This window comes from Cercospora kikuchii (assembly GCF_019650295.1).
Source record: "Cercospora kikuchii DNA, contig_00002, whole genome shotgun sequence".
NCBI classification, from domain to species: Eukaryota; Fungi; Ascomycota; class Dothideomycetes; order Mycosphaerellales; family Mycosphaerellaceae; genus Cercospora; species Cercospora kikuchii.
Genome location: NW_025408583.1, coordinates 3,321,951 through 3,547,742, shown reverse-complemented (window position 1 = coordinate 3,547,742; position 225,792 = coordinate 3,321,951). Strand labels below are relative to the sequence as shown.

At 53.7% G+C, this 225,792-nt stretch overlaps 82 protein-coding genes across 88 annotated transcripts; 40 read left to right on the top strand and 42 right to left on the bottom strand.

Moving 5' to 3' along the window:
• Positions 1 to 24,440: 24,440 nt before the first annotated feature.
• Positions 24,441 to 24,677, top strand: CKM354_000363000 (uncharacterized protein; the record flags this gene model as incomplete). The annotated part of the gene is made up of 1 exon (XM_044798836.1): positions 24,441 to 24,677. The coding sequence occupies one exon, from the start codon at positions 24,441 to 24,443 to the stop codon at positions 24,675 to 24,677; it is 237 nt and encodes a 78-aa protein (XP_044654771.1).
• Positions 24,678 to 25,131: 454 nt separating this feature from the next.
• CKM354_000362900 (uncharacterized protein) lies at positions 25,132 to 27,977 on the bottom strand (the record flags this gene model as incomplete). Its single annotated transcript, XM_044798835.1, has 3 exons — positions 25,132 to 27,642; positions 27,696 to 27,803; positions 27,864 to 27,977. The coding sequence occupies 3 exons, from the start codon at positions 27,975 to 27,977 to the stop codon at positions 25,132 to 25,134; spliced, it is 2,733 nt and encodes a 910-aa protein (XP_044654770.1).
• Positions 27,978 to 29,067: 1,090 nt separating this feature from the next.
• On the bottom strand, positions 29,068 to 30,921 carry CKM354_000362800 (uncharacterized protein; the record flags this gene model as incomplete). Its single annotated transcript, XM_044798834.1, has 3 exons — positions 29,068 to 29,136; positions 29,185 to 30,153; positions 30,205 to 30,921. The coding sequence occupies 3 exons, from the start codon at positions 30,919 to 30,921 to the stop codon at positions 29,068 to 29,070; spliced, it is 1,755 nt and encodes a 584-aa protein (XP_044654769.1).
• Positions 30,922 to 31,115: 194 nt separating this feature from the next.
• CKM354_000362700 (proteasome regulatory particle lid subunit SEM1) lies at positions 31,116 to 31,465 on the top strand (the record flags this gene model as incomplete). The annotated part of the gene is made up of 2 exons (XM_044798833.1): positions 31,116 to 31,275; positions 31,332 to 31,465. 2 exons carry the CDS (start codon positions 31,116 to 31,118, stop codon positions 31,463 to 31,465), a joined length of 294 nt encoding a protein of 97 aa, XP_044654768.1.
• Positions 31,466 to 31,856: 391 nt separating this feature from the next.
• Positions 31,857 to 33,182, bottom strand: CKM354_000362600 (phosphoglycerate kinase; the record flags this gene model as incomplete). The annotated part of the gene is made up of 2 exons (XM_044798832.1): positions 31,857 to 33,053; positions 33,117 to 33,182. 2 exons carry the CDS (start codon positions 33,180 to 33,182, stop codon positions 31,857 to 31,859), a joined length of 1,263 nt encoding a protein of 420 aa, XP_044654767.1.
• Positions 33,183 to 33,593: 411 nt separating this feature from the next.
• CKM354_000362500 (uncharacterized protein) lies at positions 33,594 to 34,743 on the bottom strand (the record flags this gene model as incomplete). Its single annotated transcript, XM_044798831.1, has 6 exons — positions 33,594 to 33,701; positions 33,750 to 33,916; positions 33,977 to 34,343; positions 34,409 to 34,507; positions 34,575 to 34,592; positions 34,675 to 34,743. 6 exons carry the CDS (start codon positions 34,741 to 34,743, stop codon positions 33,594 to 33,596), a joined length of 828 nt encoding a protein of 275 aa, XP_044654766.1.
• Positions 34,744 to 35,206: 463 nt separating this feature from the next.
• Positions 35,207 to 37,655, bottom strand: CKM354_000362400 (guanine nucleotide exchange factor VPS9; the record flags this gene model as incomplete). The annotated part of the gene is made up of 2 exons (XM_044798830.1): positions 35,207 to 35,324; positions 35,383 to 37,655. 2 exons carry the CDS (start codon positions 37,653 to 37,655, stop codon positions 35,207 to 35,209), a joined length of 2,391 nt encoding a protein of 796 aa, XP_044654765.1.
• Positions 37,656 to 38,011: 356 nt separating this feature from the next.
• On the top strand, positions 38,012 to 43,139 carry CKM354_000362300 (uncharacterized protein; the record flags this gene model as incomplete). The annotated part of the gene is made up of 2 exons (XM_044798829.1): positions 38,012 to 38,156; positions 38,212 to 43,139. The coding sequence occupies 2 exons, from the start codon at positions 38,012 to 38,014 to the stop codon at positions 43,137 to 43,139; spliced, it is 5,073 nt and encodes a 1,690-aa protein (XP_044654764.1).
• Positions 43,140 to 43,354: 215 nt separating this feature from the next.
• On the bottom strand, positions 43,355 to 44,392 carry CKM354_000362200 (uncharacterized protein; the record flags this gene model as incomplete). The annotated part of the gene is made up of 1 exon (XM_044798828.1): positions 43,355 to 44,392. The coding sequence occupies one exon, from the start codon at positions 44,390 to 44,392 to the stop codon at positions 43,355 to 43,357; it is 1,038 nt and encodes a 345-aa protein (XP_044654763.1).
• A 351-nt stretch (positions 44,393 to 44,743) lies between these two features.
• CKM354_000362100 (uncharacterized protein) lies at positions 44,744 to 48,745 on the top strand (the record flags this gene model as incomplete). Its single annotated transcript, XM_044798827.1, has 1 exon — positions 44,744 to 48,745. The coding sequence occupies one exon, from the start codon at positions 44,744 to 44,746 to the stop codon at positions 48,743 to 48,745; it is 4,002 nt and encodes a 1,333-aa protein (XP_044654762.1).
• A 355-nt stretch (positions 48,746 to 49,100) lies between these two features.
• CKM354_000362000 (uncharacterized protein) lies at positions 49,101 to 52,979 on the bottom strand (the record flags this gene model as incomplete). Its single annotated transcript, XM_044798826.1, has 1 exon — positions 49,101 to 52,979. The coding sequence occupies one exon, from the start codon at positions 52,977 to 52,979 to the stop codon at positions 49,101 to 49,103; it is 3,879 nt and encodes a 1,292-aa protein (XP_044654761.1).
• Positions 52,980 to 53,613: 634 nt separating this feature from the next.
• On the bottom strand, positions 53,614 to 54,546 carry CKM354_000361900 (uncharacterized protein; the record flags this gene model as incomplete). Its single annotated transcript, XM_044798825.1, has 1 exon — positions 53,614 to 54,546. The coding sequence occupies one exon, from the start codon at positions 54,544 to 54,546 to the stop codon at positions 53,614 to 53,616; it is 933 nt and encodes a 310-aa protein (XP_044654760.1).
• A 279-nt stretch (positions 54,547 to 54,825) lies between these two features.
• On the top strand, positions 54,826 to 55,329 carry CKM354_000361800 (uncharacterized protein; the record flags this gene model as incomplete). Its single annotated transcript, XM_044798824.1, has 1 exon — positions 54,826 to 55,329. One exon carries the CDS (start codon positions 54,826 to 54,828, stop codon positions 55,327 to 55,329), a length of 504 nt encoding a protein of 167 aa, XP_044654759.1.
• A 1,008-nt stretch (positions 55,330 to 56,337) lies between these two features.
• CKM354_000361700 (GTP cyclohydrolase II) lies at positions 56,338 to 57,567 on the bottom strand (the record flags this gene model as incomplete). Its single annotated transcript, XM_044798823.1, has 1 exon — positions 56,338 to 57,567. The coding sequence occupies one exon, from the start codon at positions 57,565 to 57,567 to the stop codon at positions 56,338 to 56,340; it is 1,230 nt and encodes a 409-aa protein (XP_044654758.1).
• Positions 57,568 to 58,281: 714 nt separating this feature from the next.
• CKM354_000361600 (uncharacterized protein) lies at positions 58,282 to 59,296 on the bottom strand (the record flags this gene model as incomplete). Of its 2 annotated transcripts, XM_044798821.1 has the most annotated exons (6): positions 58,282 to 58,368; positions 58,423 to 58,447; positions 58,513 to 58,582; positions 58,682 to 58,892; positions 58,977 to 58,996; positions 59,113 to 59,296. In XM_044798821.1, 6 exons carry the CDS (start codon positions 59,294 to 59,296, stop codon positions 58,282 to 58,284), a joined length of 597 nt encoding a protein of 198 aa, XP_044654756.1. The 2 variants fall into 2 exon arrangements, with proteins under 2 accessions (XP_044654756.1, XP_044654757.1); XM_044798822.1 differs by lacking the exon at positions 58,977 to 58,996 and having other exon boundaries at positions 58,682 to 58,864.
• A 1,010-nt stretch (positions 59,297 to 60,306) lies between these two features.
• Positions 60,307 to 61,383, top strand: CKM354_000361500 (phosphatidylglycerol phospholipase; the record flags this gene model as incomplete). The annotated part of the gene is made up of 1 exon (XM_044798820.1): positions 60,307 to 61,383. The coding sequence occupies one exon, from the start codon at positions 60,307 to 60,309 to the stop codon at positions 61,381 to 61,383; it is 1,077 nt and encodes a 358-aa protein (XP_044654755.1).
• A 272-nt stretch (positions 61,384 to 61,655) lies between these two features.
• Positions 61,656 to 64,838, bottom strand: CKM354_000361400 (uncharacterized protein; the record flags this gene model as incomplete). Its single annotated transcript, XM_044798819.1, has 1 exon — positions 61,656 to 64,838. One exon carries the CDS (start codon positions 64,836 to 64,838, stop codon positions 61,656 to 61,658), a length of 3,183 nt encoding a protein of 1,060 aa, XP_044654754.1.
• Positions 64,839 to 65,191: 353 nt separating this feature from the next.
• On the top strand, positions 65,192 to 66,332 carry CKM354_000361300 (uncharacterized protein; the record flags this gene model as incomplete). Its single annotated transcript, XM_044798818.1, has 3 exons — positions 65,192 to 65,248; positions 65,539 to 65,784; positions 65,841 to 66,332. 3 exons carry the CDS (start codon positions 65,192 to 65,194, stop codon positions 66,330 to 66,332), a joined length of 795 nt encoding a protein of 264 aa, XP_044654753.1.
• Positions 66,333 to 67,515: 1,183 nt separating this feature from the next.
• CKM354_000361200 (uncharacterized protein) lies at positions 67,516 to 68,867 on the top strand (the record flags this gene model as incomplete). Its single annotated transcript, XM_044798817.1, has 3 exons — positions 67,516 to 67,780; positions 67,836 to 68,564; positions 68,626 to 68,867. The coding sequence occupies 3 exons, from the start codon at positions 67,516 to 67,518 to the stop codon at positions 68,865 to 68,867; spliced, it is 1,236 nt and encodes a 411-aa protein (XP_044654752.1).
• Positions 68,868 to 69,438: 571 nt separating this feature from the next.
• Positions 69,439 to 70,548, bottom strand: CKM354_000361100 (uncharacterized protein; the record flags this gene model as incomplete). Its single annotated transcript, XM_044798816.1, has 1 exon — positions 69,439 to 70,548. The coding sequence occupies one exon, from the start codon at positions 70,546 to 70,548 to the stop codon at positions 69,439 to 69,441; it is 1,110 nt and encodes a 369-aa protein (XP_044654751.1).
• An 841-nt stretch (positions 70,549 to 71,389) lies between these two features.
• CKM354_000361000 (uncharacterized protein) lies at positions 71,390 to 73,320 on the top strand (the record flags this gene model as incomplete). The annotated part of the gene is made up of 5 exons (XM_044798815.1): positions 71,390 to 71,847; positions 71,898 to 72,299; positions 72,543 to 72,654; positions 72,707 to 72,856; positions 72,919 to 73,320. 5 exons carry the CDS (start codon positions 71,390 to 71,392, stop codon positions 73,318 to 73,320), a joined length of 1,524 nt encoding a protein of 507 aa, XP_044654750.1.
• A 461-nt stretch (positions 73,321 to 73,781) lies between these two features.
• Positions 73,782 to 74,534, top strand: CKM354_000360900 (DNA replication protein PSF1; the record flags this gene model as incomplete). Its single annotated transcript, XM_044798814.1, has 1 exon — positions 73,782 to 74,534. The coding sequence occupies one exon, from the start codon at positions 73,782 to 73,784 to the stop codon at positions 74,532 to 74,534; it is 753 nt and encodes a 250-aa protein (XP_044654749.1).
• A 317-nt stretch (positions 74,535 to 74,851) lies between these two features.
• CKM354_000360800 (uncharacterized protein) lies at positions 74,852 to 75,481 on the bottom strand (the record flags this gene model as incomplete). Of its 2 annotated transcripts, none has more annotated exons than XM_044798812.1 (1): positions 74,852 to 75,481. In XM_044798812.1, one exon carries the CDS (start codon positions 75,479 to 75,481, stop codon positions 74,852 to 74,854), a length of 630 nt encoding a protein of 209 aa, XP_044654747.1. The 2 variants fall into 2 exon arrangements, with proteins under 2 accessions (XP_044654747.1, XP_044654748.1); XM_044798813.1 differs by having other exon boundaries at positions 74,852 to 75,442.
• A 383-nt stretch (positions 75,482 to 75,864) lies between these two features.
• CKM354_000360700 (uncharacterized protein) lies at positions 75,865 to 76,350 on the bottom strand (the record flags this gene model as incomplete). Its single annotated transcript, XM_044798811.1, has 1 exon — positions 75,865 to 76,350. One exon carries the CDS (start codon positions 76,348 to 76,350, stop codon positions 75,865 to 75,867), a length of 486 nt encoding a protein of 161 aa, XP_044654746.1.
• Positions 76,351 to 76,383: 33 nt separating this feature from the next.
• On the bottom strand, positions 76,384 to 76,974 carry CKM354_000360600 (uncharacterized protein; the record flags this gene model as incomplete). Its single annotated transcript, XM_044798810.1, has 1 exon — positions 76,384 to 76,974. One exon carries the CDS (start codon positions 76,972 to 76,974, stop codon positions 76,384 to 76,386), a length of 591 nt encoding a protein of 196 aa, XP_044654745.1.
• A 453-nt stretch (positions 76,975 to 77,427) lies between these two features.
• CKM354_000360500 (uncharacterized protein) lies at positions 77,428 to 78,613 on the bottom strand (the record flags this gene model as incomplete). Its single annotated transcript, XM_044798809.1, has 4 exons — positions 77,428 to 77,870; positions 77,928 to 78,356; positions 78,444 to 78,472; positions 78,537 to 78,613. 4 exons carry the CDS (start codon positions 78,611 to 78,613, stop codon positions 77,428 to 77,430), a joined length of 978 nt encoding a protein of 325 aa, XP_044654744.1.
• Positions 78,614 to 78,851: 238 nt separating this feature from the next.
• Positions 78,852 to 79,231, top strand: CKM354_000360400 (uncharacterized protein; the record flags this gene model as incomplete). Its single annotated transcript, XM_044798808.1, has 2 exons — positions 78,852 to 79,049; positions 79,103 to 79,231. 2 exons carry the CDS (start codon positions 78,852 to 78,854, stop codon positions 79,229 to 79,231), a joined length of 327 nt encoding a protein of 108 aa, XP_044654743.1.
• A 184-nt stretch (positions 79,232 to 79,415) lies between these two features.
• On the top strand, positions 79,416 to 80,288 carry CKM354_000360300 (uncharacterized protein; the record flags this gene model as incomplete). Its single annotated transcript, XM_044798807.1, has 2 exons — positions 79,416 to 79,585; positions 79,655 to 80,288. The coding sequence occupies 2 exons, from the start codon at positions 79,416 to 79,418 to the stop codon at positions 80,286 to 80,288; spliced, it is 804 nt and encodes a 267-aa protein (XP_044654742.1).
• Positions 80,289 to 80,423: 135 nt separating this feature from the next.
• Positions 80,424 to 80,880, bottom strand: CKM354_000360200 (uncharacterized protein; the record flags this gene model as incomplete). The annotated part of the gene is made up of 3 exons (XM_044798806.1): positions 80,424 to 80,652; positions 80,709 to 80,803; positions 80,857 to 80,880. 3 exons carry the CDS (start codon positions 80,878 to 80,880, stop codon positions 80,424 to 80,426), a joined length of 348 nt encoding a protein of 115 aa, XP_044654741.1.
• A 1,321-nt stretch (positions 80,881 to 82,201) lies between these two features.
• On the bottom strand, positions 82,202 to 84,139 carry CKM354_000360100 (uncharacterized protein; the record flags this gene model as incomplete). The annotated part of the gene is made up of 2 exons (XM_044798805.1): positions 82,202 to 83,520; positions 83,572 to 84,139. 2 exons carry the CDS (start codon positions 84,137 to 84,139, stop codon positions 82,202 to 82,204), a joined length of 1,887 nt encoding a protein of 628 aa, XP_044654740.1.
• A 1,452-nt stretch (positions 84,140 to 85,591) lies between these two features.
• Positions 85,592 to 86,811, bottom strand: CKM354_000360000 (uncharacterized protein; the record flags this gene model as incomplete). Its single annotated transcript, XM_044798804.1, has 2 exons — positions 85,592 to 86,566; positions 86,617 to 86,811. 2 exons carry the CDS (start codon positions 86,809 to 86,811, stop codon positions 85,592 to 85,594), a joined length of 1,170 nt encoding a protein of 389 aa, XP_044654739.1.
• Positions 86,812 to 87,325: 514 nt separating this feature from the next.
• Positions 87,326 to 88,240, top strand: CKM354_000359900 (uncharacterized protein; the record flags this gene model as incomplete). The annotated part of the gene is made up of 2 exons (XM_044798803.1): positions 87,326 to 87,575; positions 87,630 to 88,240. The coding sequence occupies 2 exons, from the start codon at positions 87,326 to 87,328 to the stop codon at positions 88,238 to 88,240; spliced, it is 861 nt and encodes a 286-aa protein (XP_044654738.1).
• Positions 88,241 to 88,580: 340 nt separating this feature from the next.
• CKM354_000359800 (uncharacterized protein) lies at positions 88,581 to 89,406 on the bottom strand (the record flags this gene model as incomplete). The annotated part of the gene is made up of 2 exons (XM_044798802.1): positions 88,581 to 89,290; positions 89,340 to 89,406. 2 exons carry the CDS (start codon positions 89,404 to 89,406, stop codon positions 88,581 to 88,583), a joined length of 777 nt encoding a protein of 258 aa, XP_044654737.1.
• A 472-nt stretch (positions 89,407 to 89,878) lies between these two features.
• On the top strand, positions 89,879 to 91,625 carry CKM354_000359700 (uncharacterized protein; the record flags this gene model as incomplete). Its single annotated transcript, XM_044798801.1, has 2 exons — positions 89,879 to 89,959; positions 90,012 to 91,625. The coding sequence occupies 2 exons, from the start codon at positions 89,879 to 89,881 to the stop codon at positions 91,623 to 91,625; spliced, it is 1,695 nt and encodes a 564-aa protein (XP_044654736.1).
• A 125-nt stretch (positions 91,626 to 91,750) lies between these two features.
• CKM354_000359600 (uncharacterized protein) lies at positions 91,751 to 93,509 on the bottom strand (the record flags this gene model as incomplete). The annotated part of the gene is made up of 2 exons (XM_044798800.1): positions 91,751 to 93,299; positions 93,355 to 93,509. The coding sequence occupies 2 exons, from the start codon at positions 93,507 to 93,509 to the stop codon at positions 91,751 to 91,753; spliced, it is 1,704 nt and encodes a 567-aa protein (XP_044654735.1).
• A 418-nt stretch (positions 93,510 to 93,927) lies between these two features.
• Positions 93,928 to 94,324, top strand: CKM354_000359500 (uncharacterized protein; the record flags this gene model as incomplete). The annotated part of the gene is made up of 2 exons (XM_044798799.1): positions 93,928 to 94,137; positions 94,208 to 94,324. The coding sequence occupies 2 exons, from the start codon at positions 93,928 to 93,930 to the stop codon at positions 94,322 to 94,324; spliced, it is 327 nt and encodes a 108-aa protein (XP_044654734.1).
• A 479-nt stretch (positions 94,325 to 94,803) lies between these two features.
• On the top strand, positions 94,804 to 96,734 carry CKM354_000359400 (meiotic recombination directing protein; the record flags this gene model as incomplete). Its single annotated transcript, XM_044798798.1, has 3 exons — positions 94,804 to 95,414; positions 95,471 to 96,412; positions 96,467 to 96,734. The coding sequence occupies 3 exons, from the start codon at positions 94,804 to 94,806 to the stop codon at positions 96,732 to 96,734; spliced, it is 1,821 nt and encodes a 606-aa protein (XP_044654733.1).
• A 1,531-nt stretch (positions 96,735 to 98,265) lies between these two features.
• Positions 98,266 to 98,949, top strand: CKM354_000359300 (uncharacterized protein; the record flags this gene model as incomplete). Its single annotated transcript, XM_044798797.1, has 4 exons — positions 98,266 to 98,374; positions 98,647 to 98,676; positions 98,726 to 98,820; positions 98,872 to 98,949. The coding sequence occupies 4 exons, from the start codon at positions 98,266 to 98,268 to the stop codon at positions 98,947 to 98,949; spliced, it is 312 nt and encodes a 103-aa protein (XP_044654732.1).
• Positions 98,950 to 98,997: 48 nt separating this feature from the next.
• On the bottom strand, positions 98,998 to 99,847 carry CKM354_000359200 (uncharacterized protein; the record flags this gene model as incomplete). The annotated part of the gene is made up of 2 exons (XM_044798796.1): positions 98,998 to 99,590; positions 99,652 to 99,847. The coding sequence occupies 2 exons, from the start codon at positions 99,845 to 99,847 to the stop codon at positions 98,998 to 99,000; spliced, it is 789 nt and encodes a 262-aa protein (XP_044654731.1).
• Positions 99,848 to 101,210: 1,363 nt separating this feature from the next.
• Positions 101,211 to 104,124, top strand: CKM354_000359100 (uncharacterized protein; the record flags this gene model as incomplete). The annotated part of the gene is made up of 6 exons (XM_044798795.1): positions 101,211 to 101,336; positions 101,402 to 101,498; positions 101,559 to 101,839; positions 101,892 to 102,140; positions 102,195 to 102,771; positions 102,827 to 104,124. The coding sequence occupies 6 exons, from the start codon at positions 101,211 to 101,213 to the stop codon at positions 104,122 to 104,124; spliced, it is 2,628 nt and encodes an 875-aa protein (XP_044654730.1).
• Positions 104,125 to 104,302: 178 nt separating this feature from the next.
• CKM354_000359000 (uncharacterized protein) lies at positions 104,303 to 105,432 on the bottom strand (the record flags this gene model as incomplete). Its single annotated transcript, XM_044798794.1, has 4 exons — positions 104,303 to 104,481; positions 104,540 to 105,142; positions 105,195 to 105,246; positions 105,301 to 105,432. The coding sequence occupies 4 exons, from the start codon at positions 105,430 to 105,432 to the stop codon at positions 104,303 to 104,305; spliced, it is 966 nt and encodes a 321-aa protein (XP_044654729.1).
• An 823-nt stretch (positions 105,433 to 106,255) lies between these two features.
• On the top strand, positions 106,256 to 107,101 carry CKM354_000358900 (uncharacterized protein; the record flags this gene model as incomplete). The annotated part of the gene is made up of 2 exons (XM_044798793.1): positions 106,256 to 106,367; positions 106,419 to 107,101. The coding sequence occupies 2 exons, from the start codon at positions 106,256 to 106,258 to the stop codon at positions 107,099 to 107,101; spliced, it is 795 nt and encodes a 264-aa protein (XP_044654728.1).
• Positions 107,102 to 107,772: 671 nt separating this feature from the next.
• CKM354_000358800 (uncharacterized protein) lies at positions 107,773 to 109,569 on the top strand (the record flags this gene model as incomplete). Its single annotated transcript, XM_044798792.1, has 4 exons — positions 107,773 to 107,905; positions 107,955 to 108,655; positions 108,708 to 109,383; positions 109,439 to 109,569. The coding sequence occupies 4 exons, from the start codon at positions 107,773 to 107,775 to the stop codon at positions 109,567 to 109,569; spliced, it is 1,641 nt and encodes a 546-aa protein (XP_044654727.1).
• A 1,222-nt stretch (positions 109,570 to 110,791) lies between these two features.
• Positions 110,792 to 113,111, top strand: CKM354_000358700 (uncharacterized protein; the record flags this gene model as incomplete). The annotated part of the gene is made up of 3 exons (XM_044798791.1): positions 110,792 to 111,013; positions 111,065 to 111,160; positions 111,330 to 113,111. 3 exons carry the CDS (start codon positions 110,792 to 110,794, stop codon positions 113,109 to 113,111), a joined length of 2,100 nt encoding a protein of 699 aa, XP_044654726.1.
• Positions 113,112 to 114,066: 955 nt separating this feature from the next.
• CKM354_000358600 (uncharacterized protein) lies at positions 114,067 to 118,740 on the top strand (the record flags this gene model as incomplete). The annotated part of the gene is made up of 1 exon (XM_044798790.1): positions 114,067 to 118,740. The coding sequence occupies one exon, from the start codon at positions 114,067 to 114,069 to the stop codon at positions 118,738 to 118,740; it is 4,674 nt and encodes a 1,557-aa protein (XP_044654725.1).
• A 484-nt stretch (positions 118,741 to 119,224) lies between these two features.
• CKM354_000358500 (uncharacterized protein) lies at positions 119,225 to 121,822 on the top strand (the record flags this gene model as incomplete). Its single annotated transcript, XM_044798789.1, has 1 exon — positions 119,225 to 121,822. The coding sequence occupies one exon, from the start codon at positions 119,225 to 119,227 to the stop codon at positions 121,820 to 121,822; it is 2,598 nt and encodes an 865-aa protein (XP_044654724.1).
• Positions 121,823 to 123,949: 2,127 nt separating this feature from the next.
• CKM354_000358400 (uncharacterized protein) lies at positions 123,950 to 124,339 on the top strand (the record flags this gene model as incomplete). Its single annotated transcript, XM_044798788.1, has 1 exon — positions 123,950 to 124,339. The coding sequence occupies one exon, from the start codon at positions 123,950 to 123,952 to the stop codon at positions 124,337 to 124,339; it is 390 nt and encodes a 129-aa protein (XP_044654723.1).
• Positions 124,340 to 125,273: 934 nt separating this feature from the next.
• CKM354_000358300 (uncharacterized protein) lies at positions 125,274 to 127,803 on the top strand (the record flags this gene model as incomplete). 3 transcript variants are annotated; one of them, XM_044798785.1, is made up of 3 exons in its annotated part: positions 125,274 to 126,310; positions 126,362 to 126,601; positions 126,651 to 127,803. In XM_044798785.1, the coding sequence occupies 3 exons, from the start codon at positions 125,274 to 125,276 to the stop codon at positions 127,801 to 127,803; spliced, it is 2,430 nt and encodes an 809-aa protein (XP_044654720.1). The 3 variants fall into 3 exon arrangements, with proteins under 3 accessions (XP_044654720.1, XP_044654722.1, XP_044654721.1); XM_044798786.1 differs by lacking the exon at positions 125,274 to 126,310 and having other exon boundaries at positions 126,414 to 126,601; XM_044798787.1 differs by lacking the exons at positions 126,362 to 126,601; positions 126,651 to 127,803 and having other exon boundaries at positions 125,274 to 126,314.
• Positions 127,804 to 128,262: 459 nt separating this feature from the next.
• Positions 128,263 to 129,993, top strand: CKM354_000358200 (uncharacterized protein; the record flags this gene model as incomplete). The annotated part of the gene is made up of 1 exon (XM_044798784.1): positions 128,263 to 129,993. One exon carries the CDS (start codon positions 128,263 to 128,265, stop codon positions 129,991 to 129,993), a length of 1,731 nt encoding a protein of 576 aa, XP_044654719.1.
• A 1,109-nt stretch (positions 129,994 to 131,102) lies between these two features.
• CKM354_000358100 (uncharacterized protein) lies at positions 131,103 to 132,366 on the top strand (the record flags this gene model as incomplete). The annotated part of the gene is made up of 2 exons (XM_044798783.1): positions 131,103 to 131,145; positions 131,204 to 132,366. The coding sequence occupies 2 exons, from the start codon at positions 131,103 to 131,105 to the stop codon at positions 132,364 to 132,366; spliced, it is 1,206 nt and encodes a 401-aa protein (XP_044654718.1).
• Positions 132,367 to 132,852: 486 nt separating this feature from the next.
• On the bottom strand, positions 132,853 to 133,451 carry CKM354_000358000 (uncharacterized protein; the record flags this gene model as incomplete). The annotated part of the gene is made up of 2 exons (XM_044798782.1): positions 132,853 to 133,046; positions 133,106 to 133,451. The coding sequence occupies 2 exons, from the start codon at positions 133,449 to 133,451 to the stop codon at positions 132,853 to 132,855; spliced, it is 540 nt and encodes a 179-aa protein (XP_044654717.1).
• Positions 133,452 to 134,739: 1,288 nt separating this feature from the next.
• On the bottom strand, positions 134,740 to 136,209 carry CKM354_000357900 (uncharacterized protein; the record flags this gene model as incomplete). The annotated part of the gene is made up of 1 exon (XM_044798781.1): positions 134,740 to 136,209. One exon carries the CDS (start codon positions 136,207 to 136,209, stop codon positions 134,740 to 134,742), a length of 1,470 nt encoding a protein of 489 aa, XP_044654716.1.
• Positions 136,210 to 139,797: 3,588 nt separating this feature from the next.
• On the bottom strand, positions 139,798 to 141,678 carry CKM354_000357800 (uncharacterized protein; the record flags this gene model as incomplete). The annotated part of the gene is made up of 2 exons (XM_044798780.1): positions 139,798 to 141,391; positions 141,443 to 141,678. 2 exons carry the CDS (start codon positions 141,676 to 141,678, stop codon positions 139,798 to 139,800), a joined length of 1,830 nt encoding a protein of 609 aa, XP_044654715.1.
• Positions 141,679 to 143,575: 1,897 nt separating this feature from the next.
• Positions 143,576 to 146,236, bottom strand: CKM354_000357700 (RNA-binding ribosome biosynthesis protein MAK21; the record flags this gene model as incomplete). Its single annotated transcript, XM_044798779.1, has 1 exon — positions 143,576 to 146,236. The coding sequence occupies one exon, from the start codon at positions 146,234 to 146,236 to the stop codon at positions 143,576 to 143,578; it is 2,661 nt and encodes an 886-aa protein (XP_044654714.1).
• Positions 146,237 to 146,561: 325 nt separating this feature from the next.
• On the top strand, positions 146,562 to 148,377 carry CKM354_000357600 (uncharacterized protein; the record flags this gene model as incomplete). Its single annotated transcript, XM_044798778.1, has 2 exons — positions 146,562 to 146,654; positions 146,707 to 148,377. 2 exons carry the CDS (start codon positions 146,562 to 146,564, stop codon positions 148,375 to 148,377), a joined length of 1,764 nt encoding a protein of 587 aa, XP_044654713.1.
• Positions 148,378 to 149,505: 1,128 nt separating this feature from the next.
• On the bottom strand, positions 149,506 to 151,452 carry CKM354_000357500 (uncharacterized protein; the record flags this gene model as incomplete). Its single annotated transcript, XM_044798777.1, has 1 exon — positions 149,506 to 151,452. One exon carries the CDS (start codon positions 151,450 to 151,452, stop codon positions 149,506 to 149,508), a length of 1,947 nt encoding a protein of 648 aa, XP_044654712.1.
• Positions 151,453 to 152,817: 1,365 nt separating this feature from the next.
• CKM354_000357400 (uncharacterized protein) lies at positions 152,818 to 155,203 on the bottom strand (the record flags this gene model as incomplete). Its single annotated transcript, XM_044798776.1, has 5 exons — positions 152,818 to 152,911; positions 153,029 to 153,089; positions 153,144 to 153,853; positions 153,913 to 154,719; positions 154,773 to 155,203. 5 exons carry the CDS (start codon positions 155,201 to 155,203, stop codon positions 152,818 to 152,820), a joined length of 2,103 nt encoding a protein of 700 aa, XP_044654711.1.
• Positions 155,204 to 155,597: 394 nt separating this feature from the next.
• On the top strand, positions 155,598 to 157,367 carry CKM354_000357300 (uncharacterized protein; the record flags this gene model as incomplete). Its single annotated transcript, XM_044798775.1, has 2 exons — positions 155,598 to 155,612; positions 155,670 to 157,367. 2 exons carry the CDS (start codon positions 155,598 to 155,600, stop codon positions 157,365 to 157,367), a joined length of 1,713 nt encoding a protein of 570 aa, XP_044654710.1.
• Positions 157,368 to 159,204: 1,837 nt separating this feature from the next.
• On the top strand, positions 159,205 to 160,168 carry CKM354_000357200 (uncharacterized protein; the record flags this gene model as incomplete). Its single annotated transcript, XM_044798774.1, has 3 exons — positions 159,205 to 159,439; positions 159,493 to 160,013; positions 160,064 to 160,168. 3 exons carry the CDS (start codon positions 159,205 to 159,207, stop codon positions 160,166 to 160,168), a joined length of 861 nt encoding a protein of 286 aa, XP_044654709.1.
• Positions 160,169 to 160,503: 335 nt separating this feature from the next.
• On the bottom strand, positions 160,504 to 161,088 carry CKM354_000357100 (uncharacterized protein; the record flags this gene model as incomplete). The annotated part of the gene is made up of 1 exon (XM_044798773.1): positions 160,504 to 161,088. The coding sequence occupies one exon, from the start codon at positions 161,086 to 161,088 to the stop codon at positions 160,504 to 160,506; it is 585 nt and encodes a 194-aa protein (XP_044654708.1).
• A 2,542-nt stretch (positions 161,089 to 163,630) lies between these two features.
• On the bottom strand, positions 163,631 to 164,374 carry CKM354_000357000 (uncharacterized protein; the record flags this gene model as incomplete). The annotated part of the gene is made up of 1 exon (XM_044798772.1): positions 163,631 to 164,374. One exon carries the CDS (start codon positions 164,372 to 164,374, stop codon positions 163,631 to 163,633), a length of 744 nt encoding a protein of 247 aa, XP_044654707.1.
• Positions 164,375 to 164,546: 172 nt separating this feature from the next.
• Positions 164,547 to 165,683, bottom strand: CKM354_000356900 (uncharacterized protein; the record flags this gene model as incomplete). Its single annotated transcript, XM_044798771.1, has 1 exon — positions 164,547 to 165,683. One exon carries the CDS (start codon positions 165,681 to 165,683, stop codon positions 164,547 to 164,549), a length of 1,137 nt encoding a protein of 378 aa, XP_044654706.1.
• A 1,071-nt stretch (positions 165,684 to 166,754) lies between these two features.
• On the top strand, positions 166,755 to 167,317 carry CKM354_000356800 (uncharacterized protein; the record flags this gene model as incomplete). Its single annotated transcript, XM_044798770.1, has 2 exons — positions 166,755 to 166,853; positions 166,907 to 167,317. 2 exons carry the CDS (start codon positions 166,755 to 166,757, stop codon positions 167,315 to 167,317), a joined length of 510 nt encoding a protein of 169 aa, XP_044654705.1.
• Positions 167,318 to 168,430: 1,113 nt separating this feature from the next.
• Positions 168,431 to 169,932, bottom strand: CKM354_000356700 (uncharacterized protein; the record flags this gene model as incomplete). The annotated part of the gene is made up of 3 exons (XM_044798769.1): positions 168,431 to 169,320; positions 169,409 to 169,598; positions 169,669 to 169,932. The coding sequence occupies 3 exons, from the start codon at positions 169,930 to 169,932 to the stop codon at positions 168,431 to 168,433; spliced, it is 1,344 nt and encodes a 447-aa protein (XP_044654704.1).
• A 966-nt stretch (positions 169,933 to 170,898) lies between these two features.
• CKM354_000356600 (uncharacterized protein) lies at positions 170,899 to 174,199 on the bottom strand (the record flags this gene model as incomplete). The annotated part of the gene is made up of 4 exons (XM_044798768.1): positions 170,899 to 171,952; positions 172,007 to 173,749; positions 173,845 to 173,856; positions 173,910 to 174,199. 4 exons carry the CDS (start codon positions 174,197 to 174,199, stop codon positions 170,899 to 170,901), a joined length of 3,099 nt encoding a protein of 1,032 aa, XP_044654703.1.
• Positions 174,200 to 175,784: 1,585 nt separating this feature from the next.
• CKM354_000356500 (uncharacterized protein) lies at positions 175,785 to 178,541 on the bottom strand (the record flags this gene model as incomplete). Its single annotated transcript, XM_044798767.1, has 1 exon — positions 175,785 to 178,541. The coding sequence occupies one exon, from the start codon at positions 178,539 to 178,541 to the stop codon at positions 175,785 to 175,787; it is 2,757 nt and encodes a 918-aa protein (XP_044654702.1).
• Positions 178,542 to 179,283: 742 nt separating this feature from the next.
• Positions 179,284 to 181,121, bottom strand: CKM354_000356400 (uncharacterized protein; the record flags this gene model as incomplete). Its single annotated transcript, XM_044798766.1, has 2 exons — positions 179,284 to 180,578; positions 180,626 to 181,121. 2 exons carry the CDS (start codon positions 181,119 to 181,121, stop codon positions 179,284 to 179,286), a joined length of 1,791 nt encoding a protein of 596 aa, XP_044654701.1.
• A 637-nt stretch (positions 181,122 to 181,758) lies between these two features.
• On the top strand, positions 181,759 to 183,723 carry CKM354_000356300 (uncharacterized protein; the record flags this gene model as incomplete). The annotated part of the gene is made up of 2 exons (XM_044798765.1): positions 181,759 to 181,989; positions 182,050 to 183,723. 2 exons carry the CDS (start codon positions 181,759 to 181,761, stop codon positions 183,721 to 183,723), a joined length of 1,905 nt encoding a protein of 634 aa, XP_044654700.1.
• Positions 183,724 to 184,124: 401 nt separating this feature from the next.
• Positions 184,125 to 185,385, bottom strand: CKM354_000356200 (uncharacterized protein; the record flags this gene model as incomplete). The annotated part of the gene is made up of 2 exons (XM_044798764.1): positions 184,125 to 184,389; positions 184,445 to 185,385. 2 exons carry the CDS (start codon positions 185,383 to 185,385, stop codon positions 184,125 to 184,127), a joined length of 1,206 nt encoding a protein of 401 aa, XP_044654699.1.
• A 1,071-nt stretch (positions 185,386 to 186,456) lies between these two features.
• CKM354_000356100 (uncharacterized protein) lies at positions 186,457 to 189,304 on the bottom strand (the record flags this gene model as incomplete). The annotated part of the gene is made up of 3 exons (XM_044798763.1): positions 186,457 to 188,841; positions 188,896 to 188,992; positions 189,054 to 189,304. The coding sequence occupies 3 exons, from the start codon at positions 189,302 to 189,304 to the stop codon at positions 186,457 to 186,459; spliced, it is 2,733 nt and encodes a 910-aa protein (XP_044654698.1).
• A 1,438-nt stretch (positions 189,305 to 190,742) lies between these two features.
• Positions 190,743 to 191,842, bottom strand: CKM354_000356000 (uncharacterized protein; the record flags this gene model as incomplete). The annotated part of the gene is made up of 2 exons (XM_044798762.1): positions 190,743 to 191,170; positions 191,221 to 191,842. 2 exons carry the CDS (start codon positions 191,840 to 191,842, stop codon positions 190,743 to 190,745), a joined length of 1,050 nt encoding a protein of 349 aa, XP_044654697.1.
• A 751-nt stretch (positions 191,843 to 192,593) lies between these two features.
• Positions 192,594 to 193,436, bottom strand: CKM354_000355900 (uncharacterized protein; the record flags this gene model as incomplete). The annotated part of the gene is made up of 7 exons (XM_044798761.1): positions 192,594 to 192,608; positions 192,662 to 192,787; positions 192,836 to 192,923; positions 192,979 to 193,042; positions 193,103 to 193,198; positions 193,249 to 193,286; positions 193,396 to 193,436. 7 exons carry the CDS (start codon positions 193,434 to 193,436, stop codon positions 192,594 to 192,596), a joined length of 468 nt encoding a protein of 155 aa, XP_044654696.1.
• A 408-nt stretch (positions 193,437 to 193,844) lies between these two features.
• CKM354_000355800 (coatomer subunit beta) lies at positions 193,845 to 196,847 on the top strand (the record flags this gene model as incomplete). Its single annotated transcript, XM_044798760.1, has 3 exons — positions 193,845 to 194,149; positions 194,209 to 196,640; positions 196,696 to 196,847. 3 exons carry the CDS (start codon positions 193,845 to 193,847, stop codon positions 196,845 to 196,847), a joined length of 2,889 nt encoding a protein of 962 aa, XP_044654695.1.
• Positions 196,848 to 197,460: 613 nt separating this feature from the next.
• On the top strand, positions 197,461 to 199,975 carry CKM354_000355700 (uncharacterized protein; the record flags this gene model as incomplete). 3 transcript variants are annotated; one of them, XM_044798757.1, is made up of 4 exons in its annotated part: positions 197,461 to 197,646; positions 197,709 to 199,159; positions 199,214 to 199,239; positions 199,326 to 199,975. In XM_044798757.1, the coding sequence occupies 4 exons, from the start codon at positions 197,461 to 197,463 to the stop codon at positions 199,973 to 199,975; spliced, it is 2,313 nt and encodes a 770-aa protein (XP_044654692.1). The 3 variants fall into 3 exon arrangements, with proteins under 3 accessions (XP_044654692.1, XP_044654694.1, XP_044654693.1); XM_044798759.1 differs by lacking the exons at positions 199,214 to 199,239; positions 199,326 to 199,975 and having other exon boundaries at positions 197,709 to 197,782; positions 197,878 to 197,932; XM_044798758.1 differs by lacking the exon at positions 197,461 to 197,646 and having other exon boundaries at positions 198,267 to 199,159.
• A 1,603-nt stretch (positions 199,976 to 201,578) lies between these two features.
• On the top strand, positions 201,579 to 205,019 carry CKM354_000355600 (uncharacterized protein; the record flags this gene model as incomplete). The annotated part of the gene is made up of 1 exon (XM_044798756.1): positions 201,579 to 205,019. One exon carries the CDS (start codon positions 201,579 to 201,581, stop codon positions 205,017 to 205,019), a length of 3,441 nt encoding a protein of 1,146 aa, XP_044654691.1.
• Positions 205,020 to 206,189: 1,170 nt separating this feature from the next.
• CKM354_000355500 (uncharacterized protein) lies at positions 206,190 to 206,939 on the top strand (the record flags this gene model as incomplete). Its single annotated transcript, XM_044798755.1, has 1 exon — positions 206,190 to 206,939. The coding sequence occupies one exon, from the start codon at positions 206,190 to 206,192 to the stop codon at positions 206,937 to 206,939; it is 750 nt and encodes a 249-aa protein (XP_044654690.1).
• Positions 206,940 to 210,205: 3,266 nt separating this feature from the next.
• CKM354_000355400 (uncharacterized protein) lies at positions 210,206 to 212,803 on the top strand (the record flags this gene model as incomplete). The annotated part of the gene is made up of 2 exons (XM_044798754.1): positions 210,206 to 210,529; positions 210,584 to 212,803. The coding sequence occupies 2 exons, from the start codon at positions 210,206 to 210,208 to the stop codon at positions 212,801 to 212,803; spliced, it is 2,544 nt and encodes an 847-aa protein (XP_044654689.1).
• Positions 212,804 to 213,311: 508 nt separating this feature from the next.
• Positions 213,312 to 214,195, bottom strand: CKM354_000355300 (uncharacterized protein; the record flags this gene model as incomplete). The annotated part of the gene is made up of 2 exons (XM_044798753.1): positions 213,312 to 214,014; positions 214,074 to 214,195. 2 exons carry the CDS (start codon positions 214,193 to 214,195, stop codon positions 213,312 to 213,314), a joined length of 825 nt encoding a protein of 274 aa, XP_044654688.1.
• A 345-nt stretch (positions 214,196 to 214,540) lies between these two features.
• CKM354_000355200 (uncharacterized protein) lies at positions 214,541 to 218,163 on the top strand (the record flags this gene model as incomplete). Its single annotated transcript, XM_044798752.1, has 2 exons — positions 214,541 to 215,046; positions 215,133 to 218,163. The coding sequence occupies 2 exons, from the start codon at positions 214,541 to 214,543 to the stop codon at positions 218,161 to 218,163; spliced, it is 3,537 nt and encodes a 1,178-aa protein (XP_044654687.1).
• Positions 218,164 to 218,435: 272 nt separating this feature from the next.
• Positions 218,436 to 219,695, top strand: CKM354_000355100 (uncharacterized protein; the record flags this gene model as incomplete). The annotated part of the gene is made up of 1 exon (XM_044798751.1): positions 218,436 to 219,695. The coding sequence occupies one exon, from the start codon at positions 218,436 to 218,438 to the stop codon at positions 219,693 to 219,695; it is 1,260 nt and encodes a 419-aa protein (XP_044654686.1).
• Positions 219,696 to 220,474: 779 nt separating this feature from the next.
• Positions 220,475 to 222,169, top strand: CKM354_000355000 (uncharacterized protein; the record flags this gene model as incomplete). The annotated part of the gene is made up of 1 exon (XM_044798750.1): positions 220,475 to 222,169. The coding sequence occupies one exon, from the start codon at positions 220,475 to 220,477 to the stop codon at positions 222,167 to 222,169; it is 1,695 nt and encodes a 564-aa protein (XP_044654685.1).
• A 345-nt stretch (positions 222,170 to 222,514) lies between these two features.
• On the bottom strand, positions 222,515 to 225,023 carry CKM354_000354900 (uncharacterized protein; the record flags this gene model as incomplete). Its single annotated transcript, XM_044798749.1, has 3 exons — positions 222,515 to 224,018; positions 224,076 to 224,218; positions 224,283 to 225,023. 3 exons carry the CDS (start codon positions 225,021 to 225,023, stop codon positions 222,515 to 222,517), a joined length of 2,388 nt encoding a protein of 795 aa, XP_044654684.1.
• Between the last annotated feature and the right edge of the window lie 769 nt (positions 225,024 to 225,792).

Here is a 225,792-nt window from a genome sequence, read left to right as displayed (position 1 = left end):
ACGATGGACTTCATCACGAAACTCCCACCCTCGAAGGATAAAGTCACCAACGCCACGTTCGACATGATTATGGTCATGGTCGACAGACTCACAAAATATGCACACTTTATACCCGCAAGCGAGATATACACAGCGGAGCAACTCGGACACCTCGTAATGGACAGGCTAGTACGATACCACGGATTCCCGCAAGTCTTTATTACCGACAGAGACAAACTATTCACATCAAACTACTGGAAAACACTAGTCGGAACTATCGGAATCAAACACAAACTATCTACGGCCTATCATCCAGAAACAGATGGACAGACGGAAAGAATGAACCAAACCCTGGAACAATACCTACGACACTACATCAATCACGCACAAGACAATTGGGTTACGCTGCTCCCCATGGCACAAATAGCACTGAACAACCACAAGTCAGAAACTACGCAGGCTACACCATTCTTTGCGAATTATGGACGAAATCCGAACCTGTTCGGAAACCCACATAGTCATCCCCAAGCTGAAAGAGCAATGGTTGCGGCAGAGGACATGAAAACCGTTCATAACGAACTCAAAAACCGCATCCAAGACTCGCAAAAAGCGATCACCAAGTCTAGGCAAGACAAAAGAAAAATGGCACCTCAGCTAAAGAAGGGGGATAAGGTCTATCTTCTTACCAAAAACCTGAAGACAAGGAAGAAGACCAAGAAATTGGATCACATCAAGGTCGGGCCATTTTTGATTGACGAAGCCAGGGGACCAGTCAACTACCGACTCAAACTACCAAAAGATGCAAAGATCCACCCGGTGTTCCATGTATCACTGTTGGAACCCGCCGACGCCGAAACCCCATGCCAAGACACATTCCACTTCCAACCAGAGGAAGAAGACGAGTTCGAAGTCGAAAAAATCCTGGACTACAAGAATCAGAAATACCTCATCAAATGGAAAGGGTACCACGAATCCGACAACACCTGGGAGCCGGAGACGAACCTTACGAACTGCCGGCCACTCCTTGAGCAGTTCCGTCGGCAGGCTCTGCCACAACTCCGTCGAGAAAACCCCAGAAGGCGGAATCCGCGGAACCATCCATAGCACTCCAGGTCAGAGGACTAAGAGCAAGACCAGACGAGTCCCCGGGAGCAAGGAGAACACCCGCCTGTTCCATGGCACGTTCCTCCTCCTCCATCTCCTCGAGCTCCCGCTCCTCAAGAGCACGACCAGCCTCTACTTTCTGGTCCAAGGCATCCAACTGCCGCCGCAAGCGCATCTCCTTCGCGTGCGCCTTCATGAGCGCATCTTTCGCCTGATCCAGCTCGGACAGTAGCTTCTTGCGCTGTTTCCCGAGGCGTTCCCATTCAGAGTCTGTTATCCGCGCGTCGCACCTCTTCGCGTTGCTGGCATGACAGTGGGAACACTTCCCCGACGAAATATGGATCCGACACACCAAGTTGTTCTCTTGACAGCGAGAACAAGGCTTCATGGCGTATTCTCCGAACTGGTGAATTCGAATGGCACGGCGTTTGCGTTTCTTCGTAGACGGCGCGTCAGTAGGATTGATGTTGCAAGGGAAAGAAAGAGACATCTTTACCACCAGGTATGACGAGGGGAATCCTGAGGCTAATAAGCACGGAAGCTCGGGACGAGCTAAGCTAGAGGGGGGATGGTGTTACGGTTCTGACCGTCACGACTCCCCCTGCCCAGTCATCTTTCGTGGACACACGGCTGCGCCCGGTCACGGGACAAGGAAGGATCTCTCATACCCTGAGAGATCCTCCTGCATATGAAGGAACGGATCTCTCGCTCTCTCGACAGAGCAGCGGACCGGGTCTCTCACGTACACAACAGACCCGGAGGAACATATGGGATTCTCCTTTGTATATAGCGAGCGATGAGTATCGCCTCTCTAGATAGTCATCGCGTACAACTCACTGTTCTATCTCACTGATTGGAATCAAGTGAATCTTCCTACTTCGTTACCTTCCTCTAGACTACCCGACAAGCTCAAATCCCGATCGAGCCCAAGCTTCTGCTTAGTGAGATCTTAGGTCATCAGCATCCCGCTCATAACCTAACACGGAGTGCTACGGACAGGCTTTATAGACACTGCGCTACCCTATAGGTAGCCCTCTTTGACAGGACGTAGCTCGAAGAGAGGAAGGGAGAGCTTTCTCTCTTCGAGCGTACAAGTGTGCAGGCGCTCCCGTGCTTTCCGCGCACGTGAGCCGGGGCCGGCGTTACTAACTTCCGCCGACTTCCAGGCAGTCTTATGTCTACGGGCCCAGCCCGTGACATTACTCCCTTCCTAGCAGTGACGCTCCGAGTCACGTTCTTTCAAAATAGGGCGAGTGCAGCGCACTCCCTTCCTAGGCAGCGTGCAGCTCCTCTTCCTCGGGTCTTACCCGAGGGCAGAACAAAACAGGACAGATACTCTGCAACAGCGGAGCAAACAGGTTAGCTCCTGCAAGCAGGAGCCTTCCACGGTATCGCCTTTGGTATGTACAGCCCGCTCGAGGAACCCAATCCACCATCGTTGCTGCGACTAGTACATAGAATCCAAAGACAATACCGGAGCTTTACTGTACACAGTTCTTCGTGGTCAGGACGGCCCTCTTACTGCACTAGAGTCACTGGGTGGTCAGGCCAGTCTCATATGCAGCCCCTCAATTTACAGGAACCCCCCGGAGGGGACCCCCATAGTCAGTTTTGTCTGATTGGTCGCGAGCAGAAGATTCCAGATCCAACATAACTCTTCAGAATTCGGGTTGCTTCCGTGGTGCAGCGGTTATGATTGTCCAGCAGGAATCTGGGGCCTCGGGTTCAATCCTCGTTGGGGGCAGGAACCAAGTATCGGATTTCGAGCGGTTCAAGCTGTAGGCGCGTAGCAGGGGTCATGTGCAGGTGGGCGATGAAGTCGGGACATTTTTCCCGGCGACGACGGGTGAGATATGGCCATTCTCGGCGGGGAGGTCAATCTCCTCGGGGTCACGCGTTCGAGTCGGTTCGGGGCAGCGGCGTTGGGTGTACATTCGGGTCGCGACCGGTCGGAGGGGGTAGTTGGCGGAGCAGGCGGGCGTGCCAAGAAGTCATGTGACTTTTTCCGGGGTCTGGATGCGCGGAAGATCTTCGACTCCAGTGGGCTCGTGTAACCTCTGGCGGTTATCGCTGCAGCCGTATGCTAGCGCAAGTCTGTAACGTCCAACGGATTTCAGGCATTATACTGCGGCAGGAATCGTGCTTAGTCAGCTCGTCCAGTTGGTCTGGGGCACAGGTGTAGGCCGAGAGACACAACGTCTGTCTCTTCGGTTGCCATGCTTGACGCTCGAGGTTCGAACCCTCGACGGGCTATGCATAACGTTGATAGCACCTGCGGTGTCTCAACGTCGTGCCGACTTTTGCTCTTTACACTGGCATTTGGCGGGGCGCTGGTTTGAGCGGGTACCGGCGGTGGAAGTTCCGGACGAGGTGTGGCACATCCTCGATAATCGTATCGGCAGGCTCTGTAGTCGGTACGTCGTAGCCTTTCCATTTTACTACGTAACGCAGTCGTTCTTTGCCACCGCGGCCGCGGCGGTCGACCTTCGAGTCGACGATCTCTTCGATTTCCCATTCCTCGACCCCGTCGACGATAACGGGCGGCGGCGGGGGCGTACGCTGATAGCCGTGCGGGTTGTTCGCGGCAGGAGTAAGCAGATCGTTGTTAAACACCGGGTGCAGCTTCATCGTCGCTGGCAGGTCTAGTCGGCAGGTATACGGTTTGACCTCAAGAATGCGGAACGGGCCTAGGTTCTTCCAGTCAAGTTTCTTCGTAGGGCGGAGGGTCTTGATATTCCTAGCGTCGAGCCAGACTTCTTCTCCAACAGAGAACTTGCGTGAGGCGCTACGGTGCCGATTTGCAGCCTCTTCATATCGGGACTGTGCGAGGCTGGTCTCGGCCTTTAGGAAGTCGGTAATCGCCTTCATATCTGCGACGAAAGATTCTGCTTCTCGACTCGCAGGGGCGTCGGTCGTATGCTGTAGGACTTCGGTTCCTAGGAGGGGTTGGAAACCGTAGGTAGCTAGGAACGGAGACAAGCCGGTAGTTTCGGAGAATACTGAGTTCGCTGAGAATTCCGCTAGCGGTAGCCATTCTACCCAGTCGTCTTGTAGGTACGAAACGTACGCACGCAGGTGTTGTTCGAGGACTGCATTTAGCCTCTCGGTCTGGCCATCTGTCTGCGGGTGGTAGGCAGTCGATGGGGAGCAGGTAATCCTTAGTTTCCGCGTAAGGTGTTTCCAAAAGTCAGACATAAACTTGGCGTCCCGATCAGAGACAATGTTAATCGGTTTCCCGTGGAGTCGGAAGATATTCTTAACAAACAGGCGAGCAATCTCTTCGGCGCCGTCGGTCGTAAGGCATGGGACATAGTGGCGTAGCTTCGTAAGGCGATCGACGACTACGAAGATAGCGTCGAACCCTTCGGACTTAGGTAGGTGTGTAATAAAGTCCATCGAGATCGAATCCCAGGCACGGTCGGGTGTCGGTAACGGTTGTAGGAGTCCTCGATTACGTTGTCGGCTAGGCTTAATCCTACTACAGACATGGCAGTTCTGGACCCAGCGGCGGATATACGCGCTCATACCTGGCCAGTAGTAGTCCCTCGATACGATCTGGTACGTACGGGCTCTTCCAGGGTGTCCGGCAGCTGGGGTTTCGTGGCAGAGGCGGAGAACTTGGTCGTAAAGCTCTTCGTCGTTCGGTACGTAGAGTCGGCTTCGGTAGAAGAGCAGGTCCTCTCGTAGCTCGCACTGCGCGAGCTGGATCGTCGGGTAACGGCTTTTCCCTTCTCGTATTGCGTCTATTATCTCGCAGAGGGTCTCGTCGGTTCGGTATCCTTGCCTTATCGTTTCCTGGAGCTCTTCGGGGATCTGTACTGCGCTAATAGCGTCTCTCGGCGGGGACTGTTCCCTTGTTCGGATTGGGAAGGCGTATAGCTGCGGTTCCGGCGTAGGCAGCGTATAGATCGTAACCTGGTCGGAGAACGATACTCGTTTTTGTTTCCTAGGGGCAGGGAGGTTTTCTCGTTTCAGAATCGTTTGGCTCTGGTGCTGTAGACGTTCATCCCCCTCTTTAGGCAGATCATCTGACCTCCTGGTTAGAGAGTCGGGTTTTTGGCCTTGTTTCCCTGGTCGGTAGGTAATCTGGAAGCGGAAACGGGACAGAAATTCGGACCAGCGCGCTTGACGGCGGTTAAGTTGCTTTGTCGTCGTAAAGTATTCCAGATTCTTGTGGTCGGACAAGACTTTGATCGGGTGTTCGGCTCCCTCGAGTTCAGGGCGCCACTCTTCGAAACAGCGGATAATAGCAAGCAGCTCTTTATCGTAGATCTCGTAGTTACATTCGGCAGGGCTATGCTTCTTTGAGAAAAAGGCGATAGGTCGTAGTATTCCTTCGTTATCGTATTGGGAGAGGATCCCGGCGGACACGTAGTCGGAGGCGTCGGTCTCGACGATAACTTCCTTAGTCCAATCGAACGGGGCGAGTATCGGGCCTTCTACGAAGGCTTGCTTTAGGTCGTCGAAGGCTTTCTGGCGAGCGGGAGTCCAGGCGAACGGAGTGTCCTTGCGCGTAAGAGCTGTAAGCGGCTGGCAGATTTTCGAGAAGTTCCGTATAAAGCGGCGGTAGAAGTTCGCAAACCCTAGGTAGGACTGGACGTCGGTAACATTCTTCGGTTCGGGCCAGTTCTGGATTGTCTGGATCTTTTCGGGGTCCATCCGGATGCCGTTTTGGCCAACGATCATCCCTAGGAACTTAGTCTCGTGTTGGAAAAACTCGCACTTCGATAGCTTTGCGTAAAGACCTGCATCTTGCAGCTTCTGTAGGACAGCTCGGACGTGTTTCTCGTGTTCTTCCCGGGTCCGGCTATAAATCAGGATATCGTCCAGGTAGGCTGAGCAGAATTGGTCGAGGAATTCGCGCAGAGTGTCGTTAATAAACCGCTGAAAGGTTCCCGGCGCGCCGGTGAGTCCGAAAGGCATAACGAGGCTTTCAAATAGTCCGAAACGGGTCCGGAATGCAGTAAGGTACTCTTGCCCTTCCTTCATACGCACATTGTTAAATGCAGAGATAATGTCGATCTTCGTAAAGTACTTCATTCCGCTTAGGTTGTTCAGAGTCTCGGTCGTTAGCGGGAGCGGGTATCGGTCCTTAACAGTAAGCTCGTTTATCGCGCGGTAGTCTACGCAGAGCCGTAGGCCACCTCCGGGCTTCTTAACGAATAGGACAGGGGAGGCGACTGGGGAAGAGCTTGGTCGGATAAAGCCCTTCTGAAGGTTCTCGTCTAGCCATTCCTTTAAAGCTTGCAGTTCGTCTCGGGACATCCCGTATAAAGGGCCAAATGGCAGTTCGGCGCCCTCTTTTAGCTTAATATCGTGGTCGTACGGGCGGTGCGGGGGAAGCTGGTCGGCTAGCTTCGGAGAAAATACAGAGCTGAAGTCACGGAGGCACTCGGGCAGCTGTCCTTCGATGTCGGCCTTTTCTTCGGAGGTGAATATCGACTGTAGGTCCTCGATCGTCGTGTAGCAGAGGCGGTATCCTCTCTGTTGCATAGGCGGGGCGGCGTACTTCGTAGCAGCTTGGAACGATATCTTGAATACGTCGACAGTCTGGCGTTTCCCTTCCTGGATCCGGGGAAGACGTTTCGTATACATCTGGACAGGTCGGGACTCGGCTGGAACAGAACAGTGCTTCTTACAGTATTCGCTCCTAAACTGGAGGGTAGAGCGGCTCGGGCGAATATCGGGATCGTGGACCTCAAGCCACGGGTATCCTAAGATAATAGGACTACCTCCTATCTCGGTAAGGCGGAAAACGACCTCCTCTTCTAGGTGGTCGTTAATTCGGAGCATACAGCAGGTGCCATAGCGGATAGCTACCCCTTCGGCGTTGCTATCGGCGTCAAACGGAAGCATAATAACCTCTTTCTCTAGAGGTTGAATACTAAGGCCTTGGGCCTTAGCCCATTGCAGGTCCATCATTGCGTAGGCTTCGCTACCAGTATCGACTAAAGCATAGTCGGAGACAATCCTCCCTTGCAGGGAGATTGAGAACGGGATTTTCGGTGACGTAGATCGGTCGTGTTTATACGGAACAGCAAGTAGTGGGTCGATCGAGGAACGGGAGACACGGATAATTTCAGGCAGAACAGGGCTGCGCGGACCTAACGCCGGGCTGCGACTGAAGCCAGGCGTACTCCGTTTTCCGACGGCGGAGGGGAGGGGGGAGAATTGGTGCGTTGCGGGCTCGGCGGGGATCGGCCTCTCGAGGGAGATATAGCGGCAGCTGTGCGGCGGCGTTCAGCGTCGCGCCTCTGAATAGCTAGGGGGCGACGGTCGGGTTCAGGGCAGCCGGCGACTTGGTGTCCGGGTTTGTGGCAGCGGTAGCAGTTCCCAAGCTCTTTGTCGGTCTTGCGACCTACGTCTAGGTCCATAGGGTCGCCTATGTTCTTAGCTCTCGCAATAGGGCTCTTTTCTTGACGGGTAGGCTGGGGAGTGCGAGGGCGGTTATCGGGCACAGCGGTACGAGTATTCGAGTTCGTCGGTAGGCGGGGGCGTTCGGTCTGGCGTTGGTGTTGGCGGTACCGGTTATCGAGCTTCTGTAGGTGTCGGGTATAGGCGCGGTACTCCTGCGTAGGGGCTTCATTATGTAGGAGCATATCTTGGAGTTCACGGGAGATAGCCTGAGTAAGCAGCGGAGCTAGGGCTTCTTCGGCCATTTCTCCTTCCTGGGCAAGTCGATCGAATTCGGCGATAAAGGTACTGAACTCCTGGTTGCGTTGTTTAAGGCGGTATAAGGCGTTCTGGGCATTCTGGATGCGGTCGGGGTCGCCATAGGCAGACTCGAGGAACTCGAGGAGTTGCGGGTAGTCGACGAACTGAGGCACGCCATATTTCATCTTCGGTAGCAGGAGGTTATACGCGTCGCCTTGAAGGCGGCCAGCAACGTACGTAAGGCGGGAGGCAGCGGAGGGGAAGCGGTCCAGGTTGGCAGTCATTTTAGCGTAAATCTGCTGGACGAAACGGCGGAGGTCCTTCCTTTCGCCGTTGAACTGGGCCGGGTCGGGGAGTCGTTCGGAAAGAGATAGCTTGGAAGGTGTGGCAAGAGCAGGCGTAGTCTCTCTTGCTGCAACATCTTGAACAGCCTTAGCGGTAGCGGAAGCAGGTGGAGAGTCGGGCGTAGGTACGGTAGGCGTAGGGTTCTCGCGCGCAGCAGCGAACACCCTATCTCTCTCGGCCTCAGCGGCGAAGGCCTGGCGCCGAGCGGCCTCAATCTCTTGTCCCTGATACTGGATAATAGCGTTCTTATCCTCCAGCTCTTTCTGGTATCGGGAGGCTAGCGATTGCGCTCCCTGGGCGCTCTCGCGTGCATTTTGCAATTCCTCCTCGAGGCCTGAAATATAGGCATCGAGGTTGCGGAGGTAGAAGAGCCACTCGGTAGGGCTCTCTTGTACATACTGGGTTAGGTCGGCAGGCTGGTCTACCGCCTGAGGAGGCGACGGTCGCTGGGACATCGGAAGTGCGACAGCACCTAAGGGTAGGAGCTACGTAGTGTCACGGGCGGAGACAGGCAGGAAAGGTAGGTGATGTCACAACAGGTACGGAGTGCTACGGACAGGCTTTATAGACACTGCGCTACCCTATAGGTAGCCCTCTTTGACAGGACGTAGCTCGAAGAGAGGAAGGGAGAGCTTTCTCTCTTCGAGCGTACAAGTGTGCAGGCGCTCCCGTGCTTTCCGCGCACGTGAGCCGGGGCCGGCGTTACTAACTTCCGCCGACTTCCAGGCAGTCTTATGTCTACGGGCCCAGCCCGTGACAATCTAGCTTAAAATCTATAGCCGATGTCACGGGCGGAGGCGGGCAGGAAGGTAGGTATGGTTATTGCAGGTACAGTTGCTACGGACAGGGCTCAGATGCTCTGCGCTACCATATAGGTAGCCCGAATTGACAGGACGTAGCTCGAAGAGAGCACCGGAGAGCCTTCTTGTTACGGTCTGGTTCCGCAGGAACACCACGGACCAATCACACCCGGGATGACCCTGGTGGAGACAGCGCCTGGGACCAAGACACCCACCCACGTGACCTACTCTGTTTGGTGAGAACCACCAGAAACAGAGGAGGATGCCTCTGCAGAGGGTCTCTCTCTTGAGACAGAGGCAGGACAGAGCGATGCTCTGTCCTAAGGGAACATCTCCTTTGTATTTAGCAGCGATGAGTATCGCCTCTCTAGATAGTCATCGCGTACAACTCACTGTTCTATCTCACTGATTGGAATCAAGTGAACCTTCCTACTTCGTTGCCTCCCTCTAGACTACCCGACAAGCTCAAATCCCGATCGAGCTTAAGCTTCTGCTTAGTGAGATCTTAGGTCATCAGCTCCCGTTGATTAAAACCTAACAGCTTTGTACGCCCTTAAGGATGTCTACCACGGGAAGCTCCAGGGGGAATCCCGCCCCCAGCGAAGCAGGATCCAGCCGCAGCAAGCCAGTCCAACCTCCAAGACCGACTCCACCAGATGACTCCGACGATGAAGATAGTGGCCCAAGACTGAGAAGCTTCAAACCAGCGAAGCCTGACCACTTCTATGGAGATCGGAACAAGTTCGACGATTGGGTCAACCAGATGGACATGTTCCTCATGTTCAACCCCGTCGAAGGAAACCTCAAGACTGTCTTTGCCAGCACGTACCTCAGAGGTAGTGCACAGAACTGGATCAAACCCCACCTCAAGGTCTATCTGGACAGCGAGGGACGACAGGATCCCACCGGCATGTTCAGGGACTACACGACCTTCAAGATCAAACTTAAGGAGATCTTCGGATCTTCGAACGAGGTAACCCAAGCGATCAGGGTTATCCAGCACCTCAAGCAACGTACCTCAGCATCCGAATACGCAGCCAAGTTCGAGGAACACTCTCAGGTGACTGGATGGGACCAACAGGCGTTAATGACGATGTTCAGACGTGGACTCAAAGACTCGGTCAAGGACCAGTTGATGAACCACGGAGGAACACTCGACACCCTGAAGGATTTGACCGAAGCGGCTATAGAGATCGATGACCGGCTTTACGAGAGAGCACTGGAACGCAAATACGACTCCAAGGTTGGAGGAACGGCCGGGTTCACCCCAGACTATGGGAGGAACCGCGGATACCATTCCAAGCCGAATAACCAGTCCAACAAACCATACTACGGACCCCAACCAATGGAACTCGACGCTACCCAGAAAGGTCGAAAGATCAAAGGAAGAGGCAAGCCAAAGGGCAAACCCAAGAAGAAACAAGGTAGCGATAAGACTTGTTACAACTGTGGCAAACCAGGCCACTTTGCGAAGGATTGTCGTTCTAAGAACATGGTGCAGCGACAATCCATCAACACGATGCAACGAAAAGAAGAAGGACGAGGAGGTTATAACGACAATAACTCCCCTCAGGAGGCCCGACTTCTAGGCATGATACAACGAAAATCGGAAAAGACACCAATCCCGCCAGAATGGATTGCACGAGAAAAGAACATCGAGCAGGACTACGTAAACCTCGATGAACGACTTGAAGAATGGGATCGATTAATCGACCTAGTCCGCGAAAAGGAAGACTCGCTCAAAACACAAGGACAAGAACGCACCGAGTCAACCCACAAACTTCGCGACTTCCACAATAGAATCGTGGGAGAAAGGAACAAGGTTGTCCAAGAAATAAATCGACAGATCCGAGCAAGTCAATTTTCCGATAGCACCCAGAGAGACGTAAGGACCTTCGGTATGATATCTCGGAAGAGAGAGAACGAGGCGACTACCGAAGAAGACGACCAACTCATACTACTCGATCGGCTCAACCGACAGATAGGCGAGATCGAGAACGAAATGCACCCCCTCACCTCAAAGACCGGGCTGTGGTCAGATCAAGAATACAACCGATTCAAGGAACTGGTCCGACAGCACGGAAGAATCACCAACGAACTCGAAGTTCTAAGGGACGCAATGGTCGAAGAACCTACGACAAAACGGACGCTTGGAATGATGCAACGACGAAGCATCCCAACACAGATCCGCTGGGAAAAACGTCACGGACACGGAAGCCTTCACTGGCGATTCTGTTACGATGACACATGCCAAACCCACATCCCTTCCAAGAGGGAGAACAACTTCTTCCCGATCGAACCAATCCGAGAAGAAGATCCTCCAATCCGGCGATATGATGACGGAAGTAGGCCCTTGCCTATTCCAGAGGAGCTGCAAGAGTTAGCACCACACCTCAGACTCGCCGAGGAAGAAAATAACGACGAATCTTGCCATGAAAACCAAGAGAATATCCCTCCTGAAATTGACTCCGAGGAGGAAGGGCAAGACTCGTCCGCAGACGAAGAAGACGTGTCGGAGGAATCATCCGATGAAGAACCAGACCCGGATGACGAAATCACGACATTCACGTGTACCCAGGCAGGAATAATGCGCAAGGTTATGCTATTCCTGGCTATGCGACAAGAAGACATATTCCCGAGAATTGGTGGGAAACGATACCTACACCCCACCAAGTTCGATCGCGCACTCAAGGAACTTCGTATCAAACTCTGGAACCAGCCGAGAATCTCTGTACAGTACGACTTCAGATCACTGGTACAGGAACTCGTTCCTATCGGAAGCACGATCACACCATTCGGATATGTCACACCGAGCGAAGAAATCGTGCCGAACTCAGCACGAGAAAACATACGCCGAATCTCCGAACAATATGCCAAGATACAACAATGTCAATCGATGTACGCTTGCATCGAAACACCAGAGGAGAAGACAATACACGAAACAATCAGATACAAGTCACATCAGATCCGAGAATGGTATAGAACACCTACCATCGAGACCCAGTCGGGAAAAGGATCGACTCTCAAGGAATGAGCGTCCAAAGAGAGTTCTGCAACACGGAAAGCGCTCAGGCATCAACATCAGTCTTTCGCACCAACATTACCGTCAACGGACACAAGGTCCAAGCCATGATTGATTCTGGAGCGAGCGGGAACTTTGCCTCCAAATCATTTGTGAAGCGATATGGGATAGCTACCCAATCGAAGGACGAAGGGTACGAATTGATCGCAGTCGACGGATCATCGTTACCAAGCGTGGAACGAGAAACCATTCCGTTACCACTTGCTATCCAACAGCACCACGAGGAAATTGTCTTAGACATCACAGACATGGCCAGTCATGACGTCGTACTAGGCATACCTTGGTTGAGAAAGCACAATCCAATCATCGATTGGAGACGAGGAGTACTCAGGTTTGAACAATGCGATTGCGTTATCGGCATTGACCCTATGCAGCGACAGAGTTCACTGATAGATGAGGCTAGGAGACAGATCAACGAAATGACACTCCAGTCGCCCGGAGCTACGAAACAATCGAGCCCAACTCGGACAGTCACTCGCGATGGCAAGGAGGACAACCAAGTCACGAGAACAGATGGAAGTAACGTACCATCGAAGGATACGGCCTCGGAACCCGATATCCCCAAGGAGTATCAAAAATGGGCGAAACTCTTTGAAGAGGTAGAAGACATCACCGCTTTACCTAAACACCAGACATGGGACCACCGGATCAACCTGAAACCCGGAACGGAGCCCCCATTCGTGCCACTATTCAAGAAATCCGAACACGCGCTCCAAGAAGAAGATAAGTGGCTACGCAAGATGCTAGCCAAGGGCTGGATACGAAAATCCAGGTCCAGTGCAGGCGCACCTATCTTCGGCGTTCCAAAGCCCAACGGGAAGACACGAATCGTCGTTGACTACAGGAAGCTCAACGACATCACGATCAAGAACCGATATCCACTACCCAACATCGAGGAATCGCAGGACAGACTTACCGGATCAGACTGGTATACGAAGATCGATCTACGAGATGCATTCTATGCTATCCGCATGGCGGAAGGCGAGGAATGGAAGACGGCATTTCGAACACGCTACGGATTGTACGAATTCACGGTTATGCCAATGGGATTAACCAACGCACCCGCCTCCTGTCAGGAGATGGTAAACGACATTCTCAGAGACCTGCTCGACATATGCGTCATCGCATACATGGACGATATCCTCGTCTACACTAGAGGATCTCTTGAGAAACACAAACGACAAGTACAAGGCGTATTCGAAAGACTCTCCCGAGTAGGATTCCGGACCGCACCCGAGAAATGCGAATTCCACAAGAAGGAAGTCAAATTCCTTGGCTTCATCATCAATACAAGAGGAATCGCAATCGACCCGGAAAAGATCGAATCTATCAAAACATGGCCGACTCCGAAGACAGTCAAGGATGTACAGTCATTCCTTGGACTAGCCAACTACAATCGGAAGTTCATCAAAGATTACTCCAAGATCGCCACACCACTGTCAGACCTTACAAAGAAGGACCTCAAATGGAAATGGGAACAACAACATCAAAGAGCATTCGACAAGCTAGTACAGATGTGCTGCGAAGCACCAGTACTGATGATGTTTGACACGAAAGAACCAGTCTACATCGAGACTGACGCATCGGATCTAGCCATAGGAGCATGCCTCACACAGATGCATGATGGGAAACGACACCCAGTGGCTTATTACTCAAGAAAAATGTCACCCGCGGAACAAAACTACGATGTTCACGACAAGGAACTGCTAGCTATCGTTGCAGCATTGCAACACTGGAACTATTACGCGGAAGGAGCACCAGGACTAACGATTCTTTCTGATCACAAGAATCTAACCTACTTCACTACGACCAAAGTACTAACCCGAAGACAGGCCCGCTGGTCGGAACTGCTCGGACAGTACAAGTTCGAAATCCGCTACACTCCAGGAAAAGAGAATGGTAGAGCAGATGCCTTGAGTCGAAGAGTCGACTACATGGAAGGAAAAGAACCCGTACAACAACGAGTTCTCAAGGCCAACCCGGACGGAAGCCTTAGTGCCAACACACAAGAATTCAACAACATAGTGCGAATCCTCAACGACACAGAGGAACAGTTTCCAATACTACAGGGAAAATACCAGGTACCGAAGGACCGAGAAGAAGAATGCATACGACAACATCACGACGATCCCTCAAGAGGACACCCAGGAGCAACCAAGACTGTAGAGCTCATCCAAAGAAGCTTCGGCTTTTCACAGATGCGGCAAAAGGTGCTCAAATACATCAAGCGATGCGAACATTGCCAGAAAAACAAGGCTGAACGACACGCAAAATACGGACATATACAGTTTAGGACTCCACCACAACAACCATGGGACGAAGTTACGATGGACTTCATCACGAAACTCCCACCCTCGAAGGATAAAGTCACCAACGCCACGTTCGACATGATTATGGTCATGGTCGACAGACTCACAAAATATGCACACTTTATACCCGCAAGCGAGATATACACAGCGGAGCAACTCGGACACCTCGTAATGGACAGGCTAGTACGATACCACGGATTCCCGCAAGTCTTTATTACCGACAGAGACAAACTATTCACATCAAACTACTGGAAAACACTAGTCGGAACTATCGGAATCAAACACAAACTATCTACGGCCTATCATCCAGAAACAGATGGACAGACGGAAAGAATGAACCAAACCCTGGAACAATACCTACGACACTACATCAATCACGCACAAGACAATTGGGTTACGCTGCTCCCCATGGCACAAATAGCACTGAACAACCACAAGTCAGAAACTACGCAGGCTACACCATTCTTTGCGAATTATGGACGAAATCCGAACCTGTTCGGAAACCCACATAGTCATCCCCAAGCTGAAAGAGCAATGGTTGCGGCAGAGGACATGAAAACCGTTCATAACGAACTCAAAAACCGCATCCAAGACTCGCAAAAAGCGATCACCAAGTCTAGGCAAGACAAAAGAAAAATGGCACCTCAGCTAAAGAAGGGGGATAAGGTCTATCTTCTTACCAAAAACCTGAAGACAAGGAAGAAGACCAAGAAATTGGATCACATCAAGGTCGGGCCATTTTTGATTGACGAAGCCAGGGGACCAGTCAACTACCGACTCAAACTACCAAAAGATGCAAAGATCCACCCGGTGTTCCATGTATCACTGTTGGAACCCGCCGACGCCGAAACCCCATGCCAAGACACATTCCACTTCCAACCAGAGGAAGAAGACGAGTTCGAAGTCGAAAAAATCCTGGACTACAAGAATCAGAAATACCTCATCAAATGGAAAGGGTACCACGAATCCGACAACACCTGGGAGCCGGAGACGAACCTTACGAACTGCCGGCCACTCCTTGAGCAGTTCCGTCGGCAGGCTCTGCCACAACTCCGTCGAGAAAACCCCAGAAGGCGGAATCCGCGGAACCATCCATAGCACTCCAGGTCAGAGGACTAAGAGCAAGACCAGACGAGTCCCCGGGAGCAAGGAGAACACCCGCCTGTTCCATGGCACGTTCCTCCTCCTCCATCTCCTCGAGCTCCCGCTCCTCAAGAGCACGACCAGCCTCTACTTTCTGGTCCAAGGCATCCAACTGCCGCCGCAAGCGCATCTCCTTCGCGTGCGCCTTCATGAGCGCATCTTTCGCCTGATCCAGCTCGGACAGTAGCTTCTTGCGCTGTTTCCCGAGGCGTTCCCATTCAGAGTCTGTTATCCGCGCGTCGCACCTCTTCGCGTTGCTGGCATGACAGTGGGAACACTTCCCCGACGAAATATGGATCCGACACACCAAGTTGTTCTCTTGACAGCGAGAACAAGGCTTCATGGCGTATTCTCCGAACTGGTGAATTCGAATGGCACGGCGTTTGCGTTTCTTCGTAGACGGCGCGTCAGTAGGATTGATGTTGCAAGGGAAAGAAAGAGACATCTTTACCACCAGGTATGACGAGGGGAATCCTGAGGCTAATAAGCACGGAAGCTCGGGACGAGCTAAGCTAGAGGGGGGATGGTGTTACGGTTCTGACCGTCACGACTCCCCCTGCCCAGTCATCTTTCGTGGACACACGGCTGCGCCCGGTCACGGGACAAGGAAGGATCTCTCATACCCTGAGAGATCCTCCTGCATATGAAGGAACGGATCTCTCGCTCTCTCGACAGAGCAGCGGACCGGGTCTCTCACGTACACAACAGACCCGGAGGAACATATGGGATTCTCCTTTGTATATAGCGAGCGATGAGTATCGCCTCTCTAGATAGTCATCGCGTACAACTCACTGTTCTATCTCACTGATTGGAATCAAGTGAATCTTCCTACTTCGTTACCTTCCTCTAGACTACCCGACAAGCTCAAATCCCGATCGAGCCCAAGCTTCTGCTTAGTGAGATCTTAGGTCATCAGCATCCCGCTCATAACCTAACACTTATCCAGGAAGGGGTCCTAGAACAGTTCTCGCTGGCAGGGAAAGAGGACTAGGAGGAAAGGAGGAGAGAAGAAGGGAGAGATAGGACCTGGTGAGAGGAGGACTCGCTAGACACCTAGTATTGTCCGAAGGAAAAACAGAGGCAAAGGAAGCGGCTACGCAGGCTGCAAAGTAAAGGGAAGGCGAGGGTTTTTCGAAGGCTTTTCCCTCGGTCGAAATCTATAGAGCGTGCTGCTTACTCTAGTAGTTAAGAGGTAGACCGGCGTATAAGAATTATCTATCTATCTATCTATATAGAATAGAATACTCTACCTCTTAGTATTATTTAGAAGTAGATTAATAGCCTTAATAATAAAATAAGGCGTTATTTAAAGGACAAGGGTAGCAACTACTAGTATAGATAAACATTAGATAGTTAGAGAGTCTTACAAACTACTCCATGGACCTTGAATTGTATGATTTACTAGCAGATTGAGTGGTTTGTGTACATTAGTGTTACGGTCTGGTTCCGCAGGAACACCACGGACCAATCACACCCGGGATGACCCTGGTGGAGACAGCGCCTGGGACCAAGACACCCACCCACGTGACCTACTCTGTTTGGTGAGAACCACCAGAAACAGAGGAGGATGCCTCTGCAGAGGGTCTCTCTCTTGAGACAGAGGCAGGACAGAGCGATGCTCTGTCCTAAGGGAACATCTCCTTTGTATTTAGCAGCGATGAGTATCGCCTCTCTAGATAGTCATCGCGTACAACTCACTGTTCTATCTCACTGATTGGAATCAAGTGAACCTTCCTACTTCGTTGCCTCCCTCTAGACTACCCGACAAGCTCAAATCCCGATCGAGCTTAAGCTTCTGCTTAGTGAGATCTTAGGTCATCAGCTCCCGTTGATTAAAACCTAACAGCTTTGTACGCCCTTAAGGATGTCTACCACGGGAAGCTCCAGGGGGAATCCCGCCCCCAGCGAAGCAGGATCCAGCCGCAGCAAGCCAGTCCAACCTCCAAGACCGACTCCACCAGATGACTCCGACGATGAAGATAGTGGCCCAAGACTGAGAAGCTTCAAACCAGCGAAGCCTGACCACTTCTATGGAGATCGGAACAAGTTCGACGATTGGGTCAACCAGATGGACATGTTCCTCATGTTCAACCCCGTCGAAGGAAACCTCAAGACTGTCTTTGCCAGCACGTACCTCAGAGGTAGTGCACAGAACTGGATCAAACCCCACCTCAAGGTCTATCTGGACAGCGAGGGACGACAGGATCCCACCGGCATGTTCAGGGACTACACGACCTTCAAGATCAAACTTAAGGAGATCTTCGGATCTTCGAACGAGGTAACCCAAGCGATCAGGGTTATCCAGCACCTCAAGCAACGTACCTCAGCATCCGAATACGCAGCCAAGTTCGAGGAACACTCTCAGGTGACTGGATGGGACCAACAGGCGTTAATGACGATGTTCAGACGTGGACTCAAAGACTCGGTCAAGGACCAGTTGATGAACCACGGAGGAACACTCGACACCCTGAAGGATTTGACCGAAGCGGCTATAGAGATCGATGACCGGCTTTACGAGAGAGCACTGGAACGCAAATACGACTCCAAGGTTGGAGGAACGGCCGGGTTCACCCCAGACTATGGGAGGAACCGCGGATACCATTCCAAGCCGAATAACCAGTCCAACAAACCATACTACGGACCCCAACCAATGGAACTCGACGCTACCCAGAAAGGTCGAAAGATCAAAGGAAGAGGCAAGCCAAAGGGCAAACCCAAGAAGAAACAAGGTAGCGATAAGACTTGTTACAACTGTGGCAAACCAGGCCACTTTGCGAAGGATTGTCGTTCTAAGAACATGGTGCAGCGACAATCCATCAACACGATGCAACGAAAAGAAGAAGGACGAGGAGGTTATAACGACAATAACTCCCCTCAGGAGGCCCGACTTCTAGGCATGATACAACGAAAATCGGAAAAGACACCAATCCCGCCAGAATGGATTGCACGAGAAAAGAACATCGAGCAGGACTACGTAAACCTCGATGAACGACTTGAAGAATGGGATCGATTAATCGACCTAGTCCGCGAAAAGGAAGACTCGCTCAAAACACAAGGACAAGAACGCACCGAGTCAACCCACAAACTTCGCGACTTCCACAATAGAATCGTGGGAGAAAGGAACAAGGTTGTCCAAGAAATAAATCGACAGATCCGAGCAAGTCAATTTTCCGATAGCACCCAGAGAGACGTAAGGACCTTCGGTATGATATCTCGGAAGAGAGAGAACGAGGCGACTACCGAAGAAGACGACCAACTCATACTACTCGATCGGCTCAACCGACAGATAGGCGAGATCGAGAACGAAATGCACCCCCTCACCTCAAAGACCGGGCTGTGGTCAGATCAAGAATACAACCGATTCAAGGAACTGGTCCGACAGCACGGAAGAATCACCAACGAACTCGAAGCATTAAGGGATGCAATGGTCGAAGAACCTACGACAAAACGGACGTTCGGAATGATGCAACGACGAAGCATCCCAACACAGATCCGCTGGGAAGAACGTCACGGACACGGAAGCCTTCACTGGCGATTCTGTTACGATGACACATGCCAAACCCACATCCCTTCCAAGAGGGAGAACAACTTCTTCCCGATCGAACCAATCCGGGAAGAAGATCCTCCAATCCGGCGATATGATGACGGAAGTAGGCCCTTGCCTATTCCAGAGGAGCTGCAAGAGTTAGCACCACACCTCAGACTCGCCGAGGAAGAAAATAACGACGAATCTTGCCATGAAAACCAAGAGAATATCCCTCCTGAAATTGACTCCGAGGAGGAAGGGCAAGACTCGTCCGCAGACGAAGAAGACGTATCGGAAGAATCATCCGATGAAGAATCAGACCCGGATGACGAAATCACGACATTCACGTGTACCCAAGCAGGAATAATGCGCAAGGTTATGCTATTCCTGGCTATGCGACAAGAAGACATATTCCCGAGAATTGGTGGGAAACGATACCTACACCCCACCAAGTTCGATCGCGCACTCAAGGAACTTCGTATCAAACTCTGGAACCAGCCGAGAATCTCTGTACAGTACGACTTCAGATCACTGGTACAGGAACTCGTTCCTATCGGAAGCACGATCACACCATTTGGATATGTCACACCAAGCGAAGAAATCGTGCCGAACTCAGCACGAGACAACATACGCCGAATCTCCGAACAATATGCCAAGATACAACAATGTCAATCGATGTACGCTTGCATCGAAACACCAGAGGAGAAAACAATACACGAAACGATCAGATACACGTCACATCAGATCCGAGAATGGTATAGAACACCTACCATCGAGACCCAGTCGGGAAAAGGATCGACTCTCAAGGAATGAGCGTCCAAAGAGAGTTCTGCAACACGGAAAGCGCTCAAGCATCAACATCAGTCTTCCGCACCAACATTACCGTCAACGGACACAAGGTCCAAGCCATGATTGATTCTGGAGCGAGCGGGAACTTTGCCTCCAAATCATTTGTGAAGCGATATGGGATAGCTACCCAATCGAAAGACGAAGGGTACGAATTGATCGCAGTCGACGGATCATCGTTACCAAGCGTGGAACGAGAAACCATTCCGTTACCACTTGCTATCCAACAGCACCACGAGGAAATTGTCTTAGACATCACGGACATGGCCAGTCATGACGTCGTACTAGGCATAACTTGGTTGAGAAAGCACAATCCAATCATCGATTGGAGACGAGGAGTACTCAGGTTTGAACAATGCGATTGCGTTATCGACATTGACCCTATGCAGCGACAGAGTTCACTGATAGATGAGGCTAGGAGACAGATCAACGAAATGACACTCCAGCCGCCCGGAGCTACGAAACAATCGAGCCCAACTCGGACAGTCACTCTCGATGGCAAGAAGGACAAGCAAGTCACGAGAACTGATGGAAGTAACGCACCATCGAAGGATACGGTTTCGGAACCCGCTATCCCCAAAGAGTATCAAAAATGGGCAAAACTCTTTGAAGAGGTAGAAGACATCACCGCTTTACCTAAACACCAGACATGGGATCACCGGATCAACTTGATGCCCGGGAAGGAGCCCCCATTCGAGCCACTACGACACAAATCCGAACACGCGCTCCAAGAAGAAGATAAGTGGCTACGCAAGATGCTAGCCAAGGGCTGGATACAGAAATCCAAGTCCAGTGCAGGCGCACCTATCTTCGGCGTTCCAAAGTCCAACGGGAAGACACGACAAGTCCTCGACTACCGGAAACTTAATGACATAACGATAAAGAACCGATATCCGCTACCCAACATTGAGGAATCACAGGACAGACTTACCGGATCAGACTGGTATACGAAAATCGACCTACGAGACGCATTCTATGCTATCCGCATGGCGGAAGGCGAGGAATGGAAAACGGCATTCCGAACACGCTACGGACTCTATGAGTTCAGGGTAATGCCTATGGGACTAACCAATGCACCAGCCTCCTGTCAGGAGATGGTGAATGACGTTCTCAGGGACCTACTCGACAATTACGTTATCGCCTACATGGACGACATACTCATATACACCAAGGGCTCCCTGCCGAAGCACGTCAAAATAGTCCAAGAAGTCCTCCAACGACTCATGAACGTAGGATTCCGGACCGCACCCGAGAAATGCGAATTCCACAAGAAGGAAGTCAAATTCCTTGGCTTCATCATCAATACAAGAGGAATCGCAATCGACCCGGAAAAGATCGAATCTATCAAAACATGGCCGACTCCGAAGACAGTCAAGGATGTACAGTCATTCCTTGGACTAGCCAACTACAATCGGAAATTCATCAAAGATTACTCTAAGATCGCCACACCGCTGTCAGACCTTACAAAGAAGGACCTCAAATGGAAATGGGAACAACAACATCAGAAAGCATTCGACAGGCTAGTGCAGATGTGCTGCGAAGCACCAGTACTGATGATGTTCGACACCAAGAAGCCAGTCTTCATCGAGACTGACGCATCGGATCTAGCCATAGGAGCATGCCTCACACAGATGCATGATGGGAAACGACACCCAGTGGCTTACTATTCAAGGAAAATGTCACCCGCGGAACAAAACTACGATGTCCATGACAAGGAACTGCTAGCCATCGTTGCAGCACTGCAACACTGGAACTACTACGCGGAAGGAGCACCAGGACTAACGATTCTTTCTGATCACAAGAATCTGACCTACTTCACTACGACTAAAGTACTGACCCGAAGACAGGCCCGCTGGTCGGAACTGCTCGGACAGTACAAATTCGAAATCCGCTATACTCCAGGAAAAGAGAATGGTAGAGCAGATGCCTTGAGTCGAAGAGTCGACTACATGGAAGGAAAAGAACCCGTACAACAACGAGTTCTCAAGGCCAACCCGGACGGAAGCCTTAGTGCCAACACACAAGAATTCAACAACATAGTGCGAATCCTCAACGACACCGAGGAACAGTTTCCAATACTACAAGGAAAATACCAGGTACCGAAGGACCGAGAAGAAGAATGCATACGACAACATCACGACGATCCCTCGAAGGGACACCCGGGAGCAACCAAGACCGTAGAGCTTATCCAGAGAAGCTTCAGCTTTCCACAAATGCGGCAAAAGGTACTTAAATATATCAAGCGCTGCGAGCATTGCCAAAGAAACAAGGCCGAACGACACGCGAAATACGGACATATACAGTTCAGGACTCCGCCGCAACAACCTTGGGACGAAGTTACAATGGACTTTATTACCAAACTCCCACCCTCGAAAGACAAGGTCACTGAAAACACATTCGACATGATCATGGTCATGGTCGACAGGCTCACCAAATATGCACACTTCATACCTGCAAGCGAAAGATACACAGCAGAACAACTCGGATACCTCGTGATGGACAGACTGGTACGATACCACGGATTCCCGAAAGTCTTTATTACCGACAGAGACAAACTATTCACGTCAAACTACTGGAAAACACTAGTCGGAACGATCGGAATCAAACACAAACTATCTACAGCCTACCATCCAGAGACAGATGGGCAAACGGAAAGGACAAACCAGACCCTGGAACAATATTTACGACACTACATCAATCACGCACAAGACAACTGGGTTACACTGCTCCCCATGGCACAAATAGCACTCAACAATCACAAATCAGAGACTACGCAGGCTACGCCATTCTTCGCGAATTATGGACGAAATCCGAACCTGTTCGGAGACCCACATAGTCATCCCCAGGCCGACAGAGCAATGGTTGCGACGCAGGACATGAAAGACATCCACAAACAACTCGAGAGTCGCATCCAAGATTCACAAAAAACAATCGCCAAATCCAGGCAAGATAAAAGAAAAATGGCACCTCAGCTTAAGAAGGGGGATAAGGTCTATCTCCTCACCAAAAATCTTAGGACAAGAAGAAAGACCAAAAAGCTGGATCAAGTCAAGGTCGGACCATTTTTGATTGACGAAGCCAGAGGGCCAGTCAATTACCGACTAAAGCTACCAAGAGATGCAAAGATCCACCCAGTATTTCACATATCTCTGTTAGAACCCGCCGACGCCGAAACACCATGCCAAGAAACATTCCACTTCCAGCCGGAAGAAGAAGACGAGTTCGAAGTCGAAAGGATCCTAGAGAAAAGGGGTCAGAAATACCTTATCAAGTGGAAGGGATACCCCGAATCAGAAAATACCTGGGAACCGAAATCCAGTCTCGGCAACTGCAAACAGCTCCTCCACAAATTCCACCGGAAGAGGGAATCATAGACAAGGAGCAATTTCCCTCGGAAACGACCCAGCGAGGACATCGGACCAGGGAATCTCAGAATCAGGACCACAAACTGCCTCCCACGAATCCAGAGGCATCTCAAGCATCCCGTGGAGAAAAGGGAGCTCTGGAATCTCGACCGTGGGCTCCTCGGATAAAGCTTCATCGAGTGGAGGCTCTCCGGCCTCCAGCTCGTCCAGCGCTTCGCCGGTCTTATCCTCCGCCCTTCGCTCAGCAAGGCGCAGTTGCTTCCGAAGGCGAATCTTCTTCATCCGGCGATCCTGCAGACGCTGCATGATTTCTACCTCCTCCTCCTCGAGAGCCTCGATCTCCCGACGCAACTTGTCACGCGCCTCCCGGAGACGCTTCCACTGAGCATACGACAGGCTCACGTCACAACTTTTGCAGTTCTTCCGAACGCACTCCGAACACTTCTTCGACCGCGCACCCAGGATACAGCGCGGCCTCTCTTCACCCTTCTTCACACGGGCCTTCTGACAGTTGGTGCAAGGCGCCATCTCTATTCCCTCGCTGGCAAGATCGTTCGCTAGCTCTTCACGTTCGATGGTGGATTTTCCCCGGATACGGTTTTTGGATCGGGAAGGAGAAGAGGAAGACATCGCGCTGAAGGTGACGAACACTGACGCGGGGACCTTATTAAGCTTCGGGACGAAGCTAACCTAGATGGGGGATGGTGTTACGGTCTGGTTCCGCAGGAACACCACGGACCAATCACACCCGGGATGACCCTGGTGGAGACAGCGCCTGGGACCAAGACACCCACCCACGTGACCTACTCTGTTTGGTGAGAACCACCAGAAACAGAGGAGGATGCCTCTGCAGAGGGTCTCTCTCTTGAGACAGAGGCAGGACAGAGCGATGCTCTGTCCTAAGGGAACATCTCCTTTGTATTTAGCAGCGATGAGTATCGCCTCTCTAGATAGTCATCGCGTACAACTCACTGTTCTATCTCACTGATTGGAATCAAGTGAACCTTCCTACTTCGTTGCCTCCCTCTAGACTACCCGACAAGCTCAAATCCCGATCGAGCTTAAGCTTCTGCTTAGTGAGATCTTAGGTCATCAGCTCCCGTTGATTAAAACCTAACAATTAGAAGGTCAGAGGTAATGCCAAGAAATCAGTGCTATGACTCAAAAAAAACGAACTCCTTTGTATAGAATGGAAACCACATGTACATTCACTGCACTCGCTGCCTCGCTTCATCGCCATCAGACAGATCTACGCTTGCTGAATCTTCACGAGATATCCAACCCACCATGTCCTCACTGCCACACCAGACCGCGGGCCTCAAGGACGAAACTCCGTCCACATCAGAGACGGCCGTCGGTGGCAATGCCGGGGGCAACATAGTGTCCAACCAGTCGCAGTCCGAGTCAGAGAAGCCCCAGATTGGCGCGTCTCAAAGCAAGCCAGGAAGTGCAGAGGAAGCTGCCGAAAAGCTGTACCTTGAGAGGATGGAGGATGAATATGCAAAGCGGGAGGGAGGTGCTTGAGAGACCAATCGATACGAATGAGAAAAAAGCTGCAATTCCAGGTCAGTGCAGGCTAGCAGTTCCACATCGGAAGCAAATGGAATTCAAGCGCAAGACGCTTCATTTCCTGTCCATATGCTTATACATGATATAGAAATGTGGCTCTCTGAGCAGAACCTATGACAGATCTTGAAATACTCCAGTATCAGCCGCTCCAACCAGAAAGTCGCTCTTGTCTTTAATGAAAGTGTGTGTGCCATCATCCTATCTCCATACAAATATCATAACAAGAAGAAATCTCAGCAGAACACTCATAGCTGTCGCCCACGGGATCAGCCAGAGTCCAGTACACCAGATTTGGAAGTCGCATCTGTTTAAGCAAGACCAAGCTTTTAATCGTGACATCAGTCGCCATTTTCGCAAACTTGTGTTTCGGGAGTGGTGTTGTGGTCATGTCTGTTGTAGCATGGCGAGACTAGGCAAGCTGCTGGTCAGAACCGTCGCCTGAGCCTCCGGACCCTTCGGTTTGAACTTGGCTGTCGGAGTCATCCGTCGGCGGATAACCTGCACCTTCACCGTTGTCGCTTTCGGAGTTCGGCACACCAGATCCGCCAGTGTCCATGCCATCAGCTTCACCTCCACTCGATGGGTCTCCTCCGGAGTTACCATTATAGGTCCCATATCCAGAGTCACCACCTGCATTGGATCCTGGCGCCCCTGTGTTATCGTAGCTTTCTGGCTCTTGTGTGTAACCCTCGCCCAGGACGGTATCTTCGGATGATGTGCCGCCGGAACTGCGTTGCTGGCCATTTGTAGCGCTGCCCGTGGGTGATGCATGTACATTCGCCAGAGTGGACGGGACATGATAGCTGCTCTGCGTCTTGACGGCATGAGATACGCTCTTTGTAGCCGAGTGCTTCTTATAATTACCGTAAGCGCTTGTCATTTTCTTGAAGCGCGACGTAGCCTTGCTCAAACCGTATCCTTTATTGCCTGTGGACGCTGCGCCTGCCTTGGTCCTAGTATTGGGGGAGCCCTTCTTGGTCTGTGCCGGCTTCTTGGCGATTCGGCCTTGGAGCCATCTCCTCTGCATCGTTTCGGTGGTTGGGGCCCCAGGAGATTCTCCTTCGTCTCCTGTCAGCTGCTCAACTTCTGGTGCATGTGTGATTGATGCTGACGCAGGCACTGATGCGGCGCCAGCGGGAGAGACTGCCCCTGTTGGCTGAGAGCCCTCATTCTGCTCATCAGGAGGAGATATAGAAATGGAAGGAGGAGGAGCAGCACCACCTGCGGGAGAACTTCCAACACCCACTCTGCTCGGGTTGAACGTGAGCATGGGTTGGTCGTCAACAAGGAAGACGCCTCCTTCGTTGATCTCGCCGCTGGCTTCGTAGACTGGCTGACCAGACGCGAGGATTTGGCTGACATCTTGCGCCCCACTCGTCCCAACGTCGCCCGTGCTTGGAATGAAGAGCAAGGTACCTTTCTGTCCGGCTTTGAACTTCGGCGCCTGTGCCATCGGCAAGGCATTGATCTTGGCACCAGCGCCGGCACCTGTGGTAGCCCCAGAACCACCTGAAGTGGATTCTCCGGCATCTCCTCCAACACCAGAGCCTTCTCCTGCATCGTTGCCGTCATCACCACTTGTATTGGCAGTCTTGTCAAGACCTGAGGACGTATCCTGAAACTGACAAGAGTTATCAGACGGAGACGAATTCTCGGACGGAGACGGATTCTCTGACGGAGACGAATGCTCCGACGGAGACGATCCAGACTCGCTGTCAGTATTGCCCTCAGCTTCACCATCTTCACCCGCACTGGGGCTTCCAGCCCCAGCCTGTGGTGTCGGTGACTCGTTCTCTCCGTTTCCGGGTAGCCCAGCACCTGAGTCAAAGCCCCCTGGCGGAGTTGACACATTGTTAGGAGGTGGACTGTTGCTGTCATCCCCGTGTTGAGTCGTGCCAGTATTGGGAGCTGAAGGTGAGGTTCCATCTCCTCCAATCGAGTCGCCAGCACCAACTTCGGTGCTCTTATCATTGCCATCACCAGAGCCACCGACGGTCGTACCTGTATTGGTACCTGCATTAATACCATCGCTAGAATCCCCAGATGACGGAGGCATAGCTCCAGGTGTGCTGCTGTCGCTGTTGCCAGCACTCTGATCAGGGTCACCACTGGGGATCCCTTGGGACTGACTGCCTGCGCCTCCATCGACTTCCGGGCTGCTGTCATCCATGCCTCCTGGAACTGCACTGCTTGATGCTGACGGGGGAACGCCAGTGTCTGAGCTGGAGCCATCTCCATCAATTGCGCCTGTCGATGAAGGAACTGGCAGAAGGGTGTCTGAGGCCAGGGTTCCCGTGGCTTGAGCATGACTTGGAGAAACGCCATCTGTATCATCGCTGGCCGTCACGGTGGGTTGACTGTCTTCTGGTGGCCTCGAGATATCTGGCGGGAAACCAGTAACTAGAGCTGAGGATCCCGCGCCATTTTCAAACGCATCTTCACCGGCAGCCGTAGACTGTGGCATTTGATCGGAGCCACCAGTCGCGGTGCCTTCAAATTCTTGCCCGCCTTCACCATCATCGACTTGTGGCCCAGCATGCCCGCTAGCACCATTAGACACGCTGCCAGTCGGAGTTGGCTCAGCACCACTATCACCTCCTGCGCCGCCAGTGTTGCCACTGAAATTCGACTCTGTCGCACGACCGTAGAGTCTCGGCTTCCATGGTGACCGGACAACTTTTCGGAGAGTAGTGATCTCGTGGCGAGCGAGGAGTCTGTCAGTCGGGAGCCGATCACCAGCGTAGCGTGCAGTGGGGTAGATGGAGTGAGAGCTTGTGAGCTCTCCTATGTCAGAGCGGATGTGGAGACCCAAAGCCTCAGAAATGGCGCGGTTTGCCAGTGCCGAGCTGACAGGTCTGCCGGAGGCAGTCGGTGAGGCGTTCTTCTTTGTTGCGGAGCCCTGTCTGCTGGCCACGGAGCCCTGTATCATAATTCAGTGGACCGCTATCGTAAGATCAAATTGAGAATGCTTACGGTTGGTACCATGGAGGCCATGCTGGAAGGCATACCAGATGGCATACCAGATGGCATACCACTTGACTTGGCACCATTGGTACCCTGATCGGCGTTGGGATCGATGGACTTGTCAAAGTCAGCAATCTGTCATATCAAACCATTGGTCGATCAACGCTGCGGACTTACTATGGCCCTCATATTCGGGCAAGCACTCAAGGCAGGGACCGCAGCACTGCCAACAGCACTGCTAACAGCCGAGACGGAGGACGCCGGCAGGGCAGCGACTGATGAGGAACGCATAGTGCAGGATGTTGGGTCGTGTAATGAAAGAGTGCTGCTTGTTGTGCTTGAGATTTGGTAAAAGATGTTCGGCCGAATGAAGTCGAGTGTCCAAGGTTGAAGTAAGTGTCAGTTGGTTGTGGTAGTTGTTGTTGATTGCTGCTCGTCGTAATGGTTGGTTGCTGGTACAGAAAGAAACAAGAATTGAGAGGGGATCGCTAGCATACTTATGGTTGCCAGACTCGGTCCATGTGCTGCTCCCTCGCTGCAGCTCTGTCACACATCATGCCCATGGGTCTTCCTCTACGTGACCATCAAAGCAACAGCTGATAGACTCGAGCACACCAAGTGTGACGAGGCTCATGTGCGACTCGATACTTGCTTAATGATCAAATGCCCCTGACTTCCGGTGCGTGATCCAAGTCGAGGTTGGAGCTCGATTCCAATAGGATTTCGCAGGACCAGCCAACTGACGGCTCTGTCAACAGTATTGCTTCGAGGCTTATCAGGTTTGATAGACGAAATCGGCTCCCGGCTCAAAGCCTCCAATGCAGGCAGCTTAGCAAGTAGCAGTAGCTCACTTCAATCCCTCAATGGTCACCTGTCTCAGGCATGCGGTGACTCCGAGCGCCTTGGTCACAATTGTAGCTCGATAGTAGAATACTGGCGAGAAAACGAATCTGCTGATCCGGCTGGGCATGGCAGAGGTCATGCCAATGGTCGATCAGGCTGTCGAATGTGACGATCCGCATTAACAGTATGCAAGCTGTGCTGACCTCGGAGCACGTGGTAGTCGTGTGCACCGCAAGATCGTCATTGAGGCAACATCACCCAGTTTGATGGATGTCCCCATGGTCGCTGCATCTAGTTAGCATACAGCTTGTACACTACTCGAACGAAATGGCCGCCATGGTTGCGAATCAGACTTGCCTTTTGCAAGGTCATCGATGCACATTCACTGCTAAACCACAGCCTTTGACCAGCGGGTTAAGTCAGAGTGCGTCTCGCAAGTATCTGAATGGCCTCTGAAAAGAGACACATCCATCATCATCATGCGTGCTGCAGAAATGAATTGCTACGACTTACCCGTGTCTGTTTATAGGCGATGATTTCATGATATCATGGCGGTGCCCTTCGTTTTGCCGGTTTCCATCTTTGCCGTACGCGCACCGAATTGAATCTTTAAGGAACGTCAGCTAACCTCGTGTAGATCTTCAGAAGAACTTACTGCTCGCTTTTTCTCTCTGGCTAACCCCGCCATGCCTAACTTCCAGGCGAGACATCTGAGGACCTTCTTGCCTGGCTCGATCGAGGCACAAGAGCTGAGCCGCCCTCCCTCGATGCTCACGGAGTCTCCGAAATCACACTTGTCCAGTAACGAGCACTGCAACGCCCACGCCACGAAAGCTTCGTCGAGGAATGGAAATCTCGCCTCCCTGGCCCAGTGGCTGATCACGCGATCGTCACGACCGAGATTCCGTTTACCGAGCCTGGCCACATCGAGATCCAGCTCATCGAGTAGCCCCTCGTAACCTTGCCTCCTAAAGGCCGTGGCGTGGCGAGTGTACCCAGCGAAAAGCTCGTCAGCACCTAATCCGGACAGCAATACTCGTGCTTGTGACATGTAGGCTTTCTCCGCGCCATGAGAGCAATCGCGCCCTCTTCCCCGCGCAGCAAAGTATAGTGCAGCAGCGATGCTGAGATCCATTTCGGTGTTGTGTGGATGCATAAGCTCCATAACCTGCTGACGGTGCTCGAGATACTCTGGGTACGGGACGTCAATAGCGACGAATCGCCATTTCCGCTGTGGACATACTTTTTCAAGCTCGGCATACGAGGCTCGTCCTGTAACCCGATCCGGACACAGCTCGTAGGCGCCCTCGCCAGCATCCTTGTGAGAACGCGGATTCTGGAAAGCGACGTTGAGCAAATCAATGACCGCATCTTCAGGTAGCATATCATGACAGATTCTTGCAAGCACGGTGCAGTCAAGTCCGCCTGAGAAAAGGATTGCCAACTTAGCTTTTTCGAGGTTTGAATCTTCTGGTGATCGCAGCGGTGGCTCTGGTATTCCGAGTATACGAGCACGCAGAGAGTCCCGCAAGAGCTTATCCAACATGGATACTGAGGGTGAGGTCTCGTCGAGCGTGCACGAACGAGCAGTGAACTCCCGCTGAAGAGACAGCCGAGGAATGACCTACCTTGAATAAGTCTCGTGGCATAATCTGACCAATCTGGCGCAACCTACAGAATCATTGTCATCTTGGAGAGTGTCAACAAAATTATAGGGTACCTTGAAAATAGGCAGATCGCCCCAAGTCTGACACCCAGCAAAGTCTTGCTGGGAAGCTGAGCGCAGAGCAAGGTCAACGCAGTAGACTCCATCGGCCTCCACTTCTGTCCAGGCTCCATGCATCGAGGAGTCGCCAACGCTACTCAAAAGTAATTCGCCACGTTGGTCTATTTTCCAGAGCAAAGAACGACGTCCGAGGAAATCTCGTCCAAAGAAGAGCCTAGATGACTTCTCGTCAAAGAATACGAAGGCGTAAGGTCCAGCTATCCGCGCAAGCGACCTTGCGATGGCGCACAGACTGGCTCTGATAGCTTCGGCTGTCCCTGCACCAAAGTCGCGTACTTCTGCAAGTCCTTCAGAAAGCAGTTGGTGCACGGCAGCGGTGTCGTTGCCGAGGGGAGGCTGCCCTCGAATTTTCCATGCTTCACCATTCCAGCAAAGTACAGCTTGGAACTCGGCTGTGCGAAGAGGTTGATCTGTGGTGACATTGCCGCGGAGAGATAGAACGGTAGAGAAGAGTGTCAAATATGTTCTCGCTTCGCCGGAGGATTCTTCGACTTCAGCAAGCACGGTGTTCGACGCGTCCGGGCCTCGCGCTGTGAGCCTAGTCTTCATGGCTGGCGAAGGCAGAGCATGGCCGTGCCTTGCCACGGAGCAGAAGATGCCACACATGAGATAGACGAATCCAGACTTACACGTGCTGCAAGGAGTCAATTTCGCGTGAAGAAGCTGTTCACTTCGGCGCGGCTTGGAAATAAGGTTTCGCTTACTCCCGAAGCTTACCAGAGCGGAATGCGCGACAGCGTCGTCCAACACCTCGACATCGATCAGCCAACACACAGAACACGACACCAAAGTCATCCACAATGTCCGGCGCACCAGACAACACAAATTCTGCAAACCCAACAGCAAAAGCTTCGGCCGCGAACGTATCCGACTCTGACCCGAACGACAAGCCACTTCAGCCACAGAACAAAGCTGCGCAGCTTGAGGAGGACGATGAATTCGAGGACTTCCCCGTAGAAGGTCGGCTTGATCTGAGCGAGAAGTGACGTGCGACAAGAGCTGACCAGCGTTGGTAGATTGGGCAAAGGAGGACGAGGTTGGCCAACAGGCTGGCAACACACATCTCTGGGAGGAGAGCTGGGACGATGATGACACGACCGACGACTTTGCAGTGCAATTGAAGGAGGAGTTGAAGAAGATGGGGAAATGAAGATAGAGGATGAGTCGGCTTGACTAGAAGCAGTGATTCCTGGTGCATGCGACCAAGCAGCGATGGCGAGGCAGACAAAACAGCAGCCCAACATGTTGCAGTCGTGACCGCGAGCCGCCGGGAAAACAGAAAGAAGCTGCGATGGGAATCGCATCTATGAGATATGACGCTAGGCCGATGTGATCTGCATCGATGGATATACAGCTCCGACAAAAAGTCGAAGGATACAATGATCAACGAGCTGCTGCTTCTGTAGGACTGCATCACGTACTGGTATCATCTATCTTCGGACGATGGCACTGCTCTACGTGCTCATTGATTCAACTCTCAGCCGATGGCTCATTCTTGCTCAAGAGCGCACTCCGGACAATCACAGTCTACTGCCTTGCATTCACGACTTCGCGGACAATGCAGAAACACCAGGCAGGTCCTTGCCCTCGAGCAGCTCGAGCGATGCACCACCACCGGTTGAGACGTGGCTGAGCTTCTCCTCCACGCCGTACTGAGCAGCAACGGTTGCAGTATCGCCTCCACCGATGATGACAATCTTGCCATTCTGTGCAGCTGCCACAGCAGCATCCATGGTTGCGCGAGTGCCCTTCTCGAAGGCCTTCATCTCGAACACACCCGGTGGGCCGTTCCAGAGGATCGTCTTAGCATCATCAATGGTCTTCTTGAAAAGCTCCACACTCTTCTCGCCACAGTCCAGACCCATCCATCCATCTGGAATGCCGTCTTTGTCTTCGGCGTACCCAGTCTTTGCATCAGCCGCGAACTTGTCTGCAGTGATGTAGTCGACTGGCAGCGTGATCTTGACATTCTGCTCCTTGGCCTTTTCCACCAGCTCTTTGACTTTCTTTGCGCCAGCTTCATCATAGAGGGAGTTTCCAATCTGCATGCCGTCCAACTCCTTCTTGAAAGTGAAAGCCATCCCGCCGCAAATGATGAGGGAGTTGACTTTGTCCAGCATGTTCTCGATCAGTTGAATCTTGTCCGACACCTTCGCGCCTCCGAGAATGGCAAGGAATGGTCTCTGTGGGCTCTCCAGTGCCTTAGCGAAGTACTCCAATTCCTTCTTGACCAAGAAGCCCGAAGCCTTCTGCGGGAGGTCTACGCCGACCATGGAACTGTGCGCGCGGTGTGCAGTACCAAAGGCATCGTTGACGTAGATTTCTCCCAGCGCCGTCAAGCCCTTGCGGAACTTTTCAACATCAGCCTTGTCGGCCTTGGTCTTGTTGCCGTCCTTGTCTTTGCTTGAGCCCTCCTCTTCGGCGTGAAATCTCAAGTTCTCCAACAGCACAACACCTCCGTTATTCTGCTCGTTCACTATCTTCTCGACCTCAGGTCCGACGCAGTCCTCTGTGAAAGTGACCTTCTTGCCAAGTAGCTTCTCCAGCTCCGCGGCGACAGGCTTCAGCGAGAATTTGCTGTTGGGCTTCCCATCAGGACGGCCGAGGTGAGACATGAGCACCACCGCTTTTGCGCCGTTCTCGATGGCATATTTGATGGTCGGTAGCGCACCGACAATTCGCTGGTTGTTGGTGATTTTCGAGTTTGTCTCCTTGTCGAGTGGGACGTTAAAGTCCACCTGTGTCAAAAATGTTCGTGTCAATGCTTGCTCTAATGACTCCTAACTTTCGCAGGAACTCACGCGAATCAGGACGCGCTTGTCCTTGATATCGACGTCAGCAATCGAGAGTTTGTTGCTTAGAGACATTGTGGCTCTGGTGTTATTTCCGCAATGATGTGAAAGACTTTGCGACCAAATGCGTTGTTGATTCGTTTTTGGTGGGGTTGAGAAGTTGTCGGCGGGGCAGGCGTCGAGTTGAGAGTTGAGCCTCAAGTATTCTGGCGGTACGTCACAGCTTTCGCGACTTTACGAATTCAGAAAAAGAAGCATCAACGCAGGTGAACCGAGTTGTATAACAAGAAACACGTACATGCTACCGCCTTCGCCCGAGGCTATGCTACCCACTTTCCATGCTATGCAGTCCCAGGATGCCCCAATCGCCAAACGCCAAGCTAAGACACAGGTGAAGTCTTCCGAGTATCTCCGACGGGGTCTTGCCAGATGCTGTTCATTCGTTCCATTCTACATTTCATTGGTAGCAGCGCCAACGCTGCAGTCCTAAGCCGAGACGGCGGGCGATCGTGCAGGACTTTCCACAGGCTCATCCGAAGAGTTCGTCAACGACAAGTACGCCGTCCAGAAGATACCGACTGTTGACACAAATGGCTGTATATCGTCAGTCTAGTAAATATATGATGCTCGAGTAGCACTTACAATTTGAAATTGTATCGGCATCACTCGAAAGTTCAGCACCTGCACAAGCGGCCATACTATGAAGTTCGCTTTGAGTGCCGGCAGGTACACGTCCTGAAACTTGCGAACGACAGCTCGTTTCCCGCCGCCCTCTGCGACTGTCATGAATGTGAAGAATGCCGCGAGACCTGCAATAGATATCAGAGCTTGCCAAAAAGGAAACCTTTGCTCGTCACTGCCCGACTTACCGACTGGCGCAAAGAGGAACTGGTCGAACGCAACTCTTCGCAGAGCATTTGTAGTACCCTTGCCCTCACCAGAGACGATAGGAAATATCCTGTTCAAGAACCCAAACCACTTGTGCTGTACAGGGGCCATCATAAAACCATATGCCATGAACCTCGTCAACCTTTCGAAGTCGAATGGAGGCGGTCCTCGTTTGGATGCAGGTGTCATAAAATCATCTTCCGGCCACGGCACTTTCCTGTCCAGGTCATGAATCTCGATCGAAAGGAATCCATCTTCGCCATCGCTGGGATTCAGCGCCTTCTGCCGTTGTCGCCGGCGCACGGCGGTGAGTGTTTGTGCCACCGTATCTGCGATACCTCCAAGTACCTAGTTCCCAGCTCATGTCAGAGTTGCGCCTATTGCGATGTAGATGTTGGACTCGCACAACATACTGCGTTGGTGATCATTGTGGTGAGGATGGGTCGGTTGGCATAGTAGGCGTTGAATCTGCGTACGAGGATCGAAACCATGGTGATCTGGATGAGGGCGATCTGAAGGAGACTCGAGTGATGAGTAGGTGACTCTGTCGTCGATGCGCTGTTTCGGAAATGTACTCACGATCGCATGCAAGAGAGGCTGCAGCAACGGCGACAGGTCAGCACATGTTCGATCCGGCGGGCGGGACTCTCAGCACTGCCCAGTCTGCGGGACAACATACATATCGTCCATATATGTATCGGCTGTTCAGCTGCCTCAGCAAGCGCTTCCGCGTGTCGTTGATGACCATCTCGTCGAGGAGTGTGATGCGCAAAATAACAGCTGGATGACGTTACGTTTTGCTGCTCGGTCGCGCAGGGGCGTGTCGCGGTGGAACCTCGAATCAGTCCACTACACACGCTCCGACTGCGGTACAATCGATCGCAAAAGTGCGCGGGACTGCTGTGTCGGGGTGGTGCTGGGAGCGCTGTTCACAGTTGGCGTTGCCTGGTGCCGTCAGACTGCTGCTACACATGTATTGGGTTGGAGGAGGCTCAGGACATGCATGCACCTGGCGGATGCCGGCAACCGTCTCGCGGCCGATCTTCCCCAGGTTTGCTTTTTGTGGCGCATAGGCTATTCTAATTTCTTGGCTCGGCCTGGCTTAGTAAACGGCGCGATTGGGATTAGGTTGTGTAGACATGGCATGGCTCAATCACTGTGTAAGATGTGGGACATGAATGGTCAAGGAGGCAGTGTGCGAGCTCTAGACATTATGTTGCGCTTAACGCGAGGCAAGCATCCACTGCCCTACCCACGTTGCCCTCCTGTGCGGTCACAACATCCTCGATGACTTCGCGATCGAGGTTGGGGAACATGCTCTGAAGAGTCCTGAAAGAATGGTCAGCATCGAAATCGTAAGTACGGAAAAGAATGGGACAAGACATACTCTACCACGACCTTGTGCTCGCGCACCCTTAGCGCCTGCGCTTGTGCCACCTCTGCACTGGCTTGCCTGGCAGCGGCATCATCTGCAATCTGTCGTTGCTGGCTTCGCTGTCTTTCTGCCGAGACTCGTGCGTGCCCGCTACGGTCCCGCTCGAGCTGCGGCGCCGGGCTCAAGCCTCGTGGCGTGTGGCCCGACCTGGTCTGCTTCTCATCTGCGTTTCCATCGTCGGAGAAGATGCGCCCAATGCTGCTTAGTGGTTTCTGTATACTTCGTAGGAGACCAGTCATAGAATCGGGCTCGGCGTCGTCATTACCAGCACGGCTGGACTGGGCTACTCTTTCGGGGAGTCGTTGACTATGACTCCGTCTAGGAGTGGATTGTTCCACTTCCACGCTATTGCGCGGCGTCACCTCCGGCTGGCTGAGGGCACTTTTCTCACTCAGATGGCTCATGGGTCCGGAAGGTCGCGCCATTTGCGCCTTGTGGTCGTGCTCGTCTGCTCTATTCTTCTCGGCGATTGCGCTCACAGCGCGCTCGACATTCTGCTCAAACTCCGCATCCGAAATGGTCAGGTTTGTGCGATCCAGGTTCTCGATGAACGTCACCACACCCATCAGGGACGACATGTAGTAGCCTGCCTCTCCACCTAGCTTATCCTGGTTTCTAAATCTCCAGATGTATTGCACATTACTGACAAGATGTTCAGGACGTGCCCGCAGTACTGTGTAGATGAGTAGCGGCACAAACGCATCAGCTGATTGGTCCTGTTTAGCATTTTTTAAAAAGCCAAAGATCACTTTGCAACAATTCAACACGCAGATGACCTTGTCTCGTGGTGCACGGTACGAATTGATCTTGAGCAGCTCCTTCTGCGCGAGTGTCAAAAATTTATCGCCCTTCGCTCCCAAAGACTTCACATCAAGATGTTCCTCACGAATCCAGCCATAGATCTTGATCTTTTGTGCGATCACATCGTCGCGTTCGACATCTTCTTGATGCTGACCACGTCTTCCGGGGCCGTGGACGGAGGCCTGATCAGCCTGCATGCGATGACTCCTTGTGCCCTTTCGAGGACTTGAAGGGGCTGCAGGTATAGCGGGAGAGAACGTGAATGAGTACAGTCGATTCATGACTAATTTCTCCATTCCTTCCTTAGCATTCTCAAATTCGGCGTCTGAGACAGTCCTCCATACTTCGCATTGTGCCATCTTTCTGGAGATGAACTCGAGGAAATCAGAGATGATTTTGACTTGCTCATGAACCATCCATTGCCGCTTGCCAAATTCGCCAAGAAAAGAGCGGAGATAACGGGCGACTGGATCTGCCGACTTGTTTCGCAATTGTTCCAAGAAACGATGAAAGTCGAATGGGAGGGCGGCCTCCGGCTCCGGCTCAGGGGGAGGGGGCTGGAATAGACTGCCGGCCCTAGCACTTTTGATCGATGCTGAATCGTCTCCTTTCCCTCCTTGCAGACTGGAAGCTATAGAGTTGCCAGTGCCCTGAGGCCGTAATGGTGTAGGCGAGGCGACACTTTGTCCTGTGCTCTGTGGACTCAGCGTATACGACGGCTGTGCCTCGAGGCTTGAGGATCGCGGAGGCAACACGAGCATCGGCTGCTGGCGCTCCAGTCGTGGCGACATGATAGCCTGCTCCTCTAATCCTCCCATGCCACTCTCGAATTGGTCCATAATGTTCTGTATCTCCGCGCCAGTCGGCTCGTTAGTACCAGAAGGGGCTTCTGGCAGCTCCGGCTGCGCATCTTCATTCTGAGGCGGATGCTTTTCATCATACTCGACGTCCTTGGATATGGCCTTTGCATCGTGTTTGTCCTTCCGAGGCGGAGCAGGAGGGGGAGGAGTCTCAGGGAGATCGTGCTTGTCCATGGTGCTAGCAGGAACTTGGCTGGGATGGTGCTGCTGGCCATTATCATCGTCTCTGGACAGCGACATCTCTGTCGCCCTACGAGCAAGGTGTTCGCTCGCTTGCCGCTCAATCTCGGCACGCGCATGCGAGTCATCGCCGCCTTCTTCCTTGACCGATCCACTCATGTCTGCAATTCCTTCCACCACCTCCGGTTGTGCCTCGCTCACAGGCGTGCTCATGTCAGGAACGTTTTCCTCTTGCCGCCTATCATCCTCGGTTGACACCTGGCTTTTGTCCAGGCCAACGCTGAAGCGGTCGGAAAGGGCTCTCGACAGGGCTGGCTTCGGCGGTGTTACAGGCCGTTGACCTCCCTCTTCCGTTCCCGCGGCGTCTTCATGGACGCTGGACATAGACGTTCTGTCGATGATTCGTTCGCGAAGAAAGCTGTGAGCTACGCATGCCGTGGACGGAGTGAACAAGATCTGGCGCTTGCTGTAGGTGGAAGTGAATGCAGTAGCTGTAGTTCTCCATCATCTGCACTAGTTATGACGCGGCGCATGGGACGCTAGCGCTAGCGCACGAGCTGAGGAGCGAGCCGAAGCCGAAGCCGAATTTCTTGCCTGAACGGGAGCAAGGCCACGCAGCCGGACAGCCACAACATGCCATCTATCCTCACATACATACTCGACTTCAGCGAACAATTGTGTTCTCGTGTTTCTGCCACGGCTAGCATCATGACAGCCTCTGCCTCGTGCCTCTGTAGACCATGACGACGATTCTGCTGACCAACGAGTTGACCACTCTCGCCTCGGAGGCCAAGCGGAAGAACCCCGAGCTTCGCAACGCTGCCGACAAGTCTCTACAGGAGCTCAGGTCGGTGGCTGCGGCGTCGGAACAGCAACTAGCAGCTGGTAACGTTCTACCCAGCCTCGTTGCAGTGGCTCGCAGGTCCGCTGACAGATGAAGATCTCCAACGTCGACCAGAATTCGTGGAGCCGTTTGTGATTGCCTGCGCAACTCGCAACACCAAATTCGCGGCGAGCGGCATCTCGTGCTTGCAGCGACTGATCGTGTCTGGCGGCCTCTCTCGGTCACGCCTTCAAGATGCAGTCCAGGCACTAAATGCATGTGCGGACTTGGGCAACGATATACAGCTCAAGATCCTGCAAGCGCTACCCTCGCTGATACAAAACTACGCGACCGACCTTCAAGGGGACCTGCTGGGAAGCGCGTTGCAGCTATGTGCATCTCTGCAGGCCTCGAAAACAACGACAGTCAGCGGCGTGGCGGCGGCAACGCTCCAGTCGCTAGTCACAGTTATCTTTGCGAAGGTTGCCACTGAAGACGCGACCGCGGACGACGCGGTGGAGACCGTTGAAGTTCCGGGCAGTAATGGTGCCATGAAGCTCAAACCAGCAGCATTTGATGCCTACAGAGTCTTCCGGGATCTTGCGCTGGCCGCAGACGAACGACAGACCAAGTTTGTACAGTTCCAGCATTCCCTGCCAAGCTTGGAGCTCATATGGTCATCTATGTTCTCTCATCGCGAGCTCTTTGCGCGTCATGATGAGCTGCTGGCCATCATTGGTTCTAACATATTTCCGTTGATCGTACGAGCATTATCGGAAAGACGATCATTTCCTATCACTGTGCGCTCGCTTCGCCTCTTTGCACTCATCCTGGAGAGGTACATGTTCAAATTTGCAGAAGACTGCGAGGTTGCGCTTGGCTTGTGCACTCAGGCGCTCGAGTATGACCATGCCGCCACGTGGAAGCGCGCCCTGGTGATGGAAGTACTGCGCGGCCTCTTCACGAGTGGTAGTCAAATCGTTGATGCTTACCACGCCTTCGACATGCGCGAGGACGGGAAACCAGTCGTGCAAGATATTTTGTCAGCATTCGTAAGGCTTTCAACCGAGAAGCCTACAGCCATCGGACTGGGACAGCAATCATCCGTTCCAACAGGACCAACGTCGCCGGGGCAGAGCGCAACTGAGCAAGCTGCTCTCGAAGCGGCTGGAGGCATGGCGGGTGTCATATCCTTCGGAGCAACCTTTGGCGTTGCAGAGATCAACATTGCCGGTGTAAGCTCACAATGGAGCCTGCCAAAAGTGCTGGTCATCGACCAGCTCGATAAGCATGATCCACCTGCGCTTCCTGAAACGTACCCCTACGCTCTCATTCTAGAGTGCTTGAATGGACTATCAGATAGCCTGGCCAAGATCATCCTACCATTAACCGTACAGCATGAGAAGCGGCGTGCTAGATCGGCGCGGGCTGTCAGCGAGACGACCGTTTCATCTGAGGCCCGGTTACGAAGCACCTCTTTCAGAACACGGGCGGTGCCACTGAATCCTTTGGATGCCGCAGAAGCGCCGTACGCGGATCGTGTTTCGGCAGTAGCCAGCATCGTAGACCACATATGGCCGGCGGTGCTGGCAACAGCGTCCACGTTCTTGAACGCCGCCCTCGATGACCAGTATTTTCGCAACCTGATCAAAGCTTATCAGCGATTCGTTCAAGTAGCCGGCGTGCTTCGTCTCAGCACGCCAAGAGACGCTTTGATGACCACAATGGCCAAAGTTGCGATCCCGCCGCACGTATTGGCCGCGTCGAACATGGAGCTGTCGAGATCTCCTGTCGCCGAAAGCCCAAGAATATTCTCAAATCCCAAGAACCTGCTGAGCGTCGATAGCCTGGTCTCTCATGCGTCGACAGCCTCGGGGGATGGGCAGAGACGAAGCTCAATCGAGTGCGCGAAACCAATGCTAACAGTCCGCAACTTGCTTTGCTTGCGCGCACTACTCAACATCGCAATTGCTTTGGGCCCCACCTTGCAAGACGCTTTTACTGTTGTTCTCAGTGCGCTGAAGCAAGCCGACATGGTCTTAAGTACAACGACACCGCAACAATTAACACGTCAAAGCTCTTTCTCGGCACACGGGAGCACTGACAATGCATCTATCGTTCAGGCCTTTTCAGCAGAAGTGGCTAACGTAGAGAAAGCTGCTTCAAACTTACTCGAGAGTACGGCTGATTACCCAAATGAATCTTTCATCAAGGTGCTCTCCGCTTTCTGCCAAATGTTGCATAACAGCAACCATATCTTGTCGGCGGTGACATCTCAGCCAGATTCAGATGTGAGACCAACCACCCCTCGGACTCCGTCCTCGAGTCGACGGACTCTATCTGGCTTGCCAGGTATAAGCGCTGGGGGAGACTCAAGAGACTACCATTTCATACTACCAAAGCTCGGTAAACTGGCTGAACTAAACGTCACGCGATTCACCCGCGATGAACCGATGAATAGTGGCTGGACCAACCTAGTCGACGAGTTGACGGCCGTCACCAAGAACAACGCCCTCCCAAAGGACGCACGACACTCAGCAACGAACGTGCTTGTGAAACTTGCGGAGGCGACGGTAGCTGATGTCGTGGAGTTGGAGCCCACAGAGCGCGCTCCTGTGCAAGAGCGAGCGATCGCTACGCTTCTGCGTATCGTTCGTGATATATACCTTGAGGATGGTGAGCTGAGCTCGACAGACTTGGAGCTACAAAGCTGCGTCTTTGACTCTCTCCGGACTATTTTGGAAAAATACGGCGAGTCACTTGCTGCAGGCTGGGATCGTCTTTTGGCCATCATTAGCAGTGCCTTTGAGCAGGACAGCACCACTGTAACGGAGACTGTCGAAGCAGGTGTTGACATAGATTGGACGCACATCTCGTTCGATCTCGTTACTCCACAAATTGGCCGCATTGCATTTGATGCTGTTCAGCTGCTTTGCTCCGACTTCATGGAATCCATACCGCAACGGACAGTGGCTTCGCTGATTGAGTTGCTGCATCGATTCATGTGTCAGCCAGACGACCTAAATGCTTCTCTGACGACTGTCACTTTGGCATTGACCGTTTCAGATCATCTGTTCGCGAAGTGCGGCCGAGCTGAGCTGGACGATTTCATGGCGGAGGCTCAAGAATTCGACGATTTAGAGGACGACATGAAGACCAGGGTACGAGGGTGTCGGCCAGCTCAGTGGCTCATGCTACTCGTTCGTCTCCGGACTGTGGCCACACAAGCCCATGGTGAAGTTCGCAACGCCGCATTCCAAACAATTTGCGGTGTCGTGAAAAGCCACGGTGACGAGATGTCTCCCAACTCTTGGGACATGCTGCTAAGGAGTACGCTCATGTACATCTCTAGGGTGGATTCTTACTCGTATATGGAGGATCATGCTTCAAACGTGGACTCTAACGCCGAATCAATGGCGCCAAACATCGCGATGTCAACAGCAATCGTCGCTGGACAATCAGCGGTGATTGCACATAATTTGCGCCTCCTTGAGCAGGTAAAGAAACTCCCTGGCCTCTGGGAAGTGTTTCTGAACGTACTGGAGCGATATCTTGATGCGGAGCACCATGCTCTAAACACCGTTGTGTATACTTCACTGGCGCGTGTGCTGTCAGATATCGATCCGTCGATCACTGTATGGCAGTCCCCCGTGTACAGAACCATGAGTCTGTGGCTTAAACGAGTACCACACAGCGGGGATCGTTACCAGAAGCAAAAGAATCACAGTAACCAGGATGCATTTACTGCATACGCGGAGGCAGGGGAACAGCTGTATAGGCTTACGCTTGACAGCTTGAGCCTTTCCCAAGCTCGCACGCTCATCGACAACTTGTTTCACTGCGTGAGTGTCGCTGACGGGCCTCTCTATGGCGCCGATACAAACATGACGAGTCCTCTCCAAGCCAAGGTTTTGTCTTTATTGCAGAGTATCAAGCTGGGCCATTCTAATCTCTCGGCATGCCTGATTACCGTGGCGGCCAAATTTGCTACGCTGCATCATGACCTAGCAAGATCTAAAGAGTCTTCCAATCAGGGCCCAACTTTCATCGCCATAGCGGGCGAGGCAATCCTCTGGCTTCAAGAATTGGTCACACTCATGCTAAAGGACCAAGAGGCTTTTGATGGTGATGCCTTCGTACAAGCCTTGCAGAGCTTGCGGCAACTGATCATAGCAAAATATGGTGTCAGGGCCGAACAGAAAGGCATTCCATTGTGGCAGAAAGCAACGAACGCAGCACTGGCGATGGCAGGACCCGCCTTTGCTCGCTTCGAAAGTATCGACAACGACATGCAGAATCAGAGCTTGTCGCACTTCGTCGGAATTCTGAATGGCATCATTAGTAACGACAGTCTACATCACATCAGCGATGCACAGAAGATTTTTGACGACCAGGCATTTGACATAAGAAGCTTTCAGATACTTCGAGACGTCCTGATTCCTCGACTTCGCAGATCGGAAGTGAGTGATGACCTTCGACTGGCATATAGCGCTCAGCTGTTCAAAACATCAATCATTCATGACCCCGTAGACCATGATTCTCCGGAACAGCATCAGGCAGTGGTCAAGGATCGGTACAAGACTCGCAATGGTCGTGTCAGAAGGGTATCATACTCACCGAGGGAAGATCTAGCGTACATATGCTGGAAGGAGCTGGCAACGCTGTGCTCACAACAGGGAGAGCACAATCGAGCGTCTGACCCATTAGCATTGGCAGCTGGGCCCCTTCTGATCGAGAGGCTTGCGATCCCCATTCGGGCATATATTGCGGATCAACCTCTTCGAGGAAGGCGACCTCAACCCCTCTCTGAGCTGGAAGAGCTCTTATTCACTTTCGCGTGCATTAAGGATCTGAAGCTGCCAGCTCGCACGCTGGTGAGTGATTTGCAGATGGAAGCAGCGAAGCAAGTATTTGCTGAGACACACCTTCACCTTCTCTACCCACTGCTTATACAAGCTGCAAGCACAGCTGGCAACAAATGGTCAGGTGCTGAAGAGGTACTCAGCCCACTGCAGTCCCTTCTGACAGCTATCGGTACAGCTTGATGGGAAACAATGTCTGGCTAGGGGATTAGACCTTCACCATCCCGGCCTTGAGCCGTAGGACCGTAGAACTGAATGGCCTTCGAGTATACGAAGGCGTTCAAACGATCGGCTCGGACCTTGGTTTCAATCTTGCTGACCCGACAGCAGCTTTAGCTTTAGCTTCGGCTTGTGATTGTTTGGTTTATGCACCCGAGCTCGCAGTAGTGGCCGATAGCTCACCCTTGGTATTGCCACGTTACGCAGATACCGCCGTGACTGAGAATTGTATATTCCTCGGCATTGAACGATGTTGCGGTCATTGCCAGCCACTGGTCTCCAACGATTTTGAGAGCGGAGAGCAACACCTTCTGCGTGAAGGTAGGATCCACCAGTCCGTGCCACCTGAGTCTCACTAAATCTTGCGCCTTCGTCTCGTCCGAGCCTGAAGGCGGCTGATATCTGCACAAGTAGGAATCAACGTCATCGCCGTGCTTGACGCGTGAGCATAGCAACGTTGCCAGGCTGATCCATTCCAACAGTTCTGCAGCGTCCGCATAGTTTTCACTGCTCAGTTCTGTCGGCCACGTTGGGACCAGTGCGCCTTGGATATGTTTCACATCCGCCCCAGTACGGCGCAGAATCGGTGCAAAGGCGACGACAGGCCCTTCAATGGCTTTTTCGCCATCCGCTTCAAGGTCAACGAAAAGCCAAGCCACAGCCTGGTCGAGGACGTTCTTTGTTAGCCAGACAAGTCGCTCGAAACCTCGCTTCCCGTGTACCATGCTAGCTTGTCGAAGATCGATCTCAATGGCGTATCGTGCTTGAACATGTTTGCGTCCTTGTGTTGGAATTGCTTGACCCTGCAAGCCCGACTTCTCGAATGTGGCTTTGTCGAGTTCCAATTTGAGGGTCCCATTCTTCAGCGAATAGATGTTATCCATTCCAGCACGTCCTTCGGACAACATGAGGATGTTGGAGCCGGGCCGCTTGATGTAAGTGTTGAAGAAGTCACCAGAGATCAGATCATGCAGTTTCATGTTCACCTTGGCGTAAGTCAACTGCGTTGCAGAAAGAGACTTCAAGGCATCGTGAAGTGACGTGACTGTTGGCTCCGGCAACACGAGGTCCAGTGTGTGAGAAAATGTCTGACCCTGTACTGTCGTGAACGGTCGCTTTTTCGTGGGGGGCCGGGCATGGTCGATGTAGTTGGAGAGGGTGCTCGTGGTGACCAGACATCGTGGATTGCCACCGTCCTTTGTCCCAATGTCGAGCATCTCTTGGTAGCGAGAGAGGGCTGAATCCAGCGGCACCTACTGATTTCTTGACTCCATTCGTGACTGTGGCACGTAAGTGGAAGCTGCAGTTCGTGACGAGGGCGTTGCTAAGCAATTTGTCGCTCAAAATTTGGAAGCTAAATTGATGCGCCCGCAGAGCCTCAACCGCGTCACGTCGACTTCCCACACGACGCAAGGTGAAACACACACCGTCAACATTGGACAGAAGCCCCAACAGCGCCCGCCCCGCCCTGCGTCCCGCACACTCCAGAACGCATCGGTGCCAATTATGAGTAGCATCGATTCCTGGCCTGGCAGCGTGGACAAGGCCCAACACGAAGGACGCCAAAGATGAGCAGCTCCGCCAATCCATGGCGTGTGGAGCAGAGAGTCGAGTTGAACGATGGGCGAGTGGGCACAGTGCGCTTCGTAGGCACGACAGCGTTTGCCGAGGGGCAGTGGGTCGGCGTGGTGCTCGAAGAGCCGTCGGGCAAGAATGATGGGTCCGTCCAAGGCAAGCGGTATTTCGAGTGCACCGCTCCCTACGGCATCTTCTGTCGTCCCAATGGCATTAGCGGCGTGGTCGAGGAGCCCAGAGCGAAACAAGCAACCAAGCCAGTTGGCAATGGAGCGCCGGTCAAGGGACGACCGAGCAGCATGCACGCAGCCGCGACAGGAGCCCGCCGGCAAACATTGACCCAGCCTGGGCCGGGGAAGCGTGCTAGCGTTGTCGAAGGCACTCCCACGCCAGGGCCTCGACTTGCCAGCGGCATCCGCTCGCCCATTAAGTCTCCCACCAAACAGTTGGGCACCGGCGCCACGTCCAGCGTCACCAGCGCATCGACCTCGCGGACGGGCACGCCTCCAGTTGCCGGAAAGAGACCAGCAGCGTCCAAGCCGCGAACAAGCGTTGCTCCGGGCACTACTGCTGCGGGCAGAAGGACGTCGACAGTGCCAGGAGTTCCCTCTAACGCACCAGCTCGGCCCACCAGAGCTCCGGGCCCTGTATCCTCGCGAGTAGCCCCCTCCCGCACTTCCTTGGCCAAAACCGCTACTGCCGCCCGACCATCTGTATCAGGACGGTTGGGAATTAAACCAGCAACGCGGCAGCGACTGAATGCTACGACTGAAGAGGGGACCAGCGATGAGGCCAGCGAGGCCGCTTCTACGCGGGATAGTATTGTCTCTTCCTCGGCAGCCAGTCAACGGGACACAGACGCCGAGAACGAAGAGGATGATGACGAACAGGTCGAAGACACCGTTACGAGCTTTGCTCCACCACCTCCTCCAGTACCTACATCACCGACCGCGAGCACAGCCCGATCACGCAGGCCTTCCTCGCCGACTGCTGCGTCAATACACTCGCAACGAACAATTCGTAGCACAGCACAGGATAAACGCCGTCTCGAAGAGCTCGAGGCCACGAATGAGCTGTTGAAACGCAGGCAGGCTGAAGATCGAGGTTTGAAGCAGGAGCTGCAGAAGATGCAAAAGGAACGCGATGACGCAAGGAATATCAACGATAAATTGACGATCAAGGCAAAGGCTCAGCGAGAGGAGCTGGAAAAGCTCAAGAAAACGGTTGCCGACTACGAAACGCAGGTGAAGTCTGTAGAGGACTTGCAAGCTCAGCATGACATGGACTTAGAAGTCGCTCTGCTTGATCGTGAGATGGCAGAAGAGATGGCGGAGAACCTGAAGGCTGATCTCGAAGAGGTTCGAGCGCGGAACCAAGAAATTGAGCTGGAGCTCGACATCCTGCGTGAAGAGAACAGTGAGCTGAGTAAAGAAATGAGCCCAGAGGACAGAAACAGTGCTGGTTGGTTACAACTGCAGAAGAGCAATGATCGGCTTAAAGAGGCACTTCTGAGTTTACGTGATATGACAAGAGATAATGAGGCAGAACTGAAGGCGCAAATAACCGCAATGGAAGAACACATCAAGGACATGGACAGTGTGAGAAGCCAACTGGAGGAGACAACGGAAAAGCTGCTACGCGCTGAAGCGGACGGCAATGACTTGCGGGAGCAACTCGAAGTGGCCCAAAACGCAGAAGAGATCATGGAGAAGCTTTCGGACGAGAACATGACCCTGAAAGAGCAGATTAACGACTTGAACGCCATCATAGAAGACCTCGAAGACTTGAAGGAAGTCAACGACGAGCTTGAAATCAACCACATTGAGACAGAAAAGCAGCTGCAAGAGGAAATCGACTTCAAGGACAGCCTCTTGCTCGATCGGGAACGCACTGCCAGGGAGCAGCAAGCAGCGCTTGACGAGGCAGACTACAACATCAGCCGGTTCCGTGCGCTCGTGAGCCAGATGCAGAGCGATTTGCAGGACCTTGAAGCCAGCAAGCAGATCTCACAAGCCGAAGCCGAAGAATTATCGAGCAAGTCGAGAGCCATGCTTGACCTTAATCACAAGCTACAGTCCAGTGCAGCTAAGACTCAAGTGAAGACGATTGATCTCGAGTTGCGGAAGATGGAGGCCGATGAGGCAAAGGAACACCTGCAGATCGTGCAGCTGTTCTTGCCCGAGTCTTTCCAGGCAGAGCGGGACAGTGTACGGGCCCTTCTTCGATTTAAGAGGATAGGCTTCAAGGCAACTTTAGTCCAAGGTTTCCTCAAGGAGCGTATTTCATCATTTGGCACTCGCGGTCTGGACGAAGAGGCCTTTGCTGCTTGCGATGCACTTGACAAGCTCACGATGATGGCAGGTATGGCCGATCGCCTGACCAGGTCAATTAGCCATTGCTCCGCACAGGCCTTTGCCAATTACGGTGGAGCATACTACGAGCTGGACGTCGTGGAACGCACAGTTGATAGCTATGTCGACGCCCTTCGCCAAGATGAACTCAAGGAAAGCGAGATGACCGTTCGTCTTGGGCGTTCTATCGAGGTAATGACTCATTTGTCTAGCCTTCATCTACATAACGGGCTTGCAGACCACGCCGATGATCTTGTCACAAGAACGCAGTTGTTGCAAAGCCACCTCGATAGCACAACGTCGGCTTTGCTCGTAACGAAGATCTTGATCGAAAAAGGCCTGCCAAAGCCATCCGAAGATGCAGAGTTTGAGGATGAAAGTGTGACTGATACCGCACTCATCGTCAACAGGATAAAGGGTATTACAGAACTTGCCAGGAACGCAAAGGTCCTCTCAGGAAAGACGCTGCGCTCACTGATGGAATTAGAGGAGCGATCTTTGACGCTCGAAGAATCTTTTATCGACAGGTTTGAGAGTGTCGAGCAGATGGCAACTCAAATCACGACATACGCTTGTCGTAGCGGCGCTGCCTTGCAAGATCTCTTCGACGAGGAGGGACGCTCAGCACCTGTGACTCCATCTGATGTTAGCGCAGTGCTTTCAAGGACTGCTGCCAGCATATTCTCGCTTTCGTCTTCAGAAGCCGGGCCATATGCCACTCTCAATACTCGCCTGCGCGATTTGAGCGGCTTGCTGTCTGATGTCGCTAGCATACCGACGGACTTGGACAATACGGTCGAGTTTGAACGAGCCGCATCGCCTTGGGTTGCTCGCGCACAAGAGCTCAAGAACATGAAGGAGGCCAACGTCGATATCGAGGCAGAGCTTGCTCGGGCCCAAGTCGCCATCAATGAGAGAGATGGGTTGCTCAAGCAAAAAGAGGTGGAACTCAACGAGCAGACTGTAAGGATCGAAATGCTTGAGGCGCGCATGAAAGATGCGAGCAAGAGATCAGCTAAGATAGCGGAGCTTGAGAAAGAACTTCGGGAGGCGAAGACTGCCGAGAGCAAGGCAAAGGCTGAGCTTGCACGTTTCCAGCAAAGTGCCGCGGAAGATATTGACAGAGTCAGAGAGGAAATGGCTCGGGTCACGGAGGAGCGAAGGAAGCAGGGTCTCGGTGCCAATGAAGGCATCGACGGTGACGCCGTCGGGTCCAACGCTGCTGCGGCCATGCAGCGCCAGACGTACCGAATCGCAGGGTTGGAAGGTGCTGTGCGGCATCTTAAGCACGAGAATCACAAGCTGCGCCTGCCACAGCGTCAATTCTCCCGCAACGCCTGGCTGGAGGACTCGGCAACGCTTACAACACATCGGAGACAGCACATTGCGTCTCGTGTGGAGGGTGATCGTGCACTCCAGACGCTCCTGGAGCTGGCAACACAACCGACCAGTATTGATTTGACAAAGACACCGGACAACAAATTAGCCTGGAGACCTGCGAAGCAAACTCCAAGATGGCAGATTGAAATGCGCAAGGGTCATTGGGCGGAGTTCGAGCAGTGGCGCGAGAGCCTAATCAATGCAACGGATGATAACAAAGGTGGGATTCGGTCCAAGTCAGTTCCGGAAGGAGTACAGGTCTAGGTGCTGCTCCAAAGCAAGCGAAAGCATCCTCTTTAGCGAAGATACCCCAAATGTGACATGAGCGTGCTGTACTATTACGACTTTTGCTCCTTCAAGCCATGGGCCTCAAATTGCAGCGAACGACCTAGTATGGCATGACAAACCGTTCGATGACAATTGATCTTGACTGACACAGCCCACACGTGCGCCCACAGTTGAGTAGCAACGAGGCACGACAATTTTGTACAATGTATACACATTACCAAAGTCAAGCAATTTGGCGCTGGTCTTCTCCGCGCCTTGCTCAGCACTTGAGCGAAAGTCAAGCGGATCTGATGCGCGCCATGACCCTTTACGTCTCGCATCTTCTCCGTTGTCAGTCACCATCACTATTTGCCAAATCCATCTCACTGTCAGAATCTTCCTCTGGCTCAAAGTCCTCATCCTCTGCACCGTTGTTCTCAAGCAGATTATACATTGAGAGCCGTCGCTGAGCGTCCATGCGCACATCCTCGTTATCGCCTTGATCTTTGGAATTTGCCTCCTCTGCTGCGAACCCATCGCCAGACTCGGAGGCTTCCTCATTCGGAGCCACCGCAGCCTTCCGTGGCCTGCCTGGCACGACTGATGCACGGGCTTGTCTCGCATGCGTGGCGGATCGAGATCTCTGCGGCAGTCTGTACCGCCGTGGAGACGTATCTGACTGATTCTCATCTTCATCGCTGTCGCCCGTGTCTGTAGCTTTCTTCGTCGCGCGAATGTCGCCGTCTTGGTCCTTAGTCAAGCTCACATCATAGAAGTTGTCACGCACAAGCCCAGCGTTTCGGACACGTGGCGCCGATTTGACCGCTAGCGTAGACTTCGCGCTCTCAACACCGAGTTGGTCCTTAGGAAACGATGGACCGTAGTCGAATAGTAGCTCTTCGCCAGCTTTGATAAGCCGGTTTGCAAACATGCCAATGCGAAAAACCGTATTGACCATAATGATTCGCGGGCTCAAGTTAGCTAACGTACCACCAACGTGGTTGATGAACCTTGTCTTGCAGCCAAAATAGGTGCTGTCGATTTCCTGGGCATTGTTGAGCGAGAAGAGGTAGCTCAGTTTTTGGTGGAAGTACACTGCGCCACGCCGCTCGGCTTCCGGTTTTGTGATCGTCTCTCCTTTGTACTCTCCAGCAAAATCTCCTCGAGACATGTCTTCGCAAGCATAGAGACCGAGTCCGTGCACACCACTGTCTCCCAGTATAGTATGCTTTGCGATGCCACGCTGAATGCTAGCCATGCGACACCGACCCTCCAAGATGCGATCGTCGTGTCGATGCACAGGGTCTAAGACATCTGCCACGCCGCAAGGACCGCAGAGGTCAGGGTCACACTCGCGGCTCTTCTGAAAGCAGACGCAGCGATCATCATCCCAGCAAACGAGTTTGGCTTTTGGGTTGGCACGGGTGCTGCTTTGGCAAGCACAGCCCTTCCACTTTCTTTTACAGCCAGGGCCACAACTACAAGTCTTCTCACAGGCGACCCTCTCGTTGTAACAACTGCATCTCGCATCTGAGCAGGGGATTCCAGGATGGTGGCAAGGGAAAAACGGACCACGGTCATCAGCCTTCCACTTGAGGTTGCCGAATGGGCCCTTCTCCCAGTACTCCAGTGTTCGACGTTTATCGATCGTGGCTGGCTCACTGTCGATGGTCGACGGGAATTCAACCCTTCTCCGAAAGTTCACAGCCTGAGGCAATATTATGTCTGTCTCGACAACAGAGTTGTCTGGATCACCCCCGTCTCGTAGGTCGTTTGGCTGGCCTTCGATCGCACCATGAAATGGACAGCGGTATCGCATGCAAACTCGGCACGTTAGCTGATCGTCATTTTCGTGCTCATCTGACCGCATCACTAGTCCTCTCACGAAGGCGGTCCTCCTGACAATATGCCAGAAAGAGAACTTCGCCATCCTCTGGAAATGATCGCATAGCACAGCTGCTTTTCCAACTTTGGCGGAATCGGCACGCGGCAGCTTGGTGAGCACTTTCTTCCAGCGGTCCTCGTTCCTAGTGCAATCCTCGGAGGCAAGTAGCGCGCGGTCTCGAAGAGCCTTCCGAGCGTCGTCGCTTTCGCCCACTGCTGGTGTTACGTGGAGAAGGAAAGTTAGGACATCCGACCATTCGCAACCAATACTGCGGATCAAATCTTCTGCGTACGGTCCGAAGTTCTCTGCTTGTCCAAGTCGTAATAGCTTTCTTTCCCTCTCGTCTACGTCGATGTTGAACTCCCTTTTTAGAGAATAGGCTTCATCCATATCGAAATCGTCTCCGAAATATGGCCAGTGCTGCAGGGTAGTCACGTTGTGGGCGAGCTGATTTTGCCTGATGCTGACATAGTGGGAGTATCTGGGGACGTCCACAGTATCACTAGTACTGTAGTTCGTGCGCTCCACCACATACGATGTCTTTGGCGATCTAGAGCTACTCGTGTGCAGCTCTATTGTGAATTTCGCACAGCCGGCAGGGACACCTTTCTTCGCGAGGGGGCGAAGCGGTATCGGCGTTAACTTGTTGAATACAGAGGACGCCTCTGTAGGTTCTCGTGAGCGCGGAGGAAATTTTGCTCTTGCGCGCTGTAGCTCAAGTCGGGTCCAATGCTCATTGTCGTCTCGCATCTCCTCGATGTACTGGCCGACAAGCTTCTCAATGCCGTGGACCTGTGGTACATTTGACGCCATAGGAGCACTATTCGTATGCGGTGCAGCTACAACAGTGGAAACAGTCGGCCGTTGCCCAGTAGGTTCTGCAACCGTCGAAGCTTTGGGGGTCTTGACAGCCGTGTCGGGTTCTTGGTCTTGCTTTGCCTGTGCATTCGTGTCTCGTTCCTGTGATGCTTTCTCTTCTCCACCCACACTATAGCCAGCGCGAGCTAAGAAGTCATTCGCTGTTCGGCCTGTTCCTCGCTCTCTAATTATATGTGCGGATTCCGGTTGCTCTCGCGGCTTTCTAGGCGAGCTTACGCCGCTCGCAAGAGGTAAGCCCACTCCATTTAGGCGCCTAGTAGCTGTGCCTTCCTCATTGTGCTTGGAGCTCGTAGCATTTTTTGGTGGCCTTTCCGTGTCACGCTTCTCGCGGCTTGAGTCCAGTCTAGTGTGAATAGACTGCAGTTTCTGGTTGGCAAGAGAGCTTGGCAGTCCGGCTTCTCCGCTATGTGAATTCTTAGCTGGCGGCGATATTCGAGACTCACTAATAGCGTCGGGCGACAGAGGTGGACTTTCGGGAACAGTGGAGCGTCGCTCTCTCTGCACACTGGACTCTGGAGCTCTGCTAGAGGCAAAAGGCTGTCCTAATTGCGTCCTCGATGGTTCTGACTTTTTTGGTAAGCTGACAGGCTTGGCTTTGAGTGTGAAAATGTCCCGGCTTAAGGTCTCAAGGCTAGCAGCTATTCCGGAGGTTTTCAACGACGATGTTGGCCGTGCCGAACTGGTTGCGGCTGTTGGAGTCCTGTTCGAAGCGAGCGACTTGTCTTTGACAGCTTTCGCAGGAGCGTTACGTATTGCTTGAGCTGGCAACGGTGAAGACTCCATGTTCTTGCGTGAAGTATGCCTTGGGCTCAGCACATTGCGAGGCTTAATGCCCTCATCGCCTTCCGTCAAGTCTATCGGATCGGAGCGTGCCGTTCCTGTAGATGACCCATTGCGCACTGCGACAGAGCGGGGGGCTGCCTTGCTCGGAGGAGTGCTCACGCTGGGTTGCAGAAGCGAAGTGGTCTTCCGCTTCTTCTGAGGTTGCTCAGCAGTCAGTAAGGCCCTGTCGTCATCGTATGGTCGTTTCTGTGCACGTTGTTGGCTATCTGCCAACACCCTGGACTCTGCTCGCTGAGGAGAGCTAAGTGAGCCAGGAAATTCAGGGACTCTGAAACCTGACGCTGTCGTGTGGCCAGCGTGTGCGGATGAGCGCGAGCCAGAAGGAAATGTGCTAGCGAAGCTTAAGATTTTGTTGTCCCTTGATTGACGGACGTCCTCAGATCGATCTTTCGGTGCCTTGGCTAAGTGAAGTCCTGCACTTGGCTTGGGGTCTCCCAATTTGCTGACGCGGTCGCGATGCAGATGGCCCACAGCTTTGTTGATTGGGTCTGGCTTCTTGGGTGCAACCGGCTTTGGCACAGGATATGCAGCTGTGTTCTGTGAGGGGTGCTTGCTGGAATAAATGCGTTGGGGCGTATCGTCGTCATCATCGCTGCTGCTGCATAAGTCGACGACCGCCGACATGGCAGGCGGTTTCGACTGCGACGTGATACTGATTTCTAAGTGCCAATGTGCATGTCCTTTGAGTGGCAGATTCGAGCCCGCTGATGGTTTGCTGTGTTAACAAGAAGCCGTGATCTCTTGCTTGCTAGTAGTGCAACAGCGCAGCGTAGGTAAGATGGCAACTTCCAGAACTGGCGAGTGCTGTCGCAGCAATTGCCGGCTGTCTCGTTAGGTTTGACAATCTTCACTTTGAGAAAGTCTGATCTTGTCCATTTGAGATGTGGAAGGGCTCAAGGCCGCCAGCGACATGAGGTGCGACTGAGATGTTGGTGTCCAGGGCGCGCAGAGCAAGCGCGTGTGGTGTAGCACAGAGCGTGCCTTCGGCTAGCGCGCATCAAACTTTCTTGGCATGTGGCCCAGAGGTTTGGTGGTCGGGATGCAGAAAGACAAGCAAGGTTGGTTGTTATCAAGTAAATCGGCATCAAATCAAGAGTTGTTGAGCAAGTGAGTCGAAATCACATCATCTGAGAACCAGGTGAAGTGAGAACCTGTGTTCGCCTGGTACAAGTGAGGCACAATAGCTTGGAAGCATTGATTCGTGATATCAGGTATCCTTCACTGTTCATTCTTCACACGAAATGAAATGGAAGGCCAATCAATCCATATCTTCTAGACTGCTACACTCCTCCTGCCCGTAATTCTCAGGCACCAAAATACCCACCAAGCACGTTCCTAGCATATTCTCCCAATTTACCCACGGGTGAACATCCATAAACAACTTCGTGCCATCACGTCCAGCAGCCTTCATCAACTCAGCTTCGCCTCCAGGATGGAATGGTAGATATGGAGTAATGTTGTAAACCTTGCCTTGCCAACTACTCCACGCAGGCTTTCCCTTTCGACCAGTCATCGTCTTCAGCTGACTGGGTGTCACGCGCTGAAATGTGCTGACTCCTGATATATTGCCTTGTTTTGTAAGGGCTGCCCAGTCCATTGGAGAGTGACCTGGTTTCAGGAGGACTTTGTTGCGAGGGTTCGGCGTGGACTTGGCTGTTCCATTTGCGGTGAGACCAGAGCTGACACGCTGCTGACTTCCCGTTGGAGGCCCACGATTTGGTAGGGGTCCTATACTGGGCACTCGGAGACCTGCTGCTGCGCTGGGTCTAATGCCAGGGGTTGGTCGACTTGGAGGCGGCATCAGATTACTGCCTCCGTTCCCAACAGGTTTGCGCGTTTGTGCTGCTGGAAGTGGTGGCGGTGGCATCGAGGATGCTCGTTGAGCGCTGTTGATCGCAGGAAACGATGGAGCCACGGGCTCATGCTCAGATAGCGCATTGTCTTCAGTCTCTTCATTCAGCGTGAATGTCGGCACATCGTCTGGAGATGCCTGAGATTTGGCTTTTGGAGTAGCATCGCCCTCGCTCAGCTCGTCATCAACGCGATTCTGCGCAGAACTCTTTGTAGCACCTTCTTCATTTGCGCCTGGAGCGGCCAGCCAGGCGGGCAAAAAGTTCTTGAGCATGTGTGGATATTGGTATGCGAGGGTCGCCACTGTGAGAAGAAGGAGGATCAAACTCAACGCCCCCATGACTTGCCACCAGGATCGTTATCGTATGTAGCGCATTGCCAGCGACACTCTATGGCGAAACCGCATCGAGCAACAGTCGTTGGTTGCGTAAGAGCTCTTTTCATGAACGATGCCATGACTGTTCGCGAGAAGGCGCAGCGCAGCGGGTTGGACGTGAACAAGGCCGAACTATCTCCGATCTATGTGCTCGCCTCATGCACGCGAGGACGTCATCCACCTCAGTTTGAACTGTGTGTTCAACAAAGGACATCGCCATTGACATCTCGGACGTGTTGCATAATGATTCCAAGATCGAACATCGCCCGGGCTCTGCGCCATTCTGCCCCATCACGACGCTCAGTGCGGACATTGACGAGAGCACGACTCCTTCCTACCACAAACTCGCGTTGCGCATCCCACGCGCCAACACAGATCCTAAGATGGGCATCATCAACATCCGGAGGGGGCCCGTCGATCAACAATGCATTTGATTCAGGCAACACAGGCCGCACAAATAAATCAGAAGCGGACGTGAAGATCGAAGAGATCACAGAACTGTACGCTACCGCGCAAGACGAATTCGAGATCGCAATGGAAGAGACGGAGAAGGCCAGCATCTATGCCGAGGATGATAGAAAAGCTGCTCGCGAGGAGTTGACGAGGGTGCAGGAGGCGTATAAAGCTGTACTCGATGGCACAGATCAAGATTTGGCAAACGAAGTGAAGCGAAGGATAGGCCAAAGGATCAGGGAGCTCGAGCAGGGTGTTGTGGCTATGGAAGAGTTGGCATTGAACCAAGACTAGTGGACCTGGAGGTCTACATGATAGTTCAAAGGCCTGCTCTGCCCTTCCTTGAGCCTGACAGCAACGGCATCATGCCCAAGTGGCATATGGTCCGCGTTATGAACGAGGACGAGGCTTCCGAGTCGTGTCGAGATGTTGACATGCCACTGCACCAGATGAAAGCACTTCAGCGACGGGGAATTCTCAACAAGGGCAGGAGAGATCGATGGGCAGCGGGATTAGCTTCGAGACTGCTACCGCGCGGGAGCTCAATCGAAAACAGCGTCGAGAAGCTTTCTATAAAGAGCGAGTTACAGCAATACAAAATACGAGGGGCCACTGTGCGGCAAATCCTCTAAACGAGTGTCGCGATTGATAATCAGTGCAACTGCGATGACAACGGGTTGTGTGAGATTGAATGGTGACGCCGGCAGCGTAATATTTGCACGATATGTTCATCAAACTGCGCTATACATTTTGTACAGTTTTTCATGTCCAAGTGGACCAGTCTCTACGATGTCCCACCTATTGGTCTCTTGTGCATATAAGTGAGCCGTGCTATAGTGGCGGTGATGGGGTCTCGTAAAACCTCCAATCTGAGCATGGGCAATGCAATGTCGTGAGTTTGAAGGTTCGTGCCGTGACCTGGCATTTTAAACAGCATCGAGAAGAATCTCGTACCTCCGGCCAGCCACTGATGTCTGTCATCGGAATTGCTCGACTTGGCAAGGATAAGGTTCAGAGCAGCTTTGCGAGACGAGGCTGCGAGACACGACTTCGCTGCGCTCGCTCATGCCTGGAGAATGCTAGAGCTGGCCGGCATGATCTCACTGGGGGCAGTCCTGCCCCCGGCGAAGATCGGATTCGTCTCAGAAGGCAACCAGGGGCTACGCGCAGCTGGCTATCTCCACAGCTTGTGATCTGTAGGAGACGAATCATGCTCCGCCATAGCCCCCGGACTCGAGCTTCAAGTGGCGTGCGTTGCTGGCAACGGAGCCCGCAAATGATGAGCTTTAGGCAGAGTCCCATTCAGCTGGAGAACATGTGCTTGAATTTCTCGATCTTGGTCGAGATGTATTTTTCCACTTCAGGGCTCTTGATACCTTCTTTTCCACCGGTTTTCCACGCGATTGGTATCATAGGCACTCTTTCCACGACCCGTACCTCTCTATTCGGCCCTTCAACAGCTCGGATTTTCTCAGGGTTGTTTGTCAACAGCCGAATGCCTCGCTCGCCGCCTAGTCCTAGGTCCAAAAGAATCGCTGTTGCAAGACCATATGATCGCGCATCGCCGGGATGTCGTAAAAGAATATTCGCTTCCATTGTGTCGTGTCCCAAATCTTGTAAGTTATAAGCCTGCAACTTGGCCAGCAACCCAATGCCCCGCCCTTCTTGCCGCAGATACACTATTACGCCTCCAGAAGACGGTAGACGCTCCGGATGCTTTTCATCAACGGGTGTACTCGATCCCGAAGGAGCGGGCAACGACATCAGTCGCGCTGCTTCGTCGAGCTGCTCACCGCAGTCACAGCGTGCAGACCACACGGTCTCACCCGTGTAGCATTCGGAATGGATTCGCACTAGTGGCGGGCCAAGGTTTGGCGGGTATGAGGAGTAGCTCCAGGGATCTGTATCTGAGGATGCTTGCTCCGCAGACTCAGACGGGGGAGTCGGAGAGCCATTGGGCTGTGCACCGGGTGCCAAGGGAGCCACACCGGCGTCTTTGCGTATTTGCTCGAGTCTGCTGTGTGTGCGACCGGGAAACAATGTGCCAGTGTATGCGCCTCTGATCATGCGGTCCCGTTCCGTTTCGCCGGGCCTGGGGGCGTCCAGGCTGCGGCTGCGAATGTGGGGACCGAAGACGATAGCCATGTGCTCCTTGTTGTCGACATTGTTGTGGTAGAGATGCAGAAACATCTCCTGCCCCGTGGTGGTGGGAATCCTCGCGCGGACTTCGCAAGTCACTTCGGGTATCTGGTCAAGCAGTTTCGGCGCCGCGTCCCCCACCTGCCCCTCATTGTGCTGATGCGGTATGCTTTTGGCCAATCTGTCATGTCGCTGGCCATCGTGGAACGGAGTGTGCGGCGGCGTGAAAGCAGGACTGATCAGCGGCGGCGGTGCTCCGGCATGATGGGAGAAATCAGCGTCCAAGTCCAAGTCAGAGGGAGCGGGGTGTTGATCGCGGCCGGCTGTGTCATCGTGGTGCGGCGTGCCGGCGGGAGTCAGCGTCGGCGACGCGATCGATGGGAAATCAGGCATGGTGAACGCGCTCCGCCAAACAAAAAGAATTCAAAACAGCGGTGATGCAGGAGATTGTGCGGGCACATGTTTATGGTGTAACCTTCAGTAGTAAGTAAGTAAGCAACTGCAGGGCCGAGGCCGGCCGGGAATGATGACATGCCACTGCATGGTCTTCCACGGAACGAGCACGCCAGAAAAAGAGTGTCGCACGACTGCCCTTTGCCGAGCTGCGCATCTTTTCCGACCGCAATCCGCGTCTCACTTTCTTGACATGTTGTTCTCCAATCATCACGCTCGATTTCAAGCGCGAATGCATCGAGCCCTCAGCTTACAGATCGCCATCGGCGCAAACACATCGTGCGACCCATTGTGCCCGAGTTGAACAGCTGCAATGGCATTCGGCGATATCGTACTTCTCCGAACCGATGAATCCCAATTATGACAATGTCTTATCGCTTCGAGGCACCGGCTAATCATCGACTAAGAAGAGTTCGAAGGGCTTCCAGCGATCCTGCAGGAACCATATTGTTTCTGAGATACGTTACGACTGGCAGCTGAACCATAGGATGCCGTACAATAGCCATCGCATGCTCGAGGACCGACACTTCCAGCCTCCCAATCATGGCACCCAACTCGTCGCCGTTTAGAAGAATCGATGAGGTATATTGAAAGAACAATGGCAAGGGCCGTAATTTTTGCCGTACTCGTAACACTGTACTGGATTAGCAACGATCATTTTTCATTCTCTCGTTCATCAATCGCTACGCAGAGAGCTGCAATCAGGCTCAAATCCACGCTCGCCGCAACCGTCACGAAGTACTGCAGTCGCGTTAGTAGACTGATCAATTTGGATCAGAATCCTTGAATGCTCACAGTCTGCTTGTTCCCGAAAATCTCCCTGGATACAGAAAATGTGAATGTTAGCCAGCTTCTCGACAAAATGTTGCACTCATCAAGTCTCACCTAGCATTCGCGAAACTTCTCGAGATCTGCGCGACGACACGATCTCCGAGCGTAATGCTTGCTTTGCGGTCTGAAGGCAGTTGTCAGAACGTAAGCGTATATGACTTTCGTGATACAGAGTAGAGTGGTGCCCTGAGGGCAGAAGGTGGCTCCATTCAACCACACTCACCAAACCAGTCCCCCTTGACTTGAAGCTCAATAGGGGCCTTGTCGGCTGCATTGACAAACTTGACGGTGCTCTTGGAGCTACCAATGGAGAAGTGGCCCTCGACGTCGAAGTTGTGACCAGCGGGGGATTCGGCGTGGAACGTCTTGAACAGCTTGAGCTTCTTTTCTGCCAGCACGAAGATTTCTGCACCCGACATGTCCGTGAAGGTTTTCTTTGAAGAAGTCAGTGGCGAGTACGAGAATGCCTTGAAAAAGTGACCGCGGATTGAAGATGATTTCCCGGGGACTGCACTTACTTTAGAGTGGAGCGATGCAACTGTCGATGACAAGCCCGTTAGCACTCGTCTTCCTCTCCAATATCACAAATTCGGCTCTCTTGGGTTCTATGCCTTGCGTAGATTGGTAATTGATTGTCCAGCCATTTCCACTGACCTTTGCCTTTCACTTGCAACACATTCACGCCCTCGGCCGTTTGTACGGTGAAAGTGTCGCCGGTCAACGAGAAGACCTTCTCTCTCAGAACTAAAGTGACTTGCTGTGGGCTGTATAGGGTCCCGACAAGCGGCTGTGGACCGAGAGGCGTTTCGAAAGGCGGAAGAGCTGCAGGTGCTGCCATGATGTAAGATAATGAGGACGGAGTTGCTAGGGATATGGCCTGCGTGGAGAGATTGCGCAACAAGAGCAAGTTGTATAGGAGAGCAACAGGTTACTGTGTGCTGTCGTGCCCGCTAAAAAGAGCTCATGTTTACTGTGCCTCCTTCGACATGCATGGTGACGTTGAAGGTAGTTGCAAATAGCTGAAGAAGCTACACACAGCTAGCTTCGCAGCTTCCTTCGTGGAGCACAGTGAAGGATCACCGAAGTGGTATATCGTCGGCAATATTCTTGGCATACATCGCAGATCTGTGCAGTAGTGAGATTGGCAGCAGCATTATGCGAGGGTGTCACAACAGCTGCCGCGGTTGCTCGGAGGGCTCGCCGAGCACGATCAAGCCTTGGACGGTTGTATTACGTTGCACTAGCTTACGCTTCTTGTCTAAGCATAACTTTGACATGTTGAATCCTGTGCTTCCGATCAAGTTCCCGAGGACCAAGCTGGCTGGAGCAAGGAGCCGGGGACGACATCCCCGTCGATGCCCTGCAAAGAAGTGGAGGGTGCAGAGTGGGTGAGCTCGTGTCATACCAGCGATAAGAGCGTCTGTTTCTCACACGCAGAACTGGAACGAGAGTGTGGTGCGGACGGCAGCACAGTAGCGCGCGAGGTGACAAATGGCGGGGTCTCGGACATCGGAAAAGCTTGTTGATGGGTGAGCGCTGATGAGCGCCATCAATGGCGGCGGCGCTCGAACGAGAGCACTAAACTAAGTCTAGAGCAGCGCGGGACAACGGGCATGCACCTACTAAACACCTCCAGCTAAAACGTGGTTGCGATGTCGCATCTCTTTTCCATTCCTTCCCCTGCCCGCCGCGTGAGCGAGCTGTGCCTGCCAGCCCACCTCTCGCCCATCTGGCCCTCTGTTGCTTCTTCTGATCGCACAGAAGGTGGGCCGTTCTGCGAATCTCATGCGGCTCCTTGTTGTGCGCGCGTCGCCTAACGTTCCCTAGAAACGATTTCTATCAGCAAAGATGGCGGACGATTTGCGAGCCAAAACATCTCCAACGCCACGGCCGGCAATCATACCACCCATGGTCGTGCAGCCGGGGGTAGAGAAGCTCGATTCGCCTGTTTTATTGCCAGACGACAGCGAATTTCCAATTCCTACGTTCACGACGGCGAAGTTGGACCGAAGGAAACGAAGAATGCCACAGTGCATTGCTCATCGGGGCTACAAGGCCAGATATCCGGAGAACACAATGCTGGCGTTCGAGAAGGCGCTTGAAGCTGGTGCGGTGGCTTTGGAGACCGATGTGCACATCACAAAAGACCGTGTCGTGGTGCTGAGCCACGATGCAACACTTAAGCGGTGTTTTGGTCAAAAAGACAAAGTCATCGAGCGTACGTGGGACGAGATCAAAGACCTGAGGACACTTGCCGCACCACATGAGCACATGCCGAGATTAAAGGACCTCCTTGACTATCTTTCCCAACCCGGACTAGAGGATATCTGGGTACTCCTGGACATCAAACTCGATAATGATGCAGACGATATCATGCGCTTGATTGGGACGACAATAGGCGAATCAGATTTGGCGGCCAGGAAACCCTGGAAGCAGCGAGTGGTGCTTGGTATATGGGCTGCAAAGTATCTACCTCTGGCAGCAAAGTACTTGCCCGGATTCTCGGTGATGCATATCGGGTTCAAACTGTCATATGCGCGGCACTTTTTCGATGTCCCGGACGTAGGATTCAACATGCTCTTGCCCATGTTAATGGCGCCTGGTGGTGCAAAATTTATACGAGATTGTCAAGAGGTGTATCATCGGCAGCTGCTTGCGTGGACCGTCAACGACAAGGACAGAATGGCGTGGTGCATACGAAGAAAACTTGATGGAGTGATCACGGATGACCCGTCAATGTTCGTAGAAGCCTGCGAGACGCACGATGAGTACAGCAGGGAGCCTGCAATACCAGTGGGCTTCCGGGCGTGCGTAGAGATCCTGCGCGTGTACATTATGATATCGGCTCTGTTCTGGTTGTTCAGGCGTCGTCTGAATCCGACGGCAAATTCAGCATTGATAGGGAAAGCGCCACGGCGCGAATAGAGAAGTCCTGGCGGGCGCTCGACGGATATGACGCATGGCTGCATGGAGGGCATAGATAGACCATAAGATCCAAGTGATTCATGACTGCAGACGCACACATGTGGGAGTTTCGAAGAGCTGGTAGCAGCCGGTCGGGTTTTGGAGTAGCAGTTCGTGAAGTTTCCCGCTGCCCATGCATGCTTCGACTTGGACTAGACCTGGAATGTCTATCAAACGCCAGCCATCTACGCACGAATCGCTGTATTGATGTCGAGAGTGTGTCGGCAAGATCATCACGTTTCGTTGTTGTCGTCGTCGAAACGTTGGCCCATCGAGAAATAGTCACTGGGGTTTCGAAAGAAACCATTCGCTCGTGGTTGCTTCGTTGCGTTCTTCGGTTCGCGCTCAGTACGATTGGGACCATCCCTCAGCCCAGCCTCTCTCAGCGCAGCGACAAGCGTTTCACCAGATGTATCAATGCCCACTAAGAAGCGGGACAGTTCTCGACATAGCTCCCAGTCATTTTGTTGCCCGGCGAGTTTCAGCAATTGCGCGAATTCATGAACCTGGAAGGAATCCTCCTCAAAAGCGTGTAAGACCAGCAGATAGCCGGCGGCAGTGTTCAACTTTCCCTGCGACAAGGATTGCTCGAAGAGCTCTATGACTGGGGGGAGGTACGAGAAAAGCGTCTTCCAGCTGCGCAGTTCGGTTTTCCGGGTGCAATTACACACAACGTCCAAGTAAGAGTCGAATGAAGACAGGAATGAAAGCACTGTCGGCAGAAGTGCCGTCTCGGGTGGCGACGGCGGCTTGTCCACTTCAGCATCCAATACATCGTGAAGGAGCACTTCCAGCGCGTGTGAGAAGTATGGCAGATGTTGGTATGAGCTCGATAAGTGAAGAGCTGCGGGTGAGTTGAACTCCGCCAGGTGATAACGGAGAAGTTGGGGCAGGAAAAGTTGAGTCCGAGGTGCATGACGGAAGAAGCTAAAGTTGACATCCCTGCGCTGAACGATGTCTGCTTCTATGCCCGAGACGATGCCCTTCCCAACAAGAGCCGAAAGTGGTGAGAAGTCAAGCTGCACTGCCACGGCAGGTGGCAGGTCTCGGCCAAGCTCGGCAGGTGCTCGAGCCATCACTTCCTGGATGTCTGACCATACGTGGAAGCCCGTGCCGTCGAAGTACCAGAGTGAATCCCGCAGGCTGTGGCCAAGAGGATTGTCAAGCGACAAGCCGTTGAGAGGAGGCGTCGAAGGGTTCGATTCGTCTCCAGTGAGCGACGTCACCGCGGATGGCAAATCACGCAGCAGCATGAAATACTCCACATTGTGAGCGATCACGCGCATGTCGTATTTGAGTTCGCCGTGCTCATTTGTGGAGGGCTGTAGAAGCACAAGTTTCCCATCCACGAGGAAGATGACTGATGCTGATGCAACGTCTTGAGATGGGTCGCCGTGTTCCAGTTGTTCTTCGGGCAGGACCCAGCTGATTGTCCGCACGCGTGGTGGTGCGCGGATGATGCCATGGAAACCAATTTGTCCGACTTGCACTAATTTGGGAGTGGTGCCGCCCATGACTATCACATAATGCAGCAGCGTGTTATCATATGTGTAAACGAGCAAAGAGTCGGCTCCCGAGACGGTGGTAGATATCGCGGTTGCAGAAAGCTTCTCCGTGTGTTGAATATGGGAGTAGTCCAGCGCCTTCTCGCGCGAATACAGTCGTACTTCAGGGCGACCGTTGGCTTCCACTGCGACGATCAGGATATGGTGATGCCAGCACATACCACCCCGCACGGTGAACTCTTGTTCCGCCTGGAGATCATCAAACGTGCGCCAGCGACCGCTTGCAACACTGTAATGCGCCAGTCCCCGCCTTCCCGCAACTGCAACGTACTTGCCGTCAGGGGAGATTGCCGCTGTCTTCAAAGGCCATTGCTGAATGAGATATTGCGACGGGACCTGTACAGTCTGCCAGAGAGAGATGTCTGAAGGCAAAGCGGTCACATCCGAGACATCGTGACCCTTGTATATCATTACGCTGTCGGTCGAATACAACAAGCCTCGGGACACGTTCGCAGGAGTAAGACAGCCGGTCGCGGCGTTTCTCGCGATGTCAAGCATGTAGACGCCATTGTCCATGAAGGGAAACAGCGCGAGTTCGCATCCGCCGCCAGTCCAGAAGGCCGTTCGAACGCCGTGGAGCCAATGTTCGCCGTTTGCTTCTGACTGAGATCTATCTATCCCAAAAGTGCTGGCGCATGGTTTTCCATAGACTGTCCATGTCGCCCAACCTCGTTCATATCCGGCAAATAAGCAGTATCCATCAGGAGAGTAGGTCAAGCATGTAAGTTTGCCTGTGGTCGAAGGGCCTATGGGAAGACGGATCTTGTGGGACAGCGGTATGTTTCCGGTGTAGTCTTTGACAATATACACGTCAATGTATCCATTGGCACATCCCACCGCGATGAGGGAGAATCTGGCATTGACGGCAACTTTCAGCGCATCATCATGCTTGGTCTCGGGCTCGCGGAAGCAAAAGCCTTGAAACAGGCTCTTAGGGTTGTCTGTGTCGGTATTCGGCCCGCTCTTGCGCTGTACAGCATAGGTACGACCGTCGTTGGTGATCCAACACGTGAGGTTCATTGGACGATCATGGACGATCTCTGTGATAGCGGTTTTTCGACCGAGCCATGGCATACGGCTAATGAGCTCAGTGCTAGTCTGAGAAGTGCCATTCTCGGCCTGCCACTTGATGCATTGCAGAGCAGCAGGTTTATGTGTTGCTACGACGAGCTCGTCTTCCAAAGCCAGTGCTCTGCTAATTCCGGCATCGATCCTGATGACCATCCGGAATCGTATGTTGACCTCACGTATCCCCTCGCCTTCTCCTGCAGTCGCCCCAGCCGCAGAGCTGTTCGGTTTCCTCAGGCTGCTGTACCCATCGGCGCTCTGTTTTCTATGATGTCGACTCGCTTCTGGGAGTGAAATCTGGTACACTCGCGTAGTGGCATCGGTGGCGAGTGAGTACGTGATTAGGTGTCCTAAAGCAGTCTGCACGACCACCACGAGCGCGTCTGGCCGGAGTAGTAGGGCAGTGCTAGCTCCGTACGACTTGATCGACTGTGCTGAACGTTGCACGCCGGCCAGAGCGACAGTCGGTTTGGTCTGCCATACCATCAGGGAGGACCTCGTCAACGTCACGAAAACGCTGCCACCACGCGAGATCTTGGCATCGATGATCTCGCCGTCCAACGCTGGCGGAACATCCTGGGTGCCCGATTCGTCCTGCTCGTCCGGCGGGCTGTTCAGGGCAGGCTCCGGCGGGATTCGCTCCTGCGAGGCATTGCTAGGAGTCGAGGTGGAAGCTCTACTGGAATCGTCTTTGGCACCGTCGTCAGAGTGCGTGAGCGCGTTGGGCGGGCAGGGAAGCTTCGAGAGCGAGTAGACGTTTGGCGCGCCATGGGGCCAATACATAGCAACGTCGCAGTCACGGCGGTGGCAGTCGGCGGCGGCGATGGAGCGTCCTCATCGTCCTGGGTGCTGCATTGACGCTCGAACGCCGGATCAATCGCTGTTGCCGGCTCGCGGGTGGTGGAATGGAGAGGTGAAAGCAGCAGCAGGGCGAGTTGTGAACTGCAGCTTCACGCAGCAGGGATTCGCCGGGCGCGTCCGCCGTTTTTCAAGCCTCACGTCACAAGCGTGACTGTTCGCGAAGTGGCGCACGCCCTCTCGCAGCAACACGCACGTGCATCGCCTTGACCTCCGCCCATATCAAGCACTGCGAAAGCCAAATCATCACCGCAAAATCCCTTCGAGCCGCATCCGGCATGGACGACTTCCAAAGCGACACCGACAGCGACTACACGAGTTATTGGAGAGACTGGGTAGGTCCTTGCCGTGCAAGAACGTGGTATCGCTGGGCTCTGCTGTCCTCTATTGGGGGATACATTCCACTTTCAGACACCAAAGACTCAGCGTGCAGCACCCGTACTACTTGTCCCTCTCTTCTGCAATGTTTTCTTGCCTCGAATTCCTTGCGTGGCAGCGAGCGAGCGAGATGCCCAAGCCGCGAGCACAAGAAATTGATCCCGATGAATGCAGCGGGGTAGCCCTTCCGCGCACAGGACAAAGGCACAAGATTGATATGTGAAACGGAATGCTGACATTGCCCCAGTTCATATCCTCGAGAGGGAACGAGTATTTTTGCGAAATCGACGAAGACTACTTGACCGATCGTTTCAATCTTACTGGACTCAATACAGAAGTACAATATTACCAGTATGCGCTCGACCTCGTTACCGATGTCTTCGACATGGAGGTCGATGATGACATGCGTGAGCAAATCGAGAAAAGCGCCAGACATCTCTATGGACTCGTCCACGCTCGCTATATCGTCACAACCAGAGGACTGGCGAAAATGGTAGGCGTCAATCTTGATCTTCCCAGCCTTCAGAGGCGCTGACTAGCTTCATACAGATGGAAAAGTTCAAGCAGGGCGTTTTCGGCAAGTGCCCGCGTGTGATATGCGAATCTCAACACCTCCTTCCCATGGGCCAGCACGACGTCCCGAACACATCGAATGTGAAGCTTTATTGCGCCAAGTGCGAAGATATCTACAATCCCAAATCATCACGGCACAACAGCATAGATGGTGCCTATTTTGGCACATCATTTCACAACATACTGTTCCAGGTCTACCCAGCACTCCAGCCACAGAAGACTCAGCGCAGATACGAACCCCGGATATATGGATTCCGAGTACATGCCAGTGCTGCCTTGATGAGATGGCAAGAGGAACGCAGAGAAGAAATGAAGGACCGCTTGCGCACACGACAGATCGAGACCGGCTTCGAAGATGAGGATGAAGGGGAGGACGAACTCGACTCTGAAGAAGACGAAATAGATGAGGATCAGCAAGATGGGATCGATGACATGTTCGAGATGCAGCCAGCACAGACCGTGCAGTAAGAGGGCCGAAGGGACGCCCTGTTCCAGTTTTGACAACGATCATGTTCCGGTCAAGCACTCCAGGTCTGGATATACAGCTGCCGACAACAGCCCTTCAGGATGACAACCACTGTAAAAGACTGTGGTGGCACTGGAGCACGCAAGCACTTCTCTTCCAAGGTTGAGAAGAGATTGACGATCAAGAAGATCATCTCGCTGTCCAGGCGTAGTTTGAAACACGGGATGCATCGGCATGCCTATGGTTCCGGCGGAAGACGAGTAAGCGAGTCCCCCGTACTGCCACAGCGCACCCCGGAGCCTCATCGCAAGTCTGTGACGACAAGTTTAAGCCCCATCTCAGGTTCTTTCGAATAGGGCTTACAACCAATGCGGCACTGCGAAGGATGCCCGCACATAGGTCTATACTTCTATTCCCATCTTACTGTGGAGTTGTTCATGCATTCTCTCATGCTCCTTTACCTCGTATAGATTCGGCTCGTCGCTGCACCGTTTCAACGCCAAGACGATTATCCTTGTCTACCAGCATCCTTATGTAGATCTCAACACCACCTCACCCGAAACACTTTCACCATTTTCGACACCGGCGTAACAGTGGCGGCACCCGGCCTTGACTGAGATCTTGTATATCCTAGTCTTCGCAAATGCGTTTGTCGTCGTGAGGACGCAGCACGCCATATGGCGTGAAGAGACACAAAGACCGAAAACGCACGACTAGCTGTGACTAGTAGCTGCCATGGCATCTGAAACATCAATTCCTCCCTGCCACCTGCCCTTGGCAGAATTTGCCGCGGAAGACCTTGCGTCTTCTCCCAACTTCCCACGCCCTGCAAGAACCATAAAGCGAAATAGAGTTTATGAGATTCCTTCTAGGGCAGCAGTAGCAGCCGGGAAGTGGATCCAGGTCTGCAACCTCTTACCCCATGTAAAGCGGTCTGACTCTGGCTCTCCGGCGATTTCAACCAACGTGCTTTCCCCGTTTTATCACGCAAAGCATGCGGAAGCTTCTGCGGACAAGCACTGTGCTCAAGAATGTGGTACATTCTGTTCGGTCCGACCATTCCATTAGCATCTGTTTACGAACCATTACAGGGATTAGGGGTCTAGTCCTTTGCTATAATAGAACACACTTCATTCAATTGCGAACGTCCTTCTCATCGCATTGTGTTTTCTCACACCTTCCGTCATGAAATTCAGCTTGGCCAGCACCGCTTTTGCGGCATTCGTGTCGTTGACTGCGGCTCTTCCTCACCAAAAAGATGATATCACATCGCTGGCCAAAGAACAAGCTGTGCAGGCAAATTACGATGTGGTCATCGTAGGCGGCGGTCCAGCAGGTTTGTCTGCTGCGAGTGCGCTGGCAAGAGTACGACGCAACGTTCTTCTTATAGACAGCGCGGACTACAGAAATCAATACACTCGGCATGTGCACGACGTTATCGGCTATGATGGTAAGGTTGCTTTCTGAAAGACGCCTCCCAATCTCTCATTCTAACTTGTTATCAGGCGTCACTCCAGCATACCTTCGATGGAGAGCTCGTGAACAGATCGCCCAATACCCAACAGTGAGCCTCACCAATGGCACGGTCAGCAAAATCGAATCCATTGGCAACGAAAATGTCACTTCTTTCAGTGTCACTGCGAATTTCTCTTCGAACGGCAACACAACCTTTACAGCCCGTAAAGTAGTTCTCGCAACCGGTCTTCGCGATATAATCCCAACCAGCCCAGGCTTTGCAGAGAACTGGGGCAAGGGAATATACTGGTGCCCATGGTGCGACGGCTACGAACATGCTGATCAGCCCTATGGCATTCTCGGCCCCCTCGACAAATCAGGCAATACTCCTCTCGAGATCTTGACGCTGAACAAGGACGTTATCATCTTTGCGAACGGCACGGATACCCCCGAGAATCGAGCTGCCGTGCAAAAGAAGCTCCCAGATTTCGACATTTGGTATGATGTGCACGGCATTAAAGTGGACAACCGAACCATCACTTCGCTTGAACGTCTGCAGGATGCTTCTGCTCAATACCACGACCCTACCAAGCCGACTTCGCCAGAGTACGACCTCTTCCGTCTCAACTTTGCTGAGGGACCGTCTGTGGAACGTGCAGCTTTCATCACGAACTGGGCCAGCGAGCAGCGATCGAAGATTGGGCAAGAGGCTGGTGTTCAGATCTGGGGCGACAAGCTTGCTACCAATGCGTCGAATGGTCTGATCACCAATGTGCCAGGTATGTGTCGTGCCCTGGAAACCCCTGACGTCTGATCCCCTATGCTCACTGTGTCCTCTAGGTATCTATGGAGTGGGAGATGCAAATGCAGACAACAGCACAAACGTACCGCATGCGATGTGGAGTGGAAAGAGATCGGCCGTGTCTATACATGTCAAGTTGGAGACGGAGAATGCACAGTACCAGATCTCGCAAGCTGAAGCCAAGGAACTGACCAAGAGAGAGCTCTCAGAGAGAGATGTGTGGGATATCGTGAACCCAAGAGACGACGCACTATATGTTGAAGACTTTGATCGCCTTTGAGTACATCCGAAGATCTTGGAGATCGGAAAAGGGTGAACGCAGCGCCCCTGGATCTGGGGTGAGCAGGGTGTTGATGTGAACAGAGACACAAACCCCCATTTTTTCGTAGATCCTAGAGAATCTCCTGTGTAACAACGATTGACTTGTCGATGGTCGAGGACCATGGCAGCGAAGTCGGCCGTGGTGACATGGGAGCACCCAAATTTGGTACACCTAAGTGCAGAAAACTCTCGCAGATATGTTCCAATAGAGACACGCGTGCGAGCTGATTGCCCCTGGTGGCGTTGTCTCTGTTCGCCGATAAAGGGACTTCACTCAGTCTCCCAGACTTGCGTTCCCATAGGATTTGTTCAGCGTTCTTGAAAATTCCGACCTCGTGAAAAGGGACAGCGAGAACTGCATGTCTTGAAGAGGCACTGGAGCGGCGAGAATGGGCTCGAGATTCTGCCTTTGCGTGCTTAACATCGCATATTGATACTTTCAATCGCCAATAGGCATCATTGGTTGCTGGCAGGGGCATGAGATGTGATGTTCACTTAGGGCGAGACGATATCCCCTGTGAGAAGACAATTCACGTCCACGCCACTGAGTATACATTATTCTCAGAAGTTACCAGTTTGGCACTCCTCGCTGCATCTTTCTGTGCAGCGAATTGCTCCAGCTTGTGCAGTCTCCTTTTGGTCGCAGGACTTCCAGCACCAGTCAACTTCGCTTCGTAGATTGTGGCCTGTTCGAGAAACTCCAGGACCCCTTCTCGCTGCTTTTCTTTCCTCTGCACAAGCAGCCCTTTTGCACGTAACATGGCAATATTGTCGTACAAATCAGGGATTGCAGGACGAAGTCTGCCGTATGCATCAACTTTGCCAATTAGCTTTATACCCACAGCAATCAGATCTGTGATCTGCTTCATCGTTGGCCGGGCGTCATGCATGAGAGCAGCCTGCTTAGCCGTGAAGTCGGTGATAGCTTTTCTTTGGTGCTCATGAGCGACATCTTGAGGGTCACAGGCAGAACACAGACAGCGAAACCCCCATTTCGATGCCTTGTCCTGGCGATCTGTCGTCGGGAGTAAGATGCTGAAATATGCTATGAGGACTTCTTCGTTGGGTAGCAGATCTCGCAAAGAGTGGATGACCATCCGACCACGGCCATTAGGCCTTTCTGGCTGATAGAAGCAAACGTGTGCATTCGGTGCACATGAATGGTTGACTCTGGCTACGTCAAGGAATAGGGCTCGATGGTTCTCACCAGTGCCGTGGCCAAGATCGACATTGAACGCATTGTTCTGCATGATGCTGGCTACGCGGACCATTTCGTCAGCGCTGCCAGTATCGAAACCTCGTTCGGCAAGCTTTTCTCGTAGTCGAGCATCCCTCTCTGGTAGATCATAGTAGCTCAACGCCATATACTTCTTCTGGAACGCGTCAGATCCAGGCTCGCGCAGAGCAATGTACTGCTCATATAGCTGAGGAAGGTCGTCGGTAGGACGAAGTAGGATGGCCGGGGCCTCGCTCAAGATCTCAGTGAAGGCTGGAAGAGCACGTGTAGTAAATAGACCTTGGCCACGCCCATCTCCAGCCGGACGAACCTCGACTGGAGACGTTCCGACAAGGATCGCAGCTGCGTCCGGGCGTGTAGAGAGCCATTGCCGGGCGGCAAAACAGTGGCTGGCTCCAGCCATATTGGGCTAACACGCGCCCTGCGTGCTTTGTCTTTCCGGCTGCGAAGAGATCATGCTGAGTAGCAAGCACCTAAGCCATTGCAGTGGGAAGAGTGGCAGTCTCCCGTACGTGCGATGATCCTGCCGGATGGACCGTTTGCTACGGAAGGTCTGGGACTCGCTCTGTGGCGCCCGCGGATGGCCAGATCTCCAGCAGTTTCCTGTCGCGGCTTGGCCAAACACAAGTGTGAAGAAGTCCCACGTGGAGTGAGTGCGTAGCGTGGAGGATGTCAGTTCAGGCCGCGTGGCAGCGCGTGAATCGTCGCAACTCTCACAGCGGAGAAGTCCGCCGGAGGGTTGCCGGGGTCAAGCTTTGGTGTGCTTGGCGATGAAGGCTTGAGTTGCATCGTGCTGGGAGCTTGTTTCAGACCACTGTAGACCACTCCTACTTGATAACGCCAGTCGGCGCGCGCGAGAGTCCGGTCGTGTTCGATCGATGTCATCCCTCACTCCGACCAGATGCTAAGAATGTCGTACACCTCTCACACGATGATGCTCAAGCTCGAAGTGGCGCGGCTGGCGCTTGCCGAAGTTACCATTCAGTGCGCCTCCGAGGTGCAACTGCAACTGCGTCGGCGCTAGAGGACGTCAGGTCGCCGAATGCGCAGACGATCATCAGCTGTGCCTTCCTTCGCCCACACGCCCCAGTCTGCGCGCGCCGAACAGCCTAGCGCTATCGACCTGCATGCTGCATCTTCTCGCCTGCCAATGTCGGCGAGCATAAAGGTCGGCCGATCCCTCCAGCATCCACGCCTGCTGCCTTCTTCCGATCTGCACTTTCCGCTCCTCACGCACAGGCGCAATGGCAGACAAGATCGTCCCCGCCCAGTCCATCACCCGACAGAGCTCAGAGGATGAAAGGGCCGTCGACATCTCGCCTCTCGCCCTACCAGATAAGACACGATGGCAACGGCTGTGGCCCACAATCGCTTGCGGCGCTGGACTCTTCAGCGACGGCTATCTGCAGAGTGTCATTGGCCCTGTCAATACTTGTCTGAAGACCATTTACGGAACGAGCTACACTAGCAGCAATGCTGCCTCCAATGTCACGTCCATTGCCTTTGCTGGCACAGTTCTTGGACAGCTGGTATTTGGATACACGAGTGATCACTATTCTCGCAAATGGTCGCTTCTGGTCTCGACCCTCATCCTCATCGTCTTCGCTGCTCTGAGTGCTGGTGCTTATGGTGCTGGCGGCACGTTGGGAGGCTTGATCGCCGCCCTCACTGCCTACCGTTTCCTGCTAGGTATCGGGATTGGGTGAGTAGTGTCCATGCGAATATTTGCGTTCACTCCTGACTTTGAACCAGTGGGGAGTACCCAGCCGGCTCCGTCGGCTGTGCGGAATCGACTGGTGAACTGAAGGAGGGCCACCGCAACCGATGGTTCTGCTTGTTCACAAACACTCAAATCGATCTCGGTTTCGTCATGGGGGCCTTGATCCCCATGATCATCACACGGATCGCTCCGGACAACTTAGGTCTTGTCTGGCGTCTATCTCTGGGCCTCGGCATCGTCCCTCCGCTCAGCCTGTTGTACCTCCGTATCAAGCTGCAGGAACCAGAATCTTTTTCCCGGGAATCTTTTACCAAGGTCAAGACCCCATACTGGCTGGCGCTTAAATTTTATGGACCGCGTCTGGCTATGGTTGCTGGTATCTGGTTTGTGTATGATTTCCTGACCTATCCATTTTCCTTGTATTCGTCAGTTTGGTAAGTAAACCTCTCCTGACCCAAAGTCTGGTGTCTCAGACAGTTTTCTACGACAAAATCTCGCCCAAGGCCCACCCAGCCAGCTCAGGGCCTCTGGGTACTTGGGAGACAAACGAAGCCTTTGGGTGAAACAAAGCTGCGTCTCGATTACGGCGTGGCAAAATAGCCATGCAGAAAAGTCCTTCGTTCGAGATCACATTATGCTATTTCACGTCTGCCAACAGTATACTGACTTTCAAAAAGGATAGAAACGATCCAACCAAACGCAGCCCTCTGGCAAACATTTGGCTGGTCGACCCTGGTGAACTTTTTCTACGTTCCAGGCGCCGTGTTTGGCAGTTTCACCTCCGACTGGGTAGGCGATTTCTCAGGTATTACTTGCAATTCCTACTGATTCTGTTCCGTAGATGGGCCCTCGACGTGCGTTAATGATATTTGTGGCTGCACAAGGTGTAGTTGGCTTCATAATGTCTGGTTGTTACGAGTACTTGAAGATGCCGCAGAACATTGCTGGGTTTGTGGTTATTTATGGCATTTTCCTTGCTCTGGGAGAGATGGTAAGCAATCAAGAAGAGCACGTTTGTGGGAGACCATTATCTAACTGTCTATGCGCCTTCAGGGGCCCGGGGACAACATCGGGCTTATAGCGTCCAAAACCTGCGCGACTGGAATACGAGGTCAATATTACGCCATCGCTGCCGCTTGTGGCAAGGTTGGAGGGTTCATTGGTTCATACATCTTCCCCTATATCCAGAAGGCCGGAGGAGGCGCCGACACCATTCGTGGAGGGCAATACCCGTTCTTTGTGGCGTCCAGTTTGTGCTTCCTTTCAGCAATATTGGTCTATTTTCTGCCTACGATCAATCAGGACACCATCGAAAAGGAGGACATCCGGTTCAGAGAATACTTGGAAGCGCACGGTTTTGACACCACCCAAATGGGAAAGCAAGATTGGCAAAGCACGCAAGATGTTGCGTCTGCCAATGCAGAGAAGAGCAGACGGGATAACATTTCACAGTGAGCGTTCGAGAAAGCATTTGGTACCATTGTTGCGCCGTCCAATCCGACTTTCACTTGAACACGATTTCATGCTTCTCACAGGCGGCAGTATCGATCATTCGGACTAAGCTATTATCATTGAACACCTGCAGTTGATAGTCGGCCGGTAACGCATGTTGATCTGCTAGTTCAGTTGCGCCCATATGCGGTCATCATGGCGCAGTAAATATGATCGAGCTCGCCTCGAATCGTCGTGAAGCTATTTCTCGTCCCTTTGCCACGGCAGCTTCAATGCGAGCCAGTATTCTTTCTTGGTACATTGACTTGTGATTGACGCGCTGTCAATAAAGTTAACGAATATTGATGAGGGAACGTCATAAATTCTAGCAACCCCGCCGAACTGTCCATGCCCCACAGTTTCCCTGAGGCGACTTGAACATCACTCCATTCCACTTTCACGACACCACCTACCAAACTCCCAAAATGTACGCCGAACAAGGCGCCAAACTAGCAGTCGACGCCAAACGCACAGAAAACCTACCACATCTCCCACCTTACAACACAACCGCAGTCCGAGCCGTAACAAAAGAAGTCCGCGACCTCGATCGCGAAATTGGCGCGCTTCTCGCCCCATACGCGATTCCAGACTCCCAAGACACCTCAAACAATGGCTCTCAATCCCAAGGTCTCAAATCCTCTTTCAACCCCGCAGACGACCCCGGACTCGCCTGTGCCCTGCTCGTAAACCAACTCAGCATGCGAAGAAACAAACGCTGTCTCCTCGCGTATCACAAAACCCGCACCGATAAACTCGAGCAATTCTGCTGGGAAGGCGTTGACGTCACGGAATTGGTTAATGCGTCAAATGCGAATTCGAATGCGAATGGCGGGAACGGCAGTTCAAATTCTGGGAATGCGAACGGCAATGGCAATAACTCCGGAGGCGCGACTTCTTCCGCAAACGCCACATCAAGTCTTTCTGCCGAAGAAGAACAATACGCGCACGCCTATTCTACTCTGCTCTCTGCGTACAAAGGACAATGGTCCGATATCGATCTCACAGGAAGTCTGGATCCTCCTCGGGATATCTTCATTGACGTTCGAGTCCTCAAAGATGCGGGAGAGATTCAGACTGAGTATGGCAGTATCAATCTGACCAAAAACAGTCAGTTCTACGTTCGGGCAGGGGATGTGGAAGGTCTGGTGAGGCAGGGCTATTTGCAGAAATTGGGGTGATGTGGTGAATTAAGATTTGGAACGCATGCAAGAGGTTCGGAGATCGATGCTGATGCTTGAATGCGGAACTGGAGAGAGGACTGATACACACGAATACGACTAGAGCGATCAATCATACGGCTGAAGGTTCACGGATGCTCACAAGAGGTCCACGCTTGGCTCTACGGCATTATTGTGCACGAATCTCGCATCCGCCTGGTTGAGGAAGAATAAAGCCATGCAAGGAACAGGAAACGCGGGACTAAAGGCGTCATCACAATAGCATTTGCACAAAGATACGGATGCTGGACCTAGAGCGCATTCGTAACCGTTACACTTCATCCCATGCTTGCTATGATATCTCGCAGCTCCATCTTGCGACTCGCAGCAGTAGTGTTCTTGGGCTTCTGGTTTGGTCGAAATCCATTGCTCCATCCTTTGGCCTGCCAAGGTTTCTTCCATGGATCTACTCTCCAGATCGGCACATTCTGGCCTCTGCGCCCGTTCGCCATAACCTGTTCCGACGATAACGAACCTTCTGTCATCAGACGTCCCTGCGCACTCTCGGGCATGGCGCTGGCTGCACGTGACTCCTCTAATGGGGCCCAGTATGTGGACTTCAGCTCATCAATGTCTGCCATGCGAGTCGTGAGCTGTACCGATAAGCGAGAGATTTCAACGAAAAGACCGAGCAATCTGTCTTCCTCATCGTCATGCTTCACTTCAGGTTCGAAACTCTCCGCCGGCGCTCTCACTTTGCTCCAATCGAGGGGTGGGGTGGCTGTATCAAGACCTCTTTTGCTTCGCAGGTTCGCTGACCCGGACAACGTCGTCTGCTCGTGCTGCCCATTTCCACAAACTGGGGCAGTCTCACGGAGTAGATGGGCCAGGACAAGAGATCGTACTTTGAAAGCGCCTTGTTTGACCATGGACTGAAGGAGCTCATCGGCCAGATCTGTTCTGTGCATGAATAGAAGCAATCTTGGTGCCAGAACATTTGTCCACCAAACATCGAGATGCGCGTTCTTTGTACTCAACTCCCGGGCTATGCAAGCTTGGTAAAGTGATCTCGAGCTCTGCTCTTCTGCACGAGCCATCCAAGTCTTCGCATTTGCCTGATCGGCCGCGTTTCCTCGGGTGTCCAGCGCCGGTAGCACGTCTTCACTATGGGAGACGAAGTGCTGCAAGGTCCAGCTTGGATCGAAGAAGTTCAGACGGCGCTGAGAACGGCCCCGCGTAGCTCTTTTGCAATAACGGCAGAGGAGAAAGTATTTCCATTGGCGAAGATCCTCATGGATGTGAACATGCGTGAAGGAATGACAGTGTCGCAATCGGCAAGTTCTTGAATCTCCTAGATGTGTAGGGCCCACAGCAGGTCTTCTTGAAGGTCGTGGGCCATCAGAAAATCACCCAACTGCGACAGAATCGTGCTTTTGTAGAAGGATTCTTCTTCGGTCAGCAGTGGAGTGTCGTAGCAATTCTGTTCATTCATTTGTCTGGGTGCTGAGCTATACTGTACTGAGGTGTTCATTTTTCTGTAATCCAGACCAGGAATGCCTGCATCGACCGACTGAAGAGTAGTGTTTCTACCATCCCTGAAATGCGCATAAATGTTACCGCTGCGCTTGTGATCTTCCTCAAGCCCTGGAACTTGCTTTGTCTCTCCTGTACCACTACTCGATGTGCCTTCTGCGTCGGGAACCCCAAAAATGACGATCATGCTTTTGTCCAGGAGATCAAGGTTCTGACGGTCCTCAATGGCCGAACGGTTGCCAGGAGTCTGCCTGATGGATTCCAGCAAGGCTCCTTCATTCTCAGACTCATGGAATGATGGCATGGAAGGTGCTGCAGCGGCCTTGTGACGTTGGGCTCAAGATTCACGCCTTCGATGAGCCGTCGTCCCAAATGCGGCGATGGGCGATGCTGACGGCAAGTCGTTCTGCAAGTCCTCTTTGCGGTTGTGAGAGCTTTTGAGCTCGCTGAGGGCTTCGTCGGACAGCACGATTTTCGGTGAGCGTTCGAAGGGATCACCAGTGAGAATCGTGTCCGGTAGTATGGGCAGTGCAATGTTTGCATTGAACATGCCCTCCGACACTTCCTCAAACGCAGTCGCAACTTCGGAAGGCGTGAGCAACGGCTCTGGCGACAAGCGGCGCATCAGCGTGCTGGGAGGAGAAGCGACGAACAGAGCATCGGTCGGGAAATAGCTGCCAGTGTCGTGACTCCTCTTTCGGTCTGAACCCAGCAATGGCGTAATGATTCGATCGTAGGCGTCCCCTGTCAGAGCACTTTGCTCCCAGGCAATGCCGCAGAGATCGCAGACTGAGGTGGAGAATAGCACATGTCGAACATATGGAGCGCACTGCAGCTGGGCACATTGCCTGGTGGCGGCATCGCACAGTTCCGCCAGTGTGTGCTCTTCGTCGCTGCAGATGTATCTGATGTTGTCGTACAAGCACATATTGAACTAGGCTCCGAGATTTGTCGCAGATGGTAGTCCGGGCTTTAAGTTCCTCACTGCAGAAGGCGAGAATACTTTTTGTGGTGCTGTAAGGACGATGTGTAAAGCTCTGTTATGTTTGTGTTGCAATGCGTTTGTGATTGTTCCGGCTACAGAAGAGTGGCTGAGTAGCTTGAGGGTCCGCAAGTGACTCGGGACGAGCAGGCGCAAAGGAAGACGACGACTGTCCTGTCCTCTGCGGCAGTCTCAACCCAGGACTTCCTACAGATGTAGCAAATTGGCTCTTTCCTCAGCGGCACGAACTGTGGTGCGTATCCGGCACACGCCTGTTTCAGGGCTCGGATTGTTGCTTAGCGTGGCACCACGATACGTCGCATGTGAAGTGCGCTAGCACGCGTACCCTTGCTGACAACCATCTCTCATCACATGTTCCGCGTTGTCGATTTTGAGCGCTCACACTCTTCCAGCCCGACCTGCTTGAATGATCTCGCCCGTATGCGGATCGTCCGCCCTGAGGACGGGCCAGCCCTGACCATCCGCTTTCGCCAGCGTCAACTCCAACTTGGTGCCCATGATTTTGAATTTGCTCTCGGCGGGTTTGATCTCTCCGAAGAGCACCATGCTCGTCTGATACCTCTTTGCGTCGCTTGTATGCAGATCGAGCTCCACCTTGGTCCCATCGGCGCTGAACTCCACCTTCGAGCGCTCCTTGTCGATCTTCTTTAGATACAGCGAAGCGATAACTGTAGCCGCGGTCTGGTAGAAGTCGTTCCGCACCTCCTTCAGGGCCTCCTCTGCACCAGCCTCCTTTGCCTTACCTACGAAGAGATGCCGCGATATTGTCTTACAGCCTGGTATTTTAAGCCACTCGTCAAATTCCAGGACACGTCTCTTGCCTTGGAGACCACGTTAGCGAAAACCATACTCAAATTCCTGGTTCCAGCCCTACTTACAACATGTCCAGCCTTTGCTGCCCTCGTGGAAGAGAGCTTGTCCCGGATGATGTACGCATTCTTCCTCGTCACGATTGTCTCCGCTCTTGTACTTTACACCGCATGATTTTCTCTTGCACGTTGCGCCGTCCGGCACTGGAATGCTAGGGTCGTCATCTTCTTCTTCGGGAGGAGCAGGACTGGGCGAAGCGCGAGAAGCTGATGTTGCGATTGGAGCGCGTGCGACGGGCGGTGGAAGTGAGCTCTCGTCTTGCTTGGGCTGTGCCTCGGGGGCTGCGTTTCGAATTTTGGCCTCGAGCTCCTCGTCCGTCTGTTTCGGCTCGACGATAACAGGCGTATCGTCGACAGTCGAATGTTTGCCCGTAGTACAGGGAGGTATCTTCATGAACTGATCGAATTCGAGCACGCGAGCTTTGCAGCACTTCCAGCCTAAGTTGTGTCAGGTTTTGGCTCTTCGCAGAAGGCTTGTAAGACGCATCAAGGTAGCTTTGACGACATCGAGGGGGACAGACCTACCCTTCTGGCCTTCGTGAAACTCGGGGGGTCTTGGTCAGGCCATCAGCGCTGAGCCGAGTGAAAGAAAGCGAAAGTTCGAAAATGGCGTCTTACCCAGGATGGTAGTGGCATGGCTCTTCAGGATCGGTGAAGGTCTTGCCGCAGCCTTTGTGCACGCACTTGGAGGCCATGGCGATCCGCGGTGCTTTCTCTCTACACGTCGTTCAACAATGATGCGAGGCGCAGTGGGGTGAAGAGGGGATGTCAATGTGCCTGGTGGCAGAAGTTCCACGAAACATTCTAGAAGCTTGCAGCGTGGTCCCGCGAAGCGACGTCATGTTCGCGAGACCCGTACAGTGCTGGAAGACGCGCCACGCGCACTTCAATAATGTTGACACGGATAGTGCACATCGCCACACAGGAAACGCAATGCGCGCGGCATCGCGTCTACTGCAGCACAGCCTGCGCTTGACCCTCTTCACCCACGACCACTGCAGCCTGTGCGTCGATGTGAAGAGCGTGATGAGTCGCGTCTGGGACCGCCGCCATTTCGAGTACCGCGAAGTCGACATTCTGGCCGAAGAGAACAGGCGATGGAAGGAGCTCTACGTCCACGACATCCCCGTGGTGTGTGCAAGAGCAATGCTGCACCATTGTCGCCCCGGCTGACTCGCTGGCAGGTCCACGTCGATCGCACGGCCACGCTGGCCACGCAGAATGGCGAGACGACCGCCGCTGCCCGCAAGCTGAAGCATCGCTTCACCGAGCAACAGCTGGAGAAGGTGATGGACGAGGTTGAACGCGCCTGATGTAGCAGTACGCTGCTATGCTGCTATGCGTCCACCAGTCTGCGACTTGGCCGAGGGTGGTGGGGCTGGACCCCTCAGACAACCCAATGCTTACATGCACATAACATTGCAGTTGCAATCCTGCTTTCTGTTACGCTGGCCACATATTGAACCACAGTCCAGGATCAGTCGCTAAACGATCAAGATGCAAGCAGCGAATCGGCTTCAAAAAGCTCTCAAAACAGGCCAACCGAGCTTTGGTGGATGGCAGATGCTGCCTGGTGCCAACCTGTCACGAGCCATTGCGCGCACTCCTGGTCTCGATTTTGTCGTTGTGGACGGCGAGCACGGCAACATTGCCGATGCTGATTTGCAGTGAGTACGATCAATGGCAGCATTCAAGCACAGCCGTGACCAATACTCACTGTGTTCTGCTGCTCGTAGTGACAGCGTGGCCGCCATCGCTGCTTGCGGTGTCTCTCCAGTCGTACGCGTAGCCGAAGGTCAGCACTGGATGATCAAACGGGCTCTGGATGCCGGCGCTCATGGGATCATCGTACCATTGATTCAATCTGTGGAGGATGCCAAGAACGTTGTCAAGTACAGCAAGTTCCCGCCCCATGGAAATCGTGGTCTTGGATCGCCTTTCGCGGCCGAAAAGTTCGCCCCTGGAAAGACCGGAGACATAAATGAGATCAGCCTCAGTCAATACTTCAAAGAAGCGAACGATAGCATTCTCGTCATCGTGCAAATCGAGACCGCCTCAGCTCTCCAACAGATCAAAGAGATTGCCGCAATAGACGGCATCGATGTCTGTTTCATTGGACCAGTCGATCTTGGTAACAGCATTGGACATCCACCAGAGAACGTCGGGGTATATGCACCCGAACTTGAGCAAGCAATCGAGAAGATACATCAGGAGACACAAGCTGCTGGCAAGTGGACTGGTATCTACACTGGCAGTGGAGAACAGGCAAAGACGTTTGCGGACAGACGCTTCAACCTCATCAACGTTGTGAATGACGTTGGAGCCATACGCAAATCATTCGCCGAAGCAGCAGCAGCGGCACGAAAGTGAGCAGATGTGTTGATAGCATGATTTGCAATATCACTTATGTACCTTGTGCGACCCACTACATGGTCGCTTTAGTTACAACTTTGTATCTCTTTCGTCCCTCGGCGAGCTTTCAACTACCCACGTCGAGTCACAGATCTAGCAGATCAATCTGAAGGAGAAGGCGTCCTGGGGTTCGCCTGTGTTGGGGTTGTTCTGGCCGATGCAGCTTGAGAGACCACCAGAGAGAGGACCAATGCGACTCTGGTAGATGCCGCAGTTCGAATCTTGGTACGTCTCGACGAAGCAACCGTTGGAGTCTCCTGTACCGGGTTGGATGTTCAAAGATCGTACTTGGGCATTGTTGCAGACGAATTGTTGGATCAACCTGGGACTGCGTCAGCATCACAGCTGATTCAAACAAGCGGGCAGTCCAAAGCTGACCCATTGAAGGTTTGGCCGTTGCTGCAGCCAGGCTCAGAGAAGGTAGCAATGTTGACTGTCGCTTGAGCAGCTACGAGAGTGCCGAAGGCAATGAGCTGGGGGAGATTTCAGTGTGCTGAGCCTTAAGATACTTATGGTAAGTACATACGCTGGAAAAGATGGTGAACTGCATTTTGATGAGCTTGAGAGGGAAAATGTAACGGTCTGACTTCGGATATGCGATTGAGCTGATGAGTTGAGGTCTACTGAAAAAATCAATCGACAATGGACATCGCCCATTTTATATCCTCCCCCAGCCCACACCTCCTCGCCTCCATTGTCCCACTCTCGATGATCAGCCTGCCCGCTGCGCAGCAACATGTCGCCAAGTTTTCAGTCGACAGTGAAGATCTTGAGACCGTTCATGATTTCGAACGCAAGGTGATGGCAAGCTGCCTGACTATAACACTTGGCCCGAGAACTATCAAGCGAGAAGGATCCCCTTACTTCGCGCGGCGCATGAACACGAGGTTCACAAGCGTGTTGTGCAAGTGATGGATGCTCCCGCGCTTTCCGAAACTGGAAGGTCAGTGATGGGCATCGAGTGTAACTCGTGCAAGGCAGCGCTGTACGTGGCTGCACGTTGAACTTTGACTTCGTCGATCACAGAATGGAAGACGTAGTTAGGCGTCCCATGTGGTCTTGGCGCCGACTTTCCGCTGTCCTGCCGTGTTGCCATTGGCATTTTCAGACAGGTTCCGGCATGGGCGACAAGGCACGATGGATTGTTCGCAGCAAACTAGCAGTGGCATCTCGCCTATCTTATCACCAAGACCGTAGATCTTCGTGTCCCGGGTTCTCTTACATGCATGGTGTTTTCAAATCGATGCATTGGTAACGAAGGCTAGGACATTGTGAAGTGCAGTCCTTTCAGTTTTGTGCATTCACGGTATAGAAACACGTTGCAAATTGCTGTTTTTACTCGGCTTACCTGCTGCTGAAGGGTTAGACTAGCAAACCACTTCCTGTGCTTGCTAGAGATAGTCCACGAACTCATACTGTCGGAGTAGTCGTGTATACTCCCTCTCCGAGCTATACGCCTTGGCATGGACAGTAGCAGTGACGGAGGAGGCTGCATTACCAAGGCCACCTGGGTCCGCGGAGCTGTGTAGTACTTGAACACAGTGTTTGTTCGTTCAGAGTTGTTAGAGGCGACAGGAATTGAGATCACGAATACTGTAACAATCGAGCGAGAACGTGCTTTTCAGCGTAATGTGACCCTGCTTCACGCTGCTCTCCATTGCAGTGGTTTGGGATCACATAGTCTCCATCTCCCAAGTAGCCAAACAATGCCGACCGACTTTTGATCCAGGTGAGAAGATGGTATTCGATCAAAACGTTCCGTGAGCAATGAGGCAACACATGTGAAGACGAATGCAAGTTTGGGTGCTGCAAGTATTGCGGGACGGCATCAAACATTCTTGATTTTCAACAGTACCCACATCGCGCTGCGCTTAATTATGACCAGTATGAGGAGTCGGATGGATGCCCTCCGCTTCTCTTCTCTTCTCCCTTTCCTCCTCTTCGAACTCTTCATCGTCTTTGCCAAACTTATCTCGTGATCGCATTCCAGGTGTGGCATCAGCGGTAGAAAACCCACTGCCCACGCCCTCTTCGTCGCTGCCGCGATGGCGACGCTTCTCTTTTGCCATTCTGACCTCTGGACGTTCTGGCTGACCGCCCATGGAGCACAATACGACATCCGCATCGGCAGTAGGTGAGTCCAGAACCATGAGTTCATGTTCGGTGAAGATTCTTGGCAGAATGCACCATCGGATTGGAATCAGTGCTGTGATGATAATCGGGAAGCCGATGGCCGCAATGGTCTGAGAAATGGCGATGCTGATCGCCACTCCGATAATCTGGAAGGACGTATAATACATGATGCGACGCTTGGTCAGGGTGTTGCGTGGGTCGTTGGGGTCTGTGAAGCGTTTCTCACTCATGCAGTAGAGGACGTTTTGAGTGATGTTGAATCCTGGAATGCCGCTGAAGCCAACGACGAAGAAGACACCACCGAAGAGACCAAGAGGCATGGTATGTAATACGATCAGGAGAGGGCCGGTCATGACGCCGACTAGACCGAGAGTCATGAGGATATGCGAGACGCGCTGCTCCCTCACCAGCACAGGTTCGATCTTCTTATGATAGCGAGAAACCCATTCGGAATCTGGGTCATCATCTTGCTTCTCTTTGGTTACCGTGAGGACATCTTGGTACTCCGTGAGAGAGTCGGTATGTACAGGTGCCTGAGGAATGAGACCGTTGGGCAAAGGGATGCCTATAATGCCACCGATGAAGCATGTAATCCCGAGCAAGAAGAAATCCCAGTGGAAGCCGGCGGGTTTCTTGAGCGGATACTGCCTGGCCTGTGCAGTCAAGGAGCTGACATTATGATCATAGTAGAAGAGAAGGGTCAGGAGGATTCCAATTGGCATTGCTGCAAAGACGTATCGCGCCTCAAGGTTCCAGAAATCGATGAGCCAAGAGCGGTCTTGACTTGGGTAGAAGGCTCTTGTGTGAGGAACTCTAGGAAGATTGGCGTCTTTGATTCGGCCCGGAATGTGCGAGAATCCGGTCCAAAAGATAGTGGCGATTGGATAAGCATAGTCGGACAACAGCTTCCGCCAGTAAGATCGGTACAGGATCGTGTTTCCCATGCCTTCAAGCCACCACACAGTAGCCCAGAAGCATAAAGCAATGATAATTCCGAGGTAGCCCGCCTCTGGGCTGTTGCCGTCGAAGTTGGACACAAGTTCCTCGACACCCTTGACTGTGAACACATTAATAGACGTTCGATCATCTGTGGGACGACAGAACTCACTCATATAGATAATTGACACATACATGCCAAACGAATTGGTTGAGAAATCGGTTATATAGCGCATGTAGTCGCAATAGTTGAAGATAGCAGACATCCAGTGCGTAATTGCGGCCCAAATCGACACCCACGCGATGAACTGTGGGTAAAGTTCGACAATTCCTTGCGATTCGCAGATATCATAAGTGGTGTAATTGAACAGGGAGATCAGACCTGTTACGCCGACCACAGTCAAAGGCTGGGCGGAGAACAGGCTGAACACGAATGCCGCCAACGCTGATGCGAAGAGACCTTCATTGATGCCGAAGAAGTAATCAGTCCTTCGCTGCATGTCCAGTGTGAAGGCGATCGCGGGAAGCAGGTTGACGAAGAAGATTCGCACTGTTCCTGCCATAGTTCGATAGTTGAAGCCGTCCGTGATATCACTCCAGTAGTATGGCAGTCGTCGTCGAACGTCGTGGTACATGCCACGGAAGGGCCTTAGGGTCCGGTAACTCTTCCATCCTGTGAGGCCATCCCAGGTGTAAGGGTCGTTGGCGAATTGGCTTGTTGATGTAGTAGTTCGCTCCATGATGCAAATTCTGTGTATGTCTTGTATATGTTCTTGTCTATAGCATTGCAACCCAATGCGTTGGTATAACTTCTGGTCTTCCGAACGTCCAGTAGGGATCCACACTGGTTCGTATAATGTTTCGGACACCTCCAATAGCCGGATTCGGTACAGTCAAGGACAATGCTGAACGCTTAGCAGCAAAACGCAAGCAATGATAAGTGATGTACCATGGAAGGAGCACTGCGGTCGAGAGCGGGCGTCCTTCAAGGATGGCCTCGCTGCCGACGTATATACAGCGCCGGCCCAGAAGAAGCGTGCCGGCGCGAAACGCGTGAACAAAACGGCAAAGTGGATGCGGCTAAGGGAAAACCTTGCAGAACGTCATGCGAAGGGTTTTCCATTCGCGCGGGGAGCCAAGACTCACAACGGACGCCACCACAAACCAACCACAAACCCCAGGATCGCTAGACGTCAACATTAGTCCTCGAACATGGATCGGAACTTTATACATCCAAACAGTTATCGTGGACACATTGTTGCGAACCTGAGCGCTGGAAGACCGTGCTCGAGACCACTTGCCCAACATCATAAGAAACCTCCATGCCTTCTGACCGCCAACCGCCTGAGGATGTTCGGCGATCAAAACTGGGGCCGTCATAGCTTGTCTTCAAAACCAACGACCAGGGTCGGCCTTTGCGCTTGCGATTCTGCCCGGGCAGCTGTGCAGTGTGCGGCAGAGGAAGCTATAATCGTCTGTCTTATTATGCTTTTTGTCGTGGGTGGCGCTGCTACCTCACCTCGTGGATAATGCTATGGCGGTGGACGTCACTTGCTCACCAATCTGTCTTTACTTCTTCTCTACTTTTCGAAATTACTGGGTATCTCCTACACTGCAACTTGATGCAACATCGACAGCGCATGGAGCAAATCCATTCCAGTCCAGAAACGAGTCCAAGGTGGACTATCCCGGAGAAGTGGCTAGCCATATGCTGCGTCTCATGCATCATCATTACATCTAAAGGTTGGTGAATCCTGGCTGCATACCACAGATGCAGCACACTCCGCCTCGGGCTCTGCAGGTCAATTTGTACCCATCGAGCGACTCTGGATCGTGCTCAGCACTTAGCTGAGCTCTTCACTAGTGCATGCTGCTCCTTCAGAGATCGTGAACTAGATGAGAATGCTTTGTGGGCATTTCCAGCAGTGGCCGCCGTGACAGGATCTCCAGGCTCGAATGCCAAGCAGTTGGTAACTCGCCCTCCACACGCGAATTGATTGAATCAGCGAGTGAGCACGGATTCAAGCTTCACGACACCTTGCAGTAGCACGTCGTAGCATCCGGACTGGGAGCATGGGCGCCAGCTCGCACCGTGCAGAGCAGACTTGCTTCGTCTCATGCTCGGGTTTTGCTGTAATGCATAGGCGTTTGGTGCCTCTCGCCCATTGAATGTTCTACGTTTCAAGATTCGCTCACGGAAATGCAGTTTCATTGGCTGGCACACCGTCTTGCCACAGGTCGAGATAATCCGTTTCGCCCCTCAGCAATTGGTCGAAGTTCAACTTCGTGCTCCATCGGACGTTGCGGGTGTACGCAAAGTCATTGACTCCCTCGCCATGATCCTCGATTTCGCTGAAGCTAGCTTTCGAGCCAATGGGCCTGTGATGTTGGAAGAGTTGTGGCGTTACGGTCAAGCAATTATGCCGTGCTCTGCCAGCACTTCCGTCGCATGCCTGTCGCAACATAATGTCCATTGCAGCATTCATTTTCTTGATTCCAAGCTCATAGAGAAGTCGACGTGCTCCTGGTTGGGAAACACCGTAGGCCAGTGAGCACACATTCATCCGTGCGCGGTGGACGACGCGCGTATGCTCTGGATATTCTCTGACGAGAGCATCACTACCCCATTCCTTGTCGAAGTGCTGAGGCTCAGGCACAGTCACGTCGTTTGATATCACGACTCTACCACTGTGGATTCTCGAGTCGGTTTTGGGAAATTCGGTGCCACAATGCCCTAACCACAGCACATCCCAATGTTGAGTATCTCCGTATGGCGACGAAAGTGGCAGATTCGACAAGTCATCGCTCAACTCGATTGTCTCATCTTCTGTTCCTGGCTGCACAAGTAGCCTCGATGCCCGAGCGAAATCGTACATCTGCGACTTGATGCGCACATCCCAATCCACGTCCCCCTCCATCACTAGCGCAGAGGTGATGTTTTGCTCTACTATTGTGCGGAGCACATTGATATGCGCTCTCCAAGCCCCAATCATGCCTGACTTATGCTTGGGGTTATCGCCTCCGGGAGGCAGTGCTTTCCGAGAAACGTTCGTTACTCCGTCGACGTAATCTAGCCTCAGGCCCCCGGGTGTCAAGGCGGCAGCAAGTGACATCGAGTCTCTGTGGTCGGTTCGTGAGGGTAGGTTGATAACAAATATCTTTTGGAACTACGCCTCGTGAGTTAGGGTGTAGAAATGGAGATCGAAGGATATCGTACGCCAAGAGTCTGGTTAAGCACATCGTTCAGGCTAGCGGCCTGATTTCTCCCCAGATAGTTGGTGTGCGCGGTAATGGATATTGGATTGTATGATCTGGTCAAGCTCGCGATCAGGAAGGCGATGGTCAGTAGTCCGACAATTGCGAGCGATGTTCGGACGGCCAACGACCGGGTGTCTAATAACCCATAGACCATGGTGCGAGCGAGACTGAAAGGGTGACGGAGAGGCAGAACAGCCTTACCTTTCAACCATGGTGATGAGCGTGGCCCATCATGTAACAAGCGATCTGGCACAGCAATTGCGGCACGTCGCCGGCGAGAGCTCCACAAGCGGACAGGGAAGTGAATACGAAGTTGAGCCGTGTGCGATATGAGTGGCAGAATTCTTGCCGAACTGGCCCAAGCGAGCTTCCGACGCGCCGCATGCCTTGCTGCGCGGTTATGGTCCAACTTGGTCGCTGTTCAGCACATTGTGGAGTCGGAACTCTGTCTGTTATTCATGATCTAAGCGCCATGTCCCGCAACGAGAGACCGATATTCCCTCTCTCTCTCAGTAGCGAAGCTGCACATGTGCGGCGTAGCAGCGCTTCCGATTGTTGCTCGCCAGCGCTTGCTCAAATATCTGCTGGCAGTTCAGTGTAAGAGGTTCAAAGTGTCTTCTTCGTTTTAACTTTATCGCCGTCCCTCGTTTCACTGAATGCTGCATCACATGTTTTTCCCGTGGTTGTTCACGCTGCTCTCCCTATCGAGTCCATCCTTACATCCCCGCAAGAACGACGAGAGCATATTCATCACTCCCCCAGGACCAGGGCCTTCGAGAGTCTACAATGGCAACCCAGTCTGGAGACTGAACAGCAGTCAGCGTATAAGCTGGACGACGAATGTAACGTCCTACCGCATAGAACTGTGGCAGCAGAATCCCGAATCGTCTTATGCGTACAGCATCAGCACGGTCTATGGTCAGTTGAAGCCCTTCGCACCCTGCAAAAAACGGCCACTGACGGAAATATTAGACACCGCAATAGCAGGAACTGGCGCTGGTGCGCATTCCACGTCTTGGGATGTCCAGTTGTACACCTCCAACCTCACGTTCTCGCCCATCTACTTCTTCTGGCTCAAGCCCAACAGACCGGACGGTATTACTTCGCACTACTTCAATATAACAGCAGAAATCGAAGATGATTTGCAGTCTGGTGGTGAAACCATCGGCAGCAGTGTTGACAGTAGCACCGCCGCGATTCCTTCTACTAGTCGAGCTGCGGAAGCCATCAATACCACAGCCGTAGCGAATGGCCAAGACGTTCGGAGCGAAGGTAGTGCAGGTTCACTGTCTCCTACGCTGAAGATTGGCATCGGCTTGGGAGTCGGCTTAGGGGTACCGTTTCTGTTGATCGCAGGGGCATTCATCGGCTTGGGGATGAGAAGGTCGCGACAGGATCCAGCAGCAAATGCAGCTTTCCCGGAGTCGATGCCAGCGCATCACCTGCCGCGATATGTTGAGCACATGCCGATTGAATACATAGATGGTCGAGGCAAGCAAGCCTCGATCTACCAGCTCTCGGACTACGGGCAAACGCCGCAATTGGTATCGCGAGCGGAGTTGGGGTCTTCGGGGTCCACATAAGCCGGACAATGGCAGGAAGAATTGAACATAGATTGTGTTGTCATTGGGTCCCATTGTGCCAAGTTAATAGCATGCAATCGTATTCCGTCCGGGCTGGCATGGTTCCCGGTCTCTTTGATTGAAGGCTCCGGGTCCATTCATGGTGCTTATTTGGTGCTTCGCTGTGCCTTAGAATGATGTGCGCTCCTGAACGTGATATTCCGATCATGGTCCTCCACATTCGCGACTCATCACTTCCCAATCCTCGAGCCACATCGCATCGTGAACTAGGTCATCTCGCGTCGACATTTGCCAGGACGCTAGACGCGCTGACGTCCCAGTCTGTTGTTATGAATCGGGCTCAGTCGTCAAACCCACCAAAATCCTCGCCGCCCACAATATCGCCATCCTCTTCGTCCTCGTTGGCGGAGCCCGTGGTCTCAGTCGCATCGGGGTCTTCGTCTGTCCTCCATCTTGTTCCCTCAAAGAGTCTCTCATCCTCTAGGCTTTCCTTGGCCCTTTGCCTCACACTCTTTACTAAGCTCTCCTTCTGCAACTTCCTGACTGGCTTCATGACTTGCTCGACAGGAGCAGCATTCTTATCTGTGTCCACTTTTTCTAATTCGTCCACCCAGATGTCCAGTACATGTAACTTGAGTCCGACCGGTACCTTCACATCCCTGATGCTCAATGGACCTCCGTCTTCTTCCAATATGCTCAGGTATTGCTCCACTTCCCACTTCCTTTTGGCACAGATCTCGAAGCCCTTGTTCACATAACACCTCACCAGATACAAGTACTTGTCCATCCTCAGACTGTCAATCGAGCCCCATTCTCGTGCAATCGTCCTCCAGAATGCCTGCAACCACGGAAGCACATTCTCCTGGGTGAGAACATCTGTGAGGGCAGCCAAGTCGCGGGCAAGTCGTTGCTGGTTTCGTGGTTTGTCGGACATGAACATGCAGTAATGTAGGCCCTTCCAGAGCTTCAGTAGGTCCAGTGGTGTGAAGGCTGCGGAGCGTGAGAGGTAGGTCCGAAGTGAGGAAAGGGCGCGATCGCGAATGCTTCGATCTGCAGGCGGTCAGGAAATGTGAAGATGAATGCACGTGAGCGAGCTTACCACTTGACGCGAGTTGCTTGATGAACGGGTTCGAATCTGAGCCCTTGTGCGCTTTGGTGGCTGCCATGTCGGAAGCTGTCGTGCAGGTGATTTGCGCGATGCGATGCTTGCACTCGAGAACTTTTTCGAAGTCAAGCTCGTTGATCTTTCGGCGATAAGATTTGGAGATGCACAGCTCACTTTATGGCACGTGCGTTTGCGTATGGCGGCAATATCTTTCGCGCATTTTCCCAGGAGGAAGAAATCGATGTCAGCCTCTTGTTCAAAGTAATAAAACAAATAAGACTATATTAGAATCTATATCCGCACTTTAGTTATTCAATATTCAATTAATTGGAGTGAAGTGGGTCTTAAACCGACACGTGACTCAATTAGCCTAGCGCTAGCGCAAACCTTAATCGACGCGTTCGACTTCTCTAAACTAATCTCTAAGCCTCTAATAGTTTACTTACTATATCGGAAACCTCCCTTTACGCGCTGAACTGCGCCGTAGCGACCTTAGTAAAGCGCCGAGAAAGTAACTTACTTAATTGAGCGAAATGTCGACGAATTCGCGGAATCGATATACAATTAGAGCTGGCGACATCGTCGAAGTCCTGGCACACCGCAAACGAAGCGGGGTGAGCAATGCACATCTTCTTCACATTCAATTTTATGCTAAATTACAACTAGAACGAAGAGTACCTCGTCCGATGGCGGACCAAACCGGTCCTACCATGCCCGCCACGCGCGATTGCCTCTTGGCACCCCTTACCAGATTTAAGGAAGTCACTCCACCTGGTGCAGTCGTACGTTGAGAAGAACGGCCACTCTGGACGCGGTACACCAAAATTCTCATCCAACGATAGCTCGCGGAAAAGGAAGTCCCCTGAAGACGATGGACCTCTGTCGCGTGGACTTCTTGGCGCAAATGGACTGCTGACACCGCAGGATTCTATGCGATCGCGCTCACATTCGCCTTCCACAATCGACCTGATCAAAGCAGCACCACAGCAAGTCGACGGCCCCCAGATCTACAATGGCGCTTTCCAATTCAAGGAGGGAAACATCATCGCGAAGGCAGACCTCACTGGTGACGTCGTCAACACTAGGAATCTGCCCACCCCAAGCATGACAAAAGAGAGTGCAGTAACTCCAGTCGACCAAGCAGAACGGGCAATCCGGCTCGCTTTCGTAGAGAAGCTGAAGAAGGTGAAGCGAGTGCGCCTGGAAAATCACTTTGATTCAACCACTCCCAATCTAAACTTTGAGTTTATTAAGGACTACGTTCTTGGCGAAGGAGTGTCAGGAGACGAACCCACCACATTCCAAGGCTGCCAAAAATGCAAACCAGACATGGGCGGCGGAGTAGGCTGCGAATACACTGCAATTTGCGAATGCCTCGAGTTTGCCAGCGTCGACGAGCAGACACTCAGCCGGAAAGATCCTGAAAAATATGGAGTGTACCTGATTGCAAAAGAGGATGCAGAGAAGAACGGAGACGGTATTGACACCAAGGGACTGCCTAAACGCTTTCCATACTCGAAGCCAAGGGCTAACGGCGCCCCGCAAACTTTGGTCCCTTTCTATAGGGAGCAGCGCTATCCTGTCTACGAGTGCAATCACAATTGCAAATGCGGTAGTGTTTGCAAGTCTCGGCTGGTTCAGAAAGGCAGAAAGGTGCCTCTTGTCATCTTCAAAACAGGCAAGGACCGTGGCTGGGGAATTTGTTGTGAGGAGGACCTTATACAAGGAGAATTCGTTGACGTATACCTGGGCGAAGTAATCGCCAATGACGAGGCCAACCGACGAGAAGATCACAACAACCGCAATGTTGATGAAAGCGCCAAGAGAGACAGCTACTTTTACTGGCTGGACAAATTCAAGAACGATCGTGACCCCACGACCGACAAGATTCTACGGAGGAAGGATCTCTATGTGATCGATGGGGAGCACATGGGCAACGCCACGCGGTTCATCAACCATTCATGCGAGCCGAACATGCGGCAGTACAGTGTGTCGTACAACAAGCACGACTTGAAGCTATATAGCATGGCCTTCTTCGCATATACGGACATTCCTGCAGAAACGGAATTAACGTTCGATTACCTGGATAAAGATGAGGTCGAACTCGAAGAGGCAATAGCTTTGAGAGAAGCCGCGTTGAACGATCCGCGAAATGCCGACAAGCCTCGTTGCTACTGCGGGCAGCCAAAATGTAGAGGCTTTTTGTGGGACGATGAGGATGACAAGGACTCATCGGACTCTTCGCAACAGGGATCTGACGACGACTCTAGCGAGGATTAGGAGCAGTACAAATCCAAAAGAGGACGAGTGTCGCATGATCGATCGGTGATCAACCAGCGGCGAGAGCGCTGCATGCTTGAACTTGATGAAAGCGGATGATATGCGCATGTCCGAGGTTGGAATATTCACAGCTTGGACGCTGCGCCTCTGCAGTAACATGAGCTCGTCACTCTGACGTCCGACTTCTCAGATAGTCCATCCAGCTGCTTCCCAATGCCCTCTGCTTCCTCGTTCTTCTCTAGCCTCGTCAAGCACTCGTGATACCCATGCAGCGCCCATACGTTGTTGGGATGCCTCAGCGCTCGAGGCAATGTATCATCAAGACCGAGATCAGCTTTGTACTCTTTAGCGGCCTCCTCCACGTGCCCTTGCTCAAGCAGAAGCGCTCCTAGTGCATGTCGAGGAGGCTGCATCCAACCCCAAGGCTCGTCGTATGGCAGATTGTCTGACAATTCTACAGCTTTTCGCAGATGCGCGAATGCCACATCGAAGTTCTCTTTGCGGTATTCTAGCTCGCCCTCGAGCATTGCCGTTGCGACTGCGAGAATGTCGATAGCTGTGTTGTTAAACAATGTTCTGCTTGCTGGAACCCGAGAGATAACTGCGCGGAATGCTTCCTGTTCTGTTGCTGCATTGCCAACGTCCCCAGTCGCAGCGTATGCTATACCGCGACCATACCTGATCATGGCTGTCGTCACGCAGTAAAGTTCTGCATCCGCGGGTAGCTGTAATGCGAGTAGGCTGTCCCATTTGCCGAAGCGGACGAGCACGTGGACTCTCATGCTCAGAAAGCTCTCGAGCCAATCTGCCATTGGAGGGCTTGGTGTTCGCAGCAGGTCTTCAGGTAGCGAGTTTTCCAACCGAGCGACAGTGTCGATAGCAGTCTGATAATGGCCAGCGAACATGGCCGCATAGACTTTGAAATGGTAATTGTGACTTCGGTACAGGCTGTAGAAGTTCAGTGCTCCTGCTCGAGCGAGATACCGCTCGTCCGCCTCTATCGCTTGACTGTTGGATGTGATTGCATTCTGCCAGTCACCGGCAAGGACGTCCAAGTGAGTTGGCATGTGGTGCAGATGTCCGCCGTCAGGTACTAGCCCTCGTAGTCGATCCGCAATAGGAATAGCATCTTCTGGCCGAGCAGACATTTCCATCAAATGACACCACAGATGTAAGAGACCCGCGTGGTCGTTTCCTCCAGGTTGTGCAAAGGCCTGATCCAGTACAGCCTTCGCTTTTAGCGTTCGAGAGCCTTCAGCCGGCTCTCCTGTCCGTATGTCCCACAGCGCCCATGGTGTGACGTTCATCAGTGCATCAGCATATAGGGCAGCCACATCGAGATCGTCACCAAACTCATCGTAGACTGTCTTCATAGCTCGCGCATAGTCTTGGTTCCACTTCGCGTAATCGTCGCCACTCCTGTCATTCGGATATCGAGCTTGAAGCGCATTTATCAATGCCTTCTCGACAGGTGAAGCGTCTGCCTGGGCAGCTCGCTCTGCCGCAAGGAGGGAGTCCTTGGCTTGCTGGAGATTCGCTTCCTTTTCATCTGGATCGAAGGCTTCCCAAGGCTTATTGTAATTAGGTCCCAGTGCATAGCCTATACCCCATAACGACATGCAGCAGCTTGGATCCGCCTCGCTTGCTCTCAGAAAGCAAGTAGCGCTTTCTTCACTGCAACAAGATCAGATACTTTTGTCTTGCAGGAAACGATATTTTCGTGTCATACTGATTGAATGCATACGACCATTGCAGACCACGATCAAACCAAGTCTGAGCCAGCTTACTCTTGGTAGTTACCGGGCGAATATATGTACCAAGATCATAGTATGGACGTTCACCCGCTGTTGCAGTGTCCTTTTCCCCACGGTCGCCTGTGTCCATTGGATGTTTGGATGTGTCGGAATGGCGGGGCAATTTTTGACCACTCTCACTCTCAATGTATTTGAACCTGACACAACAAATGCTGGCGTAAAAATAGCCGAACGTGACAGCCTTAGCAATTCTGACACGTGACCATCGAATGTGTCTTGATGCAGTGGTGGGCGCTGTTTGGTGCGCGACGTTTTGGCGAGGTATGCCTAATGGTCTCATCAGCAAAACCCAAGGCGAGCTGAAGCGCCCGCCACCTACGCCAAGCATGGACATCAACTAGTGTTGCCGGGGGCTTCTGCCAATAGAAATGGGAAGGACGAATGGAGGCTGTACGCGAACGCGTGGGGAAGCTGCATGCATTGTTCCGTCTCCATTCTGGCTAAGGCTTCGTGAAGACAACAACTCGTCTGGTCTGTTAGGAGTCAAGATGGAAGAGCTCACTGATATGAAAGAGTACCTCAAGGCCTCCAATGCTGATGGCACGGCAATTCTCGAAGCAGTGACGGATTGGTGCAGCAATTGTAAGGCCATCGCTCCTTTCATGGACAAGATGATGTCCAAGTATCCGGATGCTCGGTTCTACACATACAACACCGATACTGCGTTGGCTATCAGTCAAGAGCTGGGTGCACGCCAGGTGAGTTGGTCATTGAGCAGTCCGCGATGCAGTCGCGCTTGGCGTATAGATGAGTTGATGTGTACTCAAGATGCCAACCTTCCATATTTTCAAGGATGGAGATTTGCGAGCAAGCGTGACTGGCGCAAAGGCGAAGGAAATCGAGCAAGCCATCGCGGGCAATTATGATGGAAAGGTTGTAGAGTAAGCGGGTGCGCGACTGGCTGCTGGTGCACAAGGTCACAGGGCCAGGACGTTGGCTTCACGCATCTGATCGTGGAGTGCGGCTGTAAAAGTGCAATCCCATGCGGTGTATGGATGTCTTCCTCGGCATCAGCGTCCGAATCGTGGAATCTTGCGAACGCGATACTGCTGTGCTGGAAGCACGAAGTGCAGTCTGATCTATCGTGTGGTTGAAGCTGTAGCTTGTGTCAGGTCTCGTTGGTGTGTTTCGTTGCCAGGCGCCCGGGGCATCACAGTCCGTCTGAGCGGTGAGATGTCGAGTATCAGCGGAGATTTGTTTGTGATGAAGATGTCGATGAGCAAGTTTGGAGCCACAACTTCTGCCACGGACGAGAATGGGACAATGCGAGCACAGACGCGAGCCAGCAAGCGTTTCTCACCTTTTCGCAACCACTCTCATCTGCACCGCACACCACTCGCTCAGTCACGTTACCACCTCGCCCAATGGATCGCGCCGCCGCGATCCTGCTCGACGTGAAGACATATGGCGCCATCATAGCACTTGCCATCGCATACTGCACCTTTGCGCTTCTGCTGCGAAGCGACGCAGAGAAGGCGGTGGACTTTGCAGTGCCGCCACCCGAACCCTGCTCGCCGGGCTGGAAGGGGAAGACGCTGCCCGAGCCATCCATCAAGGTGCCCGGCTCGACCGCTATACAATGCTATGCGCCAGCCACAGGCCAATATCTTGGACTTGTCAACCCTTCTTCACCTGATCGGATTGACAGAATCATCTCTCGCGCTGCCGAAGCACAAAAGTCATGGAGCCGAACCACTTTTGCTCAGCGCCGGCAAGTGCTGAGGACACTACTGAAATATCTACTTGACAACCAAGAAGAAATCATTCGCGCTGCATGTCAAGACAGTGGCAAGACTCGCGTCGACGCTCTGTTTGGCGAAGTGCTCGTCACCGCCGAGAAGCTCAAATGGACCATCGATCACGGCGAGAAGTCCTTGCGACCTGATCGAAGACCGACCAATTTCTTGATGTTCTACAAGAAGAACGAAGTGCGTTATGAGCCTCTGGGAGTCGTCGGAGCTTGTGTGAGCTGGAAGTGAGTGTCTCCACCTTGCATTGAAAGAGCTGCCTGGTGACTGACTCCGCTCGCAGTTACCCCTTTCACAACCTGCTTGGCCCGATCATTAGCGCTCTGTTCTCTGGTAACGCAATCGTTGTCAAGGGCAGCGAACAGACAGCTTGGTCGTCAAATTACTTCATTGAGATCGTCCGCGGCGCTCTGAAAGCCTGTGGCCACAATCCTGATGTCGTCCACACTTTCTCCTGCTGGCCACAAACCGCCGACTACTTTACGTCGCATCCTGGCATTGCTCATCTGACGTTCATTGGAAGTCGTCCGGTAGCTCATGAAGTGGCCAAGAGTGCATCCAAGGTCCTGACACCGCTGTGCATCGAGCTTGGAGGCAAGGATCCTGCCATGATTCTCGATCATCCTGATGGACGAACCATGTCAAGTGCGGAAATCGAAAGAGTTGCGAGCATCATCATGCGAGGGGTATTCCAGTCTGGAGGGCAGAACTGCGTGGGCATTGAGCGCATCATCGCCATGCCTGGGGCGTATGCTACACTCATCAAACTGCTAGAGCCACGTATCCGCGCATTGAGGCTGGGCAACGACCTAGACCCGGACAGAGCTGAAGGAGACGCAGTCGATGTCGGAGCCATGGTCTCGCCTGCTGCATTCGAGCGCCTCGAACAGCTGATTGCGGAGGCGAGGGCGCAAGGTGCACGGGTGGTCGTGGGAGGACATCGATACCGCCATGAGAAATACCCACAAGGCCATTACTTCACGCCGACGCTAATTGTTGATGTTACGGCATCGATGAGGATCGCACAAGAAGAGCTTTTCGGTCCCGTTTGTCTCTTCATGAGGGCAAAAGATGTGGAGGATGTCATTGACATTGCCAACAACATCGAGTATGGTCTTGGTGCCAGCGTGTTTGGACCCACCGGGTCAAGTGGAGCACAACGCAACCTCACGCATGTGACAAATGCAGTCAAGGCGGGCATGGTAGCGGTGAATGACTTTGCCGCGTAAGTGCCACTTCTGCGACTATCTCGTGACTGATACTGATCGTGTCGAAACAGGTATTACGTTGTGCAGCTGCCGTTTGGGGGCGTGCGTGGCTCTGGTTATGGTAGGTTCGCCGGCGTAGAAGGGCTCAGAAGCCTTTGCAATGCCAAATCGGTGTGTGTGGACAGATGGCCGGCGTTGATCAAGACCGCTATACCCGCGAATCTGGATTACCCGATGCGGCCAAATGCGTGGCATGTTTCACGGGGTGTTGTCGAAGTGGGATACGGCGAGACTCTGCAGCGAAAATGGCGCGGAATACGAAAACTGGCGGGAATCTGATCGCGTGACTTTGCCCGGCACTGACAGTCTAGATGTCAATACTTACTGAATGAAATTTGATGCTGTGATCGATGGTGTGGCCACTGTCGTGGAAGAGGCCGACTGCAGTGCTGTTGGCAACTGCTTGGACAGCAGAGCAGGCTGCATGCATGACTCGCCCAATCAGATTTTCGCCCGTATCTCACATGCCTTCACTCCAAATGCACCTCCAGGTCAGTAGGCACCCCGAGGAAGCTCCTAGCTGCAATCGAGCCTAAGCTTCCACCAATGTCAACCGTCGCATGACCCACCGTCGCAGTGAGAATGGCCCAGCATGTCCAGCTAGACATGATCAAGACAGCTCCGAGACACAGTAGATGCCCACAATGCGTGGGATGAGCTCCGTTCAGCGCACGCGCTGTACCCAAACCTTGAGCTGCATAGAGTTCGCGTGGCACCAATCCTCTTGAGCTCGAGTGGATGTACGTGGGCGAGGGCATGTGAGCAGCAGCCTATATCTACTCCCATCTTCGTCGGTTTGGAGTTCTTCTCATCCCATCAGCTCCATCAAGGTCATTCTGAGAAACACACTACCACACCACAACCAATCAACCAACCCCGAACACACACTATCAACATGGGTGGCTGCTCCGCTTGCTCCAACGCCAACTGCGCTTGCGCTTCCAGCTCCAGCTGCACCTGCGTGAGTATTCCTCTGCCAACGATACCACACGAAACCTTGATGGACAATGGCTAACCATACTGCCCACGCAGAAATAGACAACTCGACGCTATGAGCCTGTCTTGATCTCGAGGATGGATTGCCAAAGACCCTACGCATCCTCAATGGACGATGGCTGTATACGCTGGTAGACGGGGGAGGAAGAGAGATGGGTTGCCGATGCGTTGAAGACAACGGAGGCGAAGGCAGAGGATGATTATTGTTGGAAACGCTCGTTAGCTTGTCAATTCAACCAATTCCCGGGAATCACTGTGCATTTTTCCTTCGTCTTGACTTTGTCCTTTGCTTGCGAGGCGTATTGCTCGTTGTAGTCTTGAGATACATGAAGCTGGAGGCTGCGGTGAGCAGCTGACGGCATCGGTCTCGTGGCCAGCCGTGACGATTCCCCACCCGTTCCGTCGCCTCACTTGTTAGTGATAGCTGCCCGCTCAGCGTGGCCAGCTCACTGATTGCCAAGTCTCGTTCAGGCTGTCGTCGGCGCAGCACATGCTGCTCGGAACGAGCTGCACGGTCCGGAGGGAGCTCGAGGGTACGAATGAGCAGGCAGGCGTTTGTACAGATGATATCGCTCCACTCAAGCAACGCAGCTGCAATCCTCTTGATGTGCATGATTTATTGAATCGGTTGTGACCAAGAGACGTCTCGTTGACTCTGCCTAGCGAAGGAGTGCTCAAGCACTGGAGCTACCCTTGCAACTTCTCGCCCCACGCAACACGTGAACTGGCGGGCCGCTTGCGACACGCTATGACGTACATCGCAGCCGGTCCAGGCTTCGATGCTGCCTTGAATTGAGCTGGTCGATTGATTAGGATGCCACCCAAAGGCAACAGTACGAAAGACACACCGACAAAGAACGAACTTGAAGCCATTCGAGCCTACGAAGCACAGAAGCCAGACTACGAAGCCCTCTTGCAAGAAAGTAAGCGCCAGCCGCGACAGCCGCCAGAAATCGAGCAAGACGAGTTTGGCCGAGCCGCCGTCAAAGCCATCCAAGAGAGTCGAGCTGAGTCCGATCAGCGAGCTAAAGAATCAAAAGGATCCTGAGCAGGAGCAAGTCAGTAGTCAGTAGGTGTCCGCTACCGTGTTTCCTTTCCACACCCTCTCCGCTCAGATTAACGAGAGGAAGGCTATTGATGTGACTTCCAAATATACCTGTTAGAGAGACCTGCTAATCTTCTGTCTTCTACGCAGTGCCGGTGATCCCAGGAGACAACGATAAAGGTGGGTTCAACGCCAATTTCTACTCGAAGCATGACTGACTGTCAAGCAGAGATCAAGGAGAAGCTGGCTCAAAGCAAAAGTGACGCGGATGCGAAGAAGAGCGGCCTCGCTTCGCAAGAACACCATCAGGCCAACCCCGGACCAGTAAGTCGTTCCACAAAATGCACTCGACATGTATATATACTTACCATGCAGGTGATTGCCGAGAACTTGGGTGAACCAGCATCCAAGGAGGAACTCAAGAAGCGTTCTGAGGAGCTAAACAAGAAGTAGTGATGTAATATTGGTCAACATTGACCCAACTTTTTCAAGATTGTAGCTTTACGGAGGCACTTCTTTGCCAGCCCAGTCCCAACATTTTCCTCTGTCGTCTAGACTACGACTGTTGACCACCTCAAGCAGCTTCTCCGCCGCAAATTCAGGGCTGAAGAGCTTGTCCTCTTTCACGTTGTCCCAGAACTCTTTGCTCAAATTTGTCTTCACCGTGCCGGGGTGAAGGCTAATGCTCATGGCATTTTCACCCGCACTCGGTTGTAGGTAGTTGTCAAAGGACTTGGTCAATTGATTGACCGCAGCCTTGCTTGATCGATAGCTGTACCATCCTCCCAATCGATTGTCTGTGATTGAGCCAACTCTTGCAGACATGTTCGCCCACACTGCCGTCCTGGGCAGTCCATCGGCTCTTTCCAATTTCGTTGCTTTCTTTGGCAAGAAGGGCGACAGGTGCTTCAGCAGAAGCATCGGACCCAGCGTGTTCGTGCGGAAGGTGAGGAGGGCATCGTCGTAGTTGATCTGCGCTGGCGATTTCTCTGGAAACAGAATGCCAGGGATAGCGAGCGAAAGATGGAGGTAGTTCTCCTTCTTGGGGAACAGCTTCGAGATCTGGTCTGCTGCTTCGGCTACGATTGTCTCATCTAACCAACATGAAAAGTCAATACCTGCTGATGCGGCCGCGTTTGCCAAAGCGCGGCTTACCGAGCACATCCAGGTTGACGACATGTAGTCGTTCCTCGCTCACGTCGTTCAGACCAGACAGAGCATTCTCTTTCACCTGATCGAGATCCTTCCGCGCAGTCGCGACGACCGGCACGCTGGTCGTCTGCAGCAGGCGACGCACCAGCTCAAGACCAATGCCACGCGAGGCCGGGGTAACGAGGGCGAAGGGCTTCATGGCTGCCTCCCGGCGATGTTGTGCGAGAGGAGCTGCATGTTGAGAGGTTGCATTCCAGCCAGCCGGAAGCGGGTGTGCGCAGAGACAGCGACGTCGTCGTGTCAAAGACTCCGAGTGCAGATCGAGATGCGCGTACCAAGATCTGAGAGCTCAGCTAACGCGACAACAGCAGTCATGACTGAACCTTAACCTCATCCTCCACGACTGCGGCTCGGCTGGCGGCATGTGGTGCAGCGGAGAGCGGACTCGTCGATGTCCTTCTGAGCGCTCCCTTTTCACACAAGAGCTGGAACATCGCATCCGCTTCGTCGGCCCTTGCACCCGACGATGCCACCGGCCTCGCTGCTGCACGTTGTTACGCGCGAAATAGCGCGTGGCTGAGCATGGATGCGATGCGCAAACTCTGCCGCATCACCAGCACCAGAGCTGCACGACATTAGGCTATGCTCTGCTATGCACCACGTCCAGCGCCACAAAATGGTAGCGGGCGTTGAGGCGTCACTTCACCTTCATTGTGATGCGGTTCTTGGAAGACACCTCCAACGGCCACTCCGCTCATTTCGCATTAGCCGGTGATCACAAAACACCTGGTGATGATGGAGATGACAGCCGGTTTGCATCCTTGCATCACACTGCACGCTGCACGACGGCATGTCGTACCCCGTAGCATCTCCATCTTCGGCTGCTAAACGACGATCCATCAGTCACCGCCCGGAGCAGCTCTTGCTCTCAAGAGCACAGCAGACCTTTCCGGCCTCTCTTTCGCCTCTACCACGGACCATCTGGATCAGGTGAAATATTACGGCCTGCTGTTCGTTTCGGAGGCGAGACCCTGATCCATGTTTGCACACTCGTGACAGGGCTTGTTGGGTCAGGCTTTCATCATTTCCGCCCTCGCCATATTGTAAACCGAATAAGTGGGCATTGGCGCGGAACATGCGGAGTAGCTGGAGAACCTGGAGCGGGCTCTAGCACTGTCGCGGTGGTCGGGTATGCAAAACTACGTCTTTAGCCCCTGTGATTGTTCCTTCTGCCGACGATACTTGCCGCTTCTGGTTAAGTTGGCCTGGAGAGAGATCTCAATACCGTCTAGCGCCAGGCACAAGAACGATGAAGGTGCATCAGAACATTCGATCCGTGAGGGGGGTGCAGGTCACATCCATGCGTGGCCATCAGCACGATGCTACACTGCCGCCTTTGCGTGAACACGAGTGGCATCTAGCTCCGGTTCCCGGAGCAAAATCCTTACTACAAGTAGTGGCATGGCCGTGTCACTGGCATTTCTTTGGGTGCTTTCTAGTTCTCGTCGCTGAGAACAGACTTTCGCTTCTTCCTTTTTCAGAGCCAGATCGGAGTGCACAGCATGGTCCTTCCTCGTGCTGCGCTGCTGGCGCTTCTGCCAGCAGTCTATGCACAGCTGCAGCCGTTTGCCAACAACACTGGGGAAAATCTTGACTTCGCAGAGAGCCCGCCAAAATACCCTTCTCCAGTGCGTAAACTCACGGGCGGCGGCATGTCAGCTGTGTTGTAAATGGTAGCTAACTTCACCCTCAGTGGTCGGAAGGTCTTGGTGACTGGCGAGAGGCATATGAGCAGGCAGTGGCATTTGTTTCGCAACTGACACTGCTCGAGAAAGTGAACCTCACGACGGGTGAGTACGAGCACAAGCGTGGTGGTGATGCCGAGACAGAGTAAGCTGACATTGGCCAAGGTGTCGGATGGCAAGGTGAGAAGTGCGTGGGCAACACTGGCGCCATTCCACGTTTGGGATTCAGATCTCTATGTCTTCAGGACTCTCCTCTCGGTATTCGATTCGCGGACTTCGCCAGTGCGTACCCTGCCGGAGTTACTATTGCAGCGACATGGAGTCGCGAGCTGTTCTACAAGCGAGGCCACGACATGGGTTCTGAGCACAAAGCCAAGGGCATCGACGTTCAACTTGGTCCTGCAATTGGACCTCTTGGGCGTAATGCTGCAGGCGGGCGAAACTGGGTAAGAAGGAGAGACACTACGAATAGCAGCCTCATCTGACCAACCTTTGCAGGAGGGCTTCAGTCCCGACCCATCTCTCACCGGTGTTGCAGTCTACGAGACTGTCAAGGGTATTCAGGATGCTGGTGTCATTGCATGCACGAAGCACTATATTGCGAACGAGCAGGAGCACTTCAGACAAGGTGGTCCAAACCTCACAGAATCGCTCAGCTCCAACTTGGACGATGTTACGATGCACGAGCTGTATCTTTGGCCTTTTGCTGACGCTGTCCGTGCCGGAACTGGTTCAATCATGTGCTCGGTATGTGCATCTTGAATTCTTTTAGCAGCGACTGCAGAAATTGACGAGGCATAGTACAACCAAGTGAATAACTCATACGCCTGCCAAAACAGCTATTTACAAAATTATTTGTTAAAAAGTGAACTGGGTTTCCAAGGATTTATTGTCTCGGATTGGGCCGCTCAGCATTCGGGTGTCAGCAGTGCACTCGCAGGCTTGGACATGACCATGCCCGGCGACGTTGCCTTTGATTCAACAACATCTTACTGGGGTCCAAACTTGACTATTGCCCTCCTCAACGGCACGGTTCCGCAATGGCGTCTGGACGATGCAGCTGTACGCATTGTGGCTGCATGGTACTACGTCGATCGTCCTGGTAACCAGGTGGAAGATGCCCCCAATTTCTCTTCATGGACGCAGGATACTTTCGGCTTCCAGCACTTCTACGCTCAGCAGAACTATACTCAATTAAACTACCATGTGGACGTTCGCGCAGAGCACGCAAAGGACATCCGAGAATTCGCTGCCAAGGGAACTGTGCTACTCAAGAACAAAGGCGCCCTCCCACTTACTGGCAAGGAGAAGCTCACTGCCGTATTCGGTAGCGATGCTGCCGAGAACCAATACGGGCCCAACGGGTGCCCCGACAGAGGTTTGTGAAACACTGCACAGTTGAGATGGGAGCACGCTAGCTGACGCGACTATAGGATGTGACAATGGAACCCTTGCCATGGGCTGGGGATCCGGCACTGCACAATTCCCGTACCTGATCACTCCCCTAGAGGCCATCAAAGCCGAGGTTCGCAGCAACGACGGTGCTATCGAATCTGTCATCGACGACTATGCTTACACTCAGATCAATGCACTTGCACGAAGGGTCCCAGACAACAACGGCGTGTGCCTTGTGTTCGCCAACTCAGACGCTGGCGAGGGTTACATTATTGTAGACGGCAATGAGGGAGACAGGAACAATCTCACCCTTTGGCACAACGGCGACGATCTCATTAGGAATGTGACCAGCTTCTGCAACAACACTGTTGTCGTGTTGCACACGGTTGGAGAGGTCACCGTCACTCCGTGGTTTGACAACGAAAACATCACTGCAATTGTCTGGGCTGGTATTCCTGGCCAGGAATCAGGAAATGCCATTACCGACGTCCTCTACGGCAAAGTTAATCCAGGTGGCAAGACTCCGTTCAGCTGGGCTAGGCAACGTGAGGACTACGGCACGGACGTCCTGTACGAGCCAAACAATGGCGAGGATGCGCCCCAAGACTCCTTCGAGGAAGGCGTCTTCATCGATTACCGTGCTCTGGACAGGTACAACCGCACGCCTATCTATGAATTCGGATTCGGACTTTCATACACGACATTCTCGTTCTCCGATCTGCAAGTGCAGGCTCACCAGGTCGCGCCATACACCCCAACGACACGCAATACGCCACCAGCACCTACCTTTGGAGCCATCGTCAACAACACAGAGGAATATGTGCTTCCAGCCAACTTCTCTGGTGTCTATGCTTATATTTACCCTTACATCAACTCGACCAACCTGGAAGAGTCCAGCGCCGACCCAGATTACGGCACTGACTACAGCTGGCCAGAGGGCTCGTACGATTCTTCTGCACAGCCATATGCTCCAGCAGGTGGTGCTCCTGGTGGCAACCCACAGCTTTACGATGTCCTCTTCACCGTCACCGCCACTGTGACCAACACTGGCTCGGTCGTCGGCGACGAAGTGCCACAGCTTTACGTCGCACTGGGCGGTCCCAACGATCCAAAGGTCCAGCTTCGTGACTTTGACCGCTTGACGATCGAGGCTGGCGCCACCGCTACCTTCACTGGTAACATCACTAGGAGGGACTTGAGCAACTGGGATACTGCTTCTCAGAACTGGGTCATTTCCAACTACACTAAGACTGTGTACGTTGGCAACTCCAGTCGAAGATTGCCGCTTAGCGCAGTGTTGGACCTGGGCCAGAGCGGTCCCGGTGGATATTACTAAATTTCGAGCAATAGCTTTGGATCAAAAAAGGAAGAAAATAACGACAGAGCGCGCATGATGGGATTGCCGCATGGCATAATACGTTCCCTATAATTTACATAGCTTCATTATGTGCAAGGCTTCTCTATACATTCCCAGCTCAAGAGGGCTTTCAATGTGTGTCTCAGAACGCATTATCTCATGAGCTGATTGTCGCAGTAATGGCTTTCGCGATATTTGTGAAAGCTTGCGCTTGTGGCGAGTTAGGGTTCGCAGCCATCGTTGGTTTTCCACTATCTGCGCTGGCGCATATGTCTGGATGCAAGGGTATGTCCCCCAGGAAATTGATGCCCAATTCATGGCATTTCTTCTTCGCACCTGTCGTTTGTCAGCCAAACTGTGCACAATTGCACTGATGATGAGACCAGTAACTTACCATCGAGACCGAATATATCATGATTGTGCCCACAAGTGGTACAAGTGAACGTGCTCATGTTTTGTATCATGCCGAGGATAGGGACGTTGACCTTCTCGAACATCGCGATACCGCGAACGGCATCCCGGAGAGCCAGATCTTGAGGCGTAGAAACGATGGCTGCACCCGCGAGCTCGACGTTTTGGGTCAGGGTAAGCTGGACATCGCCAGTTCCGGGAGGTAGATCGATCACTAAGACATCCAGGCTCGGCCATGACACTTCGAAGAGTAATTGGGTCATGGCCTTCTGCAACATCAGTCCTCTCCAGGCCACGGGGCTGTCCTGCGGAACCAAGAAGCCCATGGACATAACTTTGACGCCGTATGCTGTCAGAGGCAGTAGCCGATTGTTGGCATCGAGTTCAGGCTCATAGCCTTCCAGATTGAGCAAGGTTGGGATGCTGGGGCCATAGATGTCGGTGTCGAGGATTCCTGTATGCAGTCCTTGTTGTGCCATTGCAAGAGCTAGATTGACGGATATGGTACTTTTGCCGACGCCGCCTTTGGCGCTGCTCACTGCGATGACTTTACGGACGTTGGGGATTGGTCGCTTTTCCGGCAGGCCTATTGTCGTCAGCCGAGTTCAGGTTATGGTCCATCTGAGAATTGGCTATACCGCGTTTCATGCGAGCGGCCAAGTTTGGTGGAGTGCCAGATCTGGGCAAGCCCTTGGATGCAACGTCAACGAGATGTTGCAGGAGGTCGAGATTGGTGCTTCATACAAGGGGGTTCTCATGGCTGGAGGCTGCCCTGTAGGCAGATGTAGTGAAGCATCTCGCATTGCTGATCGATTCGAGGCATGTTTGCCGTAATGTTGATGGCAGACCAAGAAGCCGCAAGCATGTTGATGACATTGTCTTCATGGCCAGGCGGGAGAGTGTGGTGGTTGATGTTTGGCCACATTGTGGCGCCGGCTCGCGTCTTGGCACGGGCCGAATCTGCGCGACTTCTATTTCAGAAGTACAACAAAGTCGTCTGGTCATTCTCCAGGCATCACCCCTTCCAGTCATCATAGACACGCAGATGCATTCTTCGCGCTGCGCCAGATGGGTCACTGGCGGAGTCAACACTGTCAGCAGCGTCATCGAAGGAGGCATCTCCCACTAACCGCAGAAGACTTTCGACGACTGCAGGTGGTGCAGAGCGAGGCAGCGGTTCGCAGAGCAGCACGGAGCCATGCGTAGGGCGACGGAGATACGGTGGCAGCCATGCATGCGTGAAGAGCCATCGGCCGACCACCGAGAAGCTTTTCCCTCCCACTCGTCGACGGTCGACGGCAACACCGAGCGGTGCCTGAGGCGGAGAGGCGCAGCGCAACCTGCGGGGACTGCTGCTGCACGTCACTCCCGAGGTGGCGCTGAGTTGTCGCTAGCGCTGGAGAGAGTGCCACTGCGAGGCCGCAAAGCGCAGAAGATGCGATCATAGGACGAGGCATTTCCTGGGTCACCGGTCGACAGAAACAGTCACATGCCGCCGTCGCATCGCCTGCCACTATTTCCATCCACTTCCCTCGACGACGAAACTAGTCTCTCGTCTACCAGACGTGGCGAGCCATCGACCGAGTCCCGCATTCATTCTCCACTCCATTCTTCCTCCCACCACATCCTCTCTTCTATCAATCCCCTGTCACCTTGAAAAGACGTTGACCCGCAGGACAACAATCATATAGCGCGCAGTATGGCTGCAGCAGACTACTTCCAACCTGGCGGGGCCTCGTCCTACTTGCAGCCTGGCCCACCGAACCAGAACAACGCATCCATGCCGCAAAACCCTCCCTACCCTCTGTCAGGTACGAAGACTTCCCTCCATGCGCTGCCTTGCAATGTCTGACACGTAACAGACGCTCCACCTCCCTACAGTGCGTTCGCAGATGCGCGACCCCACTCACAACCACCGCCACAACAGCGACCGCCCAACCCAGCGGACGACATCTATCGACCAGCACCGCCTCCAGCGAACGCCTACCCGCCCGAGAAGAGTTCGAGACCGCCGCACCAGATCAACGATTATTACCACTATCAGCAACAACAACAACAGCAGTCTGGCTACACGCCGCAGCAGCCCTACCAGCAACAGCAGGGTTATTTCCCTGCAGCAAGCGGGTCGGGTGCGCAGCAAATCTATCGAGACGATCGTAAGCCCTCGACGACTCCCGGGTACAAGCCGTCGCATTCTCCATATCGCGAGAGTGAGCGCGACCGCAGTCGCAGCAGGAGCCGGAGTAGGAGCAGAGATCGACACCGAAAACATCATGGCAGGCCTCAGCCTACAAAGAAAAAGTCGTCTGGTGTCAACACATTCCTCGGGGCTGGAGGAGGAGCACTGATTGGCGATGCCATTTTTCCTGGTCTAGGCACTCTCGGTGGTGCACTGCTAGGTGGTATCGGAGGGCACGAATATGGAAAGAAACGAGCATCGAGCAATCCGAACCAGAGACGGCATAGGTCATACAGCAACGACTTCGATTACGGACACTACAATTCACGAGAGGACGATTACAATAGGCGTGGCCGAAAATATTGATGGAAATATTGATGATGTTCAAATATGCAACGCTGGTCGTTGGTGGGGTTTCATGACATAATTAGACAGTTCTTATGAGACATGTAATTACGATGTGACGATGGGTTTATAGAGCATAGTTCATACTATCAAAGAGAGGACAAATTTGTTCACTTGGCACAGTCCTGTTCAATGGTCTATCGCTTCCGGTGGCGCCTGCTGTACAGTAAGTTCTGCGGTAGTCAGGTCAACGTCACTTCTTGTCTAAACATTCTACCTGGCAGGCGCAAATCTATCCCGTTTCTGGTGGCTCTGGGAAACCTGTGCAAGCTGCCAGCGCAGCTTGCTCGCCGATCTACAACAAGAATGTGGAGAAACAAAGCGATCGACATCACCACACAAGCACCACGGAGTTTGTCTCTTCCATCTACATAGCAATGCGGCAGTCGGTCCGCAATGGTGCGATCACGGATGTGCCACCACGCGACTGTGGCCACTGCAGCTCCGCATGCAACCCCTCTTATGGCTACCCCGAGGTTGGCCATTGGACGATTGCGATACATGTAGTAGCGAACATGGTTCTGTCATCGATTAACATCCATCGCCTAGCAGGTAATGTGTGATATTCTCTGAATTGTATCTACTCAACTTCATTGCACTTGTAACGAATTAGCTCCTCTTTGATTGCAACTATGGCAGAAGAAACATACGACGCAGTCATTGTGGGTGCAGGTTTTGGCGGGATCTATCAGCTCTATCGTCTTCGCAAACTCGGGCTTAAATGTCTCGTTATCGATCAAGCTGGTGGAGTTGGTGGTACTTGGTGTAGGCTGGAATGACACTCATTGACTCAACATGCGCTGACCGCGTCCAGATTGGAATCTCTATCCGGGAGCAATGTCAGATACAGAAAGCTATGTTTACAGATACTCTTTCGACAAGGAGGACCTCTCCACATATCCGTGGCCGGAGTACTATGTCAAGCAACCTGAAGTACTCAGATATCTCAACCATGTTGTCGACAAGCACGATCTCAGAAAAGATATGCGATTCGATACTCAGCTTCTAGGTGCGAACTGGGATGATTCAGCTCAGTCGTGGAATATCCGTACCAGTAGTAGCGACAAATCGATCGTTGCAAAGTACTTGGTGACCTGCCTCGGCCTTCTCTCGAAGCAGAACGTCCCAGATATACCAGGTCTGGACTCGTTCTCTGGTGAGATGTATCACACAGCCAAATGGCCGAAGGATGTTACGCTTGAGGGGAAGAGAGTCGGAGTAATTGGTTCTGGGTCGACGGGTGTCCAGGTCATCACAGAGATTGGCAGCAAAGTCAAGAGTTTGACCTGTTTTCAACGACACCCGCAATATAGCGTGCCTTCAGGAGACGCGAAGGTTACCCCGGAACAGCGCAAAGAGATCAACGAGAATTATGACGAGATTTGGGAGCGGGTGCGTAATTCAATCACAGCCTTTGGTTTCGAGGAAAGCAAGATCTCTTACCATTCCGTGTCTCCTGAGGAACGTGAGAGGGTATTCCAGGAGAATTGGGATAAGGGGAATGGTTTTAGATTCGTGAGCATTGGGCCCTTCCAGTGCTCTGTGACCCTTGCTAATGCTTGCATAGATGTTCGGGACATTCAACGACATTACCATCGACGAAGAAGCAAACGAAGGAGCATGCGACTTCATTCGAAGGAAGATCGATGAGATTGTGAAAGATCCAGAGAAGGCTCGCAAACTGAAGCCGTACGATGTCTACGCGAGACGTCCGCTTTGTGACGGGAACGCGTCAAATGGGCAAAAGTACTTCGAACAGTTCAACAGAGACAATGTCGATATTGTGGATCTGAAAGAGACGCCGATCCAGCAAGTCGAAGCCAGCGGAATAAGGACTTCCGACGGGACGCTGCATGAACTCGACCTTTTGATCTTGGCGACCGGCTTTGATGCAGTGGAAGGCAATTATACCCGAATGGCGATTCATGGCAGGGATGGCTTATCGCTCCAGCAAGCTTGGTCTGATGGTCCCACGTCTGCTCTGGGCATCTTCGTGCCCTCTTTTCCAAACTTCCATATGGTGAATGGGGCCAAGGGACCTTTTACCAACCAGCCACCAGCCATCGAAGTGGAGGTTGACTTCGTCACGGAGACCATTGAGCGAGCTGAGAAAGCAGGTACTCGACTTGTTGAAGTGTTGCCAGAGGGAGAGCAGAGATGGGCACAGCTGTGTGAAGAGCTTGCTGCAGGGTCCCTCTTCCACAAGGGCACAGAGAATTGGATATTCGGTGCCAACATTCCAGGTAAGCATTGGCAGTCTTGCGATTTGTAGATGGTGAGCACTAATGGTTTGCACAGGGAAGAAGAAATGCTTGAGGTTTTATTTTGGCGGCATGGGAGGGTATTTGAACGAGTTGAAGAAGTGCCAGGAGAATGATTATCCTGGATTTCGGCCGTTCACGCAGGAAGCGATTGCCGCTGCGTCGTAATGGATGAACTCATGAGGGAGCTGCGTACGGGCTGACTTCTGGTGCGGTTTTTGACATGCTCACGAGAGCAACAGTCTTGCGAGCTTCTGTGACAGAGAGAGGACGTGCTCGAGGACCTGAGCTGATGGATGCGCAGTTACTGAAGGTAGCTGTCAGAAGATATCGGAGTCATTCATTGTGCATCTGTCCCAGTCTCACGCATGCTTCTGGACTCTTTTGTTGCCTACCGCATGGCCTAAGTCTTCTTCACTGCAGCTCCTCTGGGAGCTCTTTCTTGTCAAAACTCTGGGCGTCCAGATTTGGCAGCTGCGCCCATATCATTTCCCCAGAGAGTACCATCCATCGACAGCTGTATGGGGCGGCTTGGGCGGTAAGGCAGAAGCCCGCGGCGCATTTTTACTCCTGGTAACGGCGACGGCGACGGCATGACGGCATGGTGTTTGTTCACGTGAAAACCACGGCCGATAAGTTCGTTCACGTGCTTGCAGATCCCAGTCGATGCAGCACGATTGCGACACACAGCTCATGAAGCAATCTATGCTTCCCATGTTGACATAATAACACAGACCTCACCGCCATCCGCCGCGGCTCCTCCCCAGCAGCGCTGCACCGTCGTCTTCCTCTCCCTCCTGCTCCTCCTCCGCCGCCGCTGGTCTTCGCTGGATCTGGCTCGTGATCATCGCCAGAAGCCGCGCGCCGACCCATCGCAACGCTCCCACGGAAGCCCGCCGCTGATAAGTGCTTAGCGTGTCGGCTTGACAGCTATCGAGTCAAGCTCGCTCGTGACTCCGTCCTGGGCGGCCCTCAACGGCCACGAGACTCGCTCACACCTCCATCGACGACGACGGTGACTCCAGTGCACTCGCCGTCTCTAGCGCCACACGCCTCCTGCTGCGGAGCCTCGTTGCGTCCCGAGCGCTTTCCGCGTGCCTGCGACCACCGTGCCACAAGCTGCTCGGCCACCCGTGTACTTTTGTGTCGATGCCTCAGTGGTGAACATGGCCTCTTGAACGAGACGCTGTCATTTGCGACACGCCGCCGTCCATCGCTGCGAGCGCTCTCCGATCCTACCTAGCAGTCTCCCTAGGCTGGCGTGAATATGGAGCAAGCTGCAGGCCTATTCGCAGTCACCATCCCCGCGTAGCCACCAGCTTCGAACGTGCTACGAAATACATTCTAGACAGTAACCCGCCCTTCGATTTTCGACGTCGACCGCGCAGTCATGCATCAGCTGCCTCGCAGCGCCTCTGCTGCGAGCAACCCTACCACGAACCCCGAACGGACCAACAACCCGAGAGATCGACCGCCACAACGTACACGATCCAGCGTCGACCTTTCGTCGTACACAGAACGGCCTGTGAATGATGCCTACCAGGACTCACATCGAGACACTGCGACTGGAGGTCAAGATAGGGAAGCTACAAAACTCAATCAGATAATACAGGTAGGAGGGACATGCGAGAACAACACATCTGGTGCTGATCAGCTGGTCTAGCACTTTCACTCGAAAGCAGCGTTGACAATATGCTCTTCACGGACGAACCTGCCGCAAGTAATGAACAAAGCTGGCGAGTTGAAGCAGAATAGATGGGTGAGTCTATCGCGACGGCGGCGCATTGGTGCACTCTGCTGCTGGATTGTCTTCATGAATTGGTGTCTGCCTTGTTGTACTGCACAGCCCTCGCGCAGTTTTCCCATTTCAGCGAACAACGTATTAGCACGGAGTCGCAAGAGAGTAAACTTTGCTAACATTCCACAAGTTCAACCTCATTCTGGACGAGACAGACGTACTGATCGACGATCTTTACCCATGGAGGCGGCCAGACCTCTCCGAGAGACGTCCTGGACCACTCGTCATTGAGGTATATGCCGACACCTCTCATCTCTCGCACAGTCAAGCTTTGGTCGTAGTTGACGATGCTGGGAAACGCTGGGATGTGTCTGACGCATTGGGCTCGTCAGCCGATTCCAGTCCGCGCCAGAATCGCAACGGCAGACGCTTGATTGAGGTGCTTCTTGAACGCTGGACCATTGAGCTTGGCGATGCAGAAGACTACTCTTCATCAGAGCTGAACGACGCTTTGCCAAACGTGTACAAGAAGGGTGTCGTCCTCTTCAGGTCGCTATACACCGCATCTCGCTGCCTTCCTGCGTGGAAACTGCATCGGAAGCTAACCAGACAACCCGGCGCTCACCAGGCACTGAGACTGAGATTCCGCATTAGAGAAGGACACGATGTTTCGCAAGCACTGTCAGATCCTCTGTATACTCCCCTGTGTCCCACAGAACAGAATGCTACGACTCCAATACGGAGATACAAGATCCCTCCTCTTTTGTGCCGGACTGGTCCCTTGTCAGTATCCGTGGAGTATCGGACGAGCTGCGATTTGAATGTAGCAGATTCGGAGGCTTTGCTGAGCTCGCGCTTCATGGGCCTAGATGAAGGTCGCCAACCGGTCGTCGTGCAAGGCAGATCGCTACCTGGTCCGCGCAGTGGTCAGTCTCGAGTGCAATATAGCAGTCTTGCTGGAGCTACCAGCATTCAAAGGACTCGCGTTGGTGCCTATGGCAGCCTTGGCACATTTCATGCAGCCGAGAAACGTGCTTCGCCAGTGACAGAGCTCAAGCAACGAGTGCTAGACGACATGGACGACGATACCGATCGGCCAGGCAGTAGCAGAGGAGGGGAGTCTGGAAGAGGAACTCCATTAAGTCTGGTCAACAACCCGCCATTCAAGGCCGGTTCGCTCGCCTCATCACCAAAGCCATCGCCCAGCACGTCTCTTGGGCGATCAGACATTTATTCCACTTCGAGGAAACCGGGCACTTCAGCGTCGGAAAAGCGTGTCTCATTGAATACGCTCCCTCAGCAGGCACTTCGAGCGCCGCCGATTCCGAGCGAGACCGCTATTGCATCTTCCGGCTCGTCTTCACCGAAGCCAGCACCTGTCCACAGGTACAGCAGCAGTTTTGCTAACCGCAACAAGCGCTTCACCTCTCAGAGCAGCAATAAGGCGGCGGAGAGTAATGTCAGCTCAGGACGAGGAAGCAGCTCATCCAAAGATCGCTCGGGCCAGCTCATGGAGGGCACTCCCGGCTCTTCTGGAAGTGGCCAGCAGTCGGACGACAACGACATTGCTTCTTTCATCAAGCAGCTGTCCGATGCCAAAGATCTGCCACTTTCACGGCCTGAATCTCGTGGGAATACAATCAACCTCTCCAAATACTCTGGAAGGGTTGGCCAACAGGAGAAGCTGGACGAGGCGATGAGCGCTAGTTCGTTGCTGCATCAAAGTGGCACTCCGCCAAGCAGACGACTTAGCAATGTTCCGGGCCTTTCGACAAGTTCCAGTCCTTCCCGCGCTATTGCTGGGGCGCACGCACCGTTTGTTAGGAGCAGACTGAGTACGCACAGCATTGCAGAGGAGGTCACTGGAGCGTCGGGAGGACTGTCTGGCTCGGACAGCCCAAAAATCAACGAGGAGGAAGAGGAAGAGGACGAGGAGCCGTTCATCTTTCCGCAGGATAACATCGACCACTAAACGGCGGGCCGGAATTACGTTCAAAGATGGTTGTCTACGCACAGTTCATGCATGATGCGGCGTTCTTCGGCAGGCGGACTTGATCTTTCGACCTTGCAGGTTGCGTGTCAGGGGAGTGTGTCGGATAGACTCCCCGCGTTGACCATTTGGCATCGCTACTAGGGTGTAGCTAGTGCGCTCAGCTGCGGAATGCACTAATTTCACATCACTATCCATGTATGACTTGATGCTATACCGATGGCACATCACTTCTGAATGAGCCGTTTCCCCTAAGCATGACTGATTCCGAACCAACAGAAGTTCCGCCGTACATAGGCTTGGTGAATGGGAATGATTGCGCCGCAGAAGCGCTGACAGTGACTTATTCTACCTACCCGCTCGATGCACATATATCATCTGGCGATGACCGGGATAGTGGTAAGACTACTCACACCTACTAATACAGGCACGTTCATCGTTTGATTGGTTGGCGGACGTGTTTATGCAGCTAGGGTTGATGAGGGGCACTGACGTCTCGATTCACAGTCAGACCAACGACTCATAAACTTGCGTGCCTGCACAAACACTCTTCCCACACCACAGTCACCCCACTGCTGCCAGAAACTACGCGTATCAGCGATTCCCGTGAGCCCTGAACCGCATCAGCCCGCCGAGTGTTCGCTTGACCAGAACAATTGCAAGCCCAACCCCAGTCGCCACCGCACTGCCGATAACGCGCGACCGTACGCCCTCGATTCCGCACGAGCGACCACGACCAGATCTATTCGCACGCGACGATCACCATATCATCGGGAAGCAAGAGTAGTAAACGGCACACCGTTATCCCCCGCTCCGCCCCCGGAGTGCAGATCCGTGCTTCGCCCGCACCTTTAAACAAGCCGTGCACGCGCAAGTGTACAGCGAGGTGCCACGAAGCTCCAAGGATCTGTCACCCAAGGCCACGCCTCTGCAGCCTATGAGCAGCCTCCTGTGGCAAGCCTTCTACGACGACTCGATCGATGCCTTCGAAAGGTGTCTCGAGGCCGCGGCGCAAAATGCCCGATCGGTACATGTGCCACGAGGTGGGCCATCGCATGGAGGTACTGCCACCATAGGCAGCCCAGATTATGCTTCATCGCCGAGCGCGTTGGCGAGAAGTCGGAAACCACACACACCCAGGACGCCTGCTGTTGGCGCAGTTGTCCTCAGCAAAGCTGATATCAATGGACGGGACAACCAGGGCATGACATTGCTGCACCACATTTCTTCCTGCACAACGGAAAATGCGGTGGCATTTGCAACTGCCTTGGTCGATCACCCGCTCATCGACCTGTATGTTCAAGATCTGGAGAATGGATGGACAGCTCTGCATCGTGCCTTCTACTTCGGCAATGTCACCATTGCTCGCTTGATTCTCGAACGCGATAGCGGCAACATCTTTGCCTCGAAGCAGGTCAATCAGCTGCTGAAAGTGAAGGATAGAGAGGGCCTTGGCCCTCTTGATTTGTATGCTGCTACAATCAAAGACCGGACGTTGCGACCTGAGGCGACCGGACGTCGTCGTTCTGCTTCGGATGCAAGTGAGGAAGACATACCAGGTCCGGAAGGAGAGGACGAGTCCAGCTCCTCAAGGATCCAATCTACAGAGATCGGCGGCGATCAATTGTTCTCGTTCGGCTCCGGAAGCAATAACAACCTGGGTTTGGGGGACCAAGATGATCGAGCATTTCCCGAACGTGTTACTCTTCGCCGTCCGGAGCACCTTTTACGGCGCTTCTACTCCGAGTATTTGAAGCAGCATGACCTGAAGTGGGCATTGCATGATCCGACATACCAACGCGAGGCGATCGATATTCGTGGCATGTGGATCGAAGACATGCCATGGGTAACTCGATCCCGCCCTCTGGTCATTCAAGACGTCTTCATGTCGAAGCTGCACAGCGCAGTGTTGACGAGTGATCCGATCTCCAATCTGTACATGTGCGGTCATGGGCAGGGGGGCCGCCTAGGCACTGGAGATGAACGTACGCGCTTCACCTACGTTTGCGTCGAGGGCGGTGCCTTGGCGGGCAAACATGTCGCCACTGTTGCTCTTGGACTCAATCATTCCCTTGCTTTGGATGAGGCAGGAGAGATCTATTCGTGGGGCAACAATGCCTACGGACAGCTCGGGTTTAGCCTGCCGAAGACCTCTGGAGACGAAGATCCCATCTCTACGGTCCCACGCCAGATTTTTGGGTCGCTGAAAAGGGAAACAGTACAGGGCATTGCTGCTTCACGCTTCCATTCTGTTGCCCACACTTCCACTTCACTGTTCACATTTGGCAAAAATGAAGGCCAGCTTGGCATCGTGGATTCCGATGCACGCTCTTTGGAATTCCAGACAACGCCTCGAAAGGTCGCGGCATCGCTCTTTTCTTCGCCCATATCAGCAGTCGCCGCGATCGATCGAGCAACAGTGTGTCTGCTGGACAACCACGATGTATGGGTGTTTGCAAATTATGGCTACGCGAAGATCCAATTTCCGTTGGATGGGTTCACGAACTACTTTCTGAAGCAGAGTTTTCTGGTGACCACGTATGACACTGCACCCAACAGAGTCATCAAGATCACTGCCGAAGGAGATACCATTTGTGCTCTCAGCAGCCGAGGAGAGATCTTCACTGTGTCCATTAGTCAGCGAGCCGATGATAGATCGAGTGTTTCTACCACTAATCCTGCGAAGATCCGAAGCGCAATCAGCCAACCCCAGCGTATCTGGTCTCCGAAGAAGAGCAATATGGCTGCGAGAGATGTTGGCCTCGATGCAGATGGCTCTGTCATCCTCAGCACTGATGAGGGTAGTGTATGGAAACGCACTCGACGCGCGAAGATTAAGGATTCTACGGTGACTGCCGCTTCTGAGTATCGTCCGAAAGACTACAAGTTCTCCAGGATTCCTGGTCTCACTCGCGTTTTGGCAGTTCGAGCCTCCGGAAGCGGTGCATATTCTGCGCTTCGGTACGATTGCGACGTGCTTCGAAAACAGATTGTGATTGAAGATCCGTCGTTGTGGAAACACGTATTTCCTCTCATGTCATTTGGGGACTTCGGTGACAATGACAGGCGAAGCGATGACGACGACACACGTCCACGATTCTGGCAAGGCCCCAAGAAACACGACCGCCTCGCTGCTGTCAAAAAAGCTATCCTTGGTAGTGCCGACATTGACGCTGATCTCCGAGCGTACTTCGCGAATGCTACGGCCACTTCGGATCACAGTTTTGACGCATGCATAGCAACAACAACCTCAGATGTCCAGATTCCAGTGCATCGGTTTATGCTCACTGCGCGGAGTCGAGTGTTGAGACGAGGCTTTCGGGACTTGTGTGAAGCAAGTACCTTCACTGTCCCTGATCTGTGTCAGTCCGAAATAAACGAACACGGACAACTAGTGCTCACTTTTCAAGGCGTGGACCTGCTCACCATCGTGGATCTGGCAATGTACCTGTACACCGACGATGTAGTCCCGTTGTGGAATTTCACAAAGGCGGCACCAAAAATGGCTTATTCTTATAAAGAGGTTCGTGCCGAGCTGATGAAGATTTCACACAAGTTGGAGATGCGAGCTTTGGAGCCTGCGGTGCGCCAGATGGTTTCGCCGCGTCCGTGCCTCAATATGGATCTGGAGCTTGCCTACGCTGATCCGGCTTTCTTCTATGATGCAGATATTGTCGTTGAATTAGAAGATGACGAGGAGATCAAGCTGCACGGCGCGCTGGTTTGCGCGCGGTGTCCATTCTTCGAAGGATTGTTTATGGGGCGGTCCCGCGGCGCTTGGATTGCTGGGCGAGCTGACGGCGACCATGTCAAAGTCGATCTCAAGCACGTCAGCGCGAAGACCTTCGCCATGGTATTGAGACACATATACTGCGAGGCTGGAGTAGAGCTCTTTGACGACATTGTCAGCACAGATACCGACGATTTCCTCGATACGGTGACTGATGTCCTCAGTTGTGCCAACGAGTTGATGTTGGACCGGCTCAGTCAGGTTGCGCAGTCCGTAGCTGGACAATATGTCAACGTCCGAAACATTTGTGGGCTTCTGAACGCCATGGCGCCTAGTGCTGTCCGCGAGTTTCTGGATGCTGGTTTGGAATACTTGTGCCTCAATCTGGAGGCTATGCTGCAAGGTCACTACCTCAACGAGCTCGATCCCGATCTACTGGAGGAGTTGGACGCGGTCGTAAGAGCCAACCAGCTTGCTTGCATGCCCTTCGCCAAAAGTGGTCGAGCTGAGCAGCTGCTCCATGATCGTCATCCTGCACTGGCAGAAGCAATTGATCGAAACAGGCGCAGGAAAATTGATGCTGTAGCATTACGAGCGAAGTTCAATGACGTGTTTAGCCCGGGGATTTCTGGCGATGCTTCCAGCAACTCTTCAGCGCATAAGGCCAGACGACGGTCATCCCAGATCGCGAAACCCGAGTCAGTGCGTGAGGTGCCTCTGCTCAAAGCGAAGGCATCCACCAAGGACATGATGTTTGATATGGATGAGGATCAAGACCAAGCATCAACACGCCTATCCCCTGTCATCAGACCAATGATGAGTCCTCGAGGCCTCGATGCCACATTCCAGAACACGCCCCCCGATGAAACGTGGTTTAACTCTCGCGGCAAAGCAGTGCCTTCACCTAAGCTTGCACCGCACTCTGCTACCGCTGGCGCCATTACTCCGAGAACTCCCAAATCCCCGCTGCTCGGTGCCGATGCAGGCAATCCATGGTCGCTTGCACCCCTGTCCAGCAAGGTCGACATGAAGGACATTTTGCAGCAGACTTCAAGTTCGGATCGTACCTCAAATCTCACCCAGGGCCTTGCTTCCGCAGCCAGTCCGCCGCAAAATGTGCCGGCACCTTTCAGCCTCCCAGCGCCAAAGATGAGTCAGAAGGAGCGGAAGCGCATGCAACAAGCGCAGCTCCAAGGAGCTGTGTCAGTCTCGCCGTCGAATCAAGCCCAAGGGGAATCAGCGAAGCCATTTTCGTGGCAGACAATATCCTCACAAAAGCGGCCTACGCTGAAGAATGTCATGGAGAGTGAGACATCGACTCCAAGCGGATCACCCAACTCACGTTCGAACAGCACACCGCAGATGACCATGAGGCAGACAGTGGCCAATCCCAAGCACGCCAAGCAAGCCATAGGACCTGGGATCGTACAGCAGAGGAGCGTGTCAGACAGTAAGCAAGTGTCACTCGTCAGCGGACCGCAGGGCACCAACCAAAGCAAAGTGCAGACTCTGCCAGTATCGCAGCCATCGAGCAGTAGACCTATACCCCAATCGATTCGTCACCAGCCTATGGTGGAGGTGGATCTGGGCTTGAGCATGTCGGAAATTGTTGCTCAACAGCAGATCGAAAAGGAGATCATCCGGGAAGCTGTGGCAAAGCGAGACTTGCAAGATATCCAAGCAGAGCAGGAGTTCCAAGAATGGTGGGACAAAGAGAGTGCTCGCGTACAACAAGCGGCGCAACAGGACAGCGCGGGACCGGCGAAGGGTTCTCGTAGAGGACGAGGGCGAGGCGGTGCACGCGGAAGGGGCAAGAAGCCTGGTGGTGAGGGCAATGCGAAAGGCACTACCCAAGCAACCAAAGTCGATGGCAAAAAGTAGTGGTTTCTCAGATGACCCGCTGCAATATCATTGTGCCCGAGGCCACGCTCACGCGCAGAGAAAGCACTGTCTTCCCGGAGGAAGGCGTCGGTCCCAGTATTCTATTTTGATGTATAGCTTAGACATGACATGTGGTGTGAGAGACAGGATGGTGAGCCTTCTTCCTATGCAAGGTCTACAGAATAGACGAGATAGATAGCACGGTAACACGAGGCTCACGCCGAGATTATCCGACAATGGCATTGTACCACATGCAGTGACAAGGCGTGCGTGCGTCCGCGGCATGGAGTCGCATTCACCGTGGCCGGGAATGACTGGTAGTGAGAATGAATCAGCGCGGTGAGGCGAACCACAGAAGTGCAGCGAAGCCAGAGCAACAGCGGGGCTCCACTCTCTTCACATCCACCTCCAGACAATGCGTGCCTGTCTCATGCATTGACTGCTGGATTGAGCACGAGCGCGACAAGGCGCGCGCACCTCCGTCATGCCCTCGCCCTCCCCGCAGCCACCACTGGCGGCGCCCGTGGCTCACCACCACCACCATCACCAATCCAAGGCCACACCGACCTCGCCCGGCACCGCGTCGAGTGGCGGCAATGCAGCCCGTCCACCGTTGATGAAGCGACAGAGCTCGCAGAACTCGCAGACGAGCAGCCGCCACGGCTTCGCCAGTCCCACGGCCAGCGAGCAGCACCTGCAGCACCATCCCGCGCGCGTCAAGCCGCGGCATCATGGCGCCAAAGTCGTGCTCCCGCGCAACCACAGCAGCGCGAGGAACCTGGCCAAGATGAGCAAACCGCCCCCGAGCGGAGGGCATCACGTCGCCTTTGATGATTCCCGGCGACACACGCGACAACGATCGCACGAAGGAGACACTGAAATCCGGTTGCCCGGGAGTCTGGACGAACAGAGCCGGCCGCCGATGAAGCGGAACATGACTGCGTATCAACTGCCGCGCACGCAGAGTCAGAGCCAAGTGAAGCTGAAGAAGAACCTGAGCCATGGGCAGCTCACGAGGCTGGGTGGAGGTCATGGAGGTAGCAGCAGGAACTTGTCCGGGCTTGGAGCACATGCGGCGCGAGCGCCCATGAGCCCCGGGTTGAAGGGGCGGAGCAAGCGACCCAAGAGTGCGGAAATAACGCCTGCTGAGTATCGCGCGCTGCAAGAAAGAAAGGGCTCAGGTCAGGAGAGGAAGGGCTCAAACCAGGAGAGGAGGGGCTCGAACCCGGAAAGAAAAGGCTCCGGATCAAAGGCGAATGCATCCAAGAAGGTTGGCTTTGCTGTGGGAAGTGACGAGAGTGGAGACTACGACGACGATGATGATGTTGGGGTCAGACAACTCGACATGGAGGGCAGTGGGCTGCAGGAGGATGAATGGACCGAGGAGTCAGCGAGCGCAAGTCCGCACAGCACGAGGCAAAATACAGCCAACAATTCGCGGCGTACCAGTATGAATTTCACTGGGAAGGAAAGGAATACTACGGCTGTCACGCCCAGCGATCTTTTAGCGGCGAAAGTGAGCGAGGGAATGCAGAGAAAGAGAGCGGAAATGGAGACGAGGCAGGACGCTAGCGAGAGTGAAGACTCGAGTGAGGAAGAAGGGACGAGTCCTATGACAATGGCGAGAATGAGAGCACCACCCACGCCGACGACCGCCGATGAACGACAAACTGCTCAGACTGCTCCACGAATATCATTTCACCAGCCTGCCGAGTCAATGACTCGGCCACAGCAGACGCCAAGGGATGAGCAGCAGCAGCAGCAGCAGCAGCAGCAGCAAGCAGCTCCTGATGCTCCAAGCACATCTGTCCATGACTACGCAGACCAGAAGCCAGCTTCACCTGCAAAGAACTCAACTCGGGATGCAATGCACGAGCCTCGTAAGGATCCTGAATTGGCCAAGCCTCAGGCACCTCAACACTCTTTCGCGCCGCCGATCTATCAGCAACAAACTGCCCGTGGGGACGCGCAACTCGAGACTCACGCGACTGCGCCCTCGCTGCCAGAAAGCAGAGAGCAAGCGCATCAAGCGAGAAAGGAATATGCCAACCCTGCCGCAAAGCGTGTGGCCAGCCAACAGCAACTACCTTCGCCAGCAGTGGTGTCCAACGTGAGTGCGCTGGATAGCAATCACAGCAGCACCACTTCTCCTGCTCCCTCTCTTCGTTCCTCAAGGTCGAATCTCGTAGGCGATAGTATGACTGATGCAGAAAGGGAAGATGCCGAATTGGTTTCCCGATTCATGCCTTCTGCATCTCATCCCTCGATGGGCAGTGGCGTCAATACAGCGCTCAACACACCAAAACAAGGTAGTGGCTTCCACACCCCCGAAGAGCATCATGGCATCCCTCGAGACAGAAGTGGGTTTCAGGTCGGCCCCACCAGTCCTGGCTCTACGGTGTCGGGCTCGTCTGGCTACACGACGCCCGCGCAAGGGATGGGCCGCTCGCGAACAGAGTTACGTTTGCTGCAGGAGAAGGCATTAGCCGACCTTGAATCTCGTGCTGAAGGTCTAGGAGGCGCGAAACCAGTCCTCCCGGGCCACGTGTATGACCGCAGGAACGAGAGTCTCAAGTCTTTCATGAGTGGCGCTGAACTGCACAGCGGATCCGGACTGAATATGGGACCGCAAATATTCCAGGGACGATTCAGGGCTGTTAATACCGAGCTGCGTGTTGTGCAAAAGTTTCGCGATCCCGTTGGAGAAGCCATCATAAGATTGCGAGGCTGTAAAGGCAGTCGGCTCAACCGTCCTCCGTCTGCTTCAGGCCCGAATCGATCCTCAACTGGTCTGTCAATCTCCAAGAGCGCAGTCAGCCTACCGAGCGCGCAGAGGGGAGGCGGCCTGAGTAAATCAGCAAGTCCTCCCAAGGGAGATGGAGCATTGAAGAGAGGCGGACAAAGCCAGGTGCTTGTCGGCGGAACTGGTGGAGGGAGCGAAAGGCATCAGTCGAGGCGTGGTGTGAGTTTCGCAGGAGGACCTCCCAAGACGAGGGAGATACCGAGCAGAGATGAGGCGCCTAACGGAATGTCAAATGCGGATATTGCGAGAGTCGCACAGGAGCTGTGGAACGATTTCTGAGACAAGTACGATTGGTTGGATACTGGAGAGCTTTGCATATACGATTGGTGCGGAGGCAGAGGCGGACTTTTGTTGTTTGCGATTTCAGCGTGGCGTTTGGGGTGAAGCTCTTGTGCAGTGGCATTGGATAGGGGCCTTGCGAATTGATCATTGCAGTATTACTTTGGTGGTGTCATTGGCAGCAATTGTCTATAGAAGGTGTTACATTATGAAGATATGATCAGATGCATGAGATCGCTTGGGAATTGTCGAAGTTGTGTTTGCAGGATACGCTCCAGTCGGTGAGTTGAGTGCTCACGGGATTTGAAGTGTAACAATTCTTACAGGAGCCATAATCGTGGAACCCCTCTGAATGCAACGACCTCTGAGTGCAAGCGCCTAACTAGATTAGCTCTCGCTCCATGAAAAGCTTTGGTGATTGGCTGAGCGACCTGCGGTTGCACTCAGAAGTAGTTGTATTCAGAGGGAGCCACGGTTATCAGGTATGCGACGAGCAAGGGCAGTGGGAACAGCGGTCACCTCGATTCGGCGCATTGTGCAGGCTGTCACAGGTGAAGTTGCATCGCAGGTGCGCAGTCTGTGCCCCGGCCTATCAACGAGTTGTGGCACAATCACCGAGACGGCAATCTATGTTCTCCAGCCGGACTGGAGACATCACAGCGCTAGACATGAAGCCGAAATGAAATGTTGCACAACTCCACCGCGCGTGGTCTTCACTCACTTCCGGTAGTAGTAACGTGGCCTGACAATGCTGCGTGCCTTGCTTCGCGCATCGCATGATCCATTGGAAGTGGCAGTGGTACGGCAGGTGCTGCAATGACATGATGGTTCAGTCCAGAAGAGGCGTGGGCGATCACTAACGGCCACGGTGACGGCATGGGCTGCGCTAGACGGAGTGATTCCCGTGGCTCCGAGCAACGGACATGGGTGGCACGAGTGTTGTGCGGGCGAGAAATGAGCAAGAAACAACAGAGGTGATAGGCGGGAAGAGGCTCTCGTGGTTCGCGCCTCTGCTGGGCTCGAGGCAACCAGAGATCAGGAGGGCGAGTCGGGGGTCGAGACTGCGCTGTGAGGCATGGCTGCCTTGCTTTGGCAGACCTCGAGCAGTGGGCATGTTGGGTCGGGAGGGCGCGAGCATTGCCTTGCGGTCATGGGCGTGTGGAGGTGGAGAAGGGTCCGTGGGTCTTCTTCTTCACGCTGCCAACGGCCCACGCTCAGGCCCAGCGCAGAACAGAGACATGCCTGCTCGGAGACAAGTCGCACACGTGACCCCACTGAGAATCACCTCGCGTGGGCGGTGGTGGTTGATGACTCGTTGGTGGTGCTCGTGGTGCTGCCAGGTTTCGACACCGGCGCTAATGCCAGGGCCGCACAGGATGTGCCGATGCGGCGCTCGACGTGGCAGCTCGATGCGCGCACGCTGGCAGAATACGACGTGCTGCTGTTGAATATGCGCCATGCCAATAGTGGGTGAAGAAAATGCGCGGAATTCTCTGCAGCGCTCACAGTCAGCAGAATCCACGCGCGCTCGTTCGTGGCACGAAGTGAATTTTGTGGGTAATCTCGTTTTGTTTGGACAAGCGCACGGACGGCATGAGCTAAAGGGTGATTGAGTTGGGAAGACCATGGCGATGGGCCGGGCTGCTTAGCGCGTGAAACAAATTGCAGGTCCCGCCAATATAGAAGTCTATTGATGCCCGTCGCGCTCGCGCCTTCGCTTCCTCTCTCTGCGCTCGCGACACCGTCAGACCACCACGCTCACTACCACCGGCTCCGGCCACTCACATTGGACGCTCTGCTCCAACAATCGCACTCGTTCATTGACGCACGTCTCGACGACGTGCCATCCACGCTCTCTAGCAGCTTCATCGACAGACAGACCAGGCGTCAACCCCCGAGACAGTCCCAGCCATCGTCTTGACGACGACACGTCTCTCAGAGCATCAACCATCGACCCTCGATCGCCCGCTCTTCCGTCATCGTCCAATATCGACCATCTCTTCGCAACATCCGCGACAACAAACAATTGTCGTCCCAGCATTCCTGAGCTCAGCGTCATCGCGCATCCATTTCGACCCTCAATCTCAGCCCAACTGATCGGATCGACCCATTCCAATCACCGTCATTATGCGCTTCTTCGATCTCTCCGCGAGCGCTATCGCCGCCGCTGCGCTGCTCCAAGGTGCCGTCGCGGCCGAGCAACCTCAGGGCTACGGCGCTGGTGAAGCCACCACCTCGGCGGTGACGACTTACTACACGACCATGACCGTCTACCGTGTCGCAACCACCGTGACCGCAACCCGAAACGGATCCCTGACCGCGTACCCCACTACTGGGGGACCAACGACTCTGGTGGCATCAGCCACAATCCCAAGCTACGGCAACGGCACCAATGTGCATCCTGGCGCTGCTCCGACGACCGGAGTCGAGGCATCGCAAGGCGGCGCCAGCGGACTCCAAGTATGTTCCATGGGCGTCGCACTTGCCGCTGGTGTGGCTGGTCTGCTCTTCATCTAAGCAGACTGATCACAAAATGGATGCCACTTGGTGTCGTTTCTTGCAACGCGGCGTGCTTGCGCGCTCGCGCATTTCTTACGAGCAGAGGAGAGGAGGAGATGTTTGTCGATGTTGACCGTTCTTACGACTTATGCATGATGGAAGCGCGCTTCACTGTTGATGTTCTTCAGCTGGGAGGTCTTGCGAATGGGAGGAAAGCTTTCCGTTGTCGCCTCTCTTGGCGTCGACGGATGCGCATGGACGAGCCTATACCCTAGGAAGCGATGATGACTGACCGAACGAAGATATACCCCCTTTTTTTCGACACTTCGTGTGGAATTCTTTCGATTACCCTTCTTGGATAGATAGATTTAGCTTGGTGAGAACAAACTTCTTTGAACACTGCGGATTTCATCCCTCTTCTCAAAAGCTGTTGACTGATGGTACGTGTGGTCGTGTCCTAGACAGGTGTCTGTACCGCTTTCACGCTGAGCCTCTGCCTGTTCAGCCAAAGCTCTGCTTTCTAGCGACTGCTTTGCAATAGTAGTACTTGTTCTTCATCCGGCGGAGTTTCTCTAGGCATGGGTGGGGCTCGCGTGGCGATTGCAGCCAGAGATTGTGGCGGTGTTCAGTGCACTGATGGTATGCCACGAGGTCACATGTGGGCATGAACGTCGAAACTGTGGAAAGAGCTCAACGCTCGAGTTTGCAGCAGACGTGAGGTCGGAGTCGTGAAACAACGCTGCTGTTGTCGATCAGTGCAAGTGTCAGCTCTTGCCCAAAGTGCAGTGCTTGTTCACCTTCGGACCCACTTCAGAGTGGAGCTTGTGACGGCAGTACCTTAACTTCGACCTTCGACTCATGAGCTTGCACGTTTATCCAATCCCTACACAACCAGACGAGCTCCACAGTCGAGCTTGCAATACAACAGTCGCGTGTTGACTGGCACATCGAAATGCAACGCGTCAAGAACGTCGGCTATGACGAAGATGACCTGTACTCCGACGAGGACGAATATGCGGGGGAGCAGGACGAATTCAGCGCAGAGGACAAAGAGAACTTTGTGACTCTCACTCCTGTAGTGAGAGCAGAACTGGAAGAGGCGGCTATCACAGTGACCACAAAGGAGATTGAAGATGCGTTATGGCATTACTATTGGGACGTGGGCAAGAGTGTGGCATACTTGAAGAACTCGAGGACACCGCAACAGCCCAAGCAGCAGGAGGGGAAGAAAGAAAAGCCGAAGACCAAGTTTGATGAGGCAAATGCAGCCAATGCGGCTAATGCAGGTGAGTTGAATATTTCTTCGGAGTCTTGTACCGGTCATGCTTGCTGGCGTAGCTCGCATGGCTCCAAGTGCACACATCGACAGGCTCTCCGACGATACATCTGGGCAGCCACTGATTTGGCGGTGGTAGACCCGAAGCCTACGCCGCCAATGTCAGCTGCAGACTGGTTCAGAGGAGTTCCTTGGACGAATGTGCCTGCTGAAAGCATTGGTCAACTGGTCGCTGCTCAACCAGCCCGCCCTGAGCCACGATTGCTCGGAGGTTCTTCGAAGCTGGCGAAGCTAGCGGAAGAGCGTCGTAGGAAGGCGGCCGTGGCAGCACAGCAGCCTGCCTCAACAACAGGCGCCGATCCTATCAGTGGACTCGATCGCCTGAGCAAACCAAAGGAGGCTAAGGAGAATGATCGACCTATTGCCAAAGAAGAAGCCAAGAAGTATCCCATTCGCCGAAAGAGGTCACCAACGCCCCCTCCACGAGAGCCAAGTCCACCACCTCCAGAACCAGAAGAAGAGGTGCCGGATCTTCGAAGTTCTCCAACCGCATTCGGTCACACATTAGCGAGGAGCGATCGCGAAGCACAGGATTCCAAGCAACTCACCCTTCGTGATTTGTTTGGCTCTGGCTATAGTCTTGGTCCTTTTGCAGCGCCCTCACCGGATGACACTGTGCTTCGCGCTCAGAAGTCCAGCAAAGGATTGAACAAGTAGATACCTTCAGCTGAAACATAGCTGACCATACATGAAGCGACAGAAAGCGTGAAACAGACACCGACAACGGCGAATGGCCTTGCAAAGAAAACGGAAGCAATGAAACTTGATGCTGCTCCGAAAGCGAAAAGTAAAGGGCTCGATGTGCCCAAGCTATGGAGCCAGGAACAGGCGAGGCGCAGGTCCGCAGCGTTTGTGGTCATTGGCCATGTTGACCACGGCAAGAGTACACTCATGGGCCGACTACTTCTGGATACTGGAGCTGTAGCACAAAGGGATATTGACAAGTGAGTACACTTTGCCGCCTGTCTTCTCAGCAGTGTTAATGCTCAGCAGATTCAAGAAGCAAGCTACAGAAATGGGGAAGGCCTCCTTCGCATTGGCATGGGTCATGGACACAGGCGCAGAAGAGCGCAAACGAGGTGTCACCGTAGACATAGCCCAGCACCATTTCAGCACCGACGACACGGACTTCACGATACTGGATGCCCCGGGCCATCGAGATTTCGTGCCCAACATGATTGGCGGCGCATCCATGGCAGATATTGGGCTACTTGTTGTGGATGCGAATCAGCTCGAATCCGGTATGAAAGGCCAAACGAGAGAGCACATCCTGCTTGCACATGCCGTCGGATTACAAAAAGTTGTGGTGGCTGTCAACAAACTCGACTCCACGGCGAGTCCCTGGGACGAATCCACGTTCAAATCGATCAGCTTGGAAATTCGCAAGCTCCTGGTGGAAACTGGCTTTTCCAAGGACGACATTGCGATTGTGCCCTGCAGTGGACTTAGTGGTGAGAATGTGGTCAAGGCACCGGAGGCCAAATCGGAAGCAAGTTGGGTCATAAACAAGCATCCAACACTACTACGACAACTCGAGCAATCAGTCCCATCAGGCACACTGCCGGAAAGTGTCTCGCGTCCACTGCGCTTGCAAATTGCGAATGTGTTTCGAGGTGGCATACAAAATCCTCTTTCTATATCTGGTCGGATACGAAAAGGCAATGTGCAGGTCGGCGAGTCTATGACAATTCAGCCCAGCGGAGAGAACGCCACTGTCAAGGGTATCGACTTGGTGGGAGCTGCCAGAGACTGGGCTGTGGCAGGGAACATTGTCACACTCCATCTGGCGGACATTGAGGCTCAGCACCTGCGAAGTGGCGACGTTGCTTGCAATGCGACCAAGCCCATTTCCGTTGTGAAGAACGTGATCGCCCGGGTTCAGGCCATCGGTGCTCTGCTGCCGCAAGAGGTAGATGTGCACGTCGGACGGCTACACGTTCCGGGCAAGATCAGCCAGCTGTTTAGCGTGGTCAACGCCAAGGACGAGATGGTGAAGAAGAAGCCGAGAATCATCAAGGCCGGCCAGAGAGCTCTGATACGAATTGCTCTGAACAGCGGTGCGCCGCTGGAGCCAGGCGATCGTGTGGTGCTCAGAGCTGAGGGCAGCACAATAGCAGCGGGGACAGTGGAGAATGTGGGCAGATAGTAGGAAATACTTGGTAATGAGCCATGACCGAAGTGAAAGGAGAAGGAGCCCAGCTGTAGTTTGAAAGCATGTCTTTCTCTGAAGCTGACGGTGAGACTGTACTTCCTTGCTTGATGAAGTGGCACATATGCGCCTCAGAGACTGAATCAAAAACAATGGCACATGGTATGTGCTGACAATCGCCTGTGCTTTGACGGGAGTGCTGAAGTGAAATGTTGCAATTGTGAGGCCTAGACGCACGTGCCAAAAGGTGAATTGTGGGTCCCAGAACCGAAAGCCAGATTGCTGCCCAATCGGGAACCCAATTGACATAACCACGTCCGCTTTCTAGGAGGCAGTCACAACGCAACCTACTTCTCTACCACTAACTGATAACGCCGACGCTCTCTGGCCCAAACGCACGCCGCGACGAATCGTCTTTGCAGGAACGAAGATCGTGTTGGAAACGAGGCAGCCATCATGTCTCGCAGAACCGCGGGGCCAGACAAGGCCGAACAGAATCGAGCCACGTTGAAGCAATTGGTCAAGTTGGAGTCTAACAAGAGCTGCGCGGACTGCAAACGCAACAAGCATCCGCGATGGGCGAGTTGGAATCTTGGAATATTCATTTGCATCCGGTGCTCGGGCATCCACCGCGGCATGGGCACACACATCTCGAGGGTGAAATCTGTGGATTTGGATTCGTGGACAGATGAGCAGATGGCCAGCATGCTCAAGTGGGGAAATGGGAGAGCCAACAAATATTGGGAGCACAAATTGGCAGAAGGACATGTGCCTAACGAGGCCAAGATTGAGAATTTCATACGCACAAAGTACGACAGCAAGCGGTGGGTGATGGACGGACCTATCCCAGATCCGAGCACTCTGGACGATGGAGGTGTAGACGACGATGTGCCTTTGAACGTAGTGCAACAGCAGGTGAAGGAGCGTGAGAGGAGTGCGAGCATTCGAAATGGACAGGCGTCAAGAGCGATACCAGGCCCCTCGGCACCGCAGCCCCAGATGGATTTGTTTGGAGACATGAACGAACCGGTAGCACAACCTGCACGACCAAGTACAACGGAGCCGTCGATCAACAGACCCGGACCTCCAAAAGCACCTGCTGCAGCACCAAAGCAAACCAAGCCTGGTGAGAGCTTGCTTGGGCTAGACTTTTTTGGAGGCACTCAGTCTGCACCGCCCGCCCGCCCTTCCAGCACTGGTCCAAATGCCGGCGGAGCTGGCAGATCGGACCTGAAGCAGTCAATTCTATCGTTGTACGCATCAAAGCCTGCAGCTCCGCCAGCACAACCTGCCGCCAACGCCATGTCCTCACCTCTGGCGTCGCCCTCATCTCAGTCAAACGCCCAAGCACTCGGCGGCCTTGACGATGCGTTTGGCTCGCTCTCTTTCTCCGGCCCGCCAGCACAAGCAAAACCTGCACCGTTTTCGAACTTCTCGGCACCAACAGGGCATTCCAGGCAAGCTTCAGCGCAAAAGACATCAACGCTCAGTGGTGGCAGCTTCTTCGACATGAAGCCTTCCCCACCTTTGAAGCAGTCGTCTCCCCTGGCTTCGCCGCCCGCTCAACCTGCTATCACGACAAGGCAGCCTAGCAACAGTTTCGGCGCAGATTTTGGTGATTTCTCATCAGCATCCCCAGCAGCGACCACGAAAAGCCCACCGGCGACGACCAGCAGTGTGGGCGACTTGTTCGATATGAGCGCCCCCGCTCCCGCTCCGAAGCCAGCGCCGGTGAACAAACCTCCTCCGATACAGGCTGCCAACTTCTCAGCTTTCAATCTCTCTCAACAAAGCTCCGGTCCGGCACCAGCTCCAAAGCCCGCTCAGACCTCTGCAGTGCCGACATTCGCCGGTTCGAACGTCTGGGATTCAAACGACGCATGGGCAACGCCAGATCCAGAGCCTGCCCAGGCTAACCCAGCCCCAGCTCCTGTGTCGACTCCCGCCTTCAAGTCTACGACGGCCCCTGCTGTGACGACGAGTGCATTCGATTCTGGTTGGGGCGACCCTGAGCCGGCGAAGCCTGCAAACACATCCACGAGCGCTGGCGGATTCTCTGTCCAGCAAGACGAGGAATTCGGGGGGTGGTCACACGCCAGTCCAGTCGCCACATCTCCAGGACCAGCCAAAACGGGTGGAGGCAATGTGAACAATACCGATGACCTGTTCGGCAACGTGTGGGGGTAGATAGACCACGGCCCAATGTGAGATGCAGCCCCTGATTTGATAATGAATAAAAGCAACAGATCATGTCCCTGTTTCGTGCCTCTATGGTATTCATTTCGAAGTGAACAATCTTCTCCTGTGATCGCTGTATGCACATAACCCAGCCCTAACGCCTTCGCTAAAGTCGCAACTTTTCCCGAATTGACAACACTGCTCTCTCAAAATATGAGATGGTATATCCAGTACAATAGCACCACCACGCCGATGATGATGCCAGCCAGCTTCAGCACTGCGACCTTATTCCCTGACTGCGCCATTGTGATGAGGCGTCTGCTGGACCCTTTGAGGGACCCGGCCATGGTGGAAAAGGTTTCGGACGTGCTGTCGATGACATGCTGGTCTCGGGCGTTGTCGTAGATGTCGATGGTGACGGAGCGCAAGGCGGAGACTTTCGCGGAGAGGGAGTTTAGGGAGTCATTGTTCTGCCTGGAAGCAGGTGTGTGAGTGGAATTGTGCATGTAAGCGGTCAGATGAGGCGGCTACCTTTCGCGCTCGTAGGCTTCGGACATGGCGGACGCCGAGGGGAGGGGAGTTGTATTGGCGTTGCTGTCGGAGGTGCTGCGGAGGAGCGTGCGGAGACGGAGACGCGGTCGTCGGCGGGTATTCGCGTTGGTATCGTGTGTGGTTCGCAGGACAAGTCGGCAGGTGAGGCGCCGGGAAACAGTCGGCCGGTCGGTCGAGCAGGGGCCAATGTACACTTTATGATCTATCGTCGTGATCTTGATCCTACGCCTGCCACGCTTCTCAAGTCAGAATGCCTCAGATGCACGCGACACGGCAAAGCCACGAAGAGCGTAGAGAGTCGACTTTCCGTGGCGAATAATGGCGAGTCCAACGTCCTAGGTTCTGTTTGCTGTCCGGTGGTGGAAGGGGACGTGCAGCCCCCCACACGTCATGCGAACAGCGTCGTGCGTGAGCCCTCAGCCACACAGTCTTGGAAGCTGCGCTTGAACAACCTCGACGAACGCTGCCTGGAGTGGCATCTCACTTAATAATCCACCACTCACTACCCACCGCCGACCTCTCCTCCTCCTCCTCACCCTCGCCATACCCCCGCCTCATCGCCCACCATGCCGCCCTTCCTCAACAACCCGCTGCCCTCGTCGATGCGAAGTGCGTAGCCACACCACCCCGCCATCCTATCCGTCAGCTGCTAACAGATCGACAACAGGCGAATGCAAAAAATGCGGACGTATTCTCGCATCCTTCATCGATCCGCGACAAGCCTTTGGACCTGACAAGGTCATTCCGCCCTCCATTCTCGCCAACGCCAAGGGCCTCGCCATCATCACAGTCTTCAAGGCCGGCTTCCTCGGCTCCGGGCGGTTTGGATCGGGTGTCGTGGTCGCGCGTCTTGCAGATGGTACATGGTCAGCACCGAGCGCCATTGGAACAGTCGGAGGCGGCTTTGGTGGACAGATTGGATTCGAGTTGACGGATTTCGTCTTTATTCTCAACGATGCGAGTGCCGTCAAGACCTTCTCGCAAGTGGGCTCTTTGACATTGGGAGGCAATGTCAGTATCGCTGCCGGACCGGTCGGGCGCAACGCTGAGGCTGCGGGAGCCGCGAGCTTGAAGAGCGTCAGTGGCATTTTCGCCTACAGCAAGACGAAAGGTCTCTTTGCGGGTGTGAGTTTGGAAGGTTCGGTGTTGATCGAGCGAAGAGATGCAAATGAAAAGATGTATGGACGCAAGTTGACTGCGAGGGAGCTGCTGGGTGGTAACGTACCTGTGCCTCCCCAGGCGGAGCCACTCACAAGAGTGCTGAACTCGAGGGTCTTTGCGGGCGTAGGAGGAACGTTCAGAGACGACGCTATGTACAACGATGTACCGGTCTACGATGATAGCCACGAGGACGTGGTATGGCAAGGGCGGACTGGCGATGGCTACAACGCCGGCATTCCGACACAGAGAACTGGCGACTTTCGACAAAACAACGAATTCGGTGGACCGAATCGCGCATCGACTTGGTCGGACCAGCAAACAAGCTACGGCCGTGCCAATCCGAACGAGACCTTTGACACCATGGGATCTCGAAGTCGATCATCCACAATCGGCGATCAGTCTGAATACGTCTACAGCGACCGCAAAGGACCTGCACCTGGTCGTCCTTCAGCTCCGAAGCCTGCATTTGGCAGTAAACTAGCATCAGCGTCTCCCGGACAAGCTATTGCCAAGTTCACATTTGAAGCCGATCAGCCAGGCGATCTGGGCTTCAAGAAAGGCGATGTAATCGACATCGTGAAACGAACTGAGAACGAAGCCGATTGGTGGACTGGACGAATTGGTAATCGGGAGGGCATATTCCCAAGCAACTACGTCGAGGTTGTATGAATCCGCCGAGGAAAGGTATCTGGTTGGCTACTTTACCTTCTTGGATTATTGTTCTTCGCCTGCGCGTACTTGCTGGCCTTCGAAATACCCGGATGATATCACGAAAGCGTTGCGGTTTTGAATGTGACATGGCTGATGAATGATGCCGCAAAGAGAGATTGTAAATAGCGCGGCGTTTCGTGGTTCCCTAAGATTTATGCTCGACAGTAGCATTAGCGTAGCGATACAGGTGGTGGCATTTTTGCGGACTCCTTCTTCATCGTTCACCGCACACAGTACAAATCGTACCCATGAATCGTTGCCAATAGCGGTGGTTGGAAAGTAGCAGTATTCCTCTGCACGGAACTCGCGATTGGAGTAGGCCATTGATCACAGAGCTCGATGAGAAGGAGAGGCTTGTGCCCGATCGCCTTGACAAGGGCTGCGACTTTCGTTATATCGGCAAGCTCACCTTGTGCTCACAGACATATTGGCCTAGAAACATCATCACCCTACTGATCCGCCCATGGTCTCATTCGTGATGCGCATCCCCAAGACAACGGCTTTGCCCAGGATCGATACACTTCGCACGATACATTTCATGGCGACTTGTCCTCTTCCAGCGCCCAAGGCCGCGCTCTGGATCATCTTCATAGGCAGCGGCGTACTGATGGCATTCTCTAAGCTCACAAATAGCCCACCTGTTGGAGACAATCAATGGCTTGGCTCGAGAAATATGGTCTCTCGTTGGCGTACTTACCCACAGTGGGACCATGAGTACTCAGACCGACTATGCTCAGCACCAACGTCCAGGATAATTTCGGAAATAGGATTGGGAAGGCGGTGATGAGCGTCTTCGTGGCTGTGCCCGGATTGTCTTTTATGAGTTTGAGGGTAGTTCCTGTGAGATTGTCGAATCTCAAGTTGTGGAAGTGCAGTCTTGCATATGTCTTGAGGAGGGAGAGCGATGTATCGAGCGTTGTAAAGAGATCGTTGAAGAGTATGCGAACAACGTTGGCGATGGTCTGAATGGCGACTGTGCTGTGCCCGAGACGCTTCTTCAAGTGGCCAAGGAAACCACCGATTGAACCAAATGTTGCCACCATCGCGCGTTTGTCGAAGGATTTGTCAAGAAGTTTGTCGAAGAGTCTGCTGGAGAGTTTGTCGAAGAAGTTGTCGCAGTTGTGATTTGCACATGTCTGTGAATATGAAAGTAATGTGGTCACATGTTGCTAAAAAGGGAAGCTAGATGTAATCGTGAATGTGTCGTCGCATAAGCCGCATGCAGAAGGTTATATTCTCAACGCCAGGAAGTCTCGCAAGCGCAACCAGTTGGATATCGTAAGCAAATTGAGCACCCACAACCACATTATGGCAATGTATCGAATCATTGCCTGTGCTCCTAACCACCTCAATGTACCACTAGCCTCTCTGTCCTTGAAATCACCCACCACGCATGGATTACACCTGATGACAGAAGTCAGTCACTGCAATTGGTAGCATTTGGATGCTCCCCCAGTGCTCACCTGGAATCCAGCCCAATACGCAAAGTGCAATATTGATGAGTAGATCGGCGCCGCATGCTTTCTTGATGAATACCGGCACAGGAGGAACAAAAATGGCGAGGAAGTAGAGAAGAACGTCGCTGCTGGAACTTTTCGCCATATTGAATGCCTACAAAATAGCTCACATCAGTTTCTGTACGACATGCTGGATGGAAGTGAAGACTAACTTGCGACAATTAATAAATAGTTAAGATTTGTATGTACGAGTGTCGTCCTGTGTGTGTGGATGATGACCAAAGTCTGTGCAAGATGAAATAATCACAAGTCCAGAATTTGCCGCAGACTTGGACGTACGATATGCTATTATACCAGCATCGCGCGACCCAGCGACACTGAATGTCCGCGGCGCGACTTCTGGTCTCACGACGATGATGCCGCGGAGCCACAGGGATGACGTCTGCCTGCGCCTCGAGACAAGGATTCGCCGCTGAACGAGGCTTGTGCGTGGCTCACAAGGTCCGTGCAGATGAACAAATTGAACTTTCTCCCAGACAGATTGTGATTCCTTTCCAGTCGCTAACAACGAAGTCTTCAGTTTCTGCACTTCCGTGTCCCCGCAAGAAACCTCGAGGATAATTCTGAGGAGCAAAACCTGCAAGGACTCATCAGATATGGGATCCATAAATTTCAATGTGCTCTGACATTTGGTACAGTTTTCAAGCCGCCCAGCGGCCACTGGGTCGAGATGTGTTCCTGGACGATTTGCAGAGATGGGAGGCTCCGCGTACTGACATGCAGCCTCAGCCTTTCTGCGGCATTTCTGTTCCGCAAAGTGCGTTCATTACTCTTGCTCAAGAATGGCTCACCAACTTTTATTGTCACTCGCTGATTACTCCACGTCCGAGGGGTGGTCACTCAGCTCAGGGCTCTCAGGCTGACCCTCAGGGCTTTCTGGCGCATCATATCCAGATATTTCGTCTTCGTCGGCATCTTGCATTGCTTTCTTCCTTGCAGCCACGGATACGCCACCTTTCTTGTCTCCGTGTCTCTTGACAAGATGCTCAATCGGACAACCCTCATTCCAGCCTTCACTCGACTGTCCAGTCGCCGCTCGACATCTAGGGCAGGTCTTTCCGTGCTTGATCAGCAAGTAGTGTAGCTTGTACTTGTATTCATCCGGGATCCTTGCGTCGCAATGAGAGTATGTGGTGTTCCTGTCCACTTTGGGTTGCCCTTTCTTGGTCGACTTCGGTACCCAGCCCAGATATTGCACCAGGCGAAAGACGTGAGTGTCCACCGCGAATGACGGGCGTTGCAAGCAGAAGAGTGCAACGCATGAAGCCGTCTTGGCACCGATTCCAGGGTATGTGATCATTTTGTCGATGGCATCGTTTGTGCTCATTGCGTGCAAATGATCAAGTGAGATTATTTCCTGCTCGGCCTTGTCGATCTCCTCTTGCCTTTCGCCCTCCGTTTCATTCTGAACGCCTGCTACATCCTCGCTCGATTTGGCTAATGCAGCTTTCCTCTCTTGGTTCTCCTCATACACCATCTGCAGGATGTTCTTGATGTCTTTGGACTTGACATTGGCCAGGCCTCCACGTTCAATTGCCTTGAATACTTCTTGTTGTGGAGCCAGGCGGACTGCATTCCAATCAACGCTACCCTTACCAATACCCTCTTTCAACGTGCCAAACCGATTGACGAGTCCCCTGAATGCAGTACTGGAATTGCTATTTGTCGTATTGGCACTCAATCGGGTCCTGATGAGTGCATCCAAGACTGATGGCACTTCTCCACATCCGGCAACGTCCAACGATGGTGGCGGGATGGCCTTGGGCACAGTCACTTTACCATGCTTCTTCTCCAGAATACGCACAACCTCTTCGCACTCCTCCCTTGTTGGACGCGCATAGTCGGGGAAGGGTGAAACGCCGTGATTTAGAGCCAGTTTGGCTTTCTTTGAGGTCTTCTTCGCAGAGCTTGGTTCTTCTGTCGTCTCAAGTTTCACAGGCGACTCTTCTTTTACTGGCCCAGATCGACGAGTGCGTTTCTTTGGTGGCGCTTTGTCATTATGCTCTTCCAGGTCAGGCGTCGGAAGAGTGGTGCCAAGATTGTGTGGCAACTCATCGTCGTCCACATTCTCTTGCTTAATAGACTTTCTCGACCTCTTTTTCGAAGTGTTGGATGGAGTGATTGGCTCGTCTTTAACTTTGACAGAGGCATTGCCAGCCTTTTTGGATGAGGATTTCGGTTTTCTTGTCTTAACAGCGACTGGGGTGGTCGGTGGACTGGAGAGCTGTTGTGGCTCCGCTTCGCTCTTTGCCTTGGCCGCAGAAGCACGAGTTGCTCTGGCCATTTTGCCCTTAACGATGCGAGTCTGAATCAAATTGAAAGGCCAGGACCGAAGCGACGTGGGCCTACACAGCGGTGGCAATAAAGCTCGTTGGCGTAGGAGCTGACAAGCCACTTTTTGAGCCCCAAGATGCGACGTGCGAGACAACAATCGAAGAGAGTCTGAACAGATGGTCTGCCAGTCACGAATGCTGGAGAGGAGGCGCAGAGCGTGGCCGATGGAGGCGCTTTGTGGTCGAGGAGAGTTCGAAATCGATGAGGTCAGATCCGGGCGCTTGGGCCCGCTGCAGGTACGCGATCGATCTCTGCAGGGACGCGATGTGACTGCTTCTTCTTCGACACCTGCCATCATCATCATCCTCAAACTTCAGTGGCTTCGAATTCATCGCATCACCAGTTGCGCCCGCTAGCTCTTACTGGCCACGCTGTTTGCTTTTCACTCCACGCTCTCTGGCATGCTCCGGCGGACCTCTCTGCCGCTTCGAAAGCATGCTAAAAAGAACGTAACGAGGGTCGCGGCACCAGTAAATTTGCGGCTCCAAGGTGCACGGCTAGAGGATGTTCGATTCGACACACCTCTCACAAGTCGACCTACTGTCGCTGGGTTTTCATGGACGCGACCCCGTCTTATATATGCCGAAGTCGTCGGACCCCAGCCGCCAACTTGTGGACAGCAGAAAGGAAAACCTGGGAACAACGACAACTTTTGTTCTCTCGCCGTAACTCTGAATATGCGCCTATGTCGCTTCGCAAGGCATCGTGCCTTGAACACGCTCCGAAAGGCAGAGATATGACGAGGGATGAAGCACTCGGATTCGCGAGAGAGGTGCGCGGTGTTCACTCTGGTTTCCATTTTACTCTCCGGTGGTAGGCCGCTTGACATGATAAGAGCTTACATTGCAGAGCCATCTTCAGGAAACATGGCTGTTTCCGAGTGCAAGATATTCCTCTGCTTGCTAGCTTCTCTACGGCTAGCGTGTGGGCTGAAGAGAGACGTGTGAGAAACGTCGACCCTAGGCCCGGCATGTATCTTTGATCGCCAGAAGTCGTCGAATTCTCCCACGGATAGAGCGAGGACTCTGCTCCTCAGCTTAGTGAAGAGGGATAATCGTGTCACAGAGAGTCGTCAGAGGCATGCTCACCTTCTGGTTGGCTTCTCTTTTTCTCTGGAGACAAGTCAGGGGGCGCTCTGTTTTCCCAGCTTGGCGAATAGGTATGTTTGCACCCGCAGACAACTGTCCTACTCCTGTCTACAGTCGGAAAGCAAAACAGAACCCAGCATTGAGACTCTGTGCTCCTATACCTATGGAACTCGAGTGCCCTTCGATCCTCGTATCTCCGCCTTGTGCAGCGTAGCTAAGGCGACCTGTTTCGACAAGCGAGGTAGTGCCGGAAACCAGTTGGCGAGAGAGATTACAAAGTGAGTGTATTCTCCAGTTCCGTTTTGCTGTTCGCAACTAGGCGTCCTGGTGGTTGGTCTTGGCGACGGCCGTGGCCAGAAAATGGACAAGACCTCCCGGCGCGAACATTGCCCCCTTCGGCATCTCTCAGCGATGCATCAGTGAATGAACATGTCCGAACGATGACGCGATCTCTGCTGAAAACTTTCTACTTCGTGCAGGCTTTTGTCTTGAGGTACATCTTTTAACCAACCGCTTGCGCGGGAGAACGTGCTCTCACGATCGACAATACTGCCGCGCAGGGAACTATCGAGATCGGTAGGATGCCGATAGAGCCAATGCCACAGATGCTACTGGACTGTCCGTTGCCGATGGTACTGGCATATTTTCGTGGCATTTGTGTGTGTTGATGAGCTGACGCAGCCCAGTGTCGTGGCCGTTCCAGCCGAGCCGACCTGATCCACAAAGGGGATTTGACCTACTTCTCAGGGTTTTCAGACACTCAGTGCACTCTCGTGGCTCGCTGCGGCCTCACGGTATTCAAATATCATCGCGAGCTCTCTCTGTCATAACTAATGTTTCTTGACATTTGTCCGGAGAAAATTGCCTACCAGGCAGTACCAGAGTGAGCAATGTGCGCCTTTATCTTCTGTTCCGACAGTTTGTTACTATTCCTCTCTTCAGCGTACGCTTTCATTATACAGCTTGTGGTCCCCAGCTTCCGAGACTGCTCAGAGCTACGCCATCTCACGATCGCACGCACACGAACTCTCGCCGCCTTTCAGAAGCAACCCTTCCAACGCCTCGAGGTCCCTCCTATGGGGCCCGCCTAGACATTCGCAGCCCTAACACAAATTATCGTTCACCGGAACTCCCCAGTCTCCAGCGCCTGTTCTCGATATGGCATTTGCAGAACTACCGGTTCCCTTGCTCGTACGAGCGCTCACTGCTCGAGCAGCACGGCGCCCAGCTCTAAATTTGGTGAGCTTTCGGCACCGAACGCCTCGAACGCTATAGTGGTGAAGCCTTGCCTCTTCTCAACAGTGCTAGATGTGGCCTTGCAAGCCAACGTCAAGCCTCTTTGCGCCGTCGACAAAGCTTCCACGGAAGATCACAGAGGCTGAGAGCTCATGCCACTCGTGGCTTGCCCCAGATATTTGCTAGAGTTCAAGGCTCACTAAGTATTATTCTGGCGCATGAGGCCAAGATAACGGCGCAAGCTACAAAGCGCGTGAGACTGGAAATGCTAATACGCCTAGTTCGATATGAACATGAGTACAATCTGATGATCCACGTGTTGATCGTTTGGCACACGACTCGTTCGTGCTTCGTAGTCGTCATTGCGCCTTGACAGTAGTCTTAGCCCCAAGAATGCACGCCTGACGATGGAGATCCTTCACACGACCCCGCCGCCATTTGCGCGTTTCATTCACGGTTTTGGGAAAATCGAAGCCACGTTCTTAGCTTTGCGCATTGCACTATACTAGTATGCATGGCTGCTCTGTCTTCGTGCAAGTCTTGCCTCATGTGACACCGCGGCATCCGTTTCCGACAACAAGCAACCACGCCGCGTCGGGACCCCTCAGCGGTGAAGCAAGATTGACTTCTTGGATCGTGCAGCGGCGAAGAGAGATCGTGACATCCCTTCCACTACGATTGGCCCATGGCGTCCACGCTCTTGAGTTCGATATCAGTACCGTCGATCGTGCAGTCCACTGGTCTGACGACCGGCCTTGGACCTTCGTTTATCGTTTTCCGTCTGCGTGAGGTCACGCACACCCATGTTGCTTTTGAAGCAAATGACATCGCGCTCCTTGGGAGCCGATGGAAACGAGACCGTGCAAATCATAGGTCGGTGCAATTCGAGATTCTAGACGAATGACTTCGCTGCCTCAGAATGCCACTTACGCACTGTGTCTTCATTTAGTTCCTGACGAATTCGTGCATTCGATGAACACAGCTTCTCCGAATTGATCGGCGTGCCCCTTCGTTGCAAGTTTCGTCCTTCTGGGATTGTACCTGGCTGATCAAGAGGGACAATCCTCGAAGAATCTTGTGCATGACGAGATGCACTGGGGCGTCGGAGCAAATGCGTCTACACGCACATATCCATGTCTTTCATGTGTCCACGGGTTAGGAGGCCCCATCCTCGGCGGGTCTCTGTATTCCCTTGACTAGAACTGTGCTCTTTCTCATCCACGCTCGTACTTTCCTCGGAGTACCTGCTCTGCTGCAGACATCCCATAGGTGTTGCTTGAATCGAACATGTCGCCGGAATTCGAGACGGGCGCGCTGCTGACAGGCATTCCACTGTACTGTTGCATTTCCGCATGGTAACTTGTGACCGGTGCAAAAGGTGGCCCACTTGGGCTCAACGGACTTCCAAATGGTGTGCTGTCGTGGCTGTTCTGCGCGCTAGAATGACTTCCATCATACGCCTCCTCGCTCCTAAGACTGGGCGGCACCGCGCTCGGAATTGCGTAACCAGGGACGTTTGGCATAGTGTCGTTGATCTTTTGCATCAGTAGAGGCATGTACCTCTGTTGTCCACCTCTGAGCGTACTGATCAATGTCATCAGCTGATTCAGATAGTCTCGTGGGCCGAATTCGAAGGTGTATTGCTCATGTGGTATTACAGACATCACGTCTGTCAGGGTGCATGCGACATCGAACAGTTTTTCCACCAGCCCAATTCCATGCACCTCCATTGCAGATTGCGTAAATTGTGACGTCGACTGAACCAGGTCCCGGGAGACTTCTATCGGATATTTGAAGCTCATAGCATGGTCTGCTGCCGCTGAAGATAAAAAGCCATGGCTGATGGAGAGCTGCCACACCATAGTTCGGAGCCACTGTTGCGAGCACCGCAAGTCAACGGCCTGTGTTTCCGTGCACGAGAGGTACGTTGGCAAAGCATCTGAGAGCTGTTGTTGCAAACGCGCAAGCCACTCGGTTGTACATCCCACTCGGGCCTTGTTCCAGAGACCAACAAAGGTATCATCAAAGGGTCGAAAGAGATTCACCAGATGGATGAAACCGTTGAGCTCCACTGTTTCGGCCGGATCCTCGTCCAGGGTCGGAAGGTTGATGGTCGCGTGCAGAGTCAACGGTTTGTGTTGCTGCAGCGCATAGGCACGCTCTGTCACAAAGAGGAGCCAGTACAATCTTCTCCTTCGGGAGCTCTCGATGATGTCCGAGGACTGGTAGTTCACCTCCTCGTGCATTCCCATGATCTGTGCCAGTGTCGTCGCTTCGCGCAAGTGGAACCATGCTGTATTGTGTCGGTCCAGGCAGAAATAGCTGCCGAAGAAAAAGAACGAAGTAATGACCGACCACACCGTTGGGTTCTCGATGTAGTTGCAGCCTTTGCGCACTCGTAGGGCCTCCTGTAGCAACGCGTGGCCTAGCTGCAAGCTCGGTTGCGGTGCGATTTCCAGTCCATCGAAGGCATCGGGTGGCATTACCATGTTCGGTTGAATCATCATGTAGGCGCACAATGATACTACAAGGCAGTATGCTTCGGCGCTGGTTTCCATCTGGCCAATGGTCTCCCCCACCTTCTGACGATGGAGGATGGGCTGTGTGGGATACATGTGAACGAAATAGTAGTCGACGCAAGTCGTGATCATCTTCATCGACAGCAAGCCAGCCTTCCTCAGATGGGCCGGCGAGTGAGGTGGGCTCTCAAAATCCAGGCCATGTCGTCTCGCCGCCAGTTGTGACTGTCGCTGAGTCTCTCGAAGCTCAGAGATCACCTTCGCCCTCGACCCCTTCGGGCCCTTCTTCCTTGATGGATGTCAGTAGGAGTGCCTCGAGTGTGGCAACGCGAGAACGTACTGAGGGATGGCATTGTAGGTACACGTGAGACCGGCAGACGTGCAGTTCTTACATGGCCGCGTGCCGTCCCCAATGCACTTGACCTTTCTTCGATGACAGGCATCGCAAGCTCGTTTCGCGGTCGTGGGTAGTGGCGCTGCGGAGGAGGATGACGACTCGGGCATGTTCCCAGCGTGCTTGAGCCCTCTCGAGGAGACAGACACCTCTACAGGGCCGTTCAGTGTGGAGATCAGCATGAGCACCCGGACATGTAATAAGCAGCAGGATGCACAAGGTTTAATGTGACGGCCTGGTGCACGCGCGAGGACGTAGGGTAGCGATGGTATTTCCCCGCGCCTCACAGGGTCATTGGTCGTGCCGTGCGGCGCCTAGAACGAAGACTGAGAGAGGTCCAACAAGAGAGGGGTGGTCTGGAGGGTGTAGGACGAAGAGACACGCCAGACGAGAGATGGCAGACGGGCTGGACAGGCCGGCGCCGGAGGGCTTGCGCATGTTGACATGGCAGAACGAGCGAGCATCCCAACGCAGTCCCCACCCACCAGTAGTTACGGTATGCATGTCGACCATAGGGACGGAGCGCTGCAGGAAGCTTAGAGAACGTCAAGACGCCATGACGCTATGCGGCGTGGTCGAAGCGTGCATGCGCCAGGGCACTCGGCGGCGCGAGCGCTGCAGAGACTTTTTTTCCTGGGCATCGTCCAGCGCCCGCCTGTAGCCGGCTGGTGCGAGGCGTTTCGCGCGGCGGGCGAATCACAGCGTCGCTCGCGGCCTCGCGCGTCCAGCTTGAGAAGCTCAAGGCGAAACTACCGGCGGGCGTGTCCGCGCTCAGATTGACGAGGTGCTAGCCATCGTAGGGCTGCAGCAATGGCTTGCATAAGCCGCTCATCTTTCGGCCCGAAGTCGTCTCTGCGGCGGCCGCATCGCTGTCGCTGGAGTCCCAACGGCGAAACTGACGCGTTTGGGAGTGGCCTGGCGTGCGGTGAATTTGCACCCCCCCTTCTGGCTCCAGCTGGACTGTCGTCGAGAACCGTGGCAGCTTCTACCATGGAGTACTGTGCGAGTCGTCGCTGTCCAGATCACGCCGCGTTGTGCTCACCTGTCGCCGCCGGGCCTGGAGGGTTGCGACTGGCGCTGCTGTTTGAAGATTTCGCTGGGAAAAAAACAGTGGATCGTTCGTACGAGAAGCGTCGGTGACGAAGCCCGATCTCGCCATGCAGCGCTGCGCCTTCCACGGGCTACGCAGGGGGTCCTGTCGTGGATGGGATCGATGGACGGCCTCGCAGAAAGGGAGTTGGAGGGCCTTCGTGACTGCGGGAGTCGGGGTGGTGCTGTTATATGTCCTGGCGGCGCCATCAGGCCAAGGACGACCGGGTGAATGCTGTGTCGTGCCTGATTGCAACAGAGCCTCTCGGCGTGTTTGCGGCGGCTTCAAGGCGAGCGCGAGGGACGGATGGGATGGCGGTGGCCACATGCTGACCGTGCCATCACACAGCCCTCGTCTCGTCTCCGGCGTCATTTTGACACCCAGTGCCGGTCTTGGCAGCCATTAGAACTTCAACGTTCGCAGCCCTGCCAAAATGCCTCGAATGCGCGCGTGTCGCGTGATGGACGAGAACCAGGCAGAGCGCATACGAAAGCAGACGAGGTGCATGTGCGATTAAATACTACAAGACGCACGTGCAGGCGGAAGCGCCACCGCTATACCGCCGTCGACCCTCCTGCTACCTGTGGACTCGGCATGTGGATGAACCGATGTTGGGCACCATACAGCCTGAATCCGCCTTCTACTTGTCCGAAACACCGCAAAGAGAGCTAATTAGTGCTGTGCTCAGACTCCTTGATTACTATTGCCTGGCGTGGCCAGCAGCTTCACTTGCTCAGGCTGCAATCCAGCCTCCTAGACCCTCGTCGTGTGGAGTCTACATCGAAGCCCCAGACTGATCGGGATCATATGCACCGTTGTGCTTGGAGCCCGGAAAGAGTGAACACGTACAGACTGCTCCGTCTATACACAGGCGTGTGAGCCAGGAGAGCTGCAGACTATGAGTTGTACCTTTGGTCGAGATATCAGAGACGGCACCGTTGTTGCCTCTTGTTTGCAGTCGACTTGTAGTGCACTAACATTATTCTTCCTCACAACTCGTCATCGTCACCTATCAACTTCGCATAGTCTTCAGCACTTGCAAACACCGGCAAGCTCTTGAGCTTCTTCTTCTCCGCCCTCTTCTTCTTATTCCTGGCAGCATTCGTTTCTGCCTGGTCTGAATCTTCCCCGCCAAAGCCATCGAACGGTATCTCATCGTCATCTCCCAACATGGCATCATCGTCGTCGTCGTCCAAGTCCGGCATCGCATCGCTGCCGAGGTCCTCATCGTCAGACTGTTCACCCGCGAAACCGTCCATGTCGGCGAAAGCGTCCAGATCTGCGGCTTCCTCCCCACTTTCACCGCCGAGATCGATGCCGCCCTCTGACCCGTCATCGTCACTGCCACCCGACAAGCTCTCGAGATCGCCCATTGACAAGTCATCATCGGATCCTGGCCCTTCGACTTCTGGTCGGGAATTCGCAATTGCTTCCCAGATTTGATCCTCCATTGCGTCTTCATCCTCGCTGTCCTCAGGATCACGTTGCTTCTTCTCCTTGGCGGGTTTCTTCTTCGCATTGCCGGCAGCATTGAAGTAGTTGTGGAAGAATACCTCATCGGCGGCCACGTCATCCACCTTCTTGGCCCAGAATGCTTCATTATTAAGTGGTGCTCTTTGGCTGGGATCACCAGGTTTGACGAGAAGGTCAGCGGCTTTGGCACCGGCAAGCGGTTGCATGATCGAACTGCCGTGCGCCTTTTCTTGCTTCGTCTTAGGATTGCGATATACGAAACGGTCAAGAAAGTGCATGAGCGTATGTTGAGTCGGATCTGGCTTAGGCGGCATCTCCTTGGTTCCGTGCACAGCCTCTGCGAAGAGCGTGACGGAGGGATGGAAATGGCGTAAAAGAGGCAGAATATCCCAGAGGCAGGTCCGTTCAGCTTGCGCATGCTCAGGGTTACGTTTTCGAGGGTCGTAGAGAACTTTGTGATCGGGAGCTGTTGAGGCATTCGGGTTGTGATCTCCTTCCTCAGGCACGTCAACAAAATGCTCCTCTTCCTCTTCGTCAGCAATTTCAGGCTCTGTGATCATCTTCCGTATGCTGGGAAAGGTGACCTCGAGCTCGTGGATGAGGTACAGCACGCCGCAGGCGAAAGCTGGTTCGTGCATGCTAATGATTTGGAGCATGCGCTTCACGAAAGCTTGCACACGCTTGGCGTTAAGATCCGACTTGAGGCTCTTGTACAATAGGTTGAGGTACATGACCTGCTTGCTACTGTTGAACAGGCGAGGATCAAGCAGGCTTTCGTACAATGTGCGGTAGAATCTGTCCGCGCCCAGATGCTTTCTCGACGAGATTTGTTGCAACAGCATAAGCGCTTGCACGCTGGTGTTGAAGTTGGCCGAATGAGCAACGCGAAAGACGGTATCCAGTTGCTTTTCGAAATGAGGGTCGCTCGTGTCTGCGAAGGCAAATGCACGATTGACACCCGCCAGGACTTGAGAGATCATTTTATCGTGGAATTGCACAGCGGCCTCTTCTTTCTTTTCCTCAGCTTTGCGCTTCTTTGCGGCCATCTTGCCTGCCTTGCCGCCTCCGCCTTGGGTCTTTCCGTTGATCAATGCGATGTCCAGGCCCAACTTCTTTGCCTCGGTCGGCTTTAGTAATTGAACGAATAGCCCGAAGTAGATATCGAGTAGCCGGTTTGCCAAGTCCTCATCCTTACGACTCAGAATTGTCTGATTCAAGGTGATAATGGCATAGTACTTGGCGTGATCGCTCTGCCCAGGCCGGTACAGACAGTCTGCTTCGATAGAGTTCGTGATAATAAGCTTCATGGCAGGATGAGTATTTTCGAGTTGGAGCAGTAGATGCGACGCCCGTGAAGCAACCTTTCGTTCTGTATCTCCAAGCTTATTCACCAGCAACCGCAGCAAGTTCTCCTCCTGCTCCGGCTTGTCCTTGAGCAATTCCCAGATGTAGGTCAACGCTCGTTGTCGCGAATACTCAATCTCATCGTTGCACCATGTCTCCAGTATCGCGAGCAGCTCAAAGTATTTCTTCTTCAGCCAATCCTCAAACGCCCACATGACCAAATGCTCCTTTTGGAGACCTCCGGGCAGAGGGTCGCCATTGTTCCACCTCGCATCCTTCCCTTGTAGCGCAGCAAGAAGTCCCTGTTGCTTACCAAACGGCCTCAGCTTGCGGTTGCTGGGCAGTACATTTCCCTGCCCCAGCATGTCCTTCAACGCCGCGACAGCCATCAAAGCCTGGTTCCTGCTCTTTTTCCGTGACAGGTTCAAAAGATTGTCGAACGCCTTCATGGTATGTAGCGGCGATTCTTGCACCAGCAGTGTCAAGGCTGAGACTTTGTCCTCCAGTGTTCCGCTTGCCATGATGGTCGACAAGAACTTGTGCGAGGACGACCCGGTGAGGTGGCCATCGTTGTACGCGGTGTTCTCGGCTTCCAGTAGCGCAGTGGAATACTGCAGAAGATTTTCGATAGTTCGCTGCGAGGGCAAGTCTTTGGCCTCACGAGCTTCAAGCGGCGGCAGTTCTGCAGCGTGCCAGTCTGGCCGAGGAGGGAAGAGCAGAGCGGGCTTGTCTTCCTTCTTCGCCGCCCGCTCTTGACGCGGCTTCTTCTGCGGACGTCCATCGTCTCTCCTCGCTCGCGGATCGTGATCGAACGACTTTCGTTTGGCGCTCATGTTGACGAGTGGTGCAGGAGCTGAGTTTCTTCGTTCAGCCCGACAGCTCAAGACCTCGAGACTTTTTCGAGATGGACGTCGGCGCGGATAAACCCACATGCCGAGACGCGAACCTCGCGACACTCCCGAGCCGACCTACTTGCAGACAACAAAACGGGGATTCGATCTCTCATCGGGGATTCAACCACACGCCTGCCTCGCTTTTCGATCTGGAGTGCCTCGAAGACGTTACGCAAGGCAGAGAGCAGAGAAGCAGTGTTGTTCCCGGTTTCTGTCTTTCCAGCCTGATGAACCGTTTCTGCCTATTGTGCTGAAGCATCTCTAAATGTCCGCAGTCCGTCTGCGGATCTGCACATCATGGCGGACTGCTCCTCCCCGGACTATTCGCGTCCGGACTACATCACGGCGCACAATTCACGTAGGCTGGCCATCTATCTATCGCCGAGCACAGCAGGCTAAGCAGGACGCAGGTTGATGGACGCAACCGCTTGAGCAATTTCTGGACGCCCACCCAGGCTCCGAAGAAGGGGATCAATGAAGCTGTTGGTGAAGATGGCCACGACCTGCTCATCCGAGCCGGCTTCCTGCGTCAAGCCCAATCTGGCATTTTTCACCTTTTGCCCTTTGGTTTGCGCGTGTTAGACAAGGTCGAGCATATAATCGACAAGCACATGCAGAGTGTCGGAGCAGCAAAGGTCTCATTATCTTCCTTGTCATCGACAGATTTGTGGGAGAAGTCTGGCCGGCTGGATGGCCGCGACAAAGAATTGTTCCAACTCCGGGATCGTAAGGACGCCAAGTTCCTGCTTGCGCCAACGCACGAGGAAGAAATCACTACCATTGTCAAAAACGCAGTGCATTCTTACAAGGACCTACCACTTCGGCTATATCAGATCACGCGGAAGTATCGCGATGAAGCACGTCCTCGTCAAGGGCTCCTCCGTGGACGAGAGTTTGTGATGAAAGACCTATACACGTTCGACCTCACTTCCGAACAAGCCATGCAGACTTACGATGCTGTTTCGAAAGCTTACAGAGCTTTCTTGACCGAGCTCAATTTGCCATTTCTCGTCGCCACTGCGGATTCGGGCAATATGGGCGGGACACACAGTCACGAGTACCACTTTGCTTCAACAAGAGGAGAAGATACCATTATCAAATGCGGCAATTGCGACTTGTCAATGAATGAGGAGGTGTGTTTTGCGAAATACCAGCCGCAACAGGCCAGCATTGAGCGTGGTTGTACACTATGGACGGGCAGGACTACAGAGATGCGAGACGGTCGCGCTCGAACGGCGAGTATCGTGAACGTCTATCTGCCGCAAGGGAACTACGAATTGAACATCCATGCGCTCAAGAAACTCGTTCCGGACCTCGACACGTCTCCGTTCAGCGTACAGGACTGGCACGAAGAAAGCAGCGAGTTTCTCTCGGAAGGCGAACTGGAGATGCCAGCTATCATTTCCATACGGGACCCACGAGTGCTCGAAGAACATATCACGGATGACACAGCAGATGGCGAAATCCTGTCAGCTCCATTCCTCCTGACCAAACAGCGCGAAGGGGACCAATGCCCAAAGTGCGACTCCCCGTCAATACAACTGCATAAAGCTGTCGAGATAGGACACACGTTCCATCTGGGAACGCGATACAGCAAGCCACTCGAAGCTGCCGTACAGGCAGAGGACAACACTCAGGTCGACATCGAGATGGGTTGCCATGGCATCGGTGTTTCACGATTGATCGGCGCAGCAGCGTCTCTTCTAGCAGACCAACGTGGGCTAAACTGGCCGCTCGCCATCGCGCCGTTCAGCACTGTCATCGTAGGAGCAGGCAAAACGCCTCCCGAAGACACTCGAGAAGTCTACGACACGTTGATGAAGGGTCTACTGTCTCAATTTTTGTCCGGCCCCAGAACACGCGCTGCCCCTCCAGATGCGGTAATAGACGACAGAGAGCGACCATTTGGCTGGAAGCTCAACGATGCAGATCTTGTGGGCTACCCATTCATCATTGTGCTTGGAAAGGCATGGGGTAGCGAACGAGCAGTTGAGTTGCAGTGTCGAAGGCTGGGCGTGAAAGAAAATGTGCCAGTTGCGCAGTTACCACAGAGGATCGCAGAGTACTGCGAGAAGCTGTGAATGTATAGTACCATGTATGATACGTAAGCATCCCTCGAGCATTGACCTTTCACCGCCGCCCGCAGGATTTTGGCGGTGTCGATGATGCCAAATGACAAACCTATCTCGAGCGAATCTCTGCGGCGCCACGACACGAAAGTCTCAGCTCGTGAGCAGTGAGTCCTCGTTATTTTTGGAGAGACAGGTGCTTCATACCGAGAAACGGGAAGACGAGCGGCATAATGCACCTGTTATCAACTAGGATCTTTAGTCATCCTCCTCCAATGGGCTACTCGCAGCATCGCAATATCCACTTCAGTGAATACAAGCTCTTCCCCAGATTGGGCCTCACCGTGACAGCCGCCAACGAGACGCTAATGGCGCCACCTCCACACGTTCGGCCTTTCAACCATGTCACAGCGATCCGATCTATATGGAGACTCAACGGATGAGTGGTTATGCGAAATCCGAAGTAGTTGCAGGAGACCATCATGAGCAGAACGATGGTCGGTGACGATTCATTCAGCGTCCTCAATTGCACCGTGCGGCTCAACTCGCTTGACCACAACTCCTAGCCAGCAGTCTGTTCAGGATATTAGGGAAGACTATGCTTCGTGACCTCTCGAGATTGGGCATCAACGACCAAGGGTCAGCAAGCACCACAAGAGCTCTTACGCGTCATACGAGGGCCGGCACAGCCACACCAGCAAGTCTCTGTCTCCGCACCTGCCACCAACACGAGGTCGTAGCACCAGAGCGGACTACGACAGGGTTGTTCACTGTGTGCCCAACCCAGGTACGTGGAACATCTCCGCTCGCCATGTGATGCCCATGTCCGCACGTGGCTACAGAGTAAGCATGCCGGGATCGCTTTGTATCCATCTCGCAACTTGAAGCTCGATAAGAAGTGAGACATGGAATAAATGCGCGTTTCGATGGTAGCAAATAAAATTTGTAGGCAGCGACTGCCTCAGCGTACAGAGCCACTGATAGAACTAATTGGAAAGGATGAATAAATACACAAATAAGATTCTTGGGGTATCCTCGTTCGGGTCGTACACGTAGCGTTGCTTAGGTGTTGCGCAATTTTGAGTAGTAGCGTCATGCAAATGCATCAAATCGACCGAGTGTTTTGTGGATTGTCAGCACTTAGAACATTTCGTTGTCCTTACTGGCAATACTCCACTTGCTGCGCTCCTCGAGCGGCGTTCTGTACGCATCGTTTGGCGTCTCCAGTTCGTCGCTCTCATGAGCAAATTCCTGCGTCAGGGCTTCACTGTCAGAGCCGCTGAAGCGGCTCACTACCGGCGCTGCGCCGCCCGTAGAGTGAGCAGAGAAGCCCGACTGCCGTTTGAGTGATCGTGGGGATGCACTAGGTGGGCTGCCCTCACCCGTCTCGCGCAACAAATCTTGCAAGCGGCTCGATGATCCAGCCAGCATATAGCTGCTTCTGGTACTCTGTAGAGTTGACGTTGAATTGACTTGGCTATGCAATTCCGAAATTTCTTGGCGTAGCCCCTTGAGCTGGGTTTCAAGTTTTCGCCGCGCCGAGCGTTCATCGGACAGCATCTGGTACAGGGAGCGGAACGTCCATTCCGGGGGATGGGCGCCACCGCTTGATTCCATTGTGCCGGGTGTTACGGCTGCCATTGTCGCAGAGCTTGTCTGTGGAGTGACCGCTCTTTCCGGTTCTGGTCGGAGCTCAGCCGATCGCGGCGGAGTAGGAGCGTGGCTGGTGAGTGGACCACGATGAGCTTTGGGATGGTTCACTTCGTGTGTCTCCGTCTCAGAACCATCGTGCACTGATGCGGCCAGTGGTGGTTGTGCAGACGTCACTGGACGCATTGTATGGCCGTATTCGTATTCATAATTCGAGGGCTCTAGAGGGTCCGCAAGTGTTTCGGCGAGCATGCTCGGTGTTCTCATGTCACCAGAACTGCCTCGATTCGTCAGGCCACCACTCATCACGATGGTTCTTCGATTGCGGTCAGCTGTGAGCTTCTGTAAAGACTTTTGAAAGTTGTGCAGGCCTGCTTCGAGCTTTGCTACACGGTCCTCCAAGTCTTTCGACATTTCCGTATCAACGGCAGATGATGGTCTTTGTGAGTCTCCATGCAAAGATGTGGGGGCTCCGCGATAGCGTGGTGGACTGCTCTTCATGGTCGCTGGTTTGGAATGACTTTCTACCTCGCGGGGCGGTGTAGGAGGGGTCTGTACGTCTCGTCGTTCGCTTCCTCGAGACATCGATGGGCGCGCGGCCGATATCTGGCCTCTCGACGAGGGCTGGGTCGTGAAGCCGCTTGCCCGTAGCGCATCTGGCTGGAAGCTCTCGCGCCAATATCTAATCTCCTCACTTCTCTTGCGTGGCACACTGTGCTCCCTAGCGACAGTCGCTTGCAGATCATCCGTGCTTCTCGATTTCCTCCTGTCCCTCTTGATGAGTTCCGCGATGCTCTTTGCGGCGGTGGGATCACCCACTCTATCCGGAGGCGGCATGGGTTCCTCGCTGGGCTCCTTCGTTACATGCTCATCGCTGACGTGGTCTTGTTCCTCCTGAAGCATATTTGGCAAGGTCTTCCGGCGCCTGAGGGGCTGTGGAGGCGATGAAAATTGGTGGCCAAGATCCATTGGCTTCAGTCGGACACTGTTTGGAAATTGGAGTGCATAGGGAGACGTGGTTCGACTAAAGCTCGGCCGACTAGCCGGGTAGGCTGGGGCAAAGGCATGGGAAGCAGAGCTGTCATATTCATGAGGTTCTGGCACCTCGGGCTGTGATGGCATGGGCACCGGGGGCTCGCTTTTGTGGTAGGCATGTCTAGACGCCGTCTGGGGTAGGTCTGCGTCGACAGGTCCATGGCCAATGGAATCTCGTGAGCGACGACCAAAGATCTTGCGGACGGCACTGCGTATTGAGCCCTTTCGAGCCTTGACTCCCTCGCCAAAGCCACCGCTACTCCTCACTTGGAGGTCCTGAGGAGCACTGGACATTGAGAATGGTTGGCCGTGACTGGCTGCGCGGAGGCCGTGATTGGACCTCTGCCTGTGTATCCGCGAGGTGGAGTGAGGCGCATTGTCGTAGCTCTGCGAGCTGTCCATGCCGAGCGGCGGAGTGGGCGGAGAGGAGTGCAATATGCCTCGACGGGACGGGGCTCGTGACTCGGGGGGAAGCTCTCAATCCATGTGGAGGCCGCGCGCAACGATCAATGGCTCCGGCAGACGAAAGAGAAAGGCCCGGAGCGAGTGACTGGCGAGGAGCGAAGGTTAAGGAGCGGCAGCAGCGGTGCAAACGAGCGGCAGGCGCGTGCGGGCGAGGGAGCGTGGAAGGAAGGTGGTCAATCGGTCAGTTGGTGCTCGCGATAGCACGCCACATATCCAGCGGCAAACGGGAGGGGTGCCACGAGGGGGAGCGCGAGTGGCCTTTCCGACTGGCGGGCGGTCAGGCAGCGAGACGATCTCACGACGGCGATCGCGCGCCCATGCTTGGCCCAGCAGCGGCGGCGGGCGCGTGGTGCTGTGGTGGGCGAGGGCTAGGAGCGATGAGGAAAGCGTACAGCCGACACGCCGCAGCGCATGTCGGTGTGTATCAGTGGTCCGACGTGGTTTCAACGCCGCTGGGGATGCCCTCCAACCCTGCTGCACCTCCCGACGTGTACCTGCACGAGGCCCGCCTAGCGCCATCCCTTCCCCAGCTTGCGTCGCTTGCTGGACTGCGCTAATGCCGCGCAATCTCAGCCTGCAGCAGGCCACCACGACGCCCTCCGCCCTCCTCCCCACTGCCTCCGCCCATGGCCGTGCTGCATCCCTCGCATGTCTGTGGTGGTGGTGCCTCGGAAGCGAGGGGAGGCATCACGATGCACGCGCGCGCATACAGCAATCATCATCATCGCAACGCGTTGTGACTATCGAAAAACTATCGACGACTAGACCAGCCCTAACGAGCGATTGCGCAACGCTGCCGAACTTCACCCCCAGCAGGAGCGCTTCATCCTTCACGCTCCAGATCTGGCCGGAGTGCTGCACTCCCTGCCCACGCTCAGCACCGTAGCCGCCGCTTCGCGTTGTGCTCGCGAGTCCGCTCATCATTGAACAGCATCCGTCCAGGTGGCCGCGACCATAGTGCACCTTCGTGCATGGCGCCAGCAGAGAGCGGGACAGCACCAGTTCGCCGGGCCATGCCGCCCGACACTCTGTTCTTAATGCTAGCACCAGCACCTCATCTCATCTCGCGCCCTTGCAGCCGCTCGCTCCAACGCGAGCCAGGAAGCACCGAACAGGTTGTGCGCTCGTATGCACATGCTAGCTACCGCAAAACGCTGCCAGGTCCGCGTCTCGCAATTTGGCGCAGGCACGGAGTCAGGGACCTGCAGCAGTGTGCTCGCTTACCGCTTAGCTCTGCATCGTCAATCTGCTCGAGCATGATGGGGCCCTGGTCGGTTCAAGCTCGCGCTAACAACAATCCCTTCATCTACTCGAACTCAGCTCGCTCAGATCTGGATACCGAAGGTCTGCGTGCTCCTCGAGATGTGACATCCAACTCTTTAAAAACTTTGATCCCCTACCAACATGGTGTCAGCGTGCTCATCACAAACACCATCCCCGGTCTCGGATTCGTGCAAGTGGCCCGGGAATAGCACTGCACCACGACCATGGACACGTATCGTGCGACACTTACTTGGCTATGGTCTCAGAATCCCCGATCACGCATAAATGTCGTTTGGGCCGAGTCATCGCAACTGCAGCTCACGATTAGCTTTCGACGCACGGCGCAGCCTCTTGAGCCCACTTACCATTCAGTCGCCGCTTTTCTGCTAAGAAGCCAACCTCGCGCTCAGGATTGCTACGAACAAGACTGACGACAACTGCCTCCTTTTCTCGGCCTTGGAAACCGTCGACACTTCCCACTTCCAAGCCCGCAAACCGTTCTCTCAGCATCTGAGAAAGCAGGCCGACCTGCCCATTGTATGGCGTGACAATCGCAATGTCCTCTGGTTTCAGCCCGGCTGTGACAAGGCTCTCGATGTGATCTCTCACGATGAGAGCTTCAGCTTCGTTGACTTTGCTGTCAGCCAGCAGACTGGACTTGCTTTTAGGAATTTCCTCCTCCTCTGCCTTCTCCGCGAAGTCACCACCTTGTGTATCGTAGAATACCAAAGGTTCGATGGTATTCTCAGTCTCTTGGACCGGATAGGGCAAGTCTTTAAGCAACCGGAGCTTGACGGCCTCTGCTGCCAGCAATTTGTCATCATACAATGCCTGCGAAGGAAATGCCATGATGATTTCGTGCATGCGATACTGTGTGGTCAGCATGCGCTTTATATCATTGCCGTGCAACTCCAGGAGTCGATCGAAGAGCGTGGTCTCTAGACTCAATTTGGTCGACGTTGATCCTGCGGCCTGCTGCTTGAGACTCAGGCTGCCAAGGTTCTTGGTTGCCTTGTCCACTCCCATGGTAGTCTTTGGATCCTTTTTCATGTTCGCTGACTTGATCGTTGGTGGCCTAGAACACGGAGATACACGTCAGTGATCGACCTACATCCACAGTGAATGCGAACATACAGCTGCAAATGGTCGCCTGCCAGCACTAATTTGGAAGCACCAGTCCAAAGCACCGGAATCCAACATTGCGCTTCTAGCGCTTGACTTGCTTCATCCACTATGACCACGTCGAACTTTTCGTCCTTCAACTGGAAGGACCCAGCTCCGTGAAGCGTCGAGAGGACTACCTTGCTGCTCTTGAGGATCTCCCCTACCACTCGATTTTCTCGTTGGCGATACTCTTTGCGCAATTCTTTGATTTCGCCGTAAATGGCCTTACGTTCGCGGCCATTGCGCGTTTTCCGGATCGAAGCCTGCTTACTGTCCATTTCAGATCTGATATCAGCAACGATCGCGGCAGCGTCACTGGTCCTCGACAAGACTTCCATGCTGTGACTGAGCACGCTGGGCAGGAGACGCGCAGGATGTCCCAGCCGCACCATAGGGATTTTGTACGATGCGAGACGCTCTACGATGTTGTCCACGCTGATATTGCTAGGTCCGCAAACGAGCAACCGCATACCGCGCTGAACAAGCTGCAAGATGAGTTCGATGAGTGTGTGGGTTTTGCCTGTGCCTGGAGGGCCATGAATCAAGGCGATCTCTCGAGTGGCAAGTGCGAAACGGATCGCGTCCTTCTGGCTTTGGTTCAACGTAGGATCTTTCCATTGTACCTCGTTCGTGAGCTCAGAATCAAGTACTGGCGTCGGAGAAGATTGTCCAAACAGTACCCGTATGAGCATGCTGTGCTCTGCCGGCTGCATCTTTTGCAGTCGTGTCATCGTCTGGTTTAATCGTTTGAAGGTAACATCGTTGGCCAGTTTAACCCTGCGAAATCAGCATATGAAAGTACTTACCTGGAGACTTGTTGGCAGACCTACAGCCAGAGCTTGCCATGCGGCACGTCTACTTCTTCTTTGTCCAGTGCGACTGTGATGGCGGTCTTGTTCATTCGAGTCACGACACCCTCTACGCCATGTTTCTCCATTCCTTCTCTTTCCTTCTTCCTTTCCGCGCCTTTGGGTTGTTCGGCGACTGCACAAATGTCTCCAACGCGGAGGCCGTGTTCAGGAAGTTCTGCGCCATCGCCCGCGACAGCTGGGTCAATGCCCAGCTCGAGCAACGTCTTACCACCGAAACCGGTCCGTTGCGAGGACACTGTCAAATTCAGCACGGCAAGGCCTGCGCGTTGAAGTGTGGTGGGCGCATATGTGGCAGTCAGCAGCTGTGTTTCTTGCACCTCTGCTTGCAGTTCACTGTCCAGTAACGACAGTTGCCCACCCGCGAACGCTGCAATGTCTGTTGCTGCCATGGTAGACGCCTCGCATGTTCATGTAGATGTTGATGACTTGATCAGTGACGTGCCACGCGTGATGCTCGTTCGATCTTGGCACCGGTACGCGGACCCTGATTCGCGCTTTCCCGGGGAAGCTCCTTGTCGATGCGCAACCAGTGTGCTGTCTGCACGTCGTTCGCGAAGGCGCTTGCTGACCGGGTGTCCAACCACTTCACTAATTGACCGACCAACGCGCTGCTCCGCCGCTCGCTCCTCCTTCCGCCCTCCTTTCCACCCTTCTCGCAAGTCACGCCGGTCTTTGCTGGCGGAAGCCATGGCGACGGGCTCTTTGCTACACCCTCCCTGACAAAAACTCGCATATCAGTACCGACAGCATCAGATACGACATCTATAGCAGCCGTCGCCCAGCATGACACGCCGCATTGTATGTGCACGGCAGGGTCCACTCACATAGGTCACATGCACTAATTACACTCGCCAGGTCCGGACGTTGGGCCAAATCGCAGCATCGATAGCTCTCTTCTGCATCCTCGTCTTCTTCGCCGATTCCCGCTATCGCGTGCTGCCCAACTCGATTCATCATGCTTTGCCCTCTCATCATGCCGGCACCGTCATCACTGATGTAACGATTGCCTTCTGCTCTACGGTGAATCCGCTTTCCAAATGCCGCCTCGACGACAACAATTGGAAACGAGTGGAGAAGGATTTGCTGTTGGGTGGAGGCTGGATCCGGAGCGCATATTTGCACGTGCAGCGCAAGCAGGAAGAGGAGCTCCTGAGCGAAGACAAGGTCGTTGTAGGCGTCCGTGTCAGCCGCCAGCCACCCGCTGCAGACGAAAAAGAAGATGGGCGTGAGCCATGGGAGAAACGACCAGGGGGCATATGGATTCAGCGGAGCAGCAAAAGACACGACAGCGATTCCGATCGAGCTGTGACAGCCATCGACGTCCTCTTTGGTCCGGATGCCATTGATCCTAGGCCGAACTGGATCCTGGAGAACACGCCTCTGTTCGTTGACAGTGCGAGTGCCAACTATGCGCCCAGGCTGAGCACGCGACATGGGAGACCGCGTGCTGCACATGACACTCCGCCAGTACCACGTGTTGGCAAGGACGGCAAGTTCAAGATTCTCCAAATTTCCGATGCTCATTTGTCCACGGGCACTGGGGCCTGTAGGGACGCCATTGGAGAGAACGATAAGCCGAGCGTGAGATGCGAAGCCGACCCTCGAACTCTAGAATTTATCGAGCAAGTGCTTGACGACGAGAAGCCAGATCTCGTAGTCCTCTCCGGAGATCAGGTGGAAGGACCCGCTGCTCCAGACACTCAGACGGCAATTTTCAAGATGGTTGCGCCACTGATCGAGCGCTCGATTCCTTATGCGGCCATCTTTGGCAATCACGATGATGAGGGTCCACGTTCTTCTCCTCGCGTCGCTCAAATGGCTCTGATGCAGACACTGCCTCACAGCCTTTCTGAGCCCGGCCCATCGAAAGCAGAGGGGGTGGGCAACTATGTGGTGGAAGTCCTTGCGCCGGGCTCTCAGCACTCCGCACTCACTTTGTATATGCTGGATACTCATAGCCTGACACCCGACGAAAAGCGATACAAAGGCTACGACTGGATCAAACCCGGTCAAATTGAGTGGTTTCGAGAAACTGCCAAGGGATTGAAAAAAGCACATTCGAAATATAGCCATATCCATATGGATATGGCGTTCATTCATATTCCATTACCCGAATACGGCGATCGCAGCAACGTTATGGCTGGAGGTGCCTGGAAGGAGGGGGTCACGGCACCCGGATACAACAGCAAGTTCTACGATGCGTTAGCAGAAGAGGGTATTGTGGCAGTTGGCTGCGGGCATGATCATGTCAATGACTACTGTGCTCTCCGACCTCACAAGCATGAGGTTGCCCGAGATGTCGCTGAAGGACAGCAGTCTCAGATTCATCGTGAGAGGCTCGGCCCTTGGCTGTGCTATGCAGGGGGGTCCGGCTTCGGGGGCTACGCTGGATATGGTGGATTCCACCGAAGAGTGAGAGTGTGGGACATTGACACGAACGCTGGCCGCATGTCTACTTGGAAGAGAGTAGAATGTTGTGGCGAGGACACAAAGAAGAAGATCGACGAGATTGTGCTCGTTGATGGCGGCAACGTCATTGCACCAACTACTTGATCACTTCTCAGGAAATACGGCCGAAGCAGTCGTTTTCGAAGATTTACCTTGAACGCTCTGGCGCTGACCAGCTTCTCTGTAACCGAGCAGCACGATCTCGCTTGACGGCTACCATAGCCATGGGGACGCTCTTCACCTCGAACGGCACGGGAACAATGACTGTTGTCAGAGAGAATATGCTCAGCATTCTCTGATATTCTTCGCGATCGCTGAGCCATCAAGTGCCCCAACTGTAGACACTGGCTCTGTGATTTCCATTAGACATCGACACCGAAGGCCGCCTGAGACGATTTGAATCAATGTTGCTGCCGCTAGACTCTGCGATCTTTTCATAAGCCAAATCTGCACTTCTCGCATGCGACAATGCGGACAGGGAAATATCATGCCGGTCTGGAATGAGCATGAAAGCTCACGCGAATGTCGCTGGCTGTATCGGAACGATCATCAGTAATCGACGAAAAATCAGTAGCATCCGATTGGATTAAAATTAGGGAAGAGACAGAAGCGACACAGCAATTAGATGTTGGAGAGTCTCAGCTATGATGTCCTGTGACGAGCATCGCGGCATGGAATTGCCTATAGCTGTTCCAATAATGCGTCCGGAGATAGCAGTGTGCTAAACATTGCAAGCATCCCAGGTGCCTTTAGCGCGACTCCCACGAGCCTTTGCGTGTTTCCTTTACCGTCACCACTCACAAGCATTTGCCAACACTTCAGCCAGCTGTTCTAGCTTGACCTGGTCTTGCTCGTCAAACCCATTCTCCACGGCGCAATCAATATCGATGATTGCGACAACCTAGGGCTCGTCAGCACTATAGCGACATCAATCGCGAGCTTTCCTCACCTTCCCATTCTTTACGATGGGCACCACTATTTCGCTGCGACTGTCTCCATCGCAGGCAATATGGCCTGGGAACTTCTCGACATCTGGCACCAACTGTGTCTTTTGGCTCGCCGCCGCTGCGCCACAGACACCTTTGCCGAATTTGATCGTCTGACAGGCGACCTGCTCGCACGTGTGAGTGTACTGAGCTGAGAAGGGGCATTGACGTGAATCTTACTTTGCCATGAAAAGGTCCGAGAATGAGCTGGTCAGGCGTTGAGTGATCGACTGTGTAGAAGCCTGACCAGTTCACTTGATTGCTCGGTGCCGGTAATGCATGATATGCGTGCCAGAGGAGGGAAGCTGCGTTTGCTGTGTTGCTGACCAAAATGTTCAGTTTCAGACTGCTAGTCAGTACATGGTTTGTCGGAATTCATACCACACCTGCATGGGTCAGCAAGTGCGATGCCGCCAAAGATATACAGGAAGACTGACCCAATTACGTTGATCAGCGAAGAGAGCTCTTGCCTGGTCGAGCACCTGATCGTATGCCTGTGTCTTGCTCACTCCTGCCACAAAATTGGACGAATCGGCGTGTACCTTCGGATGTTATCAAGCTGAGTCAATGCAGGGTCGCTGCGAGTGGTATTCACCATGGTTCGTGCTCGCCAGTCCACGCTAGCTTAGGTGCAGTGTATCGTGATGCGGGCGCAAGGAAATGCGGCAGAGGTGGAGGAACTATGGCCCGATCGCAAATACCGTGAAATGTATTCAAGTTTTGACTCGAATGGCGAGCACCACAGCAGAGTTCAAGTTCGGACTTAACCGGCTTTTCAATGTGGATCCCGCTGCTTGACGTACATCTCACTTGCGACTACGGAACAGCGGGGCATTCGAGGCATTTACAAGTCGTACGTATACCAGGAAGCCTTGAGCCTTGTAAATCGCCCTTTTCCAACTCAAATACTGTAAACTTCCGCCTGATCTTATCACAGCTGTCCACAGATCGCGACAATGGCTTTGAAGCAGTGTTGCGCCACTGGCAGTCTGCACACAGGAACTCCGACCGGAAGAATCGAAACCCTACACGGTCTCGACTGCTACATAGCCGATGCTCCCCAAAGTCCACCAAAGGGCATCATAATCATCATTCCAGATGCTTTCGGATGGACACTGCCCAACAATCGCATCCTCGCCGACGATTACGCCAAGAATGGATTTACGGTGTATTTACCTGAATTCATGCAAGGTAGAAAGTGAAAATGCTACGAACAGGGATTGTTGCTGACGAGTAAACACAAGGCGTGAACATCCCTCATGATATGATGATCAGTATGAAGGCGATGTCTGCAACAGGCCTCTGGAACCAGATCTATAAACTCGGACATGCGGCGTATCTCGCTCGCCACTTCATTCCCTTCCTGCTGTACAATCGACCCGCAGTGGCAGGACCACGAGTATGGGACTTTGTCAGAGCTGTGAAGCAGAATGAAGGCAAAGATCTTCCCATTGGAACTGCTGGCTTCTGCTGGGGCGGACATTTCGTCACCCAGCTTTGCAAGAATGAGATCAAAGCCAACGATGGCGGCAGACTAACAGTTTGCGGTTTCGTGGCTCATCCATCTTTTCTGAAATATCCCGACGATATCGAGGGGGTCGAGTTGCCTTACTCGTGCGCGGCAGCGGAGCTTGAGGATCCGCAAATGTCGCCTGAGCAGGCGAAGCAGACCAAGGAGATCCTGGAGGCGAAGACTGCCAAGCAGAAACCGCAAGGCATCGAGCATGAGTTTGTGATGTATGATGGCGTGCATCATGGTTTCGCTGTATGTCCGACACAGTACTCTCCTCGCCGAAGACAACTGACGAAGGGCAGGTCCGCGCAGATGAAGAAGACAAGCACGAAGCAGCTCAGGGGAAGAAGGCAGAGGAACAAGCAGTGCGCTGGTTCACTAGATGGTTTGCTAGTCCACCGCCCTGAAATTGCGACCGAAAAGCACCTGTTCCTCCGAGATAGTCAAGCTTTATCTGCTGATGGGCTTGGAAACGGGCAGAGATGTATCGTGAAACCCCTCCTGAGACCATAGTCCAACGACGGCTTCGTGAGTTTGCAAGAAGAATACTGCAGAGTCGTCTGAGAGGCCACCACCTACTGGTAACGATTTTAGCTGTTTAATGCTCATACAACGACATCCACTGCTCGAAAATAGACACGTCCAAGTTCGATCTTGACTCGATCTCTATGGCTTAGGCTTGCAGTTCCGGAGATGAGGTCTATACAGCGGAGCGAGTACGTGCTGGCAGCTTTGATTACGCTCAAGACGTTTTCTCCTGAACATAGTAAAGTCGTAGATCTCTCATCGCCCCAAAGTAATCGTCAGGTAAGGCGTCGTCGTTCGATAACGCAGGTGCAATGCTTGCCAATTTCTCCATGAGGAACTTCGCATCACCCGCAAGCTCAACAGGCTTTCGAACGACTGTGATCCAGAGCCAGTGGGGGTCTATAAGCCAGCAAGCGTGTTTTGTTTGTCGATATATGGAGACACTAATGGCACCCTGCGATGAAGCGCGCTGATTGACTAGAGGGACATATCGGATCCAGAAAGAGAAGCGCTTGACACAATCCAGGTGATGCGCATTGCAGAGCAGCCATTTCCTGCCATCATCGGCTTTGCGGCCTTCTGTGTGGAGGACAAAGTTGTTGCACTCATACCAAAACGGCAAAGATTCGAAACGTATCTGTCGGCTCACGCGAGTCAAGGCCGGTTGCGTGGCAGAGGTGTAGTAGTCCTCCTGGAAAGGCTCGAGGCGGAAAGTGACCAGCTGGTCTTCGGTAACCACATGTTCGAATATGAGTGCTCGAATTTCCGTCGGAAGGTTAAGTAGGCGTGCTAATGACATGTCTCAGACAGTCCTCTGCGGCGCTACTCCGCCGCTTCGCTAGGCTGAGGGGCAGAGGATGCTTTGACCTGGCGGAGACAGAGACGCTCCTCGCAATTGCCCTGCGTAAAGTAGTCCTGCCTCATTCGGATCTTCTCGGCACGATCTTGTCCACAGTCGACCTCATGAGTTACGAAGGCTCGATGTCTCCAGAGCAAGGGCGTCGTTTCCTGCGATCGCTTTGGAGTGGTACTGACGGCAAACCAGACAGTTCCGGTACGGGAGAAATGGCGAAGCATGAACAAGTCCACGCGGAGAGCCGCGTTTTACGAGTGCATGCCCGGGCGATAGCGGACATGTCACGAAGGATCAGATGGTAGCATTGTAAGACAAAGGCACATTTGCGTCAGATGATTCCAACAGCAATGATCCCATATCGGCTTACATCTGATCCCGACGCCGATGCCGGCCGATGCCGAGACCAGACGTTCGCTATGGCTCGAGTCTCGCGCATGCTCGTGGAGAATTCGCAATACATTGCCTCTGAGAATTCGAATGAGGTTCATTACAACCCTCAGCGACCCCTAGTGGCACTTTCTGGGTCATGGTCGCATGAAGAGATGCGCTAAGCCTTGTCAAATGGCTGTGAGAGTCTGACTAACAGCGAACATTTTCTGGAATTTCGAGACAAGCCCTGTCTGATCCTTATTCACCCCAGGTGCCATTGTATCAGCTAGAGATCCAGAGAACCGACCGCCAATTTCTTGCACATGGCTCACACGTCGAGCAGCTGCATTGTTTCAATTGTCGGTACGCTCTCGCAATGATGCACAACCCCGATGGCTCAATGTCTGCTGAGGCAAATGCAGAGTCCACCTGCACCGACCGATACTTCTCAAAATGTGACGAGTTCATTTCTCTCTTTGCCTTCTGGCGCACGCTTATCTTCGTCAAATTCACCCGGCTCGCAGCGAGACATGCATCTGTCGCAACCTTCAGATGTGCTTGGCGTAGTGGAAAAAACGGCTCATGTGCAATTCTCGGGCCCAATTTGTCTTCCAGTGGCTTTCGCGCCCGGAGATTGTACAAGGTGAGCTGCTGGTCTCCAACGTAGTTTTGAGTGACTCCAGTGTTGAGAAGTCACGTCCGTGTCCCGCAGCAAGTGCGACAGCTGGTGTCGCTACGGCGGGAAGTGGTTCATCGACATATGAAATGTCCCGTATAGCCCCGCGCCTCAGGTCGTGCGAGTTGGCTGGTAGGAATACCCGGGCAGCCGGTGCCATGGATTTGATGGCGCTGTTGCTCATGGCCGTATATGAGTCTTTTCCCACTTTTTTGCGCTGAACGGAGCGGAATATACGGCTTTTGTGTTATCGTTGGGCCTAATCTGTCTTCGAGGGGTTTGCTGGCTCGAAGATTCAGAGTGTGTCTTGCGAGTCTCTAACGTGATCTTGGGTATCTCAGAGCGGACAGCAGAGAGTGAGGTGTGTGTCCTGCTGCATCCGCCACAACTGGTGTCGCCACCACACTGCGAATTGGTTCAGCGACATGAAAATTGTCTCGTAAAGCACCCGGCCTAGATCGTGAGAGCGGACTGGAGTGTTACATTACAGTGTAGAGTCAGCACCTCATCGTTTCCAAAATTTTGAACAAGATTCAGCACCAACCTTGTTAACCCCTGGTAGCACTGAATGGTTCACAAGCATAGAGAAATAAAAGCCAAGCCTTTGGACATAGCCATGAGAGTCCAGGTAGTAAACAATTTCTGAATCCTGGAATTAAGTCTAACCTGGCTCTTATTCACCCCAGGTGCCACTGTGTCGACCGTAAACCCAGAGAAACAAGTGCCAAGCTTTGGGACATAGTCGGAAGAACCCAAGCAGCAAACAATTTCTGAGTCCCCGAGTTAAGTCTGACCTGACCCGTACCCACCTCAGATGCCTTTGATTCGTCCGTGTGTCTAGAGAAACGAGCGCCAACCCTTGTAGCATGGTCTTACGCAGAACACAACAGTGAACCGTTTCTGAGACATCGATTTAGATTCGACACAACCCATAATCATGCACAGTAGCGGTATTTGGAACCAGATTCCAGAGCGACAAAGGCCAGGTCGGGGCAAAAGCTCCTGTGTGTCCTGAGTTTGGATTTGTCGTTGCAGAGTCGGCGCCTGAAGGTAATTCGATCTTAGGCAAGCTTCTGCATCGAATTAATGTGATTGGCCAACCAAAGGAGCAGAGACAGCTCTATGAGCGTGCAACAAGGTAGACGTTGTGGCGGCCGACCTGGACTGATGAGCAGATCTATGTTCTCTACGTTGGCCGTGCGGCGAGAGCTCAGTACTTACAACGACGCCGTGATAGACCATCAAGAAACATGAAATGTCGCCTCGATGGCGGCTTGAAACCCCTTAACCTCATGTAAGAGCGCGCGCCAAAGCGATGAGCTCATGCCATGTCCATTGGGGACGATCCTGCTCAGCGCCATGCCTGTTTTACTTGTGACACCATCCACTACCCTCCAATTCGATTCCAAACACCCTCCCGCCAAGCGCCAGTTCAGTTCTTCAGTCCAAAGCCTCGTATATCTTCCCTCCCTCGCGTACCATCGGACCCGCCAGTGGAGGAGCAAGCCCCTGCCATCTTCCTGCCCATGCCCAGACGCTGCGCAACCCCATTCTGATGAACAACTGCTTCCGCGCCCCAAAGTTCACCCACTCGTTAATCAATTTGACGTACGTAAAGTCAATCTTGGAGCCCTTCTTGCTGAGTTTCTCGAATCGCTTCAACCAGCGACGCAGCTCATCCGTATCCGCCTCAATCTCGAATCCTTCATCGTTCTTTGTGCTGACCTGAAGGCGGATGACAAAGCTTCTCAAGCTCGGGCCATTTTGGGGACGCTCGAACGCTTGGATCGCTTTGTCGTTGAGGCGATTGAGAAAAGTGATAACGTGGGCAAAGTTGAACACCTTGACTAGTGTTTCAACAATGGGGGCTTTGTGGGCAGCTCTGCTCATGAACTCGTCGCGAAGCTGTTTGTTGACACGAACTAGAGGACAGTCTGATGTGACTCGTTGGTTTGGGTGTAGCTTGATGCTCTGGTAGGTTTCGAGACACATGTCATAGACATGATTGCGCAATTCGGCGGGAATATCGAGAACGCCTGTAGGTGCTTGTACAGCCAGACGTGATGCTGAGCGAAGCTTGTAGCGCTGCTTCGGGTTCGAGGTGGATGTTGTTGCTGGCGAGGCGGTCCTCGAGTCCGCCATCTTCCCAGCGTCTCGACGTTTCCTTGATTTTGTGGCAGCCATCGAACACTGCTTCCGCGAAAGGTGTCTCTCTGTGATGCTGAATGTTAATGCCGCGGATTGAGGTTCAAGTTATGGGAGAGGAGAACTTGTTGCGGAAGTGAATGTCTTACTGCAGTGTCACTACAAACTAACGAGAGCGGCAGGTGACCATTCACTTCCATCCACGACTTTGCTACAGGTTTCGCATATCGCGGTGCTTTCGCCAGACACCGAGAAAACCTCCGCCTGTAATGCGGTCACCTACCTTCGGTCTGCATACGAGAGACCACTTGTGCATGTCTGTAGCATCTTCGACGGATGTGCTCGTCGATACGTCCGGATCCTCGTCGACGACCCCAGCCGAGACCTCATCGGAAGGCTGAGCTTCGTGTAAGTCTTGCTCGTGGTCCTTTCTTAACATGGCGCGAGGACGCACGAACCGCACGTCCCATTCGCGTCCTCCACTGCTTCCATTCAAGCCGAGCTCAATTACAGTATCGAGATCGAGCTGAATAACGTCCTCTTTGACCTTTGTGGCGCATTGTATGATCTGCGTGATACTTGGGTTGAAGACGATGAGTGATCCATCGGTCTTGATTGCATCAGCGATGGTTTGAAGATGAGAGTCTGCGTTGGGCAAGTCCAGGAAGGCATGCGAAAGGAAAGGGTCGCCACCGCTCTGGCGCGATTCTTGCTCTTTGCGCACCCATTCGCTAACGTCGCCTACGTGGAAGTCCACGTTCTCAGCATAGATGCCGCCTCGAAAGCCCTTGACCACCTCCTGGGCGTGGGCTGAGAATTTCGGCGAGACTTCGATGGTATGGAGGCAGGCATTTCCAGTACCGCGAATGGCACGGCTCAAGTGCATTGTCAGCGCACCGTGGCCAGTACCGGCTTCGAGGATCTCAATGCGCTCATCTTCGTGCGGTGAGTGCAGATCCAGCAGACTGACAATCAAAGTGGCATCAGCAGGGTAGATGGGCGTGACGAGTCGCCTAGTGAGGCGGCAATAGTCGTCCAGTGTTACGTGGTGTAGGCGGTACTGGGCTCCGACATTGCCACGAGAGCTTCGCGGCGTCTGAGCCTGGACGACATCTCTCACCTGGCGGCCGATGATATCGTCATGCAAGACCACACCTCGGTGCGACTCGACGCGTCTCCCAGGTCGCAAGGGACGCGTCAAAATGGGCGGAGCAGTTCGGTCATTCTTGTTGCGAAGCAGCACGCGATCCTCGGGCTGGAAAGGGCGATCGCTGAACGGGCGGCCGAATGAGGGTTTCAGGGCACGTTGGAACAGCAGTGCGCGGGATTGTGAGCCCAGCAGCCTCATGAGGAGAGAGGAAAGAGTGACAATGTGTCGGAGAGCAAGGACGGGGAGGAGAAGTGCGGCCAAAGACGGAGAAGGCGTGATAATGTTTTGGGAGTACCGCAAAACAGTTATTAGGCGTATCAACCCGCCCACCCGGTCTATTGCCAAGACAACCGACTTCTGTACTCGAAGTTCCAGCACGCTCTGCCTCCTCTTGTTCCTGCTCGGAAGCTGGATAAGAACATTCTCTGGACTTGCGTTCCACAATCGCCGATATGCTCCATATGTCCTCAGGCTCGGCGGTGTGCTTACACAAAAATTGTCTCACTCAAAGAACAGTCATCACCCACCGTCCTCACTGATCTTCACCATCAAGCGTTCACTATCGCAGCCCTTCCCAGAGGTGTGTAACGTCTTACACGTTAGATCGGGCCCCTTAAAATCAGCGTACACCTCGGATAGCCAAAACTCCTCTGTCCGAAGTCGAAAGCGGCGGCGATCTCCTTGGTGGCAGCCTCGCCCAAGCATGGTTCACTTTAGCCCTCTTCCTCGTCCCAAGGCAAGTGAACGCCTTGTTCTAGTTACCGTATACGATCATGGACTATGGCACGAGAAATATTGAATTCGCTGGCTTATTCCTTTAGCGTCGAAATTTTCCTGCATGCCTACCATCACCGCGGACGCCCATGCATATCTCGGACTCCCGCCTCCTCACTCGAAGATCTACTTTGTTCAATTGACAAGCCGTTTTCCGCCTCCAGATCCTCCTCGTCCGGTTCGAGCCCTGCCTGCCAACCTGAGTCGGATCAATACAGTGGTTTTTCAGTTACGTGGCATCCTACTAGTGAGGGTAGCGATGTCAACTGTAATGGCAGAGAGCTTTCAAGTGATGTGGGCGCGAATCTGGAAGAAGCCCAGATTAGTGTTTACTTTGTCTTCACCTCACATGCGCGCCAAGAGAGCGCGAATATTTCCATCTAGCATTCGATGCCAGTCCTGTTCACTTCCAACATCGAACACGCCACCACGTCTTACTACAATACCAACCACTACCACAAAAACTCGCCTAACGTCTAAGACGTTCCACGCAAGATGGCACCCAATGCTCGCAAAAGCAGCAAACAGAACTCCAAGGCCAGTCAGCCCAAATTTGGCACCATGGATCAGATTCGCGCAAAAAGCGCAGAACTGGTGAGTAAATTGAAGTCAAAATCTCTTCCCATTGCGACTGATCACCGCGTTAGGACGAACAGGTCAAGCGAGGCCGGCAGGCAAGATCAGAGGCTAGTGATGATAGTCTGTACGCGGAGAGCGCCTCGTCATCTGAAGACGATGAAGATGGTCAAGTGAGGAAGGAAACCAGCAACAGCAGGACCTTCCGTGGGGATGGGCAGACCGTAGGAAAGGCAGGCAAGGTGTACAAGCGATCTGCTACCGAGCCCAGAACCCGTGCCCAACATGAGAAGACCACTGCTATCGCTAGTGGAGCGAAGGAAGAAACACACGACCGTTCTAAGGCGCAAGGATTCTTGGATAAGCTGCAGAGTGAGGCGAAGCTGAAGAAGGAAAGCTTGGAGAGTAAACGCAAGGCTGAGGACGAAGGAGACTTGGATGGAGAGAGGAAGAGGCTCAAGCTGAATGATACCTCAGTCTAAGTCACATGCATATACTGAAATGTCAAGGACCGAAAAATCAGGGAGAGACACCCTTTCAATGCGCCAAATGTCCAAGCAACTATCCATTGGCAAGCTCGCTGTACCAACACATTGGGGTGGTGCACGAGTGGAAGCCCATCAAGTGCCCAAAGTGTCAGGCAACGACTAACACGTTGTGCGGCTCTTGTGCCAAACTCTGAAGCCATGTCCAGTCTGTTCAATCTGGCCTCGGGCTGTTCTACCCAAATCCCAACGAATGCCATAACACCCCTGAGTACAAGAGCATATCGAAGCTTAATGAGCCATTTGAATCCCTTCTATCAGAAGTCGACTGACGAAGCCTCTACACTGGTGCCAAAGGATGTTGACCAGAAGAGCTACATCACCGTGGGCACCATGTGTTGTCTGTGACTTTCCACGGAGAAGTGTGAATTCGTGATGCATCCTCGAGACGACCAACATTTCAAGCAGAAAGATACAGAGCAACGTATGCCCAAACTTCAATACTAATTGGTTCTGTACATGACTATGTTTAAAGGTTTGGCGCTTGTTTCCCTAATTTCTGGTCGACACAATGGCCCTTTGGGAGAATAAGGGTCAGATTGGACTTGCCTCTTAAATCCCGAAACCGTTTACTACTTGCACTCTTACGGCTATGTCTAATGGCTTATCACATCTTTCTCTCTAGGACTATAATCTAGACAAGTGCTGCTAGGGGTCGCTAAGGACCGTAATAGACCTTGTTCGAGAAGGCAGAAGCAATATGTTGCGAATTCTCTACGATTATGTCCAACAGCTTTGCGCGTGTTTCTCTGGAAATTTGGTTAACACAGTGGTCCCTGGAGTAGGCATGCTTCGAGTCAGCCATGCTTCAAAAATCCGGAGTCATGTATTACTTTGAGTTCTTCCGCTCCACATTTAGTACAAGAGCTTTGCATCTCCGTTGACCTGTCAAGTCGACATTCCGACCGGGGCTAAACTGATGAGCAGAGAGACAGTCGTTGATCTGGAGCATGCGATGCGCTCGGGTGCCATGGCAAGTCAAATGCAGTGAACTGCCTAGTATCGATCGGTATCATCTAATGTAGTCTTCTATGGTGTTGCGGACAAAATCTAAGCGCCAGCATACGGCGTAGGTACCGCGCTGGTAATATCGATGTATCCATATTTAGCCTTCTCGCTATCTTCAGCAAGAGCCTGGCCCCAAGTTGACATGTCCTTCTGGAAAGCCTCAACGTTCTTCTCATCCGAGAGATCAATCGGCTCCTGATCCTTGCCAATTTGTCGAATTTGCGTGCCAGCCGCAACGTTTGTGATGCCGAAGTTTTCCTGATCAATCTTCTGAAGAATGGCGCCCTTCACTTCACCCGCGAGGATATCCTTGGTAAGACGTGGTTCCTGGCAAACAGGGCGTGCAAGGCCAACGCCATCGACAGTTTCTAGGGCGTGTACCATTGCACCGGCAGTCTTGAAGCCTCCGGTGACATATGTCTTGGTCTTGGACAGCGCTGGCACAATCTGTTCGGCGAACTCGAGGAAGAAGCTTTCCCTCTTCTTCGTGCTCTCGCGCTGGTGAGATGAATTGAATGCAAGCTTCTCGTAGGTACCGCCTGAGAGCTCAATGAAGTCGAATTTGTTCTGCTCAAGCAATGAGGAGATTTCCTTCGCTTCTTCTGGAGTGAACCCCTTGTCTTGAAACTCAACCGAGTTGAGCTTGATGCCGAGGATGAAATCTGGCTTGGTTCGTTTGCGGATTTCTTGGGCGATCTCGAGGATCAAGCGAGCACGGTTCTCTAGTGAACCACCATACTTATCAGTGCGTTGGTTCGTGGTCGGGCTCAGGAACTGAGCAAGCAGATAGCCATGGGCGCCATGCAGTTGTACTCCGTCCCAGCCCGCTTTCTCCAAGTACTCGGCTTGATGTGAGAATCCCTCGATGATGTTCTTGATGTCCTCATCAGTAGCGGCCCTTGGCTGTGCGAACTTCATGCCCATGATGTCGCCTGCAAATTGTTAGCTAGCGTTCACTTGCCAGCAGCGTCTAGTCGGCGAGTTGTACAAGCGACCTATTGAGCACACTGGGCATCTTACCTTTCAGTTGAACATCACTAGCAGAGATTGGATGTGGCTGGATGTCCTCTGACACTTGGCGACCAGGATGCGAGATTTGTCCAACCATAAGGCTGCCATGACGCTTTCCCTCTGTTGCCATGGCTGCAAAACGCTCGAATCGTTCACCCTCGTATGGTGCGCCTCTAGGAATGATGGGGTTGCCGCGAGCCTGGTGATACTCAATCAGCTGATGATCCAGCCGCATGATGCTGTCACATAGCAAGTGTTCCATGTCTCACCTCGAGATGGTCGTATTCGAACATTATGTTTCCACTAAGGATCAACCCCAGCTGACCCTCGCCCCATCTCTTGTATACATTGACCAAGTTCTTGCTGGGAACACCTCTGTTCTCCAATGTCTTTGCGTCCCACGATGACAGGCGCTCTGTCATGGCGCCTTTGAGGAATCGGTTGGGGGCCGTCTTGCCGCTGAACTCGAAGTTCAATGGCTTACCCAAGGGCGAGACATCGACATCGTCGGAGTCGAATCGTGGAGGTGACATGGCGTCCCGGCTGTAGTAAGTTTAGAATGTGATTGGCAGGAAGAGCAATTCCCGATAGTGGTAGAAAATAAGGAAATAGTTGAGAAGGAAAGCACGAGGAATACTTGTACTGGATGCCCTAGATCTCAGGTTGTGATTAGAAATGCATCGAATGGACTAGGCATCACGACAGCTGTGGTCCCTTCCGGCAGTGGGCTAGTGTGCGAGAGAAAACTAGAGAGTCGATCAACGTCATGGCCATGTGTCTCAATGACGATCTTCCAGCAACTGCCGTTGGTCTGGTGGCCGCGTGGAAGTAGATCGGCTCAAAGCGCTCGCATCTCGTCGGTCCTGCGTGCATCGCTCGAGGATTTCGCGGTCAATCCGACTGAGCCGCGTCGCAAGTCGAATGTGCGGTTGGTAAGTCATTCTTACAGTATGCATGAGGTGGGGTGGGAACTATCAGCGGGGTCCACTCGCACTTGCCTCGGAGTATCACTCAGCTGCCAAGACGTGACAGAGTCAATGGTAAGAACAACATGCAGCTGCTCGGCCAAGTGGCTGGTGCCAGAGACAATGTGGTACAAGAAGAAACTGGATACTGAGATCTGAAACGGGGAAACAAGACCGTGACTATAGTCGTACATCTATCGGCTGCATTCGCAAGCTGGGCTTCACGAAGAGCCCTCGCGATTCTTCATAAGGTCGTCACATCCGCCAGATATGTACAAGGAGAGTCCCTCGTATATGCGTACGCTCTTCGCCGCCAGAGCAGAGATTTGGGATATCAAATTAACCTTTTCCGCCCAATCCAGACAAGTATGAAAAATGGAAATTCGTTCTCCCAAGGTCGCCGCTAGAAGGTATTCATTCGTGTCTCGAGTGGACCTCCGCGAGGCCAAGCCAACGAGTAGAATCACATTGTCTCATCGGAGAGACATATGCTTTCATGGCAGTTGTTCTCACAATCAAGTGCAAAGGTCAGTATCATTGAGGCCCGCCATTGCCGCCATGGAGATGTGATTGATGCTGTTGCCCATTACCGTCGAAGCCACCAGCTCCCGGATCAAAAGACATCGGCCCGGGCGTGAAAGATCCTAAGCCCAAACCCTCGGCCCAGTCCCATTCCAGTGTCATGGGCATCTGCCAGAGGTCTTGAGGTACGAAAGGTTGTTGGAAAGCTCCAGTGCCATTCAGTGCTCCCGGCATTCCGCCTGGGCCACCTATGGGTCCGCCGTTTGGATCAAAAGGCATGGCACCAAATTCGGGGCCGGACGTTGGATGAGGGAATACTGGGTGAGGCGCGAAAGTACCATCCATGTTGGGCGGAGCTGTGGAGAATTGTTGTTGTGGTGAGCCATTGGGTCCACCAAATTCGAGACCGTTCATGTCCTGCGGGTATTGGATGTGATTGTAGGGCCCAGCCGAGTGAGGTTGTTGTGAGGGCATGTAATTACTTTGCTGATGATGTTGTTCCTGATGCTGACCATGACCATTGAGCGTGGAGTGAGCCAAGTGTGGTGTCGGATTGCTGGCTGAGCGCCGATTGCTCGGAGGTTCGGCGCCTGGAGGACTACCGCCCCAACTGCGAGGACTGTTGGCAGGGTTACTTCCTGCTTGGCTTGCCGTTGAAGCTCGTAGACTTGGTGTCGGAACGGGCCTTCGATATGAGGCTTGCGTCTCGACTTGGATTTGCTCCAGCGTCTTCCCTTCCTCAATACCCTGGGCAACCTCGCCGGTTACTCGTTCCTTCATGGCCTTTTCGCGTTCGCGCTCGGCTTGCTTCCGCTTGCCACGACCTCGCATCTCACGTTCGGCTTTGTCTAGGGCGACACGGGCTATGCGCTCAAACTCCGCGCAGACCGAAAGCATGCGCCGCACATTGCCATTCGCTTCCGAGACGTCCCGTTCGAGCATGGTCAAGAAGGAAACCACACTGCTCATGAGCTTGAGGTCAGTACGTGCTCGCGCATCCTGTGGATTCTGCAAGATGTTGGCGAACAACGTCACCAGTGAGGATACTGGATAGTAGAGGATAAGCCTAGAGAAAATGATTAGTAGGTTAATACAGCGCACTGCCGCCAGATCCACTCACCAAACACAAGCGTAGTCTCCTTGTGGAATGTATCGAATCAGCCCAATGCTCGTTCTGGCTGCATTGACACACAGCGCCGCGCTCATGAAAACCCGAGGATTCAATGGTCTGGCGTTCAGTCCTTGAACAGCATAGTCACTCAGCCGACTGGTCCAGTATCCGTGGTGTACGCTCATCCTGTGTATTGTCGTCAAGCAGTTGTAATATGCGAAATGCAGTACCACAATGTGCAGAATAAGCGGGGTGTGCGTAGCTTTGATCTCGTGCTCTGGCCTAAAGTCGATCGGGATACCGTCTTTCCATTCCTCCAGAGCGGCATCGAGCTCTCCAATAGTGTTCAGCAACTCGCCGTCGCTTTGCCGACTAGCTTTCACCGAGTATAGTTGTTTGTAGACCCGCGACTGTATTTGTGCGAACTGACACATCAGCCTGAACAGGTTCATAGTGCTTCCATCCTTCAGAGGCACATTGCCCACATTATCAGGCGGCTTCTCTGATGGAAGATCCACATTCATATCGTCATCATCTTGCACTGGCGGTCGTCCGGATCGCAAGCAGAGATCCTTATCCAATAGGTATGCAATCCAGAAGACACGTTTACGTTGCTCGTTCTCGACTCCATTGAGATTAAAGCCCGATCCACGCTTGTGCAGGCCTATCGAGTGGGCCAATCGAATAGCAGCGGCAACCAAGAAGAAACTGGGTTGCGGGTTTGGCGTCCCTTGCAGGAAGAGAGCCATGCCAATGAGTGCCTGCACTGACAGGAGATCTGTGTTGCGCAGTGTCAGCTCCGACATGACCGCCATAGCATTCTTGAGATATGCCCAAGCTATCTCATCCTCCTCTTGCCCGACCACATTGCTCATCACGCGAAGCCTGTGTCCAATGGCGAGCGCGACGTTGAGACTCGCCCACCAGCCCGATCCGTCGTACGGCTCTAGAGAGTAGTGTTTGTCGACCAAGTGCATGAAAGTGGGCTCGTGAAATAGTGGGAACATGCAGTTGAAGTTTTCGAAATAGTCCTTGAGTAGTGCATAACATTCTTGTTTCCCTGGAAGAGGCTTGAAGATGCGTCGTTCGAAGAGGTCGTTGAACACTTCCGGTTTCCAATGATCCCAGCCGGTCTTATCCTCTACCGAAGCGTGTGCGATCATAGCTTGAAAGCTGTTGTCTCCAGTCTTCTCGTTGACCCACTGAATGCCTTTGGGGCTGAATATACTGAAGCCGGAAGAGGATCCGATGTACCGCGTCTCTCCAACATTGTTGGTGATGAGACTACACATTTGATCTGCGAGCGCATCAACATCCTGAGCATCCTTTCGAGCGACATCCGTCGACCGTCTGACCGGATCCGGAGAGGAAGAATTACCATTGCCATTGTACGCGGCCGGGCTCGCGGTGTTCGCTGTGGCCGTAGTGTCCAGCGACTCATTCTGGGGAGGCGTGTTTGTATCCTTGCCAATGGCTCCGCTGGCCTGTCGAGTCGACGAATGTGTTGACTGTGGGCTGGCAACATTACTCTTGGACGTCTTTGACTGTTCCGCCAGTCTCTTCTCCAGTGTGCCCAGATCTGTCCGACCACCGTCGTCTTCAGCTAACAGGCCAGAAAGCCGCAACAGATTTTCCATCCGACCGAGTCGATTCTCTAGCCCTTCGATGTACTTGGCACCTTTCGGCGGAGCGCGCTTCTTTTCAACGTGAGTGAAGACGCATTCGGTTTTGTAGTTCTCGCAATGGCTGCATCTACAATGCCGCGTTAGCAGCCGCTCCTAAAAACGTTCACCTTGGCTGAATTTAGAAGAATCGCATCTAGCACCGCGAGCGTATGTTTCACTCACTTGGGCATTTTCCTGCGGCAGTTAGCATGTATTCTATACCGTGTCGGGACGCGCGCCAGTCTTACCCGTCACACTTTATCTTCTTCCTTCGACACATGTCGCATGCTCTTGCTATCCTTCTTCGCTTGGGGTCCCGCTGGTCGCCGCCCTCGGCGTCGTGATCTGCGTTACCATCTTCGCCATTGGCATCTTGGTCGAAATCGCCGTAATCGTTCTCGCCCTGGAACCATTGCGCACCATTGGAGCCTGCTGTCATGTTGGCCATGTTGGGTGAGCCATCATAGGCGCCGCCGCCGTAGAGTTGGGTTCCGGGAGCCATAGGGAGAGGTGTAGGGTTATTGCTGTTTGATTCCATGGCCAGGCTCCAGCGACGTTCATGCCACTATGCGCACGAGGGCGCCACCGGGTAGCGGCGGAAGTGTCGTCGTGGAATGGAGAGAGGGGAGGGGGCGGAGTAGTAAGGTGCAGCGGCGTGGAAGCTTTTTCGTGCGGTGTCTGTAGACGTTGCGACCACGATGAGTTGATCTGACTGACTACTGCCTCAGTAGATTCCTAGCTTAGACCCGGCGGGCGGAACGCTAGGCCTGGACCGGACGACCGAGACAGCGTGCTGGGGTGCCTGTTTCGCAGAGGATTGTGCGTGTCTGCAGGATGGGAGGTGCGGAGGATGCGAGTGCGTCATGGCCAGCGGCGCTGCGCTGCGCTGCAGTCCATGATGGCGATGCGATGCGATGTGCACTCCCCCCCGCCAGCGCAGCACCGAGTCGCTGACAAACACCGCTGCGTGGGCGATGATCGCATCCGATTCTTCCACGCTCCCAGGTGCGCATGCTGCTGGCCGTGCGGGAAGTTTCCAGGATGCCTCTGGCCAGTGCGCCCGCTCCTGGAGCGAAGTGGGAGCGGACTTTCAAACAACGTCCGCTGCGCGCTCTCAGGCACCCACCACCCACGCGCTGTTTACTGTCTCTTTTTCCCTGCTACTCCTCGCCCACCGACTTCTCCTTTTGCTCACCGGGCATGGACGCGTCGTGCGCGTGTTGCTTGGCATCGTATCCTCTCCAGAGCCTCTCTCTGCCGTACCTCGTGGACCCAGGCCGTCCGTCGTCGCCCGCCTGCATCGGCCGGAGATCGCACATAGCAGAGTCCGACCTTGCCCTGTCATCGCGCCATTGCTGTCTTATCGCCGGTCCAGTGGGAGGAGGGGTCCAGTAGTCGCCGCAGACAACAGCGCAGAGTCTTTGGTCAGGCTCCTCGCGCGATGAGGAAACATGGAGAGGCGCATCTTAATAGACCCCCGTGCTGCCCGGATGCGACTGCTCCGGCCGCTTCATCTCTCCAGACTTCGGTAGATTTATTCTCACGCGCACCCCAGCACCTTCGCTCCTGTGCAGGGCGAAATTGCCTCCTTGATGCTAGTCGCGGCCGCGTCCCGCACTTGTACACTGCATAGCCAGCTGTGAGGATGAACAACGTCCTATGTACCAAGCTACTCGAGCCATGCATGTCAGTAGTTTGTCACCAGCATCACGCCGCAACCTCTTCAGGCGAGCGATCAAACGAACCTCACTACACGCGCTCGATCATCACAACGCATATTCATCTCCGAAGACATTGCACACTCTCTGCTCATCAGCTTGGCCCTAAGGAACAGTTGCATAACATGTACCTCTCTGAAACAAAACACAGCTGAACACGTGGAGAATGATCTCAATTTGTAGTAGCGGAGTTCATTGCTGATGATTAATCTACAGCAGCCCTTGGCACAGTAACGTCGAGCAGTGCATGTACCTTATGCTCACCGACTCCACAGACATGCCTCTAATAGATCAACGTCGACCCCCTAGTCATGCAAACCCCACTGCGCCAGCTCACATCCTTTCCTACTCTTTACAGCTATGTACAAAAGGACGTCTTTTTCCCAAATTTGGTTCTATATTGCTCTACCACTTCTTGCTGGCCTCCTCTAGCTCTTGGTACAGTGCTGGAGCTGGTGGTGCAGGTCCGGCGCCAGGTAGGGGCGGAGGCGAGCTACCGCCGTCCGAATCGCCTATCCCACCAGGCGTCCCGCTAGAAGGTTGACCAGGCGCGGGTCCAAGAGGTTTGTTGTCGCCGCTCCCGGAAAAGTACTTGGAGAACTCCCCGGGGTCAGCCCATGGGCGCTTGCCGAGTAGACGAACCATGTCGTCTCTGTCAATCATTTCCTTTTTCAAAAGCTCCTCCGCCACGAGGCCGACCTCGTGCTTCTTCTCCTCAAGTAGTTGTCGGCATTGCTTGTAGGCTTCGTTCACGATTCGCTTCACTTCTGCATCAATGTTCTGCGCCGTCTGCTCGGAGAAGGGCTTCTGAAGTTGTGTTTCTTGTGTCTCGCCGCTGTCGGGATAGTAGATGTATCCAAGATTTGACATTCCCCATTTCGTCACCATGGCAGTTGCCATTCGCGTGACCTTGTTGAAGTCGTCACTAGCTCCAGATGTCACGGTGTCGAAGTGTAATTCCTCGCTAACTCTCCCGCCAAGTGTCATGGCCATACGATCCATGAGTTGTTTCACGTTCATGAGAACAGCATCGTTGCCTCCGCCTGGCAAGTATTGCGCATATCCCAAGGCACCGGCGCCACGTGGGATGATGCTAACCTTGAGAAGAGGGTCGGCCCATTGGAAATACCATCCACAGATGGCGTGGCCAGCTTCGTGGTAAGCGACTGTCTTCTTCTCCTCGGGAGTGAGGACAAGGGACTTCTTCTCAAGACCTCCAATCACACGCTCGATGGCCTGCTCGAAGTGTTGCATAGTCACAGAGTCGGCTGCAGCTCGAGCAGCAACAAGCGCTGCTTCGTTGACACAGTTGGCGATGTCAGCACCCGCAAAGCCCGGAGTGAGTGCTGCCAGACGACCCTTGAGGTGCTCGATATCCTCGTTGGTAACAATGCTCTTCAGATGCACCCCGAATATTTGCTTTCGGCCATCCATGGTCGGCCTGTCGATGGCAATATGTCTGTCAAAGCGTCCGGGACGCATGAGCGCTTTGTCGAGAACATCCGCTCTGTTCGTACCAGCAAGCACGACCACTTGTTCTGACGTGTTGAATCCGTCCATCTCCGTCAGAATCTGGTTCAGTGTACTCTCTCGCTCGTCGTTGCCACCGCCGAAAGACTGCTTGGCACGTGCCTTTCCGATGGCGTCAATTTCGTCGATAAAGATGATGCAAGGTGTGTTCTTGCGGGCGTTGGCAAAAAGATCTCGCACACGACTGGGGCCAACACCGACGAACATTTCCACGAATTCAGAGCCGGACACGGAGAAGAATGGTACGCCACTTTCTCCAGCAGTAGCCTTTGCTAAGAGCGTTTTACCAGTTCCAGGAGGCCCAGAAAGAATAGCACCACGTGGGATCTTTGCACCGAGCTTCTGGAACCTGGCCGGGTCTTTGAGGAAACCAACAAACTCCATGATCTCAGTCTTGGCCTCGTCCATGCCGGCAACGTCGGAAAACTTGACCTTGATGTCTGTCTCGTGGTTGAATTTCTTGGCTCGACTGCGACCCATGCCAAAGATTCCGCCCTGCCCACCACCCGCGCCCGACGCAGCTCTTCGAGACATGTAGGCGATAGCGCCGATGAACAGTAACGTAGGTCCAAATCCAAGGATTATGTTCGCCCAGCTGCCCTCTTCGTGATAGGAGATAGGTATCCTCTCTGATCCGGGTATCCGCAATTCATTCTGAGCTTCATCGACTCGTCGTTCGAACGCCTCCACTGAACCAATGCTGAAGTAGTAATAGAACCCTTGTTGTGCAGCTGGCGACTCCGGATACATTGCTGCCACGCTGTCACGATGAAGATAGACACGGACTCTGTTGCCATTGACGACGACCAGCTTTTCAACCAAGCCCTTGTCGAAGAAAGTGTTCCTGAACTCCTGCCACGTGATTTCTCTGCTATTCTCGGTAGGCATCACGAGTCGGTATAGCATGTATGCAACGAATGCAGAGACGAGGAAATTCGAGAGATCGAGCTTCACTTCAGTGACTTTGCCGAATGGACTTTCGCCGTCCTGCTTTCCCTTCTTCTTGCCACCGTCTTTCTGCCCACTCGATCCAGCCGGTCCTGGCTCATCTGATGTCTTTTGCTTGGGCTCCGTGTCCTTCTCGTTCACAACATCCTCCGCTGTCTGTCTCGCGATGTGCGTCGTGAGTCGCCACAGTTTAGCAGCACGTGCAGGGGACATGCCTTCCTTGGACACCTCAGCTATTGTCTCGCGCAGCTCTGCTGGCAGACCCTCTTTCTTGATCTTCTGTAGGGCCTTGTCGATATCCTCGGCCATAGATGCAGGCATGCCCTTCTTCACTAGCGCAAAGGTGTCCTCGAGCGCCTTCTCTTCGGCCGCAGTCAACTTGGACTTGCCATCTTCTGGTTCCTCAGGCTTTTTCCCCGGTGGCGGCTGCGGATTTGAAGACAGTGGCGATCGCTGTGAGTACAGGTCTTCCATGCCCTTGGGTGAGGCGCCCGGCTTGCCCTCAACGTGTTTGCCATCCTTGTCCTTCTCTGTTGAATACTGTCGACTTCGAGCATATGCGTATAAAGGCCGAGGAAGTGATGCAGGTCTTTGAGCTAGTGCGCGCGATAATGAAGCAGCCTCGAGGAGCTGTCGAGACGAGCGCGCAATGGTTTGCGGCCGTCGGAGGAGCACTCCCGACATGGCTGCGATGCGCTACAAAAGAAGATGGCGGAGGCCGAGATTGATGCTATGGCGCGGGCACGACCATGCACAGTGATATCGGCGATTCCAGTTGGACGGGCGGCGGAGGGTGTTGATAGTTGGTCGGTCGGACGATGAGGCAAAAGGTCGAGGCAAGGCATCTATGATGACGAGACGGAGCTGCGGCAACAATCTGTGCCAAGCTCTGCAGAGCCGCAACTCTCTCCCGGCTTCACCTACATCTGGACGCTTTAGATATGCGCCCACAACCTTTACTGTATTTCCCGCCCTCCATCGTCATCACTGTATTTCAGCAGAATTCTCGCATGAAATTGCGGGAGTGGCTCGGAGAGCATTGTCGCAACAGCGATGTTGTACAGAGCTCTCGCTGAGATGATGCTCCTCGCATGTTGCGTGGAGTCATCTGAAGGGTGTTGCCAAACGACGTTCAAAGTAAACATACTGAGATTTATTTCGCCGAGAGTACTGTACGCTTGAACGCGTTCACTAATGCAGGAAGCCCGTAACACCCCGTGAACGATTGCAACCCGCCACCAAGCGCCGCCATGTTCTGTCATTGCCATGATTCGGGACACATCCAACCATGCAAACCCTAGAGTCCCCAAGAGCCTCCAGAAATACGAGATCCGATCCCCAAAACACAAGAAAAATTCGCGTAGCGCCGCGCCTGTAATGTTCAATGCTTCACGGTCCACCTCATCACAGCATTCCCCTCCTCAAATCACCGCCTCTTTACAAAAGGAGAAGGCATCATATCTTCCAGGATGGCTGGGTTGCCGATCCACTTGGCCGGACTCTGTGGCACTGATGCCCCGCTCAGCTCCACCAATGTTCTACCTCTGACGGCAGGCCTGACATTCTCCTTCTCTGCTGCAGCACTGAAGATGTTTCGCTTCAGTGGCTCGCCCGTCAAACGTTCTTGGAAACCCTTGCGAGGTGAGATAAAGCCTCTCATGTGCGTCGGTGCCGGCGATGGATCGGCCATATGAACATCCATAGGGCTGTCTTTGGCGATGTTGTTGCAGTTGGCGAAAGTCTTCGCGCGCACGAACGGCTTGCGCTCGCGCTTCTTCGGAGGTGGCTTCGTGCGATTTGCCAGAGGCGACACAATGTCATCCTGCGCCTCTGCGGCTTCGAGAGCATCGTTGCCGAGGGAGAGAGAGGTCAGGTCCTGTTCGATGATGGATTCATCGAGGTCGGGCAGTGATGATGCATCTGTGTCTGGCATTTTGCGCTGGAAGTTGTTGAGACTGGCAATGTCTCGGCGGGCGGGAGGTGGTGTGGAGGATCGAATGTTGTGCGTATAGTTCGACGACTGGGTGGCCGTTGAGGGCAAGCTTGCAAGATGAAGTGCCAGCTTCTCTTCCGCTCGCTTCTCGACCGCTGCATCGAATTGACTGAGTAGCTCTGCTTTGTTCTTTTCGTGGGCTTCGTGAACTTTCTGATCGATGGCCAAGGTTGCACGCGCGTGCCATTCCATCTCGACCTTCTTGTTCGCCTCGCGAAGCTTGCTTACTTCACATTGCAAATCTTGTATTTGCTTCTGTGCAGCTGCGAGCTTGGAGAAGGCAGAATCGCGATCAACTTGTAGCTTGCCCAATTGGCCCAAGGCTGAGGCTTGTTCCAGACGCGTGCGGGCAACCTTGATGTTAGCAACCCCAAGCAGTTGCGCGCAGTCAGGTCGCTGGCGTGGATCGGTCTTCAAGCACCATGAGATGACATCCGTGAGATCCTGGCTGTACTGTGTTGGCAGAGGCTTGATATATCCCTTCTTGATCTTCAAAACAAGCTCCATATGGCTGCGTGCTTCGAAAGGCACTTGACGTGTTGCGAGTTCGTAAATGATGCATCCCATAGACCAGATATCAGAGTGATGCGAGTATCGCTCTGCAGCACATATTTCCGGACTCATGTAGAATGGTGTGCCGACATAGGTGCTGGCGAAGTCATGAGAGGCAATGATCTTGGACAGACCAAAGTCACCAAGCTTAACACTGTTGTTTTCGCCGAGAAAGACTAGACTGTCAGCAAGTGAGCAGGAAGTGAGCGAGTCGGAAGCATACCATTCTCAGGTTTGAGATCGCGATGCAGGATAACTGTGTGACCCTGCTTGCTCACGAGCGCCTTGCCCTTACGCACATTGCCTTCTTTACCAGCAGGCGGTGGGTCTTCTCCATAATGACAGCGATATAGCGCTCCCACGAGCTGCGCGAAGATTGCCCAAATGAATTCCTCGTCGGCCATTTTGTTCCTCTCTTTCAGCTTTCTGATGTATCCACCAAGATCTCCGTTACCGCAGTATTCCATATACAAGTGAAGGTCGTGTGATGACTTGAGGTGCTGGCGGTGGTAGTATTGTACGATGTTTGGATGGCGTAGCGATTCGAGGATGCGCAGCTCGGCGTGCAGTTGTTCTTTTTCGCGATCTGACATGCGGGTGTACGAGATCTCTTTGCGGCAGATGACCTCGCCGTCCGCCTTTCTCCGCACCTTGCGGATGACTCCAAACGAGCCTTGCCCTATCTTCTCCAAGACTTCATAGTCGCTGTCGGTAGCCATGGCTGGCTGGTATTCCTGTAAGAGAGTATGTGGTACTGTGCTGTCTACAGTGTCGCAAGTCTAACAAGGAAGGGCTGTTGGGTTAGTATGAGCATTAACGAGGCGCTCGCAGAGTTCAGCTGTACATGTGCAGTAGAGGTGCAGTCTGATCAGACATGGCATTCGAAAGGTCAAGCCTGTTCGCAGAGCTTAAGGAACTGTTGACAGAGCCGTTGCTACGTAGCAACGGCTCGCTTAACCCCAGCACATGCGTACGCCAAGACCATGCGGCTCTATGCCGACATTCGCCGGTCGCACGTCAATCGCACGGTCTTGACGCGTACAAAGCACTACGGGCGTGCTTCACATCACTGTCGGTCATAACTCAGCCATCAAGCAGGCAAAGCCATATCAGCTGCCTTGCGCTAGCCTGCGGACGAGGTTGTCGAAGGGACGGGGCGACCTGATCTGACAACCATCCGTCGCTACAGCGCCACCCGCACAGCGACCCGATGCGCTGGGATCTCGGATCTGAATCTAATCTAATCAATTGCGAACAGAAAGTCTGTGCTGTGACGTCTTGCCACCGTCTCGATCCAGACTTCACTTTTGCATTCGACCCCATATATTGCACGCCTTCCTGGTGCGAGAAGCTACCATGGCTGATTCACTACTCGGCAAGCATCAGCTGGAAAAGGCTCTGTACGATGAGAAGCAGGAAATCTCGTCTGGCCGACTCAAGGACGAGAACCCTCTGGACACCAGTCTAGAGTTCCGGAAGTTCTGTGAAGCATGCCGAAGGGGCGACCTTCGAATTTGTCAAGAACAGATTAGCAAAGGTGTCAATATCAATGCTCGAGATGAGTATGATTACACGCCGTTGATTCTTGTAAGTCCTCTATCCAGTCGAACCCGTCACCTGGGCTGATTGCTGATGAGGCGGGTTGAGGCGTCACTATGTGGCCACTACGAAGTGGCTCAAATGCTGCTGGAACAAGGAGCTTTGTGCGAGCGCGATACCTTCCAAGGTGAACGATGTCTTTACAATGCCTTAAATGATCGAATTCGAAACCTGCTATTACAATACGACTACAGTAAATCGACAGATCCTTTACAGCCCCTGGCAGCACATGTTACCAGCCTGTTGACGAGAATTTCCCCCAATACATCAGATATTACCGTCGAGGCTGGAACGGAGAAGTTTGAGCTCCACAAATTTGTGCTCAGTGCAAGGAGTCCGTATTTCGCCAAGAAGCTCGCTGCAGCGCCTGAAACAACGTACTGGAAATTGTCCAACTCCATTGCGCCACAGTCGTTTGAGACATGCATAAAATACCTTTATCTTGCTGAAGTGGGAGCGGATCTTGGTGACGGAGAGGAGGCCCAAATCATCCTGACAGGCATCGACAAGCTCAGTCGTCAGCTAGAAATCGAACAGCTATTCCAGGATATTCTTGCATCCGGCGACCGAAGACAGGCTCGACAAAGGCGAGCTGAAGAAGTGCAACGAAGCCGAGACCAGCTCGCGGATTGGTTCAGCAATAATGTTCTCAAGCACAAGATGACAGTAGAGAGCGCGAAGGCGAATGATGTCAAGTGGGATCGAGACAATGGCATTTTTGCTGATGTGCTTCTTCGTGCCGATGAAGATGAAGATCTTGAAGGAACAGATACGCCTTTAACGGAGCAAGATGTGCGACGGACAGAAGGACCTCTCAACGGCATTCCAATTGGCAACTTCCAGCGTCAAGCCTCCCGCGCCTCATCACAGGCACGAAAGTCGAAGCGCTCGGTACTATTTCCTTGCCACAGAGCAATGCTTCTGCGATCCGAGGTGTTCGCAACTATGTTTGCTTCACCATTCCGAGAAGGCCAGGAGTCCAAGCATTTGCAGATTGTACCGGTGGACTGCTCGCCCGAAGTCCTCGAGATCATCCTGACGTTCATGTACACCGAAAAAGCGGACTTTCCATTGTCTATTGCGCTGGACGTACTCAATGCCGCAGACATGCTTTTCATCGACAAGTTGAAACAGCGGGCAGCTCTTCTGATCAGCACCTTAGGCGCAGGCGCCAGTGTCGTTGAGGCAGACAATCCGAGAGGAGAAACCGAAGCGGAAGATCTGCTGGACATTTACGACGTCGTGCGAGCAGGATGGGATACTCGCGTACACCGTCTAGAAGAGTTCGGTGCCAGATACATTGCATACCGACTGGAGCGATACATTGACGAACCTGAATTCAAAGAGCTCGTGCAAGAGTCCGCGAACCGGATCAAATCTCGTGAGGAGACAGATACTGTTGAGCTCATCGACGACATTCGCTACTACCTGTCAGAACGCTTCCGCCTTCGGTTTGAGGATACCGGTTTCGATGAGACCTTTGATGAGACGCCGGCTGATGATTTGGGAGAGGAAATCGAACAACTCCACATTGACGAAGGCGTCGACGTTCATCCGCCAGTACAGGCCGGACAGAGTACAGAAAATATGGAAGGGCAGGTCGTCATTCGAACATTAGATGGGGAAATTGCAGGTGATGAATTCGCGCAGGACGCTATGAATTACCAGATCTTGCTAGGAAAGATAGACACGCTGATGGAGAATTTGGGACTAGATGGCTAGAGCTATGGATAGATGCTTTGCCCATTAGCCTAGATTTCCACTTGTGGCCAACGATGGCGTTCTCAATCTCGTGTCAATCCCTCGCACTCTGATTGTGGCACGGATGTGGATACGGAATCAAGAAATGTGACCTGTGGGCATCTCTTTCTCCCAAGAATTGGGCTGGACTCAAGAGACCTCGAGGAGAGACAGCAGCTCGGCGCGATGCATTGCAGAAGGAGAGGGTAGTCACCGCTCATCAATTGAGCCTCGGGCCAATATGACGCCCAGAAAACTTCTCTAGGAGTTGACTGCCTACCGCCGTTTGATGCCCAGATGTCCGGGTACGACATGGAGTCGTTGCAGCATGGCATCATCCAGACGCGCTGAACGCTTTCAGCGCGGAACGTTCGAGAGAGACGCTACGCTTTGGGGCGCTTTCGTTTCGGAATAGAAGCTGCCTTGTTGTCGTATCCGGGATGTGCAGTCCGGTGTGGGGATGAGAAGTTGGTGACGTGAATCGCTTCCTGTGGTGTGTATGACTGAATCCCAACCTGTTTCGGAACTTCCGCAAAATATGGCGTCGTCCCAGTTTCGGCGCTCATTAGTGCATCAAGCCAAACAATCAGTTGTATGGTCGTCGCTGGTAGACCAAGATTCGCGAGACCTCCACGCATGTTGATCATCCTGTTGCATTGTCAGTCAATGTGAGTTTGCGCGAGAGCATTAGCTCATCACCCACCGCAATTGTGCAGGCCGGTGCATTGTGTGGGCCAGCTCACGATTGCCATAAATATGCTCATGTAATGCTATGCGCCCAACAGCGAGAATGACTGGAATAGATGTCGCGCGATCTGGATCTGCCAAGGCTTCTTGCATGGCTTGTACTGTCTTGTGCCGGAGCCACAGTGCTGCTTGCACCGGGAAGAGCCCTTCCGCTACCGGAATCCCACTGGCAAGGAAGAGCGAGGTGTAGAACAAGACAGGCTCACTCAGCTCTTGTTTACGAGACCAGACGGTGTAGGATTGTAGGTCCGTTGGTGAGGCTTTAATCACTCGTGTGGAGCGAGGCAAGACCACATTATACCAATAGCTGATCAGTTTCCCGTACCAGTTTCGATATCGTACGGGATATGTCAGGAATGGATCCCGCATACTCGCATCCATGGAGGTCAGATCAGGGAGGAACATCTCGAAGTTTGCAGGAGACAATGAACGATCGCTGCCAGTTGGAGAAGGCTCGCGCCTGATAGGCAGCGTGGCTCTTTTCCGTCTCATGTTCGCTTGTACGCCGCCATCCTCAATATCGCTCGTGTCTGAATGCTCTCTTGCGCGCTTAGTGGCCTTGTGCGTTTCGCTTGCCTCCTTCGAACTCGCTTCGATGGAGGACAGTGTTGATGTCGAGCTCGAAGATCCACCTTGGCTAGCACTCTTCAGTAGTCGCAGATTGACTTCAGTTTTCATTGCGCCTCTGGGTGCAACACGGTGAGAGTAAGCCGTGGCTTTGCTCCTGATGAGCTTCCGAGAAGTCTTCTTTTGGTCCTCATTGTCGCCGTAGTCAAAGTTGACGAAGACAAAGCCTGGATTTTCCGTAGCTTGCTGTTGCGCAAGACGTGTCGAGGTTTTTATCTGCTCCTCATCATAATCGGAGTTGGCCTGCACGAAATTGACCTTGTCGCTCATTGGAGATGAGGGATAGAAATTGCTCCAGAGGATCAGGATGGCGCTTGGCAGTAGGCTGATGGCAGTCAAGGCATTGCCGCCCGTGCCAAACAGCGTGACGGGAGGGTCGCGTGTCGAATTTTGGGTACGGAGCTGGCCGCTTTTGCTGCTGTTGGGATATGTCAAAGAACGGCCTGGACGCTACTCGGAGCGACGAATTCGCATGCTTCGTGGTTCCGCTCCAGCTGAGCCGGAATTCGAGCCGTGGCTGCCCTTGTGCTACTGCGTGGTGGTGGTGGAGCTCGTGGAGTTGCGGCGGAGGAAGCAGAAAGCGACTTTCTTTCTGTGCTGCGCACCGCGCGAAGGCATATATAGTGCCTGACGCGCCCCCCGTCCATCAGTTGCAGTGATCAGCGTCGACCCTCCGGCCCCGCAGCGGTGCACAACAGCGCCGAATGGCGACCCGTCCAGCGGCATTGCCTTTCGCCTCTCCGACCTCACCTCTCCCTCTCACAGCCTACATCTACACAGCCCACAACTCACCGCCTTCCCGACCTGCTCCACTGCATCATCACACCGTGTATTGCATTGACGCCCACCGTCCTCGGGAGCCGTTGCGATTGCCTCCGCGGATGAGCACTAGCGACGCCACGCCTTCTCGCTTCCTCGCCGTGCACCTGCACCACTTGCCACGCCTGTGCGAGAGTGCAGTCTGCGTTGGGCTGGAGGATGGCGGCCGAATCTCAAATGCTGGCAATGATACGAAACCACCCTCGGACATAGTCGGTCGGCAAGAGGACAACAAGCAACGTCGGCTCGGTCCTTGCAAAAATCCGACCGGTCTAGATCCTTGCACGCACTTCTCGACTCTCAAGTATCGACAGTGAGTTAGGCAATGTCGCATTTTCTGATTGTGGAAGGTGATATGGGGAAGTATTGCAGGCCCCCGATGGAGCGAGTTCTATCAATACATTACCGATCTGTACCACGATTTCTATTCCTATGTACGACATGTTCGCTCAATGAGCACCGCCGAAAACATCATCCAATCAAGAGATTTCTGCTCGTCTATTCGTGTGGAAGAGACTGCGCCTAGCAAGCAGTGATGTACACACCGACTGGTGGCTTGTTGGCATCCTCACAGAAGTCCATACCAAGCCCATCCTTGCTGCTTGTCTCAATCGTGACAGTCTCACCGGCCTGGCAAGGAGCGGTGCTGACGACGTAGCTGTTTCCAGGCTTAGGAGTAATGGTTCCGAGGCACTGCTCCTTGGATGGGCAAGTGTCATAGGTGGTCTGTCCATTGACAGCGCCGCTGAGCTTGTTGAACTCAATGCTGCCCTGCTCGTTCCACGACCACTTCGACTCATCCTCCTCTGGGAATAGGAAAACGACGCTGCATTGCTTGCCCTTGTAATCAGCTGGAATGTCGAAGTTGAAGACAGAAGAGCACTCGTCGTTGATGGTAGCATTCTGTTTGCTTCCATATGAAGTTGCCGGGTGGTCCTCGCTAACCCAGGTGATGAGCTTTGGAGCCTGGTAGGATCCCTCGAGCGTTGTTCCGCAAGATCCTGGGGTCGAGGAAGTAGGCGATGCAGGTGTAGTCGAGGTGGACGAGGCAGAGGTCGAAGAGCCAGGAGTGGACGAGGCAGAGCTAGATGGCGTCACGACGACCGTGGACTTGACGACGGAGGTCGATGGCGTGACGACAGGTGTAGATGAAGCAGAGCTGGATGGTGTGACGACAACTGTTGACTTCACAGCAGAGGTGGAAGGGGTTACGACTGCCGTGGATGAGACAGAGCTAGGTGGCGTGACGACAATCGTGGACTTGACAACAGAAGTGCTTGCGGCTGGCTTCGTCGCACTGGATGTGGACTCAGTGGCCCCGTAGTGAGGAGGCTGCTCAGGGCTCGACGGTGTGCTTGGCTTTGGCTGGCCGTAGTTTGGCGGAGTGGAAGCCGAAGCGGTGGAAACGGTGGCGCCCGGAGTCGAAGAGGTAGAGGATGATGTCGTGAGGTAATAGCAGCCCTTCTCCAACTGGCAAGTCTGGCCAGCTGGGTATTGATGGGCAGGGTTGCAGCTGTAGCGGCCCATGCTGTCAGTGCTTCCAGGCGCTGGGCAAGACGGTGCTGATTGAGATGGAACAACACTGGTCACAGTGCTAGAGGTTCCAACTGGACCCGCAGGGGTGGTAGTGGTTTGAGATACCGCTGGGCTCGTAGCAGAGGAAGAGGAAGTAGTCAAGAAATAGCATCCGTTCTGGAGCTGGCAAGTCTGACCATTTGGATACTGGTGCGCAGGGTTGCAGCTGTAGCGTCCCATGCTGTCGCTGCTACCAGGAGCTGGGCAGGATGCCGACTGAGATGGAACGACACTGGTCACAGTATTTGGCGAGTTTGGAGTGGTGCCAGTAGAAGAAGACGAAGAGCTCTTGCCGCCATATGGCGGAGGAGCAGGAATGCTGGTAGTGATTGTGGTGCTTGACGAGGCAGAGTGCACTGGCGAGCTCTCCACCGGGACGCTTTGCTTAGGAGTGCCGGACGTCGCTGGTGGGATCTGGGACTGAGGGGTTCCCACAGAGTGCGTTGGGACAGTTGGTTGGTTGGGCAGCGACTGAGTCTCGCTGCAGACTTCGTGGCAGTCACTGGTGTAGAGCGTAGTTGTCACTGTGATAGTGACATCGGTCGGCACAACTGGGCTTGAAGTGACGGGAGTGCTAGCAGCAGGTGGAATTCCATAGGCTGGAGGTTGTCCATTTCCTGGTGGCTTGCCAGACGCCGGCGGCTGGCCGTTGCCTGGGCCGCTTGGGGTTTCTCCTGGAGGTTTTCCGTAGCTTGGAGGCGAGTTTGGAGACGACGGGGTAGAAGGCTTTGGCTGCTCGCCGGCAGGAGGTTGACCGTAGCTTGGAGGCGAGTTTGGCGAATACGGAGACGAAGGCTTTGGCTGCTCGCCGGAAGGAGGCTGTCCATAGCTAGGAGGAGAGTTTGGCGAAGACGGAGACGAAGGCTTTGGCTGCTCGCCGGAAGGAGGCTGTCCATAGCTAGGAGGAGAATTTGGCGAAGACGGAGACGAAGGCTTTGGCTGCTCGCCGGAAGGAGGTTGCCCGTAGCTTGGAGGCGAGTTTGGAGACGACGGAGCCGATGGAGATGGCTTCTCACCACCATAAGAAGGCGGCGGGCCATTGCCAGGGACGCCTGGCGTCTCGCCGACTGGGCTTGCTGGAGAGGTCTTGGAATAGCTTGGTGCGGTGCCAGTTCCAGGAACACCGTTTGGCTTGGTTGGAGTGGTGTTGGGGTATGGTGGAACGGACGCATGAGGTCCATAGCCGCTGGGAGAGCTGGGCGATGGGCCTGGACCAGAAGAACCAGCAGCACAATCGTTGTCGGCGCTAAGCTCGACAGGCAAGCACTTGTCCTGACCCTTGAGTTTGTCCGTGTAAACATTGTACTCGTCGATGTATCTGCAGGCGAAGAACTGTCGTTCAAGACATCAGAGAGTTTCAACAAGAACTGGATGTTGCCGTTGTACCTGAGTGTTGCCGTTGTACGCAATCTTGCGGTCGTTGGAGATCGTGAAGCCACGAGTTGGGCCGCCAGGCGAGTTCTCATCGCATTGAAATTGGTGACTGGGATCCGAAGGATGTTAGTGACCTTACCCTCTGATCGCATCCTCCTGTGAAGACTTACGTGGCATCGTTCGTGGTGGTCACGATGCAAGGGCGTCCATTGCCGTCGGTGATTCCTCCATTAGAGAAGTAGTATGTTGCCACCGGGTAGGAACCGTTGAGTCTGTTCTGACCGTCCTCGAACTGGCCCATAGTACAATCGAGGCCGCCCGACGATTTGATGTGAAAGCCGCATCCGTTCATATCACCCCTTCGCAAGGCCGCTGCTGAAGCAGCTGCAGCAAAAGCTGCAGCGCCGATGAATCGCGTCATCGAATCGAGGAAAAGTTTTCAATTAATGAGAGACGAAATAATGCAAAGATTGTCAACGAAAGGTGCTTAGCAGGGCAAAAGAGTGAATGAAGGAAAGGATGCGGACGGGTGACAGCTACGAGGGCAGAGCAGTCATATACTGACTAGGTTGACGGCCGTGCTAGGGCCATCAAAGACCTGCAGTGCCCCTCCATACCCTCAGCAACGGCTAAAATTGGGAATACGATGGCTCTGTGGATCGATGGCAAGCTTCACGAAGCATTGTTGACCTGTAAGCAATACGTGCGCAGCCGCGGTGCCGAAGACTAGTTCAGCCGGCCCTATGAGTAAGGCCCCGACGGCTGTTCATGAACGCGCTCGCCGATGTGGACTAGTCCGGAGGTTCGCATCAATAGGGGCGGAGTGTGGACGCTCGCCAGGTACGTTGTGTAAACCGTGACCTTGTGCAACGGATTCTGCGTAGCGCAGGCGGTGAGTGCATCAGATTATGGACCTGAGAGAGATCCAGGATCGCGATTGTTCTGAGGTGCGCCGACAGCTTTGAAAGAGCTTCAAATTCTCTTCTGTTGCTCGACACCTGGAGTACATGAGCTCACTGTCTGATGCGTTTGGCTACTGGGCCTCACGGTACAATGGGCAGAGCGCCGGGCCAGGCCTCGAGGTGGTGAAGGTAGCAGCTTTTCGGCATTGAACAGTGCTGTTCTCAAGGATGATCTTGATTTCCGTCGAAGAGCCGAGTTGGCAGCGGTCAGAACCTGTACTTGTCTGTGTAGCATTGCTAGCGATACGAGCGCATGCGTCACAGGAAGCCCCTGAGACTTATACTCTCATTCATCAATGCTGTGCACAGCCACTGGCCGTGCTGACTGGTCGTCGTAGCCTTCCCCACCGGCTGGAGACATGCCGGGATTGTCCCGGCTGGAAGGAGAGGTCGTGAATCTGCCTCGACTGCATAAAAGGCAAGACGTTGTTACTCGTAGCCCAGTCGCGAGCGATTCATAGCGAAAGCGGCCACGGCGGTTGGAGAACAACTTCGTGGACGAGCGCGGCGGATGAGCGAGATGCTATGAGGTAGCAGAGCACCGCACACTGGACAGGGTGAAATTCTTGGTTCGAATCCGGAACGCGTTCCGCGTAGAAAGTCTGGCCAGGCCCTCACGTGCAATCTCACTATCCGCACATCGAAGACCGAAGGTGCTGGACATGTCTGTTCGCGTTGCGCAAGTTGTACAAAGCTCAATGAGCCTCCTGGCTCTGCCATTCCCATTTCTACGCATGCTGTGCTACGCGAGTGCCCGGGTTGCCGCCCAGTCCATGTTCCCTAGTACGCCCGAACGCTATCAAACGAATGTCAAACGCCTCGTCTTCACAACCACTCAGTGGTCGCATGAAAGCTGGATCTCTCGCGAGCTCACTCCTCTTGCGCGTGCAGCTGTGGCTATCGGAACTCGACCGCGCTCAAACAGCCTCTGTCTTCCACGTGACTTAGCTCCAATTGTTGATATTTCTCGCTCTTTGCATGAAAATATATTCCGCTGACTGCTCCGCTAGCTTGGTTGAAACATATGTAATAGAATCCTTCAAAACTGGCGCCCGTGATGGTTTTCACCCTGTGGTCGGGCACCAGAAAGTATTCCTTCCACCGCATGAACATGTGTTCGCGATCGAAACTTCTGCTCAGCGTGAATGCAGGATTCTGTTTAGCCGCCTTCGCCAGTGGTCGCCAGGCGGGAAAACGCGCCCAGTGCTGCAGGTCGACCTTTTCGGAGCTACCCCAAGACGGATGAGATGTGCGGAAGAGGTATTTGGGCCCAATGATCTCGCCTTCAAAGAAAGTGGTCAGTGTGGGATGATCATCGGTCAGTCCTGGTGATGGTCAGTATTGGGACAAGACGCCAACGGCTTCAGATATCTACCTTGGATGCGCAGATATCCACAGAGCGTGGACTCGGCAAGGTCAACGTCTTTGAGTTCTACTTGTACATCATAAACCTGGCGGTCTGATTGTTGAGTCCCCCTGAATTTGCTTCCTGGTCGCAAGAAGGAGGTTGTAGAGCTCGGTGAGGTCTGTCGATGCCAGTCGAGCTCAGGGTAATGTAGATAGAGTGGCAGTTGGGTATCATCTTGCTCTGGCGAAATCACAGTGTTCGATAGAGATTGTGCCAGCTGTGTCGCTTTGTAGTCACTGTCAGAAGGCGGCGACAGTGATCCAACAGTTGGACTCGACGGCTCGGCCGCCACAGAGGCGTCTGCGTTCAGCTCAGCCTTTGAGGGCCGTCTGGGCACGTCCGGTGGCTCTACTGTCTCATTGCTTTGTGTATCCTCGGGAGAAGGAACGGGCATCGAATCAACTGCCGGGTGCTCGCCTCCGCTGCCTCTGTCCGCACGAGCGGACGGACTCGGCGATTCTCGCTGCTCTTCGCGCGGCGCAAGCTGTTCTCGTCGGTCCTCAGGCGGACAACCGTGTCTCGCGATATCGGTATCGGTGACGATGGCATCGACTGTCGGCGGGATGTGGTCGTCACTTGGAGTGGGCATCGTTAGGTGCTCCACTCGCGTGACACTGTCGCGGAGGATGGGTGTGCAGAGGGTCGAATTACGATGCACAATGCATGACCACAATGCGATTACGAGGGAGAGTAATTTAAACAAGCAAGAAGAGAAGAGTTACAGGAGATGGTCGTCAATGGTATTGTCGTCGTCGTCGGCTTAACGACTGATGCGTGCGATGTTGCGATGTCATCGGTATCAGCTGAGGTTTAGTCCCGGTTCCCGAGGCGGAGACTGCCGCATGTCCGTGCGTTGGACCCTCATTGCAGCCATGTGAAAGTCGATGTGGCACAGGCCGCACAGCATTGAACTCTTCTCCCGATGATATCTCATCAGAAATGCTTCGTCATGATTGAACCAGTCGTCGTGCTATAGCCAAAAGTTTGTAGGATAACAGATGCCTCCGTTACTGGCTATGACTCCGCCACTCATTGGATGTACTCATGGATCGGCGTTTTCGTGTTCTCATTACTACACACGAGATCATACTCAGCCTCCACATACCGCGATGAGTCAATCGTCTCTCCTCCATCGAGGGTCCATCTGATCAGGAGTGCGCAGCGTGCGAATTTTGATGCTCTCCGGGTCTTGCAATCATCGTCGACCTTATGCCGGTTTTGTCCTTCTTGATGATAAGTGCATCGAGCTGTCGAAAGGACTAGTGTTGAATGATGGGAGGCGTGGACACGTGGCAGTGCACAACGTTCATTGTCTGGAATGATTTCACTTGTCTGCTTGTCTAGATGGGTTTGATCTGATTTGCCATAAGCATGAGACACTGCGATCAGTTGGTTCAATCATGCTTACCTTGAAGTGCAAAGAGATCAGAGAGAAGACCAGTGCCTTCAGATCTTGGACCAAGTAGTAGAAGACGCGAAGTCCCTCTGGATCTTCCGACTCATTGACGTCCACAAGGGAGCCAATCTTTGCGGTCTGGTCGATGTTAGACTGGCGAGGCATTGGCGAACACAGTTGACTAACCTCGAAAGAGATGTGCTCGCCACCCATACGAATTTCGAGCTCCTGTCTGCCATCCTTATTCTTCTGTGGCCATTTCGTATCATCTTCTCTGTATGGAGTCAGTATCCTGCGCGATGGAAAAGATCGCACCAACACGCCCTTACTTCATAATTTCGCTGTCTTTGATAATGCGCTTGATCTCCTGAACCATGAGGGCGCTCACGCACACTGCAATACGTCAACGCCATTGGAAACATTGACTGCAGGAGCCGCAAGACTCATACGTACTCTCTTTGCGGATCAGCGAGTCGTTGCGGTAGTTCGAGTTGTTGGCATATCGTGCGATTGCCGATCGACCGTCGCCGACCACTCGAAAGTCGAATTCTGACTCGACGTCAGCCGGTGTGCCTGCGCCCAAGAAGTACTTTGCATACCTAGGAATTCGTGCCCGAAGCGACCAGAGTGGCCTGAGCTGTCAACGTGTCAGCTCGTTATGCACCTGCTAAGGTTTGATCAAGAAATGGTGTAGCAGGAATGCCCGTAGAGAAGCACTCGCCACATCCTTGTCGCGAGAGACTCACTAGTAGCGCACGTAGAAAGGTTCTCCAGCGGCCTCCGGCATCGTGCGTTGCTGTGCTTGGAGAAGCAGTGGTGGAGGTGGAGCGGAGCGCGTGGTGGTGCGGCGGTTGTTTGCAGATGTCGCGGGCTGCTGTTCGCGCAGATCGATCCCTTGGCGCGACCAGGAAATCCTAGGGTCTGGCTGTGAGGAAACGTAGCACACTCCTGGCAACGACATAGATCAGCCACGACCTGCACAGGCACCTCGCTGCTTAACGAATCTCCTCGACGTCGCCTCCATCTTCCGCCCGGTCGCGCATATCACCACCTGGGCAGCTCCGGCGTGCAGGAAACGTCGGCAGTGCTGGCACAGGCACGGAGGGGCTGGCTGAGAAGTGCGGTCTGCGAGAGCACTCGCCCGCAATACGCCCATCGCTGCTCGCCCTCTCCATAACCACACCCGCAGCCCACCATGGCGACATTCCTCGAGAACTCGTACAGCCTGGTGCACCAGGACAACCTCGCCGATCTCCCATCGCAGCAGGACCTCAAGAATCAGCTGGAGAAGGGCACCGATGAGAGCAAGCAGGAGACGATGCGGCGCATCCTGACCGTCATGCTCAATGGCGATCCCATGCCAGGTCTGCTGATGCACATCATCCGCTTCGTTATGCCTAGCAAGAATAAGGCGCTCAAAAAGCTGCTGTACCTATACTACGAGATTTGTCCCAAGCTGGACTCCAATGGCAAGCTGAAGCAGGAAATGATTTTGGTCTGGTATGGCAGAACGATGTGAGGCAAGCGTCGTGCGGGCTCAGCGGCTAATAATCTCCCAGCAATGGCATCCGAATGGACCTTCAACACCCGAACGAGTACATCCGCGGCAACACACTCCGCTTCCTGTGCAAGCTGCGCGAAGCCGAGCTCATCGAGCCACTACTAGCACCTGCGCGCGCCTGTCTCGAACACCGCCACTCCTATGTGCGCAAAAATGCCGTCTTCGCCATTGCGTCCATCTTCCAGCACTCCGAACACCTCATGCCCGATGCTCCCGAGCTCATCCAGAACTTCCTCGAGTCCGAGAGCGACAACACTTGCAAACGCAATGCCTTCGCCGCCCTCCTTAGCATCAGCCACGAAAAGGCTCTCGAATACTTGAGTGGTGTCTTTGAGGGAATTCCAAACTCCAGCGAACTGCTGCAGCTCGTGGAGCTCGAGTTCATTCGGAAAGATGCAGTTTTGAACCAGGGAAACAAGGCGCGATACCTTCGACTCATCTTCGATCTCCTCGAAGCAAAGGAGTCAACTGTGGTCTATGAAGCTGCTTCGTCGCTCACAGCTCTCACCACAAACCCCGTTGCTGTGAAGGCTGCGGCGTCCAAGTTTATTGAGCTTGCCATCAAGGAGTCAGACAATAACGTCAAACTTATCGTCCTCGAAAAGGTCAATGCTTTACGCAAGGCCAACGAGGGCATTTTGGACGACCTGGTCATGGAGATATTGCGAGTACTTTCGAGCCCCGACTTGGACGTGCGCAAAAAGGCTCTCAATTTGGCCATGGACATGGTGTCAAGCAAAAACGTGGAAGAGGTCGTACTGTTACTGAAGAAGGAGTTGACCAAGACCGTGGACGAGCAGTACGAGAAGAACAACGAATATCGATCGCTTTTGATTCATTCGATACATCAATGCGCCATCAAGTTCTCGGAGATCGCACAGAGTGTCGTCGGTCTGCTCATGGACTTCATCTCCGATTTCAACAATGCGTCAGCCGTGGACGTTATTTCTTTCGTCAAGGAGGTTGTGGAACGATTCCCGAACATGCGCAGCTCAATAGTCGAAAGACTGGTTTCAACTCTCAGTGAAGTGCGTGCTGGCAAAGTCTACCGCGGAAGCCTGTGGATCATTGGAGAGTACTCGCTGGAAGAGAAAGACATCAGAGATGCGTGGAAGCGCATTCGGGCCAGCCTTGGCGAGATCCCTATCGTTGCGTCCGAGCAGCGGCTGCTGGAGGAGCAACCAGATGGCGACGCAGAAGTCAATGGACAAACAAATGGCGATGTCAAACCTGCACAACCAAGCGGCTCAAGGAAAGTGCTCGCAGATGGTACATATGCCACAGAGAGTGCGCTCACGAGTGATGCATCCGCCAAAGCCAAGTTGGACGCTGTCAAGGCTGCGCAGAAACCACCTCTCCGCCAACTCATTCTCGATGGGGATTACTTCCTGGCTACAGTGCTGTCTTCCACGTTGACGAAGCTTGTGATGCGACATTCAGAGATCTCTAATGACGCAGCCCGAACAAACGCCCTCCGCGCTGAAGCCATGCTGATCATGATCTCGATCATCCGCGCGGGACAGTCGCAATTTGTGAAGGCACCAATTGATGAGGACTCCGTGGACCGAATAATGGCCTGCGTGCGATCACTCGCGGAGTTCCAACAAAAGAAGGACCTCGAGGTCGCGTTCCTTGACGACACCAGGCAGGCCTTCAAGTCGATGGTGCAGGTTGAGGAGAAGAAGCGAGCTGCGAAAGAAGCCCTTCTCCAGGCAAAGAACGCGATTCAGGTCGATGATCTAGTATCTATCCGGCAACTAAAACCGAAGAATGCCGTCGACAACGCCGATGAAGCAGAGATCGATCTAGAAAAAGCCACGGGCGGCGATGCGACGACCGAAGATCTCACTTCGAAGCTCAGCCGAGTTGTACAATTGACTGGTTTCTCGGACCCTGTTTATGCGGAGGCATATGTGCAAGTCCATCAGTTTGATATCATCCTCGATGTGCTACTGGTCAACCAGACGCGCGAGACATTGCAAAATCTCTCCGTCGAGTTCGCTACACTGGGCGACCTCAAAGTCGTCGAGAGACCTACGACTCAGAACTTGCCAGGACTCGACTTCCTCAATGTGCAGGCGACCATAAAGGTCTCATCAACAGACACCGGCGTGATCTTTGGCAACGTGGTATATGATGGACACTCGTCGACCGAATCGAACGTTGTCATCCTGAATGACGTGCATGTGGATATCATGGATTACATACAGCCGGCATCGTGCACTGAGACCCAATTCAGAACGATGTGGACCGAGTTTGAATGGGAAAACAAGGTCAACATCAACACAAAGATGCCACCGGGGGCAGGCCTGAGAGAATTCTTGCAGCGACTGATGAAGGTGACAAACATGAGCTGCCTGACACCCGAAGCAAGCTTGGAGGGCGAATGCCAATTCTTGAGCGCCAATTTATATGCTCGAAGCGTTTTTGGTAAGAGTCCATCTTTCAAACCTACCATTGGACCACTAGCTAACTTGTAAAACAGGGGAGGATGCTCTCGCTAATCTCAGCGTGGAGAAAGAAGGCGAGAACGGTCCTGTGACGGGTTTCATGCGGATACGCAGCAGGTCGCAAGGCCTTGCACTGAGCCTCGGGTCATTGAAAGGACTCAGCAAAATTGGCGAAATGACAGTATGAAGGAGTGAGTGGTGGAAGGAAGCCAGTATTGCAGTAGCCGAGTCGCGGTTATCAGGATGAGCGTGGCGTCTGGCGCACACTGAACAGGATTCAAAGCTGAGTCGTGGCAAAAGCGAGCTTCTTGTCGTGGCCAGAGCGCCATTACTGATGAAGCAATGTAGAGCAGCGCATGCATATTTAGAACGATTATTGAACCTACTGCGTCACCAATGGACGCACTCCTATCTCGAGGGATATCTGGCGAACATACCGCCACATGCAGTACATTCGGCATCCTCACGATCGTTCAAGGACGCAAGCGTCGCTGCACTGTGAAACGATGAAGATGAACAGCTTGAGTTTGCGGTATTGAACAACTGACCTACTGCTGCTGCTAGGCCTCCACGCCATGGTCGCACTGCTCTGACTCGGCCAGAACTTTGTTCGCGACAGACGGATGTGAAAGATAAACACAAAGAATGAGCTGAAGTCTTCTAGCCTAAAGCGTCGATGTTGATACAGTCGTAGCGTGCTTTGTCCGAATCACATTTTCCAAAACTGGTAAGTCATCCCACATGAAACTTGAGGGTCGTTGACATTGTAACACACACTGCCTACGGAGGAGGTCGTTAATATGGCAGACAGTAGTGAGACAATCGAGTGCGGCGTTTGTTGCGACGATGTTGGACCTGGCAATTGGGTATTTATTGGCAAGGACAACGACAAGATCTGCAATGATTGCTTCTCCAGCGAAATGGTGCCAAAATTTCAGGCAGCTTTACGCACTGAAGGAGGTTGGAGCGAGTGCCGGTGGGCAGAGGTATGCGTAGACAAGGCCGCCAATACAATTGTTTGCCCATTGCTGATTGACCCGTGTTCTAGGGGGAACCTCCACTCAAAGCACGCGACTATGCAGCCGTACTGAATGCTCACCTGGGCGGGGACTTTGTGACAAGGTTCGAAGCAAAGGAGAGTGAATACCGCACACCCGGTCACGATCGACTCTATTGCCAACATCCCGTCTCTGCTGATGGGTCGGCGATCGCTTCAGACGCGGATATTGCAAGGGTCGACAAGATGATTGCTACGAACAGTCGAGTCGCTAGATGCGGTGCCTTTGTCGGCAGCAAGGCCTCTCTTTCGAGCTCACCGCAAGCGAGGTGTCAGACATGCTCTGGAACTATATGCCCGAAGTGCGATGGACTCCCGATATGCAGTCAAAGACAGCACGAATGTGTTCCCACCAGCTCAGAACCCACTGCTGGCGAGGATGCTTTCGCTGGCCTCGAGGCTGGAAAGGATTTTCAATATTGCCCTGGCTGTCGAAGCAAGTACATGCTGTCCGAGGGATGCAATTCGCTGTTTTGTCGCAATGGAGCATGTGGTAAGTCTTTCTGTGTCCTCTGCGGACAGGAGGCGGCACACAACAGCAAGCACTGGATGGCTGGTAACATTACTGGATGCACCAAGTTCGGCAAGCCAGGTCAAGGAGGAACATTTGACACTGTCCAGACTCTGCAGGCTCAAGAAGCTGGGTCCGAATGCGTCGTTCTCGAAATCACGGATTTCAGGCAGCATTTTACACAAGTCTATCGAGAATCCAGCGTCACGCAGTCGTTGTTGTTGCCAGGATGGTGCGAAGACCCTAAACTCTCGGACGAGTGGATTGTAGTCTGCTTGTACAGCACAGGAGCTGGAAGAGGACCTTTCGAACATGCTCAAGTTTGGTTCTGCGAGATTAAGGATGGGGAGGAGAGGCATTTGGACGGATACCAAGCCTCTGATGGTCTCGTTAGCTACTTTCTCCATTGGCCGGAGCGGCTGCGACAGACCCTTCTCACCGCCGCAGCCACGAGTGATCTCAACACTCTGTCTACGGAAGAAGCACACAACCTGCGGAGAGTGGACGTTGACAACTTTAGGAGCGCACAGTTCACGCTCCTCAAACAAGATCCAGACCGTGTTGCGCACTACATGGGCCCTCCTTTGTGGAAGATCCTCCGCGCAATGCAGACTGTGCTACAAGCTTCTGGGACCTCTTTGGGGAGCTTGTACCCTTGGACAGCAGATCTGCCAGCAGCTTCGAGTATTGTCTTGTGGCGGAGTAATCTGCCAACCAAGCACTTCGGGAAAGGGGAGGACGCTGCGAGATTCAACAGCATTCATCTTGTTAAACTGGATCGTGCCGTGGCTGATGCTCCTTCATTGCAGCGACTTGAGCAGCTCTTTCTACGGGATCAACACTTCTTCAATGCGTGTGTATTCGAGTTTTACGACGAGTTTGTGCATGGGAATGAGAAACCTGAGTATGAAGAGTCATACGTATATGGCGCGTACGTCGAACTTTAATCTCTGTGAAAGCACGACGTAGACTGACAAGATGTTAGTTTTACGATACAAGCCCATAAAGCGTGTATAAGCATACTGAGGCATCAGGCTCGTCGGTCGAGGAATCCTTTTGGGCACGAGATCGACACTGGATACCTGATTGCTTGACAGCTCTGCCCGATGAGGCAATTGTCGTCAAGCGCTACTTGCGGCCAGGATGCTCTCCCAGGGTGGCGTTTCCCAGAGCACAAATAAGTGGATTCGACAATGTCAATGGAGATGTTACCGAACATTACAAGAATTTGCGGAAGTTGCTCTGGTTTTGGGAAGGCTCCTCGCGCCGGTTCGATTCCTTGCTTTATCACATGCTACAGCGGGTGATCGCGCCCTCGAACTTGATGTGGTCCATCGACCCGCACGCCAGAAGCACATTTGTGCCAAATGGGGCGCTCATTAATCGCGCAATGCGCGCGCACGTGTCTGGTATCGAGATGAAATATGGCGAAAGTGCACAAGCCAACGTGGATAGATTTACGCAGGATCAAGAATCTCGTGGCAGATGGCGAAAAGTTTCCGAGGAGGGAAAGAGACGCGTCGCTCAGCTTGAGAAGCTCGGATTCAATGAAGAAACAGCGCGTGAAGTGAAGAAGGATCTGGAGGAAGCGCTCGAGAGCGTTGCGGAGCAGAAACAGAGGATGGCCGATGATGCAGAAGCGCTTGCTCGTGGCCTGGAACGCGAGCGAGAGATCTTGCTGGAGTTGTTCCGCCAGGATGAGGAGGCGATGCAGCTTTACGGCGGTGATGCTGCAAGTAGGGCTTAGAAGTGAGCAGTAGATCGTAGTCTAGGTTTTTGGCTTGTCGTTCCACTTGGCACCGTTTCAACGCCTTTCATGTCCAGTGAGCTGAATGGTGAAGTGAATAACGCCGCGAGGCCGGAGAGATGGAGTTGCGTACTAGACGCGAGCAGCGGAATGGCGCTTAACGGCGGCTCGGGAGGAGAGAAGAGGAGGAGAGGAAGAGGAGTAAACTGCTGCTGTGCTCGCCGATGCATGCAATGCACGCGAGAGTGGAGCAGGTCTCCTCACTTCATTCGACATGGAATGCCGCAGCTGAGGACAGCGGTGCAGGAGACAAGCGACCAGACGCACTGACACTCGCGGTGCTGATCGCGTGCAGCGTGTAGAGCGTGCCGTAGTGGGGGAGGGGAGCGGAGGGGAGGAGGAGCGACGAGACAGGAACACGCAACAGGCTCGGCTCTAAGCTCGATTGAGGCACCGCGGTGGACGAGCGAGGTACGGCGGTACACGGCGAGCAGCAGCAGCAGCAGCAGAAGAGGAAGACGGAGCTGTGGGCAAGGGAGTCGAGTCGTGTCGAGGGTGAGCTCTGTAGCGTCATGTATTCCCGGCCGTGCCGACGATGCTTGCTTGCTTGCTTGCTTGCTGTGGTGTTTTCACGGTACCAACTCCACCTGCTCTCACCTCTCGCACACACGCAGTCCTTTTTCTGATATTGCCGCAACCCCCTCCCCTCTCGCCGCCGCTCCTCCAGCACCCGCCGCGCCTGCGCTGTCCGTCGCTGACCCGCCCGCGGAAGACTCGACGCCAGAAACGTGTCGCACGTGCACGCCCGGGCCACTTGCGCTCCGCCGGCCGTGGCACAATTTCTTTCTCAAGCGATACCCGCATCACCACCACCTGCACCACCGCACGCCCGCTGCTCGCCTCTGCCCAACACTCCGCGCCCATCGCCGGCAGCAGCACCGCCTGACGGACGACGCGGTCCCGCCATCTTCCACCAAATCGACGTCGTCGCCGACCTCTGGGTCCAGACGTCACACCATCTTTTTTCGCCCAGTGCCAGGTTCTGTGCAGAGCAAAGCTTAATCGTCCGGGTAAGTCAGGTCGATTTCCCTCCATCGCACCTGCCCCGTCACTCGCGGTCGCACCATCGTTGCTTCATCGTCGCCGCGAGCCTGCCGCAGCTGCTGACCATCAATGTTCGACTAGACACGTGCTTGTCAATTGCTTGCTCCGCTTGCTAGCACCCTTCCCTGCCATCTCCGATCCGACGACCCCTTCACGGCGACACGAGCAACGCAGCACATTTCATTCCACCCGCTGGACAACGTGCCTCTCGCATCCATTCCCGTTCATCGACACATTACAGACCTTCGCAACTCATTTGCAGTAAGAAGCAGCAAGACCCCACCCCCGAATCCCGACCTCGTACGTTGGGTGTGATCGCGTGCGGCGGAAGCGGCAGGCTCTTTCTCGTTGAGCGAGAGGTCTCCCAGGCGCAGCAGCGGCTGCTGGTCAATCTTTGGAATTAGCCCAACTGGGCACACCTGTTTGAAGGCGCTGTGCCGGCCGCAAGTCAGGCAGAGCTACCCAAGCTATCTCACGGAGCAGCATTGCATCACTCGCAATGGTTGCCTCAACATCGAGCCCAAGTGGCTTCTCATACGCCCAGGCGGCAAGGGGCAAGACCTCGACGGCGACGTCACAAGCTCCATCGAGCAAGGTCACATCTGGCACGGCAACGCCAGCTACAGGCACATTTTCAGAGCTGGGTCCGAACAGTAATTGGGCTGATGATGTGGAGTCGACTGCGGGCGAGAAATCAGATGTCCGCAAAACTGCGCAGGAACAGTCCAAGCCTGCACCGACAAAAGACGATGCGGAAGAGGGCACCAAGACTGATGCCAGGTTGGCCAACGGTACTTCCAGAGCGCCATCGCCAGATCTCGTGGCTACCCCAAATACTGCCACCGCCAGTGAGGACTCTTCCTCGGCACCACAGACCAATGGCTCGTCAGAGACCACATGGGATACCAAGTCGGACAATTCTGCACAGAACTCAGAACCCTCTTGGATTGCTGCACGCAAGGAGCGTCAAGATCACGACAAGGATGGCAAGAGCAGTGATCGTCCCGCCCGAAAGGGCAAGAAGGGCGACAAGGCGTCCAAAGAGCCAGAGGCGCCTAAGCCTGAGCCAAAGCCCGTGGTGTATACCGAGGCAGCACCGCCATCAGTCAACCCGTGGGCCATCAAACGAGTCGAGGCACCCAAGCCAGTCCCTGTCGCAGTGCCTCAAGCACCGAAGCCAGCTCCACCTGCCGTCCCCGCACCAGCCATGAAGGAAAACCAGCGACCCCGAGCAGATTCGAGAAAGAAAGCAAACTCGATCACGGGCCTCCCACGGGAAGCCGAAAGTGGCAGCGACACCAAGAAGCCCAGTGCTCCTCAAGGTAAGCGTTTTGAAGAAAAATCTCAAGCTCGTCAGGGCTCAAAGCTCTCTACAGAATCCATCCGCAACGACGCGACGCCCCCGCCCGCAAAGGCGCAACGCGAGCATCAAAGCCTACCAAATCTCCATGCCGTCCCTCCATCCGTCAAGGACGAGACCTCGTGGCCTACGCCCGACAAGGCAGAGCGAGTGGAAGACAAGGAACGCAAAGACATTGCTGAGAAGGAGAAGACAAGCGAGGGCGCTGAAGGCGAATCAAATGCCAAGCCACGCGAAAAGACGAAGTGGACCCAGATTCCCGTCACACCTACAATCGTTTGGGCGACAGAAGAGATGAACCGACCGCCTCGCGGCTCGGGTGGCGATCGAGGTGGCCGTGGTGGCACCTCCACACGTGGGCGTGGAGGTGCTCGTGGCGGTCCCAACGGAGCCAAGGGCGGTGATCGTGCTGCCACCAAGAAAGAGTCGTCACCAAGTGATGCCGACAACGCTGGAGCCAGCTCTCGCGGACGCTCTGACATCGACCGTGAAGCAATGCCGCCACCAGCAAAACCAAGTCGCAAGACTACAGCAAGTGGCTCCCGAGCAGGTAGCCAGGTTCGAGGTCAGAGTCAGGCGAAGACGTCAGCGAACTCTACCTTGGAGGACGTTGCTGCTAAAGGTGTAACTCAATCTCAACGCACGAGCTCACCCGCGAAGCTTGCCACCTCCGTGGATGTGAAGGCACCGGAACCCATCCCACGATCATCGAAAGATGCGGGCGTCAAGGATGTGCGTGAGGGCGCGGATGCAAATCGCGAGGCCCCAGTGCGAAGAGTGCCGTCGGATAGCAAGAAGGACCGCAACTTCGAAAGCTACAATGGCAAAGAATGGACAGGTGCCCCACGTGGCAGCAAGCGTGGTGGTCGAGGTCGTGGTGGCTCGCGTGAGTTTGCCAATGGCCATCAACCCAGTCAGGCGTTCACCAACGGCCACGCCGAGTTCACTGGTCCTTATGGTGCTCCTCACTCTCCTTCTGCCTTCCAATCACCCCGCGGGAACTTCGGGTTCGCCCAGCCTGGCCGTGGCAGCTGGCGTGGCAACCCTCGCTCACAGTCCATCCCCATCGACCAGGCTTATGGTGGTCGCTTCGGCTACGGTCCGGCGGTTGGAATTCCTCCAGTGCAGACCTACTATCCTGGAATGTACGACTACTCTGGCATGCCTATGAGCGCGATCCCCTACGCGCAAGTCGCTGAGCAGCAATACCTTTTCGAAATGGTCAGCACTCAGCTTGAATACTATTTCTCCATTGACAATTTGCTCAAAGACATGTATCTGCGCAAGAACATGGACTCGCAAGGCTTCGTCTTCTTGGACGTGATTTCGAACTTCAACCGAATCAAGCAGCTATCGGCAGACCCGAATCTTCTCAAGGCTGTGTGTCTCAGATCGGAAACCATCGAGATCAAGACCGGCGACGATGGAAAGGATCGTCTGCGGAGGCAGGATGGATGGGAGCAATTCGTGATGCCAATGGACCAGCGCGAGCCGGCAGCGCAGACAGAGGGTCCGAACACTCTAATGCGCCCAGAGCCTCCTGCTGCTATATTTCCTCCGCCTGTGGATGCCTTTCGAGGTCCAGCATCCGCTGGCCTGCCGGGTTCTCAGCGGCGGTCATACGATGCCGGCTACGCCATGAACGGTGCTGTGCCAGGCTTTGCGCCCTTTGCGCCTGCGCATGACTTCGGCTATGGCGATGCGACACGCGGAGATGAAGATCGAGGTCGTGCCACCAAGTCACCCGTTCGCGAGAATGGCACAAGTCAAGGGATGGCCAACCTGAGCAGCCCTATCGATGCGAAGGATAGCGAGGGCGATGTCTTTCCTGATGAGCAGGCGAGCACTCTGACCGTCATTCTCAAATTAGGTTTGCAGAAGCCACAGCATGCTGCCGCCCGCACCTTTTCGAACGGATCCATTGACACACGAAGCATCTTTGGCGAACTGGAAAAGGCAGGAGACGACGCTGCGAAGCCAGCGACGAATGGAGAGCCGGCCACCAATGGCGATCACCCCACCCCGGACATTTCTCGTCACGCCAGCCCAAGCCAAGGTCGATCGCCTGAGAAGGGTGTCAACAATGAGCTCCCATTGCTTTGGATCAAGAACAGCGAACGGCCCCATGAAGCACTGCCTGCGGGCACGACTCTGGAGCCATATGTGCACCTCCGCCTCAAAGCACTCAAGCAGCGAGACGAAGCTTCGACTGGCAATTGCCCGTATGATCTCGACGTGCTCTATCAGTTCTGGTCACACTTCCTGATTCGGAACTACAACCACCGCATGTACGGCGAGTTCAAGTACTATGCTACCGACGATGCGCAGAACAGGAACAACAACACTGGCATGCAGAACTTGCTCCAATTCTACGCCAAGGCCCTCGCCAGCAGCACGCCTATCCGTGATCACATTGTGCGAGATTACGTGGAACTTGTCAAGATCGAGCCCGCCAGCACTCAGGGTCAAGGATTCAAGCAACTACGTCAGGCGTGGCGCAACGGTGCGTTGAACCTCAAGAACCGGAAGAAACTCAACGACATCGTTGACGAAGAGCTTCGAACCCGACTTGAGTCATGAGGCAATGGTCACGCGTGCTCGAAATGCATTCGCAATACAAATCCAAACTGTGAACTCCACGATCCGCCCGGGCCTTGATTTGCGCATACGCGCAGCGGTGGGAGACCTGGACGTTCGCGACCACCAAGAGACGAATACATGACGTACAGTAACCCGTCGCTGCTCCGCCTGTTGATGTTCTCGGCAGCAGCTAACCAATCCACGAAATGGCGTTTGGCGCACGATTCCGGCCACATCGTGCATACTACTTTATTCTCAAAAGAACACAAAAGCGTTTGTTGATTTCCATTACATTACCAAGTCACCAGGGCATAGATGCGAGCAAAAGAGGCTTGACACGGCGTTCGGACTGGTGGACTTTTTTCAAAAATTCTTTCCTTTCGACAAGACCCTTGTTCGGGACATAACGAGTGACTATACGTCAAGGATTGACGCAGAGGCACGAGTCGGACAGACTTTGACGAGGTTTTCGACGAGGTTTTGCACGAGCGTTGGATTTTCGACGAAGGGCATAGGTTTCGTACGATCTACGACCTGCCGGCGCGCGCAGATGAGATGATGCGAGATGCTTATGGGGTGCACGGCGGTGCACATGGTACGAAAGCTGCTCTGTCAAGGTGCATAGCAGTAAGCTCGAAGGCAGGCCTACGATGGATGGATGGTTCGTAGGCGCATCTCGACTCAGATTCTCTGTGTTGTCGCCAAGATCATTCTTCGAGCAGTTCAGCGGAAGAGCGTTACTAGCATTTGGCGAAGGCGTAAGATATTGGATTGGCTGTGTAAATAAAGCGATACCGAAGAGAAAATGTCGATTGCTTGTACAACTAATATTTATCCTGTTGATGCCTGACATTCGTTGGCAGTCAAGGTCTGTGAGGCGAGCGGCAGTTGCCTGAAGCGGCAGCTCCGCTTTCCGCAGCCGACGACTCAACGCCGACAAAAAGTTTTGGTTCAAAACGAGGGCGGTGGGCGTCGACGAAGTGCAAGTCCATACGCTGCCCAATTTCTTGATAAAACAGGCTCAAGCATCTCCCTTTCTCTCCCGCACTTCTACTTACAATTCCTTGCTTATCGAACGTGCGAGAAAGATCCACGTGGCAGCTCGACCGCATTACTGGTTCCAATTTGCAAGAACAACCTGACACCTTCGAATCAAGAACATTCAGCAAGATGGGATCCATTGCACAAGGACCCGAGGAGCACAACTTCTCCTCGCCTCCTTCTACACATTCCTTCTCGGCCCTCCTCTTCGACATGGACGGCACAATCATCGACTCCACAGCAGCAATCGAAAAACACTGGCAACAACTCGGCCGCGAAATCGGCGTCCCCGGAGACGAAATTCTCAAAACTTCACATGGAAGACGGAGTATTGACGTCCTTGCGATTTTGGCACCTGAACGAGCGAATTGGGAGTATGTTTGTCATGTCGAAGGATTGATCCCGAAGATTTTTGGGAATGATCCGGAGAATGGAGCGAAAGACATTCCGGGTTCGAGGCTGTTGTTGGACGAGTTGGAAGCGGTGGGGGCGCCTTGGGCGATTGTTACGAGTGGGACGAGGCCGCTTGTGCAGGGTTGGTTGGATGTTATGGGGTTGGCGAAGCCGAGGTTTATGGTTACGGCGGAGGAGGTTGGGAGGGGGAAGCCGGATCCGGAGTGTTATAGGAAGGGGGCCGGGTTGTTGGGGAAGGGAGAGGTGGTGGAGGGGGAGGAGGTTTTGGTTTTGGAGGATGCGCCGGCGGGGGTGAGGAGTGGGAAGGCGGCCGGGTATAAGGTTGTTGCGCTGGCCACGACGCATGATGTTGAGAGATTGAAGGAGGCGGGGGCGGATTGGATTGTGAGGGATATGAGGAGCGTGAGGTTTGTGGGTTATGAGGGGCAGGTTAACATTGAGATTAGAGATGCTTTGATCGGGTGAGACGGTTGCGAGCGAAGGCGTGGTCACAAGTGCATCAATGGAAAAGAGTCCAGTATTTCGCTAGAATGATAGAAGGATAGATCTTGAGAGAGGCTACTTCATAGTCTCGGACGAAGTTCTATATTGTGCTTTTCACGGAATCCAGCACAGACATGCGAGCCATTGCACAATTCCGCCGCGAAAAGTCAGTCCCAAGCGCGGCTATCGAACAGTACAGAGAAGATTTCAATGCGTTGAAAGCCCGTGGGGCAAAGGAAAATAGGATCATCCACTTACAATCCCAACAATCGAGCCAGAGGTCGCTGAGGCTGTGGCATCGTTCCTGGCAGTTCTCCGGACGATTGTGTAAAGCCCGACAAGCGCATTGCTACACGCCACAGGTATGATGGCAGAATGTAGAATTCCTTCAACGACTGCACCTGGCCCTACGGCACTCGGTCTTCGATGTCATCACAGCCGTGAAAGGCCTGAGCTTCCATGGTCCGACATGCGTCTTCATTTCGTCACCACCCTCCGAAAGATGACCATGGGTCGGAAGTCACCTCCGCTGGCGCCGACAGGCGATGCTACTGGACATGGGAACGTCTTCAGGGTCCAGGTGTGCCGAAGTGATCCCAAGGTTGATGGCGAACGTGAACGCATATCTAGTGCAGATCGTACAACAAGCCAAAAGCGCTTGCTCTTCGGGATGTAGTTCGAGACCACGTGGGCCTTCTGCAACGATGCCAGTTTCGGAGAAGATTCCAGCATTGGCGGTGATGTGCGTGATGCATGCTTTCAGCGCTGATCAATCGCCGAGCATCATTGCGGGCAAGTGTTTTTCGGAAAGGTCTGAAGGGACGACCAGACGTCGCTGAAGACTGGCGAATGCGACCGCACCGCGGTGGCTGCCTGCTGGAGATGCAGTGTGGTGGTGGTTAGTGGAGGCTGAGAGTGCAATGGTAAGTGGCGGGGGCCACACGCGCTGCACTGCAGAGGCATGGGAGGCAGTTAGTGTCAGTCACGCCCGGCATGTTGCGTGCTTGCCGTGTTGCAACGCACGCTGCTTGCTGTGCCTGCCGTCCTCTAGAGCCCTTCTGGAAGGCGCGAGGAAGCTCGGGTATCAACAGCTTGCTCCGCGTGGACTGGCAGCAGCGAACATCCCCAACCTGTACCATCTTCTGTGCTTGTCCAACGTTCACTCAAGCATATTTCTGTCGGCGGATCAGTCCACTCAACGCCATGCTTTCCCCGTCGGATGCCGTGCTTGCTTGCTTTTGGCATCTGGATTGAGAATCGCGCGCCGTCGGGCGGTGAGCTGGCGGCGACAACAGCATGTCGACCAGAAGCATATGCACCACGCAAGCTCCCGATGGCGTGCATCAGATTGTGACGACGTGCGCCGCATGCAGCGTGCTCTTCGTCCAGGCCGCCGCACTGGAAGCTCCGTCAAACGTGTGGCCATGTGTCAACTCGACAGTCGTACAACAGCCTGCTTGGCCAGTCAGCTGCAAGGTACAGGGTGTTACCGCTCCGAGAAGCCGTGCTTTCCTCTGCATCGATGAGTGAATGATTGATGAAGCCAGCCGCCGAGTCGCTCCCAGCCGAGCACACCTCCACGCCGGGCAGGAGAAGGCGCTTCCGATACGAACTTTGACGCCCAGAGGCCGCAGAGTCAAGACGGCCATTTTGTCGGTTCCACGGCTCGGGAATGTGCAGCTGTCGCAGGAGCGGCGGCGGCGGCGGCGCCAGCGGCAGAGGAAAGCATCGGCGCAGAGATTGAGCTCTGCAGCTCGAGGGCGTCTTCATCAACGATGCTGCCCCACCGCGACGCACCAGATGGGCACTCGTGAAATCATGCCTCCATCATCGCCGTTCTCTCGTCCGACCCAAGTGCCCCTATTTTGCGCTACAGGGCTGATATCCGCCTGCACGAATCGTCGCCCATGCCAGCGAGACCTTGCAGCTACGAGACGTGGCACACAACCTCCCAGATTGTGAGATTGTGTGCGACCACGCATTTAGACCTCGCCGCCGGCCAAGCAATCTCCCGCGTCAACATGGGCTCGCATGACATTGCACATCTCACTATAGCGAACAACCACTTGCGCGACGGCAGTGACAGCGACTAATGATATATCGACACGCTTCGGCCCTTGAAATTCACGTCTGCTGCTTTGAGACGGGGATGCACTATTCCAGCGGCAGGCTAAACCAGTTCCTGCCATAGCTTCGGTTCCTCGCCGCTCACTGTAGCTTTCTCTCGTCATTGGCGCCGAACTCTGAGCTGCACCAGCTCCTCAGCCCTCGCGGCGCACCAGCTGCCCACAGCTCCTCCCGACTCCGGCTGCTCTTCACAGTCCCCACGGTAGCGCATCGGGAGAGCGCGTGCCGTGTGTGATGGGCGGCGCACGCAGGACAGCACACCACGCGCCCGGAAACCGTGGCCATACAAGTGCGCAAGCCAGGCAACGTCCAGGCGCGCGCGGCCAGAACGGGCGTCGTCGAGCAGGATGGGGACAGAAACAGCAGAGCAGCGAGGCGACGGTGCGGTAAAAATAAACCTCGCCGCAGAGCGTGCAGCTGCCAGGGGGGTGCGCTCGGCGTCGTCCAATCGCCAGTGTGCGACGGATGTGTTCCTCCAGTCCTCGCTGCGCAGCCTGCAGCACGAGTGGTGCATGCGTTGCACCTGGGCAGGGATCTCCGGGCGCGCTGGTGATTGCACGCTGGCGGCCGGCCGCTTCGCTCGCTCGCGCCCGTGTGGTGGTGTAGGTTGCTACCATATTGCGTCCTGACTGAGGGCCCCATGTTTCTCCCTCTTGCCTGCTTGCTTGCTTGCTCGTCCACGCTGTTGCTGCTGCCCTCCGCCGCGCACATCCACCCTCGTCTCCGCCCGTCAGCATCGCCCACATCATCACACTCGCTTGCCCGTCTCGTCTCCACGCTGGACGCGTGATCGCCGTCGTTAACCGTCTTTCTTTCTCTCGTTTACCACACCTTGACGCGCTGCCGCATACCACTCGCCCGAGACCCGGCCACTCGCTCGCTTGCCTGCTCAAACTTGGGTCCGGGGCCGCTGCTGAGCACGAACGGGGATAAGCTGGACGGCGCGCCTGCGCTGATCGCCTGGCAGGGCAAGACAGGCGGTGCGGAAGCACAACGGCCAACCGCCCGCATACTTCGTTGCCAAACTGCCGCGAGCGTGGAGCAACGGAGACTCACCTACCTGCCCGCCGTGCCTGCGTGATCGTGCTTGAGCCAGGCCTGGCGTCCAGCCTGGCCGTTGCATGGACATGGCCTTCGTCGCGCCTCCCTCCGGCCACCAGCAGCAGCAACAGCAGCACCGCCAGCTGCACCACCACCACCATCCCGCCGCCGCCTTCCATCCCTATGTCGACGGCAGCGGGCAGCTGCCGCAGCAACACCACCACCAGTACGGCGTGAACGGGAACCCGTCCATGCCGCCGCAGATGACGTGCGACATCAAGCCGCGCCTGACCAAGGAGCAGCACGACATCTTGGAGTCGCATTTTCAGAAGCAGAACAAGCCGAGCACCAACACGAAAAAGGGCTTTGCCGAGACGCTCAATGTCTCGCTGGACAAGGTCAATGTAAGTAACGCCATCGCAACGGCCTAATGGACTTTCGCGCTGAGACGTGTACAGAATTGGTTTCAGAATCGACGCGCGAAGTCGAAGCAAGATGCGAAGAAGCAGGCGGGCGCGTACAACTTGTACGCGCAACAATGTCAGCAGCAGCAGCCGTCCGATCAGCAGTCGAGCGCCTTCAATTCCGATTCCGACACGTCGCCCGCCTTCACGTCGCCCGAATACTTCACGATGATGCAGCAATGCGCTTCCGACGGACAGATACCCACCACCGCGTTCCATCCGCCGCCATACCAAGAGCAGATGCCATCGAGCAACATGCCGAACGGGTTGCCTTATGCTGGCATCTCTTCTCCGAATGAATCCTTCGCCAATGGACTCATGCCACCGCAGTCAATGTCCCAGGACATGTTTGACAGTCCGCAGGAGCTGAATCGAAGGACGCTCACCCAAGAGCAATTCGACGCATTTACCCATCATGGCGGCCTGATGCCGTCCGCTGTGCAATACTCGGGCTTGCCTCAGACGTTCCCTGGCAGCTCGGATGCTCTGGAAGCCGCTTACACCGGCATGGATCATGACGACTTCAAAGACGGGGAACTGGTCTTTACTGATCACACTGGTACCTCTTTGTCGAGCAATGATTCGAGCATACCGTCCACCATGTCAGAACACTCCATGTTCCCGTCTTCTCTCATGCACGACGGCACTGCTCTATCGGAAAGTTCCTCCGACTGGGCCGACAGTCGCAGCTCTTCTGTTTCACTCGCGCCGCATAGTGGATCTGACAGCCCCTTCCAGCCCGTGCCGACTCAGCAATCGTCGAGCTCAGGTCAATGGCAGCCTGGCCAGTCAATCCCCGTCGACCCGACCGAACTCCAACAGCAGTTTCAAGAGGCTCAACGCCTGGCCCAGCAACAGCAACAACAGCAATCGGAGCAACCTCTGGCATGGCCTTCGGAAGAGGTGCTCGTTCGAAGGGACTCTCAGACTGGCACAGTGCTCGCACAGCAGATGAGCTCGTTCGCCATCCAGACTCCCCAGCCGCAACAGAACGCGACCTTCAAATCGCCTCCGCCCCCTCAGGGCAATGGGGGCAGTTTGGCTGCCAGACGCCAACGGCCGCGGCCAGCAGCACTAGGCTTGGCTTCACTGCGCAGTCAATCGTACAGTGGAGCAGTGCAGCCTGCGTCACCCAGCCACCAGTCACAGAATCTAGTACCAGCACAGCAACTACGACGAATCAGATCTTCTAATGTAATCAATGGAGTGGCTCAGGGCAGAGTCATGAAATCTACGCCCGGTTCGGCACAGCGATCCCCCATGAGCTGGACGTTTGCAGACGCCATGCACGCTAACCAGAGGCATGCTCAAATCTCCATGTCTGGCAATCTCGCTCCTCCGACACCACTATCGCCCAATAGTCGACAGGAGCAGTCTCGACCGCAATTCCCACCCTGGCAAAGCTCTGGCAACTTCAGTACGCAGACGAGCATCAGCGAAAGTGACGCTGAGCAAAGCAACGCCAATGTCGACAGCACCGCGCAACCACAAGCATTCACTTCTCCACCACACACCCCGATGTATCACCATCACCACCAGACGGGGCAAAGGATTGGCAACACTGTCATTACTGAGAACACACCTCCACAGTCCGCCCCAGCGGTGCAGACTTCCTTTCCTGCCACTGCCTTCATGCCCCCACCACCTCAGCCGCTTCCCTCATCTGGCCAGTTTCAACAAGTTCCGCAGGGCTATTCACAAGCACATCATCAGCAGTTCATGAATGTGTCCATGCCAGAACAACCAATGCACATGCCAGCGTCGCATTATGCTCCCGCGCAGCATTTCATGGTTCCCGCCTCGGAGGCCCCACAACTACCCATGTCGTTCACGAATGGCGTGCCGATCGTCAACCCGCAAGGCCAGCTTACAATGGCCTATCCCCCACAGATGCAACACATGCAGTATGTGTCACCTTCAGCCGGCCAGCCCCCTCAGTCTGCCCAACAGTATAGCTTCGTGGCCAATGCATGCCCACCACCTGGAATGCACGTCACCTCGCAATTGCCGAAGCAGAATCAGCCACCCGCCGAGTTCTTCGTGCACGAGTATAGTCCACCCTCAGAAGTAAAAGGAGCAGCCACTCCGCGCAAAGCAACAATCGACAATGGCCCGAAAAACTACACATTCGTTCTCGTAGAATCGGACAAGGCTAAAAAGGGTGACGGCAAAGCTGGCACGGCGTCCAGCAGTCCAGCCAGCGCCACTTCTTGAGCGTATAATTCTTCCCACGCTACTCAGTGAGCTATCAGCTCACCGAGCAGATCACGAGGAAATCAACCCGCGCAACCGACGTTGCTCTTCTTTTTTGGCCTGATTTAGCGATTTGGTTGGCATTGCTGTGGAAATGGGATGAGCTGGAATATCTATGACACCACCCACGTGCGGGCAGACAGCGGCCCTACCCGTAAAAGCACATAATGACCGAAATGTTGCGAGTGATTTAACAGCAACTACGAGAGTTCCATGGACAGAAAGACATACGTATTTATGAAGATTGGGATATATGGATAATCCTTGTAATTCTAGCGTGACACAGATCATGGCGAGGCATATACATATTTTGATTGCTGGAGCCGTGGAGAGGTCACGGCATAATGAAAAGTGAACATGCCAACGCACGCACTCGGATCTCATGATGCTCGAGTATTCTCGCTTTGTTTTCGAGTCTCTGCACGGATCTGCTGCTCTCATCCGCTCACTCATTACCTTATGAATCAGATCACGGCCACGGTGGATCCTCCAGCCTTCGGAACACCGCCACAAACTTCTTCCCATTGTTCCGCTCGACCTTCTTGCCCTCCTCCGTCTCCACGCGCATCGTACTCACACATTCATCCCTCTCAACTTCCTCCTCTCCCACACGCTCAAAACTCGGATGCGCCTCCAAATGCTCCACCATCCACAAATGCAAATCCTCCACATCCGTAATCGTATAAACTTTCCCTCCCGGCTTCACCACAAACGCATACTCTGAATTCAACGTCGTACTCACAATTCTCGCTTTATGTTTCCTTGCTTTGAAATGCGGATCTGGGAAACAGAGGAATATTTTTTCGAGTTGGGATTTGTGGAAGAAGTTTGGGAGGAATTTCATGGTGTTTGCGCGGACGCAGGAGACGTTTTGGTAGCCATTGGTTTGGGCGTGTTGGGTTCGGAGAGCGCGGGCTTTGTCTTGCACGAAGGAGGTTACTGAGGTGCGGATTTCCAGGCCGAGGATTAGATTGGAGGGGAATTTGGGGGAGAGGGCGAAGGTTAGGCCGCCGAAGCCGCAGCCTATGTCTGCGATTGTGACTTGTTTGGTCATTGCGGGAGGTTGTCCTGCTGTTGCTGGCATGCCATTTTCGATCTTGCTGTCGCCGTTCTGCGGGGCGATGAAGTGAGGGTAGTGCTGGCTCCAGTCCATGGCATCTGGCGACTCTGGACTTGGATGTGAGATCAGTGTCGCTCTTCATTGAGCTTACGGATTGGTATGTTGACATACTACGTCAAGTCATGGTCGCTGAAAGGATTTGCATGCGCTCTTTGGCGGTAGTATTTTTTCTGCGGCAGCTCGCCTTCTTGCTTTTCTTCACGCTTTTGCTTCTTCTTGGCTGGGCCTGCCATAGCTTGACGCGTTTGACTCTGGGAGGTACAGTGGAAGTTGATCAGATATTCGAGACTGAAGGTGAAGGTGAAGTCGGATGCTCTGTGGAAGTGGCGCTAATGTCTTGGCATTGCCCTGAACCTTGACAGAGTAGTCGCGCTTCCTGTTGCCTCCTGCAACATCGACCCGACAACATTTTATCGATTCACGTCCGAATAGCTGATTCTGTTGGTTGCGATACGTTGTGCAAGGCGAGAATGAGATTGTCGCCCGACTCCGAACATGCCGATTTTTTGATCGGAACTCATTCTTTGCCCCCATAGGACACAGCCCAAGCGGCGATAGATCAGACGAACGTGAACGACATGGAGACCTCAGTCCAAACCAGAGACACCAGTTCCGGCACGAGCGTACTTGGTAGCGATACCGATAGCACCTCGGTCGCTAGCTCGCCCCCGAAAGTGTCGCCGACACCCGTGGACAACTCATCGCTCCGCCCTGGAGATGCGGGCCAAGTCTTTGCAGATTTGTCCAGCTATCTGGCTTTGGGTTGCTTGGTGTTCGAGAACACTGAGACCGAGGATATCGGCTCGGAGAACACCGAGATATTGGATGACACCTGGCACGAGGTGCCGTCCATTTCTGGGCAGCTCTTCGTCCCAGCAAGCATTGAATTGAGCCTCACCAGACTTCTGCGCAATGGCTGGATCAGATTGCAGTCCTCGAGATGTCAACTCCGGCGTCAGTATCTGATCTTTCGAGTCTACCTACTGTTCAACGACGTGGGCTTGACGTCCATCGAGCGCTCTAACAGGACACTTCTATCGGACGTCGAGGCTGTTGTTGCTAGGGTGCATACAAATACTGCATTGTAAGTCAACCTTGAATGAAGCAGAGCGAGCTTCAAGTCAGCGAGCTTCAAGTCTAATCATTCACTAATCTCGGTATGTCGGTTAGATGGAACGGGCAATGCGACCCCGGCAAGAAGAGCCATTTCGACATGTGGTCGTCCAGAGATGCCGAAAATCCCAGTCTGTTCTACATGTTCAACAAGCTGTCCTCCCCGTCACCTAATCATCGCGAGATTGAGGAGCGATACCTGTCTGAAGGCCTGGAAGATCTCCTGGATCTTGACCATGACATCGCGGGAATGAAGACTTCGCTATACCCTTTCCAGAGGCGCTCAGCAGGGTGTATGATGCAGCGCGAAACAGCCCCGAAACTGATGCTTGACATGCGGCTAGAGAGTAGAACCGCAGCAGACGGCTCAAAGTTCTACTATTCTCCGAGAGATATGCAATTTCTCAAAGAGCCAAAGTACCAAGAAGCCCCTCGCGGCGGTATCCTAGCGGAGACTATGGGGTACGGGAAGACGCTTATCTGTCTTGCATTGATCCTCACAACGAAGCATCATCCCCCGAAGATGCCCGTCCAGTACGCTACAGTTCCAATCCGAAATAAAGTGGGCAGCCTGGCGGACATGGTGATTTCGACTATCAACAGACGAGGAGTTCCTTACCGCGTGGAGCTCGACCGCCTGAGCAAAGTGGCAAGTTTAGGAGTCGGCCAGGCTCTTGCATCACAACTTGAAGAGCAGCCGGCATCATACGATATTCCTGCTATGCCGATTCGATTCAATCGGAATACCATTGTGCATCCTCCGGCACATATTTTGATGGCATCCACGACGATTGTTGTGGTTCCGCAAAACTTGTGTAAACAATGGATGGCCGAGATTGACAAGCATGTCGAGCAGGGTGCACTGAAAGTCCTAGTCATGGACGACAGGAAGAAGTCGCTTCCGCCAGCGCAAGAACTTGTTAGATACGACATCATCCTCTTCACACGGAATCGATTCGATATGGAGATTCAAGACGGACAAGATGCCAACGGGCGCCGCATGCCCAAGAACGCGATGTTATGCACTTGCACGTATATTGGCGCTACCCGAACACGGGACTGTCATTGCTTGTCTGAGAGTGATCTGTACTCGTCACCTCTGAAAGGGGTACATTTCAAGAGGCTTATTGCGGACGAAGGAGCATTTTTCGGCAATGGTGGCACTACTAGCACCATTCTCGTTGCGAACAAGCTTGTCAGGGCCGACCATCGCTGGGTGGTCTCAGGGACTCCAGCTAAAGATCTTCTTGGAGTCGAAATCGATGCCCAGCTGGCAGGTTCGAACAGAGATGCTACTCTGGACCTCAGACGCACATTCGATGCGAAGCTTGACCGAGGCGGAGCCGTTGACAGCTTGAGCACTCTCGCAAGCAGTTTCCTACGAGTGACACCATGGATGTCGGCTGAGGCAAAGAACTATCTTTATCGACATGAAGATAGACGTGAACGAACATACTCCGGATTCTCAGTCTCTTTGCGGCGTATGCTCGAGGCTGCGGTAGTCAAGACGAGACCAGAGGATTATGAGCGAGATATTGAGCTGCCTCCTCTTTACCACGAAGTGGTGGTTCTCAGGCCCAGCTTCTGGGACAAGCAGACCGCTAATCTTTTCACGCTCGTCTTGACTGCGAACGCGGTGACATCTGAACGAACCGATTCCGACTACCTGTTTCATAAGAACAGCACAAAAGCAAGACTGCAGCTAGTTGCGAATCTCAGGCAAAGCGCTTTCTTCTGGTCAGGGTTTAGCGAAGCGGATGTGCATGCAAGTGTTAAGAATAGCAGGAGCTACTTGGCAAAAGAGGGTACGAATTGCACGCCCGAAGATCGACAGCTGTTGGAAGAGACACTCCGTTGTACAGAAGTCATCTTGGCCTCGAAAGGCTGGACAGCTATAAGCAGATGTCACGAGCTAGGCGTCTATGTTCGGGATTGGCCAGAAGAGAGCGCCGAGCACTGGTCGTTTGATAACACCACTCCGCTGCTCACAGGGCTTACGCAGCTACTCGAGGCTCAGAACTTTGTCAACGCACGCCTCGATCAACGGGATCCTGGAGAGGGACTCTCAGGCGTCGGTATCAAGTCTCTTCGTGACGCTCGCCGACAAGCGGAAGCAGAGGACTCCAAGTCTGTACTAGCGAAGTCGGGCATTCCGACTTCAAGTCTTGATGGCGAGCCCGTGCTGCTTCGTCGTGGCTCGCATTCATCGAGTGGAAAGGCTGGCTCGCGAAAGACATTGTACCAGTCTCCTCGGAAGGAGCAGAAATCGAAGCGTCGTCGGCTTTCGGAGGATTCTACAAGCTCTGTACGCGAGTCTACGGCAGAATTGAGCATGGCATCACTACCCGACGACTCGCCGTACGCAAAGTCACGCATTGTTGGTACAACGTCTGCCAAGCTATCGTATCTTATGACAAGGATCCTCGAGCATTACAAGAGCGAAAAGATCCTCATATTCTACACAGGCGAAAATGCAGCGTGGTACGTAAGCCAGATGCTGGAAACATTCCACATCAAGCACGAGATCTATGCCAAATCGCTATCGGCTAAGCTGAAGTCGCAGTACGTGGTCAACTTTCAGGAGCAAGACGATTTGAGGGTTTTGCTCATGGATGTTGGCCAAGCTGCGTTTGGGCTCAACTTGTGCGCCGCTTCACGAGTATGGTTCATCAATCCCGTGTGTAAGCCCGATGTCGAAGCACAGGCCTTGAAGCGAGCACACAGAATTGGGCAGACGCGTCCAGTGATGTGTGAAACGTTGGTGCTTGAGGGTTCGATCGAGCAAGCCATGCACGAGCGGAGTCAGCAAATGACCAAAGCCGAGCATCTGGATGCTAAAGCACTCGAGGACGATGGTGGAATACGAGAAATCATTCAGAACGCTCGACTGTTGCCGCTTGACGATGACGAGTTGATGCCAGGACCGGGGCAGATGGCACCTCTAGGAAAACAAGAGCGATTGTGGTGTCGTCCAGGTTGGGCGGAGTTTAAAGACAGCGCTCGACCACCCCAGCCATGGAAGAAAGCGAAGCTTGTGGACGTCACCAACCCGAATGATGCCGGACGTATTGTAATTGATGACGATTGAAGAAGAGATTTGTGAAGATTAGGAGAGTGGACGTGGCGGGCAATATGAGTACGGCATTGCATGGCTGATTGTGGGGTGGTATCGTGTTGAAGAGAGCTTGAGCCTGGCTAAACAGTCCAGATGTACAATTCATTGTGGTAATCGGTCTGATAATGTAGGACTTGGGAACATTTGATCAGGCAGCACGTGACTTTGAATCCCAAAACCGTGTCACCTCCGCGGCATAAACAAGCAGTCAGGTGTGCTCACAGAACAGCACGCATAGAGCAGCCATGGAGCTTCGTTGGATAGGTCGAGAGCCCATCGTTGCCGTGCTGCGGCCGACAGCGTTCATCCGCCCATCTAGGCCCGTTGTGCAGTCCTCCTCCGTCACAGCCCCCACCGCCCGTCGCCCACTTTCACACCGCAGCAGCCCGCCGACACCAAGGGCACGATCTCAACATGCGCGCATCCAGCACATCCGCCAGCTTGCCACTGCGAGCACGCCGCAACCGCCAAAGCCATACACAGCTCCGGATCTGAGCAAGATCCACCGCCGCGTACAGGAACTCTCATCGTCTGTCCTTCAGCCCGGACCTGGCACACTCCCCGCCGAGGAACGAGTCCTGTATACATTGGAGCAGCTGGAATATCTGGCCAAGGTCGTCTTGGAGGAGCGAGGTGCCGATAGCAATCCACGCGCCCAGGCGAAGGAGCAGAAGGAGACGGCGACATCAGCTCTGCTGGGCAGCGTCAACGCGAGATCGTACCCAGCTGTTATCAGCAAGGCCAGCATCTTGAACGTGATCAGCGAGAGCGCCGAGCAGATAGCGCGCGATCCCAATGTCTTCGTCACACCCGCTATCCTCAAGGCATATGTACAGCTCCAGAGCTTGCTCCACCAGCCTTCATCGTTTCCCGATGTCTTCCACCTGTACAGCAACAAGCCGATTCCCAGCCTCAAAGGGAGCCAGGTCGTCTATTCGTCCGCTTCACCGGACCAAATAAAGTCGGCTATCCCTTCGGACGTTGCCAAAGAGGCGTTGGGCGCAGCCATTGAAGCACACCAACTGCCTCTAGCGATCGATATCATTTCTACTTCATATTGCACACCATCCTTCAAAAAGGCGAAGACTTTCAAACAGGCTGCTATTCCGATGGCAGGCTTGGGAATTGCACCTATCGCGGCCTATACACTCTCGACGCAATTCTCAAATCTCCAACAGACCATGGACACTGGAACAGCCACGGGGATTGCATTTGCAGGCATCATGACCTACGTGGGCGCCGTTGCCATGACAGGATATGTTGCTGTAACCACGTCCAATGACCAGATGGACCGCGTGACCTGGGCCAGTGGAGTGCCATTGTGGGAGCGATGGGTGAGGGAAGAAGAGAGGGCTGCAATTGACCGGCTCGCTGGCGCATGGGGTTTCAAAGACATGGACAAGCGAGGCGAAGAAGAAGGTGAGGAGTGGGAGGCTCTGCGAGACTGGGTTGGCACCAGAGGTATGGTCCTCGACCGCGTTAGCTTGATGCCCGGAATGGAATAACGCAACATGGCTGGCAAGTGAAATTGCAAAATCACACTCTCATGCATGAGAAGCTGTCCGCAAGAGGAAGATCGAGGCCATCGCGTGGCATCGGCCGGTCGCTGCTGAAGAGAACTGCATCTCTAGGCCCAGCCGTCGAACAGGTACCTGCGACTGCTTGAAGGCGCACGTCGCGGGATTTGCCGGACAGCTACGATCAACGACTCGGGTTCGCCAGCATGGTGCATAATCCATCAATGGTCCTCAAATGCGCCCGACAGAACAGTCTATCACGCGAATGAAGGGAGGGTCACTCACCAAGGCCGCAAAATTGGCCGGGTCATATCTGCGAAATGCGACGTGTCGCGAGAGCAGCTTGCGATCACTCTCCACGGCAGCAGCAACCACTTTACGCGGATCGCGTCCACTCTGCACAATCGCGATGCGCTAGATCTCCATGCGCCTCGTTGATTGGCCGTTTTCTCGATCTTCCCGCTCCCGAGATGTACCCCTGCCGATGTGAGATCTTTAGATTTCGGCTCATCGATCCCGTCCCTGCCACTTCACCCAACTGAGCTGCTCATGATGCAAACTATTCACTAAGCGTTCCAGCACAGATCAATGATGTCGATGTCTCTGACTAGACACTGTGTGGCCACAGTGATGCTAACGTACGACATAGAACAGTATGGTAGGTATACGTAGTGCCCAATCGATACTGCTCTTCGTTATGCCCGACCAATTTCTTTGTGCTCAGTTCAGACCTTCTTCAACCAATTTATCCCTTAAAAGCCGGCATTATGGTCAAGCTTCCCGAGCACCACGTATTGAACTACTTCTATGACAATGACGGCGGATGTGCGCTGACGACGTTGGTGCATCACGAGCGGTATCATGTCATCGTGGACCCCAAGGACTTGAAAGATCGATCAAAGGCCGGCAAGAAAATCAGAGAGCAATACCAGCGATTGTTGCAGCAAGTGCAAGCTGAAGCGTCAGGCGACGATGCCACCCATCAGACCGCTCCGCTTTTCGTCCAGGAAGACGAGGACGAGGAAGACGCATCCGACGATGAGGACAGTGGTGTCGACGTGAGCAGTCGGTCAGCGAGCACTGACGCAAGCGAGGACGAGAATGAGCACGACGTTGGCCCGCCGGAAGCGCTACAAAGATGGATGCTCCGACCTCTGGCCTCGACATTCAAGTCCAATGCACCCAAGCAGAAGGCCGCAAAGAAGCAGCGAACAGTCCAGGAGTGGTTCCATTGCCCTACGCACTATTACCACCTCACAATCTCTTCGGGCAAGCTCTCTGCCGTCGAAGACTCTGCTTCTGAATCCTTGACTAAGCGAACCGATCAGCTCATCCCAACCATCAACCTTCCCAAATATATTCAGAAACTCAACGTGCCCTCGTTCGCTGCGTCCGAGATCACTGTCATCGATGAAGCAGAGGGCCCTGCAGAGACGCCGATACACCCTACACTGGTCGAACGCGACGGAAAGCGATACTTTCTCAAAGCCGTCAACAACGCAGAACCTGGTCCAACGAAACGTGAGATCCAGATAATGAAGAAGTTGGAAGCAGAGGGTCTCCACAATGAATTGCGCGTACCACTGCTACGAGGTTTGGTACATTTCGATGATGATAATAGTAAATCGAAAATGATGGGTTTTCTCATGGACTGCATTGAGGAAGCCACGCCGCTCACTAAGATGTTGAGCACCGAAGTCCCGGAGGAAAAACGAAACGCCTGGGCGCAAGAATCGGCTCGAATGGTAGACTTGCTTCATCAGCATGACATTATCTGGGGCGACAGCAAAGGCGATAACTTCATGGTGGACAAGCATGACGATCTGTGGATTATCGATTTTGGTGGCTCGTACACGGAAGGATGGGTCGATCCTGAATTGAAGGACTCCGAGGAAGGTGACGACCAAGGAGTGCGGAGATTGGTCAACGGACTTAAGGATCCGGAGAACAATACTGTTGGTGATGAAGAAGAAGAGTGTAACAATGAGAGCGAGGAGGTTGCGAGGATGCAGCATCAAGATGAACATCTCCAGTCGTTGAAAAGGAAGCACAAGAAGTCGGAAGAGGAAGAGCAGGAGGAGGCGAATGAGAGGGCGGCGAAGCAGCAGAAGAGGTCTGGGGATAAAGTTGATGATGATAAGATCCCGTTTGAGGAAGGCAAGACGGTGGAAAGTACTGCTGCTGCTGATAATGCTGACGATGATGTCGAGATGGAAGAGAGCGGAACAGCAGAAGAGGAGGACGAAGAATCATCGGCAGAGCCGAAGAAGACGTATTGCTACTGCAATGGGCCGGACTCTGGAAGGATGCTCGCGTGCGATGGCGAGCAGTGCAAGAAAGAGTGGTTCCACTTTGAATGCCTGGGTTTCGAGGAAGCGCCAGAGTCGAAGAAATGGTACTGCGACGACTGCTTGATCGTGGAAGAGTGGAAGTCTATGCACTTCAATGTTGATCGAAATTGAGTTAGCGGCGGAATTTGCTGCGAAGCTCTGTTCATGTGATTATAGTTCTCGATACCCGCGCTGCATTCGTCGATAAAGTGTACAAATATATTGTTCTGATTGCTATATGAAGAACTCGATTCAATTTCAGTCTCGGGTGGTGGTGTTTTCTCCTACCAGGTTTTCGTGGTGCATGTGGAAGCAGAGCCAAGCTAATGAATGGGAATTTCAGCGCTCTTGGGAGAAAAGACAGGTTTTACGGAGATCCGTCAATGGCGACGATGTTCGACTACCATTATTTTTGGACTATATAGAAGTACTTGCGGTGATTTTCAAGCTCATGTACTCTGCAAAACATCATCATACTCATACCTCAGTTGGATATTGCAGCTGGTATGGAGCACCACTACCGTAACCGCCAACGAAGTATACACCGGTCTGGACTCTCTCGGCTGGTGGTTGCGGCCAGTGATCTAGTGTCGTGGCCTCTCCAGTCAAGGTAAAATTGACTGTCGTGAGGGGCTGCATGTCGACCAAAAGAGCGTAGTCACCTGGATACAGAACAGTGTTGCCTTGGTCATCCACGCGTGCCAAGCTTCCGAGTGTCAAATTGAGGGCAGCAGTCGCGGTCGAGCCACCTGTGATATTGTGCAGCCTCTCATATGCGACTAAACGTTTGTTCGGGTGAGGTGCAGGACCATGAGTACCAGCGAGGAAGCCGAGTGTGACATAGTCACTCGTGACGGATCCTGTGTTGGCCACATCGACAGAGAATGTCTGGAACAGGCAGCGATCGAGGTACGATTCCGAACAGCCTTCGAGCAGGGAGCTGATTTCGTATGAGTTACTGGAGTATCCGGAAGGACTTTCTGATTTGATCTGGGCAGTGAAGTTGGTGTAGTGCAAGCCGTGTGCGAATGGCAGAACAGGTTCTTCGTTGTACCACATGTAAGTGCGTCCCGGAGAACCACTTGTAGCATTTGGTCGAAGATTCATGTCAGTCATTGGGATCTGCGAAATGTACTTGGCAGGGTACTGTGTCGTGGGAAGTCTGCCTGCTGGTGCAACAACGCCCTGGATGATGTCGAAGATTGCTCTGCCACCATCCTGGCCCGGGTAACCACCCCACAGGATGGCGCTGATGTTTTCGTTCTTGAGTAGAGCAGTGTCGTCAAGCTGACCAGCACCCATCTGGACTACGATCATGGGCTTGCCGTAGCTCGCCAAAGATGTGATTATGTCCAATTGAGCGCCAGTCCACGCCATTGTGACACGATCACTGCCTTCAGACTCAACGTTGTTGTCGATGCCGCCAACGAACACGATGACATCGCTTTCGTTGGCCGCGTTGTAGACCGGGCGCCAGTTATTCGTCGTCGGATCTCCCTCTCCACCAGGGCCACGAGCGTAGAGCACTTCAGCGCCAGTCTGATTGGCTGCCCATAGAGGTCCATGGAAAAATGGTGGAATACCCGCGTAGTTTCCGAGCATTTGAGAGGTTGCATTTGCCCAGTCACCAATCAAGGCTAGCTTGGTCCTATTGCTGATATGTAGAGGCAAAGTGCCATCATTCTTCAAAAGGGTAATTCCCTCCACGGCTGCTCGATAGGCCAGCTCTTCAGCGTATGGTGTAGCTACATCCGCGAACGTTAGGTTCCTCCATGGAACCACTGTGCCATCGAAGTATCCCATTCGGATAAGTGAGGTATACTGTCGGATCAAGGACTTGTCGAGGTCTGCCTCATTGATGAGACCTTGGGCGTACGCTCCTGGCAGAAAGCTCGAAAAATACTGTCCACAATCTATGTCGGTACCAGCCTTAAGAGACACTGCTACGGCTTCTTCGCGTGTGGAGGCATATTCGTGAGGTCTGGTCACGTGATTAGCATAAATCAGTCCCATCCACTTCTGGGAATTGGCGACTAACAAGAACACATTCTGTACTGCATCACAGTCACTTGTGACCCAATAATCTGGAGAAGACCAGTTCCAGTGGTCTCGCAGCACGTCCTGAAGCAGCCATGGATCCGCACATGTGGGCACGCCGTTCAGCGCATTGTAACTGCACATCTGCGTAACTCAGAGTAATTAGTGATTACGGAGGCATTAAGTGGAGAAAAGAGGGCCAACCTACAAATGCTCCAACGTTCGAGTCTCGTGCACAAGACCTGAAAGGCGGCATGTAATACTCAACAAGCTCTTGCGAGCCAACATGAGCATCGAACTGGTAGCGGAGATTGCCATTCCAGTCCTCGATGTCATAAGCAACGAAATGCTTGCATGTTGCCGTGACCTTCCTGTACTTCTCGTCGTCGCCTTGCAAGCCCTGGATCAAATTGTGCACGTAGCTGCTGAGGTGGTATGGATCCTCGCCAGGTGTTTCTTGGCCACGACCCCAGCGGAGATCTTTGAATGGATTGATATTGGGAGTCCAGAAGTCCAGTCCAGCACGATCGAAGTTGTTGAATGCCCTGGCTTCGGTACTGATGACAGAGGCGACATCTTTGATGAGCGCATCATCGAACGCAGCTCCCATCAATATCGGCTGTGGGAAGGAAGTGGCATAGCGAAAATCTCCAGTATCAGAGAAGTTTACACCAGGGCTGTCTGCAACGCCATGAAGTGCTTCCTGCCACCACGTATAAGCTGGGAGACCAAGACGAGGCACGCCGGGACTGGTTGAATCGGTGTTGTTGATCTTCTCGGCGACCGTAAATTCAGCGATGAGTGCTCTTGCTCTGGTGACCGGATCTAATGATTGATCGCAGACATCGTTGTTCTGAAGCGGGCCATTGCTGCAGTCAGGGAAACCTCGCCCTTCGAGTTGTGCCCAAGCTTGAGCGGCAAAGGCCAGTACTGCTAGGGTTCGGGCCATAACGGTTGACAGGGAACAATAGGAGAGATGAAGGCCGTGTGCGGGCAATGAAAAGACAAACCTTCTGCTATATATGCAAGGCACCGGGAGTGCTGGCAAAGCATGTCTGCCATTGAGCCGCGAGGTCGCCGACCAAACCGTGGTCATGCATGTATGACGGCAGCAGAAGCGGTGGCACGATGCTGTGAAGCTGTCGCGGCAAGTCTAAACATGACCCTTGTACTCATGTCGCGCAGTTGGCGTGTCGTAGAGCGTGGAGAAGGTGTGGAGGTTGGAGGTGAGGAGTCGCTAGGCAAGTGGGTCTTCAAGACTTTTAGCCGAGAAATCGTGGCTGAAGTCAAGGATGATCAAGCATCAGCCTGGCTCAATGGTAACGGGCAAAGAGCATCGTTACCAGGTCGACGACAGCAGCCAGACTGGTAGTGATGGTATGCAGCCTATAGAGCGTTCTCTCACAGTCAGCTCTTCCAACCACATAAGGCTTCTCGAAACGTAAAGGCATGCTGATTGCAATGGTAGCAGAACTCTGCGCCGGACAACAAGGTGAAGGAGCGTGCACAAATTGGACATCGGATGGATCGTGAAGCCAGCGTTGAGGTTGGAACTGTGCGCCGGCACGGCTGGCATGTCGCTTCTAGCAGATGCGACTTCTCATTGCCGTTCTGCGATCGGGACTGCTTCGGAGCTCATGTGAAGTGCCTGCATCTACGAGTGATCGGGTGAATACGATATAGGCATTGATCAGCTTATAGTGTAGACTTAGCGTATT